This window comes from Dipteris shenzhenensis, chromosome 17, assembly GCF_047967505.1.
Source record: "Dipteris shenzhenensis isolate YYH24624 ecotype China chromosome 17, Dip_SZ_1.0, whole genome shotgun sequence".
NCBI classification, from domain to species: domain Eukaryota; kingdom Viridiplantae; phylum Streptophyta; class Polypodiopsida; order Gleicheniales; family Dipteridaceae; genus Dipteris; species Dipteris shenzhenensis.
In genome coordinates this window covers 35,020,304-35,246,105 of record NC_141612.1, presented here as the reverse complement: position 1 = coordinate 35,246,105, position 225,802 = coordinate 35,020,304, and the positions used below count along the sequence as shown (strand labels likewise).

At 42.1% G+C, this 225,802-nt stretch overlaps 4 protein-coding genes across 6 annotated transcripts; 2 read left to right on the top strand and 2 right to left on the bottom strand.

Annotated features, from left to right (window-relative positions):
- The first annotated feature begins 8,878 nt into the window (after window positions 1–8,878).
- On the top strand, window positions 8,879–16,753 carry LOC147892038 (uncharacterized). The gene is made up of 2 exons (XM_087388558.1): window positions 8,879–8,951; window positions 16,036–16,753. Exon 2 carries the CDS (start codon window positions 16,040–16,042, stop codon window positions 16,751–16,753), a length of 714 nt encoding a protein of 237 aa, XP_087244684.1. The 5' UTR covers window positions 8,879–8,951; window positions 16,036–16,039.
- A 6,792-nt stretch (window positions 16,754–23,545) lies between these two features.
- Window positions 23,546–26,927, top strand: LOC147892037 (SET domain-containing protein). Of its 2 annotated transcripts, none has more exons than XM_087388351.1 (4): window positions 23,546–24,553; window positions 24,657–24,778; window positions 24,912–25,026; window positions 25,240–26,927. In XM_087388351.1, exons 1-4 carry the CDS (start codon window positions 23,551–23,553, stop codon window positions 26,145–26,147), a joined length of 2,148 nt encoding a protein of 715 aa, XP_087244477.1. In that variant the 5' UTR covers window positions 23,546–23,550; the 3' UTR covers window positions 26,148–26,927. The 2 variants fall into 2 exon arrangements, with proteins under 2 accessions (XP_087244477.1, XP_087244476.1); XM_087388350.1 differs by having other exon boundaries at window positions 25,129–26,927.
- Window positions 26,928–44,151: 17,224 nt separating this feature from the next.
- On the bottom strand, window positions 44,152–82,617 carry SAG18 (senescence associated gene 18). 2 transcript variants are annotated; one of them, XM_087388475.1, is made up of 7 exons: window positions 82,364–82,617; window positions 77,130–77,229; window positions 76,901–77,021; window positions 75,938–76,059; window positions 65,694–65,815; window positions 48,906–49,065; window positions 44,152–44,724 (listed from the first exon to the last, which is right to left on the bottom strand). In XM_087388475.1, exons 1-7 carry the CDS (start codon window positions 82,518–82,520, stop codon window positions 44,568–44,570), a joined length of 939 nt encoding a protein of 312 aa, XP_087244601.1. In that variant the 5' UTR covers window positions 82,521–82,617; the 3' UTR covers window positions 44,152–44,567. The 2 variants fall into 2 exon arrangements, with proteins under 2 accessions (XP_087244601.1, XP_087244602.1); XM_087388476.1 differs by lacking the exon at window positions 44,152–44,724 and adding an exon at window positions 44,755–45,752.
- A 16,113-nt stretch (window positions 82,618–98,730) lies between these two features.
- LOC147892035 (uncharacterized) lies at window positions 98,731–150,832 on the bottom strand. The gene is made up of 7 exons (XM_087388810.1): window positions 150,681–150,832; window positions 150,558–150,598; window positions 150,402–150,480; window positions 150,075–150,118; window positions 149,936–149,986; window positions 126,569–126,681; window positions 98,731–99,259 (listed from the first exon to the last, which is right to left on the bottom strand). The coding sequence occupies exons 1-7, from the start codon at window positions 150,775–150,777 to the stop codon at window positions 99,178–99,180; spliced, it is 507 nt and encodes a 168-aa protein (XP_087244936.1). The 5' UTR covers window positions 150,778–150,832; the 3' UTR covers window positions 98,731–99,177.
- Window positions 150,833–225,802: the final 74,970 nt, after the last annotated feature.

Sequence of the window (225,802 nt, the reverse complement as noted above, 5' to 3'; positions counted from 1 at the left end):
GGGGGTAGACGGGGCACGAAGGGGAGGGAGGGAGCTCGCAGGAGCTACTCTAGGTATTGTTCATTCATGTAGTTTTAGAATGTTTTTAGTTTTCAACTCAAATCAAGGTCTATCAGAGCAACTTGCATGGAGATTTAGGTGAGAAAACCTTAGAACAATGCAAGACAATGAAAATAACGAGATTTTATGATACTACTTTGAAGAAGCAGTTAATTTGTAGTTTGTTTTGGCAATTGTGTTGTTTTCTTTTAATACATGATTTGAAGAGGAAGAAAGATTTGTTTGTTTTAAAAGATACACTCTTACTATCGAGGTTTATACCAGAAGATGGTTTGAAATAGATTTGGAGTTGTTTGGAAGCATATAATTAGTTTTGGAAAAAAATCCATCAACTTCAACATCCTGGATTACAAGAGGGACCATTGAAGAGGACAAGTTTGATCATGTTTTTCCTTCAAAGAGCCCTGTGAGGTATTGTTCATTCACATAGTTTAATAGTGTTTAATAATAAGTAAATGTTTTTTTAAATTTGTAGATTTCAATCATTGGATTTTGCATGCAATTGTGGTTTTTGTTTTTGCTTGGTTTGATACTTTTCTGAAACATGTCATGTTTGTATATTGTTTGTTGATGTCAATGTTATATTATATTAGGTGGAAAGTGCATGAAATCATGCAAGCTGCTCGGAATAAAAAAATGTGGATATCCATTTTCAAATAGATGCAGAGAATGAACCATTTTTAAAGAGGAATGAATCCTCCTAAGCAAGTGAAAGTAATTTAGTAGCTCTTCAAAATCAAGGAAAAACACATATGGATTTGTGGTTAGAAGGGAAAATATATCCAGTAGATCCATAAACTTGTCAGACTCCTCAATTCCATGGATTGACCAGCTTAATAAAGTTACTATGGAAGGGTCAAAATGGTTTGTTAGGATATTGTCGAAGGTTGATTGGTCATAAAGCAAGTAGCCTTCACAGCCAATATCAATCTTTGCTTAATGAAAGAGACAAAAGGATCGCAATGTTAGAGGCTTGGAATCAACGTTTGGTATCATCTGTGCAAGCTACAAGCATTCAAATGTATGCATATGATGGCATAAAGAAGAAAAATCAGGAATTACAAGTAAAGATTCAAACATTAGATGCTCAATTGGGAGAGAGCACTATAAATGCAATTCACTTATAGATGCAAAACACAGCTCTGAAGGATGAGATCAAAAAGTTAGAAAAAACATTATCATTCATGAAGGATACTCCAATGGATCTAAGACGACGTAAGAGGAAATTGCATCCAATGGATGAAATATCCAAGAAAAGTGGTCACTAGAAGCATTGAGTGAGAGCTTGTAGGAGTGTTTCAGAACTCATGTCTATCCATGATGAACACTATGGTGCTATGGGTGAAGTGTTTACGAAAAAAATGTTGGAGTTTGTTGTACAGCATCCAAAATTCAAAAGTCTAAAATCAGAGATAACATTTGAGTCAATGAACAAAGTTATGGAGCATTTCAATGCATTTAGTACATAGGCTTGTGATATAGCATGGATAAGTACGTCATATTTAAGAGCTTAAAAATAGCATGTCTTTCTGTGGGAGCAAAAGTTAAAGCCCCGCTTCCTAAACTGACTGATGTTGATAAGGCCAGAAATGCAGTCAATTTGAGCGTACTTGATTTAGCCGGAGAGCCCCAGCATGTATATAGTACACTAACTTTGAAAACAAAGGATGGAGAGTCTAAAGAATTGGAAGTGACAGTCAACAATAACTTTGTGATCGATGTTCAATGAGTTCTGCAAGCCATGGTAAAGTTTTATGATATGCCTATGGAGGAATGCAATGGTACTTTGAAGATTTTCCTAAAGCTTGATGTAAGTGAGGTGGTCAAGGTCAAAAATTAGAAAGAATTAGTTTGACAATGATGAATAGAATACTGGACCTTGACCTTGAAGTTGAGTTTGATGATGCAAGACAGTTCAATGTGCAATCAAAAGAGGAAATTTGATGGTTGGATGCCTTTGAGGTTTGATGGAAATTTGAATTTTAATGCAATAATGTAAAAAGACTTAGAATATTTTGAAATAACATGTGAGTTCTTTTTGTAGGTGCTGAAAGAGTCACATTCAATTTTGAAGTAGTTTTTTTACCAAACCGATATCCCAAGTGTGATCAATGGTCATAACAATGGTGAACTACTTGAAGTTAAGGGCTATGGATCCTACTGTGTAGAATGGCATCTAGCTGCTAACCTCAAGACTATTAAATGTATGTTTAATGTGGCACATGGAGCAAATACAAGCCATCCTTGTCTATTGTGCATGCCAACGAGAGTACCTACAAAGGGTGGTAAAAAGAATCAAAGGCAATGGGCCTCTAAACTTGCAGAGATAGATCAAATTAAGGCACCAGATAGGGATGCTCCATGGAAAGATCCATCATGGAGCACAATTCATGAAATTCCTCTTGAGCGAGTACACATTTGTGCACTTCATGCTATTGTGAGAATAATTGAAAAGCCGGTGCATCTATACATCATTGATGCATATAACTTCAAGCCCCAACAAGAGCGTGAGAGGATGATTGCAAGAATTTAAAAGGTTCTTTTAGATATGGGACTACACTCTGGGCAAGTAAAGATTACAAAAGATGAGAAAAGATCTGGAAAAACAGGCAATGTTCCTTGTAAGCCAAGCTTTGGTGGTGTCAAGGCTTTAAAATTCCTTTCTACAAAGAAGAAGAATGACAAGCTCAAATGTGCTAATGAGTTTGATGTATGGAGAAAGTTACACAATGCCTCCTATGAACGAGGGGGGAAGGGACAAAAAAGATTGGAAAAGGCACGAGTGTGGTTAGCTCTTGATAGCTTGGTACCTTTACTACAGAAGAAAAGATTCAAAGATGATGATACACAGTGTTTCATCAATGCTGTAATGACTTTAGCTGGAATATGGAGATAGCTTGGGGAAAGAATCATTTCACACAATACATGGCAATCTCTAACTTGGACATTGAGACGTGCATATTGAATGGTCCTATATTTACTAATTTGTTTTTCTATTTGGCATCACATTTTATATGCTCATGCACCATACATGGCATGGAATTATGGAAGCATCGGAGTGTGGTCCACCCAGGTCATAGAAAGATCGCATTGGCAAGCACGTTGTGCATATAATAGAGCAACCCACCACAGGGGTGGTAGAACTAAGTCAAGCCCAATGGTTCAATTGGTTCAATGGTGTCACAGGCATATAGAAATAAGAGTAGCTACAACACTAGCATTCAAAGAGTCCTTAGTGTCCCATGCAGTGCAAGATGTTAACGTAGAAGGTTGAAGAAGAATATACAACTCATCAAATGCAAGACATAATCATGCAAGGTGGCATGCAACCCATCATAGACAAGGGCACATATGGGTGGAGACATATGAAAATGAGGGTGTAGACTCTTCTAATGTGGATGCCCATGCATAAGTTTCATAATTTCTTTGTAATTTTAGTTATGTGATTTGCAGTAAAGCCAACATATAGAGTTGCAGTACAAATGAGAAATTTTGAGTTATTCAACATTAATTATAAGTATTTAGCTCAAGGTTGCACCAATTTTACTTTTTTTAGAGGTTTTATTAAAACAAGTATTTTTAAAAATTAGGGTTTTGGGCCCTATATAAAAGAATGGGCCCTCATTTTCATTTCATTGTTTGAAGAGCTCTCCACTCCCACACCACCTCCCACTTGCCCTTGACATTTCCACCCTATCTCTCGCACCTTCACCCTTTCTCTCGCAAACTCTCTCCATTCCCCATGGTAGGCCCAAGATCAAGGCACCACGGAGACTAACATGGCAAGACCCACCTCCAGACTCAGAGACAGAGAGTGATAGTCTCCCCCCCTCTCCCCCCAATGATCCCCGTCGAAGGGAGAAACTGCCATTTTAGAGGCCAGACATGGAGGAAGGGGCAAGCCCACAGACAGAGGGACAAAGGAAGGCACAAGAGGATCATCATGCAGAGGCCAATGACTCGAAGAGCATAGAGGAGGAGCACGATGAAGAGGAACAATGAAGGACAGAGCAGAGGACTAAGTCAAAAGAAGAGAATTAGGGTCCATGCCAACAGGGGAGAGGACACCGAGCTCCAGGTCCAAGGCAAAGAGGCCCTCCACATCAAGAGGAAAGAGGCCCTCCTCGAGTGAGGTGATACAGATTCAAGCCGGGGATGGTGGCACTTTGGGAGATCAAAAAGTTTCAAAAGTCCACATCGATTTGCTCATCCCGATCGTGAGCTTCGCAACAAGTGTGGTACGCGAGGTCATGCAGGACCTCAACAATAGCTCAATGTCTTGGTATTATAGGCGCAGAGTTGTGGAGGCTCCCTGGCATATTTCTAGAGATGCCTTGCTTGCCATGCAGCATACAATTGAGACCTACCTAGTAGACCTCATGGATGACACCTAGCGAGCTACCATCCATAGGAAAAGGGTCATGGTGACCGGCAAAGACATGCAGTTTATTGTCCATCTTAGGAAGCCCAAGGGCAGTTAGGGATGTTGTATGCTCCGCCTTGGGTGATAGTTAGAGTTCATGTACTTTGCCTAGTCTTGTATCAACCTCTTTTCAATATAATGAAATGTCTTGTCTTTGTATGTGCAATCTCAAATTTATTTTCATCGTATTTGCAATCTATTAATTTACTTACATGCAATCTCAATTTACTTATGAAAGACTTTCTAATGACATATACAAGAGGAAAATGAAATAATAAAAATCAAATCTCAATAGAACATGCAAAAGGAAATAATACTCAATTTTACTTAACATGGAAAGTGAGTAGTATTACAAAGAGCACCCACTTGAACGCATAAGCTACTCTAGTCTATGCTTCTTCCTGCTTGGCTCAAATTCCTTTTTTACTTGCTGAAGTAGAGAGGGTTGCACAATTTCATTCTCTATATCCAGGGGATCTGTAATGCCATCTAGCCCTACAATAGCTATGATACTATGGAGAGGACCAGATCGTGTGTCTAAGAACAAAAATAAAGCTACACTATGCCTAACCAAAACAACACGATCTGCAGTAGAACGGATGGGCCTCATCTTCACCATCCGACTGAGGACCCTGAACTTCATGATATTCAGCTTTCCATTTGGCGATAATTGTCAATGGAAGACCAAAATGTGTTGAGCCACTCTGTTAATGTAGTGGTTGATCGAAGCCATCCCCCCACCAGAGGACCCTCTGCTTCCACACCTTGCGTTCGGTACATTCATCAACCCATAAGATATCCTACAACCAACATATCACATCAAAACCCAAAGATTATGTAAATTAAGAAAACATCATTTTTCAAGAATTAATAAGAATAAGGGTTTTTCATAGATGAAAAATAATATGTTTAAAAAATCATATTTTGGGAGGCCAATGAGACATCAGCAACCATGTGCAAGATTTGTATGAAAAAAACCCCTGCAAACCCTAAATCCAACATCCTGTGACCAGAGCCTAACCCTGCAAACCCTAAATCTGACATCGTGCAATGAGAGCCTAGTTTTTGCAGAAACTAGTGGTCGTAGGATGTCGGAGTTAGGGTTTGCAGGGGGTTTTTTTCATACAAATCTTGCACATGGTTGCTGATGTCTCAGTCGCCTCCCAAATATGATTTTTTAAACATTATTTTTCATTTGTAAGAAAACCCTTAAACTAATTGTATTCCCCATGGGCTAAATAAAAACCATAGACCTGTTATTTTCCCTATGTTACAAAACCATAACCCTAATTTTCCCCACAAATGGAGTGGCAAGGGCAAGTTGGAGGGGGTTGTGGGAATGGAGAGTCAAATTTATTCAATTTCAAGTGAAGGAATAAAAAATATAATGTAGGGTACAAAATCCAACCAAATTTTATGATTTTAAGCCCAGGATATCTTGCATGCATACCAAGCATGTACATTGATTTTCATATATAAGAAGACCCTAAAACTAATTGTTTTCCCTATGGGCTGAATAAAAACCATAAACTTGTTATTTTCCCTATGTTAGAAAACCATAACCCTTATTTTTTCCACAAATGCAGTGGCAGGGGCAAGTTGGAGGGGGTTGTGGGAATGGAGAGTCAAATTTATTCAATTTCAAGTGAAGGAATAAAAAATATAATGTTGGGTACAAAACCCAACCAAAATTTATGATCTTAAACCCAGACATTGTGCATGCATACCAAGCATGTATATTGATTTTCAGCCCCAAATATGTCATGAAAGCATGATATCTAACATCGTGCGACTAGGGGCCACATACACAACCATATTGATCAGGCTTCTTAGCAAAGTTGAAAAGGAAAGAAGCATGCAATGATCAGCATTTTACAGGATGCATATGTGCCAAAACCAATAATTGCAAACATGGAAAAAATAACTAATTTCAGATGCTTTGTGTTTGGTGACCACGATGAACCACTCGATGTATTGAGAAGTTGAATGAGCTAAGAGTTCAACACCAATTTTGAATCAAGAAAGATCTAAATGGCACAACATTGTTATGGGGGAAGTTCTATTCCTTGGGTTCCAACCAAAGGATTGAAGTTCTTGAAGTGTGTTCCAGAGCGTGAGTTGTAGTTGTACCATTACAACCTTTACAATCAATGAAGGAGGTGCTACAAGCCATGAAGGAGGGGAGATATATAGACCCTACAAGTTAAATCAATGAGATTAGATAGAATCCAACATGCTGCAAAATAAAATTTAAAGAGGTGGTGGAATCCATTATTTGCATCCCAACATTTTGTCAGTGAGCACATCAATGAGCCCCAAGACATATCATATTTCAGTTGGCCAAAATGCATTGAAAGAAGTTTTGTAGATGCACAATGAATGTTTCTTCAAGTACCCATTTGTTTGCATTGCCAAAGAAGAACTACCTTGGGGAGGAGAGAGAAATGTACCTTGGAGCAGAAAAGTCCAAAAAAGCTTGGGAAAGGGTTCAAGAAATGTGGAGTGGTAGCATCGAACTATTTGCCATAGAAGGACAAAATCAACGTGAGTAATATGTGTGTGGCTTTGAGGCCAAATGCTACACTTGTATCTCCTTTTTCTTGCTTACCTCAAGGCCTAGATTGCTCCAAGTAGGATTCCATCCTGTTCTTCTTCCTGCAAAAGCCAAAATGAATGCCAAACCATCTCGACCATCTCTTCCTATCAAGATTGGTGTACCAAGTTGTCGTCAAAGACCTGGCAACCAAGGCTAACTGATTGTATTGTTGGAAAAAAATAGTTGTGGTACACCAAAATTACCAAAACTTTCACACAGCCATCCATTGGGTTTCCATAGAATGATTACAGAGGAGCCTTTGGGTTTCAGCATGGGTGTAATGGTGCAGGATTAATTGTGAGGGTTATATTGACTTTCAAAGCCTGTTTAAGCGAGGCTCGATTTTGTGCAATGAAGTGTGTTGAAGCATATGGTACAACTGACTTGGGATGTACATCATGGTCTTGAGTGGGAGATGAAATGGAAGGAACTAAAAGATGTAAAAGCTTTTGGATGATTGTATAAACGTGTCTAAATGGTTGTTGCGAGTGCATGAACAAGAAGATCATGGAGTAAGATAGACTCCCCACACAAGGCCCTTTTTCCAAACCAAAGTTGAGTTGTACTACTAGCTCAATGCTTCTCTATAACTCGATTAGTATCATTTCATTACAATAATGCTAACCTTCCTAGGTTTGCAAGCTAACACATTCAGAATATCTATTACCCAAAAAAAAAAGGAATTCTTGGTCCACTCACCCCCCTCCTCCAAACATGTCTACCCCAGTACACCCTTATTTAGTTCTCCCCTTTCTACTCACCATTTCCCCCTCATCTCAATCCCCTCCCTTGCGAGTGCTCAAATACGGCTTACACTACCCCTAGCCCAAAACATTGCTCTACCCAATTTAACTACACTAATGAGCCCACGTTGTGTGGTGAGAAGACCTACTACAAGGTAGACCCTACCCCAAATTTTGTTGCACCTGCACTCACCACATGTCATTAGGGGGTGAGCTACTCAAGTCACTCATTTGTAGCAGTAGCTCATATTTGATCTACCAAGTGTCCATCTTTTTGCTATGATTTCCTTTTTAAATGATACTTGGGGGCTATGCAGCAATTGTGCATGCTTTTGACGAATCAGAGGTGTTCGATAGGCTACATGTGAGCAATACATCAAGTTCATGCATAGGATGCTCGTATTCGAGTATCCATGCTTGTGATTTTTAGTTTTAGAATATGTAAAGTATTTTATGGTCCCAACAAGTTTAAAAAGTTTGTGGAACATAGAAAACTCAGAGAGCCAATGCTTAGGTCAGGTGAGGACCAATACTTAAGCACCCTTCATTGAAGGCCAAGCCCAAACAGAATGGCATGGCCAACGGGGAAGCCCATCGGTTGTTCATCCAAAAAATCGTGAAAGGAGAGCCATATCATCTTTTTCTATGAGAGTACTGGGTGGCACCAGCCTCCCTCTTGGGGTGGGGGCCTGGCTGACATTTTAAAGCTCTCTACTAGTGGTTTTGCCACCTTTGTTTTAATTTCATTTGTTCTACCTTCAATCCATAGCCAAAGTGAATGTAGTTAGCATTTGAGCATGGGCAAACCATTCTCCACATCCTCTATTTGATTAGGTTGGGTTCACAGGGCTGCCGTCTCTTAGGCGGCCCGGGAGACTCGCAGAAAAGATTTGTGTCCGTGGTGTGAACGACCACAAGTAGAGGCCATCTATGGGCCCTCGTTTGAAGTGGTCCTTTTGATGTTGCAATTGAGGGTGATTAATGGGTGCAATCAATCGGACCGTTGCCAAACGAAAGACCCAACAAGCTTTACGGGAGAGATTTGCGCTGATGACAGACGTACTTCGGTAGCTTACTTTCTCCAATTGCCAATCGGGACGAACTATCATTCTAGTCGCCTGGCTTTCAAGTAGATTCTTCAACCTATGCCTGTTCTTTCTTGTAGATGTTTCTGATGATGATGGTTTCATCGTGGTTGTCATCCTTTTGGGCCTCAACGCGGCCTTCTAAGTGGCTGTGTAGCATCTAGCAAAACACAGCAACATGCTTAAGGATTCATTGCGTGCTCGTCCAAAAGGCAAACTGACAGACAAGTGGATGAATACGAAGTGCACGAGCGGAAGAAAATTCATACGCAAGAAGATTTGAACAGCGTGAACAACTGTGCAGGCTCTCCCTGCTTCAATTCTAAAGAAATACAAGGCATGAACTCTTCTCCCCCCGGAACAGCAACAAGAGGAAGAGAGGCACGGGAAAACATGGCAAAAGAAACAAAGGAGAAGGAAAGGCAAAAAAATCAGTACACGAACAAAAAGGACAGCAAGACACAATCGACAACGTCAATAATAATCGGATGCGCAGCAGGCTCCAGACTGATAGTACTGCTGTCCTTCCAGTCATTGAGATGTTTGGCCACAAGGAGGAAAATTCGAGATGGGTGTCTCTTGATAGGCCCTTGGCGTACATCCAATGGACCCCTGGAACATATGAGCCTTCAATACCCTGACTTGTGCTCTTTGGAGTAGTAATGGTACGCAAGGAATCTCTCGGACTCATACACAGGACGATGCATCTACAGAGAGACCAATCGGCAAAGAGTTGAGATTTCAGCTCTGCCAGCTTAGTGTTTACACGGCAGACAAATGGGGCAATTGGCACGAGATTGTGAGAGGGGTCAGAGTAGGGTTCCTCCTTAGCGTCATCAGGAGCAAAGGGCAGCGTGATCAAATAGAGCACAGCGCTGGGCCAGATAGCGGAATACAAAAAACGCCTCATCCTCTGGGGTCTGCGAGCGGTCTGCTAGGGCACCCTCTATCTCCTTCCCCTAGAACTGCTCCCACTTTCTGCCACGCTGTTAGCCAGTAGGTGCAGGACACGCAGACAGTGCAGGAGCTGCCACGTTGCAGTGCTGACATTAGCATCTGCCACATGGCCAGTCGGCTGCCACGTCAGCAGGTGGCTCAGTCGGTACAGGAGGAGTCAGCTTCCAGCCCCCTGGTCGGAATTTTAGCGCCTTTGCCTTGGTCCCACATTTCTCATCCACTCCTCAGCCTTCAAGCCTTCAGAGCAATCGTAGCCAGGCTTCCTCGTAGCAGACCAGCAGGGTGCCTCAGCCTCTCCAGGGATCTAGTGAGGATTCACCTCCTCTAGGTAGTCTAGTCTCTTTCCCGTATTGGAGTGAGGGTTTCAGCCCCTCCATACAGTTGTATTCAGTCCTTTGGGCATTCATACATTTCAATAATATATTCCTCTTTGGAGGTCATACATTTCTCTCCATCAATTGAAAAGCGTTGGGCGAGCGACAGGGCGTGGCTCCCCTTGCTACATATTGAGTAAAGGCTGGGGGCAGATCTGATTCTCTCACTCACATCCACAACATCATTTTGTGTGTTGAGTTCATCATCTTGTAGTTAGTAGTTAGTATTGCACAGGAGAGAGTGAGGATAGTCTATCTTCCGCTACTAGAATCAAATCACTCAGCTTCCTTAAGAGGATAGAGGAGGTCCAAGAGATCCAAGACTAGGGGGTTGTCCCTGGTTTTCGATGGATTCCGCATGTACTGATATTGTAGTACCTTGGTTGCGAGGTGGAGATGGACATATTATTAACAGAGCAGCAGATTGCATCGGTACTTGAGGGTGTGCAACGCAAGCTTCTCTATTGGAGCTTGACCAAACTCTCCTTTTCACGCACGGCCTTGGTGGGCAACCAGGTTCTCCTCGCCACTACAGCCTGGTACATAGCCTCTTGTTGGAGCTTCCACAAGGGATGCATGAGGCAGCTCAGACGCTTGGTGTGCAACTTCTTATGGGCAGGATCAAATGGCACAAGGAACACGAGAGCTAGAGTTGCATGGCAGACAATGATCATGCCCCAAGCAGTGGCCGGCTTGGGCATCATAGAACTAGAGATGCAGAGCAGAGCCCTTCTAGACCAAGGTAGTTGTGACTCAGGCGCACATCCCTAGGAGCTCCTACTTCAACCTGGGCTTCTCTAGAATACCCCACGCACATGTGGCCAGTGGCAGCAGTCTCATCAGTGGATTTTCTTTGAGGCCCCTTACAGTCAAGGGCTTCCCATTAATGAGCAGTCTTTACAGGGCCTTGCACTCGTTGGCATGAGGACACACTCACGCTCACCCTCGCTACTATAGGACGGAGTTCAAGTGCCAGGCTCTTATCTGGCATCCGCAGATTCGAGATTGGGATGGTTCAGACAGTGGACTCACATAAGATTGACACAGTAGTGGCCTAGTAAGCTCTTTCAGGACTTGGAGTAGGCTCCCTGCAAAGGCAAAGGTGCGGCTCGATGCATTTTTGCATCTTCGAGGGGCAAGCCTACAAATGAGGGAGATAGATGTAGCCATCCTGAGTCATGGCGAGCAGGACTCCATATATAGGTAGTCAAGGGTCAATTCTCTAGACAGGGGCACCCTTGAGGATTATGCTTAGGTGCATCGACCAAGCCAGTTTCTTCAAATTGGGGCTGGGATGTTTTCTCAGCCAATGTATGCCAAAGACCAAGAGATGGATAGGAACGTGGATTTGCTTCAGTGATAGATGATCAGAGTAGTGGTCCATCAACCCATCACGCATTTAGGACCAGGATGCTCCTCGGTGGTACCTTCGGCTTTGGTAGGGTTGTCCCCTTCGAGAGGTAAAGTTGGATCCTGGAGAGTGGTTTTGGCCACCGTCTAGAGTAGGCCACCTAGAGCAGGTGACTTTTTTCTCCTACATGACACATATTGGACAGCGTCTTCACCTGGAGGTGGCAGCACAAACTCCTTCGAGAGAGAGGCATTGAGCTCAACACTAGCAAGTGCCCCAAGAGGTTAGATCTAGATTTTGGGCGTGGTCATGGTCCAATTGAGGGCCACGGAAGATCTCTTATTTCTTCTGGATGGTTGCCCACGTGGTCTTCCCGTCCTAGAACACAGAGGATTTGGTTGGGATCCCTTTGGATTGTGACTGGTGTGTAAAGGATTCAAAGAGATTTCACTTGGGGCATGGCGGCCTGGTTGACAAAGGGGGCCATTGTTCCCCATCGATAAGGTCTTCCCTGCTTACAGGATACATGGACAGAGTGTTCTCATGATTGAGCTTCATGAGGTGACCCCACCGGTTCAACGTTATCCCCTGCCTTGCCCAAAGGACAGTGTGTGGGAGACAATGGCCAGCATTACAGTGTGGAACATGTGGGTTGCACGGTACACCCTGCTGATGGGCGAGGACTTGTTTCACCCATGGCCACTCTAGAGGGTCACCATTTGCCAGGATATCACCTACACCCTGTGCGCCACTGGGAGCGCAGGACGTCATAATCTAGAGTGATCGCAGAAAGGCAAGAGGATTCTGCAAGTCTTGGCCAGGCATATTTTATATTTCATGCCACGAGAGATTCACTAATTGTATAGACCTCCTTCCTAGTTGTTAGCCCCTATTTGAAAGATTCCCTAGGCAGTGAAATGGGTTCTCATGATCAGAGCCTTAGGGACTGCTAATTTGTATGGTTGTTTTTTCAAGTATTAATTTTCTTTGGAAAGAAAATAATAATGTACAGCCAAAACTATAACACAAACGTGATGGTAACCATCCATGCTATAGGGGCAACTTAGCTCGTCTACCTAAGCATAGCCTTGGGTAACATGTTAGTCTGCACGGTATTTGTCCAATATAATTAGCTTTGTAAACCCATTTGGGGGCCTATTGACCAAATCCCAATTGTGGTTCTTTAGAATAGCTTCCATTTTTGCCTCCTTAGCAGCCTATCACTTTGTCTTGCCCTTAGCTTCCTCAAAGGTCCTCGGCTATTTGCTTGATCTAAGCCACCAAAGGAAAGTTCACAATATCTAACTTGCCTAGTCTATGAGACCTCTTCTTCACTACTTCACAAATGTCAAGAGTATGTGAGTCCTCTAAGGTCTTCAATTACCACTTCAGTATCTCTCTCCTTTGCACTTATCTTCTTTGGTCACACTTTTAAATTGGCCTTTGAGGAGGAACTGTTTTTCCTACTCAAAAGAGAAAGTAGAACATATATGTATGCAAGATTTTCCCACTCTTAAAAGAACATATAGGGTGATCAGATGGATGGAACTCTTCTTTGTGTTGATCATATTTAAGGCAATTAAATAGAAGTAAGTCTTCTTATGGATTCTAAGAATACATCAACATGCTGGATTAAAAACGAAGATTTGTATTGATTATTGTGTTATACAATCCCTAGAGTTCGATGCAGATGTTTTAGCAACAAACCACTCAATATAGGATCAATATGGAGAATCCATTAAATAACAATACAATTTCTCTGTTGATGTTGCATTAAAATAAATGCTGGCCCAGTAAGTAATCAGATGCATTCCATTCTTTCTAAAAGATATGTGAGGTCTAAGGCAATATCTTGAAGGTTCTTTAAAGGGTAAAGGATCAAGTGATTAATTATGAATCTCATAAATACTATCTTGTCTCTAATACACTAGTGGAATTATTAGAGGCATATATGGAAATTCCACTTCTAGTTTTGTTGATGTATACTTGGTAGACAGATTTTGAGATAGAAGGATCCCATGTGTATCTATAAAGATTCAAGATTCGACGATGTGCCTTTTGTTGGGGTTTGAGCTGAGGAGAGGGAGTGGAGCTGCAGTGCTCGGATGCCACTCATCGGTCTAGGCATTTATATAAGAGTTTGGACGCCAACACCCTGCTATATATCTCGTTCATCTTATATTACTCGTGTACTTAAGCGCTATGTTCTTTGATGCAATGTTTGCACGATATATCTACAAAAACTTTGCACAACACACTATCATGTTTAAGGGTTTACCACCAAATTTTGGCAATCAAAATGAGACGTGGTGAAGCTCTTATTCAATCCCTCTCTTTCCACGCTTCTAACTAACCCGTGATGGCATTCTTGATGATGTTCTTGCTTCCATTTCTAGCTTCGTGCTTTTCGCTCTTCGGCCACACGACCTTGTTGGCTTGTTTCCGTTTTTTCTAGTTGTACTCTTCTAGCCCAAGACAACACTTCCCCCTGTCCTTCTGCCCTTCCCTCCCCGCCCCCCTCTCTCCTGCACCACCAGCGACTGGGCGGTGCCCGGGGATTTCAGCTGGAGGAGAAAGACTCCCCTCCCGTAGATGGCAACCTCGTGAATATGGTCATCCACTAATGCCAAGCTCGCCTGGAGCCAATCCCGCACACGTCTCCTTGAGGACGTAATACCCACGATCCTTCCCACCAGGCCACTCCACAAAGTATCCAATGGCCAGGCCAGCTCCACAGCGAGCGTGACCAAAGAGCAAAGCCTGACAGGCTCACCAACGTACCCCCAAACTGTTTGGGCTGACAAGCTGGAGCTACTCGCAATCAAGTACAGGCCCAAAATAACAGTAATGACCTGCTCCAGAACAAGTACTCCCAGTTGCAGCAATGAAATGAGCTCCAGGGAGCTCGAGAATGCGCAGATGAGCTTCTCCAAAGACCACGAACCAGTACAGCTTCAGAAACCAGCAACTCCAAAGAGCTCAATGCCAAAGAAACCTACAGGGAGTAGTTGCAGGCACAAGGGGGCTACCCCAGGTTGAAACGAACAAAAGAACTGCCAATGAGCTGCACCAACAGCTCCAAGAAGAGGCGCAGCAGACTGAGGGGTTCCTGAGTGAAGTGGACTTCAGCAAGGGGTCCTAGAAGAGGCGTGACCGGAGGGAGTCTAATGCAAGGTTCCCAGGTGAGCGCGTCCCCATACCAGCAGGCTCCGGCGAATCCCAACAGCAATTCGACCTTGAACAAAATGCTGGCGAGGCTGGAAAAACATAGGTGGAAGGGGCGAGAACGGGAGAAGGGAAGGAAGAGAAATGGGGGGGCACAGGCAGGGAGGAAGGCTGTGCGCAGGTAGGAGCTCACAGCTTGTCATTTTCCTGATGTCTTTTTCTGCTGATTGGCTGCACATTATTAGTGGTCCGTTCATTGAACAGACATGAAGTCTGCTTTTTTAAATAATGATTTAGAGAGAGAAGGGGTGGAGATTGGGTACAGTGACCACGAGCATGGAGCAGCAAGCAGTTCTGACCTGTGGGACATTATATGTTACTTGGGTATTTTCACGCTTAATGTTTTTCCAGTTTTCCCTTTTGCAATGTAAGGATGTTCATTAGAAGCACATGAGATTTATATCATGATAGAAAGGAGTTCTATTATGGTATTTATGCAAGGCGATGTACAAGCAATGCTTTATTTAATAGCTATGTGCAGAGAATGAGCATGACATCAACTAAATTCACATAATTCACATGTACACCAAACATGTTAACATGGCCATTTGCAAATGTATTGCCTATAATTAATAATGAAATCGAGAAGGGGAAATCTACAGAATTTAACACCTTGTAGAGTCAGCATCCGAAGTTCACTTAATTTTCCAGAAGCTGGGTTTTCAAAGTTTACTTTAAAAAATGAATGCAGGGGAAAGTTTTATAGTTTGTGAGAAACGTGACCTTATGCTAGGCAGCCCTAGGCTATCAGTGGAGGGGTCTTTGCATTTTTCTTATATTTTGCATTCACTCTGGATTGTAAAAGCTGCCAGCCAAAGAGTTCTTTTTTAGGAATCTTCTGAAAACCTCTTTGTTCCTTTATAACATGTCAGAATGTCCATAGAGTCACACTTGGCTTCAGCACCTTGGAAGGGTGCACTTCTCCTGTGTAGTGTGGTCCGTGTAGAGTCAAATGGGATTTGGGCTTGACCTTGATGTACTACTGATAGATCACAAGATGAGAGCTCAAACTGCTTGTTCTGTACAAGAATTGGCAAAAAATCACTAATATGTAATATGTGATTTTCAAAAGCTAAGTCCATGGACTTACTGTACAATTGTAGATTTGGTTGTGCATCTTTTCAATTGAAGGCTTTCTCAATATAATGTTATTCGTATCATGTAATAAATCAAACAGTGAGACTCTTTTTTAATATTCAAGAGCTGCTCTTGTATGTGTAGCCAGATGAGATCATTTGAACCTCGATTGACAGACAACACAAGGGTACAAGCTCAAACTGCACCATTAAATGCGATCAACCACCATCAGTCTTCTCTACGAAGAAATGCCCATGAAGAGGAAATTTGGACCAAGTGTGATTCATTCTGTGATGTGCAGCAATTCTTTTGCTGCTTTACTCTTCTCCTTTTTTTATTCGCTGTCATAGCTGTGATCATGATTGTACATATCTATTTCAAGCCAATGGACATTGACGTGAGAATACAAAGTGTGAAAGTCAGCAATTACACTATTATAAAGAGAATCGAGGAAACAAATCGAAGCTACTATGCTGTGTATATAATTGCCTACATTGATTTTGTCTTCTTGGCTACAAATCCCAATAACAAGTTCACAATTGTATATAGTAACAATTCACTTGAATGCCTTACAAGAAGTTTACATTTGGGAGTGTTCACAACCGGGGCTTTCAAGCAGCATCCCCATTCCTCCACCAATTGGACAAGGGTTCTGCTATTGGATGTACCTGTACCAGTCCCAAGTTCTTTACGAGCTACTCTATTGCAGGATGCCTTCTCAAACGGCATCGTATCTATGCACATTAGCGGCTCAATTGAAGCTCATTTTGAGTTTGCAGGAGTCTTCTTTCCGTCATTTGAGGTAACCTTTGTCCCATTCCTTTCTATGCCAATAAATATTATGTTTAATTTGAAACGCTAACTTAAAATCCACTTTTATGGGTAAGACTGCAAATACATGACAGTTAATTAGTTTTTCCGCTTGGGGGAATAATGTTCTTTGTATAATATACCCTCAAATTCTATTGAACCATGATTGAATGGCATGTATGCTTTTTTACTGTTTTGAGTGTGCATGTGGACACAACGTCTGCTCGTAGGGAATGGTGAACCTAAAGGAACGTGAATGTTTAAGAGCTTCAAGTTGATATGGTCTTGTGTTTGATTTTATCGGGGCTTATTACAGGACTCACTTAATTGCAGTATTGCATTCAAATATAGGAACCAAACCGATGTCACCATCACTTGTTGACTGATTCAGCTCCTTGGTGGTGAGAAATATGGAAAGAAAGTGAATTTTAAAAGGTAATTATCACATCAATTTAAAGTGAACAAGCATATGATTCTTGCCTATTTTTGTTATACTTCCATTTATACCATTGCAAGTATCACTTCAAGTGCAGTTGTAGAAGGCATTTATTTAATGATTTCCTTTCACCCTATTACCTTTATTTTGCAACACAATTGTACCACACTTGCGTATTACATTTCGGTCCATGGCCCTTGCATTATTACATCTTTTGTATGGCTTACTATCATCCATGCTTTGCAAACCTTTACACTAGCACTCTCAACATGTCATTAGGAGAGATCCTAAAAAGAACCACCCATACAAGTGTTGGTCAAGTACACCATAGTCCCATAACTTTTTGAGACACCATTTAGTTGCTATGTAGAGAGCTTGAGAGAATAAAAATAGTAAGGGGCCACCACATGGTCATTACTTATGCATAATTTTTTATTATAAAGGCAATGGTTCACTCCAATTCAACTTGTCTGTCATTACGAGAGAGTTCAAGCCAATCATACAAGTGTTGTCAAAATTTTTTATTATAAAGGCAATGGTTCACTCCAATTCAACTTGTCTGTCATTACGAGAGAGTTCAAGCCAATCATACAAGTGTTGTCAACACCATAGTCAAATGTGTCGGGACATTGTACATGCTACGTAGAGATTCCTAGAGAATACCAAAGACTTACATAGCATCATATCTTGTAGGCTACCACATGGGCCTTAGAAAGCATACTCATGCACTAGTTTTTTTTGGAAAAGCATTACTCCGATTGTACGAAATCTCTCTATGACATAATTTCCTTTCTAACTTCAATGAGAAGGACATAATACTAAAATGGCCACATCAGGGTGATAGCACTATGCTAATAATACAATGCATAGACACTATAACAAGAATATGAAAAGGCTTAACCTGCTTTCGAATTACTACATGGACATTTACAAAGAGTACCCATACACGAAAGACAATATTGAAGGCAATGGTTTCTTTGAAGCCCAATGCAAACCACACTTTATTGTTTGACTATTCAGACTTTTGAGTATGCAATAGCAACCATATAGCCAATCACAACAACAAATCTTTTGAATCCATGGCAACGGGCTCAAGTAAGGGGCTAACTTCTAAGTCATATAGCTAGTGAGTCTCAAATGGCTTACTTAATATTAACTTATGCATTAATTAATGTGTTATGGTCCTTAAGGACACACCCTAATGGAAATGAGGCTCTTCCTAAAAGCATCGATATGGATCTTGCATGACATTAATGAAAGGTTAAAGTCTGCTCATTCATGTTGTGTAATCTATTATACCCTATCAAGAAACTTCATGATACTACACCAAACTTTTGCATATGCGTACAAATTTGTATTTGTAGTTAAATCAAGGTCTCTTGTCTTCTTGTTTTCAAAACTTAAACTCAAGCAAAAAGATTTGGGAGCAAAACCTTCTCTTCACATCCCTTCCAAATGGCTTAAGATTTGATGGTGTCTCTAACTAACTAATTTTGGCACCCTTAGACTAGCATTTGATGGAGACAAGGAGCAATCTAAAACCATTAGCAAAAAACCTATGGTGGGTTGTTTTACTTCACAACCCCAATGATTTGTAAGGACACTTAACAGTTACTACATAGAAGACAATTATCATAGCATTGTTCTTGCGAATTGCTACATGGTTTATTACAAAGTCAATTTCCTAGAAGCCTACTTAATGTTGAATATTATTTGCAAGTATTGTTACACTAGTGGGTGGAGAAAAGGACAATTTAGAAGCCAACAATATAAATGTTACAAGAAGTCAATCAAGCCTAGCAAGTCAAACATTATTAAAGGATGGACTAGTCAAATGTTTCATTTTACTTCATTTAAATGGAGGTATTATGTATGAGCAATTATGATGGCTTATGTAACAAAATAGTGTAGTGGCATGAAGGTTGTTCGAGGGGTGTATCTATAAATGTTCCTCTCTTGTTCAACTCGCCTTTACTTGCTAACCATGCACTTTTCATTGTGGTGGTTTGGGGTGGCTTCCATTCTAATTGATTGAACTCTCCATTTTAGAAATCAACCATGACCTTCCTTATACATTGATAAATGTATATATGGCAATATATACATTTATCAATGTATGGGGGGACATACTCACTCAACTTTATTATATTGATATTTGTTTTGGACCAGAGAGGTTAATTAACTTATGTTTGTCCATGGATTAATTGAGTTATTTGGGTTAATATATTTATTTTAAGCTATGCCTAAGAAGAGTGCACATTATTTAAGAGGGTAGGATTCGAACCCACAATGTTGTCTTTCCCAAGGTGGTTATAGGTTTGGATTATCTGGATCTTGAAACTCGTCTAAGATTGAACCATTGTTTGCTCTACTCAAGTACCTAACTCTCTTTGTGGATGTTTGGTTTGCATCATGTGGACCTTGAAGCTGGGTTAGTGATAGGTATGGATCATCTGGATCTTGAAATTGGTCTAAGATTGAATCATTATTTGTGTTATTTTGAGTACCCAACTCTCTTTGTGGGTGTTCTTAGTTTGGAACATCTGGATCTTGAAATTGGTTTAAGATGAGTCATTGTCTACTCCAGCTATCAACTATTTGAAGATATGTGATAGGTGTGGATCATCAAGATCTTGACACTGTTCTGAGAGTTTGTTTTGCTTGAGTACCCAACTCTCTTTGTGGGTGTCATTGGATCATCTGGATCTTGGAACTGGTTTGAGATTGAATCACTCTCTATTGCAACTATAAGCTATTTGAAGGAGGGTGGATCATATAGACCTTGAAGTTGGCATGAGATTAAATGATTATTTACTTTGCTTGGAGTACTTAGCTCTCTTGTGGGTGTTTGGTTCGGATCATTTGGATCTTGAAATTGATCTAAGATGAACCATTGTCTACTCTAGCCATCAACTATTGTAAGCTACGTGATAGATGTGGATCATCTGGATCTTGAAACAAATCTAAGATTGAATCATTGTTTTCTCTGTTTTGGGTACCTAACTCTTTGTAGGTGTGCGATTTGGAGCACTTGGATCCTAAAAGTAGTCTAAGGTGAATCATTGTCTATTGCAATTATCACGTATTGGATCATCTTGATCTTAGAATTGGCCTAAGATGAATTATTGGCTTTACCTGCTTGGGGTTCAATTCTTGTACTCTAGCTCTTTTTCTTTTTTAAGGCACGCAGCATAGTGGGATCGAGAGAAAATTTGAGCTTTGGATGAGCCATGTTATTTTTATAACTTAATGGCTAAAACTCCTGCCCCCTTGCCTCTAAAAGCGTTGCTTGCTTTTGCATGTGTTCTTTGACCCTCTTCATGTCCTTGTGTTGCTCCTTCTCCTCCATCGCTCACCTTTGAGCTTTGTTCTTCGTTTCGTCTTGCCGGCTCTGTTAAGCATCCTTATTCAATAACTTTGTCTTGCCCACCATGGAACCCCTTGAGCCTCCCAACAAACCATTCTGAGGTGTGGCTAACAAGGGTATTTACAAACAGTCCTTTCAACTTCCTATCTGCGTGTTGAAATCCAGCGAGCTTTGTACATACTAGAATCTTTGTGATATCAAGTTGTACTCAAAAAGGGTTGTTAGGGTTTCTATTGTCGAAACGCATCATGGGAGAGGAAAGTAGTCTTAAACTACATAGCAAATGCCGCAAGAAAAGACTTACTTTTATATTGACCAACATGAAATGTCCAGTACAAGCGAGGTAAAACTTTTTTCTTGAGCCAATCAACACATTCATCTTGTGAAGGAAGGTATGCAATTTCTTCTTGAAGCGAACCAAGGGATTCGTCTCTTTGTGAAGCAAGGTAAGCAAAATTTGAACCAAGAGCATTTATCTGCACAAGCCTTATGGAAAAATTCAAATCATTGAGCTCATCACTTCTAGCATGAAATCTCTTACCTTTCCAGTGCACATTGTCGCTGTATCACATGCGTTTACTATTGCCTGCCATGCTTAACTGCAGAGTGATTAGGAGACGCCCTAGGTCGAAAACTTATGGCAACGACAAAGTGAGAAGCACATGATCGTCTGTTAGACTACACGCAAACATAAGTCTTGGACACCGATTCTTTTATAGGACCGATCTATGTCACATTTGATGCATTGTTGAATCTGTTGGATTCAAAAAGTTTCGGGTGAGCTAGAAAGAATCCAAACTACAAGCATGAGTCAACATTAGCACTTTAATCGTACTGTAGCTCCAAGCATACTGCTGGCCCCTTGATGTATTCAGCTTGCATTAGTTGCCCAAATGCTTGAACATAGAATTGTTGTGAGCCTTGAGAGTCATGTGACCCTTCAATATATTAATAGCTTCTCTAATTGGTAATGTCCCTATGGCTGGAAGCTAGCTAGTACAGAATTAGCTTAAAAGCAAAATCTTCATGCTATACTTTTCTATTTTAGAAGAGCTATCCATATCAAATCATGTAACTGTGATAGGCGGGGGCCAAGACTTTAGCCTATTATAGGTAACCCTAGGGAAATTTCCTTGCTCTCTATGTACTTTCTCACCCCCACATGGTGAAGTACTATGTGGGATATGTCTTATGTGCTAGATGTAAAGTGCTATGTGCTAAATGGAATGCATAATGCATTGAATCCAATATAGAATGCACCCAAGGAAGGGCACTTTCCTTGGTCTTATAATTTTTGGAGAGGAATTGTGCCAACTCTCCCCCCACATGAATCTGTGTTTGTGTAGAAAGTGGATAGTGTTATGCAATAAAAATGCATAATTGCAAAGTGCTATGCATTGAATGCAATGTGCAATGTGTTGAATGTGATGTGCAAAGTACCTAAAGAAATGCATGCTCCTTCGTCTTATAATTTTGAGAGAGAAAGCATGCCATGAATGTATGCTTGTGTAATAAGTGCAAAGTGTTTTGTGGTGAATTCATAGAGTATGTGTTGAATGCAGTTTGCAATGTGCTAAGAGCAAACATATAATTGAATTAGAATACATTTTTTCATTTTCATTTTCTATACCATGCTATCTTTTCTTCCAACATAGCTACCTACCCAGATCTAGTTTTTTGCTTTGTACAAAAATTGAAAGTGCCAACAATGGGTTGACCATGATAAAGGCCTTGAGCTGCTCCTAGGCTTTGAACACAAGACTGGCAAATACACACTCACAAGTTGTAGCCACGTGGTCTATACATGCTCTTAGCAAGATCGTTTGGATTTTGAAATTGGTGTGGGATTGAATAATTGTTTGCTCTAGATGGTGGGCGAGCTTGAGAAAAGGTGTCTAGAGCAGACTTCTATAGAGCAGCTAGATGGTGGCTAATCGATATGTAGTTGGCCACTAGATGGTGAGCTTGCGAAAAGGCAAGGGGGGACGTAGAGTGGGAGCAGGGAGTCCTCTCCTATTGTCTTGCCCCCTCATCGTCGCTCGCTCTGACTCCTTGCTCTCCTCACCCGTGTTCACAGAAAACCTGCAAACTATGTACAATAAACCTGGACAATGTTCATTTTCACCTGTAAAAAATATTTTCTCAATTTTGTGAAATCTTGGAAAATTTTAGGCAATTTAGTTTTGTTTTAGCTAAAAAATCTATAGATTTTCAAGAGAAACCTTTTAAAAAAAATGTAAACCCAAGTTTGGTCATTTGTTGAGAAAGATGTTTTTTGTGAAGAGTGCACTTGGAAGTGGTGCTCTGTTGGCTCCTTTCCCTTCCAAGAGTCTACATGAATGCATGGAGTTGATTGGCTAATCGGTTCTCGATTGAGCTAGGTGGCCACGAGATGAAAGGGAAAGGGGGGAGGCAGAGATAGATCGGGCACATGAGAGGTTTTCGATTGCAATCAGTAAGGCTGGAGTTATTGGAATTAGGAACACATGCAAGCTAAGTCTGTCGAATGCTTGCTGGACCCTGCCAAAGTTACAGGCACATGTAATCTGGTTGGCTGATTTTCCATTAACCCCTCTTTCCGGACCTTACTTGATTGTGCAGTCCGTTTGCATGAGGCTAGTTACACACATCTAGAGGTAGAGGGATTGTATACAAAAAACGGACCAATGAGCACAAAAAGGGAAGCTTGGCGGGTGCAGCTACCTTACACACACATCCCTGGACATCCAGGATTGTTTGTCCCGACAATGCGTGTACCTCCCACTCCCACTATAGCTAGCATTGGCCCAGTGTTGGCTTTTGGTGGTCGTCCTCCATCGATAATGCCTCATCCTCCACATTTCGTACTACGTCAAAGACCCAGGCAATGAGGAATATCGTGAGGGACCTTTCATGAGTACGTTTTCTTAACCAAATTGTGTGGCACTACGAGATCGTCATGCGAATGGCTCCAATTTGGGAGTCGTATGAACGTAGTCAAATGTGGATTGCATAAAAGGGCGAAGGTTGAATAGTGCTATGGAAAGGCCTTGAGATGGAGATGGTGATGGTGAGCTTGCGAAAGAACGAGGAGAGAGTGGCAGCAGGTACCCCTCTGCTATCGTCTTTCCCGCTCGCCTTCGCCCTCTCCGACTCGTTGCTCTCTTCCCATTGCTCTGCTTGCTTCTCTCCCTGCTCCTCTTCCTCTTCCCGCATCCCTTGCCCCGGCCCTTGCCATGGCTCGCTCCTCTATTGCTCCCCCCCTTGCCTCCTCCTCGACCTCCCCTTGCACTCCCTCTCCTCAGAATGCTCCCTCCTCTCCCTTTCTTCTCGTTCCCCCTTCTCCTTCCCCTCCCTCTCTGGCTCCTCTGACCTCCGCACCGCTCTCCGCCTCCTTGCCCATTACCAATCCTCCCATCACACCTCCCGCTTCTTGGCTTCTCGCGCAAATGATCCCACTTGCCGGCTTGGCGGTTTGCTCAGCAACCGCTCTGTATTGCTGCACAGCCCTGTCGGCGAGCCGTCCCGGGACCTTGGTACGGCTCGGGAGAGAAGCTTCGGATCGGACTCTAGGGATTTCAGGGAAGAGAGATCTGAGGTTGAGCTGGAACTGGCTAAGGAACTGCGAGAAGCAGCTTTGCTCATGGTTTATGCCAGAAAGTCGGCATCCAACATTGCCAGAGACCCGATGACATGTGAAGACGAGACGTTGCTGGCAGAAGAAGTCATTTGTCAAGTCTTTACCAATGGTGTGCAAGTCCAAGCCCACAGAATGGAAGCGTCTGACTGTTTTACTGGGGAGAATGGGTCACGTTTTCGTCTCATGGACCTTGGTACCGCGGTATACGGTCCCCTTTTTTCTTGGATCGATCACAGTTGCCGTCCAAATGCCTTTTATAGTTTTACTTTTCGTAATCCACAGTGCCATCCCAAGATTCTCGCGAATGAGCTTGAGGTCAACGTTATTCCTGACATAGACATCAACGATGTGGCGGAAGCTTGGGGATTGCCATGTTGCAACCTTCCATGGCTAAGCAAGGCCAGCTCAGCCACCAATCAGGCAAGCCAAAGTACAGCTACTGACAGATATCATGCTTTCGCTCTTGTGTGCATTCGAGTAGCATTCTCTGGCGCACTGACATAGCCACATTTTTTATGTTGGATGCTTTTCAGTTGACCTGATGATGGTACCCAATGGAAAACTTTATGGTCCTGAGATTTCAGTACGGTCCATCAGAAGCATTAATGAGTTGGAGGCAGTCTACGTCTCGTACACAGACCTGCTTCAAGGAAAGGTACTACATGAGAATCTTCCAATTTGGTTGTCCCTTGGGCTACATATCAGTGTTTTCCATCGACAAGTTCCATCCATTTTTTTTAATTTGCATATTGGAGGGCATCAAGAAAGCATGCTTGGATGCTCAACAGAGCACAAGGAAGATGGAACTCTGGAGAAAATATCGTTTCAACTGTGAGTGTAAGAGGTGCGATGAGACTTCTATCAGTTATGCGGATGATATGCTTCAAAAAATTGGTTTGTGCGGTAAGATCACAGCCCTGTAGTTAATTCAGTTTACTGCAATGATCATTAAAGTGGATGGCATGATTAGTGTGGATGCTTATACTTCATTCATGTCGCTAATAGGTGGCTCAACTGAGATGTCTGCACTGGAAGAATGGCTGCTTGACGAAGTTCAACAGGGAATCACACAATTCTTGCATCATGACAATCCTTTGTCTTGCTGTGAAATTCTAGAACGTGCGTTGGAGCAACTGGTGCAGGAGGCACTGAATTGCTTCTCATTGAGGCAAAATCAGACACAAAATGTAAAGCAGGCTACGGTGTTCCTGATGCATCGCCTCTGCTTGGACATATACACGGCTTTGTCTTCTTCCTACAGGGTGGTTGGAGCACAATCAGAACACCTAGATGAGGGAAAATATATTCCTTTTTTTGAAGGGTATCTGGGAGGAGACTCGGAGTCGCAGAAGTGCAAATCCGGGACTATCAAAGCAAGGGCAGCTGTAAATTGTAACATGGCTTCAGCTGCATACACTCTGATTCTGGCAGGAGCCATTCAGCTCCTCTTTGAGTTTGGTGAGCATGGACTAATTGCTAGTACAGCATGGTCCTGGCTTCACACTGGAGAGGCGTTTATCAAACTGATTTTTGAACTGGACAACCATTTTCTTTTCAATGCTCCAAAAACCTTTTCAAAACACAGTACCGAGTCCTATGAAAATAATGGACCTTGTGACCCTTTAGCCGGGAGCCCTGAGCTGCAAGGCATATGCAGAGAGTTGTGTCCTGAAAATAGTTTAAAAGAATTGGATCAGCCTTGTAGGTCAAAGAATACTTCTGACTTTGCTACATCATTGAGGCATTTGATGGATTTCGTGTGGCCTTTGCTTGGAGGAAGCTCGCCCTTTCTGTCCTCAATTGTGAATCCATTGGATCTCAGCATAATTTCTGTTGAAACATTAATCACAAGGCTTGAAAGTCTGGAAATTGATGATAATTGGAAGCATTATCGAAATCAAATCCTACTGTGCTCTTCTTGCTGTTTGCAATATAGCAAGTACCTGTTGGAGATTTGCTATGGTTATACTGATCCGATGGTTGCAGCTGCTCAAAATCTGCTGTGCGTTGTCCTGACAGCGTGACCATTTCGTCTGGCTGTACACTTTTCCATTTGAGAAGTAATAGGGGAGGTATAAGAAAAAGAAGTTGACGGAAAGTGGAACGTTACAGGTACGGAGAGCCCTGAAGCGAGTCGGCCAAAGCTTTACTTGCCCGGGCTTGTTCTGAAGTTTGAGTTTAACATGCATTTCCATGCCACTCCTAGCTGGATCTAGCATCTATGGTATGGCATCTTCAAGTAATGGTCAAAGATGACTTCTGCGAGCTCCACATCAGCTGTAAGAACATTAGAGATGCCTACCATCCCCCAACCTCCATTCTTTTGAACTTACCAGTTGGCAACTTTCAGAAGGGGGCTCTGTGCTCGTGATAATTGAAGACCTTTAGAAGGCTAGACTGTTTTGGCATACCAAATGGAAGGCTTCTAAATAGTTTTTCTGACTTTCCTGTATATTCTTCTCCTTTTGACTGTAACAGAAGTGAGACCCAGACAACCCCCGATGTCCCTCCTGGTTATAGATGCAAACTTATATTGAAGAAGTCTCTATTGTAGCAAAATGAGAAAGAAGAGAGGAAAATAAAACTGCGTAAAAGACAGGCAAGTATGCATGGGTAACTCACTCATTTTGAAGGTATGTCAACTACTAAAACCAAACCCTCAAGCCAAGGTATGCTTGCGCTGGCAATTCCCTGTAATGTGAGGTATCATCTTAAATCCTCTCTCTCAAGGCTTGATGTGACTTGCATCAATAATAAAGGGCAGTGGCTTAAGCTCAGCAGGAGAGGGTGAGGTAGCTCCTTGAAAAGGGGAGCTGATAGGAGAAGCACGATCAAGGATAGAGTTTTTTGGACCGCCTGCATTTACTCCCCTCCTCGCATTTACCCCCCCCTAAGCTTTAATCTCTTAATTGTTGGCACCCCTCATCCTTTCACGTCCACTAAGGCTAATGAGATTTTGTTTTTTTTTTGGGGGGGGGGGCGGGGGGCGGGGACACTACGTAGAGTTTTAGATTTTGCCCTTATATATAGAGTTTTAGGTTTTGCTATTAGAGCTTGATGGGGACAAATGCCATGTTCTTTCTTCTTTGTTAAAAAATGGCCATAAAAAGAAAGAAATGAAAGAAAGAATGAAAGTTTATCTATGTCTGAAAGATCCAAGGGTCTATGAGACTCAAAAAAACTAGATACAGTGAAGGCTAAGGAGTGTGGCTATTGAAAATGGGTGCTCTTATCCAAGGTTTGTGAAAGATCCAAGGGTCTATGAGACTCAAAAAAACTAGATACAGTGAAGGCTAAGGAGTGTGGCTATTGAAAATGGGTGACCTTATCCAAGGTTTGTGTTTGCATCGTGGTGTTTTTGAGAGAGAGAGAGAGAGAGAGAGAATCCAAGCATAACATCGCAAATCAAGCTTGGGTTTAAAACTAGGAAGGTCTTCGTCTAGTCCCTTGTTGCCCTTGGCTAGGATCATTTTAGAAAAAGTTTGTGATTGTCCTTCGATGGACTTCGATAGTCCCTATTGTACTCTCCTCTACACTCGTATTAGTTTATCTCCGTCTTTAGGTCTCGAGAAGGAAAACGGTCGCATGTCATTGATTAAGATATACCAAGCACTCTTAGGCCACTCTTGAAAAGACAATGATGTCGTTCACGAATTTCATAGTACACATGGCATTTGAATGCAAAGTACTCTCTATTTTTGTCTCTTGCATATCACATAAGGTGGAATCCATCTCACCTACCTTGACTCAATCCGTAGCCTATGAGAAGATACTCACCTTGTCTCAATCTATAGCTTGTGAGAAGATATGTAGAATTGTCCAATTGAAAGTTTGAGTGCATGTGGGGTCTTGGTTTCACCCAACAGATTGGTAAATCCCTTTAAGATTTGTAAGCAGTGTTGTAGGGTCTGGGTTTTATCCATTGGTTTGGTAAACCCTTCTCCTGAGATTTGCAAGTAGTGATCTCTATAGAAGCTAAGTTTTACTCAAAGCTTAGGAGGTGTTAATCAAGTCTTGTACATGTGGAGCTACGATAAATCCTATTTGATGACCTGGCTCACCTTGTGATGGGTGAGCAGAATGGATGGAGCCTCCAGGCTATAGTGAAACAGTGGCAGTCTATCCATCTGTAGCCCCAATCGTACTCATGATCTCCTTTGGCCACCCAGTTGAAGTCTAGACTATGCTTGATACTTGCTCAGTGTTTGGACTTCTAGGTACTAATCCCGTACTCAATACATAGCGCCTCATTATCTTTGGCTTGGCCATTATGTAGCTTGAGACTGGCATGTTTTATATCGTCCAACTTCATCAATTCCTCTAATCTACTTTTCAATGCTTTGTCCTCTTGATCTGTATGAAGCACGTAGTCTTAGCACTAGAAATTCTAGTGATACCACTACTACCAGATAAAAAACAAGTTGAAATGGTGTATGCCAAATGGTTACCTAGCAGCAAGCAATGTGGCAATGTAGAAGGGCAATGTGGGGCACGAGCAGTGGGTGGGGTGCACAATAATACAATAGCAAGGAACGAGGGGGAATGGGAGTAGTATAGTAGTTGTGAGGGGAGGGCAGGGCAATAATGCTTGTGATGGAGATGAGGGCAGAGGAAGGGGTGAAGCAATTGGTGATGGCATGCTAGAAAGGTGAAGAAAGGGGCACGATGGAGAGGTACATGTTGAGAGGGGGCTTCTAGGGTTGCACGATGGGGAAGTGCAGAAGGGTGTAAGCTGTAGGCGTGGATCCAAAACAAGGAGCCGCAAGTGAGTAGGGAGGTGAGAGATCAGACAATATTGTCTTGTCTTCTAGTTGTGTCCTCTTTTGAGCTTTCATGTGGATGAGAGTTTTGAGCTACAACATGGAATACTACCAATGCACCTTCCAATGCTCAACTATAAGACACTTACCTTACTCGTAAAAGGCACATAAGAAACTGACCACTATTAATATAAGCCGAGTGACAACTCAACAACTTGTCCTATTCTCAACAAGGGAATAAACTATGTTCTCCGTCATGCTCAAAAGAAGCTTGTCTCAATGGGCACAAAAGAGCGCTTTTGTGGTCCAACTCATATTGAGCATAGCTTCTTCTTTTTTCTTTTTAAAAAAAAACTAAGCATAGCTTGGTAAGTATCTCTATGTATGTGCACAACATTATAAATAACATTGTGTACCTAATGACCTTACTAGCTTGGTTGTGTTACAAGATTCATCTTTGTGAAGAGTGCTTATAATAATTAAACACATAACAATAAGGACTTATTTTACATATTTTGTGGCTATATCTGCATGTGTCATATTAGCTTTGATTCTGATTGAGCCTTAGTTTTGTTGCACTCTCCATAGGATTTGACCTACAAACTCCCCTCATTATTTATAGTGTATTGATAATAACCTACACAAAAATGCATTCATTTGTATAGGCAAATATACACATCTTGCTTTAGAAATCAAATGGTTCTCCAAATGTGAACCTATCAAAATGTTTCTCTATAAGGGTGATGCATTTCTTTGTCATTACAAGGCAAATGATTTTGCCACAAAGAACGTTAAAATCAACATCCTCTTGTTCTCGAAGTGCAAACCTATCAAAATGTTTCTATCTAAGGGCGGTGCATTTTTGTATCATTATAATAGGCCACGATTTTGCCACAAGGAGTGTAAAAATCAACATCCTCTTGCTGTCACAAAGAAACTACAAGGGAAGAACATAGCATTCTATTACGCAATACACCCTAAATTGGGGTTACGAAAAAATAATGTATGTGTTTAGATACCTTATCTAGTAGTAATCACTTTTAATGTTTGGAGTCCAGTTCAATACCTAGTGATTATTATGCAGTTATTTCATTTGTATCTTTATTTTATTTGTCAAGACCTTGCGATATATGTGCAAGAGATTTGCCTCAAATATTTGAGACTATTTTCAGTGTAACAAAAAACAACATCCTACCACAAAAGAGTACTTAGAATTTGTTAAAGGTTTTACCATGTTCATAGATATAAAATATCAAAGATGAATATATAATTGCATCACACAAAATATGCTAGCATATTCATGAAGGTACCATGAAAGCCTAATTGTTTGCAAGCAAGGAACCCTTTGGCTTGTGGTTTGTATTGTTACATAGTTGGGAGAGAAAAATTACATCACAATTCGGCTGCAAAACAAGGAAAGACATGGACTAAAGCATTAAGAGCTCGAGTCCATTCATCAGTTGCATCCCAAATATTGTTGTGCAACCATGTATTTTTATGGTGTCCATGCCTTGATAGTTGCAAGTGCTTCATGGTTCATACATGAATTTGCATGGTTGGATTAGAGCAAGTACACATGAAAAGGACGTGAAAAGACATGGACTAGAGCATTTAAACCTTGAATCCTTCATTCTTTATGCTTTGTCCCAATTATCATAGTTCCATATATCTTGATTGTGTCCTTTCCTTTGATTGGAGCATCAGCTTCATGGTCATACATAAATCTACATTGGTCAAATTCATGTTCTTCTAACTACAAGCCTTTGGACACTCACATGGTGTAAATCATCCACATATCAACGTATAGGTCCCTTGTTCTTCCTTGTTCTCTTAGCTATCCTTTTTTAATCTCTTGGAACCTTAACAATTCACTATTCCCATGACTCTCCAAATCCCAAAATTTGACATAAAAAATTCAATTGTGCCAGCACAGCTTCATCTACAAATTGTGCCATTAAGGGCTCCTTCAATTTCAATGTCCACCATGGAAGTTGAAAAAGTCCTAAACTCATTGATTTTGGCCCACAGCATATCTAATATGCCTCCATTCTATACTATAGTCAATCAACAAGCTATCCTGCTATACACATATATTTTGAATGCCCTTTGCCTACTTTATCTCCATCTTGCTGTACTCCATTTTTGATTCATTAGTGTGCACCCACCTTGTTGTCAAAGGACTTGTTGTTTATGAAAAAACCAATGAATATTCTTGTGATATGAGAGTTGTCTTCAGAGCTTGAGTGCATGTTCACTAGATTCATTGTCTGCTCATTTGCAACATCCACTTATGACAATCCTCCAAGGGTTTTTTTATTCCTCGACACATTTTGATTCTAGAGGGTTTGCACAATAAATTTCAATGGGTACCCCCATGCCTTTTTCATTGATGTTGAACAGTCTCATGTTTGTGCTTCTTCAACCATTTCTATATGAGCATCACTCTTTTGATTTTCTTTGTCTTATATGTCAAGCCTTCACATTTCTTAACTTTGACAAGTTCCCACACTCTTCACATGGTAGCCTTTGGCTTGCACCATCCCCTTCTACCAATATGTGTGCACTGTTGACATTTAGAGATGATGGCTTGATGAAGGAAGCATAGTGCTCAATCCCATGAAGAGCCACACTATAGTCTCTTTTACATGCTAGAGCTAATCAATAGACCAAAACATTGCTTGCAAGGAGTGGAAGCATAAACGAGGACTATTTGCTCATATTTGTAGCCACCATGAGTGAAAATATCATTGCCCATAGCTGCTTGTGCACAGCTTGCATTGGCAAAAGAGATCATCTTCTTTTGTCTTGCCTTTGCAATAGTATGGAAAACTTCCTAGGCCTTTCCAACTTGTGGGAAAGCTACTACCTCAACCCTACACAAGTGACAATATAACTCTACGGTTCACAAAAGGAAACTCACAAATCTTAGTGCACTATGAGTTCAATGTCGTAGGCAACACAAGATGCATAATTGCAAGGGCACATAAGAAAAGGAATGAAAAGTGAGCTTGTAAGACCATATTTAATAATAATTCAATTATTTCTCATCGTGCCAAGGCTTTTAGTCATGAGCCAAAGAGTTATATATGTACCATAGGGACCTTCAAATGCATTTCATTGAGATATACATGTAGTTATACGTGTGAACGGTTGTGAGAAAGGCTTACAAAGGCTCTCATCCTCTAGGCATATTCCATTATTGACAACAGGTTGAGGGTTCACGAGGAGTTGGACTTAGAAGCTATTACTATGCGTTTCACAAAAGGGTAGCAAGTAGATTAAGAAGAGGAGAGAGTAGGAGAGGATTAAAACATGAGTCGTGCCTTGCAATATAAACATAATAAAGCATTTGACCTAGGAAGAACAAGAAAGAGAAACCATATGCAGTGTTGCAAAAGGCATCTCATGTCTAGTACCTCCAAGCAAGTTCATCGATACAACATTTGTCCTCAAAGGGAAGTTGCAAGGCCAAGTGTTGCCATGAGATAGCGCCACAAGTGGTCATTGCACCTGAGTCGAAAATCACAATTTTCAAACATACCCTCATTAATTCTTCTTTTCAAAGGAGAATGATAAAATTAATGGCTCGTTTGGATTTGAGACAAAAAGCTAGGCGACCATGGCATTCTTTCTTTTTTTATAAATCAATGCTAACAACCAAAAATTGCCACATTAGGAGAGTTTTGGACTCAAAAGGGGCCTCTTGTATTAGGCCCTTAAGATTTCTCTAAACTCAAGATTAGCAAACTAGCCAATGGGAAGGCTTGGGCATTAAAAGAATTAAGGATTCCATATTGGCCTCTCACTAGTGGAGATACTATCCTTGGTCCCCACTCTCTCTCACTAGTCTCCCCTCTTGCCCCCATCACCACTTGCGGCATTTACTCACCCATTTGCTTTTGGGGGGTCCCCCTACTCGCACCCTCCCCCCTCCTTGGTGGACGTGTAGATTCACTTAACTTTTCTCTCCAAAAAAACAAAATTTGAAGAAGACTTCCCACATGCCCAAACACCTCCCAAAATTCCTCCATTAGTGTCCCCATTCACCCAAGCCATTTGCAAATGCAAAAATGGCTATTGTTGTAGTGTAGACTTCTCAATAATCTCTTCCTCCTCTCAATCTCTTCCAAACCCCAACCTATCCCTAAAAAAAATTTACTCCTCTCAATCTCTTCCTCCTCCCAAGCTATCCCCTTAAGCCCCTTCCTCTTCTCAAGCTACCCCCACAAACTTTTTCCTCCTCTCGAGCTATCACTGCGAACCTCTTCCTCCTCTTAACCTCTTATTCTTCTTTGCTTGCTCACCATCTCCCTCCACCTCTCTCCTCGCCACATAGACACCACAAAAGAGAAATGTGCAAGGCTTTTAGAGGCACTATTCTTGTAGTATGGTGAGATCTTTAACAACGAGGTGGATTGGGCATTCCTACGAGGAGCACACCTTGTTCGAAGCTTACATGGTGTGGACATGGATCTTGGCTACCAGGGAATGATTGACGGAGAGGTTTTGATATAGGAAGTTGAAGATGTCAAGGAAATGATTAATCCCCACCCATGAGTAGCCTCATCCCTTGTCTTGCTAGCCTCCCTGTTCTTATATGACTTTTTTTGAAAAAATCTCCACGTTTGAATTTTTTCCTCCTCCTATGCTCAACCCCCTCTTAGCAGTAGCCACAGGACTTGTCTTGCTTGCCTCCCTATTCTCATGTAATCTTCTCTCCCCGTTATGAAATACAGAAACTTTTTTTGAAAATTTCTCCTCGTTAAAATTTTGTCCGCCTTCTTTGCAGAGGTGAAATTTATTTATTCTATCAAATTCATGGCAAAGCACTTATCTCATTAGTATCTATGTTGACATAGAACAAACTAGAGGTTTTCTTACTGTGTAGGTATTAGCCATTGATTTTAAACATCAGGCTAGAGAGAGAGAGAGATGTAACGAAGAAAATAGGGGTGGTGTGTGTGTGTTCTTGAATTAATGATTTTTAGCAATACTAATGATTTTCATGATGCCTTGACATTGATCATTTTGGGATCAATTATTCATGATCTCAAATTGTTATCCCCATTATTTCTTTAGATTTAATGAACATTTGGTGAGGAGATGATTGGAGATGATAGCATTGTTCTTTGGATGACAATTGAAAGTAAAGACAAGTCGTTTAGATAGAAGCATCCATGTACGTTAGCTATGCATGATTGATATTAAAATTATCATTTTTTAGACAATGGCGATACCAGTCATCTTTATTGTCCATATTCACACACATACACATAACTATGCATTTATAATCTCCCCCTTAAGCTCAGCATGAGCTTGTACATCACATAAACCCAAAGCATCTCAAAAAAGACAAAACTTATCTTTACTGAGGTCACATCAAACTAGTTGGATTTTGATTGCCTCTGCTCCATGTTGCTTGAGGAGGAGTCTATATTATTGTCCAAGGGCAAGTTGCAGGCCTCTCCAGGTGGTGGTGAGGCCCTTACATCTCAGCACAAGGCCAAGAAGAATAGGAGCAGGTGCTACAAGTGTGGCAAAAGATGACATTTGTCGAGGGACTACAAGTCCAAGAGTTTTCAATGCAACAACTAAGCAATATTTACATACTTTTGACTAGTTGTTTTCCAACTTGAAGTTAGATGATAAATGGTGATGCATAGGTGATGTGATGCCAATTGACATCCAATCAATTGCCTCAAGTTTTTCTCTATAGATGAGCACCTCATTGGGAGAAAAAGAAGAGGAAATATTCACCTTGGATATTCGAATCTTTGGTATTGTTGTGGGGGATATCTTTGTACATGTATGAGATATTGCACATCTAGGCTCGCATGAGGCACATGATTCTCACTTTTATCATCCTTGTTTGCAGCTTTCTCTCAAAGCATCAATATGCTAGCATTTAAATTCCTGAGAAAATCACATCGAGTAGAAGAGGATGCCATAATGTCATGTTTTTGTATTGGTATAACCATGCAAGCATATTCCTCCTTCCTTGGCATTAAAAAAGCCAACATTTGTTATGGCTTTCACATATCTAAGTATTCTTCTCACTGCATCAAGGAGAATCTTTGCAAGGCTTTTGCATAAATTGATTCACCACACCCAAAGCATAGCTCAAGTCCGGTCTAATGATGGTAAGATATATGACACTTCCAACCATCTTCCACATAGTCACATCTTGCACGTAGCACCCATCATCAACCATCTTAGCATTTTGCTCAAGTGGTGTTTCAATCAGTTTACATGCTGTCATACCATATCTTCCATCATGTCCAAAGCATATTGCCTTTGTAGCATCCAAATACCATGTGGGTGATGAATTAATAACCCGAATCCCAAGAAAGTAACTTAGCTGTCCAAGATCCTTCATGTCGAATTCACATGACGATCTCTTCTTAATTGCTATAATTTTTGCATCAAGACTCCTTGTGATGATCAAATCATCCATGTATATGATCACAATCACCATTTTTGCTCCCTCTTGCTTCACATATAGTAAGCTATCAGCTTTAGATTGCTTGAAGTGCATATTCAGCAAGGCTTTACTCATTCTCTCACACCAAGCTCTTAGAGCTTGCTTCAGTCCATACAAGGATTTCCTTAACTTGCACACATGCATATGATATTTGAGATGTATGTACCCTTTGGGCTTATGCATATAAATTTCCTCATGAAGTGTACCATTCAAGAAAGCATTTTTTACATCCATTTGTTATAGCTTCCACCCATGCATGCTTTCCAAAGCAATCACTATCCATATAATGGTCATCTTTGCCACCGAGCATAGTCCAACCCCACATGTTTGGGCATATCCTTTTGCCACTAACCTTGCCTTATATCTCTCCACACTTCCATTTGATTTGCACTTCACTTTATAAACCCATTTGCAACCAATAGCTTTCTTTCCTTTTGGGAGGTTAAGAAGTGTACAAGTGTTGTTCTTATCCAAGGCATCCATTTCTTGATCCATGGCATCCCTCTAGTGTCATTTTGTGGAATTCAACTTTTAGAAGCCATTTTGGGAGAAAGCCTTAATCCTCTCTAAGGTTCTTTGAAAGTCTTGGATGTAAGGGTGGATATATAACACACCCTTTAGAACTCTTTGTACAGTTACCTCTTCTCCTCTATACACCAAGTGGGTTCCTTGCACAAAATTGCTGAGTTTTTTCCATAATTGAATATAAGGACAGCCGTTTTATCTTCCCTAGAGAACAAAGAAGTGGTTGATGCATGAAAGTGGATTTGAGATCATTTTACAAGGTTGATGCCCATGTTGTTGGAGGTCAAGTAAGCGCTCATTGCTCACTTTCTTGCATTTACTTCAATTTCGTTGTGCAAAGGATTAGCATAGTACCCGTGGGTAGCACGGTGGAAGGAATTGGCATTTGAGATAGCATTTGTTGTAGGAATTACATGCCAAAAATTACAAGACAGCATCGCTATCTTGGCTAAACTGGCGCACTGGCTCAAGTAAGGGCTCTTGGAGACCTTTTTCATTATTTTTTTACAACATTTTTATGTCCAAGGCATTCTAACTGCATGTTATAACCAACCTTTTTTTTAATAAAGGCCTACATTAAAAAAAGAGGCTCTCTGTGACATTTGAGGAGCTCACTCTAAGTCAATGATATTTAATAATGACGTTTGGGAGTTCACATCTAAGGCAATAATCTCTCATTTGTGTGCTCACATCTAAGGTAGTGTTCTCTCATTTGTGGGCTCACATATAAGGTATGATTCTAATAGTGATAATCAACACCTTTATATCCATACCCTCTTTGATATTGAATTTTCCTTTAAAATTTTTGCATGAGTTCGGTCTACCTAGGTTAGAGTTAGTTATGTTATGACATTGGTTGGCAACTTTCTACCTCATCTTTATTGACTTAATATCAATTGAAATTAGATACCCTATTGTTGTAAACTTAGAGAGGATTTTGTTGGATACCTCATCTTTATTTACTTGATATCAATACAAATTAGATACCCTATTGTTATAAATTTGGAGAGGATAGTATTAGGAATATCTTGCACATTCTTCATAGAAAATCACACACTAAGATAGAATCGAACTTTCATGCTAGCTAAATCTATAGTTTGTCAACCTCAAAAGTCCATCAATGTGTTAAAAAACATCCAAAACACAAAACCTGATTCTATTCCATCTTGTTTTGCTTAGGGGATAAGTAAGATTTTACCCATGCTCAAGTTGCCACAAATGGAATTTTTCTTTCACACCAATAGTAGGACTTGGTTAAAACTTGCTTTTTATTTCCTTTTCATGACTACTACCTTGCTTTGGCAGTTCCTTTCTTGACAATGGCATATTGATTATTATGATAATTGCTACTAACAACGATATATTCATTTGTTAACCCCACCCATGTACTATAGAACACACACACACACACACACAGAGTTTTGTATTTTCTCTTAATTAAAATCCCAAAAATGAGCTTTTTATCAAGATCTTATCAGTTAATGCACACACACACCCACACACATACCCATACAATGCACCCATATACACACCCATGCACATACAATGCAAACTTTGTTGCTGATTTCTCAATCTTGTTCAAATTGGTAGTAAAGACACTACATTACAATAGTACAATAATTTTCTAAATGAATTCACACACACACACACACGCGCACGCATACACATACCCATACAATGCACCCATACACACACCCATAGACATACAATACTAACTTCAATGTGTAAGGTACTTTTTTCACTTCTTATAGGCAAGATATTGACAATATGGTGAGAAGAAAAAGGATTAACATTGAAAAGTAACTTAATCCATTAAAAAAAAACTGATCTTACAATAGAGGGGGAGAGCGGGTTCAATCCCAAACCTCCATAGACAACCAAAATACAACATAGGGAGGGGAAATACAGCTCGCTCCCAAATCTCTCAAGAAACCACTCTATGTTGACACTATAGATAAACACTGAGGTAGGAGAGTAACTTGATCACTACCCTCACAAAACAAAAACCAAAAGACTAGAAAAATTAGCAATTCCTAAAAGATGTTGCTGCTTGCCATCCTCCAAAAGCTCCAGCAATGACAACACTTTCTCCAACACGATCTAGAAGACCCTCAGGAGCTAGTCGGTCCTCCAACCTACACCAATTAAGGGAGCAAGAAGCTAGTGACATGAATACAAAAATGTTTTATCCTCAAATAGGCTTTCCCATCAAGCATAAGAAATGGCATCAGTAATAAGAGCTCAACTAGGGGAAGAAGATGGCAACAAGCATCAAATAGGAAAAGAAGAAGGATTTAGTCATTGGGAAGTGATTTGGATACATGGGAATTGTCTAGGGATATGTTTGGAAGGATTTCAAGCCATTTTTTAGCACTTTTGGAGAAAATCAAATTTTGGGGAGGAAAGGTGGCCGTGAGGGGTTGGAAAGTGATTTGGGTGCATAGGAATGGTTTGGGGGAAGGTTTGCAAAGGTTTCACAGCAGTTTGGGCACTTTTCCAAAAATAAAATAAAATTGGGGGGGAAAGGTGTGCGCGAGATACTTTTTGGGAATGAGGACCACTTGGGTGAGTAAAGAGGGGCAGGTGGGGGCACCTCCAAGTGGGAGAGGGAGGTGGACTTGTTAGGCATAGTTGGGGACCACCAAAGCCTAGGGAGATGTACTTTTTTGGACTCACATGGGGGTGATGGGACCCTTATTAGGCCTTGTTAGTCCTTAATCCATTTTTTTAATCCACTCCTTATGAGGCCCTTTTTTAGTACAAAATTCCCTAAATGAAACTTTGACAATTTATATCTTTTGATTAACAAATCCAAATTGGGTCATGTAACATATCCAATCAAATGGAAGGACATGACTTAGATATTTATTATGTTTGTTGCACCATTTACTAGTAATTCTACATTCATGAAAATAAGCATTTTATGAAGTCAAGGTTCTTCCTTTATTTTATCTCCTCTCGATAATCTTGTAGTCTTCGGCTCCCTTTATTCCTATGGTTCCTACGAGTGGAAATTCACAAAGGAGAATCCAATTCTCCTCCTCTAAGAAGGAAGTGCTAATAAATAGCATCAACTACCAAGAACGACTATTCATGATAACCAGATTGGTCCTGTTGAAGGTTTTGTATTGTCTCTATAGTGCTTCCTCAGACACTAGTGTCCTCAATATGGTCCCGTTGAAGGTTTTGTGTAGTGTTCCTCAAACACTAGTGTGTCTTCAGTTGCCTAAAGTGATTTTCATGTAACCATCATGGTTTGTATGTATTTCTCCACAAGCTTGATGATTCGAACACTCTCCCGCTTGAAGCTCTCATGGAACCTTCAACTCCAGATTGCATCATATTCTAAGGTCCATTGGACGTAGCACGAATTGCCATGTGGCATCGAAACAATTTGCAAGGTGTGGAGTGATGATCGAGAAGCTTCTCTAGCAATCTCCCTTTAGCAACTCTTATCTTTGCATAGTAATTCTTATCATCATCTATCTCGAGAAATGTCTCATTTATCCAAGGAAGGGGTATAGGACAATGCCTTGACTACCCTTTCATAGGGCCCCGAAGTTAAAAGCAATGGCAGCACCCACATCTTGGATGGCACATGACCACTTAAGGTGAGGTCCAAATTGTACCACGAGATGGAGCAGTGTATGCAAGACACATGGGACACCCAAGACAAGGCAAGCCATTGTGGCTATCACATTGGTAGCATCAGAATTATACATAGTAGGATATACCAATCCAAAATAGTCATCACAATGAGGTAGGCACATATCAACAATAAAGTTCAAGGCATGTAAACTATCGAGCTGGCTGCCTTAGGATTAAACCCTATGTACAAGGCTTTTGGCCTTAGAATTATACATAACTTCACACTCATATGCCTACTAGCTTTCCATAGTCTAGAATAGTGGATGAATTTACAAAATAGTGGATGAATAGTGGGTCACAATACGTTGAAGATTTTGTAAATAGATTGACTTGAGTGGCCGTCAAGCTAAGTGGGCAGAGCTCATCTAGAAGTTCAATATGAAGATTCAATCTTAAAGAGGGAAGGAAAATAGGGTGTTGATGCGTCGTCACACATTATGCATAGTATGAGTTTCACAGTATTACAGAGTGCTTTAAGGACCACTATGGGCGAGACTTAAAAAGTGGACGACTTTGTCCAGAGCCTTGGCCTAAGGCTATTGTGATTAAACTCGAGGTAACAGATGACCTGGCATCTAGAAAAGGCCAAAATTATGTAGCATATAACATAGATGACAACGTTTTTATACCTAATCAGAATGATCTCAAACAAAGGGTCATGCGGCAATGCCATGATAGCCAATGTTCAGAACATCCAGGCCTCGAGAAGACATATGATCTTGTGAAACAAGTTTTCTTTTGGCCAAAAATTAAAAACAATGTTCATGAATATGTGACGATGTTTCTCATGTCAAGTAAGCCAGAGCAATTAAAGTCACTTGGCTGTTGGAGACACTATCAAGTAGATGGGAGAGCATTCCATGGACTTTGTAGTTGATCTGCCTACAACACAAGGTGGATATGTTCTATCCTTGTGGTGGTTAATCGTCTTATCAAGATGGCTCACATCATTCCAACTAGGGAGTTCATTAGTGCCCCACAAGTATAGCGGACTTATTTATTAATAATGTATTTCATCTTACCAAGATCCTCTTACCAAGTATAATGGACGTGTTCTATCCTTGTGCTAGTTGATCATCTTACCAAGATGGCTTACATCATTCCAACTAGGGAGTTTGTTAGTGACCCACAAGTAAAGCGGACTTGTTTATTAATAACGTATTTTGTTGACATGGATTACCTAGATCCATAGTGTTAGACAAGGATACTAAATTTACCAATCATTTTTTACTAATGTTTGATGCACCAAGGGTATTGAATTGGGAATGAGTGGCTGGCGGATCGTGTAGAGAAGGTGGAGCCCATCAACTAGACTTAAGAGGACATGCTTAGAGCATATGTATCATTGAGGCGGCATACCAGTGTTAAGAGTTCACCTACAAAGAAAACATTCCTCTATGGGAATGAGTCCATTCAAGTTGAACTATGGTTATAGGCCAGCTATCCGACTCGATTGGAATGCCTCAGAAAGTGTCTAGTGCTGAAAGTAGATCTTCCAAAGAGTTTAAGGAGAGAGTTTTCCTAAAGGTTCCTTCACACTCTAAGTCTTTGACTGCAAGAGAGTGCTAAATTATCATCCTGATATTGTGGGTCATGGTTGATTCTAAAAAGAATAGGCGAGGTATCCCATAGGTTGGAATTACGATAAGGTTGTAAGGTGCACCCATTGTTTCATGTTTTTCATTTAAAATAATTTTTGCACCCAAGTAACTCACTATACAAGGGTATTGTTTTGTTTCATGAGATACAAGATAATGCAAGGCACAAATCCACAAGAATCCCAACCCAAGGAACAATGCAAATTTGCAATCACAAGATAACCCATTGTGTTGGTTGCATGGCATGATTTAGCTCTATCAGAAGCGACTTGAGAATTCGTATACGGAATGAGGATAACATTTTTAGATTTTATAATCGAGGACACTGATGCTTATAGATTTTCTAATTGCTCTAGTCAACATAGCATGACCTCATAGGGTCAATCGACATTATCCTTTTAGAGGACCCACATTTATATAGTATTTTGTGTTGCGCTTTATGTATATGGTCAAAAAGATTATAATGCCAAGGTCAACGGTAAGGGTGATGGCATTGACTAGATAGATCAAAGCCCAAATGCATTGGTACATAGAATTGTGAAATGTGCCTAGAGGCAAGTGAATTAAAGAGTATCCCAAGAAGGGGTAGAAAAGGTGCATTAAAGATGGGCCTTAAGAATGTAACATGTGGCATCTAGATGTATGAAGGGATTTGGGGCTTTACAACTAAAACTAAACAAACTGAAAAAATATAAGGGAGAAGTTTGGTTGTAGAGATGGCTAGGTGGAAAGAGAATTGTGGTATCCCTACACAATAAGTTCTCAAGATTGACAAGAGTGTAACTTGTTCCTAATGCTTCTTCACATGCAATCATGACATATAGGAAAAGGGGCAAAGGGACTCTTCAAAATCGAAACGCTTGTTCATCCACCCACATGGAGGACTCGAAGAGGCTTAGTCAAAACATTGTCATTTATTTGTTATAGATTTTACTAGTTATTCTGAAAATGTCTTGACAAGACATTTACGAGCCCACAACAATGATTATCATGCACTTGCATGTAGAGGGTTGCACATTTAAGACGCCGTGCAAGATGTTCTAAAAAGTGTTAGCTCCGTGTTGGCAAATAAGCATCACATTTGAGCTATCATAGATCACGATCACAACATGCATTTCTTTTTATGTGATTTGCCACACCCATTGTGAAGCAATCTAATTGCAAAAACTAAAAAATTGTCTCATGAAAATTTTGAAAAGCATACTCCAATTACCGTGTTATGGTGTGTATGTCCTTTCCAGTAGATGCTTAAAACTAAGCAAAGCAAATTTGATGTCTAGTACAATTCCACGTAAGCAATGCTCCAAGGGATTATTGCTCTTCCAAGCATTTCGTTTCATGCAGGACTTGCTTACACCTGAGCAACCCTGACAACTTTCGCACCCCATAAGACGAAATTAGTTGATATACCTCACAAATTCATACAATTCATCCTAACAATGCCCCCAGCAAATCTGTGATCGGATTTTGATGGAGTTGACGGCCTGCTTAGTGAGTGGGAGAGTTGGCGAGTGAGTAATGGACAATTCTGGTAGAATGTAGGAGGGCCCCCTGCTCAAGCGCTGATATGCCATCTCTCATCACTCTCCCCTCCTCAAGTTTAAGCTCCTCTTTCTCCCCCCTTTTCATTCCCTTCACGACCTACTCAAGCTTAGGCTCCCTCTCTCACAGCCTCTACTTTTCTCTGCTTTCTCCATCCCAGCTTCAACTCCATCTTCAAGTTTATGCCCCCTCCCCCTCTCTCGCAGTCTCTCCCTCTCTATAATCTATCCCTCTATACATCCTTTCCTTTCTGGACTTGATGAACGACACTCCCACTTATATCCCCGAAAGTAGGGGTAGATTCATGAATAACTTCTATGGTTTTTGACATCTTTTACAATATGTAGCTTACCATGTTCTTGGAAGGATGTGTGCAGCGTTGTTACATAAGTAGTGTCAATTTACTTCCCATAACATAACACACATAATCCTCCAAAGTTCTGACAAAATAAAGAAATCAAATCTGGCAACATAGGCCCTAGTTTGTACTTTGTTTACAGCTAAGGACACTGGCTTGTATTCCGTGCAGACTCATATTTTGTTGACTCCAGCCTGCCAGCTAGACAGAGGCATATAGTGATATACACAAGGATGTATAACCAATACCACTACTAGACTGTCAGCATAGACCCAAAAACAAGCCTTGCCACACCATTATCCCAAGAGACATGCTGCCAAAATCGGTAACATCCTTTCTTGAATGCGCACTACTGACACATGTACCACAACATGTAAGAACATATGGCCAAAAAGCAGAGCCGATTCTCCATGACCATAATGACCCGCAAAAAACATTTTGTACATTAGTTATAAAGGACAACAGGATCCGCTAGAAATGAGTCTCAGAAGTTAATGCAAAAACCCACACCGCATGAATTAGAACCACATAAAGAACTGTAAGAGCTCACATACTCAACATTGTGTAAATATATTCCAGATCTAAAAGAATGATGTCCTGTTTTTGGATAAGTTGAGATAATGGTGGGCATATATGTATAAAATGAGTGAAGCTGAACCAGCAGATTGAACCCCAAATGCTAGCTCAAGACATGCAACCAGAGCAAAAATTTAGAGCATGCTCACAGACATTATCACACAGTTCAAGACGAAAATGAGACCCTCATAGGTTCTTATAGCCAAAAGGAGAGCTTTATGTGTAAATAAATAACTCGAGTGGTAGGCATCCACAGTTGCAAAATAACTCATAACAAAAAACAATTGAGTGACAATAAGTGTGCTCTTAAATGCCTTTATCATATAAGATACATACATCAGCCTAATGAGATAACTTCAAAGTCCAGCACTATTTCAACACTCGAACAGCACCTTGTATCATTAACATCACTAAAGCAAAAACTTGATCATACGATTTCACAATTTATAGACCTGGTGTGTATACCCATGTATATATCTAGATGAATCCAGCAACATGCCCACACTCATCTTTTAAAAACACGTCACAGTGTGCAGTTTTAATCTCATGACAGTCGTTCACAAGGTTGCAAACCAGGACTAGCTACTATGACATTCCCACTGACGTCATCGCACCCAACGGTGGGTATAGACCATAGTATATAAACATATGCTCTCACACATACATATCCACACACCCACACATACTTGAGCATCCATTGGCGTTGCTCTACATGACATGAGATCCTTGGGCTGGACATGCAATTACATTTGTATAAACCATCACATCTTGTATAAAACTAAACAGAAAATATTGAGATGCCATCTTTGCATGATGGACTTCATATAGACACCAATTGTGCATAGAATTAGAAGCACTGAAACTCGGCTATCATCGCAAACATGAAAAGTTTTCCTGGGATTACAAAGAATGTGGAGACACTGCTCCTTTACACCCAACATCTTTTCATGAAGATCTTAAGCTAATTCTCGAGTTTGAACAAGCCTTTCAGTCTCATCCTGTAGAGCTTGATTCTTTTCCCCATAAGCTCTGGATTGAAACAGCACTGTTTTATCTTCCTGAAAGAAATAGCTTGCTTTTACTTGAATTCTCCACTTTTCCCACAAGCTTTGCCTGCACAATACAAGCAGATAGTGCTGACTTAGAGCTCCTGCTAGCTTTATCGCTCAGAAACCAGCAATCATTAATGGTGATTGAATTGAATGCTTCCCACCAGTGCATTGGGCACTGATATGTTCATTTAAATCCTCTAGAATCCAACGCAGCTCCTACAGACAACTAATTGGATTTATTTTGATGCCATCCCAACTTTAATCTTCCCAACCAGTAGAATGAAGACACTTGGCTGCCTTACAAAAGCAAATATCTTACCCAGGATGAAATTACAGAGATGTACGGGGACAGCAAAATATCTAGGAGCAAGGGATGAACCACATACCAAGCTTGCATATATTGTTACAACTCATCACTGAAATGTAGAACAGCTTTTCAATTTACTGCTTCCATGATATGCATTATGTGTTATAAAGCATAATGCCAGTCCTACCCTTTTAATTCCTCCTGTTGAGCATAGGCTCCCAAAAACAGAGAGAAATTCGCATGAAATCATTTAATATTCTCCATGTCTCTTTGTAGCACACTAGGTTCACATTCTGTAATACATATTTCCAAAAGTTACATTTGGATAGTGTTGACCATTTGTACCATCCAAGAAACTACCACAGCACACTTGTAGTGCATCCTTATGAGATAAACCACAAATCTATAAATGTGGAGACTAGAAAACTACATACATATGAAAATGGATATTCAACATACAGCTGGCTGGTTTAACTCTGTAATGTACTGTCCTTTGCATGATAGACGCACAAGAGCTAACACTCTCTTGCAAAAAACCTTTCTAAGACTTAGTGTAGTCTGTAAGCATGTCACGATGTCCAAAAGTATACATTTAAGTCATGTAGGCAGCTGGACAACACCACCCTGCAGCCAATACCTGAAGCAAGGTATCTCCCTTAATAAGTCTTCAAAAACAACAGGTGAACAGATGCTATTATAGAGTCAACATCTCGCATAGCAGAATAGCACTTGCTATTCCACTCTTCAAGCATGGTAGAAATCTCCATGGCCATCAAGAATCCCTACAGATGATAAAAAGCATTCGTGTCATCACGAGTCTTATGAAACAGCAACATGACTTACAACTCTTTCATTGTCACCCATACAGAACATCAACCAAATGTCAGTCACTTTATCCTATTAGTCTCTCAACCCTGCCTTTTCCAAATTCCTATTTCAAATCCACCCACACGTGTTGTGGATGTTATGAGTTTGTAGTAAGTGAAAACCTTGCCCCATCGGCAGCTCTAAGACAATGTGTAATCAAGGCTGGCATTGTGGGTAGCTCTGAGACATTGAGAATTTGACTTTCTTTTCCTGGTTTCATTATCAAACTTCAATAAAGCATGAAAACTTCTGCATTAGCCTCAGGGTAACACTACGTGCTGTTTGATCTTGTGATCAAGCAAAGTATTTGAAAGACAAGCAGGCAATTGTGGGCTTCAAAATCTAACTTAAAAAGCTTTGTTTGATAGTGGAATCCCCATACACCTGCTTCCTAAGAGACCTTGCAGTCACAGTCTTTGGTGGGTCAGCCTTGCACTTTCTAGCACCGTGATGAAAGATGTAGGGTTAAATCCAAGATCTAGTTAGATCTAGGGCTTACATACAGTCTAGCTCAAGGGTTGGAAACAACGAGAGTTGCAACTAGGCTGAGCCATTATTGGTTTAGGTCGAGGGTTGACGCAATCCAACTTGGGGTGAGATATAACCTAAGGTTGAGACTAGAGGGAATGACATATCAAAGTGTAGCTCTCACTAACACAATCAGAACCCATTAGCCAACAAGTTTAGAACACCAAAGCCAACAGATTTTTAGACGCCCCATCTTGTTGATAGGAGTCCTTGTCAGCACTCCTATAGATGCATATCTGCTGAAGCAATTAGATGGTTTGAAGATGGATTAAAAGGAAGTATGGATGCTTATCTAACTAAGGTCAAGGACTTCAAAAAGCCATTGGCCAACATTGATGCGCAAGGTAGTCAGATTGCTCCATCACATTTAAGTGTATCAAAGGTTTGCAACCGCATTGAGGTTGATGGCCATGGGCAACCCCAGCCATTAAGAACTTTGATCAGCTCGTCAATTTATTATTGCAAGAAGAGCACATGTGCTAATCGGAATGCCTCTATTTTAGGTGATCAGGCTTTTGCTACCCATCATGGTAATGCAGAAACAGCAAATCCTTGTGGGAAACCTAAGCATAATTGTGGTAGTACTTCAGATGCAGAAAAGAAAAAGAGGAGATGCAACCATTGCAGGAAACCAGTTCTCTTTGAATGCCGAAAGCACATAGAATCAGAGAAGAAGCAATCAAGCCTTGCAGTTACTAATGCTTCATCTTCTCATGAGACGGATGAATCAGGTGATGTTGCACACCGTGGTTGGGCTTTTGTGGTTACACGCCAGCACAATCCTTCTATTCATGATTCATGCATGGCAATATCTGATGCATTCACCAACATGGCCTTTTGACGGTGGTGCTTCTAAGCACATTACTTCATGCAAAAAGTTATCTCTACGTGATGAACCGCAGGGGAGTGCCAATAACGCTCTTATGACGTGAAGGGCATTGGCCAAGTTGAGCTTACTGTATCAAGTGATACTCTCTCTTACAGTATTTTTTGTATATTCCAAGGATAAAAAAGAATCCATACCCATTTCAACCATTGTCATTAATGGAACATTGACACGGGGTCTATATAGCCTTGATATCAGCCTTCGACAAAGAGACAGAACTGCAGCGCTTGTAGTAGAGGATTCTATGGGTGCAGGTACTCATTTGTGGCATGAGTTTTTGGGCACCTGAATTATGGCAGCCATGGTCAGATTGCATTCGCAAGATGATCTCCCAAAGACGCATGTGTTGTCTTAATATGTTTGTGAAGGATGCCTACTTGGGAAAATGCATTCTCGCTTATGACCTAAGCTTGAGGACAAGGCAATTAAATGCATTTTCATTGGTTGTCGCTCAGAAAGCAAAGGGTATAGATAGATTATACCCTCCCTAGTACATGTAAGGTTAATATTAGCAGAAACGTTGACTTTGCCTAATTTTCTAACACTCGCCAAAAAGAAAAACACTACTACACTTGCATCAATTTGCTTCGTAAGTGGCATTTCATGAATAAAGGCACTTGCTACCAAAAATGTGACATCCATGGAGCTCCCGAGTCCCAAACAAGCTTGTTTCCATGAAGACTCACAGAGTCCTTTTAATTAAAATTAACCCAAATTGATTAGTATTTCTAATGTATGTATCTGTGTATCTATGTATACGTAAGTACGTACGTACTAATGTATAAGAGGAAAACCATGGGCACTTCTGAAAACAGAGAATACCAAAACAAGAAACTGGAAGGGACAATCGCACTGCTATAAGGATGACTAAGCTCTTTGAAAAAATAAGAGCTTACAAAATTATTATGTTGCTTGGCTATGGGAGATGAGTGAAGAATGAAAAGCAAGAGACACATGGGCAAAAGAGGAAAATCATGGGAACTTCCGAAAAGAGCGCAAAACCAAAAGGAGAAAGTGGAAGGGATAAACACGCCGCCATAAGGATGAGGAATCTCTTTGAAGAAAACAGCTGAGGAGGGATATGAAATTACAGAACAAAAGGATATGTAACAGCGGAAGAAGAAAGGAACAGGAAGGGCGTGATAGGAGAAAAATGGAGAAAGTAAATACCTTTGTAAGACTAGTATCCAATCGTACAAATTTAGAATTTTTGTTGTTCCAAATTTCTACAAAGAAAATAAAGAAAAAACGAAAGAGAAGGAAAAAGAGGTAACAATTTTTTTTGAAAAACGAAAGGAAGACATACTTAGCAAGCAAAGCAATAGTTATGTCGTCATCAGTGCCCAAGCATAAGCAACTATACTGGGTTTCTAAATACCAGAGTCTCTTGGGAAAACCCAGCACTTACTAAACATGGAGAAAGGAGATCAAAATGGAAGGAGGTATGAAGCAGGAGGAGAACAAGGAAAAGAATTGTGAATGCATTGATGTACCAGAGATAGCTAAGAAGAATCTGCAGAAGAGCGTTTCATACCGAAGCCTTTAAAACATGCAAAACATCGTTCAATCATGCGTGACATATCACTTCAGTATATAGACAGAAAAATGTAGTTCAACCATGTGTACCATTGTCTTATTTCATAGTAAAACATACCTCTCAATTTTAATGCTCCGACGGGCAAGCATAACTGTTATGAATACAGGCACCATCGCTGAGCATAGATGCTTCAAAGTATGGCCACTGACTACATGATTGGTCCACCTATATATTTTCTTGTCCATAGCTTCCTCCACTTTAGCCAGCAAGTACCAACCTGAGAATATATCCAATCCTACAAATTAAACTCTCTGAAAAAAAATGAAACAACAATATGAAAGAGAGAGAGAGGATTAAAATTTTTCTTTTCGGGGGGGGGGGGGAGGGGATGCAAGAAGAGAATTTAGAAAAGGCATGAAACAATGCTAAAAGGTTGAACTTGGGGGGGGGGGGGGGGTTAGTAACTTAGTAAGCAAAGCTGTGCTTATGTTCTCATCACTACCCAAGCATTAGCTGCCATTTGGGTTTCGTCAGCAAAGAAGTATGGGAAAGCTATGTTTGATTACAATATTAAGAACATAAAATAAACTACAAAGTAGCAGGCAAAAGCCATCCTATTAGTGCAGAACTTTCACCCGACTGGTACATAACAAGCTAATGGGGATACAAGTATTGAAGCATCAGATGAGTAGCTATGGCATGTAACAAAACACTAAGAGGGCAGCCTTGATTTATTGAACAAGAGAGATTCCATTCATGAGTAAGATCACCAGATAGAATGCCCGCAACTCTATTATCATGGTATAGCCAAAAATTAGCATGCTGCATTGTTTCCCCAAATCCCAATGCCTTCATGGTTTGCGAGATGAAAGAACATTGTACCGTATCAGAGGCTTTAGCAATATCACTTGCAATAAGAGAACATCCAGCTCATTGTATTTAGCATATTCAATTCCGGCACATAAGCATTGGCAATACTGTTTGTAATATCTCTGCGGCGGGGAATGAACCCACACTAGGTAGGGTGTAAACACTCATGCAAAAAAAATTTGATACGACTCACTATCATCTTAGCCACCAGCTTGTAAATGACAGGCATGAGATTGGAGGGCCTCCAATCTGCAAATGACTCACACAAATGTTTCTTCGGAAATAATGTAACCATTCGTTTTTTCCAACAGTTTGGCATTCATGATTAATCATATATAGAAGTGCAGGTGAACTGGCATCCTAGTATTGCAACAAGAAATCCACTGTAAGGCCATCCCAACGCGGAGATTTCCATTTGCTACATTCATGAGACACGAACCAAGACAAGACAAGCTAAAACCACGATTAAATAAGACAGTCTTGCATGTCTCTGCTCTCTACTTTGCAACCTTTATGTTGCTGGGTATGCTTCATCTTAACCACTCGGCTTCAAAGTCTTCTTTCCTAATAGACTGCTAGAAGGTTTTTCTGCTAATTCCAATGTCAATCCACGTCATCTAGGAGGCTAGCTGTCAAAAATCTGTGTCCATGCACACACATGCTTTTGATGGTGATAATCATCTTCATATGCCACATTCCACGTTATCACAACTCAATCATCATGTCATCATACTGCAAAGCTTTTCTTGCTACATTCCACCTAAGTCGCAACTTCACACACGTCATCATAATGCTGTGTGACGTCCATGAAAGTCTCCTCGCCAAATAAGTTAACATGGAAAGAATTTCCTCCAAAATTGTAATAAATTTGAATTTTCCTGCAAGTTCCTTGCAGCAATTTTCTATAAAACATTGTGTATTACAATGCTAGCATCAGCTCTCATCAAATTTCTCCCTCACCTTTTTTTATACAATGTCCAAGCAATAGTAGCAACATATGCTTGACCTTAAAATATCATCCCTATTGGAACCTCAGGTCATTTCTCTTAGCCTATTGTCTAACTTCATGATTCATTCCCATCAACCATGTAGGATCGATAAACAAGAGAGCAAGTACAAGGTACAAGAGTCGATAGTTATCAGCCATCACGTCAACTAGACGAAAAGTACATAGTACTTGTAGGTAGACCCTAGGACTAAGTGTCCTAGGTGTCACATAGGACTAAGTGTCCTATGTGGCATAATAGGCACAAAATACACTAAGTGCCTATAACTATGCCTACAAGGCACATACCAGGGCCCATAGGGCATCACTAGAACAGGGAGAAGATGGCCTACAAACCCCCCTCCATGGTATGGGCTGACACATGTTCATCCAAAAGGATATAGCCACCTATGAATGTACAAGGTATGTCAGATCATGTAACAAAGGGAACCAAGTATAAAGCCTGTCGGAAGACTTCGAACTTGGGACGAGAAAATGCCTTTGTAAACATATCTGCTATGTTGTCCTTTGTGGGAAGATAGGACAACTCTATGTCTCCTGCTGACAACCGCTCGCGAACATAATGATTATGAACTTCAATGTGCTTGGTACGCGCATGAAACACTGGGTTACGTGCAATGGCCAAAGCACTCTGGCTGTCAGTGTAGACCATAGTGGAGGATGTCTAGCGAATACCAAGATCTGTAAGTAACTGTTGAAGCCAGACACACTCTACTATAGCGGTGAAGGCTGCCCTGTACTCAACCTCACAGCTAGATGTGGCAACTGTTGGTTGCTTCTTGCTAAGCCAAGAGATACATGAATAGCCAAGCAAAAAAAAATTGCCGGTATGTGACACTCTGGTATCGGAACAACCTACCTAGTCACTATCCGTGTGAGCATGCATGGTAAGTGAACCCTGATCACCATAGAAGAGAGCTAAATCCTGAGTGCCTCTGAGATATCTGAAAACTCTCTTCACTGCCTGCCAATGCTGTGAACTGGGCATGTGCATGAATCTGCTGAGCTGAGATACTGCACACTGTAAGTCAGGTCTGGTGTGACATAAGTAAATGAGACATCCAACAACCTGCTGGTAAAGAGTGATATCACATGGTGGGCTCCCATCATGAGCTGAAAATTTGAAGCCAGGGTCCACTGGAGTAGAGATTGGCTTGCAATCCTCGAACTGAAAACAATCAAGGAGCTGTCCAATATACTTGGACTGTGACATCATGATACCCCCCTCAACATGAGCAAACTGAATGCCCAAATAATAGTGGAGCTGTCCCATGTCTGACATTTCAAAAACCTGCTGAAATCAATCTTGAAAGCTGCAATATGCTGAGTATCTGAGCCCGTGATGAGCACATCATCCACATATAAAATCAGCACTAAAAAACCAGATCCACTCCCACGAACATAAAGAGTGAGTTCTGTGAGGCTATTCTGAAAACCAAGGGATAGTAAGTGTGCATGAATTTTGGCATACCATGCCCTGGGTGCCTGCTTCAAATCATAAAGGGATTTTCTAAGCTTGCATACCTTGTTTTCATAATTAACAACCTAAGCCAGGAGGCTGTGTCACATAAACTTCTTCCTGCAGATCCCCATGAAGAAAAGCAGTTTTGATGTCAAGCTGGTGCACTTGCCAATGATGATGGGCTGCAATGGCAATGACACATCTAATGGTAGTAATCCTGGATGTGGGAGCAAATGTCTCTTCAAAGTCAATGCCTTGTTGTTGGGCATACCCTTTTGCAACAAGACAGGCTTTGTGTTATCTATACTGCCATTAGATTTCCTTTTTAATTTGTAGACCCACCGGGTACCAATGGCATGCTTGCCAGGAGGGAGATCTACTAATTCCCATGTGTCATTTTTGGCAATGGATTGTAACTCAACTTTCATTGCATCCATCCACTCTCTGCTGTCAAAAGCATCTTTATGACACAAAGGCTCTTCATTGCAAGCTATAGCAAGGAGTGCAAACTCAAGAAAGTGACTATGCATCTGTCTATTCGCCGGTCTTGTCCGGGCAGCAAAAGGCTGATTTTGTTTGCTGTCCCTCAATGTATCAAGAGGCCATCTGGGAACTTGCCTTTGCTGTCTATTGACAGCTCTTTCTTCAATCATTGCATCATGAATAGTGGGATCATTTTGTGCTGGTAGAGAAACCTGCAAATCAGCATGGGGTACTGGCTGATCATTGCTTGTTGGAGGGCCTGCAGGAGGGGCTCATGTTGCTGGTCAAAGTCCCCTTCTGAGGAAGGCAAAGGTAACCAAGAGTCAAACGCATCAAACATGTCAACTTCTGGCTTAGCTTTGCAGTCCACAAGAGGAGAAGCCGAATGTTCAGCAAAGATTACATCGCTACTGACAATAATCTTCCCAGTATTTGGTTGGTATAACCTATATCCTCTGCTCTCCTAGCTGTAACCAATAAATATGCATTTGATTCCCTTGTCATCAAGCTTATGTCTCAACTGAGATGGTACATGAACATATGCAAGAGACCCAAAAACTCTCATGTGTGAAAGTGAAGGCTTCCTGCCTTTCCATGCTTCATAAGGTGTAACAATCTTCGATGCCCTTGTAGGTGATCTATTCAGCACATAGTTGGCACACATCATTGCATCAAGCCAAAATTTATTAGGCAAGGACTTAGCCTTAAGCATGCATCTGGCCATCTCCATCGTGGACCTATTCTTCCTTTCAGGAACAGGATTATGTTGAGGAGTGTAAGGAGTAGTGCATGAGTTGCATGAGTGAGCAATACCCCGTGAAGACAAAAATGCATCAAACTCCTTTGACATATACTCTCCCCCCCTATCTGTGTTGAGGGTGACAAGCTTGTATCCTGATTCATTCTCAACCATATTCAGCCACCTTTGAAAGCATGAGAACACTTCAAATTTGGCTTTTAAAGCATATACCCAACAATATCTTGTGAAGGCATCAATGAGAGTCATGAAATATTTGTACCCCCCAATGGCATTTGTCCTCATTGGGCCACAGACATCACTGTGCACTAGCTGCAATTTCCTTTGTGAGAGTTTTGGACAATTCTTTTGAAAAGGAAACCGATGCATCTTACCCAAAAGACAACCCTCACACACATGTTTGGAAACTGTGTGAGTTTGAGGTACATCATTTGCCATGTCCTGTGAATGTAACTTGGCAAGAGCTCTATAATTGAGATGACCCATTCTCTCATGCCAAAGATGAGTTTCAGCAAGCTGTGAATCTGAAATAGCAAATGCTTCAATAGAGAGTGCAGCTGAGTGATCATCAAGGTGATAAAGGCCCTTTTTCAAAGTGCCAGTGAGAACTATGGCATTGTTATCATAAAGATCGTATATTAGGCATTCCATCAAAAATCACTCTGAAACCTGAAGTGGCAATTGCTCAAATTGAAATCAAGTTGACTTCAATTCCAAGCACAAAAAAAACATTTGAAAAAGTGACAGGATGGCTTGAAATGGATGTGAGCTCCACATCTCCAATTCCTTTTACAGCATAGGAAGCATTATTAGCACATGTGACAGTCCCTCCTCGAGGTGCATCAGCTAAGGAATAAAACAACTGTCTGCAAGAGATGATGTGCTTGGAAGCACCACTATCAAAATACCAAGACTGAGCATCATTAGCAGTAAAAAGTGCATCAACTTGGGAGGGATCAAATGAACAATGGACAGCCCATGCCCAATCATCCTGGAGAGCATGTGCATGTGAAGAATCTGCTAGCTCGTGGGATTCAATTGCATGTGAGGCATTAACTGTCAATCCTACTTTCTTTTTCTCCGAAGCAATGCGCTTCCTACATTCTGAAATGTCATGTCCAAGCTTGCGACAATAGTTGCATCTTTTCTTCTTTGACTTATCTACTGTATTTTTAGATGCATTGGAGGAATTGCCACTGTTAGGCGCAGATTTAGGCTTGCCCATAGGCTTGGAAGCCTTGCCTCTTCCTGTCTGCTGTGAAGCAAATGCATGATCAGGAATAATAGCTTGTCTATTAGCTCGACTTTGCTCTTCCTGCAAAAGCAATGTGACTAGCTGATCAAAAAAGTAGTGGTATGGATTACCCATGGCCACTAATCGAAGGGTTGTAGTAAATCCTTGATATGTATCTGGTAGTCCATTCAATGTGGTACTGACAAGCTGAGAATTTGGCACCATGTCACCACAATGTAAATATCCTAAGTCAAAGTACAGTTGACCATTTATTTGATCATAATTAAAGAGTTTTATATGTGTTAATTATGGTCAAAGAGTTATTTTAATGGTCAAAGGATTGACTACGGTCAAAGATACTTGACTCTAGTCAAGTAAACCTGACTGCGGTCAGAGAGTGTTAACCTCGATCAACAAGACTTAGCACGCGCCAAGAGGGTTAACCCCGGTTAACCAAGATGTGCCAACTTCGGTTAGAGAGACTTGGCTATAATTAAGGCGCCTTGACCTTTGGTCAAAGCTCTTTAATTATAATCAAGAGTGTTGACTCCGGTCAACCAGAGAATATATATATATTTATTTGTATATATATTTGTTTAGATGTGCACATGTGTTCAGTGGGAACGCCCACCATGACTAGGATTAGTCCACAGTGTGTTATTTGCATGCAAAGCGCTAACAATTAATGGGTACCATGGTGGTGCGCTTTAATTAATTGTTGCAGGTACTAGGAAGGATTATTTTTCCTAAGCGAAATGGGAGCCTGACAAGCATCTAGGAGGCGGTTCGTGTGACCGAGAGCTTTGAAGACTCCAAAATGGCCCTTAGTGGCATGTAATAGGATTTAATCTAGATTTTAGACAAGTGGCATGTTGCCAATTTGAATGGAGCTTGAAGCTCTTGTAAGAAAAGGGATTATTCACGTTTTGGTGATATGGAGATTTACGAGATAGCTCTACGCTGAACTTCTGTAACAGTTTTTTTTATCTTGGATGAATAACGACCTTCGGGGGGGTCCAGCCCGACGAATTGTCCTGGGCCCTAGTGCATCTTCAGAGAGAGGGAGTGAGGGAGAGCTTTTGAGAGTATAAATCCCGTCATTTAAGAGTGGTGATATTGAAGCCATAGCTGTCTTTCACCGGTCAGTCTGGTTTTATTGGTATCAGAGCAAGGCATGAATTGCCTTCTATGGCAATCACGATCAGAGAAAATAACTCCTGTGTGACGATGGAAAAATGCGCAAGGGTTTTGCTCATAGTCTAACTGACAATATACTTGTAGGTTAGAGAGGCTCCATTGATTTGGGCCTCGGGTTTCTGTGTGAAGGAAGTAACGATACTGGCGAAGCATTTGCAGAGGTATTTGCGTAGCACTAATAGAGATAACGGATGCCTTCACACAGGTGCACATGGCGATAGTGCGATGGATTCGATGGGATTCGTGACGGACGTGATGGCAACTCCAAGGGTCTATGCTATCCGTGCTTTGGGGTAGATCCAAGAGGCGCCTAACGGAAGAGTTCGTAGCAAATGAAGTGCAAAGGTTGATCACGCTGGCCACACCTTCACGCAAATGCTTGGCGAAGGCGCGAGGCGCGATGTCGTGAGAGAATCTGTCGCCCGTCTTCAGCTAAGGTCTCACACCTTAGGTGACGTGGCGCAGGATACGTGGCACTGACGTGGCGGATGAAGCGGAGGGCTTGATGACGTGGCACTGACATGCTGGCAGACAGCTCAGCAGACACGTGGCACACGGGTGACGTGGCGTCCACATGTGCAGGAGCTGACGTGGCAGTACACGTGGCAGACAACGCAGTTGCTGACGTGGCATGCACGTGTGAGATGACCTGGCATTCTGACAGGTGACATGGATGCTGACATGACTGACCAGCGGTTAATCTAATTCAACCTTGGTTAGTGGACTGGTTAGAGGTCCAGTTAGTTGACCCAACCAGACCAGTCTGGTCACTGTAACCAGACTGTGGCCAGTCTAGTTAGTCCAGTTGCAGACTGACCAGACTAGAACCAGTCAGTCTGGTTAGAGTAACTAGCCAGTTACTCTATCTGGTTACTGTTCTTTTTAAAATTAAAAAAAAACAGTTGCAGAGACTGTTTCTGCTAGCAATTTTCACCTGCTTGTCAGACTTTTACTGTCAGAAAAGCAGCAGAAAAACAGAGAAAGCAGAGAAAACAGAGAAAGTAGATCTCTACTGTCAGAAAACAGCAGAAAAACAGAGGAATCAGAGATTTGCAGAAAAAGAGTATGCATGCCTTTGAGCAGTAAAAAAAGGAAAAAAAAAAAAAAAGATGCCTTTTGAAGCCATCTGCAGCAGCCAGAAAAGGGCAATATAGTTGTTGATGCTTTGGCAACTGTGTGGGTATATGCCTTGAACTGACAGCCAGTACTGGCATAGATTGTGAATGCAAAACACCTCTTGTTGAGGTTTTTTTTTTTTTTTTTTTTTTCGGTTGGAAAAACAAAAGTAGTGTGCATCAGTTACCTGCACGGTGTGAGAAATCTACAGATCTCAGAATATGGATCAATCACCTATCCAATGGGATTCACAAGATAGGGATGGTACATCCAGGACAGAGAAATGTGCCGCAAACTCAACAAGAATTTGAACAGATGGTACGCACTCGTATACAAGAGCTGGAAAATCTCAAAAGGGATCCCAGGGCTCAGTATTTGTTTCCAGCAGAAGCTATGCCTAATCCAGTATATGACGTGCCAATGCCAGAGGCACACTCTCATGTACAGCCTGAGAGAGAGAGATCTCATAGATCTCATAGGAGACGGTCCCATAGTAAAAAGAGATCGAGGCATCATCACCGATCTCCTAGTCCATCACCGTCTACCTCGAGTTCGACCTCTGTGTCTTCTTCTTCCTTATCAGATAAACCATCCAGGAAAAGAAGGAAACACGAGAAGTCTAGGAAGAGAAAGTCTTCCAAAGCGACCAAGGAATTTAAAGAGGGAGGAAAATCTGTCAAGTTTATGACCTACAATGGACAGTATGGTCATACAGACAAAGCATTGCAGTTTATCAGACAGTTTGATGCTGCATTCGGTACAGAAAAATTTTCAGAATCCTCCAAGTTAAGAATGGTCAGTTTACACTTGACAGCAACGGCTAGTGCATGGTGGAGTGCACTGACCACAGATGGGTCAGCCCCAAGGAAGTGGAAGGGCTTCAAGAAAGCCTTCTACCAGCAGTTTATGCCTAAACAGTTTAGAGACCATGTTCTTCAAGACTAGGACAGCTTGCACATGGATGCAGGAGATACAGTGGATGGGTACAACCAAAAGTTCTGGGATGCTTATTTGCAGGTTGCACCGTTCAAAAAGATCTCCAAAGGCACCCAAATGAGGAAGTACAGAGCAGGTCTCACTCCAAGAATTCAAGCAGTAGTGAATGCTTTGGGGGCAAAGAATATTCAAGATCTTATGCATTCAGCTTCAGTAGCGAGTCTTGTGCCGCTACAAGATCCATCTATAGTGCCATCCTTGCATGCAGGACGTGCTGATAAAAAGAAAACTGATTTTACAAAATCAAAAAAGAAAGAGTACCCCAAGGCTGAAAAGAAAGGGTTTCAGCCTCAGAAGCCGAGGGGTACTCAGTTTTCAAAGACTTATAAGGGCAAATCTCTATTTACCCCTGAACAGATAGCGGAATTCCGTAGAGATGGGAAATGCTTGGTGCGGTAAAGAGGGGCATGTGGCTGCCCAGTGCCCAAAAAAGCCTTCAACATCGAAGGGAAAAGAGGCAGAGAAGCCACGAGGACCGCAAAAGCCAATGGCGGGGGGAATTCCTGATATACTGGGTCATGTTTCAAAGTTAGAGACCAGCAAGCGCTAATTTTATTTGATCCAGGGGCTACTCATAATTTCATATCAGAGGATCTAGCCCTGAGGCTGGGAATAAAGACGGAAGAGTTAGGCAGGGCTTTGGATGCCGATCAAATGTTTTGTGGAAATCCTGTGCCAATTACTCCCTTGATAGGGAAGCTCCGTCTTCATGTTCAGAGTTATGTGGATCAGGAAGACTTCTTCATTTCTCCACTGAAACATTATGATGTAGTTTTGGGGATGCCTTGATTTCACCGCAAGGCAGTGAAGTTGACTCTTCCTGAAAGAGTGCTGGAGTTTGTGCATAGGGGGAAAAATCAGCGTTTAATTGCCAGGAATAAAGGAGACACTATCCCCATTGTATCTGATGTTTCATGCGGTAAAGCAATAAAGTCTGCAATTTCTGCGTACATGGTTTTTGTAAAAGAAAAAGAGAATGATATGCATGCTGAAATGAATGATGCAGACAAAGATAAGTTTCAGTTTCTTGTAAACTTTAAAGATTGCTTTTCTGATGTTTTGCCAGGGGAGTTACCCCAGAGAGACCAGAAGATCATCAGATAGAGTTAATGCCTGGTAGTGAGCCACCAAACAGACCCCCTTATAGAGTCAGTGCGACTCAGAGAGAGGAGATTATGGCTCAGGTACAGGACTTGCTGTCCAAAGGGTTGATTCAGCCCAGCTCGTCTCCTTTTTGCTCCCCTGTACTGTTAGTACAGAAGAAAGATGGTTCATTCCGTATGTGCGTCGACTATCGCGCACTGAACAAAATGACCATCAAGAATAGATTCCCTATTCCGCGTATTGATGATGTCCTGGATCAGTTAAATGGAGCTTCAGTTTTCAGCAGGATAGACTTAAAGAGTGGCTACCACCAAGTGAGGATACAACCTCAGGATGTGCACAAGACAGCATTCCGCACTACATTCGGGTTGTATGAATACTTAGTGATGCCTTTTGGGTTGACAAATGCTCCAGCCACATTCAATAGAATGATGGATCGCATCTTCCGGAAGTACAAGCATTTTACGGGTACTTTCTTTGATGATATCTTAGTTTTTTCTAAGACAGAGGAAGACCACAGAGAACATCTTGCTATAGTGTTTCAAGAGCTGAGAAATCATCAGCTCTATGCAAACAGCAAGAAAAGTGAGTTCTTCTTGGAAGAAATCCACTATCTGGGGCATATAATATCCAAGAATGGGATACAAATGGATCCAACGAAGATCCGTGCCATTCAGGAATGGCCAGAGCTGAAAACTGTGCATGAAGTTCGAAGCTTCTTAGGCTTGTGTTCTTACTACAGAAGGTTTATCAGACATTTTGCTGATATCGCAGCTCCATTACATGACCTCACTAAGAAAAATGCAGCCTTCACATGGGGATTATCACAGAAGAAAGCATTCAATACACTCAAGGAGAAGTTGACTACAGAGCCTATTCTGGTAGTCCCGGATCTTTATCAGTCTTTTGATGTGGATTGTGATGCTTGTGAAGAATGTGTTGGGGCTGCATTGCATCAAAATGGTCATGTAGTAGCCTATGAAAGCAGGCGACTTCGGGATGCGGAAAGATATTTAGGAATCTATGAGAAAGAGTTATTGGCTGTAATTCATGCCATCCATACATGGAAACACTATCTTTTGGATGCCGATTTTACTGTCAAAACACATCACCAAAGTCTGAGATACTTTTTGCCTCAGACCAAGCTTTCCGAGAAGCATATGAAATGGGCAAACATGCTGTCAATGTATCATTTTCAGATTGTCCATACTCCAGGAATTCGGAACAGAGTTGCAGATGCCTTGTCGCGAAGACCCCAGGTCAATAATGTAACTATTGCTTATCATCAGGACCTGGAAGGCATGAGGGAACAATATGCTCATGATTCTGATTTTGGTGAAATTTTACAGCAAATGCAAGAGGGGCAATCCACCAATCACTATTCCCTGAAAGATGGGTATTTAATGAAAGATGATTGCCTATGCATCACCCAGGAGATGAGGAAAAAGATTTTGGGGGAATGCCATGCACCTCCCTATGCTGGACATAGAGGAATTACAGCAACAACTCTAGCACTAGAGAGGTATTTCTTTTGGCCAGGAATGCGGAAAGATATACATCAGTTTGTTACTGAATGCCTTACGTGTCAGAAAATGAAGTATGATAGACGGAAGGAACCTGGCCTACTTATGCCTCTTCCCGTGCCTCAGGCACCATGGGAAAGTATTACAATGGACTTTATTTTTGATTTGCCGAGATCAAAGTCAGGGAATGATGGGATTTGGACTATCATAGATAGATTCAGCAAGCAAGCTCATTTCATTCCGGTTCGCAAAACCATAAAGGCAGATCATATGGCTAAGCTGTTCATGGCACAAATTTTCAAACATCATGGTATGCCTAAGTCCATTGTTAGCGATCGAGATCCCAGAATGACCAGTCTATTCTGGAGAGCTTTATTTGATAACATGGGGACGAATCTGAATTTTTCTTCTTCTTTCCATCCCCAGACAGATGGTCAAAGTGAAGTAGCAAATTCTACCATTTTGGATATGCTGAAATGCTACGTGGGTGACCAAAGTTCAGACTGGGAAAAGTACCTACCGTTAGTAGAGTTTGCTTACAATAATACAGTACATAGCTCTACAGGGAAAGCCCCTTTTGAAGTCATATATGGGAAAGTGATTTTGCCACCTATATTGAGGACCAAAGATGAAATATTTGCAGCTGATCAGTTTGTAAGAGACCTCCAGACAGCTTACAGCCAAGTCCGGACAGCAATTGAAAGGTCTCAAGAGAAACATAAAAGAGCTGCAAATAAACATAGGAGACAGCTAGATCTCAAGGAAGGGGACTGGGTACTTTTGAGGTTTGAAAAAGCTAGGCTCCGCAAGTTTAAAGGCAAACAGGAAGTGTATGCAAAGTTATCTTCCAGATACTATGGCCCTTTCAGGGTTACAGAAAGAATAAATGAGGTTGCATACAGATTAACATTGCCACAGCATTGGAGGATTCACAATGCATTCCATGTGAGTCTTCTAAAGAAATTTCAACGACCAGAGCCTACAGAACCAGTATCAGAAGATCCACCAGAAGTGGATGAGCTGGAGGAAGTCCTTCAGCTAGAGCAAATTGTGTACCATATTGTACGTAAAGGCCCTCAAAGTAAGAAGTTTTACAGGTATCTTGTAAAATTCAAGAATTATACAGCATTAGATGCCAAGTGGATGGACGAAGACATGTTATCCGATTATCCACAGCTTTTGGATGTTTACAAGGAAGCTTTCAGTTGAGGTCAACTGAATAGAAGCAGAGGGGATGTCACCACAATGTAAATATCCTAAGTCAAAGTACAGTTGACCATTTATTTGATCATAATTAAAGACTTTTATATGTGTTAATTATGGTCAAAGAGTTATTTTAATGGTCAAAGGATTGACTACAGTCAAAGATACTTGACTCTAGTCAAGTAAACCTGACTGCGGTCAGAGAGTGTTGACCTCGGTCAACAAGACTTGGCACACGCCAAGAGGGTTAACCCCGGTTAACCAAGATGTGCCAACTTCGGTTGGAGAGACTTGGCTATAATTAAGGCGCCTTGACCTTTGGTCAAAGCTCTTTAATTATAATCAAGAGTGTTGACTCCGATCAACCAGAGAATATATATATATTTATTTGTATATATATTTGTTTAGATGTGCACATGTGTTCAGTGGGGACGCCCACCGTGACTAGGATTAGTCCACAGTGTGTTATTTGCATGCAAAGCGCTAACAATTAATGGGTACCATGGTGGTGCGCTTTAATTAATTGTTGCAGGTACTAGGAAGGATTATTTTTCCTAAGCGAAATGGGAGCCTGACAAGCATCTAGGAGGCGGTTCGTGTGACCGAGAGCTTTGAAGACTCCAAAATGGCCCTTAGTGGCATGTAATAGGATTTAATCTAGATTTTAGACAAGTGGCATGTTGCCAATTTGAATGGAGCTTGAAGCTCTTGTTAAGAAAAGGGATTATTCACGTTTTGGTGATAGAGATTTACGAGATAGCTCTACGCTGAACTTCTGTAACAGTTTTTTTTATCTTGGATGAATAAAGACCTTCCGGGGGGTCCAGCCCGACGATTTGTCCTGGGCCCTAGTGCATCTTCAGAGAGAGGGAGTGAGGGAGAGCTTTTGAGAGTATAAATCCCGTCGTTTAAGAGTGGTGATATTGAAGCCATAGCTGTCTTTCACCGGTCAGTCTGGTTTTATACCACCTCATCAATATTGGCAAGCTGTTGCATGAGGTCCTTGACCTTTGTCAAGTATGCATCCATAGAGTCACCTTCATTCATACTGACTTCCTGCAATTGCCTTCTTAAATATGCAACATGTGCCTCATTGCGAATCTGATAAAGAGAAGCCAATTTGTCCCAAGCATCCTTTGCTGTCCTGCAAGATCGGATGTGTGGAATAATGATTCTCTTGCATGATAAAGCAATACAAGAATGTGCATTTGCATCTCTGGCATCCCACCTTGATTGTTCCTGAGTTGGGGGAGCAACAACAGGGGTGCTAGAAGATAAGGCATCAGGAGTAGTACCCTCTGCAGAGGGACCAGCAGTAGAGGCAACCACTGTAGCATTGGCTAGCCTTAGATCAACCCCAGAAACAATATTCCAAAAGTGCCTTGCAACAAGAATATGTTTCATTAGATAGGACCACATCGGATAGTTGGTCCCATCCAACTTATCATCTTCACGAAGAATGCCAAAAAAGTCGTGATTGTTCCCAGCCATTGTAAATAGTACTGATAGAAATGCACTGACAAAGTGACCAAAGTATAGCCTCAAGGCTTTAAACTGCAAAAAATATGATTTACTGTCCCAAACACCTGTGAACTAACAACAGATATTTCCAGGAGGCTGAACTGGGCCTCAAGGCAACACGGTCCCTTTTCTTGCTCAGATGATGAAATAGAGAGAGCAAATAGACTGAAAATATGTGCAGCAAGGTATAGAAACAGGGTTACCAGCTGAAATTGAGCTCCCAACACAAAAGCACCAAATTTTGTTGACCTGAGTGATGACGTGGCACAATGTGACAGTCCTGAACCTGAAATTGACTGAAAACTTCAATTTTTGGAAGGATTTCAGTTGTCAACCTTGTCCAAAGTGTTGAGTTAACAGGTTGAAGGTCCAAATGTCAAAAGCCCTAAATTTTTCTGCTGGAAATTAGGGTTTGACAGTAAAAACTGTCAAAAAAACAGTAAAAGACTGCAAATGTTGCCTGTGAATCAGCTTCTAGTCCCCTGAACTTGAGGCTGAGACCCAAAAGACCTTTGTAGGTAGAGTATGACAGACCACGGAGCTGCTGCAGCAGATTAAGTGCACAAGGCGGCTTGAGCGAAGCTGGAACAGCCCTCAGGCACCTCGAAATAAGTGCGTGGCTGCAGATGTTTCCTGTGGGGGTCTTTGAACAGGTCGTGATAGCAGGACGCCTCCTACAGATGACTCTGGAGAGGTCATGAGAGCTGGGCGCCTGGATCTGAGTCTAGTTGAGGTCGCGGGAGCTGGCCACCTGGATCTGCAGTACAAAAGTGGTGACAGATGGCCACGGGTGCTATAGAAGACCTCGACAGTGCTGCAGCAGGGGCCTAGAAGCAGTCGCACCTGCTGGAAGCAGCAATAAGGCAATTTTTGGTGACGAAAAGACTCTGGGAGCCTTGGGCAGCAGCTGGAGAGCCTCGAACAGGCTGGAACAGTGACGACCAGCAGAGGATCAGACTCCCAATGAGCAATGGAGGACTCAAGGGGCTCAGGAGAGCTGGAAGACAAGTGTAAGGCTGGCTCTGATACCACTGTAGGATCGATAAACGAGAGAGCAAGTACAAGGTACAAGAGTCGATAGTTATCAGCCGTCATGTCAACTAGACTAAAATGAAAAGAAAAGTACATAGTACTTGTAGGTAGACCCTAGGACTAAGTGTCCTAGGTGTCACTTAGGACTAAGTGTCCTATGTGGCATAATAGGCACAAAATACACTAAGTACCTATAACTATGCCTACAAGGCACATACCAGGGCCCATAGGGCATCACTAGAACAGGGAGAAGATGCCCTACAAACCAAAGAGATGTCATGACTTACTAATACACATTCCTCTTGATGCCCATTTCTATTGAATGTATGTAAGGTGCTTTCTTTGCTACTGCTCCACAGGTATGTCACAGGGAACTCCTACTGCGGAAAGCCATTGAGCAGGTCTCTATTTATTTCCCGATTGCTCCGTTACTTCCTGGAGCTCAGTCTGGGGTTTCTTCCAAAGCTGCTTAATTGCCATTGAACACAATATTGTATGCTTTTTTTCCCTTTTCCATCTAGAAGTCAAGTCTGCAGCTCTTCAGAAGCAGGTGTTCTGTCACCTCTTCTTTGAAGGGTCTCCCTTTTACATTTTTGTTGGGTTGCTTCTTGGTTTTTTCAAGAGTTTTGGCAAGGATGTAATAGCAACCATTCTGCTTCGCCTTGAGAAGAAATATATTGTCACAGTTACATAAAAACAGTTACTTAGCACTAATTACATGAATAGCGCTCTTTGTCAGAGGCTCATTTGTTATTTCTCCTTGTGACAGGAATTTTAAAAAACTCGCCGTCACAGGTAGCGTCCTCCGTCAACAAGTCAAGTCCAGACTCCACTCTTGCCTTTCTTTTAGCCATTCATTAAATAGAGTTTGAGTATAAGAAAAATGTGTAGTTTTGATCATAGCTGAGGTCCTCCATTGACTCCAAGCAAGGTTTCGCATTTTCCTAGCTTTCTTGCACCTAGAAGAGAAGCAATCATGTGGAGTCGGTTTTCAAATTAAGCTTTAACACTGCGAGAACTGACCTTTGTAACTGACCTTTGTAACAAGCTAAGTAGAAAGCCCGAGGCCTCAAATATCCCACCTGGTGTTACATCCCCTTTGACTACATGAACAGTGGATGTAGAACATTGTATAAATGCTAGTATGCCAGGGGCTAGAAATAGAACATCAGACACAGCCATTTCATACTATAATGAGTGAACTTACAACAGAGAAATTGGACAAACCTTCCAAGGGAAATGTTCTTGTGTGCAGTGACCGGGGTGGGAAGCACAGGAGTTATGACTGAAAGGGGGAAACTATCTTTCTGCGTAGCTATTAAAATTCACGGGAAATATTTTATGCCACAAATTCTGAAATAAACACAGAAGAGACTAATTCAACATGTGTGAAGTTCTCACCTGCAGCCCATAGCCAATAGACAGAATGTGTGTATTTGGGTGGCAAAGCTATAGTCATAGCTGGTATAGCAATACAAGGTACAAATTGCACCAGTGCATATGGCCGCAAGTCATCTGCAAACCTGCACATAAACGAGGCAAATTCAACATATGTACATATATAAAAATTTTGACAAAATGATCAACGGACAGTTCAGTTCACTCCCAAATCAGCAACGTGTGCAAGTCTGGCATCATTTTCAAACATAAACTTCTCAAGCATAGAATGTATCACGATCCAAGGGCCAAAAGTAGGTGCAATCTGCATGATAAACATCACACATGTACACACAGACCGACAAGCTGAGGTAGTATTACTCCTTGGCACTCACGATAATTCAGCCAAAACGAAACTAGCACAAGAGAGGAAAGATCAGCAAATGCAGTTTTTACATTGCGGATTGAACAAAACGCACAAACATGGACGGAGAATTAGATGAACATGCAGGTGCACCATGAACAAGAACCACAAGAGACTTGCATGCCTGCTCGTGTACCAGACTGAGGAAATTATATTCAAATTGCAACAGGACAACATGCGGTTTTGATGAATAAACTCTGCTCACAGAGCTTCAAACAATGGACTTTAATATGCATCACCTGTAGATCATTGTACTTTTTGCCTGCTTAGTACTTATGACATTTGCAGCGACAAGTAGTATATCAAAATCAACAGACACTTAGACAAGGTGTGCCTAGGCAGATCAGTGCTACAGATAGGAAGATAAGCATAAAAGACTAAGGTGCAACTTGGAAAAGGGAGACTAACGTTTCTTTTAAAATGTAAGGGCAAAAGGGAAGGTCTATTCCAAAGTTCTGGGCTGCTCGAAATTGGAGACATAATGGTCAGTGCACCACTTGTGCCACCACATGATTGCTTCTCTTCCAGGTGCAAGAAAGCTAGGAGGTACTTCCCCTTGTTGTCTATTAGTAAAGAACAGAATAGCCTCAAACTGATTGAGACAATGCGTACTAACTTCTAAGTTCCATCGTGCCTCTGAATGAAGAGCTTCCCTAGATTTTTCACAGTAGTCACATTGCTGCAATTATCTCCATTGTTTGCTGTGTATGAGAGTGTCAAAAAGGAGGGCTGCTTGCTGTAGCCGACCCTTGCAGCAGAATACCTTCATAAGACCTTGAAATATCTCTCCAATCTCACATACAATTGTTCAAGTTGACACACAAACCTTGAAATGGACAGTAGATAGTACAGCCAAAATCTCTCACTGAGTATCTCCACCAAACGAGGCGATGGACGTACCAAAATGTGCTACAAGCATCCAGCAAAGGCTGCAAACTGAGAGAATCTTGAGGACTAAGGGGCTGAACTGCTGCTGCTCCCACATGCCTAAAGAAGAGACTTCTGTGGGATACCGATGGAGTGCCCTTATGGTTCCTTTTTATAGCCAAGGAAGGGCTGGATAACCCCTTAACCACCTCACTGGAGCAAGCTCAAGGGCCACCCAAGATGGCTGACCCAGGTCTGAATGACCCGACCTAGCTGCCAACTCAGCCAACCTACTTTAAATAGCCCAACAGTCATCCTAAATCTGGGCTTACCCGCCCTCTGAACCTTGCCAGGTCCAAAACCTCACCTATTTATGGGCAAAAACTGCTGCCAAATGGCCGCCATAGGTGCATGTAGACAGGCCTCCTCTGAGCACAGATCCACCCTTCATCTACCCTGTCTACTACCCTTAATCTGCTCAGGTCTATCTGTCCTATGTCCTCCTCATATGAGGGCTCCCACGTAGGGCAGTGACCTCCAAAACGTTCTCTCACTGACACCGCTGTGGGCCAACGCCCATGTGTGTAATGACATGCTCCATCTGCTATCCAAGAAGAGCTTTCATGAACGAATCAGAAGCGTTATCCACGATAGGTGGGAAACAGACTCAACCTGTTTGTTTTGAATCAACTCCTTGATAAACTGATACTGAACCTCAATGTGCTTCTCCTGAGCTTGAAACACTTGAAAACTAATATACCTTTGAAAAACTAGAATATATCCAATCATACAAATTTAGATTTTTTGTTCTAAAGTCCAAAAATCTACACAGAAAATAAAAGAGAAAACAAAAGAGAAGAAAAAAGAGGTAACAAAAACTTTTTGAAAAACATAAGGAAGACATACTTAGCAAGCAAAGCAACATTTATGTCGTCATCAGTGCCCAAGCATAAGCAGCTATACAGGGTTTCTAAAGACCCGTGGAGTCACTTGAAAACTAATGTCTAGTCCAATATTGGTCGAGTCCAATATCAATCAACGATCAACACTCAGTAGTATCCACCGAGACCTATCATGAGTGCTCATCTTGGCCCTCACCTCCATTGCAGTTGCCACCTCCACATATTCCATCTAGAATCTGTTCAAAACCTCATGACAGTCTCCCGAAAGATGAAAATCATGTCTGACTTCTACCAAACCTCACTGCATATGAATAATGAAGTATGAAGTCCGTCATCTCTAACTCCTCCTTGAGAAAACCTTCACCTCTTGAATCTTCCTTTCTTTTATCATTAGTGATGATGAAGTTATCCGTATACAAGATAATGACCACCCTCCTGCCCCCCTCTGAAAAGGGGGTACAAGTTGCCTGCCATGAAAGACTTTAAGAAAAACTACTTCTAGGTGGCCGGAGTAAAAAATGCAGGTGTTATAGCAAGAGGGCAATGGCAAGAAACAGGTGACTGGAACATGCAACAGGGCTATGGTTTAGAGATTCACTGATACGAATGCTTTAATGGGTCTTAGAAGCAGCCGCTGGTAAAACAGGAGATTCAGAACGAGCGTGTGACAGCAACAAGTAGATGGCAGGATCATGGCAAGAGATGGCAGGAGCAAGCAACTAGTTCTAGATCAAATCCCAATTTACTAGGTAGAATTGAACGAGGGACAAAAGCTAAAAGCCAAGAAAGTAAAGAAAAGCTAAAAAGCTAAAATCAGCTGTTAGATTTGATTATAGTAATCTGATAATATATAATTATTCTAACTGAATTGAATAGAAAAAATACAATAACTAGAAATTATCTTTCCTATAAAATGTCGCTTCGTGAATTAATAAAACATTACTCACATGCACACTAGTTAATGAACGTCAAGACGTAAATATTGGTTTCAGTTTGGAGAAGATACACGTATTCTAGTCTAAGTTGTGAGCCTAGCAAGCCTAGATATGTGTTTGTTCTAAGATGAGCCAAGAAAACACTCAAAAGTTGTGTTTTCAGAGATTACCTTAAAATCAAGTTTCATTGCCCAACACATCAAGCCTCACTCCCAAGATTCAATATGAAGGGGTCATGATACTAATCAGAAGGGGGCTGCAAAGCCATGGAGGAGCTTAGAGCAGAAAATGCAACTCTCAAGAGAGAGATGGCTGCAATGCAGGCCACACACACACACACACACACATGTTGGTAAACTGAAAGGAAAGGAAAGAGTGGACACAAACTCAGAATACTTGCATTACTTGCTTGTAGAAGGAAGAAGAGTGAGGTCCTTAAGTAGGCACCTCATACATGCTCACTGACATCACTGATGACTTCAGAGCTCCACAATCATCTCCTCAATCTGCTCCTAGATTCTCTCAATCATCCACCTAACTGTGCTTGTGGGCACCTAACTGTGCCTCTAGCACTCACACATAGAAACATAAGGTGTGCCTGAGGCATACACCTTGAGATATCCCAACAAACCCCCCCTCAAGGGAATGCCTCAGGCTATGTCAAGGATACATCTAGTCTCATAGTTTCTCATGCCATCTCATGGTGGTCAAGGATTAATCTAGGGCTAGGTTCTCATGCTAGCAAGGGTTCCCTTGGGTGTAAGGTAAACAAAAGGGATACAAAAAGACCTTCCAATGGTTATCTCCCCTGCATGTACATGCACACAATGTCTGCAGGAGGTACCATGGAGCAAAACATACACATGGCCTACATCATAAGGTGACCAGAGGTGTTTACAAAACACACAAAACACAATAGTTTATTTCATTTATTTTGGAGGACTATCCAGGCTGAGTACCTTGACATAAAAAGAGAGATCTGGAGCATACATAGAGATGTTTTAAAATGCATAATCTTCAAAGGATGCTTCATCTTGTGGAGGCTCATCAACTGAAAGTAGATTTGCATTTTCTTTCTTTGCTTTGGCTCTGCAAAACTTCTCGTTATGGTTGTTCTTGCCACAGTGCTTGCATGGATTAATTTTTTTTTGCCGAAAAAACACTGCTAATTATATTACTTCGAGAACAAGATACAAGAGGTCAGCTTATAGCTGACGGCTGCGTTCACAAATCGGACGCAGCCCTAAAAGGTAGCAAAATAAACCATCCTCTCACGGAGGGATAAGACGAGTATGAATGAACAGCCATCGGGGTGGTGAGTAATGCCACCGAAGGCCCTGCGTAGTCTGCGCGAAGAAGAGGCCCTGTGTGTCCCAAGCCCGGAGGAAGCGTCTCCGCTTCTCCTGACCGGCCCGGGAGTCTCCCTGAATCTCGTCCCACTGGCCTCTGAGAGTATGAATAATCTCACTCCAAATCTCCGCCATGATCTGGGCAGTAGATAAGGAGGTGCCACCTAGGATCTGCGCGCAGCGCGAGGTCCAGATGTGCCACCCTGTGATGCTGCTAATAATCTCCCAGACTGGCTGCCTCTCCCGGACTCCTGTATCAGCCTCTGCTAGGTGCTGTGGGATGCCCTCGAGCGGTCCCCACGTCCCCTGTGTAATAAGGAAAGTGGGGTCCTGCTGGCATGCCTCGAATAAGTGATGAAGACCAGGTGCAGTGCTGCACCAACAGAACGCGCCCCAAGTGATCAATCCTAGCTCTGGTGCTGCGCGAGTAAGAATCCCAGAAGTCCACCTCCACACTTCCTGGGCGCGCGTGCAGCTCCACAAGCAGTGTTTTGGTGTCTCCTCATCCGCATGGCAAATCTGGCAGCAACCGTCCTGGCCTATCTGCCTCAACCAGCTCCCCACTGGAAGACCTTTGTGGGCAAGAAGCCACAGGAAGTATGAGATCTTCCGCGGCCGCCAGCTCTCCCACAAGGCCTTCCAGAATGCCTGCAAAAAGAACCTGGAAATACCCTGTGCGTACCAGCTGGGTCGCTGGGTGGGGGGGCGGCTCTGCATCCTCCCGAGAACTCGCCTGCCCAGAGTCGTACTGTAGGCGAAGAAGGAGGTCGGCCCCTGTCCTGTCACAATCTCTGGCCACCACCACTCTCCTGGGTCCCACTCAAGCTCTGACAAGGCCCGCCCCTCCCAGAGCCAAAGGCGCCAAAGCTGCACCTGGTCCTGCTCGATGCTAGGGTCGGTACGCCAGACCTTCCCCAAGAGGCCTACGACCCGAACCCTCTGCCACGGGAGTAGGGGGTCGATGAGCGCACCCTCTCTCCTGAGTCGGCCATCCCCAGAGACCGCGAAGAAGGAAATAGAAGAGTCATCCAAACGTCCTGCGATCACCAGTGGAATGCCGCGGGGGGTGAACTGTCCCAGCCAGCGGGTGTCACCAGGCATGAGAATCTGATGTGCATGGATTAATTTTGAAGCAGTCCTTTGAAAGGTGATTTGTCTTTCCACAGTGATTGCAAGGGGTATACTTGCCCTTCTGGACTTTTACAGCATAAACAGTGTCATTGCCTTTCCTGAGCTTCATATGCCTTTCTTCTTCTTGGAGAGCACAGATAATACCTTCAAGATTAGGATTAGGAAGATTTTTCAAAGTGCTAACTATGTGATCATAATCTTCAGGCATACTCTTAAGTAACACTGCCATAGCATCATCTGGAGTAATAGGAGAGTTAATAGAAGCTAATTGAGTCATAAGACTCCGCATATAGTTGACATGAGCTGCCAAAGTAGTACCACTAGCCATCTTCAATTCAAAGAAAGAGATTTTAAGTGATAGTTTAGAAATGTGAGAGCTAGCACCAAAAATCATGTCAAGCTTCTGCCAAGCTTCTGAAGGAGACTCCAAGTCAGAGATATGGTGAATATAATCATCTCCTAAAGCAAGAGCAATGATACCATATGCTTTTTCTTCTCTAGCTGAATCCCTTGCCAGTCGTGTCGGAGTTGAGGATTCTCCAGCATTGGAGGCCGTAGAAGAAGCGGTAGGAGTCGGTTTGACAAGTCCCCATAAGTTCTCCCTCATCAATGCAAATTTCACCTTCATCTGCCATGTGTGGAAGCCCTTTCCATTGAACTTCTCTAGATTCAATAGGGTAGCCATGAGAGGGTCTAACCCAGATATTGGGCAGTTTCTATGTCTCTTACAAGGCAAAAAAATAACTGAAAGACTCCCAAAATATGAGCACTTGATGTAGCAAAGACTAGTGATCAATATTCAATCAATGATGCTTCTTCTTACATGCTTCATAGAAGTGGCTAAAATATATACTTTCCAATCAAAACCAGGTCTAGCAATTCAAAACAAAACTGAAGCCACACTTGTACTGAAGTTATTGAAAGTTTCAAAAAACCAGAAATGCTAGAGTAGCATTTTATGTAGCATCATCTTCAAAAACTTGTCCAAAACTGTCAAAACTAAAAGGCTGAACTTGGAGGGCTTGTAGCTCACTCTTCAAAGCAAGGAAAAGAGGGCTTTCTGAAGCAAAAGAAAGCTCATATACCAAAGAGGATCCAGCACAGAGGTTGGACGAAATGGTGCGCACTTTTACCCGGGAGAGTTGCTACAGGCTGAACCTGAGTTTTGACGATTTCTCCCTCGTTACTGAACCAAATGAGCTGAAAAATGGCTCAAAATCTTCGTCTTGACGTCGCCCATCTACTCCTAAGAGGGCTCAGGCAATGGCGGAGCAGGCAGGGAGTATTGAGCAGTAGAAGAAATGGCAAAAAATGCGCTGTTTGGGGAATGGCAGCCACCACAGACGTTTTTTCTTCAATTGCTTGCAGGTGGAAGTTCGCCCATACTAGAGGAGTTTCCAGCTCAGAGGGTTTGGGCAATGGTCGTTTGTAGGTGGAGAACCAAGCTCTCAAAGATTTTGGGAAGAAAGAGGAAAATGGAGAAGAAGAAGATGATGTGGCAGAAATGGGCTCAAGGGGGATCAAAGGGCTCTGATACCATGTTGGTAAACTGAAAGGAAAGGAAAGAGTGGACACAAACTCAGAATACTTGCATTACTTGCTTGTAGAATGAAGAAGAGTGAGGTCCTTAAGTAGGCACCTCATACATGCTCACTGACATCACTGATGACTTCAGAGCTCCACAATCATCTCCTCAATCTGCTCCTAGATTCTCTCAATCATCCTATGTGGCTCTTCCACCACCTAACTGTGCTTGTGGGCACCTAACTGTGCCTCTAGCACTCACACATAGAAACATAAGGTGTGCCTGAGGCATACACCTTGAGATATCCCAACAACACACACACTTTTTTTTTGTAAGAAGCATTATTGACTAGAAAAAAAGTGCATTCATAGCTGTCTCAAATGAGACAGCGATTAGGCTGAATCCAACAGTCAAAAATTGATCATAAAGTCTAACGAAAAGTAGTTGCACAAGGGATCAAAGAAAACACACTGTATAAAATTAGTGCCATGCTTGTCTAAGAAACTCTAGGTTGTGGCATGAGACGTGTGGCCACATCAGGTAAAGTCCTTTCACGTATAGGAAGACTTCCATAGATCGCATGGCACATGCACTCCAGATGTGTGCTAGGCCTGCATGGACGGCAAGCAGCATCGACTTATGCGCAAAGATGACTATAGAGTGTGTTGGAGCTAGAGGTCAAGTCCACACCTATGAGCCCCCAAGTGGGCCCCACTTCTAGGCAGGAAGCACACAGCCCTAGAGATGTGCCCACAGCCCAATAAATAGGGGCCTGTGGGGTAGGTTTTATGGCAGACTGGTCGGCCATATTAGGGCAGGCCAATCGGTCAATTAAAGGGGCCCTTTGGGCCTATAAAAGGAGGCATCCAGCCTCATTCTTCATATCCAGCAGGTCAGCCACCAGAGGAGCAGATAGGAGCAGCTTACCCTCATCCTTTGGCCTACAACCAGGAGGTAAAGGAGTGCTGGAGGTGCTGCTGCAGACTTAGCTCACAAGGCTGAACCCTAGGCTGCCTACCAGGGTAGCAGGGTGCTGAGATCCGGACAGAGAGTCTACATACGCTCGAGGTGGAGCACGCAGGCTCGAGTCTAGAGATAGCCGGCAGATAGGAGAAGGACCTTGTGGTAAGATCAGAGGACCACACCATTGGTGGGACTCTAGATCTATCTCTTTTGTATTGTGTCCATAGCTTTGGTCGGAAATATATTATTTTGGTGGTTTCTTTATCTGGCTGGTTCATCGTCTATTGATGAGTCTGCACATCTATCTAATGCACATTAAGTTAAGAAGTTTGTGATTCCACACCCTACACACACTGTTTGAGCTCCTGGGCTATTCTATCAGTCTTCCGTTGTGCGTACCCTCTGTTGGTCTATTTCTAACAGTCTGGTCGGCTGAGTCATCAGTCTCATCGGCCAAACTAGGGGCATTTCAGCCTTATAAAAAGGCCCCACTAGGATCTTGGCAATCATTCACAAAGCCTCACAATTGACTCTGTTGCAGAGCAGCGGCAAGGCCCGGAATCAATCAGAGGTGCCTCAGCATTGACTGCCTTCAAAGCAGCAGGGATGCCCAAGGATTCAGCATCACTGGTGCCCGTAGAGCGGCTGCAGTTCCAGCAGCAGGGAGGTCCAAGGGTCTAGAGAGTGGACGAGCCAGTCAGGCTGCAGGTCTTCTTGAAGCAGCAAGGAGTGCCCAGAAAAGCGTCACTACAGCAAGCCAGGAGGAGGTAGACGACAGCTCTGTAAGGTGCCAGGTCCACGCCTAGGCAGTACCTTATCTGCTAGATGGTGGCACGCTGAGTATCAGGTTTTGTCCATCTTTGGAGCAATCTACATTAGATGTTTTGTTGTTCTACTATAGTGTGTACCGTTCAAGATGTGTCTATGTTTGTGTCTGTCTCTATATACACCTGTGTGTGCACAACGGAAATGAGCGAGATTTGATTTTAGCATTGTGGCTACATATCTTGCAGGAGTGTTGGCTACAGCAAGCAACCTCTGTCTCTGTTTTCTAACAAGTCGATCTCAAGGTCAATGTATTTTTCTTTTTCATTGATGAATATATAAAATGGTTTGGATGTATTTTATCTCTAAGAAGTCACATGCCTTTAAAAAGTTAAGGAATGGAGAGCCAAGGTCAAGAAAGAGACACGCAAAGACTTCATACTTTCTAAGCAGATAGAGGGGGAGAATTCATGAGTCTTTGCATGCCTACCGTAAGCACTACAGAAGCAGAAGGCAATTGACAATGGCAAATGAATCCTAGCCGAATGAACGAAAGAACCGGTATTGTGGAGATGGGTTTGAGCATGCTGAGGAGGAGGAAACATTCTGGTCCTCCTTTGGGGAAGCTGTCAATACAGTTGTTGTTTACATTCTAAATAGGACAATGACCAGAGATTAAGAGTTTATGCTAGGTGTAGTCACGGAGCATAAAGTGCATGCAGGGTAAAATGAGGAGTCCAGAGCTTATCCAGAGATAGAGATTGTGGTGAGAAGAGAAGGGATAGAAACCCAAATCCAAGATATTTAGGGAAGAGAGGCACGCAGAAGCTCCACCAGCCTTTGATAGCTAGCTTGCACCCCTAGATTAGCTGTTTAAGAAAAGGAGGAAGGAATTTGAGATGAGGACTGAGATAGAGGAGCCAAAGACGACTAAGTTAAAAAGGAGAGGAACATACTACGATGGTATTTGAGGAGTTTAAGGTTACAAATCTCCTTGATATTAGTTCTATGGCAAAGGAGATTGATGGTTATCTAGAGCGGACAGCTGCATAGTAGATAAACTTTAAAGATGGAGATAGATACAAGGGCTTTGTACATATAGAATGTTTGAAGTGTTATGAGACTTTTTGCCCCGACATCGACGATGCGGACAGTCATAGCATTGGCAGCCCATCCTTAGTGGCCCATCTTTGAAGTCGACTTTCTAAATGGAGACGAGAAGGGGAAATCTTCTTGGAGCACAATTGGCAAACATTTCTGAAATATAGGCTGGCTTAATGCATTGATGCAGTATTTAAGGATCAATTCGATCTATGAGATATTGCTTCCAAATAAAGCTGAACTTAGCTTACGCCAATTTTTCTGCACTCAATGCACAAAGATATTAAATCAAAGTGCGAGACTCACCTCCAATAAGCAACGCTCACAGCTCCAACAAGAAGAAGAGGAGCCAGGGATGCCGTTCCCTTGCGTTCATCTATCCTTTCAATAATGAAGACTGCCATTATTGAAGAAAAGGCAATGGTCATCTGCGAAGCAAGCCGCAATCAAGAGGTATGTATGTATAATCCATAAGCAGAAACATCATCCTTAAATGAATACAGGGATGATAAACTGAAACATTCCATTCTCTACAAATTTTAAATAGCATGCAAGTCAAAACCATTCATGAAATGAGCCTTCCCAGATCATCAACAGATTTGCAAAGAAGTATTATTGCTCTACATGTCAAGACATAAAGTATATTATATCGTTTTCATCAGAAATAGTCCTCGAGGAGGTGGTTCCTTAGTTTTTTAGACCAAGAGTATCCTACACACCAGAACAACAGATGCAGCAGCTCTCCCATAGACAGAATGCTAATACTAGCGGACAACTGGTTTTATATAATTGTTCAGCACATAGACCAGCCTCACTGCAGAAGCAAGGCCTCCTTCCAAAAGGACATGAACACGCTTAAGTTTTAGTTGAAGGTCGCCCATGAAGTATTTATGGCTATCTTGATGGCATGGCAAAGACCTGATGTGTAGCACAAGTGCAGTATGGCATGCTCAGTCATCAAGATCATTTCCTCTTCCACGTCAGAATACATATACACATAATTACAATGGTGCTTGCTGCCCATCAACAAAGCTTTCACTTTAAAAGCCATCAATCTGCCCTGACCTAAGATAAAAGGGTTTATGACTCCATACCTCAAGCTGCCCATAAATTATGCATCCATCATAACTCTCACAAGAACATTCAAAATTAGACATTCTTGCAAGTTTCATTTATCCATGCCACAAGGATGTTTTTTGTACTCACTCCTGGAATGAATTATTCTTGTATATTTCCCAATTAGAGGAGTGGACGCTGAGCCAAACTTACTGGAAGACGATCCCACACAAGTCTTGCATCATCAGGCTTGAGATGATAATATGCAGAACCAAACGCTGTAGCTGTAACCCCAATATAAAAGAAGGCCCAGCCCCATACTTCACCTCGTAAGCTGCATAAGACATCATATAGCAAATATAATGAAAGCAACTAAAAAGAAGTTTTATATTCACATTATCCAAATACGAAGACGTCAAACAAAATGAAGCATCGATGGTACCTTAACCCTAGGTAATTTCCATGGAGACACAGCACAAGCCCAACAACTCCAATAATTAAGAAGGGGAAATTTGAAATCACATTTAACGAGTTTGGAACACCTGAAACATAGAAAACATTTGTGTCAAACTTGCAGAGGTTTGTTTCCAACATAAAAGAGACTAAGAGCGGAATATCAAACAATGATGCGTACATCATCCAATTATTTAAATACATCAAGACCCTCAAAAATATTTACACTGTCATTTGAAAAAAAGGTTCCTGTTCTTCAACAGAACACCCATCTTAATTTAAAGCATGGTATTTTCATCTTACTTCTTACAATGCTCCTCTACAGACAGACAGCTGTTGAAGCAAGCTGTTCACTTAACTCTATAAAGATCAACAATTCTTGAAACAGGCTGTTCATTTAAGGCTGGAGCACCGACATCAAAACAATTCATGATTTACTATGGTGCTTTATGTGTTTACTCTAAACATGTTCAATCCATAGGGTTACCAGTATCTTCCACAAGCAAGATGAAGGTGCATAACTATAGGGAGTTCGAGAGAACAAGCCCCACCTATAATTTTGCAGCCTTACAGCTTTCACTGTACCCATCGAGCAGAAATAGACGAGCTTATTTTTGGGACACATGCTCGAACATTCATACTAATTTTCCTCCCTACACATTACATGGCTGCCTACATTTATTGAGCACAAGTAAGTGAAGAAGCAAGAGTATCTGCCAAAAGCATCATCAAAGTATATTAAAAACTCTTGAAAACCTGCAAGGAAAATACCATAAGCAGCAATCTCATAGATTGTCCTCCTAATAACGCGTGTATGCGTGCACGTCCCTTACCTTCTCCCACTTTGGGGAAGGCTCTTGAGACATAGGTGCCTCACACCCCCATGCCCAATGGGAACATTCACACCACGCTTGAGCGTGGGAGAAACACCCCTTACAGCTTAATCTAGAGGTACAATGCTATCCTCTATCCACAAGCTACTGCATAGAGCACAAAAACAGGGACACACATGGTGTAACCGTAGACCCTCACAGATCACCCCCAAACTAGACGTCAGGCAACCCTGAACCAATGAACTCCCAGGTACAACTACGCATCCCATACCATGCAGCCCCATCTGCGCACGAATGTCAATAGGGAGTGATAGCCCTGGATGGGCTCCATCCTAGCTGGGTATTCTCAGGAGGCCCCACTCGAATGATACCCCAATGAGCTCAGACTCGCACTTTTATAGGTATAGGGTGTCTTAGGTGTCTCAACCCTAAGTCTACCCTGACTATACCAAAGGTACATCATGTCCTAACTGTCTCTGGTTTAGGTTACATGACCCAAGGTTAGCCTGACCTCCTTAACACTAGCCATGTTATGTCCAAATGTGGACACAACAAAGAAGGATTGAGACAGTAACTGTAGAAACTGGTGCTGAATAGAATCCTTTCCAAAGTACTATCCTCTTATGCACGATCCTTCCACTTCACCTTCAGCACTGAAACAGTCTTGTTCCTAAGCTAATGGACCCTTTACTCCAGAAGACATTTCAGTTCAGGGCGAGGGCTATTATCTATACAGCCCTAGAGAAGGCCCCATTGTGTGGGAATTAGGTAGTTCAGTCCAGGAGCCGCCCAATTGTGGAGGCATCATCTCATGCATACCTACAGCCAGTAGGAGAGCACACTTGTGCTGAACGGTGCAGTCTAAGGAACTCGCGTCACTAAAGCTCACCGAGGAGCACGCAACCTACCATGTGCACGGATTGGTATCTGATGTGTACTGGGGTACACAAGACTAGCTCGGGTAGCTTGGGGAGGCTTAGGGCTAGGCAGGCTTGATTCTCGGGTTGAATGGCAAGGGTACGAACCAGATAGAGGTCTCCGCTATTTTTGGTGCATTGGGTCTGAGTCTATAAAGGAGGCCCAGAGGTTTAGTCTTGAGGAGCCGAGGGGAGAAAGTCTAGTTCCCTAGTGCTAGATCTGATCTTGAATCGAGTCACGGAGACGCGCCTACATCTTTGCGTAGCCCAAGGCCTAGCAACAGATCCAAGGCCTCTAGGTGCCACCTAGTGGTATGGGACACCAGGCTGGTCAGGATCTGGTTGGGAGTTCGTGCCAATAGCTCAGCTTGTGGCTTGGAGGGGACATCTCACAATTCAGAATCTTATCTCTTAGAATTCATTGTTGGGTGGTGAGCAGCCTGCTCAGATTCCTCATGTTTCGTGTGTTCTTGTGTTTGCTTGCAAGTCAGGGGTTTCAGGAGTGCTGGGGTCGTGTCACAACCTTAGGAGTGCAAAGGCAGCAGTAGGAGAAGTACATGTGCTCACTGCTCACCATAGAGCACCCAGGGCAGCACACTGCTGCAGGAACATGTGCTGCAGGATTTGGGACCTCTGTGGGAGTTATCTATAATAACTGTTTTGGCTCAGCATTGGTACAGTATACTTTGAGATATTTTGGACTGTTCTATTATTCTCAATTACTCCAGATCTAGTGCATGTGAGTTCCTCTTGTGGACACATAAAGTTTGAAGTTGGATTAAGCATTCCCTTTAAGATTCTCCAGATTCTTCCATTGCATAACACCATAGTACATACCCATTACATATTTTTGATGCATGGAGAGACTAGATAGGAGTCTATGAATGTAAATACTATCTAGGTCTCTTCTAACATGGTATCAAAAGCGGCTGCCTGTCTGGAGAGCCATGCGAGGTGGTGTACTGGAAGAGAGATCTGAGAGCCTAGGGCTTCAAAGGAAGGTGAGATCTGAAGCCAAAAGGTGTATGCCTTGTTGATCAAGCCATCCATCCAGAGATTGACATCAACGACTGAAAGAGGAAGACGACTTCTGATCAGAAAAGGTGTGACAAGAAGATCACTGCGTTTGTACATGAGAATTCCCATTGTAGTAAATCTCACAATTGCAACATGGTGTACCACATGCTGATTCCAAACTGGGGGTGCTAGATGGTGCAAACTATCCAAGAAAGATCAAGATTCAGAGTCACATGATTGCACATGCATTGTGAGAGATAACTAAAGGACCGGAACTGAAACCAGAGGACCAAGAGGATGCAGCACGGAAGATAATCCTAACGGCAGATCTAGATGAAGTCATAGAATGGGTCATTAGAGATGTTGAGGCGCTATCAATTATTATCGGGACAACTGCAGTTCTAGTGCTTCTGAACATTCAATTGGCAGAAACTTCGTCTGAGGCATGGATGATTCTGAAGGACTTATGCAAGACGGTGAATAGCGGTCACATTGTAATGCTCCAAAATGAGATGTTGATGCTGAAGATGGAGAAAGGTGACCTGGTGAGTGAGCATCTATACTGTTTGACTGTTAAAAGATCAGCTGGCTGTTGTAGGTCAGAAGGTGAACAGCAATCAGTTGGCCACTCTCATACTAGTAAATGGCAAAGAGCTTCAATGACTTAGTGACAACCCTGGCAGCTGTAGAGAGATCAAAGCTTTGACTTTCATGGAGCTTGGTCACTTGTTGATCCATGAGGAAGCAAAGAAAAAGCTATATGAGAATACCTAGCACAGAGAACGCATTCAATGTCTACACTAAAGGAAAAGAGGAGGGCAAGCAAAATAAAGGCACGCCCAATAAGAAAAGCAAGGATGCTTTCAAAGACGGAGACTCTTCTGATGAAGACAGCAAGAAGAAGAAGAAGAAAAATGACATTTGGCAAGAGGAGGAGGACAAGTCCATGGGAGGTGATCCTACACCAGAGTCAACTAATGTTGTACAGGGTGAGTTATTCTTGGAGAGTACACCCAGTATTGCCTTGATAAGGTGCAAAGATCCAGGTGTGCCAATGTTCAGGTCCAATATAGAGCAATGGTCAACAAATCCAGGACAGCATAAATTGCTCAGAGCATGCTGAGGATAAGGCTGTATCCGTCATGGAGGTTGTGGAGGATAAAGACCACTCTAAGATGGAATTTGAATTCACGATTGGCACCAACTGGAGTATTGGTTCCTCGGTGTGTGGGAGGCCGCATGCCATCACATCAAACAAGAATGCCAAGTTCACCAGTCATCTTTGGCAGGCCATGTGCAACAATTCCCATACAAAGTTGTCTTTTTCTACCTCCTTCCACCCCCAATCAGACAGGCAAACGGAGATTTACAATCACCTTGCCTTCAACGTGCTGAAATGCTACGTGAGTGAGCAAAAAATCCTTTGGGGGAGGATTTTTAGACAGTAGAAAGACACATTCGGTTGCATTTTCCTTCTCATTGGCTTATCCATAACAATTTTCATGTCGGTCTCTTAGGGTGTTACATGGGAGCATACACTAATGGTCCTCGTGATGATCCACAACTCCAAGTAAGTGGAAGATCAAGAAGAGACTAGTAAAATTCGCGGCATAGGCATGTCTGCAGCAAACAGAAAACAAATCTATTTAAATTCCATAAATTACCCTACCACAAATGCAAAGTGGATGGATAAAACATTTTTGAATGACTATCCTCATACATTCAGTTGTATGAGGATTCGGTCCTCTTGACCATCTGAAGATAGGACTCGTTGAAGAACGTACAACGAAAGGAAAGCCTAAGAACTTTCTAAGACTAGAATATGTCTAATCATACAAATTTATAATTTTTGTTGATCTAAAGAATTTTAGCCGTTGGGGCTTCTACACCCGCTTAAGATAAATCGATGTAGTTGAACAGCTGATCACCGCTGGACGAAAGAATTTGCATGTCTGCTAAGTTAATAGAAAAATATACCTTCTTTGAGGTTATGGCCTTGTTTGCAAGGTTGCACATAAAAACAGAATAGGACTGGTCACGTCTGAGTGGCATAACCGCGAATCTATGCATAGATCTAATATCAAGATAGTGTATAGCTAGCCTGTCTCACTGAAGTCATGCTTTGTCAATGTAAAGACTCAGCACCTACATACAGAAAGGAACCTTGCAAAACACCTTTAAAATCCTTGCAGAGTGCAGGATCGCACCGGTGTATCAGCAAGCACACGGGACAGCCTCTTCAAATATTAAAAGCAGGGCACGAAAACATATATACTTTCGATCACATAATTTTGGGGAGCTATACCTGCTGTATATTCACGCTATCAGTTGTACCAGCAAAACGTCGATTGGACCCGATCACAAAGTCAGTTCAAGATGTAACGTTGATAAATCACTGCTTTGATTACCGATCGAGATCAAAGAACTAACGCACTGAATGGGGAACGCGAGATTACCGATTAAGTTGCGGTGATCGGCAAACTTGTGATACGACTGAGATTGAGGGATACGCGGCGTGACGCACATCAACACGACAAAGCAGATGATAGCAACGGCCCAAACGAGGCCGCGCTGCTCGCGAAAACTCTTCAAACTGGCTTGAATCCGCATCATTATGGCGAATGAATTGCGAGGTTAGATCAAATTGCTTTTGGCGAAGACGAGGAGAGGATTGATTGCTTGGCGAAGAAACAGGACTGTTTCCGGGGACCGTTTGGTTATGGTAAAGAATCTTCTTGTGTAAAAGTAGTGGGTTGACCAAGGCAAAATCCGGCCATCTATGATCTTGCCACGTGTGTGCCTAATGAGGTGTGTCTCTGATGTGTGCGTATCCACGCGTGTGTATGCGTGTGACTGTATGTGTGTTTTCACATGCTCATCGGGGTTCATGTTTATGTTCGTGCATGCATGTGTGTGTGTGTGTGTGTGTGTGTTTTCGAGGTGTGTCTTTGTATGTGTGTGTGCGTGCCTGTGTGCATATGTGTGTCTTCACATGCTCATGCATTCGTTGTTCCTCTACTTGTAAGGAAGGATTTAGTTTTTGATATGTCGGTCTCACTTGAATTCAGGCACTACCATGGACCAAGCCTGCGCACAATACCATTACATTAGAGCTTGATGAGGCCTGGAGTGACAAAAATTTCCCAGCCGGGGGGATCGGCCCAATAAGACCACCTACTAGTAAATAGCGCAATACATTTCAATGGCTATGCCCTACTTTCAATCCCTGTAGAGTCCACTCGGGTGATCCCTATAGTTGACTCACCGCTTGGTACACCACCATGCAAGCATTGATCTCGTTGTGGGCATGCCACATCCACATCAGATAGGATGGGTAACGATGGCATCACCATCTTATGGGAATTGCAATAGTCATCACTTACTCCGTGTTATGTGGACACAAGAGCCTTCCAAGAGGAGTGCTTGCATTATGATGGGATCACCTTCCCCCAAACAAAAATAGATTTAGGGTAAAAGGGGCAGTTAAGATGCAAGTGACTTTAAACTGTTAGCAACCCCCCCACTAGGAAGGCAGGTGCCACCCAGTACTCCTCATAGAAAAAGATGATGTGTCAAGCTCTCCTTTCACCATTTTTTGGATGAGCAGTGCCTTAGTACTGGCCCTCACTTGCCCTAAGCATTGGCTCTCATATTTTTCTATGTTCTACAAATTTTTCGCGAAGTTTAAAAATAAAAATTAGCTCCCTATTACTACCTGATGACCACAATACCTTGGAATTTGAATTTCAAATTCATGTAGGCCATTTTTGCCATGGATTAAAAAGTTAGCCCACCATAGTACCAGCCCCCTTACCTACCTTTACGTCAAGTTATACGGTTGAACCCATGAAGTAGCTTTGTTGTAGATTGTCTCTCCCTTATCTCAAACAAGCTCACATTGCTATAGACAATAAGATCATGATCATTTGCTCTTTCCTAAAGAGCTCCAAAAGATAAGAAATGATCCTTGGCTTATACAATGTGTGTTAGCCTTTCCAAGGCATGTAAGATTGGGTAAGAATATAGACAAAGGGTCCACAGTTCTTCTAGCAAAAGGATCTCAACTTGAAATTGTCATTCACGAATCCTTGATAGCTGCAAAGCACACATTTTCTCGGATCTTTTAGCAACGCATTTACTTACAAAACTGTATTTTTTTTATTTCTTGCTATGGAAATTATTTTATTTTATCAAGTGTGACTATGGCAAAGTATTCCATACGAGCGCACAAGACGCAGTGGGGGTTGGTCCTAGTGGATGCTTTGTGGGATTAAGTTGGGGATGCCTAAGTACTTGTGTTTTGCCAAGCTAGATGGTTAGAATTGTGGACAATTCCATGTTAATACTAATGTCGCTAGTGTTACTGGTGCTATTGCAATTGGTTGCAAGGTGTGTATTTTGATGTCTGTATATCAAGCGTGCAATTGTGTTAGGATTAGTTGGTGTGATGATTCATCAATTGACTGTAACAACTAACATAGTTGGTGGCTTGAGTACAGATGATGAGTTGGATAATGAGGAACGGAGATGGTGAAGGTGATTTGGATTGATCGAAGTATCGAATGATTGCCAAAGGCCATGGGCCATATTGTAATGTAATGAATATTAAGCCGTGGGCTAATTTATTTTATTGATTGTGGATGAGGGCATATTAAGCCTTGTGATATTTTAAGCTCACAGAGCCATGTTGCGCAATCCCTCTAATTGTGGACAAGGGATACTTTTGGATGTACTATTATTGGCTTTTTGCTTTTTGGAATTACAAGTATAAATACTCTAGATGGGAAGTAAGAGCCACCATCTTGAGGGGGCAGATTGGACCCCATGTGGCATCGTCCTCTTCTTTCCTTGTTCTTGATTTCCGTGGCTTTGGTAAATCATGAATTTGTAAGCATGTCTAATTTTAATTTTCGTAACAGTGGTATTAAAGCGTAGCCGCTCTAGCCTAATAGTGGGAGGCAAGCAACATCATTTTCTCCAATATGATGATGCAATTGTTCTCGAAAAGTTATTCTTGATCATTTCGACTACTTGATCGCTAGGTTTTAAGTTCGTATACAAAAACTATCAAAGATGCTTCGACAATCAATGCTACAATTGCATATTGATGAAAACAGCCCATGGTAGCTTGTTCAAATAGTATGCATCGACTCTTTTGAGTGGTTGGATCACTATATTCTAACTTGAGGTAAGAAATTTATGGTTATTTCTTTTCAATGCCTATTGTCGATGAATTGATAGAAGCAATCTTTGGATAGGAAGAGGAAAAGCCACGACCAGAGATGACTTAATCTTAGGAAATAAGGACATAAAAGATTCGTATTCTTATAGAATCAATGATATTTGAAGAATTAGTAGCATCATGCAATTTCAAGAATGGAAGTCGTATGAAAATCGCAATAGGGATGTCCCTCTTCTAAGCAAAAGACCAGGACTATTTAATTTAGAAGAAAGCAATAGGATTAAATCAAGAATCGAGAGATGTAGATGAAACAAGGATAAATAGATGCACTATATGCATGTTATTGCTTCGACAATAGTCGACAATTTCTCTTGTCAGCTTAGTAGACACAATCAAGTAGTAATACAGGATAAGTTATCACCAGTGTGGTGGTTGGTTGTACTAGGATATTAATAGCCACCAGTGTGGCGGTTTGCTTCTATTATTACAAGATGAATGGATTTGTAGGATGTGTGGATTCGTTATGGGAAACTAGCGGGGTGGTTGTTGGGATATACGCAAAGTTATCCCCCTCTTCTAGACAGTCAGTGAGATCATCGAAACTCTCCCTAAACTATGGCGAGTCGTTTGTCTCTCCATTGTTTGTCACTCCATTTGAACGTAGAGGTAAAACTTGAACTCGCTCCCATGTCTTCACAGTTGCAATGTTCTCATAGAGGCAGCACCATCTGACCACACCCAATGTTGTTTTATATTTTATGCATGGGGATTTTCCTTTTTCAACCATTTCCAATGCAGTAGAAAAGCATGCTGCACAAATAGGTAAGCAAATGATTGTACGTGATATGAACAAGAATTGTTATTTGCTTGTTATACCAATGAGCACTTTGTATCTCATCTTGTTCTTGAAAAGAATAGTTTTCTAGAAAATCTATGACAGATACAATAGTGTCACGGGGAAAATTGGCAAGGCAAGTCCTAAACTGCTTATCGTGCCAGTTGGCCATGAAATTGTGAAGCACATATTTTGGGATGGGCTGAATCACGTGACCTACAAGCTCCCTTGGCTGGGTGCTCTTATATGACAGTAGCCATCTCTTTTTATCGAATCCTTCAACATTGACATTTTCAAATCTTCTCCATTTTAGAGCAACATGGTTGTCTTCCCTCATTTCATTTGGATAGACATTGAATGTCTTCTTCTTCGGCTTTAAACTACAATGCTTGCATGTGCCGCAAATGCATTCAATCCCCATGGATCAATGGTCCAACACGACCAGATATCAAGTCATTCATAGCTTGCTGGGCCAGGTCAAAGTCTATGTGTGTTTTGCAACAACAAACATTCCTGTCTTTGAGTTTCCTGACGCACTAGGGCTTACAATGCTCAAAGCTCCTCTACCTAATTGAAATGTTTGAATCCATAAACTTGAGATACAACTCTATCTACTGACCCAACATGCGGGAACAACATAACAATAAGCACCCTCTTTGCTACTACTAAAAGAATATAAAACATAGTCTAATTAAAGTATATAATGATGCAAAACAATTTTCAACCACTGCGCTAGTTTAGGAATCAACCCTCGGGCTGGTTTAGGACATGTTTAGGACAATCAACTAGTGGGTTGGTTTAGGACATGTTTAGGACAGTCATAATTTCATCCATCGGGATGGTGGTTGACACTGTTACGGTTTCAACCACTGGGATGGTTTAGCTTGACGATCTCAACTTCACATATTAGACAATAACAAGTATATTGCTTTTCATTTCTGAATCTCACTATTAGAAAATAATAATATCTTCCTTTTCATTTCTGAATTTCACAATTTAACAATGGTATATGACCTAAATAGCAGGAAATTAAATTTAACCAATTTACGTACTAAGAAACACAATAATTTCAACCACCGGGCTAGTCAATAACTAATGTCTGTTCAACCACACTGGTTTAAGACAATCATATAACTGGTGATTGAGCTGAAGCAGCCACGCTTGCATGATGTTCCAACCACCGGGCTAGTTTAGTAAAATAACAATATATTACGAAATATATTGCTGTTAATTTTTGCTCAACCATGCCACTGGGCTAGACAACAACTAATGTCTATTCAACCATGCTAGTTCAAGACAATCACATAACTGGCAATTGAGCTGAACCAGCCTACGGTTGCATGATGATGTTCCAACCACCGGGCTAGTTTAGGACAATCACATTTAGTACAAGCCTGGTTTAAGAAATGAAATAAGTAAACTATCCCAAAGCTCAATCACAAACAACATTTAGGCACCACTGACCTGCGTTGTATCTAGCATGTGGATGATGTGCTCCTCAAACACTTGCATCCCATCCGCTTCTTATAGACGTCCTTTTTATTTGGAGAAACTCTCGTATTTTCATGCCAAAACGTCATCATTGTAGCAATGACTTCCACACTTAGACTGTCTCTTCCTTTCTTGTGTTCTGTTAAAGCCTACAGACTTCTCGGATGGGGATGATCGTGCATTGCTTCTGCTCTACGTTCAACTGCTAGAGCCACGTTGGTTCCTCTGCTTGACAACATCTTTGACATTGTGCACCCAAGCCATTTCTCCTTTGTTTCAGGGGACACCAACATAGCTAATGTTGCCCTCTTTGCAGCTAATTGATCTAAGCTATGCACCCCTTTTACTTTTTGTAGGTCATTTCTTAGGTTAGAGAGCATCGCCTCTTGGGTGTGCATCTCTCGAGGTGTTGGTAGGGTTGTTACTCTACAAACTTTAGGGTGCAAGCTAAAGCTTGTGAAGACTCGAGACTGGTAATCACTTGAATGGCTTGATGTTGCTGCCTCAAATGCTCCCACCAATCGTGACACCACGGCTCGTGTTCTTTGCTCTGATGGCAATGATCGAATGCATACATCTGCAACCGCTTCTTATTGGTGCTCTGCAAGGAGTCTTCTTTCTTCTCGTTGTCTCTCCCTTTGCGATGTTGCAAAAGTGTCTTATGTTGCCAATTTGATACCGTGCCGGTGCTTTCCTCGACCCACACTCTGTTCCTTGTGCCTTGACTTGGCTTTTCAGCTTTCCTATCTCGTAGCCTCTGTTTGCTTCTCTTGCAAGCCATGGTGAGTTGCATATTGCCATTGACGCCATGGCCACGATCAGTCTAGAATAGACCCAGAGAAGCTAGTTGGTGAGGCAAGTAAAGAATAGAGGACAACTTATCTGAAAGAAGACAATGGCAAACCAAAGTCTGCGCAAGGTCACATCGAGGTGTGTGCGGGTTACAGGGCGTTTGCAGGGCAGGGGCAGGTTGCAGGTACTTAATCTTCCAAGATTTGATGGGCGAGGTGTGAAAATTCAAAATTCGCGGGAGTAGCAAAATTTCAGCCGCCGGTTTTCCCCCCTCTGGTGATACACATCATTAGAATTGGATATCCCAAACAAGTGCAATACGGCCTAAAATGCTTCAAAACACAAATAGAACAAAGGGCACGCTATCGGGTTTGATGTTGTGTATTATTGCAATGACCTTTGGCATGCTTATGAGCCATATAGCAAGCAAGTACATGGAAAAAGAAACAATTCAAAATTGTAAATAGTGTTGGATTTATTAAAATATATTTGCACATGCATAAATTCCACTTTTCCAACTTCTTCCATTTTAGGGTGAATCTAGATACCAATACCAGCAACTATCAATGTTTTAAGACCACCATGCACTAGTCCCAATAGTTTGGATTCCAAATTCTCAATCCGTTTTGGTTTTCAACAAATCAAAAAAAAGTTATGGAGTGTGCCCTCAAATGGGTATGCATCACTTTAGCACAACATTGGAGCCCCGTTAACCCATGCATAATGATCTTATTTAGGCATGTCCTTGGCTTAAGGAGAAGTTCACATAGTGTACTTTTGAATGATTACTTGGTTGCATGTATGTATAGAACAAAATTTTGATGTTTTTCAATAAATTGCTATATCCTATAGTCTTTAAGATGCATGCTTCACATGCAGCATAGCACTTCTAATACTTTAACGGTCTCCTCATTCCATAATTTTTTGCTCTCACGTTCAAGTTTGGAATGTGTATGACAACTTGAAGACAAAGTTTGCCGAATTCCGTTGAGCAATGCATAAGTTATGGGTCATGCAAGATACCTATACACAGAAAAGTTCCTGAACCTCACAAAAAATGGCTACACCCAAGCAAAGAATGACCCTGACGGAAGAGAATAATTGAATCTGAGGAAGAGTGATAGATCATATTAAAATATCATGAAAAGAAGAATAAAATATGATAGCCTATATAGGATCTAGGATAATCTAGGCGAGCTAAGAGTTTTTTATGATTAAATAAGCATGATTATGTGCATTGATAAGGATGAGAAGACATATATCATCTGGTATGTATGAAATAAGAAATACAATTACTTAGAGGGCTTGTATCCTCATAGCTTGCTTGAGTAGATGCCAATTCTAGCTTAATTATAGGTAGCAAAATTATTATTGTGTGATACATATAGTATGCTCCGATAAAGTGTTCTGCTAAAGTGAACTGAATTGGAGAAAATTAAAGAGAGAAAAAATCATATGATGTTTTTGCTAAGTAAGAAGGAAGGCATGATTGTTCCCTGGCAAACTTTTACCTTTGGTAATTTCTTTATGAAATTGCTTTTATAGATAATAAAAAATAGTTGGTATGTGAGATAATATCTTCTATGTATTTTCTAGGAGCTGAAGAATATACATATCGGATGGTAAAGTACCTGGCAAAGAAATTATCATGGCTTCAATTGGGCATTCTATTGCCTTGGCTATTCTAGATGTTCGAATCTTTCTACTTACTAGACCTGTACTTGATTTCTTTACTTAATTACTATACAGATGCAAGTTAATGCTGTGGGCCAATCTTGTATTTTTGGTAAAGTACTTGGCTCAAAAATTATCGTGGCTTCAATTGGACATTCTATTGGGCTATTCTAGATGTTCGAATCTTTCTTTGAGCATCGTGTACACTTGTGGGTTGCATAAAACAAATTCTGGTGGAAATTTTGGTTTGTTGCAAATTGGTGGGGAGTTTAATTTGACACTTGAGAGCTTTCTAACTACTTGCACACCAGTTGAAAATATTGATGGAAATAAAACAGCATAGAACTTTAAAGGAAGAAGAACCTATTGTGGAAGGTGTTGCTTGAAGCGCTGCTATAGTTGGAGTTGAGGGAGACATTTCATAAGTTCATTAATTGGTTACATGAGAAAGGAAAAAGGGACTACTTTGAGAATTAGTATACTGCCAAAGAAGCTATTTTGCAAGTTTATATACAATCGGGAGCAAAAAAGACCCCAAAAAGAAAACTAGCAATGCAAATTCACATGCTACCAAGCAAAGCTATTTTTACAAGTTTATATACAATCAAAAAATCCATTTTTCAAGTTCACATAGAGCCAAAAATCTGTCCTTATGACTCATACATCACCCCCCCAAAAAAGAAGTTATTTTGCAAGTCCACATACAATCAAAAAATCTATTTTACGACTCTACGCACAATTTGTGTTCTTTTTAAAAAAGGAGCCATTTATTCCTCCTTAGTCTCTTTTCTTCATTTATCTTCTCTTTATTTTGTTAAACATAATCACGTCCCATAAGCAAAAGCCAGTGCTTATGTGCTCTTGTGCTCTCTTGTTTAAAATCAAGTAGTCGTAGTTGTAATTTATTTAAAGGACACACAGTCCAATTTGTGCTCTAATTTGTATTTTTTTAATTCCTTCTTAGGGTTGGGTGAAGCCACACTAATGCCATTCCTCTATAAAAGGCATATTGTCATTGCATTTGGACGTAGTTATTCTCCATCACTTCTTTATTTTATTATGGTAGAGCATTGAGGTGGAGCTATTTCTTCTCTGGTTTAGCCATCTTAGTCTCTACCTATGATCCTTCAAACTGAAAGGGTTTATCTTTCTTGATGTCATCTCATGATGTAAACCCCATCATCCCTAGAGAGCCTTTAGGGTCTTTATATGGACTTGAGAGTAGGTATAGGGAGGCCTATGTCTCTTTATATAAAACAGATTGTGAGTAGTTGTAAGGAGGACTATGTCTCTTTATATAAACCAAATTGGATGCCTCGGGATGTTCGGTATCCTCCTATGAATGGAGACACAATTAAATCATGCTACCAAATTGGCTCATAATTCAGTGTCCTGATATGAACCTGAGGCTTTTGTGAAGATTCAATTAGATGTGCTACCAAAGTATCTCATAATTTGAAGTTGCGAGTAGATATCAAATGCAGATTTCAATTCCACACCTAGGGAATAGAAAGTGGTAAAATGTGATTGTTTCTTTGTACATAATGTGTCACCTCTCCGAGGTCTGATGCTACAACCAAATGCATTCTTCCAATAGATGTTATAGCTAAATATAGTAAATCTTCTTCGTTAAAGTACTGGGGAAAGAAGAGAATGCATATTGATAAAAGATTCATTAGCCCTAGGTAGAGGATAATGCACTCCTTGTAACCAAGGCTCAGCTAAAGGAAATAATCACGTTGTGTTTAAATTGTTAAGGAACAGTTGGGATGAGCAATTTCAATCCCTAAGGACACAATACCTTAGTTTGAATTGTGAGCCACAAGGTTGTTACTTAAATGTAGCAATTACCACTATAAAGAATAAGGAGGCAAGGTATCTTGTTGGGGGTACACAAACTTGCAAATTAGATTTAATACAGTCATAGCTTGAGGAATGCAATGTTGACACAAATATCATGGATGGAAACTTACTTTGCCGTGGACGTAGGACCACCATGAGAAATTTTCACTTAATCGATAGTTACACAAGGTTTGAGATCTATACATTGTACAAAGAGGATTGTAGAATGAGGAGATGACAAAAGGGGATGAAAATTTCACTAGCTATAACCATTCACAGAAGGACTTTCTCAATAATGTAAAAATGCAAAGAAAGTAAGGGAGGAAATATGTAGTATATTGTGAGTTTCACTAGCTATATCATTCACTAAAGGGCTTTCTCACTAATGTGAAAATACAAAGAAAGTAAGGGAGGAAATATGTAGTATATTGCAAAACTTAAGAGTCAACAACAAGGGTTGAAACTACAACGAAACTACTTACCAATTTTTGTATATGTACATGTGCTTTCTTTAAATTATTTTGAGAAACTTTTATGATTCAAATGCATTTTTCCATTAATTCAAACCAATCATGCTCTAATCAACTGAGGGTCCCTATTCATGCTCTAATCACCATAAGGAGCAACAAGGTCAAGAATTGGCATATTATAGATGAAAAAACAAATAATTTTTTTGGGATATTTACAATTACATGGATCAAAAGAAGACATCAAAGTACCACAAATTAAAAGAGTTTCAAAAGATGTATAGGAGGAAACATTTATGCAAGTGCATCTTCTAAGATGCCTTATGTAAAAGAAAAAACTTCAAGGAAATGTATTTTTCAACTATACTAACATGCACAATGACCCAAATTTGTCACACAATAATTCATCATATTATTGCATCATGTGAAGGTCCTCTTCCAAGAACATTGTATGTCTACTTGAACAATACAGCAAGGGATAATAAAAACTTTCTCACGGACATGTGTATGCTTGTAAAGTAGAAAATTGTTGATAAGGTCAAAGTTGAAATCCACTTGTTTGAGCATACCAATGATCGGATAGATCAAACATGTAGTACATTCTCTAAGAGGATTGGAATAGATGATGTTTTTTTTGTAGAGGTGATGGCACTTTTGAATGAATGTTATATTTCATAGACTAAGTTGTATTTTAAGAAAAAGACTTATAATTTCAACAAGTTTGTGATTAGTGACAAAGGTAATGAATTTTTTGTAAAGAAATTGAGTGACTTGATTGTTTAATATCAACTTCTCCTTTATTGTTGGTATCCATTCCTAGTTGCCATTATAGGTGTTGCAAGGTTAAGTGAGGTCTAATAGGCACAAGCCAAAAGAAGGGATATTGACTATGAAAGATACAAAGAAGAGCAACTTGATTAACAAGGAGAAAACATATTCTGGAAGCATAAATATTGTAATCTGGTGGAATACTTTACTTTGAGGACTAGGCCTTCATCTGTGATTCATTTAAGAGTAAGAATACTACTTTAAGAAATCCTTTTGTATGACAAATCAAGTACAAGACTAGTAAGTAGACCACACAAAGTACCCATCGGTATTGTTGCTGCAAAGATACAAATTGAGATGTCGTGAAATCCAAACATCGTTAATTGGTCGACTTCATTGGTTTTGCCACTTGTACTTTGGATGCCAGCTACATCAAGGAAATGTGTTGTGGTTGTGATGAGCTTGGGAAGTTAAGGATGGATTTGCAAGGTGCTATAAATAATGGGGGGGCATTGGAGTATGCTTGAGCCATTGCAAAGAAACAATTGGGAATCGGTGTGTCTGCTTGAACTTTGTTAGCTTTTTTAGTTTGGAATTTTAAGGTGCTACGAATGATGGCAGGCGTGGTGGGAATTGATATGCAACGTAAACAGGACTATGATCAGTCCAATATGCCTGAGTTGTCCCAACGTAGCTATTGGTAATTGGCGCATTGTCCGGATATGATCAATCCCCATGTGCCTAGATATGTGCTAACCTATACCTTAGTCTAGTCCGCACTATACTTGCAAATTTATTCAAGATATGTCTATAAAGTATTTACATGATGTTGATATTTTATCCTCAAGATTCTATGCATGAAGTGACTAAACAAATATGCTTTTCTAATAATACTGACATTATTGCATGTAAAGGAGGCAACATTGCACACAAGTGAGAACTTAATGAATACTAATACTATTGCATATAAAGTAGATAACATTTTGCACAAACAAGAACTTAAAAACTACTTCATTTTTTATTTAAAATTTTATCAATTTAATAACACCATTACACAATATCATTCTGAGAAAATTAAGCACGAGCAAAAGCCCAAATTTAAGAGTTATATTTGTAGTAATTTTAAGACCTTGCATACAATTGATAAATTCTTAGAAGCACAACAGATTGACCATATGATTCCCCTTACAATAAAAGGATTCTTCATCCTTATGCACCTTCTTAGTTGAAAATCATACATGAGTATGTCCCCTTCTCAAGATCAACAGCACCCAAGTAATGGTTTTTGCCACACCTTTGTGTCCTTTTGTTTTTTGAACTTGCAACTAATTCAAGGACATATTTTTTTAAAAACCATTGCACAACAATGGAACTCACTTTCCTTGTTTTGACTTGCGAGTTTCTACCACCTTTGCAAGACAAAAGGAATGTCCAAGATGACCTTTTGTGGAAGTGATGAAATGAAAAATGTTGTATGAAATTAACCTAATTATAGTATGTTTAGCTCATCTTTAATGAGATCATCATGCATGAAGGTACATCTACCACCTTTGCAAGCTAGTCTAAAAGGATTATTTTGTGAAGGAGCTACAACCATAAATTTTGTACAAACATTTTAATAGTTTCAACTCATCTTTGGTGAGACCATCATGCACCAAGGTACATCTCCCGTGTGAGTATATGTATCCCTAATGCTAATCCCTGTCTATTGATAAGAGTGTATTTCTCTTCATTTTGCAATAGAGATGTGCATTGTACGCTTGTCTAGTGTACTTTCTCCTTGGATCTCTCCCTCTTTCCTCTTCACTTTCACATGGGATATTAAAGCTCCTTGTGTTTGACAAGGTACACATTATGAAAGCCTTGGAGTGAGAAACACGATCTCTCGAAGCCAATACACTTTCTGAGAGCTTGAGAAGAGGAAAGTACATTTTGAGAGGTGAGGAACCTCATATTGGGAAATTTGTTGGTGCATGCCTTCCATCAAGGCATTATCATCTCCAATTCCATTTCTTATGCGGTCATCATGTTGAGGGTGTTAATCCTTGAGCATCTTTGAGCATTTAAACCAAGCACTTTCTCACACCCTTACAAGGTGCCATATAGGCGTGAGCATATTTTTGAGGTTTTTGCTACTACTCATTGTGTCTCCTACATACTCTCCCAATCTCCATTTATCTTATGATCACATATGGTACATAGATTGGATGCAATGCCTTATTCCTTTCTTATGAGCATTCTTCATAAATGTTGTTCACCTTACATGGTGCCATACAAGGGTAATTACAAATGCACTCCAACCATACACAGTGCATGTAGGGGCAAAAATCACACCATTCATGAAAACAACTACAAAACATCACTCCCAATATATGGTGCCATGTTTCCCTTCGACCCACAACAATCATTACCACAAGTCTTACTACCTTTGATGCACCTAAACATATTTCTTTGGATTCATGTTCTTTATGTGTTATTTCATGCTTTATCCTTCTCTCAATGTCACATATGGGTCTTGACATAGTCAACGACAAGTTCACTATAGAACTAATATATATTTCAGCTCCTTTGAGAATACCTAGTGAAACAAGTACGGCTACATCCTTCGTCAAAATAGCGTCAAAAAGCTTGCTCAACTTAGATTAGAAGAAGAAACACAAATAAAGACCGTCGAACACAAAAGGGCTAAACGGAAAGGATTCTTAAGGAGAAAGAGACAAAACATCAAGAAGGATACAAATATCAAACTCAATATGACTTCTAATCTATAAAGGGATGTTCACTACAACTATCAAAAGGCACATGATACTTGAGATAGAAAGCCCTATTCTAGGCAATATATAGCTCATGTTTTGAAAGCAAAATCCACTAAATTCCACCTAAATTTCTAATTTTTGGGTGCAAGTTAGCCTCCAATTCCTTGACACCTTTGCAAGATACTCCAAGGGTGACTACAAATGTAAAAGGTGGTGATGCCAAACATACATATGAACTTGACCACATAAGTGATGAGGGAGAGATGAAGGCAAGGCAAATGAAATAAAGCCCTTGTTAGAGCTCATGGCAAAGACAATTCCCTATGATGCTAAAAAGAGTGAGTGACTTTCACCATGAATAGATATTGCTTTTGTTAAAGGAGAAGAAGAGCTCCATTCCCAATACAAAAAAGACAACAAGGAAGTAGTTGACATGCTACGTTAGCATAAAGAGCAACAACATCCTACAATAAATAGGAAAGCTAGTCAACCCACCTTCAAATGGGGGAGGATTTTTGCTCCACGTTCATGGACAACTACTCTAGCTAGAAGTTGGAGATGAAAAAATAACGACTACAATAGGTAATATTCCTGATAGTATCAAATAACCATCCCAACAGACTCAAGCCCCGAGGAGTAATCAACAACACCCTTTGATTGGCTTTAGCATGAAAGGTAGGACCTCCATAGCCAAATTCCAACAAAACATGTGAGTGCATGAGTGTGTGCATAAGGTGGGGACGTAATGCAAGTGTATGTTTTCTCTACATGCACATTTATTGTAGACATGAAATGGAGGTATGGACAACAATAGCATAGATGGAAGGTTAGACAACATTATGCCTTTGTGGGACACACATATATTAAATCTTGTTTGAGTTTATAGTGAGCAAATGTCTATAGTTAACTATGTATAATAATTTAGGGTTCGAGGCTAAATTCTATAGAGTTCTTGATATATCTTCATATGGCAAGCCTGAAACGTGCAAAGTGGTGCTAAGGATGGGAGACTCACAAGTACTAGGGTCAATTAAAAGCAAAGGGACAAATCAACATGTTATGGGCCCAATAGAAAAAATCAAAGCTACAAACATTAGTAGCCAATGGTAAAGCACTAATGAAACAACAGGTCATATGTGAATATTTTCTTTATATTTCAAAGTTGTGTTCAATTCATTTCAACTACTCAAGCATTCTTCAATGTTGTAGGTTGTCCCCCTACTCTTACAAACATCACATCTATATATCCATTTTTATGCCTATGGTTTAATTACACTATGGTAACTCACATAACTCTCACATTTGATTTTCATGGCATCCTACCATTTGTGGCTTTAGACAGCTTCCTTAGGAGAGAAAATCTTGCTTGCCAATCTTCATCTCCCTCACAAATGATGAACATTATCTCTCACCTATAAATGCTACATTGGGAAGGCTTGAGTAACTTTCATTTAGGTTCTTCACTTTCTCAAACCTTCAAGGTCCTTCTAATGGTGTCTTTGGAGTTTCTTGCAGAATTCGTTAATAAGTCCATGTACCATTTTGCAAGTATTTTCTTGGGGCTAGTAGTGAGAGATTCCTTCTTAACCACCACCTACTTTCCCTTATCAACTTGTGGATCTTTTTCTACCTACTTACCTTTACTGAAGTCATCCTATCTAGGTTGTTGGACCTCAAGTTCTCCATCTTTCTCTTCAACATCAAGACTCAATCTTTGATTTTTTGTTGTTTTTGAGGCTACCTATCATAAGACTCATCAAATGCAACATCTATGTTAGGTACTCATTGGGCCACCGCTTATCAACATCAAAACGCCATCTCCACCTTTATTTCCTTTTGGATTAGATGTCCTTACAATGGTGTTAGATTCTTAAGGGAACCAAAGTTTAGTTGCATGATATTAAAGCATAATAAGAGATGTAAAGAGCGTCTCTCTAGACCCCTTACTAGTGCATCCTAATCTTTGAGCTAGACCTTGGTGGTGATGACAAGCTACCATGGGCTTCATTACATTACTTAGTCTTCCCTAATTATTGGGCCTAAGGACCTCTACATGTCTTGACGTTCAAGCAACAACCAACTTCTGTTTCTTTGAAATTTCCAATCGTACTTATCCTTCCTTGTAAGAATCTCTTCAAGGAAACCCAAATGACCAAACCAAAATAATTAGGCCCCAAATGTAACCTTGGTGACACCATTCATTTTACTTGGAGGCCTACAAAATTGACCATCGTCTACAAGTCAATCCTTAAGATCCCTTAAACGCAATCCAACCCATCATTCATTTCTGTTAGTCTTTCTTTATCTTTACAAATGAAAAGATTGACAAAAATTCAAGAAACAATAAGAGCAAGCAAAAAAAGAATAAAATTGTGCCCTATCAAGGATGCACTCCAACAAACTACAAAGTCTCCATAAGCATAGTCACAAGAAATGTTTCTAGATTTTGCCACGCGTTCCACCTAGAAACGGGTTCAAAACATGTAATTTATATGAATTATATATATAACATAAATGATTATCTCCACATCCTCTCTCTCTCTGAAAAGAGCTCTCAAATACACATACATTGAGCACTCTCAAAAGAGTCAAGACACAGGTGACAACCTGTACTAGGGTGTTTTGTCCAATGCACTAGCGTTTCGGCGAAACATTTCGCCTAGAAACGTTTCTAAGCATTTCGCCTCCTCCAAACACGTTTTTTGGTTACACTATCCATAAGCCCCTGCTGTAGTGTTAAAAACAACCTCTATAACAAAGACAAACAAAAAAAATAGACAAAGCAGAGAAGAGAATGCATCACATGCATACGCAAAATCGTTAAATTTTTGCTTTGATGCCTATTCAAGGAAGCATTCCAACCAATTTTTAGGGGTTATGTGCTCCTTTGATCTTAAAATGCAATACGTTATCACCTTTTGGGGAAATCCCAACAAATTGGGGTAAACGAGACATAAAATATTTAAACTTTGTTAGCAACCCCACAATTCTTCTCTAATAATGTTGGGTGAAATCACGCTTTGACTTGGCTGAAAGAGTGTGGTTGTTTTACATGAATATAGATAATGAGCATCATTTATATGGCATCTATAAAAAGATGGATTGTACACAACTTAGGTTCAAGATGAAACAAAGGAGTGATAGGCATAAATGAGAAGTGTGTGCAACACTTGCCATAAAAGCATAAGGCGTGATAAGCAAACCTTCACCTCAATTAGGTTTGTAGTATCGCAAGGACTTTGCAGCTGAGATTATGGCTAACACCTATTAAGGCTCAAAACATGGGTCTAACAGATATTTGCCTATAGCTTTCATTGTATGTCAACATATGATATATAAGAACATTCCTTCACCAACTTTTCCTTGAGCAAGCACTTTAATCCGAAAAAAAAAATTATTTGGTACAACAAATTTACCGTCAATGTAATAAAGGAAGCACAACTTACAAGCCAATGTTCATTGCTCAAGAGCTCTTTTTGGTAGTCAAATCGTCAAAATCATAATGGATCCAAATGTACAAGTTAATACTTGCAGCTAGGGTAACCCTGTAAAATAAACCAATTGCCTTTCATACTTCCTATCATCTTCTTTAGAGAAAAAGTTTCACATATATGCAAGAATGTATCATATTCTTTAAAATAAAAGTTACACATACATAAAAGAAAGTAATATATCACCACATCACGAGACGATCTGACAAAGGGACATACATGAAATCTTTGCATCCCACTGGAGAGCTACCATGGCACCAAGATCATAGATGACACTTGGTCACATCTCCTGTCATCTCAAGGTTTCTAAGTTTTGTGTTTTTGAGTTTTTTAGTATAGCACTCAGCAAGGGCCTTAGTGAGCCCTTCACCCCAGCCCATAGTGGCTTGTATGAGTTATTTTTTCTTATTGCACCTTGTCTCATAGGCTCGTGAGGCATCCCAAAGACATTAATACATCTCTCTCTCTCTCTCTCTCTCCTTTTGCCCTGGCTCTTAACGCAAATACATATCAAAGAATGAAGACCATTTCAGATCCACAAGAGCGTATTTATTATCTAGAACTTGAAGTTCAAGAGCTCGAGCTCCGGCTTGCAGCTCTAGAAAGGAGAGTCCATGATATGGAGGGCAATGGAAAGCAAGAAGTCATCAATGAGGCACTACACAAACGTAATGCATCTCCACCAATACCACAACCTAAAGTGCAGGAAATGGTCACCTCTCAAGTGAAATCAATAAAGCAAGAGATGATTGCTCATGTAAACAGCAAAGTGAATAAATTTGATCTTTGCACGAAAGTGAAGGAGCAAAAATCTAGATGAATAATAGAACGATATTACACATTGGGAATTGAAAGATGGATGCCTTCACGATGATGAGGAGTAAGAAATAGATGACAAAATCATATGCCTTGAGAAGAAAGTACCACAAGTTGAATGGGATGAGAATGATATATGCAATACCAGTCAAAATAGTACACAAACACAAGTCTACTTTAAAAGGAGGGCAACAAGAACTAAGTCCTCCTACCAAACATATAAGCTTAGGGGTGTAACGATTTGGATATCTGAGAAGCTCACTCTGATCCAGCTCATACAAAGAAATAGTAAAGGAAGCACGCAAAGCAGGAAACTATGTGGTTTATTGAGATGGGCAAGCACTGATCAATATATGTTAGAAAGGCCACATTATGATAGTATTAGCCTGTAGTTATGCCTTATAATAAGTGGAGGGAGGAGCTGAGCCTTGTGCAAGGCCTTATATACATACAAGAGTCATAGATAAGGTGCACACCACACTTTACCAACTCGGGATATTCATATTCTCCTAGTTGGAATAAAATGAGCCGTCAATCTATCAACTATAAACCACACCAAGTCATGAGTTCTATGTATTGTCGGCTGATCAACAATAAAGTCATAGAAATAATTTCACTTACAAGATGGGACCTCTACTAAATGCAACAAACTGCCTAGTTCTACCTTCTTTACTGGCACTTCTTACACTTAACAAAATAGCCTTGGACATCCTTACTGATACCAGGCCATAAAAACTGCCTCAAAAGTCTTTCGAATTCTTAAATGCTTTGCACTTAAACTATCATGACAATCACATAGAAGTTGGCACCTAGTGACTTCATGATCCAGAATACAATTTCTACTCTTATAGAATAATAACCATCTACTATAATGTAAAATTTTAACTTCTGTTCGAGCTCTGCACCCACTACAGGTGCTTCATAATTAGTTCATCTTAAAAGTGTTACTGCTCTCACCAAATTTTGGTGCTTGGTTCTTCAACACCAACTATCAATGTTGAAGTATAGGACGGTTATCATCAACACATGAAACCTCCATGGGATCCCTTTGACTAGCAACTTTCCAAATACTGAAGTAAAGTTCATCATATTTACATTTACCCTTTAAGGACTTGAGGATATCATTATCATGGGCTTCCAGCTTAATGCATTGGCTACCACATTATACTCTCCTTTACGATATCTCAATTGAGCATCAAATTCTTGCATCAATTCAGCCCACCTAGTCCCTTTCAACTTGGGCTGATTGCAAAACCACTTGATACTCTCTTGGTCAAAGAGAATCTCAACCTTAGCGCCATACAAATCATGCCTCAATGATTTCAGAGCATGGAAAATAGCATAGAGTTCTCTCATATTTTCATGAGCTCGCGATTGGTCGGCCATCCTACATCAACATGGCACCCACACCTCTACTAGCATGAGCTTCAAAAATGAAAGGTCCATTAGGATCAATTACTCTCAAGACTGGGGCAGTAATAATTATCTAATTTATAAGCTGAGATACAAAAGTAAAGACTGTAATCTTAGCATAAACCTTGACAACCTTTGGTAAAAACCTGAAAGACCAAGGTATTCGTAGCACTTCTAGAGTAGGAGGACTAGGCTACTCTAAAGTAGCTTTCACTTTCTATGGATCCATATGTATCTCTTCTTAGAGATGATATCATCTAGGTATCTGACTTCGGTACAAACGAAGTCACACTTAGATTTGTTTGGCATGCAACTTGTGTTGCTTGAGCATCTTGACGAGTCAAGACTAGCTTCAAATGCACCAAATGCTCTTGCTTTGTCTTAGATGAGTGTATCATTCAAAAAGAGAACTACAAATCTGCCTAGATATGGTCTAGGCATATTGTGCATTAGACTCATTGACGTTGTAGGAGCACAATCATTACTCTAAACTCGTAATGACCTTTACGAATTCTAAAATCAGTCTTGATCAATTGCAAGGAGCTAAGTATCATAGTAAGATTAACTTACGTTCTAGTTACTATCTAGTAAAGATCCATATTGATGATGTACCCTCGCAAGGCATTGGATACTTAATTTTTACTCTCACCTTATTAAGGACACAATAATATATGCACACTTGCATAGACCCATCTTTCTTTTTCACTAAAAGAACTAGGACAGCTCAAGGAAAACCACGCGACCAAATCAACCTTTTTCTAGGATACTTTGACAACAGTCGCCCTACCTCCTCCTCTTCCATTTTACTTAAACGATAATATACTTTGGAAATAGGAGCAGCTCCCGATACCAACTCTATCCTGTAATTGTTAGAAACATGGTGTGAGGTGAGAGAGAGATAGTCCGTGAAGAAATGGTAGACAAATGTAGAATCCACAAAGGCTTTCATTCACTAAATGAGAGAAGTCAAGTACAAGCCTTATAGGCTACACACTCACACACTTGCACCAAGTGCATATGGTATAAGTCTCATAGTGACACGTGGCACTCACACAAGAACTAGTACTAGATCTCCTCACACCAACACATCACATCTCCCACACTCTTTGGCTATGATATCTCCAACACCCCCCTTCAGAGCAAAGAGTGTCAGACCCAACACGTAAGGAGTGGATAGATGCCCCCTTTACTGCAATACTACAAAGAGCAAGTCCAACTATCCAACACCTCCCGTGTGATAGTGACTTCTCAGTCAGCTTGCGATCGGCAAGGGCAAACCATCACTCGTCATCCCCCTTACTCTGAACTGGGTGGTCGATACCATCATACCAAAGTAAAAGAAAATACATTCATTTTTGGGAAACAAGCCAAGGTAGAGTACCTCTTATTGACTCCAAATACATTCATTTTAGAGGGTCAACTCAAGGCTGAGAACCTTTATTGACCACAACACAAAAACGCATAGCATCACTGATCATCATCTACCACCCTAGAGAGGGATAGATCATGCAATTTGGCAAATAAAGCTTGCTGCACAGGTCCAGTAGATGTGGCGTAAATATTCTCAAGCTTGTCCAGTGTCTCCTTGGTTGAAGTAGTGAGGTCAAGATGATGAAGTAGTTAGAGAACAAGGCTCCATAGTAGCAAACTGAGGTAACAAATTTTGCAGCAGCAAATGAAGAGCCAGCAAGCTGAAATGAATAGCCAGCAAATAGAGGGGCTGGTCTAGGGCTCTGCAATGGATCGGCAGCCTTCACAAATGCGAGGCGGTTGAAGAAATGCATGGATAAACGTTTCCAGCAGCAGCTGGTTGATGACCTTGGAGGCTCCAAAATGCAAACCCTAATGAAAACACAGCAAGATAATGATTTGAAATGTCGAACTGAACCAGAATAGGAGCCGTTGAGGTCAATCTAGCTGTCAGAAGTGTTGCAGCAGGTGAGTAGGTGTTCCAAAGCACAACAGCAAGTCCGAAATGTATAGGGCAGCTTCCTAGAACAGTTCCGAAATGCTGTAGCAGGACACCACAGTAAAAAACGGCTGCTGTAGGTGTGCTGGAAGGCCAGAAACAGCTCCGAAATATCTCTGTTGAAGGCGGCTATGCAGCAGCAGCTCAGAAACCCTAGATTTGGCGATGAGATACTTCAAAACTTCCTTCGGGAACCACACGTGGAGGCGCTTGTAGAACAGGGTGCCGACCAGCAAGTAATAGGCTGCCTAGTGCTCCGAAATGACCCAAATGAAGGCGAAAGGAAGAGGGGAATAGAGGCAGCAGGCTGTGGAGGTTGTAGACAGGCAGAAATGGAAGCAAACAGCTGAAGGAAGGAGGCAGCTAGAGGCAGAAATGTGCTAAGAGGAAGAGACAGCTAGAGGCGGCTGCACAAGAAGGAGTTGAGCAGAATTTGTAGGCCATCCTCTGGTGGTTCTAGTGATGCCCTATAGGCCATGGTATGTGCCTTGTAGGCATAAATAAAGACACTTATAGTGTTAGTGTCGTACAGATTCGAATCTGCATCGCCGTACATCGTACACGTACAGTCGTACTCTGTACAGTTTGGTACCTGCATTTCGTACACCGTACAGCTACGTACTTGAGCAATTGTACAGATCCGTACCTGCACTACAAATATGCTCGTACAAGATAATGTACTGCTCTCCGTACATGTATTCCGTACAATCACCATACATGCCCGTACTGTGCTTTCGTACACTGTACTACGTAGTACCTGCATCTGTACAACCTGCATTTGACCCAAATGAAGGCGAAAGGAAGAGGGGAATAGAGGCAGCAGGCTGTGGAGGTTGTAGACAGGCAGAAATGGAAGCAAACAGCTGAAGGAAGGAGGCAGCTAGAGGCAGAAATGTGCTAAGAGGAAGAGACAGCTAGAGGCGGCTGCACAAGAAGGAGTTGAGCAGAATTTGTAGGCCATCCTCTGGTGGTTCTAGTGATGCCCTATAGGCCATGGTATGTGCCTTGTAGGCATAAATAAAGACACTTATAGTGTTAGTGTCGTACAGATTCGAATCTGCATCGCCGTACATCGTACACGTACAGTCGTACTCTGTACAGTTTGGTACCTGCATTTCGTACACCGTACAGCTACGTACTTGAGCAATTGTACAGATCCGTACCTGCACTACAAATATGCTCGTACAAGATAATGTACTGCTCTCCGTACATGTATTCCGTACAATCACCATACATGCCCGTACTGTGCTTTCGTACACTGTACTACGTAGTACCTGCATCTGTACAACCGTACATTGAATTACGTGCTGATATCCGTACTGTTCTGTACATCACTTCAGTACCCGCGCTGTACGTTGTACTTGCATTGTACTTGCTCCAAGATTTGGTGCACTTTTGCAAACAATTTGTGGACAGCAGTCCTAATTTTGCAGTTGCAAGCCTTGAGGCTATTTTCTTTGGGATTTGGTCTGCAATTTCTTGTTTGTTTGCAGTACATTGGGTCAGATTGCAGGACATTCAGTCACTTTTGCAGGACATTGCGTCAGATTACAATACATTGTCTCACGTTTGCAAAATCTCAACAAAATTTGGGGCTTTTCTACATTTGCCCTCTTTTTGGCCTATTTGCCCTCATTAAATTTGGGGTTTTTGCCATATTTGCTGTTTTTGCAGTGAACATTGCCTGCCACAGTCACATTTGGATCAGATCTGCATTTGCCCTTGATTTGGGTTAAAAAATTGCAGATATCTGCTGTCATTTTTGGACAGCCAGCTTTTTGTAGTGATAGCCTTGAGGCTTTTGGGTTTTCAAGTCTTTCTCAGGGTATCACATTTGCTATGGCTGGGAACAATCAAGATTTATTTGCAGTTCTTCGTGAAGATGATAAGTTGGATGGCACCAACTATCCGATGTGGTCTTATCTCATGAAACATATTCTTGTTGCAAAGCATTGTGGAATATTGTTTTTGGGGCTGATCTGAGGCCAGCCAATGCTACAGTGGTTGCCTCTACTGCTGGTCCTTCTGCAGGGGGTACTACTCTTGATGCCTCTTCCTCTAGCACTCCTGCTGCTGCTCTTCCAACTCAAGAACAGTCAAGATGGGATGCAAGAGATGCAAATGCACATTCATGCATTGCTTTATCATGCAAGAGAATCATTATTCCACACATCCGGTCTTGCAAGACAACAAAGGATGCTTGGGATAAATTGGCTTCTCTCTATCGGATTTGCAATGAAGCTCGTGTTGCATATTTGAGAAGGCAATTACACGAAGTCAGTATGAATGAAGGTGAGTCTATGGATGCAGACCTCACAAAGGTCAAGGACCTCATGCAACAGCTTGCCAACATTGATGAGGTGGTACCAAATTCACAGCTTGTTAGTACCACATTGAATGGACTGTCAGAGACATATCAAGGGTTTGCTACAACCCTTCGATTAGTGGCCATGGGTAATCCAGACCACTATTCTTTTGATCAGCTAGTGACTTTGCTTTTGCAGGAAGAGCAAAGTAGAGCTAATAGACAAGCCATTATTCCCGATCATGCATTTGCTTCACAGCAGACAGGAAGAGGCAAAGCTTCCAAGCCTATGGGCAAGCCAAAATCTGTGCATAGCAGCTGCAATTCTCCCATGCATCTAAAAATACAGCAGATAAGTCAAAGAAGAAAAGATGCAACTATTGTCGCAAGCCTGGACATGACATTTCAGAATGCAGGAAGCACATTGCTTCGGAGAAAAAGAAAGCAGGATTGACAATTAATGCCTCACATGCTATTGAATCCCATGAGCTAGAAGATGCTTAACATGCACATGCTAAATCGTGACGGTCTTGTAGTGAAGAGAATTTAAGACAAAACCTAAAGACCCTTAGTCGTAAACTGATGTAATGGCCACTCCATAGCCTAGTACTTAGTTTCTTTTATGTTTTATGTTCTATGTCTTTAGGTTTTATGTGTTTTGTTTTTTGGAGGAATTTGATGATACTCCCAGGGAGGTTGCCTATGGTTCTCTCTGTACTGATGTATAAGCAGGTCTCTTTTGTCCCATAGACCTTTTTAGGTCTCCAGTGGACATTAATAAACTTTCTTTCTTTCTTTCTTCAGGATGATTGGGCATGGGCTGTCCATTGCCCATTTGATCCCTCCAAAGCTGATGCATTCTTTACTGCTAATGATGCTCAGTCCTGATACTTTGATAGTGGTGCTTCCAAGCATGTCACATCTTGCAGACAGTTATTTCATTCTTTAGCTGATGCATCTCGAGGGGGGACTGTCACATGTGCTAATAATGCTTCATATGCTGTTAAAGGAATTGGAGATGTGCAGCTCACATCCATTTCAAGCCATCCTGTTACTCTGACAAATGTTCTTTTTGTGCCTGGAATTGAAGTCAACTTGATTTCAATTTCAGCAATTGTCACTTCAGGTTTCAAAATTATTTTTGATGGCTACACATGCCTAGTTTATGATCTTCGTGATGACAATGCCATAGTTCTCACTAGCACTTTGCAAAAGGGGCTTTATCACCTTGATCATCACTCAGCTGCACTTTCTATTGATGCATTTGCAATTTCAGATTCACAGCTTGCTGAAACTCATCTTTGGCATGAGAGAATGGGTCATCTCAATTATAGAGCTCTTGCAAAGCTACATTCACAGCAGATGGCAAATGATATACCTCAAACTCACACAGTTTCCAAACATGTGTGTGAGGGTTGTCTTTTGGGTAAGATGCATCGGTTTCCTTTTCAAAAGAATCGTCCAAAACTCTCACAAAGGAAATTGCAGCTAGTACACAGTGATGTCTGTGGCCCAATGAGGACAAATGCCATTGGGGGGTATAAGTATTTCATGACTCTCATTGATGATTTCACAAGATATTGCTGGGTATATCCTTTAAAAGCCAAATCTGAAGTTTTCTTATGCTTTCAGAGATGGCTGAATATGGTTGAGAATGAATCAGGATGCAAGCTTGTCACCCTCAACACAGATAGGGGGGAGAGTATATGTCAAAGGAGTTTGATGCATTTCTGTCTTCACGGGACATTATTCACTCATGCACTACTCCTTATACTCCTCAGCAGAATCCTGTTTCTGAAAGGAAAAACAGGTCCACAATGGAGATGGCCAGATGCATGCTTAAGGCCAAGTCTTTGCCCAATAAATTTTGGCTTGATGCAGTAATGTGTGCCAACTATGTGCTGAATAGATCACCTACACGGGCATTGAAGACTGTTACACCTTATGAAGCATGGAAAGGCAGGAAGCCTTCACTTTCACACGTGAGAGTTTTTGGGTCTCTTGCATATGTTCATGTACCATCTCAGCTGAGACATAAGCTTGATGACAAGGCAATCAAATGCATATTTATTGGTTACAGCCAGGAGAGCAGAGGGTATCGATTATATCAACCAAATACTGGGAAGATTATTGTCAGTAGAGATGTAATCTTTGCTGAACATTCAGCTTCTCCTCTTGTGGACTGCAAAGCAAAGCCAGATGTTGACATGTTTGATGCCTTTGAATCTTGGTTACCTCTGCCATCATCAGAAGAGGATTTTGACCAGCAACATGAGCCTCCTGCAGGCCCTCCACTAAGCAATAATCAGCCACAACCTCATGCTGATTTGCAGGTTTCTCTTCCGGCACAAAATGATCCCACTATTCATGATGCAATCATTGAAGAAAGAACTGTCAATAGACAGCAAAGGCAAGTTCCCAAATGGCTTCTTGATACATCGAGGGACAGCAAACAAGATCAGCCTTTTGCTGCCCGGACAAGATCAGGGAATAGGCAGCATGGTCACTTTCTTGAGTTTGCACTCCTTGCTACAGCTTGCAATGAAGAGCCTCTATGCCATAAAGATGCTTTTGACAGCAAAGAGTGGATGGAGCAATGAGAGCTGAGTTACAATCTATTGCCAAAAATGACACATGGGAATTAGTAGACCCTCCCGGCAAGCATGCCATTGGAACGCGGTGGGTCTACAAATTAAAAAGGAAATCTGATGGTAGCATAGATCGATACAAAGCCCGTCTTGTTGCAAAAGGGTATGCCCAACAACAAGGCATTGACTTTGAGGAGACATTTGCTCCCACATCCAGGATTACTACCATTAGATGTGTCATTGCCATTGCAGCCCATCATCATTGGCAAGTGCACCAGCTTGACATCAAAACTGCTTTTCTTCATTGGGATCTGCAGGAAGAAGTCTATGTCACACAACCTCCTAGCTTTGAGGTTGTTAATTCTGAAAATAAGGTATGCTGGCTTAGAAAAGCCCTTTATGGTTTGAAGCAGGCACCCAGGGCATGGTATGCCAAAATTCATGCACACTTACTATCCCTTGGTTTTCAGAATAGTCCCACAGAACCCACTCTTTATGTCCGTGGGAGTGGATCTGATTTTTTAGTGCTGATTTTATATGTGGATGATATGCTCATCACGGGCCCAGATACTCAGCAAATTGCAGCTTTCAAGGCTGACTTGCAGCAGATTTTTGACATGTCAGACATGGAACGGCTCCATTATTATTTGGGCATTCAGTTTGCTCATGTTGAGGGGGGTATCATGATGTCTTAGTCCAAGTATATTGGACAGCTCCTTGATCGTTTTCAGTTTGAGGATTGCAAGCCAATCTCTACTCCAGTGGACCCTGGCTTCAAATTCTCAGCTCATGATGCGAGCCCACCATGCAATATCACTCTTTATCAACAGGCTGTTGGATGCCTTATTTATTTATGTCACACCAGACCTGACTTGCAATATGCAGTATCTCAGCTCAGCAGATTCATGCACATGCCCAGTTCACAGCATTAGCAAGCAGTGAAGAGAGTCTTCAGATATCTCAGAGGCACTCAGGATTTAGCCTTCTTCTATGGTGATCAGGGTTCACTTACCATGCATGCTTACACGGATAGTGATTGGGCAGGATGTTCCGACACCAGAGTGTCACATACTGGCAATTGTTTTTTGCTTGGCAATTCATGTATCTCTTGGCTCAACAAGAAGCAACCAACAGTTGCCACGTCTAGCTGTGAGGCTCAGTACAGGGCAACTTTCACCACTACAGTAGAGTGTGTTTGGCTTCGACAGTTACTTACAGATCTTGTATTAGCGAGACATCCTCCACTATTGTCTACATTGACAGCCAGAGTGCTTTGGCCATTGCGCGTAACCCAGTGTTTCATGCGCGTACCAAGCATATTAAAGTTCACTATCATTATGTTCGGGAGCGGTTGTTAGCAGGAGACATAGAGTTGTCCTATCTTCCCACAGAGGACAACATAGCAGATATGTTTACAAAGGCGCTTCCTCGTCCCAAGTTCGAAGTCTTTCGACAAGCTTTACACTTGGTTCCCTTTGTTACATGATCTGACATCCCTTGTACATTCATAAGCGGCTATATCCTTGGATGAACATGTGCCACCATGACCAAAAAATACCAGGTATTCTGAGATGTTTCCAGGGTACTTCAGCCCATCCCATGGAGGAGGGTTTGTAGGCCATCCTCTGGTGGTTCTAGTGATGCCCTATAGGCCATGGTATGTGCCTTATAGGCATAAATAAAGACACTTATAGTGTTAGTGTCTTTTAGGCCACATAGGACACTTAGTTCTATGTGTTCTATGTGACACCTAGGATACTTAGTCCTAGGTCTAGGTACTTGTACCTTGTACTCCTTTGTTTTTGATTATCTAATCCAAAATTTGATGTGACGGCTAACTCATCGCTTCTTTAGCTACCTCCACTCTCTCTCTCAAGCGATCCTTCACAATTAGGATTAGGTTGGAGGAGATGATGATGTGGCAGGGAGAGTTAGGGCAGGACTGACCTGCTCTAATACCATGTTAGAAACATGGTGTCAGTGAGAGAGAGAGATAGGCTAGGGAGTGAAGAAATGGGAGACCAGCTCGCTGCAGTTGGTCAGAAGGTAGACTCAAGTCATCTAGCATTGCTGACGTTACACGAGCTATCTCGTAGTTTCAAGAGTTTCGTGACTACGATCACAGCAGGACAGAGGACCAAGCCTCTCACCTTCGAGGAGCTTGGCCCTTTACTATTGCAGGAGGAGGCTTGGGAAAAGCTATTTACTCAATCGGACGAGAAGGCTCTCGTGGCAAGGGACAAGCCTGGCAAGGGTAAGTTCAAAGACTCCAAGAACAACAACAAGACTGAGGATGTAGAGAGAAAAAGAGGCAGATGAAGTGCTTCTACAAGAGAAGCTTGGTCATTCTGCTAAGGAGTGCCGCAAGAAGAAGGCGGACCTCAAGCAAAAGAAGGAGTCCAAGTCCAAAGAGGAGCCAAAGACCGAATCGGCAAACGTCACGACCCGAGCTCTCTACATCATCACTGAGTACTGCTCCGCCTATGCAGTCAATGAAGGAAAGGAAGGTTGGTACGTGGACAATGGAGCTTCAAAACACATGTCCAACAAGGAGTGGTTCAAATCCATGGAAGGTACGCATATTGATTCCAAGGTCACTGTGGGGGATAACCGGACATGCCCTGTGAAGGGTGTTGGTAAGTATTCCATTCATCACGATTGCAGGAAACGAAAAGCTGATTTTCGATGTATTGTATGTACCGAACTTGTAAAAGAACCTTTTGTTTGTCTGCCAAATGGACAAGCACAATATGTTAGTCTTATTTGACAACGGCAAAGTCACTATCACATCCAAGGCAAATGGAAAGGTGGTGGCTCAAGGAGTCAAGGAGCATGGGCTATATCGGCTCAACGCTCTGTTGGTGCACGGGGACCATGGCAAATCCAAATTGTGACATAAGCGGTTTGGTCACGTCAATTATGGCACCCTCGTAGAGATGCAGAAGTCAAAGATGGTGGATGGACTTCCACCATTGCAGGCAATGATCGTGTTTGCACGGCTTTCTTGGAGGGCAAGCAACATAGGGACAAGTTCCCACAGGAGGCCTCATCACGGGCCAAGAAGCCACTCAAGTTGGTTCATTCCGACATCTGCGGCCCAATGTCAACAAATTCATTCACAGGTTTGTAGTATTCTCTTTTATTTGTAGATGATTTCAGTCGCATGACGTGGGTATTCTCCCTGGCCAAGAAGTCTCAGGCTTATGAGAAATTCAAAGACCGGAAGGCTCAGATAGAGAAGGACAGCGGGGAGATAATCAAAGCCTTCCTGTAACACCCTTCTATCTCATCTCCTACGTTAGTACAGTCACGGGCGATCACGTACATTTTTTCGTTATTTTTCTTCATGCTTATCCATGAGACCCTCAATTCCCTAGATAGTTCTCCTTGCCAAATGTCAGCATTTTGGCCTCTCCACTTGGTGCACCATTTTACCCCTCTCTTGGGGCACATTAAAACCCACTTGCCCCTTGGCATTATTGCACATTTGGGTGCACCTAGGCCTTAGCACTCAGAACTATCTAGTCAATGCCATTCCGCCCTCACCTAGGACCTTGGCAGTTACTTCTCTTGACCCTTTTAATTACGCACATTAACTATTACAAAAGTTGGTCATCTAAGAGAAAATGCCCACCGATCTATCCGAGGTCATGCTATCTCGGCTAGAGCATAACATTCCTTTCCTCTTCAAGCATCAGCGTCCTCGATGATGAAATCTGGGAACGCTCTCCGTAACTGGTATACAGATTCCCAGGTAGCTTCCGATAGAGGCTGACCATGCCATGCAACCAACACCGTGGGTATCTTCCGATTTCGTATCTGCATTGTTCCTCGGTCCAGGATTCTTGTTGGCTGGCGCCTTGCAATATCCTCTATCTCCTGAAACAAAACCACACCTTCGATTAGTGAGTCACCTGTATGCAAAAATTTCTTTAAGCGCGAAACATGAAAAACCGGGTGCACCTTACACCCCTGTGGCAATTCTAATTTATAGGCTACACTGCCTATTCTCTTTAGAATTAACCACGGCCCATAGTATCGAGGTGATAACTTAGCACACTCTCCTGAAGTCAACGACTTCGAGTGCGAAGGAACTCTGAGAAAAACTTTTTCTCCTTCTTCAAATACTCTTATAGACCAATTTTCATCCGCATACACCTTGGCTCTATCCATAGCCTGGCGGATATTAGCTCTCGCAAGTGCTAGCATCTCCCGCATCTGAACTACAAAGTTCGCGGCACTAGGCACTTTCTGAGGTACTCCAAGTATAGTCGGATTGGCTGGTCTATAACCATAGTTCAGCTCAAACGGACTGAACCCGGTAGATGAATGTTTCCTATCATTGTAGACAAACTCCAACAATGGTAACCACTTGTCCCATGTATGTTGCCTCAATGACACATACGCCCTCAGCATATCCTCTAAAGTCTGGTTGACTCTCTCCGTCTGACCATCCGTCTCAGAATGATCCCCACTACTCATTCCGACTCCTGGATGTCCCGCACACGGGCTATCATGGCATTGTCGAATGACTCTCTGCCTGAGATCATTCTGACCAAGTACTACAACCTTGCCATTTCTAACTAGCATACCATCCCTTATGGTATATCTTGCATAAGTTTGGCCTTTTCTGGATGCCAGGTCATCCTTTTCACTTTCCCCGGGTTTTAACACATGAGCTTTAGGCCATAAGCTCTGGACAAACTCGTCCACCTTTTGAGTTTCTCTGATCTCGGTCATTAGAGCACTCTCTAATACCGTGAAACTCAGGTTGTGCATAATGCGAGACAACGCATCAGCAACCTTATTGTCTTTTCCTCTTCGGTACCGAATCGTTAGATTAAACTCCTGCATGAGCTCTGCCCACCTAGCTTGGCGGCCCCTCAAGTCAGGCTGTTTGCAAAAATGTTTCAGAGTATCATGATCTACATCCACATAAAACTCTGAACCATACAAATAATGCCTCCATGTTTTCAAAGCATGGATAACAGCATACAACTCTAATTCATGAGTTGGCCAATTCCTTTGAGAGGGAGAAAGCTTCTTGCTTTCAAAGGCTACTGGCCTTCCCTCTTGAAGGAGGACTGCTCCTACCGCAATGCCACTTGCATCGGTTTCTAGGAACAACGGTTTCTGGGGATCAACTATTTTTAACACCGGTCCTGAGACCACAGCTTGTTTTATGGTGTTAAAACTTTCTTGTTGATTCTGTCCCCAAATAAAGGGTACTTTATCTGAGGTCAGATCAGTCAATGGCGATACTATTCCGGAATATCCTTTGATATGCCTTCTATAAAACTGGACAAATCCCAAGAATGATCGCAACGCGGTCAGACTCTGAGGGATTGGCCAAGTTAGTATCGCAACCACTTTCTTCGGATCCATTTCTACCCCCTGTGGAGTAATTATGAACCCTAAATACTCAAGCCTAACCATACACAGTATAGTTTTCTTTTTATTCACATAAAGACTGGCTTTCCTCAAAGTACTGAACACTATCCTTAAGTGTTCACGATGCTCAGTAACACTTTTACTGAATATCAGGATATCGTCAATAAAATGTACTACGAACTTTCCGATATACGGACGTAGTAAATCGTTCATAAGCATGACGAAGGTCGCTGGAGCATTGGTAAGTCCGAAGGGCATTACCAAAAACTCATAATGACCAAACCTGCTTCTAAAAGCGGTTTTATGCACATCCTCGGCTCTAATTCGGATCTAATGGTAGCCGCACTTAAGATCTATCTTGCTGAAAATCACGGCTCCAAGTAATGCATCTAGCAAATCATCAATCCGAGCCATCGGATACCTGTGCTTAACAGTGATATTATTCAATGCTCTGTAATATATACAGAGGCGAAACGTATCATCCTTTTTCCTCTTTAATATCACTGGCGAAGCAAAAGGTGAGAAACTTGGTTGAATCTGCCCCAACTTGACGTATTCTTCCAGTTGCCTACGCACCTCCGCTTCTTCAGCAAAACTCATCCTATAGGGAGGTCTATTTACAGGTTCTGCCCCCGGGATCAGTTCAATCTTATGTTGAACTTTCCGCTCTGGAGGTAACCCATAAGGTAGTTCATCCCTAAAGCATTCAGAGAACTCCTCTGTTATAAGATTAGCCAGCTTGGCCATCTCACCACTTTGCGTAACATCAGTGCTAGCCGAAGACTCATCCACCGACTCTACCGATGCTGTGCAAAGGTATAAAAACTCTACTTGAGCCTTTCTGATTTCCATCACGGAAACCAACGGTCCCTAAGGTATATCTTTTTCACCTCGCAAGACATAAAGCACATCATTCATCTTGAATTGATATACGTGCTTTTTCCAATCAATGGCTGGATTCTTCCTAGAATGCCACGCCATTCCCAGGGCTATATCTGCATGAGCAAGCTTCGTCATTTCAAAATCAAGCTTCTCAGCATAGTCCTGAATTCGAAGCTCCAACTGGGTAACCCTTTGGTCCCATACTTCAGTTGAACTTCCATCAGCCATCCTGACTGTGTACGCATAGTCAGATGGACTTGTCTTTAGTTTCAGCCTCTTCACGAGCTTGGAGTTAATCACATCGTGAGTTGACGCCGAGTCAAACAACACAATGACATCATGACTGGCCACTTGCCCTTTCATTTTAATTAACTCCGTATCATTAAAGGCCGTATACCCCGTTGCTGCGGGCTTAGATAGGATGTTATCAGGTGCACTCGTCACTAACTTAGCAACAGATACACATAACAAACAAGGTACTAACCTCTGAGAAGGTCCCGCCAGTTGCATCTGCATATGTTCCACACTGGGACTCTCCTGCATTTCTACGTCGCATTTAGATATTATCATATTAGCCGTGCGACGGTCTTTATTCAGTGGACAATCCTTCCACTGATGTCGCTGAAGGCAGCCGAAGCACAATCCTTCTTTTCTAGCTTTTTCTTTTTGTTCAGGGGTCAACGAGGACTTTGACCAAGCCCGGGCTGCCATTGGAGTTATTTTCCTTTTCACCCCAACGGTGGTACTTGTTTTTACTGGTCCCTCAACCGGCTTCACCTGCTTGGTTTGGCCACTTGGCTGCGAGACACTTGTCTTTGAAACCCATTTCCTCTGAAATCCCCCTTTTCTCGGTTGCTCATACTGAGTCCCTACCTGCACAAATCCACCAGATCTGCCTCTGGCATCCTCATAGTTCAGGGCTACTGCTATAGATTCATCTAGTGTAGTCACATATTTAGCCCGAACCTCCATTTTGATCTTGTCGTTCAGTCCATAGATATAGTCCTTTAACTGAACTGACATAGGAAGAGGGTCTGTTATCTTCATGACACATTCCCTGAATTTGTCAGTGTACTCTGCCACTGACAAGCTCCTCTGACGAAGATTTCTATAAGCATCCCAAGCTCGGGATTCTTCATCAGGTGGGAGAAAGTGTTTCTTGAACTCAGCTTTAAACCCTTCCCAGGTGGTTGGAGCAACTTGATCTGTTACGCTCTAGCCGAGGTAGCATGACCTCGGAAGAATCAGTCGACATTTCCCTTATAGGATCTATTTTTGTAATCTATGTGTTTGCGCTTTATGTAAATGATCGGGAGGGATTAATGTCAAGGTCCTAGGTGAGGGCTGATAGCACCAGACTAGATAGATCTGAGACCAGGGGCCTAGTGCAAAGATTGTGCCTAGGGGCAAGGAATTAAATGCATCCCAAGAGAGGGGTGAAATGTTGCATTAGGAAGGCCCTATAGGGATGACATGTGGCATCTAGATCTATCTAGGGATTTGGGGTCTGTCAAGGCTAGTTAGAGAAGTGGAGAATGATGATTTACGTGATTTTGATACAGCTCTCTCTCTCTTGCTGGGAAGCCTTGGTAGAATTGGCTGGGTGGATAATCATGGTGCTACTCCCGTGATCAGTAAGTAGAAGCGAGATTAGAGAAATCAGGTTACAATTTGGTATCAGAGCGGAAGGTTGGAAGGAGAGGAAGAATCGACGGACGGTAGTTGGTGACGACGAGGTCTGCGACAGTGCAGCGCTCACGTGGACCCACGAACGGGCTGTTGGAGCGATTCGACGAAGTTAATTTGTGAGATGTAGCGTAGGAACGTGGGGACCTACGAATTGGCGGGGTGCTGGATTACTTCAAGGGCAAGGATCCGTCTGAGGATCGCGTGAGCTGGTATCACCGGACCTGACGGAGCTTCTTTGAAAAGGAAGCGAACGAAGAAAATGGTGGAGAGCGACGCAGGATAAGCAGATGGGCGACGAGCTTTGTTAAAGCTACGTAATTGGAGCAGATTTGCCATTTTTACGCACGCGTCCGAAAGGGTGCCTAGGCACTCGAAGGATCGCCAGGCGTGGAGCGCAGACCCATGTCACGACGCCCTTCGTGGATTTAACGGAGACGTGGTGGCTGACGATTGGCTTCGGGTAACATTGGTGTGGGCATCGCTGAAGGCACGGCGCCGATCGGTGAATTACAAACTACAAAGGGTAGACTAAGCCCGTAGGTTGATAGCAGACCGTACGTGCAGGCTGCAAGCAGCAGGATTCGAATTCCAGGGGGCCTTCTATCTATTTTCCCTTTTGGTTTTGGATCAGAATTCATAGACCAGGAAGGCTCTTTGTCATTTCTGTCGATTCTATGTTTTTTTTCCTGGTTTGGTTTGCTGATACTCCGTTTGCGTGAAAAGTGACAAGTATGCATGAGAGTTTGATGCTGTAGCAGGGACAGATTGTGCAGATGCCTGTATACTTGAGTCTGAGTTAATTTGCAGGAATCTCCCTAGTATAGGGAAAAGCGGGATTCGGATATATGCCTGTGTCAAATGCGTAGTTAGTGTGCATGTCAGGTTGCAGGAATTCCCTAGTATAGGGAATTGTGTTCAGAGTGTCAGTTTGTGATTACAGTGTTCTAAGGGTGTTTTTATAAAAAAAAAAAAAAAAAAAAAAAAAACCCCAAAACAAAACACCTACTGAACAAATGGAAGCAGAAGAAGGAGCTTCTAGGAGGGACCCTGGTGAATCAGGAGTCCGGCCGACCCAGCAGGGATCGCGCCCAGTAGCTCATACGTTATCTGGCAGGATTGCATTGCTGGAAGATGCTTTGCAACAGTTGTTAGCACAGCAGTTACAAGCCAATGCAGGGCAGTCCGAACTTAGGAGAGCACTACAGAGTATGTCTGCCAGACCTTCTCGAGAGGAGAAGGGAAAGGCTCCGATGGAACCGGAGTCTAGTGTCCATACGGTCGAGCCTAGGAAGGCTAAAGTGCCAAATATTGCTAATTACAGACCGGAAAAGTATTCTGGTCGGATGAACGACCGTAGCTCCGATGTCATTGAGACCTGGCTACACAAATGGGACGAGGCGTTCGCCATTTGTGAGATCAGAAATGACATCAAAAAGATCCGCGAGGCCACCCATATGTTTAGTGAGGCGGCGGATCGGTGGTGGATTAAACAACAAAAAGACGGTATAGCATCCACTACCTGGGAGGGGTTTAAAAGAGAGTTCAAGAAACACTTCTTACCTCCTGACGAGGCATCCCGAGCTTGGGATCAATATAGGAACCTGCGTCAGAGAAATTTATCAGTGGCAGAATACACTGATAAGTTTCGAGAGAGTGTAATGAAGGTTGACGAACCCCTGCCTCAATCAATCCAAGTGAAAGATTTCATATTTGGATTGAATGACCGAATAAAAATGGAAGTTCGGGCTAAGTACGCGAACACGCTAGATGATGCAATAGCTATAGCCTTGAACTACGAGGATGCCAAGGGCAGCAAGCCAAGTGGGTTTGCACAGGTCGGAACCCAGTATGGGTATCCGAAGAAATCTGGGTTTAAGAAGAAGTGGACTAGTAAAGGGAGTGGTTCGCAGCCGAGTGGTCAAGCCAAGCAGGCGAGACCGGCTGAAACTCCTAAACCAAGTACCACCATTGGAGTGAAGAGAAAAGTAACTCCAATGGCAGCCCGGGCTTGGTCTAAGTCTCCCTTGAACCCGGAACAAAGGGAAAAAGCGAGGAGGGAAGGCTTATGCTTTGGTTGCCTTCAACCTCATCAGTGGAGAGATTGTCCACGTAATAAAGATCGTCGGATGGCTGAGATGGTGATCTCAGAGTGCGACGTGGAGATGCAGGGAAGTCCCAGAGCGGAAGAGATGCAGATTCAGCTAGCGGGATCTTCTCAGAGGTTAGTACCTTGTTTGTTCTGTGTGTCTGTTACTAAGTTAGTGACGAGTGCACCTGATAACATCCTATCTAAGCCCGCAGCAACGGGGTATACAGCCTTCAATGATACGGAGTTAATCAAAATGAAAGGGCAAGTGGCCAGTCATGATGTCATTGTGTTGTTTGACTCGGCGTCAACTCACAATGTGATTAACTCCAAGCTCGTGAAGAGGCTGAAATTAAAGACAAGTCCATCTGACTATGCGTATACAGTCAGGATGGCTGATGGAAGTTCAACTGAAGTATGGGACCAAAGGGTTACCCAGTTGGAGCTTCAGATTCAGGACTATACTGAGAAGCTTGATTTTGAAATAACCAAGCTTGCTCATGCGGATATAGCCCTGGGAATGGCGTGGCATTCTAGGAAGAATCCAGCCATTGATTGGAAAAAGCACGTATATCAATTCAAGATGAATGATGTGCTTTATGTCTTGCGAGGTGAAAAAGATATACCTCAGGGACCGTTGGTTTCCGTGATGGAAATCAGAAAGGCTCAAGTAGAGTTTTTATACCTTTGCACAGCATCGGTAGAGTCGGTGGATGATTCTTCGACTAACACTGATGTTACGCAAAGTGGTGAGATGGCCAAGCTGGCTAATCTTATAACAGAGGAGTTCTCTGAATGCTTTAGGGATGAACTACCTTATGGGTTACCTCCAGAGCGGAAAGTTCAGCATAAGATTGAACTGATCCCGGGGGCAGAGCCTGTAAATAGACCTCCCTATAGAATGAGTTTTACGGAAGAAGCGGAGGTGCGTAGACAACTGGAAGAATACCTCAAGCTGGGGCAGATTCAACCAAGTTTCTCACCTTTTGCTTCACCAGTGATATTAAAGAGGAAAAAGGATGATACGTTTCGCCTCTGTATAGATTACAGAGCATTGAATAATATCACTGTTAAGCACAGGTATCCGATGGCTCGGATTGATGATTTGCTAGATGCATTACATGGAGCCGTGATTTTCAGCAAGATAGATCTTAAGTGCGGCTATCATCAGATCCGGATTAGAGCCGAGGATGTGCATAAAACCGCTTTTAGAAGCAGGTTTGGTCATTATGAGTTTTTGGTAATGCCCTTCGGACTTACCAATGCTCCAGCGACCTTCGTCATGCTTATGAACGATTTACTACGTCCGTATATCGGAAAGTTTGTAGTACATTTTATTGACGATATCCTGATATTCAGTAAAAGTGTTACTGAGCATTGTGAACACTTAAGAGTAGTGTTCAGTACTTTGAGGAAAGCCAGTCTTTATGTAAATAAAAAGAAAACTATACTGTGTATGGTTAGGCTTGAGTATTTAGGGTTCATAATTACTCCACAGGGGGTAGAAATGGATCCGAAGAAAGTGGCTGCGATACTAACTTGGCCAATCCCTCAGAGTCTGACCGCGTTGCGATCATTCTTGGGATTTGTCCAGTTTTATAGAAGGCATATCAAAGGATATTCCGGAATAGTATCGCCCTTGACTGATCTGACCTCAGATAAAGTACCTTTTATTTGGGGACAGAATCAACAAGAAAGTTTTAACACCATAAAACAAGCTGTGGTCACAGGACCGGTGTTAAAAATAGTTGATCCCCAGAAACCGTTGTTCCTAGAAACCGATGCAAGTGGCATTGCGGTAGGAGCAGTTCTCCTTCAAGAGGGAAGGCCAGTAGCCTTTGAAAGCAAGAAGCTTTCTCCCTCTCAAAGGAATTGGCCAACTCATGAATTAGAGTTGTATGCTGTTATCCATGCTTTGAAAACATGGAGGCATTATCTGTATGGTTCAGAGTTTTATGTGGATGTGGATCATGATACTCTGAAACATTTCTGTAAACAGCCTGACTTGAGGGGCCGCCAAGCTAGGTGGGCAGAGCTCATGCAGGAGTTTAATCTAACGATTCGGTACCGAAGAGGAAAAGACAATAAGGTAGCTGATGCGTTGTCTCGCATTATGCACAACCTGAGTTTCACGGTATTAGAGAGTGCTCTAATGACCGAGATCAGAGAAACTCAAAAGGTGGACGAGTTTGTCCAGAGCTTGTGGCCTAAAGCTCATGTGTTAAAACCCGGGGAAAGTGAAAAGGATGACCTGGTATCCAGAAAAGGCCAAACTTATGCAAGATATACCATAAGGGATGGTATGCTAGTTAGAAATGGCAAGGTTGTAGTACCTGGTCAGAATGATCTCAGGCAGAGAGTCATTCGACAATGCCATGATAGCCCGTGTGCGGGACATCCAGGAGTCGAGAAGACATATGATCTCGTGAAGCGAGATTTCTTTTGGCCAAAGATGAAAAAGCATATTCATGAATATGTGACATGGTGTTTCTCGTGTCAGGTAAGTAAGGCCGAGCGGGTAAAGCCACCCGGACTTTTACAGCCCTTGGAAATACCACTAAGCAAGTGGGAGAGCATTTCCATGGACTTTATTGTAGGGTTACCTGCAACACAAGGAGGGTATAATTCTATCCTTGTGGTGGTTGATCGTCTAACCAAGATGGCTCACTTCATTCCGACTAGAGAGTCTATTAGTGCCCCGCAAGTAGCGGAGTTGTTTATTAGACATATATTTCGTCTGCATGGATTGCCTAGATCCATAGTGTCAGACAGAGATGTCAGGTTTACCGGTCACTTTTGGACAGCGGTATTTGAGACACTGAGGACTGAGTTAGGAATGAGTAGTGGGGATCATCCTGAGACGGATGGTCAGACGGAGAGAGTCAACCAGACTTTAGAGGATATGCTGAGAGCATATGTGTCATTGAGGCAACATACGTGGGACAAGTGGTTGCCATTGTTGGAGTTTGCCTACAATGATAGGAAACATTCATCTACTGGGTTCAGTCCGTTTGAGCTGAACTATGGTTATAGACCAGCCAATCCAACTATAGTTGGAGTACCTCAGAAAGTGCCTAGTGCCGCGAACTTTGTAGTTCAGATGCGGGAGATGCTAGCACTTGCGAGAGCTAACATCCGCCAGGCTATGGATAGAGCCAAGGTGTATGCGGATGAAAATCGGTCTATAAGAGTATTTGAAGAAGGAGAAAAAGTTTTTCTCAGAATTCCTTCGCACTCGAAGTCGTTGACTTCAGGAGAGTGTGCTAAGTTATCACCTCGATACTGTGGGCCGTGGTTAATTCTAAAGAGAATAGGCAGTGTAGCCTATAAATTAGAATTGCCACAGGGGTGTAAGGTGCACCCGGTTTTTCATGTTTCACGTTTAAAGAAATTTTTACATACTGGTGACTCACTAATCGAAGGTGTGGTTTTGTTTCAGGAGATAGAGGATATTGCAAGGCGCAAACCAACAAGAATCCTGGACCGAGAAACAATGCAAATACGAAATCGGAAGATACCCACGGTGTTGGTTGCATGGCATGGTCAGCCTCTATCCGAAGCTACCTGGGAATCCGTATATCAGTTGCGGAGAGTGTTCCCAGACTTTATCATCGAGGACGCTGATGTCTGAAGAGGGAAGGAATGTTACGCTCTAGCCGAGGTAGCATGACCTCGGAAGAATCAGTCGACATTTCCCTTATAGGATCTATTTTTGTAATCTATGTGTTTGCGCTTTATGTAAATGATCGGGAGGGATTAATGTCAAGGTCCTAGGTGAGGGCTGATAGCACCAGACTAGATAGATCTGAGACCAGGGGCCTAGTGCAAAGATTGTGCCTAGGGGCAAGGAATTAAATGCATCCCAAGAGAGGGGTGAAATGTTGCATTAGGAAGGCCCTATAGGGATGACATGTGGCATCTAGATCTATCTAGGGATTTGGGGTCTGTCAAGGCTAGTTAGAGAAGTGGAGAATGATGATTTACGTGATTTTGATACAGCTCTCTCTCTCTTGCTGGGAAGCCTTGGTAGAATTGGCTGGGTGGATAATCATGGTGCTACTCCCGTGATCAGTAAGTAGAAGCGAGATTAGAGAAATCAGGTTACATGATCCTTCTGTTGCTTTATCCACCATCTGTCCGCTGCCTCAATAAACAGGTGCGTGGCCTCGCGGATTTTCTTTAGATCGGATTTAATCTCACAAATGGCGAAGGCTTCTTCCCACTTGTGCAACCAAACCTCGATCACATCAGAGCTGCGCTCGGTCATCCGACCAGCGTACTTCTCCGGCCTATAATTAGCGACATTAGGCACTTTGACCCTTGCGCGCTCTAAGGAATGTATACTGGGCTCTGGCTCTGCTGGAGCTTTGCCCTTATCAATCCTAGACGGTCTAGCCGACAAGGCTTGCACCATCTCCCTGATCTCATTTTGACCAGCATTCACTTGAAGCTGCTAGTTCATAATCTACTGTAAAGCATCCTCTAATATCGAAATCCTACCAATCAAAGTAGGTGCTGCCTGATGTGACATCTGTTGTGTAGACTGTACTCTAGACTCGCTGTGATTCACCCTAGAACTCTGCCCTTCTGCCTCCAATTTGTTGAAAAGGATTTTTTTTTCTTTTCTTTTCTTTTCTTGCGCGGAAACTCCAAAAGTACAGCACTTCAAAATCCCTTTCTGTACCGGAACAACTACTGCAAACTGAAAACTTGAAATATATATAATAAAGGGAAAGAGATGCCCCCTGGATATCCTCGAAGCTCGCAAAATGACTCTGCCCTATTAGATACACGGGTTGCAATCTTCACAGACTGAACGCCTTCAGAATTCCCAGTCCAAGTGCTGGCGACAGCCCCTTTGAAGCATTTTCATTTCCAGGTGTCTTTTCTGTGGATATATCTTTCTTTGCAGATTGCTGCCGCTTCTGCTTTGGTATGGAAGTTCTTGTTGGAGTTTCTTCAGTCTTCCGTGCTGAACCTATACCTTTACCCCTTTGACCAAGAGCGATAAGGCTTTGCCAATATTCTGCACTCTTAACCCCAACATGAATCCGCTTCTTTGGTTGACCCAACGACCCCTTTCCGAAATGTGTCGATGTCCGCCTGAAACTGACGAAGTCACCCGTCACCACCTACCGTCCGTCTACGTAGCCCCTTCACGCACCACCTTCATAGACCACGGTGACCTTTGATTTCGATGCTCAGTTATGCGCGTCGCTCGCTCTTCCACGACCCATCTCTGCCTACTGATAACCAGCCATATTCCAAAGCGGAACAAACAGGTTCATTACGTGACGGTCTTCACCAAACTTAAGCGTCACAATACCAAATTGTCACCACCCTTCGTCGTTCCCAGTACTGATTTCGCCTAATTCTCTCTTCAATTTCGTTCTAACTGGTCACCCGTATGATCGACAATTCTATCATTCGTCGATTCTCTTCTGCCGTCCCAGGATCGTCACTAACTTTGCTCTGATACCAAAATGTAACACCCTTCTATCTCATCTCCTACGTTAGTACAGTCACGGGCGATGGCACTCCAATTTTCCACCCAGCCTAACTCTCATAGATAGCTGTCGTCAGATCACGTACATTTTTTCGTTATTTTTCTTCATGCTTATCCATGAGACCCTCAATTTCCTAGATAGTTCTCCTTGCCAAATGTCAGCATTTTGGCCTCTCCACTTGGTGCACCATTTTACCCCTCTCTTGGGGCACATTAAAACCCACTTGCCCCTTGGCATTATTGCACATTTAGGTGCACCTAGGCCTTAGCACTCAGAACTATCTAGTCAATGCCATTCCGCCCTCACCTAGGACCTTGGCAGTTACTTCTCTTGACCCTTTTAATTACGCACATTAACTATTACAAAAGTTGGTCATCTAAGAGAAAATGCCCACCGATCTATCCGAGGTCATGCTATCTCGGCTAGAGCATAACACTTCCACACAAATAGAGGGGGAGGGTTCGCTTCTACCAAGATCAATGGATTTTGCAAGAACCACGGGATCAAGAGATACAGCTCGCACATCTCAGCAGAACGGAGTTGCTGAGAGCAAGCACAGGACCGTCACAGAGACAGGTTTGACCATGTTGCGAGGGAGGAATCTATCGAAAGCTTATTGGGGTGAAGCCGTGAACATTGCCGTTTACATCCTCAGCAGAAGCAAGACCAAGGTTGTTGATGACAAGACTCCATATGAAGCTTACTATGGTAAGAAGCCAACAATATCTCATTCACGGATTTTCGGTTCTAATGCATTTGTTCATGTGCATAAAGATGAGCGGACAAGCTTGATTCGCATAGCCGAAGATGTATCTTTGTGTGATACAATGAAAAATTCAAGGCCTATCGTCTTTTTGACCCGAAAAATCGGGCTTCAACGGAGTCTATCAGAAGCAAATCTTTATCTCGACACAGAGGGGGATTTGCAGTTGGTATTGATTCTATATCTGGATGACCTCATCAATACGGGGGATCATACGAAGAAGATTGCTCGGGTCAAGAGACTTCTCATGGAGGAGTTCGAGAAGATTGACTTAGGCATACTTCACTACTTTCTTGGGATTGAGGTGAAGTAGGGAAAGAGCTGTATCTTTATTTCACAAGAGAAATATTGCAAGGAGCTGCTCAAACGCTTTCAGATGGAAAATTGCAAAGCAGCAGCGACTCCCATGGAAACTAGTCTGAAGCTAAGTGTGTGTGATCCATCTCAGCCGGTTGATTCATCACTGTATCGACGCATGGTGGGGAGTTTGCTTTTACCTCACCAATACCAGACCGGATATTTTCTACTCAGTTGGATTGCTCCGTCAGTTCTCCGCCACACCCAAGAAGGCCCATTGGGATGAAGGTATGAGGGTGCTAAGGTACTTGCACCTACAGCATCACTTATACGAGAGGCATTGAGTTGGGAGGTTTCTATGATTGTGATTGGTCAGATGATATTGATACCCGGAGATCGCCTTCTGGATATTGTTTCTTACTCTCAGGAGCTGTGTCATGGCTGAAAAAGAAACAACCTACTGTCGCTCTTTCATCTACAGAGACGGAGTATAGGGCTACTTGTATAGCGGCATGCGAAGCATTGTGGCTCAGGTGGATCTTGGAGGACATGAATGTGGCCCAAGAAGATGCGACAGTGGTAATGTGCGACAACTAGAGTTGCATAACGATCGCTAACAACTCCGTGTTTCACGCACGGACAAAGCACATCGAGGTCCATTACCACTTCGTTCGAGAACTCATCGACGAAGAAGTCATAGAGTTGATGTATTGCCCAACCGACGACAACATCTCGGATGTCTTCACGAAGGCGCTTCCTAGAGAGCAAATGGAACACCTCATTTGACGCATGGAGATCAGCCCACAATTGTGTCATTGAGAGGGGTGTTAGAAATGTCACTGCCCCACTTGTGAGCCCCCGATTGTAGGGGAAAAGGGGGCAGGAGACTATAGGGGGATAAGGGCTGAGGGTACCTGGCTGTCTAGAGGCAGATCTCTTCCATATCTGTGGCAGCACCCTGCATGGAGGATTGCGCCAGCACCATGCGTCCATGCGGGGGCATTTGCAGAAGTACCAGGACCAGCCAGCAGCAGCACAAAGGCCCAGCATATGGGGTCTTATATAGACTAGGAGGCTGGCCCAAAAACCGACCAAGGGGTGGCCATTTTGGCCCCTTCAGAGGTCGGTGCAGTTGGCTGCAGCTGACTGGCCTAGTCGGCCAATTTGAAAGCACCAGGCCCTCCTATAAAAAGGGCTCCGCTCTCCCTGTGTTTCTCATCACCTGCACAGACCAGCCTTGCACCGGTAAGCTCGTAGGGAGAAGAGTAGACTCAGGATTTGGTCCAGCATCTCTTGGCTGACTGTATGCTCATCTTTGAGCTTTTGTCTGCCCACATCTGTGGATGAATACATATCTCAGTTTTGCTATCTTTCTCTCCCCTTCTCTTTGAGTGTTGTTTGAGCTGCGATCGGGAGTGTGAGGAGTGAGTGATTCTATCCTCTACTTTTCAACAGTAGATGCAAATTCATGCGAGGTTTTGATGGTTTCGTCGACTAGAAGATCCCCTCTCCTATACATTTGTGGTAATTTAACTCCCCAATTATTTGTATGCAATTTACAATTTCATTGCCTTTTCAATAATTCCAATTCTTCTTTCACATTGCACATGCATTGCAAGTATTTCCTATTGCTAAACATGAGAGAATATGCACTTACCATACTATATACGGCACAAGTAAATACGCAGCGAGAGGATTTACACGCCAAAAGAGATATAGCGTCACTGCAATAGCTGACCAAAGGAAAGCAATCTCCAAAAGTGCAAGACCCTGCCATACCAATATCGACTCGTAATCTTTCTCACTTTTGGCAAAAAGAAAAGAGAAGCAAAACAAAGAGCTATTTCAAAAGGAATTGTATTACAATCTCTCTCAAGTACAACTTGTTATGAGATATAACCATGTAATTTTTCATAGATTTCTCTAAGTCCTTACGTATCCTTAAACCCTTTGTTTTGAATCAAAATACAAACAAACTGAATCTTCTTGTTAGGATATGTAAAGACCCCCCTTGAGGGTTGAATGGATGTCTATGGATCTATAAGGTTTTCATGACTTTCACAATTACGACGTCTAGTCAAAATATTAATTTCTAATGGCATACTATAAATTGTAATTGACATGTCCCTTTGGAAGCTCTACATGCACAAGAGCCCTTTGGAATTTAAGCTTAAAGTATGATTAAATACAATCACAAACTTCGCGCTTCTCTATGTCGTATCACAAGCTTTGAAGATGTGTTTTGTTCCGAGTCCACGTTTAGAAAACAAGGGTATGATGTCTATTGGCTATGAGTTTGGAAGATGCATAAGGACATACCTACCTTCCAATCTTTAACCCCTATCACCATGGGAGACAGAAAAATAGGTTACCAACTCACTTCTAGGATGTATCCAACCTTACAAATTAAGACTCCTTGGAAATAGAAGGTTTAAAAAAAGAAAGAACGGAAATAGATAGACAACAAGAAAAATAAATTCATGGAAGAGGAAAGGGAAGGGGAAGGGGAAGAGGATGAGGAATCAAAATGGAAGGGGCAGAAACATACACAACCAGAACGAAAGAAAGAAAGAAAGAAGGAAAGTCTATTAACGTCCACAAAAGACAAGCAGGTCTATGGGACAGAAAAACCCTCTAGTACATCTGCTTAGGGAGGACACATGGCAGCTCCCAAGGAGTGCAAAAAGCAGCTCCAATTATTTAGAGTGCCTACATTACAACTTGGAAAAAACATAATAAGCCATACATAATTTAGAGAGAAAAGAGAGAGAGCTCTACCATTTCCATCCATCAAAGAGGACTTGGATTGCAGACCTATAGACTAGCAAGACTTCTGAGTCCCCCTCTATTACACAGCCATTCTTTTCCCAAGACTTTGTCCCTTAAAGCCACCTAAGGAGTCTTCCAATTGAACGAGACTCTAATTTAGAGACCATTAGCTCACAAACTTGACCAAAAAATGCATCCATTGCAACTATTCTCCGAGTATCCATTGCAACTGTTTTCCGATACAATTCTAACAATAGTCAAAGACTCATCCTTTAAAAACACAACATAGTGTAGTTTCAATCTCATGATAGTCACTCATAAGGTTGAAAACCATAAACTCCATCACACATAGCGGTTACTAGCTACTATGACATCCCCATTGACATCATCAACAACGCCCAACAGTGGGTGTAGACCATAGTATAAACATATGCTCTCACACATACAAATCCACACACCCACACATACTCGAGCATCCATTTATACAAAGTCTTCGTAGTACTAAGTTTATGTCAGCACTCGGGAGGTGAAGGGCAGACTCAGCCATAACGAAGGCTAGCACTAAAGGCTAATCAAAAGGTAGTCCAAAATCTCTTCAAGCAAGCTACAACTGCTTGTGAAGACTAAACAATTTCATTTTAGTCTCTCCCAAACAAGCATCTAAATCTAGTTGATAGGGCAACGCACCACTTAAGATAGAAAGAATTATCGCAAAACAGTAGGCGGCAACATGGACGAAAACTTCACAAGGTGAAATTTGCATGTCCGCTGATACGGCAGAAGCATATACCTAGATGAGTCCAGGAACATGACCAAACTCATCCTCTAAAACACAACATAGTGTAGTTTCAATCTCATGATAGTCGCTCATAAGGTTGAAAGCCACAAACTCCATCACACATAGCAGAGACTAGCTACTATGGCATCCCCACTGACGTCATCATGCCCAACAATGGCTATAGACCATAGTATAAACATTACAAACCACACACCCACACATTCTTGAGCATCCATTTATACAAAGTCTTCGTACTGGGTTTCTGTCGGCACTTCGGAGGTGAAGGGCAGACTCATCCATGATGAAGGCTAGCACTAAAGGAGAAGGCTAATCAAAAGGCAGTCCAAAATCTCTTCATTCAAGCTACAACTGCTTCTGAAGACTATACGATTTCATTTTAGTCTCTCCTAAACGAGCATCTAAATCTAGCTGATAGAGCAACGCACATGTACTCAAGCTTGTTGGTTTCTTTGCAAATAACCTGATGAGGTGAACCTTGTGGTTTTTGGCAACCCTAATTGTAAGGCTAGGCAATGCACACGATGGCTATAGAGGGAGGGCTATGTATGTAGTGCCCATCTAGGGCTGTTTTGGCCTGAGAATGTTGTTTTGCTCAAGATGACTATTGGGAATGCCTAGGGAATGTCAAGCATACGGAAGGGCCATGAAAAGTCTAGAGAATGACTAGTCTCTCAATGACATTTTTCAGCTTTGTAGGTGCCAAGGAGTTCTTTCGAGTCCAACTTGATGATAATTGCTTGCCTTTTTAGGGCCCTTTCCTAGTTGCTTTGTCTTTGTATGTCGTTTGGCCCATCATCATATCTTTATATATTCTCTAGACTCCTTTACTACCCTCAACTCCACCACCATTGGTATTATGGCATTCTTGTTCCAGTCGTCTTGAATTCTCGTTCCTAGACCGGTGTTGGCATATTGAAGAACATTTCCATTCTAGGTAACTATGGCTTTGGCATGCAAATGACGGCAACTTTATGACTGGCAAGGCAAGTGTTTATAAGCCCTCAAGGATAGATTTGGCTCCAAATTTACCCAAAACTTAGTGGATAGTATAATGTAATATTAACCCAAGGGGGGATGCCTTAGGTGAGGAAGAAGTGGACTAAAGAAGTGAGATTCAGAGTGGAAATAGGAGTTGCACGTGAAGCCTATTGCAATGCTTGAGCAAAGATGCTTCTGACTGTGGGGAGTGGATTGGAGAAGTGTGATTACGAGTGGAAATAGGCAGCAAGCCAAGTGTAATTGGCCCCATGGCGTTTGCTTGAGTGGAGATGCTTTGAGTTCTCTCTTTGCATGCTTTGTCCCATAGCTGCTTGGATGGAGACACTTTCAGTTTTGTTTGTGTAGGCAACACCTCCAAAGGTCTTAGTGAATGGCAAATGAATATTCGCCTACAAGTGGACATGCGCATGTGGGTAAGGTCCTTGGTGAATAGATTGGTAAAAGCACCGGTGAACAATAGTACCAGTGCGCAAACGTGCCTAGTATCTCCATATGTGCGAACGGATGGAAATTAAAGCGGGACATGTTGGCATAAACATTCATTCATTCATAGAGTTGAAGCAGAAAATGGATCAGATAGGCGCTCATTTGTCAATGTATATTGTTGACAAGCAATTGTTCATCAATGGAGGTCACCGTCAGAAAGTTGTACAATTGGCGTAAGCTTTGTTCTAACAATAATACGTTGATATGCGCTTTTGACATATCATCATCCATACAATTGTGACTTGTCTAAGTAGAGATTTCATGTTTCGGATGTACTCTAATCTTGAGAGCTACCAGTTTGAATCCTAGATATTTTGGTATCTATATTATCCGTTGCATGTGCTGGTCCTACACCTTTTTGCTGCATATATTTTTGCGTGCGCCCGCGCATGTCAGAAATGTCTCAAACTTTATGCACATTGAGAGTATTGATTCAATAGTATATAGCCACTAGTAATATTGATTAAATGATTGTTTGATCAATTGACATAAGCAGAGAACTATTTATATGTGTGTGTGGTGTGTGTGCCACGGGCATCCTCTGCCCATGGCATGCTCAACTACCATGTCAGCAGTCTGTGCAGGCTGCCACACAGGCAACCAGATCAGCAGATGCAGGTCCACACAGGCTACCGCGCACGCAGCCAGGTCTTCCAAGCTGACCACATCAGCTTGTACAGTCATCAGAACAGCCAGTGCAGTCAACACAGCAGGCGCTGTGTCAGTCAGTGCTGTGTGTGAGGGGGAAGAAAAGTTGGAAAGGGAGCAAGAGAGTGAGAGTGAGAGAGACACAATAGTGCGGGTGTGAAGTCATGAGTGAGCCACACCACAAACTCACTTAAGTTTTATTAGGATTAGGTTTACCCTATGACTGTCTTAAGACAGTCATAGGTGTCCTAACTTTAATTCTTTAATATAAGGGTAGGCAATGTGCCTTTACCCCAACAACCTCCCACCTAAAGGCCAATGTGCCTAAAGGGGAGAAAAGAATAAAAATACAGCAATATACAGTTACTGTATACAAGACCATAAAGTAAGAATGGTCTCATCCTAATCCCATGATGTGGCGGCAATGTGCAAACCGCTCTGTAGGCAAGCTCTTAGTTAGCAAATCTGCAGGATTATCATCAGTATGTACTTTCACAAGCTCAAGACGCTTGTCTTCCAGTACCTCCCTGATGAAATGATATTTCACTTCTATGTGTTTGGTCTTCTGATGAAAGACCGGATTCTTTGCCAACATGATAGCACTCTGACTATCACAATGCAGAACTGGCATATCTCCTGTAATGCCCAAATCTCCCACCAGCCGAGTAAGCCATATTGCTTCCTTGCAAGCCTCAGTGGCTGCAACATATTCAGCTTCTGTGGTTGATAGTGCAACGCATTTCTGCAACCGAGACACCCATGATATAGCACCTCCTGCAAATGTAAAAATATAACCGGTAGTAGACTTCCGGTTGTCTGCATTCCCTGCATAGTCTGAATCTGTAAAACCATGCACCAATGCATCCTGCCTACCATAGCATATGCACAAGTCTTTGGTACCTTTGAGATACCTCAAGACACCTTTCACTGCTTCCCAATGCCGCTTGCCTGGATTTGCCATATACCTGCTGATGACTCCCACCGCAAAAGCAATATCCGGACGAGTGGCAACCATGGCATACATCAAAGATCCAACTGCAGATGCATACGGAACCTTGGCCATTTCAGCCTTATCATCATCTGATCTGGGGCTGTCCTTACTGCTGAGTTTTAAATGTGGAGGTAACGGGGTACTAATGGACTTCCCCCCCTCCATTTTAAACCTCTGCAGTACTTTGTCAATATACTCTTGCTGTGACAGAAACAAAAGTCCCTGGGACCTGTCACGAGTAATACGCATGCCAAGAATATGATTTGCATCCCCCAAGTCTTTCATGTCAAAAGACTTATGCAGTTGTTTCTTCAAAGCACTAATCTCATGCTGAGATTTACTGGCAATAAGCATGTCATCCACATATAGAATGAGTAGCATCAAACTGTCATCCTTTGCCCGTTTGGTGTATAAGCAATGATCGGTCTCACACCGATGATACCCTTGGGACTGCATGAATGCATCAAATTTCTTGTACCATTCTCTTGGCGCCTGCTTGAGTCCATACAAGCTTCTTTTGAGCTTACATACAAGCTGCTCTTTCCCTTTAACAGCATATCCTTCTGGCTGACTCATATAGATCTCATCATGGAGATCTCCGTGAAGAAAGGCTGTCTTCACATCCATCTGACATAAATCCATGTCAGCATGAGCAACAAGAGCCAACACTGCTCTCAAAGTAGTCATCTTGACTACAGGGGAAAAAATCTCATCAAAATCAATGCCCTTCTCCTGCTTAAATCCCTTGGCAACCAATCTGGCCTTATACCGAGGTAAAGCATTTGAATCCACTTTGACTTTGTAAACCCACTTGCATGGCAAAACCTTTCTGCCTGCAGGTAACTGCACCAAGTCCCATGTATCATTCTGAAGTAGGGAGTCCATTTCTGATTGCATGGCTTTCTCCCACTTCTTTTTCTCTGCTCTTCCCATAGCTTCATTGAAGCTGGAAGGTTCACCACAATCTGTTAACATGATAAAATCAGCCACATTATTGGCTCCTGGAACAAACCTGGCAGGAGGCCGTTGTGCACGGGTGCTCCTCCTCACAAAATGTTCCGGATTAGGCTGCTGTCCAGCCTGTTCTTCATGCATGACGGGTGGCTGTACCACCATATCTGGCTGTTCTACAGCCCCATCTGTTGGCACATCCAGTGGTGCATCATTGGCAAAATTATCTGGCTGATTTTCAGCCTGTATACCCTCTTGAACAGGGTGATCTGCAGCAGGCTGCTGCTGCATATAAATGGGCATTCTTTGCTGTCCAACATCATCATAAATAACCCTCCTGTATTCCACAGGTTGCACGGGTTCCTTGTGTACACTATCTTCTTTAAAGATGACATCATTGCTGCGTATAATCTTCCGTTTAACGGGATCCCATAACCTGTACCCCATTTCACCTTCATCACCATATCCCATAAAGATGCATCTGATAGACTTTGGATCCAGCTTGGTGCGTAGATCTTTGCGTACATGAGCAAAGCACTCGCAGCCAAATACCCGTAAGTGCTTATATGAAGGTGGCTTGCCAGACCACACCTCCTCTGGCACTTTCAACTCCAAAGCCTTATTTGGTGACCTGTTAATAATGTGAATTGCTGTTTGCACGGCTTCTGCCCAAAAGCCATGGGGTAATGCAGCATAAGACAACATACATCGAACCTTCTCCTGAACAGTTCGATTCATCCGCTCACTTGCACCATTTTGAGATGCATTATGAGGGGCTGTGAGTTCCTGTTTGATGCCCTTAGCTTGGCAAAACTGCACAAAAGCATGTGACACATACTCACCCCCATTATCGGATCTGAGGCATTTCAGCCTACGACCTGTCCGATTCTCCACCTGAGCGACAAATCTCTTGAAAGCATTTAGGGCATCTCCCTTATGCTTCAAGAAATAGACCCACACCTTACGTGTGGCATCATCAATGAAAGTAATAAAATATTTGGCACCCCCTAGTGATAACTGTGGCATCTCACACAAATCAGTGTGCACTAGATCAAGTGGTGCTCTATTTTGGGGAGTTCTCCTCTTATGAGGAGTCACAGAATGCTTGCCAAAAATACAATGATCACAAGTAGGCAAATCTGAAAAAGAGAGAGGCGGCAGATAACCCAAACGTGACAGTTCTTGCATTCCCTTAACAGACATGTGTCCCAACCGGCTATGCCACAATGAAACCTTTGGCAGCTCGGTTATGGCAACAACATGATTACCCACACTGGAAACATAAAGAGGGTACAAGGTATCACTCTTAAAACCCTCAGCCACTACAGTATGGCCATCAGTAATCACCCATTTGGAATCTCCAAATGTGGTGTGGTAACCACTGTCATCCAATAAGCCAGTGCTAATCAGATTTTTCTTGATTTGCGGCACATGGCGAACACCATCAAGCATAAATGACTGTCCATCAGAAAGTACTATCTGTATACTGCCAACCCCTGCAATCTGACATGCATAGTTGTTCCCAAGATGAACAACTCCATGAGTACCTGTGTAGGAAGTAAACCACTCCCTATGAGGTGTAACATGAAAAGAGGCACCTGAATCCAAGAGCCAGGTGTGCATGTCATGGCCATCAATAACCAAAGCATGTGCTATTACAGCAGAAGAGCATAAAACATCATGTATGTCACTGTCACTGTCCTCTGCTGCAACATTCACTGCATCCAATTCAACTATCTTGGCCTTGTTTTTGCCTTTGCTTGCATTTCCTGCATCTTGTGTTTCAGCCTTCTTGGCTTTCTGATCCCGTATGAACTTGAAGCACTTCGACTTCACATGTCCCTTCTTGCCACAATAAAAGCATTCAATGTCCTTTTTGCCACGGGACTGACTGCGGGATTTGGACTTACTAGCAGATCTCCCCTTCTGCTGAGTCCTGCCTCTATCCTGTACCTGCAAAGCATTTGAAGACTTGCTGCCCGCATTATTCTTCCTGCTCATCTCCTCCATAAGGAGAGAGCTCTCTACATCAGCATAAATAAGAGTGGCATTTGAGTTTGACAGGGTGGTCTTGAAAGTGTCCCAACTCTCAGGAAGAGTACACAACAAGAAAGTAGCCTTGAACTCCTCATCAAGGTTCAACCCCTGTGCAATCAGCTGTGTAAAGATAGCATTGAACTCACTCAAGTGTGAGGTCATAGCTGTACCTTCCTTCATGCGAAGATCGACCAGCTTCTTCAGCCAATAAACCTTACTGGCTGAGCTCTTTTGGGCATACAGTTCTTCTAGTCTTTGCCATAGACCATAAGAGGTCTTTTCAGCCTGTACATTGAACACAAGAGTGTCTGAAATAGTGAGCATGATAGCTGCCCTCGCAGACAGATCAAGCTCTTCCCAATCATCAGCTGCCATATCAGATGGCTTGACACCCTTTACCCTTATGGGCTTAGCAATCTTCTTTAACAGAAGAACATTCAAGCACTGTTCTGCCCATAATGCATAGTTATGTGCTCCTTCCAGTTTCTTTATGTTTAGAATTGAAGAATCACCTCCTCCTGATGCCATATCAGATGAGGAAAGTACCTGACTCCCTGGAAGTAAAAAGACTGAATAAAAAAAGTTCTGATTTCTCAGAAAAAGCCTGCTCTATTCAAGAGCCAGAAGCACTCTCAAAGGTGCTGTTTTTACTGTCAGTAAAATCTGCAGCAAAACAGTAAATGTCCCTGCAAATACTGTACCTTCTGACAAACTGTTCTGAGCTCAAAGAAGGCATAAAACAGTGATTTCAGACTGCTGCTGCTGCTCAACAAGAGCTTAACAGTGCATACTAATCTGACAAAACCATTTCAGACTGCTGTAAACACTGCTGTACTGACTGTACTGAGCTCAAAGAAGGCATAAAACAGTGATTTCAGACTGCTGCTGCTGCTCAACAAGAGCTTAACAGTGCATACTAATCTGACAAAACCATTTCAGACTGCTGTAAACACTGCTGTACTGACTGTACTGATCACTTCTCCCACCTCAGATGAGGTATGTCACTGACTCAAATTGCAGAAATCACTTGACAAACACCCCAAAAACAGTAAATGACCCTTCAGCCTGTCACAAAACCTGCAACAGTAAATGGGATAAATCCCAAGCAATCACCCTTATACCAAGGGGAGAAAATGCAGCTGAAGATATCTGTAGGTAACCCAAGTGTTGTCAAACAAAGTCTGGGCAAAAGCCCCTTGATCTGACACCTGAATCAAGTGAAGAACACCTCAACAATGAGGTAGCATGCAATATGAAAATCTCTCTGACTCTTGTACCTGACAATGTGCAAAGCATAGACTGCCTCTGTGTACTCAGTAACAACACAAACCACAAAGTACAAACACCCAGAAGAAAATCTTTTGAGCACTGTCAACGATGGGCAGTTAGGGACCGAGTAAACTCGATGCGCCCTGACCAAGCGTGGCTCAACTGAGATTTTCAGAGTGTGTACAAAGAATGTGACCTGCAACAAATGTCACCAAATGCACTGCGGAAAGAAAGCAAATGTGTGCTCCCTGGCTACACACTGCCTCAAGGCATAGAAAACACCAACTGCCAGGCAAAAGCCCTATGATCTGCTCACCCGAAAACTGAGATTCAATCCCAGTAAAAGCATATATACACTGTCAGATACATAACCTGATATCTGCTCTATTTTCTTCGAAAAACGAGATTTTATTCTTCTTCCTCCTCGAATGCTACCTAGGCCTGCGTGCCTAGATGCCTGACGCAGCTCCCAAAAAAAAAAAAACGAACTCCTCCCTGTCGCAGTTTCCAAGGAAACAGTACGGCGTCGTCCGTACTGACGGACGCCTGTACGGCTATGGTACGGAATCCGTACAACAGGTACGGATTTCCGTACCTGAGAGCGCACTGCGCGCTCTGATCCCGCACAGCCTGCGCTGACCCTGCGCAAGCTAGCAGCTAGCAGCTGCTGTGCCAAAAAAAGACCCGCGCCCAGCTCGAGTCGAACGCCTGCGCCTGCGCCCAGATCTGCTCGCCGCCGCCTTGGAGCTGCCCTTGCAGCTCGACGCCGCCGCCTTGGAGCTGCCCTTGCTGCTCGACGCCGCCGCCTTGGAGCTGCCCTTGCTGCTCGACGCCGCCGCCTTGCACCACAGCTCGCTGCTCGAGCTCCGTCCGTACGGTTGTACGGACGACGTACAGCCGTACGGATCTGTCCGTACGGTAGGGGTAGGCTAGGGAGAGGAGGGAGTGGAAGGAGGGAAAAGAAAAGGGATGGCTCTGATACCAGTTGTGAGGGGGAAGAAAAGTTGGAAAGGGAGCAAGAGAGTGAGAGTGAGAGAGACACAATAGTGCGGGTGTGAAGTCATGAGTGAGCCACACCACAAACTCACTTAAGTTTTATTAGGATTAGGTTTACCCTATGACTGTCTTAAGACAGTCATAGGTGTCCTAACTTTAATTCTTTAATATAAGGGTAGGCAATGTGCCTTTACCCCAACACTGTGCCATGTCCTCAGGCACAGTGCCATGTCATCATGTGCAATGCCATGTGGCAGTCGGGAGGACCAGCAGCAATTGGGTCAGGCAGCAGGTTGGTCGGTGGGCTTTACAGCCTGGTCGGCCTGTTTTAGGGTTCAAGGGGGCCTATAAAAGCCAGCCCCTTGGCCCTCATTATTTGGGCTCTTCAGTCCTCAACAGCCTCCACAGTATCAACAGCAGTTCAGGCCCAGGATAGTCAGCAGCAGATCTACCCCCATCCTAGGGATCTACAGGTCCCACCTCCAGGCCCGGTTCAATCCGGACAGCAGCAACAGTTAGGGTTCTGCATCGGAGCAGCCCCTTCCCCTTTTAGCCTTCAGCACTCAGCTCAGCAGTGAGGGTTAGGTCCATCTATACAGGAGTTCCCTTCTTTTGTAGTGAGGGTTCATCCCCAAGTATATAGTCCTTTCAGTTCTTTACATTGTATTCAGCCCTCAGGGCCAGATATTAATTCAGTTATTATTTTCCCTCTTCAGAGGCCCACTATATTCTCTCCCTCTGATTCTCACACTCACTCTACAGTTCCACTTGTGTTTTGAGTGCATCATTCTTTCAGTTCAGTTAGTAGTGAGCAGGAGAGAGAGTAAGTTAGGCAATCTCCCTGTTACATTAGTATCAGAGCTATAGTTTCTGGGAAAATTACACGGAACTGGAAGACCCAGCTTCCCAACGTAGCAACTACCACCTGTCAAAATCCTAGCTACCCACTAATTACATGCCAATGACCTTGGTCACATGCTAAGGTAAGCTCCTCCTTGTAGGCAGCCTTGGCCCCTTAAGAGTAGGGCACTTTTACCACTCTCTTGTACTCGCAAGAATTAATTATAGCACATAGCCATGGCACCCATTAATTGTTAGCTCTTGCATGCAAATAGAAATCTTTAAACTAATCCTAGTCTCTGTGGGCGTCCCCACCAAGCAAACCAAAGCACACAAATAGAAATGCTAGGGTTGATCGAGGTAAACCCTAATTGACCACATCAACCCTCTTTGATCGTGGTTAAGGAGGTCAAAATATTTAACCCTAGTCAAATCTCTCTGATTGTAGTCATCACAAATGCTTTGGTTGACCGAAGTCAACTCCCCTTGGCCGAAACCAAGACTCCTTGACCGAAGTCAAGCCATTGACCGAAGTCAATGCTTTGACCAAATAGAAGAACTCTTGGTACCATAGTAAAATAAAAGAAGAAGTCTTTACCTATAGTCAAACTAGAGGTCAAAGTTGTATTTACTCAGAGTATTTACAACTTGGTGGCATCCCCTCTGCTTCTAATTAGACCTCAACTAAAAAGCCTCTTTGTAAATATCTAAAACTTGTAAATAATCAGACAACATGTCTTCATCCATCCACTTGGCATTTAATGGCGAATAATTTTTGAACTTGGTAAGGTACCTATAAATTACCGTGCCGCTGGAATCCTTGCGTACCGTATGATACACAATTTGCTCTGACTAGAGGATCTCCTCTAGCTCATCCACTTCTGGTGGATCTTCCATTATAGGTTTTGTAGGCTCCAACCCTTGATAGCTCTTTAGAAGATTCACGTGAAATGCATTGTGAATCTTACAATGTTCTAGCAACTCCAATCTATAAGTTACCTCATTGGTTCCATCTATGACCCAAAAGGAGCCATAATACCTGGTAGACAGCTGGGCATACGCTTTCTCTTTTCTCTTAAGTTTGCGGAGCCTGGCTTTCTCAAACTTTAAAAGTACCCAATCCCCTCGCTTGAGGTCTAGTTGTCTTCTGTGCTTATCTGCAGCTTTCTTTTCTCTCTTGAGATTCCTCTATTGCTATCTGCACTTGGCTGAATGCTGTCTGGAGATCCCTGACATACTGATCAGCTGCAAATATCTCATCTTCAGTCCTCGGGAGTGGTGGCAGAATCACCTTTCCATATATGACCTCAAATGGGGCTTTTCCTGTGGAACTATGAACTGCATTATTGTATGTGAGCTCCACGAGCAGAAGATACTTCTTCCAATCTGATTTCTAATTAGCAACATAGCATTTCAAAAAATCTAACACAAATGAATTTGCTACCTCACTTTGGCCATCTGTCCTGGGTGGAAAGAAGAAAATTTCAAGTTCATCGACATATTGTCAAATAAAGCTCTCCAAAATAAGCTAGTCATCCTAAAATCTTGGTCACCAACAATGGACTTTGGCATTCCATGGTGCTTAACGATCTGAGCCATGAAAACTTTGGCCATGTGGTCTACCTTGATGGTCTTACACACCAGAATAAAATGGGCCTGTTTGCTGAATCTGTCTATAACTGTCCATATCCCATCATTCCCTGTCTTTGATCATGACAACTTAAACATAAAGTCCATTGCTATACTCTCCCATGGTGCCTGATGCACAAGAAGAGACATCAGCAGGCCAGGTGCCTGTCATCTGTCATACTTAATTTTCTAACAAATAATGCATTCTATAACAAACTTATGTATATCCTTACACATGGCTGGCCAGTAAAAATATATCTCCAAATATTGAGTTACCTCTATGTCCAGCATATGGGGGTGTATGGCATTCCTCCAAAATTTTCTATCTCAAATCTCTAGTAATGCACAGGCAGTCATCCCTGATTAGATACCCATCTTTCGTGGAACACTAACTTGTGGACTACCCCTCCTACATTTGCTGCATTATTTCTCCGAAGTATGGGTCATTGGACATATTGCTCTCTTGTCTCTTCAAGATCCCTAAGGTAAGCAATGGTAACATTATTGACCTGGGTCTTCGAGATAGGCCATTTGCCACTCTATTCTGAGCTGTCGGTGTATGAACAATCTGAAAATGAAACATGGACAGCAAATTTGCCCATTTCATGTGCTGCTCTAAGAGCGTAGTCTCTGTTAAGAAATATTTCAGCATATTTGATTATCAGTTTTAACAGTAAAATCAGCACCCAAGAGATAATGCTTCCATTAGTTTATGGCATGTATTACAGCTAATAACTCTTTCTCATAGATTCCCATATGTTGTTCAGCATCTCGTAGTTTTCGGCTTTCATAAGCCAGTACATAGACCATCCTAGATGGACAGTGAGGTCATGTACATGTGACAAGGAGCCCATCAAGTAGTCCATTGTACACGTGACGGGGAGCCCATCAAGTTCCATTGTACCTGTCCCCCTCCATGTGGGAAACAAGTGAGCCCTGAATAATGACCATCTCTTGAGACCGTTATAGATAATCAAGTCGAGCACAACTCTCATCTCCAATAAGTGTCATCCATAACCTCTCACATGTGGCGCATCCTCTGAGTGCCTCACTATCCCAAGCTCTATAGGGTCATCATTGGTATTCTAAGGGGGTATGATCCGAAATCAAGTAGGCCCACCTGTCTATCCCCCATACGTGCATTGAGGTCACCTACAAAAAGGGTCTCCCCTTGCTAGAGAACTCCATGATGTCATCATATATTGTCTCATATAGGCTGTGACCCTCTATGGTGACCTCATGCGCATAAGATGGCGTATCTAGGGGAAAGTAGCAGACAACAATGAAGATCGGCTATGCACCAAGTGGCTTCCCAAGCCTACAAATCATGCACGTGTTTGAGCATACCAACTTATCTGATGTGCCTTTACCTCCAATGCCATAGATGAAGTCACTGCTACCCATGGCAATCTACGTCGTTCAGATGTCATGGTACCAAAGTCCCTGACCCTATGCAGATAAGTGACCACCTAAAAAACTGCATCAAGCTGTAGAGGAGTAGCCCTAAACTCCACTAGTATGATCTGATGGGGGACCGATGGCCCCTTGAGGATCATCGAGCAGTAAGCGAACCCGAAGTCTCTCTATGCAAGACCAATCTGCCTCTGATAAGTCTCTCCTGTGAAGATCCACACTTTTCAAAAATGCAAATGTGTGCAATGCATGCAGAATTTGAATGCCGATTGGCCCTCCAATGGGGAAGAGCGCCCTCGTGAGAGTACTTGTTTCTTTTTCGACCTACATGCAAGGTGGGAGAGAGATGACGGATGAATGCAATGTGGTAGAAAGAATGCAACGTGAGATTCACAATGAAAGGGTGATACCCTTTCCTTAATGTCCCTTGAGATCACTCAAGTTCCATCTTCCCATTTACACCTACCCTTAGCCTATGACCCATGCACCTACCATTCAATGCACTCTAATGCACCCTTTCCCTTTCCTATTGCCCCTAGGACCTAGACACGTGTGTGCACATCTTTATTACTAATCATTGGCCAATGTTACATAGTTTTGGCGGTACTATTTACACCGCTTGATCGATCATAAATACAAACATATAACCGCACCATCAAATTGGCGCCTAACAATAATAAAGTTCTAATGACTATTAATTAACTAAATAATCATTTCTCTTGTCATGACATCTCCCCCAAAAGGGACTACCATACATCCTAGGTAGATGGAGTGGTGAGTCAAAGAAAAGAGACTTGGTTTTGGGATCCTAAAATTTTAATAAAGCACTAAAGCTCGAGTCTGGCTAGTGCGGCATATCCCCTGCTCAAATAGGCCTACATAGTTGGTCGCACCATGAAGATCACGCCTAAAAACAAAACCCCTAGGTAAATAGGATGCAACAATCACTTGGGCCTCGTCAAAGGTAAACTGCTCTTTGTGCGCAATCACTCAAGACGTGTTGAAGATCACGACCTTGGATTCACCCAAGTAGACCTTCAAATCGTGCGTATCATAGAAAGAGTAGAGTGCATCCAAATGCCACTCGAGACCCTCAACCGAGAAGGAGAATAGGACCATGTTATCTGTGTATAGTAGAATTGAGATCAAGGAGCCACCTAAGGGAAAATTACACCCCCCAAGTCGTGGTGAAGGACTCCATCCCTTGGATGTATAGGACATCATACAGACAGCTTTGTTTAACCCCAATTGTGTCCATGATCTCCTCTGTGCGCCACCCGATGAAGTCTTGACTCTGCCTAATACTCGCTCATATAGTTTCGAGCTGCCCAAATGATGTCCTGACTGTATCCTAGATCAAGTAGTTGTCTAAAAAGTTGGTCTCATAGTATAGTGTTAAAGGCTTTGCAGAAATCCACAAAGCAATAATAACCTCTCTGCTTCCGCACCCGGGCCTTCTCAATGACAACTAGAGTATAAAGATGTGGTCCAATATAGCACGATCTGCTCGAAAACAACCGCCCCATCATTTCAAATCCCTCACAATCTGCCTCTCGAGTAGCATGAGTGTCAAGTGTTGCTGCATAAATCTTGGACATAACATGCGTTGTTAGCTTGCAGAGGAATCTGGCAAGCATTGTTTATGGAGCTGCCCCAGCTCTAGAGTGATCTGGACAGGTATCTTCACGTTGTTCTCACATGTTACATCCGAGTCCTTTCTGATGACATGGGGTGCTGTCCTTTGGGGGAGAGGATCTGGAGCCTTTACTCTCTTTGAGTCAGAGCCAGGAGACCACGGTTTCTTCATGCAGCGTCGACAGAGACGGGGTCCCACAGAGGCCAGCATCATGGAGCCGCAGGATTTGCTTTTGGTACCTATACCAGCTCAGGATTCCCTACCTACTTCAGCTATAGGGTCAGCCTGGGAGGTGATTTCCAGCATTACCCTATGGCGGATATGGTGTTCGCGATGTTCTTTTGTCCTTGGGGGCCATTTATGCACGGAGGCTAACACTCTCGCTTCCATTTGGGCGGAGATTATCTTCACTCTCAGGAGTCAGTGGGAGCCGTGTATAGGCACCTCTTTGGCAGCTCGTGGGAGACTTGTATCCTTCATGAGGACATGGGACTGCTCATTATTTTTTCATTTGATGCCTTTTGGGATGTCGTGGCATTTTAGACCACCACCATGGCTTTTTTGCCACATTGTTGAGGCTAGGGATAGAGTACTTTCTCTCCCACCTGTTGTATGATTCGTTTTGAATGGAATATATCACTCTTTAAAAAAAAAAACATGCCTAATCATGATGATCCTATAGTTTTCTAAACTCATGGGATCCCCTACCTTGTGGATTGAGATAATGGTGTTAAGGGTCCAAGTGTGCGAGGACCTGGTGCAAACTGCTTCATTAAATAGCTTTGCCAATATCAGATCTAACGTACTAATGTGCCATGTACCCAGTACAAAACCTCTTACGATCTTTGGCTCAACAAGTGGTTGAGAGGCGAAGGTAGGGGATCCCATGATATAGACCCTCCTCCGTGTGGGAAACAGGTGAGCCAACTGGAAGATGGTCATCTCTCTAGACCATTATATATGATCAGGACCTGCATCATGCCCGTATCAATGAAAGGATACCCATACGAGATGACAGGTGATTTGCCTCTCTTATACCTCTGTCAGTGTAAGGTCCTCATCCATGTAAACATCTAGGTGGGCCCATACTAGCCGACCCTAAGTGCCTATGACACATCACGCGAGGCTGATCTCTAGTAGGATCTCGTCATACCTTCCATGCTCCCTCAATACATGCTCATGTACTCCCAAGGTGGAGGTAACAAAGGTGGTAGCGTCTGAAATGGCTGAGCTGGAGGGTGTAACCCAACAGACCCTGATGTTTGAGCGCCTTACTGGCTCTCTAATGCTGTTCAAGTAGAGTGGCTGAAACGGTTGCCTTCGCAGGCCCACATTTCACGACATCCACCCACTTGGAGGCCTCCTCAATGACTGTCTCCATCATAGCAATCATCTCCTCAACCATAGGACTGCTCCTTGTCGCTCCCTCTATACGACAACAAAGGTCATCCACCTCCTTTCAGAGATCTACGGCGCTATCTGGGCTCTGGAGAAATCCTATCATAGGCTCTCTATTGTCTTTGGTACTCGATCTCTCTACTCCTCATGTCGTGCATCTCCGTGAGTAGTTGTACTTGCTGCCATAGCTGCTACAAGATGTCAAGCTGAACCATGGCCTGCCGTGGAGGATACACATATAGAGTTGGTGCTAAGTGAGGGGATGAAGCCCACTTATCCTGATTGTAGGATTCTCAGCTCACCATCTAGAGCAGTGGCAAGATGTCTGGAGTAGTGCTGAAATTGGGCAGATTTGTGGAGCAATCCCGACTGTTGGGTAGATGTGCCAAATCAAGCACCTTTCACTCCTCCTCCCAGCCTGGCAATGGCACGTTGGAGCAGATGGTTAGCCAGAGCAATGTGCTCTCGAGTAGCCAATCGAACAATAGGTTGCTTTTGGAGTGCTAGTAAGGCGTGTTGTGTCAATGATTCACTAGAGCAGACTTGAAGCAGTCCCGTGCTGGAACAATCGATCTGATGGTGGACTGAAATGTTGGAGCAAGTGCTAGAACAGCAGGTCCAAAGGCGCACTGGGCACAGAAGCAGTCAGGCTGTAATCCTAGGCAATGACACGCTGGAGCAATGGAGAAAGGTGCAAAGACTGGCAGGTGGGAGTTTCAGTGCAGCAGGGCTAGGCGTAGGAGCATAGACGGGGCACCAAGCTAAGGACAGCAGACGCAATGGCTGGGGTGCTGGACAATAGGCACAAAGACAAGGGCTCGGGTGGGCTTGGGGGAAGGGGAGTACGGTGGGATGTGGATGAGCTCCGTGGGAGAGCTGGTAAGGTGAGTTGGAGCAATGATTTGCTGGAGCAGCCTTGGAGCAGTCCCCTATGGGAGGGGGGGGGGGGGGGGAGAGAGAGAGAGAGAGAGAGAGAGAGTTGTATTAACGTCTTCAGGAGGCCTCGCGGGTTTATGAGACAAAGTACAATCAATAGAGTAACTCATAAAAGCCACTGTTCGCTGAAGCAAAGAACTGACTATTACATTAGCCATAATTGTGGAAGCCTGAGTTTTGGTTATAGTGAGGTAGGAAACCAGAGGGCTCGACAGTGCTTGTGTTAAAGGGAGCTTAGAGGATTGGGGTCTCGGGACAATCCTAGGCCTAGGCGTAGGCCAAAATGGAGTGCAATGCCAAAGGCCTAAAGGGACATAGGAGTCCAAAAGTCCCTTATGGACCCATGGCACTCAAGTAGACTCCACGTGGCAGGCGTTGGGATTGAGGGAGGATTCTAGAGGGAGCTTGAAGGAGGAGGTCTAAGAGAAGACCTTCGTGGGGAACCTGACCGGACATAACAAGACAGCAGAGCTCAATGTTAGAATCCCTGGCTGGGTGGAAAAGTAGTGAAGAGTCCTTTTATTTTGCAAGCTTTACACTCGCTAAGGGCCCTGCTAAGTGCTAAGCTAAGCTAATAACCTCAAAATCTCAAAAACTCAGACATGCAAAGCTAATGCTCCAAACACATATCCGGGGGCCACGATGGCTCTCCAATGAAATGCGAAGATGTCACGTATCTGCATTTAGCGAGCCATGTCTTGCTATGGCAGGGGGAATGGTCTCCGTGATCTCTCTATCCGTGGACCATATCAAGAGTGACACCTCGACTCCCACGGTCTCCTTTGAGTAGAGCAGAAACGGGCTGAACCTCCATTGTGTGTGCTCTGATCATCCTCTGGTCATTGGCTCCACTACTCTACACCGTCTCTTCCTCCTGATCCATGCTGCCCTCGTGTCAGCTATCTTCTCCTCCTCTACCCCAATGTGTCTTGGGACTGACTCGAGGGCATAGAAGCTAGTGACGTGTCACTGTGCACGATCTATCTCATGTGCAACTGCTACTGTCTGACCTGATGCACTAGGGTCTCAAAGAGAGAGAGAGAAAGAAAGATGCATTAACATCTGCAGGAGGCCTCGCAGGCCTATGAGACAAAAGTACAAAACCAAAAGCAACTCATACAAGCCGCTATGGGCTGAAGCAAAGGGCTCACTAACGCCATTGCTGAAAGCCAAAGTGCTAAACTAGAGAGCAAAATAGCAAAATAGTATCAAGTGTCCAAAGCTATCGCTCCTAGTACACGCCCAGGCTCCATATATCCAGGTACCCTGGTGGCTCTCTGATGGGATGTGAGGAGCTCTCGTATATCTATCAGTCGATCAGTCTCTCAAGGTGGCGGAGGGCGTGGTCTCCTCGATCTCTATATCCGATTGGCTATGTCAAGGGTGATGCCTCGTCTCTGCCAGTCTCCTCTGAGGAGGGCTGAAATAGACCGGACCTCAATCGTGCGTGCTCTAGGCACTCTCCGTGCCGCATGTGGAGTGTGTGTCTCTCATTTGGCAGCATCGTGGCAGTGACTCTCACTACTAATCCATGATGCTCTCATCTCGTCAAGCTCCTCTCAGTATTGACAATCTGTTTGTCACGTTTCGAGGCAACGAGCTCAACTTGATCATCCGAGAGGATCTTTTACAGTTACACACATTCAAGACCTAGTTGGCACAAACAAAGCTTCTTGTGAAGCTCAGCTTCTATTGGGACCACTACTTACACATCTCCGAGGCAGGTTTCATTATACCGCCAAGGTACACTCAGATCTACCTACACACTCACTCAGGATTGCCATTGGACAGTTCCGTGTGTCATGGCATCGACTCCGTATCAAGAGTGGACAAGCAAAGGGGATCCCCAAAGGGAGTCATATCTGCACATTATGTGAGCGGCATGAGGTCAAGTCAGAGGAGCACTTCGCCTTCTGTTGCCTAGTCTACTACGAGATCCGTGGGCGATACCACTGCCTTTTCAGAGACAGATTCGAGGGCCTTCCCAAACTTCTCCCATACCCTGATCAGATGTGCCTTGCTGCTTTCATTCATGAGGTGGTCTAACATAGAGAGCGCATCATCAGATCGGAGGCCTTATCTGACCCATCTCAGAGTGTGATCACAGCATTCTTCTAGCCAGAGCATGCTGCCCCCCCAATCACAAATAGCAGGAGAGGCAGAGACCCCGAGACCGAGACGTAGCACACTCAACAGAGGACACATGCACAGATCACACTAGCTGACATCTCATCTATCTTTAGACCTGAGATACGGCCGACAAGGGTTACTGCGGTGCTTGTCACGCATAGAGTAGCGTCTAGGAGGGCACGACGAGCTGCTCCTCCAGACAGTGGATATCGATCTATCATGGGCTTCTTACCTACACAGCCTAGCCTGCCACTGGGCATACCATGAGCCTAGCCTACCACTGGGCATACCATGACGTTTCATGCCATGTGTGTGTTGTATTGTACTGTATGGTATTGGATCATATTGCATCTGTTATGATGATGATGACTATGGTGATGTGTATGATGATGGCATTGACTATGTCCACAGTTTTCTAGCATGGGTTAGGATGCTCGCTTAGTATCACACCACCCTTTTGCTCATTGTATCTAGTTTTCTATCAGTCTCATAGACTCATAGATCTTTGGTAGGCTTTAATATTGGGTAGTGCCCAGACTCTGTGGAGGAATGTCACTATCTGAAAGATGGCATCAACTTGGAGAGGGGTCATGGCGAACTCTGCCTATATAATCTGATGGTAACCAAGGGCTTACTCCGAATCATCCTAAATCCCATGATCACCTATAGCCTCTCAAATCTCTTCCACTCTTTCGCTGAAATGTAACTCCCCCAGAAAAGTGCTGCATACATGGCAGTCGGTCTCACCAGGGTGTCAAAAAGCCAACACTTCGTCGAAGGGTCCTGGAAGTGTGGCTGGAAGCATTGCCTCTCTAGTCAGGCTAGAGCACCCCGCCCTCATGTGAGTCGTGTTGTAGCTGCATGGGTCATCATGAAACCTGGGCTGGTGAACACTACCCCCCAATATGTGTAAGACTGCACTATCTCCATTGGCTCATCTCGGTACGTGAAGCTATGGCGACGGTACACTGCTCGCGAGGTGTTGAAGATCATAACCTTGGTCTTTCCAAGGTTAATTTCTCTACAGCACATCTCTAGAGCCTCTAGGTGTTTCTGCAGTCCCTCTGCTGAGGATGATATGAGGACTATGTCATCTGCGTATAGCAGTATCTGTACCAACAGGTCAGACAGAAGTGAACCCTCTCTACCTAGACAATCTACAAAGGATGTAATCTCATCAATATAGATCCCGAAGAGAGTCGGTGAGAGGGGGCAGCCTTGCTTCACTCCGATAGTGCTCTCAACTCAATCTGATAGACCTCCCGAGGCACGTGGCAGCATATTAGGCAGCCTTACCTGGCCCTTTTTCCAGCCTACTCAGTTGAGATACAGTCCAACACCTTGGCTGTTCTTTGTGGCAGTGGCTTGTATCTTCCGCCGACACATTGTGGCTTAAAAAGGAGTGGTCTTGCTGTATTTTCGCTGTCTATTTTCAGATCTTCTCAGGCAGTTTGATTGGAGTACTTTTGGAGAGCTTTGAGGTCCTTCACCATCTACGTTCCACTCCAGGACTAGCATTATGGTTGCTGTCCATTCTCTGGCAGTTTGATTGGAGTAAGTTTTGAAGAGTTTTAAGGTCCTGCACCATCTACATTCCACTCCAGGACTAGCATTACGGTTGCTGTCCGTGAAAAAGAAATAGCTCATTCCAGCCATGCTAATTCATTCAGCTAATTGTTACTTGGAGAAATCTCACACAAAGACAAGCCATTCCAAGACAGCAAGGCTCTTCAGCCTTTGCTGGTGGCAAAGATGACACAAATGATTAAGCCTTTGCAATTAAACACCAAGCAAAATTTGATCTATGGAAGAGAGACAATTCTGATTCAGCTTCATAGAACTCATCTATTTGTCCTATCACAAGACAATGTAGTATGGTATGCAAATCATGTCTTGAGGTGCATTAGATTCCAAAGCGTGTCTTTCACAAGCTTCAAGATCATCTCCTCCTTGTATAGTTTTCTTGCTTGTAGATGAAGACTTGTTTTGGCTACCATGTTCCTGCACTCAGCATATGATAGAATGGCACAAGATTGCAGCATACCAATATTGTGGCTCTTAGCAGGCATTCTGAAATATACTTCAGGGGGGGATCAGCTTTCATGTTTCAGCACAACAATCAGTTTCCCCATGAAATGGGAGGCCACTGGCCCCAACTGAGGTCCTACTTATCCAGCTTCTATTTTATTTCTTCAAAATTCCTGACTTCATCAGGTAAATCAGTTAATATGTTCTCTCATTTTATCATGTCATGTGCTCAAGCTGATGTTCAGATATATATACCTAGATGAATCTAGGAACATGCCCAAACTCATCATGATAGTCACTCTCAAGGTTGAAAACCATAAACTCCATCACACATAGCAGGGACTAGCTACTATGACATCCCCACCGATGTCATCAACACCCAACAGTGGATGTAGACCATAGTTTAAGCATATGCTCCCAGACACACATACCCATTTATCCAAAAGGTCCTTGTACTGAGATTTTGTCAGCACTCTGGAGGTGCAGCCCTGACAAAGGCTAGCACTCAAGGAGAAGGCTAATCAAGAAGTCGTCCACACTCTTCATTCAAGCTACAAACTGCTTGTGAAGACTAACATTTCATGTTCGTCCCATCCAAACAACCATTTCTCACAGTGATGTTCATTTAACCAACAGCCACAGAACTGTGACGAGCATGATTGTCCCCTGCCTTAACGTTCAGGGAGATCCCCACATGGCTCATTTTCGCCCATCATGATGTAGCCCATCCGCATTTTCCAAAGTTGTTGAGAAGCATATGTTAAGCAGTCACCTCATAGCTTTATCCACAATTAATCAAGTAAACAAACTAAGGGTCTTTTTAGAAGCAACAGCATATGACAGGTGACGTGAGGCCACTTAAAAAAATACAAATGAAGAAATCTGATCAAATATCTATTATTAGTACCAGAGCACAAGCAGCTCTATGCCGTTTGGTTGCTACCAGCTATAAGACATTCTTGTTTGACACAACTTATTGAGAAGCCATGACGCTTCGGCATGATTATCAGTTCAATTAATACATTATAGTTGAGGATTTTTTTTTTGAATTGAGAATACCCGAACTTACCACACGATGAAGACCGAAAAAAATTGGAGTCCACAGAAAGTTCAGGAGTAACTGCAGCATGTACACCAATCGTTACAAGTCGTGGACTCATGTTCTGTGATTAAAAATCAGAAAAACTAAAGGAAGTGACCAAGAAAACCTGAAACAAGTACACAGCAAGTGGTAAACTTTGGCCTTTAAAACCTGGACATAACCAGTCAACACGTGAGAAAATTGTTATTAATAAATAATGGACATGACAAAAGCTGGAAGACTGAAGGTGGTTTTTCAGAATGCTTAACCACTAAGGTGCCTATACAATGATTAACTCGACAACAAAGCTCACTCAACGGGATTGTGTATCGCGATAAGTTGACACTCAAGGTCGTAATAGCCACCATCGTCTCTTCCTATGGGTACATATTGCTACACATTCGTAAGTTGTTCACTAGATGCCACGCATAAGCAGAGTTACAAATAATCTCACCTCCGTGGAGCCAAACCAACCAGGACGAGACGCCCATCAAAATGTAAAGAATTGTCCAGACAACCGGAAACGCCCAATTCTGCCCAATACAACAGATTCATCTCAGATGCCAACAAGCCAACAAGTTTCTTCGACCGCGAGGACTAAGAATCGTACCGGCGGGGTCCAAGGAGGCTTCGTGAGCTGTCTGTACCAATCTGGGGAAGAAGAACGACGATTGATGAGGATGTTAATAGTACTCATGATGAGTTCCAAACAAGATTTGAGTGTTTATTGTACCGCTATCACCCCCATTGCTGAAGAGAGCTCCAACGAAGCTCACTCCAAGAGGAAAGCCAACAGACAGCACCAAAGCTGCAATTGCACGTAGCTCCATGTTAAGCCCTCGTGACTGTTTGCAATGTAGATGTGGCTTCTATTGAGCTACACCAAGTGACTCGTAATGGTTTTGGGTCTCATGTTTTTGGTTGGGTTTAGTTCACAAAACTATCAAGGCCGGTTACACACGCTAGTGCCGCATTAGCCCGCATCGGCTCGCATGGCCTCCACCTGCGGTGATGCAATTCGTCCTGCATTTTGCCCATGAGCATGGGCAGCCAATGGAATTTGCTGAAATTTGATGCGATGCCGATTCAGAGGTTTTTGAGATAGCCTGGTGTGAAAACACACACCCCCGGCATGGGCGGGTCGCTAGCGGTGTGTAACCACCCTAAGAGTTTTTTTGTAGCCTTGCTCTCACGTCATCACCTAGTGTTGTACTTGACAAACGTTTAAAGATTCATCTCCTCCTTGCCTCCTCTCCTCCCCTTTGTAATATGCTTATTCTCTCCAAACAGATTTTGGTGGAGAGGCCATATTCTCTGCCCAATTCATGTATGTGTTTGGTGTGTTGTCGAATGGCATTGCCCACCACACTAGAAGGTCATTACCATGTTTAAGTGATATCAATCAATTCAACGAACATGAAGTTTTAGGAGGAGAGTTTACCCTTTCTTATTGTTGTGGACTTTGGTTAATGTTTCCAACAGTTCTTTGAGGTGGTAGAGCAAGTAGATCTCGATGATGGAGATGGGTTGAGCAAAAGAGGATGGCAACTTTTTTCAATGGAAGGATTAGCAAGAGTAGGTCAATATGTTTAAGGCCCTTGTTTTGGAGGAGTCTTACTTTGACATCAGCATGTTTGAGCCTGATTGGCTCTGTCCTCCATGTCCATTTCTTTTGGTTAAAATCTCATTTCAGTCTATGTCTAGTTCTCTTCTATTGGCCTTTCGAATGTTTGTAGGCAATATCCATAAATCGAAGGATTGAGTTATGAATCTTCTTTTTACAAGTCGAAGTCATGAAGTGTGGTCGTTTTCCAGAGACTCACTTTGATTCCACACTTGAGTCTCGACATTCTAGTCTCACTATCTATTCGTGATAGTGATCTTTGTTGTCACTTTGATTTGTGGTTTCTAGTTGTCAATTCGAGATTTGGCTTTATGTTCTTACATCTACTCCTTATTGCTTTCTAATGTATCATTATTTTTTGAGTTGTTTTGCTTTCATTCAAGGTCTTCCCTTGTGCTATGAAGGTCAAGTAATTGGTTTGAACTCACCCTATAAAAAATGTTTCAGCTCGCGGTGTGGCAAAAGAAGAGTTGTCTATCGTAAACCAATTCAGTATTTGACTTTGACTGTGATAAAATCAAGGATGCAACATCCCATGAAAACAAAGTGACAAATAAATTTGACGGGGAGAAGTGTACAAATTCAAATAAGGATGTACAAAAGAAACGAAAACGGACAAAACTTCATTGTTGAGGATGGTATGGGCACCCATTAGCCCCCTAGGCAGCAGTCGATGCTGAGGTCTATGCAAGGACAATAGCCATTATTGGTATAGTCCTAATAGGTCCATGGCGCATGTTGTAGTGGCAAGTGGATGTTGTATGCATTGCCATCTGACAGATGGCACACTATGGTTGGTTGAGGTCGCATTCATTGGGGCTGTGTCTATGGTTGCAGCATTTTGCACACCAAACATTGGGATGGAGATTCAGGGAGGCTAGAGTGCCATCTTCAAAGAATTAGGCCTTGAGGAATTGCGCTTTTAGGGCTTTGGTACTAGAGTGATTTGCCACTTGTTTAAGTCCCTGAGATCGCTCAAAATTGCTTTTTGAACTACTGTTATCAAAGCTTGACATAGAGGACTTGATAGAGGAATCCTTCTTGCTAGTCTTCTTAGAGCAGGGGTGGGGCGCATGGTGGACCAACATCTGCTCAGCATGACATATACATGCCACTATGTTGTCGAACATAATCTACACAAGATTTGTAGAAGGAACAGCATGTTTTAATGGCTTGTTTAGGCCATGACCAAAATAAGAGTTTAGAACTTCTCGACTAGGGGCCGGTTTGCCTGAGGGAGCCGAAGATGCAATGGGTAGACTTTGCCCCCTGCCCCCCTTACCCAAACAAACTTAGACTTAAAAGGTATTGATAACTATAGCCCCAGGTTGATTTTTTTACTAATTCTAGCCTTCTAATGCATCTTAAAGGAAGAAATGAGCCAATTAATCAAATGTGTGTAGAAATATTAAATTGAGGTTTCAATTAAGATCAACGTACATTTTGTTTGGAAATCCAATGCTTTCCAACACAGCTTGAAACAAATATCATTCCTTGAATGTATTAGAATGTAAATAGAGAATGATGTTAAGGGCTACATCCACAAGTAAAGAATACAATGCTCTTTTAAAGGAAAAAATGAGCCAATTAATCAAATGTGTCCTAAGAACACTACAAGAAATATTGAATTGAGGTTTATATTAATATCAAAGTACATTTTATTTGGCGATTAAATTGAGGTTTATATTAATATCAAAGTATATTTTGTTTGGTGATCCAACACTTTCCAACATGACTTCTAGTTGCTATCCACTTTTTATTTTTATGGGAAGCTTGTGAAGATTTTCATGATATGCCTTCTTTCATTCATTTGAGTTTGATGAACTGCTTGGGCTAGATCTATTTGCAAAGCTTTATTCCTTGCATAAGAGGACCTAACTATACCTTGATAGAACCACTCAAATATTTCACAAAGAGAATCACTTCCATGCCGCATACTTTTGAAATAAGCACCTCGAGTTCTATAATGAGATTTCTCCATCCCTTGGGCACTCCAAACATACAATGAACCATATTGGTGAAGGAAACATGGATCGTGTGCATAAAGAATGTGTTGCATAAATATGAAAGATACATGAGCTAAACACTAGAGGAACAAATTTAATTGCAATTAAATTTTTAAAAAGAGTAAAGACCAAACATACCATGTAGTGAGTAATGTGTGATTCAACCCATCTTAGTTTTGCAGGCATCCTTGTTGAGAAAGAGGCTCCACCTTTCTTGCCCTCCTCAAACCATAGGTTGTTGAAGTAACCCCCAACATAAGAGGCTTTTTGTAAGCTGCCTCTAAAAAGTTGGGCACTATTGTTTGCAAGTAAGGTTCTACACATTCACCCATATGGGGCTAATGCCTATGCTATAAAAATGTAGACCCCAAATCTTGAATGGCCAATCACAAAATTTGTCTTTATTTCCAATTGACTCAATTCTATGATTTCTCAATCTAGATTATCAATAAGGTTATTTTTCGAGTCACTCTATGGAAGCCAAACATAGTCTTAGTGCCCTCTTGAAGAGTATACCAGTGATAAAGAGCCTTGGACTTGAGCTTCTCACTCCTCTAAATTGTGTCTATAACTTAGGTGGCCCAATTCTTCTCAAGATGGATCCCACGCTACTAACAAACCTCTATCTTGGCATGTTATACCTCCTCCTCCTAGAGTAAAGCCTCGGGAATATGGACCTCCTTTTTGTGGGAGTCCACAACATGGCTACTCTAGGTGGAGCACTCTTGGGGAGGGATCTAACATTCTTATACCTACAAAAGTACTGAGGGTCCCTATCTATGCATCACCCAACCCCCCACATAGAACATGTCAAGATGCTCTAGCAAGCCATCATTCCTTAATTGCTAGCTAAAAGAGAAGAAGGTAGTCTGGAGAAATTTGCCTCTCTCCACAAATCATGACCATTGATTGCATAAATGAACTATTCCCATGTACTCCTCTTAGTTTTGCAGGCATCCTTGTTGAGAAAGAGGCTTTGCCTTTCTTGCCCTCCTCAAACCATAGGTTGTTGAAGTAACCCCCAACATAAGAGGCTTTTTGTAAGCTGCCTCTAAAAAGTTGGGCACTATTGTTTGCAAGTAAGGTTCTACACATTCACCCATATGGGGCTAATGCCTATGCCATAAAAGACCCCTTCATTCTTGCCTATAGCAAGGGGCCAAACCTCTTGGCCCCTCCCTGAGACAAGGTTTCTAATATTTGTTGAAGAGAGTGTGTGCTCTTGATCAAACTCTTGGCCCCTCCCTGAGACAAGGTGTCTCATATATGTTGAAGAGAGTATGTGCTCTTAATCAAGAGAAAATATACTACCCATCCTACCATATCCCTTTGCAACTCTTGGCAAAGAAACATCTATTGTGGCTACTTCCATGCACGATTATGGAGCTCGTGCATGTTCCAATAAACCATGGTCCAAATCATTGGGAGGATGGGGGTTGGATAACAAGGCCCTCATGGATAGGCACCTGAACAACAACCTCAAATTTCTGTGACCTAGTAAGGGGTTTGGAAGGGAAGTATTTCATGTCCATGAGAAAGCATGGAAAGAGGAGACCCAAATGCAATATGTTTATCCTTTAAAAGGAGTAGAGGTTGTACTATAGAAGGAAAAGCAACAGATCCAAAGAAATTATAGGCTCAATGCCTACCTTCAAGGCTCACTGTAACATGAAGGAGACCTCTAGATCAAGTTAGATAACACACTATTGTAGCATCAAACTATCACCTACTTGAGATGAACCTCCAATCCCATATAAGCAAATCTACTACTAGGTCCATTCCTTGTCAATCTATCAAGAAACCCAACTAAAAGATAGTTATGTCCCCATGGGAGATCCACAAATCTCTCCCCTTAGTCCTAGCCACTCCTCCATCATGTAAAACGTTTGATCCCTCATCATGGGATCAAAGATCACAAGGGTCCTCTTCTCCTCTGCAGTAGTGGAAGCAAAGTTGAAGCCTAGAAAGAATGAGAGGAGGAGCCAACTCCCCCAATGGAATCCCCCTTATGAGGCTGCAAGATCAAGGCTGGTACCTCCAAAGCATGGGGGTAATCATCCAAGATGTTGAGGTAGTTCTAGTGTCCCAACTCTCATGGAAGGGGATGTCTTAGATGAGGACATGGACTTAGAATTTGAGAAAAGGGGCCATCTTCCTTCTTAGACTATCCATGGGAGATGTGTCCTACACTATGAGAATTCATGAACTTTTACAAGAGGAATATAATTCAAAGATGGTTCAAGTATGTAGACACTTCTCAACAGATTGTAGTAGTTAAAATGAAGATCAATATTGCTATAGCAGACAATGCTAGATCGATGTTCAATTAGAAGCATCTTCCAAATCAGTATTGGGCAAATGGGCGTCATCAGCTTCCAACCAAGTCCAAGTCCATTTAAATAATAGATAGTCCTAGAGCCATGTTCAATGAGAAGCATCTTCAAAATTAGTATTGACCATAACTTAAGCATGCAAGAGCTACTACACAAACCTTAAAGAGAGGCAAGCGACATGTTTGGTTAGTAGAGAAAATTGCTTGATAGAAAAAATGTTGGAAGAAAAGTCTACCACAAGGGCGATAAACATCAGTAAACAATATTTCAAATCTTCTAGTGCTTGAGATAGTGAATCATGTGAGATACATGAAGAAACAGCGCATCATTGGTGGAACTACAGGTCAACCTTCATCAGAAAATGTACAATAGCAGCAGCCACCTGCCGCATATGTAGATTGTGAAAAGACCGGGGACAGAAAAATGTTGCTACTTGCATCTATTGCGCCCTTGTTGTTGCAAGCTGAAATAGCTAGAGATATTTCAAAGCAACACAAAATACCAGGACAGTCAATTGCTTAACTAGCTTGACGCCTGTAGTACTACCAATATAAATTGTGTGCGCCGTCCCAAAAAAAAAGAAAAGAAAGGGGTCACAAGCAGATAACAAAAAAGCTATACAAACATTCATTGTGCTCTCGAATACATCCATGCACCCTTGTTGTTGTTGCTACAACAAGCCATTTTTTAGGTGTCAAACTAAACAAGCAACAGCAAAAAACATTGCACTATTACTAGAAACTATTAGAATACCAGAGGAGTGTATAGGAGTGTGTGACAAGGCTATCTATTTCAAGTGCAAGTAGCAAATCTCCGAGCACAAAATTCCTACTTTTGCATCACCTATGCATATGAAATGACCAAATTTAAGAGGTGCAAATGCTTTCGGATCTTAAGGAAAGGCTTGTTGGTCAAATACTCGAGTACTTGCACTTAGAGAGTATTTTCTGAAGAGCAACATTATAAATGTTTAAACATTATTGTGCTTCCACGGCAACTAGATAGCATGACCATATGAATTATGACAAAATGGAAACTGGAATATCGTGTCATATATATAAGCGGTAATTTTTGCCCCAACGTGGTCATGAACGCACGGAAGCAGCCCGTCAAAACATCCTGGCGAGCCAGCAGTGCGATGCTCCCATACGTCACCACGGCTTCTCGTGATTCTTGTTCAGTAGCGTACACAGTGTTTTAGGACGCTTCACGTCCACAACCTCGTCGAAGTCATGAAAGGCCACCCATTTGGCCATGGACCTGGATCTCTACAAACAGTCGTTGATGTGATTGAAGTACCAGGCTTCTGTTCGAGCACGTCGCAGAGTGTGCATGTTCTTTTTGTACAGCGTAGCTCATGCTTGTTCTTTTGCAAGGACCGTATCTTTTTGTGATGCTCATGTTTGTCATTGCTGCAGTGACCAGCCTGCGATGCGCATGAGGCGGTCTTGGTTTCGCATTCTAGAAGGAATTAGTGTACATGGACAGATCGAAGCTTGGAATCTTCCTACCATCTCGATTTGCCCTACTGTGCAGTGTGCATAATGCTTTCCACACATGCATTCACATTTCGCGGTCTTCTTTTATTGTGGGTTGCATTACTTTCTGTAAAGAGATGTGGCTGAGTGAAATGTGAAATGCAATACAAAGTCGATGAACATTGTTGAATTGCCTGCTGGTGGTAAGTTCAATGACCATGTTTTTAAAACTCGAGCATTATCCATGTAGCTCTTGAGGCGCTTACTTTTTTCATTGGTGGTTGTAAGTTTTGTCAGCATGCGGTGGACAGTCTGGCTGGCTGTAGCGCTGATTTTGTTGGAACATGGCAAAAATTATGCCCTGATTTCTCACTAATTTTGCTACTAATGGATATTTTTGCCGATTTGGGAGTATGGTCAAATCAACTGCATCGTAGTGCTTTGCGTGATGTTTTCACCCTACGAGAAGAGGCTCAGTTTCATAGATGAACCGACGAGACAAGCTTGGCGAGGGATATCTACCTTTTGTTGCTGATTGAGTCCATGTGAGTGGAGTAGGATGACTTTGCAGTGGAAGGGCTTCATCGCCAATGCCATCATTTTTCTGATAAGAAGCTCCAACCTGATCTCTTACACCATTGTTACCTAGATGAATGGATACAGCTGCAAAGCAACTGAGACCTCTCTGGGAAAATGCAAGGAGGATGTCTAAATCTCTTGAACAAGGCCTAGAAATGTGCAACGGCAGCAAATCAAAGGTGGCATAACAAGAAGAATATGCAAGGACGGCCGTGCGTAAGATCTAAATTTTCTCCAACTCTTCTTTAAGTATTTGCATGAGAGCCTCACAAATTGTGAGATGCTTTGGAGCTCATTCAAGGAAGAGGTGATGGTAGAGAATCAAGATGAGTATGAAGAGTGATGCGTGCTACAGCTCGAGAAGCTGACGCACATACCAAGTATCTCCCTAGTCACCTGCTTTTCTCAAACAAACCTCTCCCAAGTCCTCCTCTTGCTCCTCCTCCTCTCATTGTCCAATTGCCCTTTACTCTCCACCCGTTACATTTCATTGCTCATGCTTTTCACACATTGTGTTGAAGCTTGCTCATCCGATGTTCAGTCCGCATTGGACTCCTTGTCGAGATCTTGTGCATCATCCCACATCTCATGAAGGAAGGAGGGGACCCAAAGGATAGGCTCGACACCATCGAAGACAAAATAGAAGTCACTATCTTCATGTCAAAAAAAGGGTCGCTTAAAGAGATATGATGGTGGTCAAGAGCTTTTATATTAGAGTCGGGGTCCGATTCAGGCTTCTGAGATGCAGACATAGGATTGTTCTGGGACTAATGCATTGGCAGCTCTTCTGGATGCGAGCTAAGCTATCAATCCATGTGTGATGAGATTTCGTTGCTCCCTTGGTTTGCATCCCATTCGCTTGCTTAAGCGAAGCGTATGAGAAGGGCCATGGTTGCCACAATGGAATACTTGACTAGTTTGTTGATAGATTGCTTGTCCATCTCTATCATGTCCATATGTTGTGTTTGTTCCTACTCATTTGCTTATCCATGTGCTATCACTCACCATTGGGTCTCCGTCCCTTAATCCTTGGTCTGTCGTTGAGCTATGGTTGTTACTCGCTGCTATGTTAGTGGACGTCCTTCGCGAGTTCATGCATGGTGAGCTCTTTTGTCTAGTAGACAAGTTTGTTCGTCACCTTTGTCAGGTAGGCAAGGCTTGGCTCACGTCCGTTTATTGGTTGTGGTTTCTTCATCCGTTGATTCGCACCATTCTTTCATAGAGACGTTAAAACCAAACGTGCAAGCCAGCTTGGATAGAACGCTTATCGTGCTAGATTGCTAGACTGCCATTCGTTGGTTTTGATGCAAATTGCAGGACACAAGATGGTGAAGAGTATAGTAGGAGTGTAACTCAGCAAGAGTTACTACGATAAGCAAAAGGCTCGAGATTGTAAGGTGGAGCGTCTTTCAGTTTCTTGTGATGAATAGGATCGATGTGCGAGTGAAAAGGCAAAGCTTGCTTCTAGAACTTGTGTTCCACCAACTCAGAATGGTTCTTTCTTTTTTCTATGATGTATTCATTTACATGGCCTAACTTACGTCCCAAGGGCAGGCCTAGTGAATGTAATTAATCTTGTTATAGATATTTTCTTCTCTATTACGTATTCCCATGAGGGCCAGACAATGCGCTTAGACTCATCTCATAGGGACGAGGAATTCCCTTCATCTAGAGCACTCCATAATTTCATCTCTAGCCTTATAGCTTGAGTGGTTTATCTGAGTCGACAATGGCCTTGTAGCTCGACTAAGTAAGAACAATGATGCTTGTGAGCCTCTTCGTTATTGACACTACCAAACGACCTTGCAATGCATCCTAGCTTGAGAACAACACAATGATGATTTAGAGAATTATAATGAACCGTCTTGGTTGCCATTTGACTGAAAAATTTGCCATATGTTCTTGATGTTATCAGCTTGCTGGATTGACTGACAGGAGATGCACTTCTCATTTCAGGAAATGGCATCAGAACATTCGGTTGGCTTACTCTTAAGGAGCCTTGTAAGAAAACAATACAATGTCTGTGCTCAACAGATAACAGGATCTCGTATGCAAGAGAGAAAAGCAGATAGTATGGAGAATCGAAAATTTGATTGCTGTAAAACTGATATAATAGATAGCGCTGCCTCTTAGCCGTGCGCTCCTATGTGAGAAGCTTCGATGGCGTGCTGGAAACAATAGAGGATGGAGGTTGGATGCTAAGGAATCAGGGTTGCTGTAGCTAGTGATGAATATGGGCTTCACCGGCTTGCTCTTATACAGCCACCAGTCATAGTCCGTTAGACCCAATTGGGAGACCGACCCAGTCGGCCCAAAACGGCCGATTGAAGGTCGGTCCCGAAATAGGCCACCGACCACACATTCGGCCCAGAGCCATCCGAGATCATCTGGGGCTCCCCAAACAGGACCCGTAACCCGAGAGTGGCCTGTCCCGAGAAATGCTCCGTCTACCCTTAGTGCGGTCAATCATGGGATGCCTTCCCACACTTGCATATAGCCTAGTTAGCAGTGTGCCAACTCTATTTAAAGCCGTCCACCCATTAGGCCACACATGGCTCCCATCTGGTGTCCAAACCAGGACCTACCGGATAACTGAGCTACTCAAATGCCTTCTCCTCATATGGGGGGCTTAAAAGTAGAGTTAGCTAGTTCCCGCGTAGTTACACGAGAGTGGAGCATTGATATCTAACAAACCCTTCATTGCATTAATTGCGTATATTCCTATGAGGGAATATATAGAGTAGCAGGGACCTACGATATAGCATTGTGATCATTTATAACATCTTGTTGACTATGAGAGATCCATAGCGCTTTTGTCTTGTATTATGTCTCAGAAAAATCATTTACATATGTTTAATGTAATAGAAATCTTGCCATCCTCTCCCTGTGCATCGTATTTACTCCACCTTGACCGTTGGTGAGAAATCTGGCACATAGCTTGATCAATGGGGAGTGCTCAACATCATGTGATCATATGTGCATAGCACTAACCCATTAGAGTGCTATAAAGGAAAGGGTTAGATGCCCTAATCCTAACCCTAAATGGGTTTGTGTATATTCTACATTTTCAACTAAATCTAGTGTATAGTTAGTCATTTGTGGTGTGCTCTCTAGCTATGCCTCGTTTCTCCATGAATCAAGATGAAGGAAAAATCTCTATGTTGTTATCAAGACTCCTCATTGACCTACACCTTAATCCACATTTTCAAGCCCCTAATACAAGAGACCGTGTTTGAGTCCAAACTTCCCTTAGTAATTAGAGGAGTTTGTTAAAGGAAAGTGTCATGAATTTCAAGGGTTAGAGAGACATTTTATATCGGGAGGTTAGGAGAGGAATTTGGGGCATGACAATGCTCCCTTTGCATTATCATTAGAATGTTGTAAGTATTTCTTGGTTTTCTGGAGCATTGTAATGATATGATCTATTGGGGGAAAGTTTTTCATTAATATATATTCATTAATGTTTTTCATTCCTTACAAAGTTGAAAAATGTATAGGTGTCTCAACTTCAAAGATTGACTCCACTTCAAGAGGTATTTTTAGAAGCTCACATATCCAAGGATATGGATGAAAGAGGAAGACTATTTCATAATGCATGTAAGGTCTCTAATAACAATGTTGATGATGGGAAGCAAGAGCCACCATCTAGATGGGGTAGATTACACCCCATGTGGCGTCGTCTCTCTTCTTTCCTTGTTCTTGATTTCTATGGTTTTGGTAAATCATGAATTTGAGAGCATGTCTAATTTTAATTTTTGTAACAATGGTATTAGAGCCTAGCTACACTCTAGCCTGACCATGGGAGGCAAGGGACATGATTTTCTCCAATCTCATAATGCAATCGTTCTCGAAATGTTCTTCCTGGTCGTTTCGACTACTTGATCGCCAGGTTTTAAGTTCATATGCAGAAGTTATCAAAAAAGTTGCAAAAATCGATGCTACAATTTTGATTGACGAAAAAAACTCATGATTGCTGGCTCAAACAGCATGCGCTGGTCCTTTTGAGTAGTTGGATTACTATATTTTGACTTAAGATAAGAAATTTATGGTTATTTCTTTTCAATGCTTATTGTCAGTGAATTGATAGAAGCAATCTTTGGCGAGGAAGAGGAATAGCCATGACAAGATATGACTTAATATTAGGGAAATGAGGACATAAAAGGTCCGTATTCTTATAGAATGAATGATATTTGAAGTATTAGTAGCATCATGTGATTTCAAGAATGGAAGTCGTATGAAAATTGCAATGGGGATGTTGCTCTCCTAAGCAAAAGACCACGGCTATTTCAAATCAAGAATCAAGAGATGTAGATGAAGCAAGGATAAGTAGATGCACTATATGCATGTTATTGCTTCAACAACAATCGGCATTTTCTCTTGTCAGCTTAGTAGACACAATCAAGCATACAAGCCTTGTGACAAGATGACCAAGGCATCTCTACATACATCTTTTATCCTTCTTCTTTGTTTTTAATTTATTGCTTTTCTTAAGTTGCATTTGATGAGGTAACTATGAAGAGAGGCTTTGCGACCGAGGAACCTCTTTTAAACCACAAAGTTATCAGATCGACGATTGAATGGGAAGCTAAAGAAAGTTGATTGGGGCTCAAGCAAGCAAGCAAAGATTTGAAAGGACAAAGGAGATACGTTTCTATTCTCATATTTTCATTTTTATTCCTCTCATAGAAGTATTCATATAGAGGTGGGAAAGAATGGTATGGTGACGGAAGAGAATAAGTGAATCTGAAGAAGAGTGATAGATCATATTAAAATATCATGAAAATAAGAATAAAATATGATAGTCTATATAGGATCTAGGATAATGTAGGTGAGTTAAGAGTTTTTAATAATTAAATAAGCATGATTATGTGCATTTATAAGGATGAGAAGATGTATATCATCTGGTATGTACAAAATAAGAAATTCAATTACATAGAGGACATATATCCTCATAGCTTAAAATTGAGTAGATGCCAATCCTAGCTTAATTGTAGATAACAAAATTATTATTGCATGATATATATGGCAATTTCGATAAGTGTTCTGCTAAAGTGAACTAATTTCGAGAAAATTAAAGGGAAGAAAAATCATATGACATTTTTGTTAAGCAAAAGAGAAGACATGATTGTTCCCTGGCAAGCTTTTTACTTTGGTATACGAAATTGCTTTTATAGATAATAAAAAATTATTGGTACATGAGATAATATCTTCTATGTATTTTCTAGCACAACTGAAGAAAATACATATTAGATTGTTACAAGCTACCAAGTTAAATCCGAAACTTTGACATGTGATTAGACAATGACGTACATATATGAATAGTATATGTTACTTATTGCTACTCACATCATAAGGAAAAAGAATTATGCTTTGTATTTGTTATTAGTTCTCAATATCATACCTGGTATTGGACGGTATAGATATTGAGGAATATGACAAATATAATGCTTGGAACTGTACCAAAATAACATAAGCAATGAATGGATGTGGTATGGTACTTTCTCTTGGTACAGAATAAGAACAAAAATAATATTTCCTAAGTTTTGAATTGGATAAATTCATTATCTCTTGGTTATATAGGATCTAGGATAATCTAGGTGAGCTAAGAGTTTTTTATGATTAAATAAGTTGATTATGTGCACTAATAAGGATGAGAATATGTATATCATATGGTATGTATGAAATAAGAAATACAATTACTTAGAGGGCTTGTATCCTCATAGCTTGCTTGAGTAGATGCCAATCCTAGCTTGATTGTAGATAACAAAATTATTATTATGTGATACATATGGTATAAAGTGTTCTGCTAAAGTGAACTGAATTGGAGAAAATTAAAGAGAAGAAAAATCATATGACATTTTTTCTAAGCAAGAGGGAAGGCATGATTGTTCCTTGGAAGGCATGATTGTTCCTTGGCAAGCCTTTTACTTTGGTAATTTCTTTACGAAATTGCTTTTACAGATAATCAAAAAATTGTTGGTACGTGAGATAATATCTTCTATGTATTTTCTAGCAGCCGAAGAAAATACACATTGGATTGTTACTAGCTAGTAGCTACCAAGTTAAATAAAAAACTTTGACATGTGATTAGACAATGACGTACTTATACGCTTCTATTGATCACATAATAGTATATGTTACTTATTGCTACTCACATCATAAGGAAAAAGAATTATGCTTTGTATTTGTTATTATTTCTCAGTATCATACTGGTATGGGACGGTATAGATATTGAGGGATATAACAAATATAATGCTGAATTATGCTTTGTATTTGTTATTATTTCTTAGTATCATGCTAGTATGGGACGGTATAGATATTGATGAATATGACAAATATAATGCTTGGAAGTGTACCAAAATAACATAAGCAATGAATGGATGTGGTATAGTACTTTCTCTTGGTACATGATAAGAATAAAAATAATCTTTCATAAGTTTTGAATTGGCCAAATTAAATATCTCTTGGGTAATAAGAGCTTAAGATCTCGTGAAGAAATTTTTTGATCATGATGATACTTGATGAAGATCTTTGGACATGTCATGGTATGCATGTGAGGTCACTAGAGAGGGACACAGCCCATATCAAATGACCCATGATGACGATCTAGGGGGTGATGAGCCTATATCAGATTGGGTCGAGAGCATGATCGGGGTGAAGTAGGGCTACCACCTATCACCGACTCTCTTTGGGATTTACATCGATGAGATCACTTACTGGTGGCTGACCTCATGATACAAATATTGCTCTATGATAATGACATTGTCCTTATCTCATCTTTAGCGGAGGGGCTACAGAGACATCTAGAGGCACTAGAGGTGTTCTATAGAAATAAAGACCTGACAATCAACCTTGGGAAGACCAAGGTTATGGTCTTCAACACCTCACACGCAGTGCTCTATTGGCTTAGCTTCACTTATCCTCATGAGCCAATGGAGATAGTGCAGTCCTACACATATGTGGGAGCAGTCTTCACAGGAAATCAACCTTGGGAAGGCCAAGGTTATGGTCCTCAACACCTCACACGCAGTGGTCTATCGGCTCAGCTTCACTTATCTTGATGAGCCAATGGAGATAGTGCAGTCCTACACATATGTGGGAGCAGTCTTCACAGGACCCCTTTTTACGATGATCCATGTAGCCCTGGCATGACTCACACTGGGACAGAGTGCTTTGGCTTGACTAGAGAGACAAGCACCCTTCTGGGGATGTGATATACCGATGGCAGAGTGGAAGAGATTTGAGCAGCTACAGGTGACTATGGGATTTATGATGATTCATAGTAAGCCCTCAGTTCCACATAAGATAGTATAGGTAGAGTTCAGCATGACAAAGCTACAGGTTGATGCCATTTTCCGATAGTGACATTCATTCATAGAGTCTGGGACTTACATCGATGTCACTATCAAGGATGGCCTTGAAGTAATCTAGATGACTAGCAGAGAGCAGAGCTGAAACACGGTATGCACATATATCCACATGGTTTTCCATGGACAAGATTCAAAAATGGACAAGCTTCCCCTCTTTCAATACAACATGGATTCACCTCTTAAGTTGAGATCCCATGAGATGATATTAACCATATCATATAGTTAGATCTACTCCAGCTCCATACATCTTGAGGAGATCAGGAGCTCGCATCCTGAGAGGAGGAGGGATTCATCATCAGACCCCAGTATCTCGAGGACAGAGGAGTCTCGCATGCCTTGAGGATCGCCATTGGATAGATGCAGGTTTCATCTCATCAGATGAGGATCAAGACAGGAAGAGCAACACATATACCTAGATAGAAGTGGATCTGTATGCTATGAATAATGGGAGTGATTGAGATAGAGGAGCATTTTCTTTGCGCTTGTCTAGCCTACTATGAGATTAGGGGACGATACCATTGTCTCTATCAGGATGGGAGTAGCTTTGGCCCACTATCAGGATTGATCCACTTCCATGATTGGGTCTACATTGGGCTATATCTACTTGAGAGCTACCAACACAAGGAGACTCTACTATGACAGATCAGAGAGTAGAAGGAGGCAACTAGACCACAAGATATAGAGGCTAACCAAGCACGGCGATGTGTCATAGATTTTTATGCATTTGAGTCAACTCCATGGCACAACAGGGTGGAGGAGGAGGAGTTGGTTAATATGTGGCTAGTCTAGATTCTTGAGAGGACACATAGACCACCCTCAATAGAGAGCGACTACAGCACACTTTATTCAGGTTCGACCTATCACAACTTACCTTAGAGGAGACTACCCGAGATGAGGGGTCACTTTGAACATAGCCTAGCGGGTTTAGAGATCGAGGAGACCACACGCTCCATGACCACAGTGTGAGACAAGCTAATAGACGTAGATCATAGATGAGCCAACACAATATCAGGCTTTAGTTTCCGAGTCCTAGCTCTCAACCAATCTCAGTAGTTAGTACTTGTTTTTAACTTGATTTTTGCTCAAGCAATTGAGCTCTTTATATTAGCATAGTACTTAGTAAGGGTCTTAATGCATCCTTTGCTCTAGTCCATTGAGGCTTGTATGAGTTTTTCCTTTGTACTTTGTCCCTTAGGCCCACAACACCTCCCACAGACATTAATGCCTCTCTCTCTCTCTCTTTCCCCCTCTCCCCTTTGTGAAAGAAGTAGCAAGCATTAAAAACATATGTAGATGACAATAATAGCATTTATTACGTATAGGGAAATTTTCATCAACTTTGCAAGCCTTTGCTAACCTACAAAATTGTTTAATGATGAGCTACAAATTTGTTGATGATGAACTACAGAGGTGCTACGCCAGGATTCCAAAAGGTGTTGCTAGGTGCTATACCGATGTACACACAAGGGAAAATCCTGGATGCACCCCCAAAAATGATGGCTCAAAAGCAAACAAAGCTTCTGGTAGTCAAGGTAGACCCCCCCAAACTTCCTACGCCTCCGTGCTCTAAATGCATTGAGGAGGCATTTTAAATGTCTTGGCCTCAATGTCCAGTAACATTGGAAGTAGCTCCCATGACAACAAAAAGGAGATAGGGAAGGAAAATTTAACCCAAGCGAATCGTTCTATGTCGCCTCAAGGAAGTAGCAAAAAATCTAGGCAGCAGATAACGCTAAGAAGAAAGTAGAAGACACATAAGCCTGTGTTGGAGGAGTTTCTTTGTGGCCTATCAGAAGCACACAGAAAGATTCACAAGGATTTATTGGCTTAGATTCGACTAAATTAATGGAGACTATTTTTGCTTTTAGGTATTTCCATCATGGCCTTCCTTGATGAAGATCTCCAAACGGATTTTGTTGAATGGCTTCGCAACTGTGCTATCATGGGGTTCCTTTCTGAAGCCCGTCATCAAACTACTTCTCTAGAAACATGGCTCAAGTCAAACTAGGGCTACAAGAGCCCTTTAGAAGTAGGGACTCTAGATGATTCACAATCACCTTTGTAGTTGGAGACTGGTCAAAGGATTTTTCACCTGATGAGCCTAGATCTACATGCACTTTGGTACTGGGAGAATTGCCAAGTCTACCTCTATCTTTATGCAATTAGTCAGCTACACTCTATAGACAATTAGGCGAGATTATGGGAGTAGAGAAAGAGAATATTATTAATCCTAGGGGGATCCACAAGTTTATGTTGAGGGTCTTCCTAGTGACTAGTGATTCTTAATTGAAATGGCTCTGTATTTAAGGATCAATCCTTAGTCTATAAAGACCTGCCCAATTCATGTTTTCTATGTGCTTTTTTGCGTCATATAGTCAAGGATCTACCCTCTAAAGAGAGAGGGAACCGCTTCAATGATTAAGGAAAAGTGGGTCCCAAAGCCTCTTATGATCAGACCAAATCTAGCCTGCCTGAGAAGGTTAACTCTATCCCTCCTCCAAACAAGGGTAAAGGGAAAGAATTCTACCTATAGCTACAAAAAATGCTCTTGATGTTCTTATTGACCAAGAGACTGAATAGAGGATTCAAGCTCATCGTAACTCTCTAGATGATATGGATATAAAACAAGGCTGGGTTAAAGACTTTGAGAATGAAGAAATTAAGAGTGATGACATGCTCATGGACCTGATGAAAGAAGATGAGTCAATAAGAAGAGCTAAGAAAATGAGTTAGAGGAAGAGCTACAATGGTTGGGCCCTAAAGAATAAGATTTCAAGCTATAAGGCAAGGCTATCATTATAAAGGAAAATAAAAGAAGGTTGTCTTCAGGGCAAAAAAGGGGTACAGCCAAAAAAGCTACATAAGCCTATAACTTTCCTTAATGTGAGTGGATTTATGGACCTCTCAAGGGGGAAAGAATTTGCTAGATGGGTGAGAGTTAACTCACTCTCCTATATTTCTAGGCTCTCCAGGAGGTAAAAGTCTCTAGTTGTTTACTTCGTGAGAGGTTAAGGACTATAGATATAAGAAGAATATGGCTTTGTTCTAATCATGATGATTGTACACGTGGTACTATACATGGAATCCTCTCTTATATCTAGAAATGATGTTGAAAGAGTGTTGAATGATGAGAGAGGCAAATGGATATCTATACAACGCTTTTTGAAAGTTGTTGCTTTCTTAGTAATTTTAGTCTATGCTCCTAGAGGTGTTTAGAGTAGAATTGAGAGGTGGGAGTCATTGGTTAAGATTATAGTGAATTCTTTTTCGTTAGGTGACTTTAACATGGTAGAAGATAAGAATAATAGATGGAGTGGCAAAGAATATGCAATTAACGCCATGCTTGGGAGGAGTTGAAATATAATCTTCACTTGGTTGATGCCATTGGCTCGAAAAATTTTACTTGGAGCAGTAGGCAATCAAGAGATAATAGGAGCGAAGAGGCTAGACTTGATATAGAGTGTACATGTCCTAGGACTTACTAAAATAGACAATCCAACTTAAACATCTGGTGCACTCCTCCCTTATGCTTTCTGATCATGAACCTATTGTCTTGAATTATGACATTGTCTCTCAAACAAGGCCCCCTCCTGGTTAATCATAGCCCAAAACTTTGCAAGAACAAATACATATGCTTTGGACTCTTGTTTAATCGCAGTCAAGGTCTATTAGAGAATCCTCAAAGATGCCAGGAAAAATTGAGCTTTGATTAGGGCTAAAATACTGGAAATGATTAAGGATTTCATGGAAAACATTGATGGTCTTGTGAAACAAGTTAATCAATTACAACTCAACTTGACTTGGAGACAATTAGAAAGCAAGAGCAAACAAAAAGTATAGAGACTAAATTTACTACAAAATCAATGGGCATGTAAAATATACATGCCTACTATCTATACATTCAAGCTTATTAGGAGGAAGAGAGCTGTTAACATCCACGGAATACAATCATCGAATGCTAGATAATCAGTGATTAGAGGTGATTAGGCTTCATGATTAGAGGTGATTAGGCTTCATGATTTACTTCAACGGTTGTAGCCATGGAAGGAGTATAGTACAAGCTCAGGGAGTTTGAGCCCCAAATACCCCAAGACCAAAGATTGCAAGCAACGGGCACAAGTTGCATGTTCTAGCTCACAAGTTATAGGTTCCAGCTTACAGGTTGTAGGTTCCAGCTGCAAGCTATGGTTAAGTGTCTCGTGGGAGTTAAGCCTCACCATTCCAGGTTTTGAGCCTCCGATAGGGGATTTTAACCCCAAATAGATTAGTTCTTGGAGGCACGAGACTAACACAAGCGCTATTTGGGAGTTGATTAGGAACACCTAATTCCAGGTGTCCCAAGCACTCTTATATGGTTAACACAAGTGCTATTTCTGCTAGTAGGGAGAGATGGAAAGAATAACAATATGCCTTGGCACCCTATGGGCCCAAGAGTGTTTTAATGTAAAGAGAGGGAGAGTACTAGAAGGAAAAGGGTTAGCCCTCACTTCAAAAGGTGACATGTATAAAAGGCCAAAGGGTTGACTTTGGTTTTCATTGTTGTTTGCACAAGTTTAACTACAAGCTCCCTCTTCTCTTCCAAGAGTGTTTTGGGTGTTCCCTTGTTTCTATTGTAGTGCCCTTGTGTTTGCCACTCCATCCCTCTTCACTCTCCTCTTCCCTTCTCCTCCTCCCTTCTCCCCTCTCCCCCTTCCCTCTTCTCTCGTGGAAACACATTGCAACAATCCGGAGGCTACTTGAGTGACACATGCGGATGGTGTTGGGATATCTCAAGGTGTATGCCTCAGGCACACCTTATGTTTCTATGTGTGAGTGCTAGAGGCACAGTTAGGTGCCCACAAGCACAGTTACGTGGTGGAAAAGCCACATAGGATGATTGAGTGAATCTAGGAGCAGATTGAGGAGATGATTGAGGAGCTTTGAGGTCATCAGTGATGTCAGTGACCTTGTATGAGGTGCCTACTTAAGGACCTCTTTCTTCTTCATTCTATATGCAAGTATTCTGATTTTGTGTCAACTCTACTCTTTCTTTTCAGTGTTCCAACATGGTATCAGAGCCATTTGATCCCCCTTGAGCCCATTTCTGCCACATCATCATCTTCTTCTTCATCTTCTTCTTCTCCATTTTCCTCTTTCTTCCCAAAATCTTTGAGAGCTTGGTTCTCCACCGACAAACGACCATTGCCCAAACCCTCTGAGCTGGAAACTCCTCTAGTATGGGCGAACTTCCACCTGCAAGCAATTGAAGAAAAAACGTCTGTGGTGGCTGCCATTCTCCAAACAGCGAATTTCTTCTGTTGCTCAATACTCCCTGCCTGCTCCGCCATTGCCTGAGCCCTCTTAGGAGTAGATGGGCGACCTCAAGACGAAGATTTTGAGCCATTTTTCAAGTCATTTGGTTCAGTAACGAGGGAGAAATCGTCAAAACTCAGTTTCAGCCTGTAGCAACTCTCCCGGGCAAAAGTGCGCACCATTTCGTCCAACCTCTGTGCTGGACCCTCTCTGGTGTATGAGCTTTCTTTTGCTTTAGAAAGCCCTCTTTTCCTTGCTTTGAAGAGTGAGCTACAAGCCCTCCAAGTTCAGCTTTTCATTTTTGACAGTTTTGGACAAGTTTTGAAGATGATGCTACATAAAATGCTACTCTAGCATTTCTGGTCTTTTGAAGTTTTCAATAACTTCATTACAAGTGTTGCTTCAGTTTTGCTTTGATTTGCTAGACCTGGTTGTGATTGGAAAGTGTTTATTTCATCCACTTCTATGAAGCATGTAAAAGGAAGCATCATTGTTTGAAATCTAGTCACTACTATTTGCTACATTAAATGCTTATATTTTGAAGCATTTCAGTTGTTATTCTAAGCCCTGTAAGAGAGAAGACACTACCCAATACTTGGGTTAGAGCCTCTCATGGCTTGCTTATGCAAAATATGTGAAAAGCCAAAACATAAAGCAATGTCTTGTTATGCTACAAAGGATGAAAATGCCAACCTGACTTCCTTGTTGAAGATTGCCAAAACAATGGTTGCCAAAAAGGAAGCAACTACAGAGATCTACCCTCTCATGGCACTTTTATTTGACTCCAAGTACAAGAAAAAGATGAAGCTCAGATACCTAAGATATGCTTCTCTACACAACTATGGAGATGACAAGATAATTGTTCTCTTGAAGGATATGACTTTCAGATCCACTTGTTCTATCATAGTACCATCTTATAAGGCACTAGACACTGCCCATGTGGTAAGACCTTGCCTTGACATGGATATTTTGCCTCCACAAGATGAGGCATCCCATGAAGATTATGCATTTTAAACTCATCTCTATGTATGCTCCAGATCTCTCTTTTTATGTCAAGGTACTCAGCCTGGATAGTCCTCCAAAATGAATGAAAATAAATTATTGTGTTGTGTGTGTTTGTAAACACCTCTGGTCACCTTATGATGTAGGCCATGTGTATGTTTTGTTCCATGGTACCTCTTGCAGACATTGTGTGCATGTACATGCAAGGGAGATAACCATTGGAAGGTCTGTTTGTATCCCTTTCTGTTTACCTTACACCCAAGGGAACCCTTGCTAGCATGAGAACCTAGCCGTAGATTAATCCTTGACCACAATGAGATGGCATGAGAAACTATGAGACTAGATGTATCCTTGACATAGCCTGAGGCATCTCCTTGAGGGGGGGTTTGTTGGGATATCTCAAGGTGTATGCCTCAGGCACACCTTATGTTTCTATGTGTGAGTGCTAGAGGCACAGTTAGGTGCCCACAAGCACAGTTAGGTGGTGGAAAAGCCACATAGGATGATTGAGTGAATCTAGGAGCAGATTGAGGAGATGATTGAGGAGCTTTGAGGTCATCAGTGATGTCAGTGACCTTGTATGAGGTGCCTACTTAAGGACCTCTTTCTTCTTCATTCTATATGCAAGTATTCTGATTTTGTGTCAACTCTACTCTTTCTTTTCAGTGTTCCAACAGATGGCTTGTGCCTTGCATTGATCTCACAAGGAGTAGCTTGGAGTGGAGGCTCCATCGGCATCTCTTCAACATCCCCATGACACATGAGTCATCGTCGAGACCACACATTTTTGGTCTCGCTATCAAGGAATGGAGGTATGCTTTTGCATTGCACTAGTCTTCTTTTGTTATCTACCCATTGCACAAGGCTTCAAGCTTTAGCTTTGTAGTGGAGTTGTAGGAGAGGAAAGAGTGAAGAAGTGAGAGTTTTGAACGAAAAAGTTAGCAAAGCTGTCATTTTCTATTGGAGAGTCTTTTTTATCATTTGAAGCTTGTTTTTTATGTTTTTTAGTGTTGCGTGGGTAGGAAGATAGTTTGTAAAATTTCTAAGGAGTTTATGATCTCCAAACACACAAAAAACAATAAAAAATGATGATTCTTGCTAGATTTCAAAGTTGTTTTGTGTGGCAAAACTCATCCCTCAAGAAATCATGCATTTTGGCTTGCAAAAGTTGTTTTTCTTTCAAGTTTTTTTCATTGAGTAGGTAGACTAGGTAGTGTAGCACCCCCCTAGCACAACAAAACCTAAACAGAAAGTCAAAATCCCCCCCAAAAATCACCAAAAACCAGTCAGTGATGTAGTGTTTCTCTATCCCCATGGGTTGGTATGTTAGCCCTATCCCATCAACCGTTGCCATAGCCATATCCCATCGCTCAAACCTCATTGACTCAGTGCCATAGCCATAACCTGCCGACTTTTGACCATGGCCTAAACCATTGCCCTGCTTAAATACATGTTAGAGTTAATTATCAGTTGACCTGACAACCATTGACCCATGGCCATAGCATCAATCCCCATGACCGTTGCTATAACATTATCCCTCTCCTGCACCTTAGGTAGCATCCAAGCTAAGAGGTACGTTCTCCAACATGTTCGAACGTTTAGGCCAAATAGAGTCGGCAAACATGGAGAACCTCTTCATCGGCATGTCTGCAAGAACGGAAGGTCAGCAGCAACATCCAGCTCTCGAAATGTAGACCGAGACAGAAACCACCTTCATGGACCTAGGACTCTCCTCCTTTGCAAGGCACCCCCAATGGGAATGCATGGATGATGATGATCCATGGATGAGGGAATTCAGAGGGCAAGACCCCAGCCGAGGGGATGCGATAGGTTTCCAAGGAGGGATTCCTTATGAACCCCCAACATCCCATGTGCCACCAAATTTTGTCAATTATAGGGCTCCATAGGCTCCACTCTATTGCCCATTGCATGGAACCTCTGTGCCCATGCCCCATGACCCACCCCCTCCTAGAGTACGGTTGTTTCCATCCATACCTGTTGCCCCAATGAATGTAAGTCTTGGCACATTCATTCCAATGTCGGTACCAACAACTACATGGATACCACAACCAGGGCCAAAAGCTTAAGGCCACCCCTGCATCCCATAAGGCCCACAGTGGCCCCACCTCCACCAGCTACCCAAATAGTGTTAACTGATGAGGCAATGTGCATCTTGGTGAATGCCCTAGGAAGAGGGGCCACACCACCTCCACCCGCCCCAATGTTCCCTGCAGGGATTGAGAATCCCTCAAGGAGCCGCTATCTCCAAATTAATGACCAAATTCCTTAGAGAAGGAGACCCGATCTCCCATATGGAGCAATTTGAGCAAATATGTGAAGCATTTGGAGCTCCTGGGGACCTACAAATGGCCAATGCATTTGGTCTTGGCTTGGATGGCAAAGTAGGCCAATGGTATAGGGCTCTCACCCCAGAAGAGAAAGTCAATGGGGAGACATTGAGAAAGGCCTTTTATTGTGGGGTTTGCCCCCAATGGACATAAATGGAGCCCAATTAACCAATTGTATGAGGTAAAGTAGAACGACAAGGAATCCCTTAGGGATTACATAGCCATAATCAAGCACCTCAATGCCTGTTGTGAGTCATATGAGAATTTGGGACTCTCCGAAGTTTCACTTTCAAATAAGGGGTTATGATTTGGCCATCTGGCTAAATCTTAACTCATAACAAGACAAAGCATCTATAGACGTGCTTGATAGATGCGGAAAATAGTGGGCACATCTATAGGTAGAGATAGAATAGTGAAAATACGGACGTCTCTATGAGCGCATCTATTAGAGCATCTAATAGCATGGTTATTAACACTTCTAATAGCACGTCTACACTGTCTTTTAGACACATATTTAGATGCCTTTATAAATGTGCAACAGAGAATACAAAGAGTAATATTTTGCTGCAGGCTGATAAATGTGCATCACTGCTTTCCAAACATTGCCCTGTGGGGGTTAAAGGTCACTGTGCCTTTACCCCGGTTATGTACAATACTCAAACACATATATATAAATGAATGAAAAAGAAGATTAGGGTGGTTCTGCACCCACCAAACTTGTGTGGCTCTCTGTCTCTCTCTCTCCTTCTTCCATTCTTACTTCCGTTGAGAGCACTCTCAACTGGTATCAGAGCCCGAGTGATCTAGCTGAGCGTACGTGAATGCTGGAAGCTCAGCAGCTCTGTGGGAGGAAGGAGAAGCTCTGTGGAAAGCTTTGTGGGTGACTTTACTTGCATCCGAGTGTGTAGAGACCTTGGAGGAACCTTTGGAAAAGTCACTTTGGCTTTGCGAAGTGGTTTTGAGAGCCTGTTAAGTGGTTTCAAAGAAAAAGTCGTTTTTTGAGCTTTTCCCTGTTCCGTTCGACGACAGAGACTCCATATTGACTTGTAGAGGCAACTATTGCTTGCTTTTGGTGTCCACTTCACTTCAGGAGCTTGAAAACACCTTCATTCTTGAATCTAGGATCATTTCATTGGATTTCTGACTCAGTGTGTCAGTTCCTGCGTTTTTCGCCCGGGTGTTGGAACTCAAGTTTGGAGCAACCATTTGCAGATCTATTAGTTCCGGTGGACTCAGGAGGTCTTAAAACTTCTATGTTGCTCATCATTCGCACTCCGGTGGAGTTTACAAACAGCTCTGTTTCCAAAAACGTTTTTCAGTCCGTGTGTTGGACCCAGTGATTGAGACCACGGTTTCCAAACCCGTCTATCCCATTGCGTTCCGGACGCCCAAAAACCCCTACCTGTCAGTTCTTGCGCGATTCGGTGGAGGATTTTCAGAGTTATAGATCTCTGTGTATTCGATTTCGTCTCTCTGTTATGCATTTTTCATTCTAAGGTTTTGAAACCTTAGATTTATGCCACATGGCAGTGGATAAGTGTTGACTCCCATTTCTCACTCATCGGTTGGGATTTTGGAGTTCTGGCAGAAGAGAGATATTTGCAGATTTTCTTGCTGAGTCCGATTATGCAATGGCGCCCATGTTTTGAGGCATCTCAGGTTCTATTTTCAGTAGCGGTCATTACCGTGGGACTATGATTTCTTGAGCATACCTTATGCAGATCACTCTGGTTGCAGTTTGAGCAGTGTGCGCTCGTTCGTGGTATGCATTTGGTTGTAGTGGATGATTTATAGGCCATTTGGATGCATTACGGTCGTTATTGGATGCACTGATAGGCCCAAATTGCCGTGTGGGATGCTATTTTTTATGGACGCTTTGCACATGGATGCTATTTTATGCTGAGGGACAGCTTTGAAACATTGCAGGTGATGCACTGATAGTGCTATGCTTTTGGCTAGGGGTGCCAAGTGTCGGACTTTGTATCCCTTACATGTATCAGGGGTATTTGATCATGTTGTTGCAATAACCGAGCAGCCAAGCACTTCTTTGTGGCATTGTAGGTTGGGGCACATGAGCCAGAATGGAATGAAACTCTTATGCCATTTGGGTTATGTACCGCATTTGAGTTTCTCTGATTTTGAATTTTGTGAGCATTGTCTCTATGGGAAGCAAACTAAATCAGCCCATAAAAGAAGGGGAAAGAAAGAGTTTGAAATGCTTGATTTGGTGCATTCATACGTATGTGGTCCCATGCCTACACGGTCATTAGGTGGGGCTGAATACTATGTGACATTCATTGATGATGCAACTAGGAAAGTGTGGGCTTATGCTATAGCTCCGAAGAGTGATGTGTTCTAGGTATTTCAGAAATGGCTGGCCTTGGTTGAGAATCAGTCAGGTAGAATGCTTAAATGCCTACGGACTGATAATGGTGGAGAGTATCTCTCTCATGACTTTCAGCATTTCTGTGATACACGTGGGATTAAGAGGGAGCTCACATCCCCTCATACTCCAGAGCAAAATCCAGTTGCAAAAAAGATGAACCGTACCATTCAAGAAAGGTTGCAATGCATGCTTTCCAATGCAAGTCTTTCTGGTGGTTTTTGGGCTGAGGCAATGAAGACTGCAGTAGATGTGATCAATAGATCACCTAGCAAGAGTTTGGATGGTGGTATTCCTGAAGAGGCATGGAGTGGCAAGAAGCCCTCTTACTCTCATTTGCGTATATTTGGGTGTGAGGCATATGCACATGTGGCAAAAGAGCTTCGAAAGAAGCTAGATCCTAAGTCTAGGAAATGCATCTTTCTGGGTTATGGTGAAAGTGGAGAGATGGGCTATCGTCTCTGGGATCCAGAAGCAAAGAAGATCATACGCAGCCATGATGTGGTCTTCAATGAGAAGAAGATGCATAAGGCACCCATGAGGGATGTGGAAATGAGGAGAATCACTTTCCAGGATGTGAATCCACCTGCATATGTTGATAGACAGCAAGCTGTCCATGCACCAAATGTGCAAGAAATGGTACCACCAAGTACTCCTACAGGTATACAATCAAGGGTAGATGATGGATCATCTATTGGTGGAAATGATGAGCCAAATGTGGCTGATATGCAGGTGGGACAGCAAGCTGAAATGCCATTGAGAAGATCATCTAGAGCGTCTAGACCGCCTGATAGGTTCGTTCCAGGGGTAGACTATGTGATGCTTACTGATTGCGGGGTATGATGCGTGAGGATCAACGCAAGTGGGAGTATGCTATGCAATCAGGGATGAGTTCACTTATGAAGAATAAGACTTGGGACTTGGTTTCTTTGCCACATGGAAAGAAAGCATTGCCATGTAAATGGGTCTACACAATGAAGGTCACAGGTGATGATGTGCCTAGGTACAAGGCCCATTTGGTTGCTAAAGGGTTCAAGCAAGAGAAGGGTGTGGACTTTGATGAGATATTCTCTCCAGTTGTGAAGATGACCACACTTAGATGCATGCTTGGACTAGTGGCAGCAGAGGATATGGAGCTTATGCAGATGGATGTCAAGACAGCTTTCTTGCATGGGGATTTGCATGAGGAAATTTACATGGTGCAGCCAGAAGGCTTTGAAGAAAAGGGTAAAGAGCATTTAGTTTGCAAGCTGAAGAAGAGTCTCTATGGTCTTAAGCAAGCACCTAGAGAATGGTATCAAAAGTTTGATGCTTTCATTCGGTCCCAGGATTTTAGGAGGAGTGAAATTGATCACTGCCTCTACACTAAAAGGGCTAAGAATAATAGCCTGATAATCTCGGCACTATATGTGGATGATATGCTATTGGCTAGCAAGAATACTTATGAGCTAGATGCTTTAAAGGCCAAGTTGCATGAGGCCTTTGATATGAAGGATTTGGGACTTGCAGGTCATATTCTTGGTATGCGCATCATGCGTGATCGGAGTAGGAAACTCCTTTGGCTTTCACAAAAAGAGTATGTTACAAAAGTATTGCAACGTTTCAATATGGAGGGGGGGAAGGCAGTGAGTACTCCATTGCCTCCATATGTGAAACTGAGTCATACAGATAGTCCCAAATCAGATGAGGAAAGGGCCATGATGGCCAAGGTTCCTTATGCATCAGCGGTTGGGAGTCTTATGTATGCTATGATAGCTACTAGACCAGACATTGCATTTGCAGTGGGAGTTGTTAGCAGATATATGGCTAATCCAGGAAAGAGGCATTGGGAGGCAGTTAAGTGCATCATGAGGTACATGAAGGGTACCAAGGAGATGTGCATTTGCTTTGGTAAAGGAGACATGCGTGTACTTGGGTACACAGATTCAGACTATGCAGGGCATGTGGATAGTAGGAGATCCACTTCTGGTTATGTGTTCACCTTTGCAGGTGGTGCAGTGTCGTGGATGTCTCGCACACAGAAGTGCGTTGCTTTGTCTACCACAGAGGCTGAGTATGTTGCAGCCACAGAGGGTTGCAAGGAGGCTATATGGCTTGATCGGCTAGTGGGAGATTTGGGGATTCATACAGGTGTACCGACATTGCATAGTGATTCCATGAGTGCTATTCAACTAGCACGGAATCCGGTCTTTCATGCAAAGACCAAACACATTGAGGTCAAGTACCATTTCATCAGGGAGGTACTTGAGGACAAGTGCATAGAGCTTGTCAAGGTTCATACAGATGATAACCCTGCAGATATGCTGACGAAGAGTCTACCTAGTCAGCGGTTTGAGTATTGTCGTGTATTGATGGGCATTGGATAGTATGCTCACTGGTTGTTCTCCCTTAAAGGCACATTGTCCTTTAAGTGGGAGGTTGTGGGGGTTAAAGGTCACTATGCCTTTACCCCAGTTATGTACAATACTCAAACACATATATATAACTCCTTCTTCCGTTCTTGCTTCCGTTGAGAGCACTCTCATGCCCATGATTACCAAAGCACATAATTTTAATAAAAATATCAATGCTTTTTGGCAAACCCACATATACAAAAATTAAAAGGAGAATGAGATAATATGTAAAATAGTTTTGCCAATATCAATGATGGGCTACGGTTTGATCTCATTCTAATTGTGCTTTAATAAAAATATCAATGCTTTTTTGCAAACCCATATATACAAAAATTAAGCGAGGTGAGGAGAATGAGACAATATGTAAATTAGTTTTTTCAATATCAATGATGGGCTACGGTTCAATCTCACCCTCAATTAGATCAACCCTTGCCAAACTATCTACTTCAAAATCCAAACCAATGTTGAGATCTACAAATACATTCAACCCACTACTACTTGTGCTACTCATGTGCTCATCAAAATCAGCATCACCAATCATCCTCATGGATAATGGACTAAATATCTGTATCTCCTATCTCATGATCATCCTCCTCTCTTGTATCATGATCATCATCACCTCCATGGCCACAATCATCCTCCATATGCTCCATATTAGTACATGTACTATACATCACTTTGGAATGTGGTGTAATATGTATGACATGCCACCACCTATTATTATCCACCATTGGTTGATAGACAACCTAATTCAAACACAAATACAATCATGTTATTTTTCTTGCATCGAAGGTATCAAATATTTAAAAGTGAGTATTTCTATATATGTGTACAATACCTATTCACATTGTTGCGGTAGTACTAGTGTGTCCTTCTTGCTTTGCCAAAACTTTGTGGAGTCAATAGTTACAAGGCCACTTGCATGGCGTTTGATTGTTTCATTAGGGCCTCTTTCCACCACGTCCTTAAACCACTTGACATCCAAAACAAACACAAAGAAGCGTCGAAAGTAAAGCTTAATAATATCTTGGATTATGCCAAATAATCATCCATGGCTCCATTGGCTCCCTCAAAGCTAGCAATGATGCCGCAATCTTGTGTGTTTCTCTTATGAATGACTGTTGCCCCGCTTCCTCGTCAGATTGGCAGACCCAAAGCTACACAACCACCTAATGGTGATGAATCCTACCTCCTTCAATCTATGCAGCAAGGTAGCCATCTGCATAAGTGACAATATGATGGACAAGGCTAATGCGGATAAAACCTTGAATCCCTCAGAAATAGCTTCATTAATTAGGTCTTCCAATGTGGAAACGATTAAGAAGGAGACCAAGGAGCCCAGGGCTTGGATATGAGTGAGCTAGCCTCCAATTTGATAAATTAGCTAGGCCAATAGTGGAGGTCAGGAACCTCTAAGGAGGCACCAAGAAACCCTCACTTGTTTCCATGGAGAGAGTCCATGCCTGAGGGCAAGGCCGACACTCTACTATGCACACTGCCATAGGTGGGGAAACCATGATACCTCCCAATGTCGATTTTCGAGGTCCCTTCCCCAACCCATGTATCAAATGAGACCCCCATTAGCCCTAACGGCCCCGCCTAATCCTTTGAATACACAAGGTGGCCCTTTAGCTAGTTCAAGCCAATACAACAACTCCGTTACCACCACCCATACTGGGCCCTCAACCTCCACTACCTCGTACAGCTTTGGTCAATCAAGTATTGGTAGAGGAAGTGCCCAATGACTAGGAGGAGACGGATAGAGGATCAGCAAGTCCTCATGTTCCAGACTGCTTCCGTGAAGTCAAGCACTAGAGACCTAAACGCTATTTCCTGAAGGCCCCCAATCCAATGCTATACCTGCCAGGGTCCCCACAGGGCAAGTGAATGCCCCTATAGAGGTACTTCAAACCCTTCAGTGTCATGCTTCAAGTGTCAAGGGCTGCATTTCTTGAAGGACTGCCCCTATAGGGATCTTACCCCCGCCACTCCCGCCCATGACCAACCCCACACCCTTGTGTGTGGGGTGTGGAATTGAGCATCTGTTCAAGGACTATCCCACCGACAGCCCCAGTCACCCTGCCTAAGAGCACTAGTCTTAACTTGCCTAGTATCAAACAAGGCCAGATGGCCGCAGTACCCTTAAAAGGCATCACAAGGATATAAACCAAAGCATTAGGTAAGGCAATGAGGAAACTGACAAGGAAAGATAAAGGGCCCCTATTGCAAGGCCCTGAGATCCCTCAACATTTGTGGACCTGGTCCAAGAAGGCCATAAGGGTAGGTGATGGGTCTGACCAGGTGCTCATCCAGGATGGTTTCAATGAGGAGACAGCCACCCTCGCCACCTCCTCTACCTCCAAACGTGCTTCCACCCAAGGTGGTTGTCTGAGCTCAGAGGTAAACAAGCCAGTGTAGACCCAAGTAGACCCAAGGCTTGGCACCCTTGCTCTCCTATAAGGAAACCTATCCTGACTCGGTCCTAGAGAAGCAATACATAATAGAGGCTCAGAACTTGGTATGGAACTACCAAGAAAAGTTCAAGCATACACTCAAGGCAAGCAAGGGTCAGATACTATTCATCTAGCCCACCTAACGGGCCACCGAGGGGCAAAAGTAGTCAAGGTGTTGAAAAAGGTGGAAGAGGAGGAACGTTTCAGCTTCGATCAGTCAGAAGCTCTAGATCTAATGCAGAAAATGTTCTAAGAAGACCCAGTATTGCCAAACCTATGGGAAGAAGGAGACCTTTATAGTTTTGAGGACCTGTTATCCATGGAAGGAGAGTCTTCACAAGAACTCTACGATAGTGCTGGGTTGGCTGCCTTCCTATCGATCGAGGTAAAAATTTCGATCACCTCCCTGCTAAGAGGGAATCCCATCCTTTGGCGTGACCTCCCAACTGGATGAACAGATCATTCATGTCCCCAGGCCCTGCCAGGGCCAACCAATCATTGCTAGAGAAGGGGTAGAACTTACCCAAGGTTCCCATCAATAAGCTAGGCCAATACTTCGAGGGTGATGATATGAATGCCACGATCCCCATAATCTATCAACACCAAAAGGTTGATGCCATCCTAGATGGGGGGGAAGGAGTGAGTGTCCGTACTAAGGAATGCCAGGTAAAGTGGGAAAAACCTGCACTCGAGCAAACCCATTTGGTAGTGAAGTTGGTGATGGCGGAATTGTAGAACCCTTGGGAGTCCTTATGGGCATTAACATTAAAGTGTTCGGATTCATGTACCCCATCAAGTTCGTAGTCATGGACTTCACTTGGTAGTCGGAATATGAGGCTATCCTAGGTAGACCCTTCTTACAAATGTCTGGGCTCATACACGACTAGCGTACTGATAACATCTATTTACATCATGAGGAACAAATCATGCGAGTGGACTTGCACACCTACAAGGCCCACCCATTGTCAGGACACCTTTTTGCCGTGGAATTTGACACAACCGCCCGGACCACATCCCTGAAGCTATTCCAACATTGTGAAAGGGAAGAGGATGAAAAGGAGTCTGATGAATTCTAGTATGCACCTCTTCCCAAGCCAAAATTCTCTTAGAACTGGATGCACAACTTAGCCAACATTGATATCCTAGAGAGAATAGGGCTCCAGATCACTACCCTCGAGCTCGAGGGTCTGACCCCAGTGGTTCCCCTTAGAATTTTTAACATGCTCAAACACTGAGAGGTGAGCAAAAGAATAGTAAGGGTCAAATCAGATCTCCACTGGCTATCATTCGTAGGTGCCACACCTGCCCACCACCAGTTCTCTTCCAATTGGGGAGCCAGGGTGAGTAAGATAACCTCCCTCGTTGGCTTTATAAGTGCAATGAAAGAGCCCTCTTCAGGTCCGAAACTCCCTTTATCCAAAAGCTTAGCTAAGGCCAAAAGGACCACTTCTCCTACAGAAATAGAGGAGGAGGTTGAAGAAAAGGAAGATCTATGACAGGTACCAGCCCACTACAAGGCCTACATGATCGAGAATCACAAGATTTGATACCAACAGGCCAAGAGATCTCGAGAAGATGGGTGCTTCCAATGATACGATGGGCTAGCCCCAGTCAAGGAGGTAAGCCTAGCTTCAAAAGGGCAGGATGCCCAACCTGTAGTCGTCACCTTGACGATCTCAACCCCAATGAGAAGAACACTTTAATAGCTCTCCTATGAGAATATAAGGATTGCATGGCCTGGAAACACATCGATATGAAAGGGGTGCCTGCCAAGTAGTGTAGCACACGATCCCCATGGTAGATGATATGTCAACACTCCTACCCTATGAATCCCAAGTATGCACTCATAGTGAGGGAGGAAATCTAGAAACTCACAGATGCAAGATTCATCTATGAGATTGAGCATACAGACTGGGTGTCACCCAACATGATAGTCCTAAAGAAAAATGGAAAAATTAGAGTATGCATGGATTTGAAAAAGGTTAACATTGCCACTAGACATGACCACTACCCCTTGCCATTCACGAAACATGTCCTGGAAAGGGTAGCTAGAAAGGAAGCCTATAGCTTCCTAAACGGATTTTCTGGTTACAATCAAGTGTCTATCGCCCCTCAAGATCAACATAAAGTAACCTTCGCAATCGAGTGGGGTGTGTATGTGGCTAGAGTAATGATATTCGGGTTGACCAATGCACCTGCCACCTTCCAATAGATGATGATCACTATATTCAAAGAGTACCTGAGAGACATTGTGGAAGTCTTCTTGGATGACATATGTGTGAACTCGACATGGGATGATCACCTGAAATGCCTCAAACTTGTCTTGGAGAAGTGTTGCTTACACCACATATTCCAGAACCCTCTTAAGTGCCAATTCTAGGTCAAACATGGTGTAATTCTCGACCACATAGTGTCCCAGAATGGAATCTCTACAGACCACAACAAAATCAAACTCATCTTGGAATTGCCACCCCCCACCAACACCAAGGGATTCCAACGATTTACTGGCCACAAGGGCTACTATAGAAGGTTCATCTTGTTCTACGCAAACATAGCCTGCCCATTATACAAACTGCTAGTATCCTTTGAGTGGACCGAGGACTCTGTCAAAAATCCTTCAAAACCCTCAAACTAGCCCTAGCCACCACACCAGTGTTGAGAGCCCCCAACTGGAATCTAATAATCCCAGTCCATATCGATGCTTCCAAATTTGCTATTGGGTGTGTGCTAGCCCAAACCAGGGGAGCATAACCTAGACTACTCAGTGTACTTTACGAGTCGCCAACTAAATGAGGCTGAGGTGAACTACACAACAACCGAGAGAGAAGGTCTGTGGCCCTGGTCTATGTAGTTAAGAAGTTCAGACACTACTTGTTAGCTAACAAGTTCATCTTCTTCGTGGACCACCAAGCATTGTTATACTTGGTCAACAAGACATGCATGACAGGATGCATCACCAAGTGGATGCTAATCCTCTTAGAGTTTGACTTCACAGTCGCTATCCATAAGGGGAAAACTCATGTCCTAGCTAACCACCTGTCGAGAATCCCAAATGGGAAGCCTGGATGGGAGTTGAAGATGACCTTCCTGATGCTTCGCTCTTCTTCCTCAACATCATACCCGAATGGGCCATCGAGATTGGTCACTACCTTGCCAACGGCCTACCCCTTGGCCCCTTAAGAAAGATAGAGCCCACAAACTCATTAAGGATGTAGCACCGTAATTGCAGGCCAACTATACTGCATGGGCAAGGATGGTATCCTATGAAGATGTGTGTGCGAGCACGAATACATTGACGTGCTCAAGGAAGCCCACTCGAGAATTGCAAGAGGTCATTTTTTCGCTAATGTTACAGCATGTAAGGTGCTCCAAGATGGCCTTTGGTGGCCAACTCTCTTCAAAGACACAACTGAATTCGTCAAGCAGTGCGACCCATGCTAGCATGTCCAAATCCCACACAAGGTGGACATGATGCCCCCAACTGGAATCTTAACCGATCAACCCTTCCAGAAATGGGGCATCAATTTTATTGGGCCCATAAGTCTAGCAACTATAGGAACCCGAGCTAGCAAATACATCATCTTGGCCACAGATTTTTTCACCAAGTGAGTAGAAGGGAGAGCCACCGTGAAGGTAGATGTGAGATCCACTTCCAAATTCTTATATGAACAAGTTATCACGCGGTCTGGATGTCCCTTAGAGTTAGTCAGTGACTGAGGAACTCATTTCCTCAATGAAATGATAGCAATCCTAACTAGTGAATTTATGATCATACATAGGAAGTCAACACCATACTACCCTAGGGAATATGGCTTGGCTGAGAGCTCCAATAAAACTTGTTGTAAGATCATAACTTGTATAGTAGAGGCTAGTTGTACTGACTGGGAGCATAAGCTCATAGTAGCGTTATGGGCCTATAGAACATCCTACAAGGTTGCCATGCACTGTACCCCCTTCAGTCTAGTTCGAGGTGGAGGCAGTGATGCCAATGGAGTATGTAGTACCTAGCCTCCATCTTATCGTTAAGGAAAGGCTTATAGAGAATGCATTGGTAGAGCAGCTAGAGCACCTTGAAAGGCTAGAAGAGACAAGGTTATGCGCAACCTACTCTCGTTGGGTGGAGAAGGCTTGACGCAAAAATTGTTTCGACGGCAACCTCAAGAACAAAGACCTAGCAGAGGGAGATTCGGCACTCCTCTACATCATTCGTAATACCAAGCGCAAGCTTAAGTATTGAGGTATGGGTCCCTATCGCATGGTTGAGATCACTCCACAAGGGCCTTGTCGAATAGCCACTCTTGATGGAACATAAATGGATGGCTACCTTAACAAGAGCAAATTAAAAAGATACCATAGACCACTCACACTATCTACCATTCAAGCTATCCTTAGAGAAAAAGAACTCAAGGCCGAGGTAGCCAGGATGAAATGCCAGGACATAGAAGAAGCCAGAGCACGTAACACAGCATAGGCAAATGATGACACTACTTAAGGCAATGCTTGAACATTAGGAAATAATGGATGAGCTAACAGTAGAACCAGCTAGGTTGCTTGTTCAATTGTAGGGCCTACACATGTGCATCAAAGCACTCATGGATCCGAGAGTGAGCCACAAATTCCTCTCCCACGAGTTATGGAAAAAGCTACAGGTACCCCTAAACCTCACCGTCGCTTCAATCTATCACCTCCTCAACCACAGCATCCCCCCAAAAGCTGCGTCCCCACCAAGACCTTGGAAGATTGAGGCAAGCAAGCTGTCTGGGTGCCGAAGTTTAATGTACAAACAGCGAAGGTCCCGAAGGTAGCAACACAAGAACCTATGTCAATCCGAGATGAAGAACCACAAGAACCTACCGACAAACTGACCGCAGCAGTCTAGCCGCAGAATCTTGAACGTGCTCTATTACCACGAATCGTCCAACTCACCACAAAAGTCGCCAAACGCAATGAAGGAGCAACACAAGAATTGACCCCTAAAATGCGGGGTGTTACACAAGAACCTCCCTCCAAATCCAAAGGCCAATCCTTGAGGGTAATTGCAATCGTACCATCTATGACGTTGCCATCCTATGCACAAGAGCAAAAGTTTGTGTCGAAGGTGATCACACAAGAACCCGCTTCCCCTACGACAAAGGACCATTCTGCAATGACTAGTCATAACGCAATGTGCCCCGGCATATGCATGACCAGTTGGCTTCTCCCAAATCCTCTTAACTGGGGTCTTCTTTACCTTGTACTTTGTCCTTCTTGTAGTCTTCTTCAAGTGCTTTAGCATTGGAAGAGCATTGAGAACTTGGCATTTTGACAAGATATCAATGCCAACTGACGTTCAAACTGAAAGAGAATTCTTTGAACTATAGTTTAGCCCCACTTCATACCTCAAGCATCAACTTTAGCATTTACTTTAGCATCAAACTTCAAGAACTGTAAAAAATGCTTGCAAAACAGAGCAACCTTGGAGGATTAAATTCAACTAGATGAGAGCATCTCTTTGAGGGCATTTGATGCGCAATGAAATATCTACTGATGGAGAATACCCAGTACCAAGCTTGAGCAAAAAGTCACGTTAGGTTGCCATAGCCAGAAGCTCCAATGCTTATTGGTTTTTTCATTAATACGCCTTAGTTACTTTATCATTTGCCTTCAAACTTCATCAGCGATTGGCTCATAAGGTCACCCAGCCTCACCTAAGAGGGTTTTGTAAGTTTTAACTCCAACAGGTCGCATTGCTCGAAGTGGCATGGATTGTGGATAGTGTTGGCACGGGCTGTGGAAGCTTCTATTCTGTAATTCCTCCTAGCCAGGGATTTGCCCCATCATGGAGATGCTTGACCTCAAAGGGCATAGGAAATGGCTTAGAGATGAAGGAGAACAAGCTTAAGAAAATTTCATGGGAAGAGGGGAGAAATCCTTCATTGTGAAGAAGATGATGACATGGCACTCAAGGAGGTCTCAAGGAGGGTGAACCAAGCTCTGATACCACATGTTGGAGTATCAAGAAGGATTCATCAAATGAAGCAAAATAGAGTACTTTATTCATGAGATCTATGCCCAATATATAGGCACAAGTTACATCCAGGAGTGACCTCATATGTGAGCTACTCTAGCACACCTACACTCACACACTCCTAGCATAGGACTCATAGGCATTTTGAATTTTTATCTAGCAATTCGCATTTATATGGAGAAGGTGATATCTTTGTTCAGAAAGACTTAATTTTTGTAAAGGGATTAGACACTACCACATCAGTGGTAAGACCTTCCCTATGGCCTCCAAAATCAAGATAGATAAGTTTGAGGGAGAGGGTTTTCACAGACCAAACTGAAATTTATTCTCATGAAAAAGGGGATCTGGAATGTGGCTAATGGAAAAGAAAAGAAACCAACCACTAGGGAAGGAGAAGCTTTATGTCTCCCTAAGGATGGAAAAGCACTAGCCATAATTGCTCTTGGATTGAGTGATTCTTTTATCCACCACATTGATGGTTGTGAGACTGCTCATCCTGCATGGACTCATCTTGAGCTTGTCTTTGGAGCATAGGGGAGGTGTTCCAAGTTTAGCTTGCTCATCAAATTCTTTGATCTAAAATTGGATAGAGGAGAATCCATCTCTTCACATTTAAACTCCATGAAGAGCATACTGACTCAGTTATCTGGCATCAAGTTTAAACTTGATGAAGACATTGTAATTGCTAGCTTAGTCAAAAGCCTAACTGAGAAATATGGCACTATTGTCACTACTCTCACCAATATACCAGAGATTCATTTGGTGGAAATCGAGGCATCCCTCTTGGAAGAGGAAAGGAAAATCGAACAGAGGAATGACTACAAAGAACATGGGGCATATTTGGCCAAAAGCAACTTCAAGGGTAAGAGCAAGATGAAGTGCTACTTTTGTGGAAAACCTGGACATTTTGAGAAAGAATGCTATGCAACGAAGAAATGTTCAGCAAACCTTGTGGAAGAAGCAGAGATAGAAGAAAAAGAAGAACCAGAGGATGTTAAGCTCTCACTGCTTTCACCACCCAAGTCAATTTTGACAAGGGTGATGACCCATATGTTTTCTAAGTTGTTTGTGTGTGAGGTCAGTAATGGTTCTCTGCCATGGATAGTCCATCCTTAAATGATTGTTAGTCTTTTGTTTGAGATTTCAGCTTGTTAGACTCATAAGGATTTCCATACATAGTCATTGTCTATCTCCCAATTGTAAACCAAGAGTCATAGGAGTAAGTCACAGGTTGGGGCCATGTGTGTTGCCACATGATGGTGGGCAAGCCATGGAGCATCCCATGTACTACTGCTGAGGGAAGAGGTCATAAATTTGTGGGGGGGAATGAAGGACAAATTGATCTATGGGTGTGTGCCTATGGGCTAGGAGTCCTATGCTAGGAGTGTGTGAATGTAGGTGTGCTAGAGTAGAAGGTTCTAGTGTGATTGATAGATTCATGGGATTGATTGAGAAATCAGTGGAGTGATTTGTGGATCTAGATGCTCTACTGAGCTCACGTATGAGGTCACTCCTAGATGTAACTTGTGCCTGTATATTGGGCATAGCTCTCATGAATAAAGTACTCTATTTTGCTTCATTTGTTGAATCCTTCTTGCTATTGCAACACCCCACCCGTTCATATCTCTCCCTCTCACCTTCCCACTCCTCCACACTTTTCCCCTCTTTCCCTTTCCCTACTGTTCTCAAATAGTATCCCGTTGGTCGTTGCTATAGTGCTATCTCGCCGACCGTTGCCATCGAAAGACCATGTCGGTTGATGTCGTAATCGTATCCCATTGACTGCTGTTGTAACTGTATCATGCCAACCGTTGCCATCCAAAGATCATTCTGACTATCTCGCCATCCCCATATCACATCGGTCACGACCATCATCATATTCCACCGACCGTTGCCATCCACGTATCCTGCCAATCGTCACCATATCTGAAGATCCCATAGATCATGGGGATACAAAACTCTATATAAAGGAGCCCTATCCTAATAGGTCATTGCCATAGTAGTTTCCTCCAGACTCTACCAAAATTTTTTCATCAGAATTCTTACAATCCCATGCCCTCTTCCATAGCCATCTAGCACAGTCTATTTATGTCCTCCAACTTTTCCTCTTCCACCGATTCCCTCATCACTCAATTACCCTCACTCTTCCCCATGGATCTGGGAAAAAAATTCTTTGAATTTGAGATGGAGCTGTGGGATTCCACCCCTAACCTCCAATTCTGCAAGCCACCGGCCCCTCCTATGCTCAAAGCACGCACCACTTGGGGAAGCCTAGCTCCAAGAATTTGATGCATCTACCATTCACTCGCGCTTCGCATATGAGGGTCATGATTACACCCTCCATGACCATAGAGTAGTAGATTATGTGGCACTAAAGGAGCTAGAGGTGCAAGAAGCACTAAGAGTTGCAAGACTGAGCAGAGTGGCAAACCGCCTTCCATGCCACTTAGACATGAGGCTCTTGGGAGAGTTCCTCTAGGCGTACAATAGCAATACCAATGTGGGCATCTTGTGAGATGCAATGGGCACTCCCCACTACTACCACCTCAATCAAGACATAGTATGTGCCACCTTTGGTCTGCCGGTTGTTAGCGACAAGTATGCAATGAAAAAGAAGTTGGAGGCCCTCAGCAAAGTCTGACACTATGACTGAAAAAAATCAAAGGGCACATCCACTTCACCCAAATTAGAAGCCAGAGGTGGAAAGACTGGCAATGATTTGTCAGTCGAGCTCTGATTAATTTTTAGTGGCTACGTTGCCTTCCTACATTGGCCCAAGGTGGTCTATGTTTGCTGCTCCATTGAATCATTATGCTCTCGTGGGGCATCTCCTTTCTCATGGAGCTTTTGCTTCTTCTATTCTGAGGTGTTCCTCCTTGCTTAGGATTGGAAGGGTGGCAAGTTGGTGGCCCTTGTTGTTCTTACCTCAATTCACTGTTGTTGGACCATGTGGTTGAAGTGCTGCTAACTTACCTTGCTGTGACATGGACCGTCAGCTGTTTGTTGTTGCTGTAGTGTTAGATGTGCACTAGCGGTTGTTTCTCTCTAGACTAGCCTCATTTAACGGCTAGTAGCAAGCTCTTTGGTTGGCGTCGGTACCATCAAAGGTGGTGGAAACTATGTCTCTCGGCAATTGGTCATTTTCCCCTAGGCAAGCACATCTAGTAGAGTTCTCTTTATCGATTACTAGTGGTAATGCTCGACCGTCAACATCGATTGTCGGCCCTTTTATTAGTCCTCGAGGTGAATTTCACAAACGGTCCTTTTTGAAGCCTACCTTCGAGCACGTGTTCTCTTCCTTAAGCACCTCATGGAGTATAATCCTTCCTAGAAGATGTTCTTGCTTCAACTCCTAGTGACCTTTGCTGATCGATGGTTCATACTCATTACCTATGTTGTCATCGGGAGAGTCAGTTGTAGAAGTCTCTCTGTGGCATATTAAGGCGATCTTGTAGTTTTGATTTGGTTGCTTTGAGTTTTTTCTTGCTTCACGAAGTTTTGTGACACCAATTGCTTCTTCTGTCTATGTGTTTTTTCCTCACGGACAGGTATGTTATGCCCAACTAGCCTTGTTTATTTCATCTTCATTTCCCCCTAGCTCTCTAAGGTGTACTCTTTTATATAGATGAAGAGTGATTAGTTAAGTAGAGTTTTGGGCTAAGATTACTGTATGCATTTAAGTTGTTTAAAAAATAATAAATGGGTATATATATATTTAATATGATCATTTCTTTAGTTACAATTTTTGGTCTCTCGTTTGAGTTAAAAGTTTAAATAAAGAAATTTATAACTATAGATTTTGTTGATTATATATAGATTAATGGATGTATATATACATATACATACATGTATATATGTATGTATGTATGTATGTATGTATGTATGTATAGATAGATAGATCGATAGATAGATAGATAGATATATGTATATCAATATAGTTGTATTTTTTCATCTCCTAAGTATATAGGATTTTCCCAGAGGTAGGATTTTGAGACTTTGATAGTCAGCCTAAGTATACTAAGTGATTGATATTACCTTATATATATAGTTATATTCATGTCTACTACTTAATTTGCTATGGTTGCTTTCTTTATATAGATAAATATTTAAATAGTTAAATATATAGAAGTAGATGGTTGAAAATATATTTAGAAAACATATCCAGTATTAAATGAGAGTATTTTATATATATATATATATAAATGTGTATGTATGTATGTATGTATGTATGTATGTATGTATGTATGTGTATATATACATGTGTGTGTGTGCGCGTATGCATATATATGTGTATATATTTGTGTGTGTGTGTGTGCGCACATATGCATATGCATATATATGTGTGTATAAATCTGTGTGTGTATATGTGTGTGTGTGTGTGTGTGTGTGTGTGTGTGTGTGTGTGTGTGTGTGTGTCTATGTACACACACACACACACACACACACATAAAGATATATGTATATAGTTTTTCAACACAAACACTTACGAAGCAAAATATGTGTGATCACATTTGAAAATACATCTTATCTAGTGACAAAATTACACACCCCAACAACTGCTACATTGACTTAAACAACAAAATGGCATTGGATCAGATGTTCACTAGTCATAACATTATTAATTGTGAATTTGTTTGAATTAATTGTGACATGGATAACTATGGGGGTTAAAGGTCAGTGTGCCTTTACCCCGGTTATGTACAATACTCAAACACATATATAAATGAATGAAAAAGAAGATTAGGGTGTTCTGCACCCACCAAAACTTGTGTGGCTCTCTGTTTCTCTCTCTCCCTAATCCGTTCTTGCTTTCGTTGAGAGCACTCTCAACTGGTATCAGAGCCCGGGTGATCTAGCTGAGCATGCATGAATGCCTAGAAGCTCAGCAGCTCTGTGGGAGGAAGGAGAAGCTCTGTGGGAAGCTTTGTGGGTGACTTTACTTGCATTCGAGTGTGCAAAGATCTTGGAGGAACCTTTGGAAAAGTCACTTTGGTTTTGCGAAGTGGTTTTGAGAGCCTATTAAGTGTTTTCAAAGAAAAAGTCATTTTTTGAGCTTTTCCCTATTCCGTTCGATGACAGAGACTCCGTATTGACTTGTAGAGGCAGCTAGTGCTTGCTTTTAGTGTCCACCCAAGAACAGGTGCATAAATTTCAAGAGGGCCAAAGGAGTCCAAAAAAATCCACAACATCCCCAAACAAACAACCCAGGGGGATAGCTTGCTACCCTCTCAACTGGAAGCTTCGCTCCTGAACCCCCTAACCTAGTGGCTTAGACTCCCACACCCTCAAATCTGAGGGATAATCGGCTATCCCTTCGACCTGGAGACATCCAAGGCTATCTCTTTGCCCAACACCTTAATCAATTATCCCCTCAGCCATGTGGCATCAATCTGCTATCCTCCCCAACACCTATCCCCCCGACTTAGAGGGATAGATGCCTATGACATCGACCTGGCTATCCCACATGTTGGGGGGACATAAAAATCTATATAAGTAGCTCTACCCCCCTTGAAATTCCATAGTAAAATTGTTGAAACTCTACCAAAATTCACATTGCCCACACATACCTCCCAAATTGCTATCTTACCTTTAATCATGCTCTTTAGAGACCCTTTATGCCCTCTCATTCATCCTCCTCTATAGATTCATTGATAACAAGGTTACCATTTTTCTTTTAAGCAAGTAGATGAAGACATTCAGGGCCTTGATATAAAATTGAGTCTCCATACACCACCCAGTCAGGAACCCAAAAGACTCCCTCGGTGTGGGGGTTAAAGGCCACTATGACTTAACCCTAGTTATGTACAATACTTAAACACTTCTATATATGGATGACATAGAAGATTAGGGTGTTTTGCACCCACCAAAGCTTGTGTGGCTCTCCCTTATGGCTCTCGTATTCTTTGGTTTCGCTTCCATTGTTGAGACCTCTCAACTGGTATCAGAGCATGGGTGTTCTAGCTGATGTGAGGCTGGATCCTAAAGTCTACTAGGTGCAGCTTTGTGGGAGAAAGGAGACCCTCTATTGGGTGACTTTACCTACATCCTAGTGTGCAGAAACCTTTGGAAAGTTCTCTAAGTGGTTTTGGAGCAAAAAAGATATTTTTTGATGATTCCCCTGTTCCTTTCAGCTACTACTAAGAGTCCGAAATGACCTGTAGAGGCAATCATTGCCTTCTTTTGGTGTCCATTGCAATTCAAGAGTTTGAAAACACCTTCATTCTTGAATTTGACATCATTTTGTTGGATTTCTGACTCACTATCTCCACTTCAACATGTTTTTGCTAGTGTGTTGGAACTCGAGTTTGAAGCAACCATTCGTAAATCTATCAGTTTCGCTGGACTCAAGAGGTCCTAAAACTTTTGTGTTACTTATCATTTGCACTCCGATGGTGTGATCGAGGAGATTAATTCAGTTGACACACTGCTAATAGTGACAATGACATTCTTTTCATGACTAGTCTACCTGCAAACTTGCTTACCACTTCAAATGATGCATATTCCCAGGATTGGATTTTGGATTCTAGTGCTTCATTCCATCTTCTTCCCCATAGGGAGTGGTTCTCCACCTATGACAGTGGAAAGACAGGTTGTGTGCATCTTGGAAATAACTATGCATGCGACATAGTGGGAGTAAGTTACATAAAGTTTTCTTTTGCAAATGGGTCTGCATTTATTTTGGAAAATGTGAAGACATGTGCCTAAGCTGACCAAGAGTCTCATTTTAGTGGGTCAGCTAGATGATGCTAGTTTTCAAAACACTTTTGGCTTTCAAAGTTGGAAAATTTAGAAGGGCACTATGGTTTTGGCTAGGGGTGCCAAGTGCGAGACTTTGTATCCCTTACATGTATCAGGGGTGTCTAATCATGTTGTTAAAATAATTGAGCAGCCAAGTACTTCTTTGTGGCATTATAGGTTGGGTCACATGAGCCAAAATGGAATGAAACTCTTATGCTATTTGGGTTATGTACTGCATTTGAGTTTTTCTCACTTTGAATTTTGTGAGCATGTGTGCATCTTGGAAATAACTATGCATGCGACATAGTGGGAGCAAGTCACATAAAGTTTTCTTTTGCAAATGGGTCTGCATTTATTTTGGAAAATGTGAGACATGTGCCTAAGTTGACCAAGAGTCTCATTTTAGCGGGTCAGCTAGATGATGCTGGTTTTCAAAACACTTTTGGCTTTCAGAGTTGGAAAATTTAGAAGGGCTCTATGGTTTTGGCCAGGGGTGCCAAGTGTGGGACTTTGTATCCCTTACATGTATCAGGGGTATCTGATCATGTTGTTAAAATAATTGAGCAGCCAAGCACTTCTTTGTGGCATTGTAGGTTGGGTCACATGAGCCAGAATGGAATGAAACTTTTATGCTATTTGGGTTATGTACTGCATTTGAGTTTTTCTGACTTTGAATTTTGTGAGCATTGTCTCTATGGGAAGCAAACTAAATCAGCCCATAAAAGAAGGGGAAAGAAAGAGCTTGAAAGGCTTGATTTGGTGCATTCAGACGTATGTGGTCCCATGCCTACACGGTCATTAGGCGGGGCTGAATACTATGTGACATTCATTGATGATGCAACTAGGAAAGTGTGGGCTTATGCTATAGCTTAAAAATTTGGGTGTGAGGCATATGCACATGTCCCAAAAGAGCTTTGAAGGAAAAGTTGATGTATGTGTGTGTGTGTGTCTATGGGCTTGGAGTCCTATGCAAGGAGTGTGTGAGTGTAGGTGTGCTAGAAGGTTCTAGTGACTTGGCAGTTAGGTATGTCAGGTTGGTGTGTCGATTTGGAGTGATCATAGGAGGTGACTGATTGACATAATCATGGAGATAATTGTGGATCTGGGACCTACCAATATGGAGGCAGTTGCCTATATATGTAACCACTCATAATAAAGTTTTGTTCATTGTGCTTCATTGCTCCATCTATGAATCAACATGTGGTATCAGAGCTTGCTGAGAATCCTAGTGCCTAGGAAGAGAATCCATGAGATTCTTTAAAGATTCCCTCTTCTTCCCTAAATGGAGTTTTCTTCCACCTTCCTTCCATGAAATGCCTTAAGCCTATTCCCCACCTACAAGCCACTATTGCTCCTACCCTTTTAGATGTAGTTTCCCCTAGTTAGGGTGCACTTCCACCTAGGAGGATTTGAAAAAATAAAGCTTCTACAGCTTATGCTGCTTCACGCTTCATCCCGCGCCATTTCTGTCAATTCAGCTTGTTGGAGCCACCATTCCCAAAATGATCTAAGGAGTACTTAGGCAACCCTATGGGCTACCTGCTGGTGAAATCTGAGGGCAAATTGTCAAGAGCTCGAGGAGAAACTGAAGAAAAACCAGTCGAGTTTTGAGAAGACATGGCTTTCATAGTTGAAGAAGATGCTACTGCCCCGGGTGTTGTGACAAGTCATTTCATCTGAGACTTCTACTGAGCCTTCTCTAGATAGGTACCTTTGATTACATAGCAAATGCCCCCTACTTGATGCTATGTGGAGTGAGGTATCAATCCTTCAACGTTCCTCTATTCTCTGCAAGCATTTCTAGACCATTTTTGAAGGTTGATGCTACACTAAATGCTAAGGTGATGCTTGAGGAGTTAAAGTACAAATCAGAGATTCAGAGATTGCCTTTTAAGTTCTGAGAATGTTCTTTGAAGTTCAGTTGATTGTGATTTTTTAACAACATGCCAAGTTCTCAATGTTCTTCAAATGCTAAGAAGACTACTACAAGGACAAAGTAGAAGACCCCAGTTAAGAGGTTGTGGGAGAAGCCAATTGGTTATGCATATGCCAAACAACTAGGATTTTATGAATTCTTATCTAGCAATTTGCATCTATATGGTGAAGGTGATTTCTTTGTTCAAAAAAATTGATCTTTTGTACAAGAATTAGACACTGCCATTAAATTGGTAAGACCTTCCCAAATGGCCTCCAAACTCAAGATAGATAAGTTTAAGGGAGAGGGGTTTCACACTTGGCAGACCAAACTAAAATTTATCCTCATGAAAAAGGGAATATGGAAGGTGGCTAATGGAAAAGAAACTAAACCTACAACTAGGGAAGGAGAAGCTTCATGGCTTCCTAAAGATGAAAAAGCACTAGCCATAATTGCTCTTGGATTGAGTGATTCTTTTATCCACACCACATTAATGGATGTGAGACTGCTCATGCTGCATTGACTCATCTTGAGCATGTTTTTAGAGCATAGGGGAGATGTTCTAAGTTTAGCTTACTCATCAAGTTCTTTGATTTAAAATTGGATAGAGGAGAATCCATCTCTTCACATCTAAATTCAATGAAGAGCATATTGACACAATTATCTGGCATTAAGTTTAATCTTGATGAAGATATTATAATTGCCATCTTACTTAGAAGTCTAACTGAAGAATATGGCACTATTCTCACCACACTCACCAATATACCAGAGATTAGTCTTGTGGAAATTGAAGCATCCCTCTTGGAAGAGGAAAGGAAGATCAAACAAGGACTACAAAAAACATGGGGCATATTTGGCCAAAAGCAACTTCAAGGAAAAGAGCAAGATGAAGTGCAACTTTTGTGGAAAACCCGGACACTTTGAAAAAGAATGTTATGCAAAGAAGAGATGTTCAGCTAACCTTGTTCAAGAAGCAAAGATAGAAGAAGAAGAAGAACTAGAGGATGTTAAAGCTCTCACTACTTTTACAACACCCAAGTCAATTCTGACAAGGGTGAGGACCCATATGTTTTCTAAGTTATGTGTGTGTGAGGTCAATAATGGTTCTCTGCCATGAATAGTCCATCCTTAAATGATTGTTAGTCTTTTGTTTGAGATTTGTTCCTTGTTGGACTCATGGGGCTTTTCATACATAGTCATTGTCTATCTCCCAGTTGTAAACCAGAGTCCTAAAGTGAGTCACAGTTTGGGGCCATGTGTGTTGTCACATGATGGTGGGCAATCCATGGAGCATCCCATGTACTACTGTTGAGGGATGAGGTCATCAATTTGTGGGGGGGAATGAAGGGCAAATTGATGTATGTGTGTGTGTGTGCCTATGGGCTTTGAGTCCTATGCAAGGAGTGTGTGAGTGTAGGTGTGCTAGAAGGTTCTAGTGACTTGGCAGTTAGGTATGTCAGGTTGGTGTGTGGATTTGGAGTGATCATAGGAGGTGACTGATTGAGATAATCATGGAGATAATTGTGGATCTGGGATTTACCAACATGGAGGCAGTTGCCTATATATGTAACCACTCATGAATAAAGTTTTATTCATTGTGCTTTATTGCTCCATCTATGAACCAACATGCTTTGAAAGAAGCTAAATCATAAGTCTAGGAAATGCATTTTTTTGGGTTATGGTGAAAGTGGAGAGATGGGCTATCATCTTTAGAATCCAAAACCAAAGAAGATCATACAAAGCCATGATGTGATCTTAATGATAAGAAGATGCATAAGACACCAAGATGTGAATCCACCTGCATATGTTGATAGATAACAAGCTGTCCATGCACCAAATGTGCAGGAAATGGTGCCCCCAGGTACTTCCATAGGTACACAATCGAGGCAGAGGATGGATCATCTATTGGTGGAAATTATGAGCCAAATGTGACTGATATGTAGGTGGGACAGCAAGCTGAAATTCCTTTGAGAAGATCGGCTAGAGTGTCTAGACCGCCTGAGAGATTTGGTCCAAGGGCAAACTATGTGATGGTTATTGATTATGGGGAGCCTTCTTGCTATAGGGAGGCTATGATGCACGAGGATTAGTGCAAGTGGGAGTATGCTATGCAATCACAGATGAATTCACTCATGAAAAAAAGACTTGGGACTTGGTTTCTTTGCCACATGGAAAGAAAGCATTGCCATGTAAATGGGTCTACAAGATGAAGGTCACAAGTGATGATGTGCTAAGTACAAGGCCTGCCGTTTGGTTGGCTAAAGGATTCAAGCAAGAGAAGGGTGTGGAATTTGATGAGATCTTCTCTCCAGTTGTGAAGATGACCACACTTAGATGTGTACTCGAACTTGTGGTGGCAGCAGAGGATATGGAGCTTATACAGATGGATGTCAAGACAACTTTCTTGCATGGGATCTGCATGAGGAAATTTATGTAGTACAACTGAAAAGCTTTAAAGAAAAGGGCAAAGAACATTTGGTTTGCAAGCTGAAAAAGAGTCTCTATGGCCTTAAGCAAGTGCTTAGAGAATGGTATCAGAAGTTTGATTCTTTCATTCGTTCCCAAGGTTTTAGAAGAAGTGAGATTGATCACCACCTCTACACTAAAACGACTAAGGATAATAGCGTGATACTCCTGACACTTTACGTGGATGATATGCTATTGGATAGCAGGAACATTTATGAGTTAAATGCATTAAAGGCCAAGTTGCATGAGGCCTTTGACATGAAGTATTTGGGATTTGCAGGTCATATACTTGGTATGCGCGTCACACGTAACCGTAGTAGGAAACTCATTTGGCTTTTCACATAAGAACTATGCTACAAAAGTGTTGCAATGTTTCAATATGGATGGGGGGGAAGGAAATAAGTACTCCATTGCCTCCATATGTGAAACTGAATTAGGTAGATAGTCCCAAATCAGATGAGGAGAGGGCCATGATGGCCAAGGTTCCTTATGCATCCGATTGGGAGTCTTATGTATTCTATGATAGCTACTAGACAGGACATTGCATTTGCAGTGGGAGTTGTTAGCCGATACATGGCTAATTCAGGAAAGAGGCATTAGGAGGCAGTTAAGTGCATCATGAGGTACATGAAGGATACCAAGGAGATGTGTATCTACCTTGGCAAAGGAGAGCTGCATGTACTTGGACACATAGATTCAGACTATGCAGGGCATGTGGATTCCAGGAGATCCACTTCTAGTTATGTGTTCACCTTTGCACACAAAAGTGCATTGCTTTGTCTACCATAGAGGCCTAGTATGTTGCAGCCACAGAGGGTTGCAAGGAGGCTATATGGCTTGATCGGTTAGTAGGAGACTTGAGGATTCATACAGATGTATTGACATTGCATAGTGATTCCATGAGTGCTATTCAACTAGGACGAAATCTAGTCTTTCATGCAGAGAACAAACACATTGAGGACAAGTACCATTTCATCAGGGAGGTACTTGATGACAAGCGCATAGAGCTTGTCAAGGTTCATATAGATAATAACCCTGCAAATATGCTGTGACGAAGAGTCTACCTAGTCAACGGTTTGAGTATTATCGTGTATTGATTGGTATTGGATAGTATGCTCACTCGCTATTCTTCCTTAAAGGCACATTGACCTTTAAGTGGGAGGTTGTGGGAGTTAAAGACCACTGTGGCTAACCCCGATTATGTACAATACTCAAACACATATATATAGATGACATAGAAGATTAGGGTGTTCTGTACCCACCAAAATTTGTGTGGCTCTCTCTTATGGCTCTCCCTCTCTCTCACCTTCTTCCGTTCTGCTTCTATTGTTGAGATGTCTCACTCAATGTCTATTAAGATGCTTGACTAAGTCTAGGATAAGGAGCTCCAAGGGGAGGGTGAGACGTTTACCAATCTCCCATGAAGTAGAAGTTAATGCCACTCCCACCTCAAGGTCAACCTATAAAAGGACCATCATACCAACATATGGAGGATACAAGGTGGTACGATCCTTGGCACATTCTACACTTGGTGAAGACTGGCTGTGGCAGATTGGTGGTTGTGCCATCCAATCCCCATACATCAGGTCAATACTACACCCTATATTATCATAATGCACCACGCCTACACTGCCCTCCACCCTCCCAACATTTAGCGACTACTTTCCATCAGACTCAAGCTTGTGGCAGACCAGCTTCAGTGCCACATTAATATGAATTACTATGTGAATTCCTCTTTACGTGCGATGCCACCACCCAAGTTTGTGTGTTGCATGACAAAGTGAGAGCTTCCCTTAGGCACATATGACCACAAAAAAGAACAAAGGATGTATCATCTTCAATGAGATCCTAGACCATACACTTGTAAGGCCAACAAGGGTAGTCCATCTCCTAATCCAAGTGAAACAAAACAACCATCACCAGTCCATCATGCCCAACGTGCTAGTTTGACTAGCTCAGATGCAGTTGACCGATTGGGCAGATTATTTATACAATCAAATGAAGGATGACCTAGCGATGCACAAGATCTATATGCCAGTGCTTTACTGCATGTCCCAACAGCACAACGACCCCAAGGGTATGGCTTGGCGAATAAAACCACCACTGCAGAGGTCACAGAAGTCAAAGACACTACTGCCCACTCTGCCCCCAAGAAGTCAAAGTTCAGCCAGCATCACAGGAGGATAGAAGCAGAGTGGCAAAGGAGCAAGAAAACAGATGGATGATCGATAGCTACTTACAAGCCTTCATGGAAAGTCAGCGATGGTGCCGAATGGAAGCTCGAGCATGAGAGAGATACAGAGAGCCAATAACGGCAGCCATCAATGTTGACAACGGTGAGAATGATAACGTAACTCTTGATATCAGCCTTAAACCAAACACCCTGCAAACAAGCACTTCCACGATCACCCCCATTACTCCAGCTCCTCAAGAACCAGCTCCTCAGTCTCAATAGCAACAACAACATCCCGTGCGAGAAACCTTCATGATCTCTCATGGCCCCTTCATCCTCTCCATGGGCAGGCTTCACAGAAGCCTTGCAGTTTTGTTTTTCTCTAGCATATTCAGCCCTTTTCAGCCGAGGGAGGATACGAAAAAATGACACCAAGAGCAAGCAGTGCAAGTAGAGACCATGGAGGAATAGTTGTTCATGACATTCATGCAAGCTCCCAGGGTCTTCCACGAGGTTTTCCAGCAGTGCTGAGAGGCCCAAACTCAGCTTGTGAGCTCCCTCCGTGAGGCATAGTTCCAAGCCCAAGAGTTCAAGAATCTCATGATTGCAATGCAAGCAGTAGATCAACTCTCCCTACAACGTTCAGATCTCTACAGACAATAAGCTGAGGACCTCCAAAATGAATTCACCAAGGCCCATGATGATCTACCCATAAGCTAGCAAGACCGACCAGCTTGACAAGAATGAATCTAGCCTCCTCTAACAAGAAGAGGACAAGGATCGCATGGCCAAGGAAGCTGTCGATCACCAATGTGAAAACCACGAAGTGCAGCTCTTGACCCTTCAAGACCAATCAGCAGCCAAGCGTGAATAGTGCATTGCTCTCCAACAACTTCCAAAATGCATAGACTTTGGAAGACCAAGAGCAGGAGGAATTTAGATTGTATTGGGAGGCCTCATAGCACATAGCCACATTCACACTCACCCCACGCACTGTCACATAGACCTTGCAAATGCACTTCGAGCACAAAATCTAAATTCCACATCGACCTCACTTCTACCCTCCCACCTAATACCCTAACCTCTATTGTCCATCGCCATGATGATAATTGTAGGCCGATTTTTGCAATGGCCTACTTTTGCCTAGATCTTCAACCCAATAGCTAAACTCTTGAATGCCTAGCTTGGCCACTTGAGAGGGAGTGCACTCAGGATACAGCAAATATAGGCAGCCATTCCACCAGAGTGGCCAAAACTTAGGTGGCCACCCAATTTTGCTAAACTTCCAAGCTTGGTGCCACATCATCACCGAGTCCCTCAACTATCCACTAGATGATGAAGTGATGCCAATGGATAAGCCCAAAAGAGTTAGGCACTTGGGTCTGTTATCTGCATGCCTTGCAAAATGACATTGATTGGATGTAGACCCTTGGTCACCAATCAACTCTTAATGCACAAAACTTCTTCACCTCGGCCAATATCTCCACTTATCACCACATGTGTATCATCATCTTATTTAATAGAGTCCTACAAGATCTTAGGAATATGAAAGAATCCCTATTGAGCAATTTCGACACTATTCATGTCACGTACCCACAACAAGCTACCGAGGAAGAGGCCCAGATGCTATAACGATATTTAATGCCACAACTCCTCTAAATCCCCATACTAACTAGCTTGTTAATCCACAAAATCCACCCATTAATCCACTTCCCCCTTCACCCCCCCACCCTAATCAACCTGAGCACTCCTCTCATGCCTCTAACAGATCCCAACACGAGGCCTCCACATTACAACACACACAACACGAGGCCTCTCAGTCAATCTTGGCCATGTTTACAACTCCTATCAACCTTGATGCAAAAGGGCTATAGGAAGAGGATGCCATCCCGACCAACCATGACAACAATCCTTTGGCCTCTCCATCCTCTCATCCCAAACACACGGACGCATCAATAGTAGGCTCAACTCAAAGGGTCCTGCCTGCACTTGCATGAAATCATGGAAGTCTATCCTTTGTCCAAGTTTATTAGTAGCCCATTCAGGGAGTGGAAGGCAACAAATCCAAAGAGAACTCAAGGCTAGACACATGATGGGCTGAAATGCCCCTCTTCCCCGTCACCAATGATGAGGCTAGCATCCAACCCAAATGGAGGATTCCATTTTTGAAGAAAGACCAATTTTGGCGCTACTTCCGCAACGCACCATTCGAATGCCAAATCCACCAACTATATATGCCAATGAAGCAGTGATGGACTTGGGCATAGTTCAGAGATCTACAAGCTAAGGACCCAAACATCATCTACAACTTCTCCAAGTTCAAATTTCCCAAGGAGATGATACAAGAAGGATTTTGCTTCCACCTTTAGTTCTTCAACAATACATTTGCCTCCATCCCCAACTCAGTCATCATAATTACAACAATGCACTTTAACCACCTAATACTCCTCCACCTCCATGACATGCATAAGCATAGCTACAATATTGTATTAGGGAATTTGGGAATTTTCAAGTAGTTTGAGAATTCCCAATATGATTAAGATACAACAACATGGTCAAATCTGAAGCCATTACTTGAAAGTGGAATCCATCCTAAACATCATATTAAGGGATCCTCTCAAGTCCCACTTTTACAAATAAGGGTTCAAGTTTTGCCACATGGCCAAATCTTAACCCCTTACTTAAAAGTGGGACTTGGAAGATTTCCAAATTCTCCAATTTAGTGTTCTACCCAATTGATTATAAATTTCACAATCTGACCAACCAGATTGTCTTTAATGTGGATGAAGGCCCTTCCCAGCTATAGGATCTCCACATGTACCTCCACATATATAATCTCCATAGACACCACACAAGGACTTACAAGGACATGCACACCACACGGTTGTGAAGTACCTCTCCTACCTCACCCAGATCATGCCCAACCATCCCTTATGACACATGGAGTCACTCTTGGAAAACACAATGTGACTGAGAATGACACAATAGTAACACACAAGGATGTTGGGAGCACTGTTGTTAAAACTTCATTGTCAAGGATGGTATGGGCACCCATTAGCCCCCGAGGTAGTAGTCAGTGCTCAGGTCGATACAAGGACAATAGCCATTATTGGTACAGTCCTAATAGGTCCATGACGCATGTTGTAGTGATAGGTGGATGTTGTATGGATTGCCGTATGATAGATAGCATAATGTGGTTGGTTGAGGTCACATTCATTGGGGCTGTGCTTATGGTTGTGGCATTTTGCACACCAAACATTCGGATGGAGATTCAGGGAGGCTAGAGTGCCATCTTCAAAGAATTAGGCCTTGAGGACTTGCAATTCTAGGGCTTTGGTACAAGTCCGTGACATCGCTCAAAATTGCTTTTTGAACTACTATTATCAATGCTTGACATAGAGGACTTGTCAGAGGAATCCTTCTTGCTAGTGTTCTTAGAGCAAGGGTGGAGCACATGGTGGACAACATCTGCTTGGCATGACACATACATACCACTATGTTGTCCGTACCGATTTGCCTGAGGGAGCCAAAGATAGAGTGAGCGGACTTTGCCCCCTCGCCCAAACAGACTTAGACTTAAAAGGTATTGATAACTACAACCCCAGGTTGAACTTTTTACTAATTCTAGCCTTCTAATGCATCTTGAAAGGAAGAAATGAGTCAATTAATCAAATGTGTGTATAAATATTAAATTGAGGTTTCAATTAAGATCAAGTACATTTTGTTTGGAAATCCAATGATTTCCAACACAATTTGAAACAAATATCATTCCTTGAATGTATTAGAATGTAAAAATAGAATGATGTTAAGGGTTGGGTCCACAAATAAAGAATCTAATGCTCTTTTAAAGGAAAAAATGAGCCAATTAATCAAATGTGTCCTAAGAACACTACAAGAAATATTGAATTGAGGTTTATTAATATCAAAGTACATTTTGTTTGGAGATCCAACACTTTCAAACATGTCTTCTAGTTGCTATCCACTTTTTATTTTTTTGGGAAGCTTGTGAAGATTTCCATCATATGCCTTCTTTTATTCATTTGAGTTTGATGGACTGCTTGGACTAACTCTATTTGCAAATCTTTATTCCTTGCACAGGAGGACCTAATTATACCATGATAGAACCACTTAAATATTTCACAAAGAGAATCACTTCCATGCCGCATACTTTTGAAATAAGCACCTTGAGTCCTATAATGAGACTTCTCCATCCCTTGGGCACTTTAAACATTCAATGAACCATATTGGTAAAGGAAACATGGATCGTGTGCATAAAGAATGTGCTGCGTAAATATAAAAGATACATGAGCTAAACACTAGAGGAACAAATTTAATTGCGATTAAATTTTTTAAAAGAGTAAAGACCAAACTTCCCATGTAGTGAGTAATGTGTGATTTAATCCATCCATCAATCATGGCTTCAATGAAATCTTTCACGATGACTTTATATAGCTGCACATCCTCATTGGTCACTGGTCAATGGAAGGCTTTCTCAAGATCTTCACCATGTTGTCAAATGCTTTCCATACACGGACTCTTAGGGTTCTCACATGAGGATTAAGTTCCAAATTAGTGGTGCAATCATGTAACTCCTTCCAATAATTCCAATGAATATTTAATTGATTTTTTTTTATGATTGGATAAAAATTTTGAGCCTTTAGGCCTCCCATGGACACTTTATTTGGAAGATTTACTCGTTTTCCTAAAAGTTGTGTGTCTTTATAGATTTACATTCCATCCATGTAGACCCATGCACAAGAGAAGAGCTTCAACACTTGCTATACATGCTACCACTCTCTTTTCTAGTTTCATGTTCCCTACATATACAATGTGCAAGTAAAGCAAGTTATTAATGAGCCACATCTTGGCATGCAACACAAAAAATGCACTTTCTAATGGGATGTTTAAAATTGGATCCCACTTTTCATCAATTCTCTTGGGTGCAACATCCTAATCACAGCTCATTAGTCCATTGTTCTAGTACATCCGTCTATTGGCGTCATCATCACAACGTCATTCATCACCTCTTTAGCATTCCCAAAGTCTTTTCCTCTTTATTGGATCTTTCACTATACATTGTCCTGTATTACTAACTCAAAGTTGCTATGAGTATGTACAATAAAGGCACAGATATGTCGCATTTTGCACTCAATTCTATTCCAAACATACACTTTAACATTTTAAGGTCTCCTCCCATGTGCCATTCAACTTTGAATGATCCAAAAAGAAACTCTTTTTTTGTCTAGGCATCTATGACACTTGAAATTGGAGATATATCAAAAACCCATTTGAAGACTCTTTAGGAAGTTGAAATGTGGCAAGCCACCAAATGTTCTTTTCCAATTTCACAGTAAAATCTTCTCTAAATTCCTTATCTTTGGCATTTCCAAGGGCTTTGTCCATCAAGGAAATATTAAACCTCTCCAACTTGTGGCCTTTTACAACCTCACACTCATCCAATTTGATAACAAACACTAGAAAATATTACAATAAAAAGATTGCAGCTCAATATATATGTCACCTACCCCATGCTTTCATGTTGTAGAAGTCCACCATTTTAGCTTGGACCTTGCATACATCCAAAAAGACATTATTACGCTTCATGTACTCAAAGGTGCTTGGTCCTTGCTTTGCCCCTTTGGTAGTTTTTTCTCCTTTCTTTTTGCTCTATTGACCTTTTGTCTTGTTTGTGCCTTCCAACATCATGCTTTCTAAAATGTGTATAAATCCACCCAACCAATCTTGGATAGTAGAATTTGTTCTTTTCCTTGCATTTTTGACATATACTAGTCTCGACAATAAATGATTCTTTACACCTTAACCTCAGAGTGCATTTACAAAGACATTTTATACAACTAAGTACCCCTAATGAGATGAATTCTAGTAGCATCACATGCATGGACAATTTTTGATGGATCTACAAGATTCTCTAAATCAGCTTCAAAACCACTTGTAATATTGCATGTCGCAATGCATGCCAAAGGATAGAAATGAATTCTTTCTTCTTCAGTACACTCTTTACGGCATAAAGGTTGTCAAATGAATCTCTTTTAATAACCTTCTTCATAATTTTTTGTAAAAAGAATGATAACATTAGAAAAATAAATTATTACATCATTTGTAAGTAACGCTTCGTAATTAGAAAATAGTCCAAACATAGATACCGTGTAGCTTTCACCTTGCACTTCCTTGCTCTTCCACCATATGCCAAGCTCTCCATTGGTTGCATAGGCTTGATCCTATGCTTGTAACCTAGAGGGGTTCTATTTATTCTTTCGAACCTCCTAGACAATGTAGCAAGCTATTATTGGATGAACCAGGTCTTTTTCAACAATTTGTTCTTCTCATCTATTAATCTTGTGATTGTCTCTTGTGACCTTTCCTTTGCAATTTCAAAATTAGAAGGTTTCCTTTGTTCTTGGGTTAGTTGTTCTTGGAGATTATGCATGGCATGTTTAAGTCTTTTAGTCTCTCCTTCCATCCTCAACAAGTGAACCTTGGCAAATTGTGTGTTAATGTTGAAATGGATGATGCATTTACAATAGACAAGTAAGCCTTGAAGACCATCTCCTATGTATTGACAACTTGTCACATTTTCAAACATAGGAGGAGCACCTATTAAAGGATCCACTAGATAGAATCCACCAACACTCCACAAGTCGACATGGCTTGCTCCTTGTTGTTGTAGTTGATCCAGTGTTTCTTTGTCGACAATCTTGTGGCCACCACATTGATGAGTTTTGCATACTTGGTGCAACTTCGATGTGCAAGCTGCTTTTTTGTGGCTTATTGGTGCGACATGAGAGGAATTTAGAAATAGGGTTTTGGATGTTTTGGACCAGAAGTCAAAGGAGCAAATATTTGGATTAGTAAAGGGTAGAATAGATCGATGGAAGCGAGTTTGGTATAACGACAAAAGAAAATGGTGAGAGTAAATTCGATTTAGGAATTGAAAAGTGATTATGGTGAGAAGGAGTATGATTTAGGGTTGGAAGGTGATTACAGTGAGGAGGAGTAGGAGTTGGTTGTTGGAAAGTGATTTGGGTGCATTGGCATGGTTTGGGGAAAAGGTGTCGAAGACTTTTGGGCAATTTTTTGCACTTTTGGAAAAAGTCAATTTTTAAAAGGGGGGGGGTGTACCAAGGAGATACTTTTTGGGAATGGGGACCACCCAAAGGTTATAAAGAAAGTCAACTTTTTAAGAGTGGGGGGGCCCTCTAATTGGGAGAGGGAGGTGCACTTTTGGGGACCACCAAGCGTCTAGAGAGATGTATATTTTTTGTCCTCATATGGGGGTGATGGGACTCTCTACATGCCTTATTAGTTCTTAATCCATTTTGCTAATCCACTCCTTATGAGGCCGTTTTTTAGTCTGAAATTCCCTTAATGCTTAATTTTGTAGCATGTTCAAGATAAAATTACCAAATGTTATTTCACACACTTTACATCTTGTAGATCCCACAATCTCCTTCAAGTTGAGGGATCATAGAGAGCTGACTAAACAGATTGCCAAAAGGTTCAAATTATGTAACTTTGAGTTAGTGGATGTGATGAATTTTCCATACCACTCAAGGTAAGTGAACATTCAACTATTCTACACAAAAAATTCAAACTTTTATTTGAGCTTTGAAGTTTAATCCATGTGTGCATCATTTATTGCAGTCATCATTAGAGTTTGGCATCAATTGATCTTCACCATAAAGCATGCTTCTATTTAAACTCTCTCAATAGGACTAATAGAGAGATTCACCTATATGTGATCTTTGATACCTCAACTTTGAAATTCTATAAGGCTTTTGTTTTTCTTCTAAGTTCTTGTTGGCACACAGAATGTGCCATGTGTCAATCTCAAGTGCGGGGTCCCAACCTCGCCCTATAGCCAAGCTGTAGCCTCTCTCTCCTCTTAAAACATCTGGGGAGGGATATGAGAGAGAGGGGTCCAAGGGCCAACATATTCAAGGGCCACATAAGCTCATATTTTCATATGGGATTAGTTATCCCACAATTGTACACGTGTCATCTAGCCACAAGCATCACCACATTAACCAATACTCCACACACAATGATGGCAGTAGGAAGGCTACCACCTCCAACACCCCCTTGTGGTGGACAAATACCAAGGTGAACAAATAATGTGACACTAGCCAAATCTAACCACAGACAAACACAAGGCTAGCCAATCACAAAGACCAAATGCCACCAAATGCCATGAGGATCTTAGATGCCAAAGTCCATGGGGGATCCCCCACATGAGAGCAATCAAGAAGGTTACCACTGTACATATGTCGAACTGTAAAGTTGCTGGCATAGATCGAAACAATCTGCTACCATAGAGTTTGTAGTTTCCACGTGTTTCCCACATGAGGGCCCATAGCCAACATCCTTCATAGTCTGCACTGCACATATATCAAATTGTAAAGTCATCGACATAGATCGTGACAATCTGCCACCATAGAGTTTGTAGTTGCCACGTGTTGCCTAGGTGAGGGACCAACCAACACCCTTCATAGTCCATAGTCTCATTGAATTCTTTGATACCACATGTTGGCACGTACAACTTGCCACATGTTAGCCTCACGGCCAAGATCTAAATCCCGGATCATATCCAATTTGTAGCACCTCTCTCCTCCTAATAAATCCTAGGAGGGATATGAGAGGGAGGGGTTCAAGGGTCACACAAGCCCATATTTGCATATGGGATTAGTTATTCCATAACTGTATATGTGTCAACCAGCCGTGAGGGTCACAAAACTAACCAATACTCCGTGTACAATGAGGGGTAAAGGTCACCACCTCCAACATTGCTTATAAGAAATATCTGAAATGCAGATCTCTAACGAAATTATTTTTTTCTTTGGAACATTACCCCCCAAATATTGATTTGTGATGCTATTGAGACCACTCAATTACCCATAAGACCTGACCTTTTTCTTTGTCTTTTGAACATTATTATTTAGACCTTACCTAAAGAGAAAGTCAAAGATTTGTTACAATATTTACAGGTACCATAGTAGCAAGATGCACATTCTTATGGGTGGAGAACATCAATTCATACAAAATACATATAGATAGGTTTTTAACACAATCCACCAGATGTTGTAAGAACCATAAGATTTCCATTGTGAATGATTCATGTACAGAATTTTCATATAGGATTAGAAAAAATAATTCTCCCTTTAAGATTGGGAAAACTAGTTTAGGAGGGAAATCACATTTGAGTCCACAATCTTTTTCAAAAATAACTCATTCTCAGGTTTAGAATCTTGTTAAGGTCTTGAAAATATCATTTCATTTATTATTTACAATTGTATTTTGTTTCTTGTCTTATTATGTGAAATTATTCTACTTTTTATTAATTTTCCCAACTAAACGTTGGCTCTCTTGTGATTGGTGGAGAGCAATTTTTTATTTTGGCTAAAAGGCCCCAAAATGAGTTCCCTTTTTTCCTAATGCTTGTCCTAGACCTACCTCTAGAAATATTTTAAAGGGTAAGAGGAGATGAGGTGGCAAATCATCTCTGTGCCAGCCCTCCTAAAACATTACTTTAGTTGGAAGAGGTTCCAATAGCCTAAAATATTAACGTTTGGTTCTTGTGGAAATTACAAGAAAAGAATTGTTGCATGTAATTGAGGGTGCATAACCTATTAGCCCACTTGCTGTGGGGTTAAAGTTCACTGTGCCTTAACCCCAGTTATGTACAATACTCAAACACATATATAAATGAATGAAAAAGAAGATTAGGGTGGTTCTGCACCCACCAAAACTTGTGTGGCTCTCTGTCTCTCTCTCTCCTTCTTCCGTTCTTGCTTTCGTTGAGAGCACTCTCAACTGGTATCAGAGCACGGGTGATCTAGCTGAGCGTGCGTGAATGCTTGGAAGCTCAGCAGCTCTGTGGGAGGAAGGAGAAGCTCTGTGGGAAGCTTTGTGGGCGACTTTACTTGCATCCAAGTGTGCAGAGACCTTGGAGGAACCTTTGGAAAAGTCACTTTGGCTTTACGAAGTGGTTTTGAGAGCCTGTTAAGAGCTTTCAAAGAAAAAGTCGTTTTTTGAGCTTTTCCCTGTTCCGTTCGATGACAGAGACTCCGTATTGACTTGTAGAGGCAACTATTGCTTGCTTTTGGTATCCACATTACTTCAGGAGCCTGGAAACACCTTTATTCTTGAATCCGGGATCATTTCAGTGGATTTCTGACTCACAGTGTCAGTTTTTGCGTTTTTTTTGCCCGGGTGTTGGAACTCAAGTTTGGAGCAACCATTTGTAGATCTGTCAGTTCTGGTGGACTCAGGAGGTCCTAAAACTTCTATGTTGCTCATCATTCGCACTCCGGTGGAGTTTACAGATAGCTCTGTTTCCAAAAACGTTTTTCAGTCCGTGTGTTGGACCCAGTGATTGAGACCACGGTTTCCAAAACCGTCTATCCCATTGCGTTCCGGATGCCCAAAAACCCCTACCTATCAGTTCTTGCGTGATTCGGTGGAGGATTTTCAGAGTTATAGATCTCTGTGTATTCGATTTCGTCTCTCTGTTATGCATTTTTCATTCTAAGGTTTTGAAACCTTAGATTTATGCCACATGGCAGTGGATAAGTGTTGACTCCCATTTCTCACTCATCGGTTGGGATTTTGGAGTTCTGGCAGAAGAGAGATATTTGCAGATTTTCTTGCTGATTACGATTATGCAATGGCGCCCATGTTTTGAGGCATCTCAGGTTCTATTTTCAGTAGCGCTCATTACCGTGGGACTATGATTTCTTGAGCATACCTTATGCAGATCACTCTGGTTGCAGTTTGAGCAATGTGCGCTCATTTGTGGTATGCATTGGGTTGCAGTGGATGATTTATAGGCCATTTGGATGCATTGCGGTCCTTGTTGGATGCGCTGATAGGCCCAAATTGCCTTGTGGGATGCTATTTTTTTGTGGACGCTTTGCACATGGATGCTATTTTATGCCGAGGGATAGCTTTGAAACATTGCAGGTGATGCAGTGATAGTGCTATGCTCTCTTGGATGAGACATTATTGATTCATATGCCAGTGGACAGTGTTTATGCTTGAGTCATTTGGCACGTATTGGCATTTTCTTTTGGGCCAGATTTGCTCATATGGATGCATAGTATATGCACATGAGTCAGACGCATCTTCTCTCTTGCAGGCACTAGCATTTGGGATTTTGCTTTATTTGCATCATGGCATCCTCTTCCATGTCTGAAAAGGAGTTTTTCAGCATTAAAAAGTTTGATGGGACAAACTTTTCTTTGTGGAAAGAACAGATAAGGGATGTGCTTATTCAAAAGAAGCAGATTAAACCCTTGGCAGGGATTGAAGCTAAGCCTGCAAATATGTCTGAGGATGATTGGAACGAGTTAGATGCATTAGCAAAGTCTACTATTAGACTTCATCTTGCAGAGTCAGTTTATTTCACAGTAGTAAATGAGCAGACTACGGAAGATTTGTGGAAGAAACTGTGTGCCACTTATGAGAAGGAAACTGCCTCTAATAAAGTTTACCTCATGAAGAGGTTGTTTGAGCTACAGATGAAGGAAGGGGTCTCCATTGCTTCTCACTTGAATGAATTCAATATTATTTTCAGCCAGCTTCAGGCTCAGAAAATGAATTTTGATGCGGAGACTAAGGTAATATTTCTCTTATGTTCATTGCCATCCTCATGGGATACCTTCCGTACAGCTGTCAGTAACTCTGCACCTGGTGGAGTACTGAAATTTGATGATGTTGTGGGTAACTTGTTGGCCGAGGAGATTAGACAGAAGTCTATGGATGGCAACAAGCAGGATGCAGCCTTAAATGTGCAAAGGGGCAGATCACAGTTTAGGGGGAAGTCCCAAGAAAGAGGGAAGTCTCGTAGCAAATCCAGGGCACGAAACATTGAGTGTTACCACTGTGGCAAGAAGGGCCATATGAAAAAGGATTGCTACAAGCTGAAAAGAGAGCAAAAGGATAAGAAAAAGAATGCAAATTGGGGTGCAAATCAAAAGGAAGAGAGTCCAAGGGAGGACAAAGGAAAAGTGAAGATCGAGGAGATCAATGCAGTCACACATGATAGTGACAATGATGTTCTCTTCATGTCTACTTTATCTGCAGAGTTGCTTACCACTTCAGATGATGCATATTCCCAAGATTGGATTTTGGATTCTGGTGCTTCATTCCATGTTACTCCCCATAGGGAATGGTTCTCCACTTATGACAGTGGAAAGACAGGTTGTGTGCATCTTGGAAATGACTATGCATGTGACATAGTGGGAGCAGGTGACATAAAGTTTTCTTTTGCAAATGGGTCTGCATTTGTTTTGAAACATGTGAGACATGTGCCTAAGCTAACCAAGAGTCTTATTTCAGTGGGTCAGCTAGATGATGCTGGTTTTCACACCACTTTTGGCTTTCAGAGTTGGAAAATTCAGAAGGGCTCTATGCTTTTGGCCAGGGGTGCCAAGTGTGGGACTTTGTATCCCTTACATGTATTAGGGGTATTTGATCATGTTGTTGCAATAACCGAGCAGCCAAGCACTTCTTTGTGGCATTGCAGGTTGGGGCACATGAGCCAGAATGGAATGAAACTCTTATGCCGTTTGGGTTATGTACCGCATTTGAGTTTCTCTGATTTTGAATTTTGTGAGCATTGTCTCTATGGGAAGCAGACTAAATCAGCCCATAAAAGAAGGGGAAAGAAAGAGTTTGAAAAGCTTGATTTGGTGCATTCAGACGTATGCGGTCCCATGCCTACACGGTCATTAGGCGGGGCTGAATACTATGTGACATTCATTGATGATGCAACTAGGAAAGTGTGGGCTTATGCTATAGCTCGAAAGAGTGATGTGTTCCAGGTATTTCAGAAATGGCTGGCCTTGGTTGAGAATCAGTCAGGTAGAACGCTTAAATGCCTACGGACTGATAATGGTGGAGAGTATCTCTATCATGACTTTCATCATTTCTGTGATACACGTGGGATTAAGAGGGAGCTCACATCCCCTCGTACTCCAGAGCAAAATCCAGTTGCAGAAAAGATGAACCGTACCATTCAAGAAAGGTTGCAATGCATGCTTTCCAATGCAAGTCTTTCTGGTGGTTTTGGGCTGAGGCAATGAAGACTGCAGTGCATGTGATCAATAGATCACCTAGCAAGAGTTTGGATGGTGGTATTCCTGAAGAGGCATGGAGTGGCAAGAAGCCCTCTTACTCTCATTTGCGTATATTTGGGTGTGAGGCATATGCACATGTGCCAAAAGAGCTTCGAAAGAAGCTAGATCCTAAGTCTAGGAAATGCATCTTTCTGGGTTATGGTGAAAGTGGAGAGATGGGCTATCGTCTCTGGGATCCAGAAGCAAAGAAGATCATACGCAGCCATGATGTGGTCTTCAATGAGAAGAAGATGCATAAGGCACCCATGAGGGATGTGGAAATGAGGAGAATCACTTTCCAGGATGTGAATCCACCTGCCTATGTTGATAGCCTATGTTGATAGACAGCAAGCTGTCCATGCACCAAATGTGCAAGAAATGGTACCACCAAGTACTCCCACAGGTATACAATCAAGGGTAGATGATGGATCATCTATTGGTGGAAATGATGAGCCAAATGTGGCTGATATGCAAGTGGGACAGCAAGCTGAAATGCCCTTGAGAAGATCATCTAGAGTGTCTAGACCGCCTGATAGGTTTGTTCCAGGGGTAGACTATGTGATGCTTACTGATTGCGAAGAGCCTTCTTGCTACAGAGAGGCTATGATGCGTGAGGATCAACGCAAGTGGGAGTATGCTATGCAATCAGAGATGAGTTCACTTATGAAGAATAAGACTTGGGACTTGGTTTCTTTGCCACATGGAAAGAAAGCATTGCCATGTAAATGGGTCTACAAAATGAAGGTCACAGGTGATGATGTGCCTAGGTACAAGGCCCGTTTGGTTGCTAAAGGGTTCAAGCAAGAGAAGGGTGTGGACTTTGATGAGATATTCTCTCCGGTTGTGAAGATGACCACACTTAGATGCATCCTTGGACTAGTGGCAGTAGAGGATATGGAGCTTATGCAAATGGATGTCAAGACAGCTTTCTTGCATGGGGATTTGCATGAGGAAATTTACATGGTGCAGCCGGAAGGCTTTGAAGAAAAGGGCAAAGAGCATTTAGTTTGCAAGCTGAAAAAGAGTCTCTATGGTCTTAAGCAAGCACCTAGAGAATGGTATCAGAAGTTTGATGCTTTCATTCGGTCCCAGGGTTTTAGAAGGAGTGAAATTGATCACTGCCTCTACACTAAAAGGGCTAAGAATAGTAGCCTGATAATCCTGGCACTATATGTGGATGATATGCTATTGGCTAGCAAGAATACTTATGAGCTAGATGCATTAAAGGCCAAGTTGCATGAGGCCTTTGATATGAAGGATTTGGGATTTGCAGGTCATATTCTTGGTATGCGCATCACGCGTGATCGAAGTAGGAAACTCCTTTGGCTTTCACAAAAAGAGTATGTTACAAAAGTATTACAGTGTTTCAATATGGAGGGGGGGAAGGCAGTGAGTACTCCATTGCCTCCATATGTGAAACTGAGTCATACAGATAGTCCCAAATCAGATGAGGAGAGGGCCATGATGGCCAAGGTTCCTTATGCATCAGCAGTTGGGAGTCTTATGTATGCTATGATAGCTACTAGACCAGACTTTGCATTTGCAGTGGGAGTTGTTAGCCGGTATATGGCTAATCCAGGAAAGAGGCATTGGGAGGCAGTTAAGTGCATCATGAGGTACATGAAGGGTACCAAGGAGATGTGCATTTGCTTTGGTAAAGGAGACATGCGTGTACTTGGGTACACAGATTCAGACTATGCAGGGCATGTGGATAGTAGGAGATCCACTTCTGGTTATGTGTTCACCTTTGCAGGTGGTGCAGTGTCGTGGATGTCTCGCGCACAGAAGTGCGTTGCTTTGTCTACCACAGAGGCTGAGTATGTTGCAGCCACAGAGGGTTGCAAGGAGGCTATATGGCTTGATCGGCTAGTGGGAGATTTGGGGATTCATACAGGTGTACCGACATTGCATAGTGATTCCATGAGTGCTATTCAGCTAGCACGGAATCCGGTCTTTCATGCAAAGACCAAACACATTGAGGTCAGGTACCATTTCATCAGGGAGGTACTTGAGGACAAGCGCATAGAGCTTGTCAAGGTTCATACAGATGATAACCCTGCAGATATGCTGACGAAGAGTCTACCTAGTCAGCGGTTTGAGTATTGTCGTGTATTGATGGGCATTGGATAGTATGCTCACTGGTTGTTCTCCCTTAAAGGCACATTGTCCTTTAAGTGGGAGGTTGTGGGGTTAAAGTTCACTGTGCCTTAACCCCAGTTATGTACAATACTCAAACACATATATAAATGAATGAAAAAGAAGATTAGGGTGGTTCTGCACCCACCAAAACTTGTGTGGCTCTCTGTCTCTCTCTCTCCTTCTTCCGTTCTTGCTTCCGTTGAGAGCACTCTCACTTGCTCCTATCCCTTTTCACATTGGGCCTTGAAAAAAACTCCAACCATTGGCCTATAAAGGGAAGGGATACTCTTTGATGTGACAAGTAGTGGCCTGTCCTATACATACTCTCCTCCTTTTTCTTCATCCTTGTATATTCCCTTTGTGCCCTTAGTTAATACTATAAGTCTTTATATGCCTCCATTCCTTTCTTCCAAGCTCCTTTGCTTCTCCTCTTCTTCCTCTTCCCCCTCATGTGACCTTGTTGCAAAGTAATTATCCTTGCCTCCTTCCTATAATGGATCAATTTATCCTCTTCAAGCCAATATTACGTTGATTTTGTACCCTATTGGTCATAACGTTCCCATTGCGGGCAGATGGAATGCTCTGGGGTGCAAAAGATGTCATTGGAATGCTATTGTGAGTAGATGGGAAATCAATCCACTTATAGAAGCATAGCAACTGTGTGAGCTAGTTTGGGTCAAATTCTATTACCCTTACATTAGAGAAAGAAGGAATATTTAGGTTAAAATCTAGGGTGACAAGTTAGAAAGAGATAGGGGTTTGATGGGAGGTACTAGAAGCATTAGTTTTAATTTAGTAAATGACATTGTATGTTCATGTCACTATATCTCCTCCTATATGCATGAGATTTTAAAAAGAATTGTCTTCTTTCCAACTAGGTGTCTTGGGGGATAATGCTATCGAATACTACATTGGAAACTTACCAATCCTCTTGAGACATTTCTTCTACATAAGCAATGTTTAGTGTGTCAAAGGAGGTTTTCTGTGACATTCTTATTTTTCACATTTGTGCATATTATATCAAATTGAAGAGGGCATAGATGCTCGAGGGTTTGCATTAAATTGTTATTTTGCAAGTTTTTTTTGGTAATGTGCACATTAATGGACCCTTCAAATTTCATCTAACCAAGGATTTCATCCACAATTTCTAGGGAATTCAATGAGGTTGTGGGGTTTTCTAAGTTTGATGTACTTGTATGAGTCATCGAATCTAGAAGATCTTAATAATATGTGGCACCAAGACCTAAATTTGAAGACTATTGGATGAAGAGGTAGATTATCGATGCGAGGAGGGTTCTCTAAGTATACTTTTTTTTAAATGGAAAATAGGGTTGGGGTGAGTGTAGTTTATGTATTTGAAAGTAGTATCATTCTTTTACAAACAACCAAAACAAGTTAAGGGTGACAAAAATAATTGTATCGTCTCTAGAATGCTCCATTAGCCAAATCATTCTTTTACAAACAACAATAAAAAACAAGTAAAGGGTAGCAAAAATAATTGTATCGTCTCTAGAAAGCTCCGTCCCAGTAGCACTGTGTCTGCTTTGTCTTTCTCTTTTGGCTTTCTCTTTTGGCATAGCCGAAACATTTTGAACAATTTTGGTTTGTAGCGGTCTGCCTTCCTAGATTCCATGTTATTTGAGCTATTTAATTATCCTCGCATGCATTTATAGCAATGCGAAGCAAGCTGCTCGCTGCATGACTGATCCTGAGTGTGTTGAGCTCCTCCTATTGGTGAACATGGCGAATTTGATGGCACAGGACTGGCCTACCAATATGCAGCCCTCAGATGGGTCTATTGCTGAAGAATGGGAATGGGGAGCCGCTATCCCAATGAACAAATTGACTGTGAAGATGCTTGACAAGATGATGGCTTACAAGGAAAATTGGCATCTGAGGCTAAATGAGAGATGGCTAAGGGATGATCTGGAAATCACGTGGAGGGGCAGATTCTCACGACTTTGGAAGGCTACTCCATTCAACAAAATTAACTTTTTTCTCTGGAGGATTGTGGGCAGTCACTTCCCTATTGGCAGCCACATACCGTGGCTACATGTGGACGATTGGTGATGAATGATTTGACACTCAAAATGATATAATAAAATATGTCCATTAGGATGAATAAATGAAATAGCTAAGCCTTTCTATAAAAAAAGGTGTTGGTAAAAGAAAAACTGATATTAGGTTAAAATTAACCAAGATATGTCCAAAACTACTAAAAATAGTGTCTAACATCGATGCTTGAATAGGCTTGAGTTATTATATCTAAAAACTGCCAAATGGTATTGTAGTGACACAATACCTTTTGAATTTTAGTGCTTGAAACTTGGCGGCTCAGTTTGATTGGCAAGATATGGCCACCTAAATTAGTAACACACATTTCATTCATTTTGGACTCTCGAGTTTGGACTCGTGCAGTCTCCAAATTCATTCGTATAGTATAAATTGGATGAAAAAAATCACTTTTGAAAAACATTTTAAAACAAAAAGAAAGACAAATTTGTAAGTTTTTTGAAGTTTTTAAAATTTTTAATTGTGAGATTTAATTGTAACATTACATCCAATATAGGATTACAGCAAAAGCATTGCTAAAATCTCAGAGTATTTTGTAGTGGTGTCATGTCTATTTCAGAAGCAATTGAGTTCTATGCTTCCACCATCTCGTCATTGGTGATATAACCATATCTATAGAGGATAAGCAAGAACGATTCTTTCTTGAAAATTTCTTTGTTGGTTCCTTATGACTCGTTCTTCATCTTGTGAATATCACCCATAACAAGTGTTATGATTAGAAATGCCACTCAAATAAGATACTAGCTCTTCTCAAATGTTATCTGCTCATGGACCCTTTCTTTTCTTTTCTTTTTGGATGGAGCACATAATTTATATTGGCAATACTGCAAGCGTCAAGCTTGTTAAGCAATTGACCGTGCTAGTATTTTGTGTTGCTTTGAAATATCTCTAGCTATTTCAACTCGCAGCAACGAGGGCGTAATAGATGCAAGCAGCAACATTTTTGTGTCCCCGGTCTTTTGACGATCTACATATGCGACATGTGGCTGTTGCTATCGTACATTTTCTAACGAAGGTTGACCTATAGTTCCACCAATGGTGCACTATTTCTTCATGCATCTCACATGACTCACTATCTCAAGCACTAGAAGAATTGAAACATTGTTTACTGATGTCTGTTGCCCTTGCGGTAGACTTTTCTTCCAACATTTGTCTATCAAGCGATTTTTCTCTACTGACCAGACATGTCACTTGCTTCTCTTTAAGGTTTGTGTAGTAGCTATTGCATGCTTAAGTTTTTGTCAATACTAATTTTGAAGATGCTTCTCACTGAACATGGCTCTAGGATTGTCTATTATTTAAGTGGACTTGGACTTGGTTGGAAGCTGATGACACCCATTTGCCCAATACTGATTTGGAAGATGCTTCTAATTGAACATGGATCTAGCATTGTCTGCTATAGCAATATTGATCTTCATTTCAACTACTACAGTCTGTTGAGAAGTGTCTACATACTTGAACCATCTTTGAATTCTATTCCTCTTGTAAAAGTTCATGAATTCTCATAGTGTAGGACACATCTCCCATGGATAGTCTAAGAAGGAAGATGACCCCTTTTCTCAGATTCTAAGTCCGTGTCCTCATCCAAGACATCCCCTTCGTTGTGATTTGGGACATTAGAACTAGCTCAACATCTTGGATGATTACCCCATGCTTTGGAGGTACCAACCTTGATCTTGCAGCCTCATAAGGGGGATTCCATTGGGGGAGTTGATTCCTCCTCTCATTCTTTCAAGGCTTCAGATTTGCTTCCACTGCAGTAGAGGAGAAGAGGACCCTTGTGATCTTTGATCCCATGATGAGGGACTAAACTTTTACATGATGGAGGAGAGGCTAGGACCAAGGGGATAGAGTTGTGGATCTCCCATGGGGACATAACTATCTTTTAGCTGGGTTTCTTGAAAGATTGACAAGGAATGGGCCTAGTAGTAGATTTGCTTATATGGGATTGGAGGTTCATCTCAAGCAAGTGACACATTGATGCTACAATAGTGTGTTATCTGACTTGATGTAGAGGTCCCCTTCATGTTACAGTGAGCCTTGAAGGAAGGCATTGAGCCTATCATTTCTTTGGATCTGTTGCTTTTCCTTCTATAGTACAACCTCTACTCCTTCTTTTAAAGGAGAAAGCTATTGCATTTGGGTCTCTTCTTTCCATCCTTTCTCATGGACATATAATACTTCCCTTCCAAACCCCTTCCTAGGTCACAAAAATTTGATTTTGTTGTTTAGGCGTCTATCCATGATGGCCTTGTTATCCAACCCCCATCCTCCCAATGATTTGGACCATGGTAAATTGGAACATGCACGAGCTCCATAATCATGCATGGGAGTAGCCACATTAGATGTTTCTTTGCCAAGAGTTGCAAAGGGATATGGTAGGATGGGTAGTGGATTTTCTCTTGATTAAGAGCACATACTCTCTTCAACATATATTAGACACCTTGTCTCGGGGAGGGGCCAAGAGGTTTGATTAAGAGCACATACTCTCTTCAACATATATTAGACACCTTGTCTCAAGGAGGGGCCAAGCTGTTTGGCCCCTTGCTATAGGCAAGAATGAAGGGGTCTATATTTTTATATCATAGGCATTGGCCCCATATGGGTGAATGTGTAGAATCTTACTTGCAAACAATAGTGCCCAACTTTCTAGAGGGAGCTTATAGAAAGCCTCTTATGTTGGGGGTTACTTAAACAACCTATGGTTTGAGGAGGGCAAGAAAGGTGGAGCCTCTTTCTCAACAAGGATGCCTACAAAACTAAGAGGAGTACATGGGAGTAGTTCATTTATTCAATCAATGGTCATGATCTGTGGAGAGAGGCAAAGTTCTCCCTACCACCTTCTTCTCTTTTAGCTAGCAACGAAGGAATGATGGCTTGCCAGAGCTTCTTGACATGTTCTATCTGGGGGGTTTGGTGATGCATAGATAGGAACCCTCAATACTTTTATAGGGGTACAAGAATGTTAGATCACTCCCCAAGAGTGCTCCACCTAGACTAGCCATGTCGTTGACTCCCACAAAAAGGAGGTCCATATTCCTGAGGCTTTACTCTAGGAGGAGGAGGTATAACATGCCAAGATAGAGGTCTGTTAGTAGCGTGGGATCCATCTTTAGGAGAATTGGGCCACCTAAGTTATAGACACAATTTAGAGGAGTGAGAAGCTCAAGTCCAAGGCTCTTTATTAGTGGTGGTATGCTCTTCAAGAGGGCAATAAGACTATGTTTGGCTTCCATAGAGCAACTCGAAAAAATAACCTTATTCACAATCTAGATTGAGAAATCATAGAATTGATTCAACTAACTCCATCAATTGGAAATAAAGACAAATTCTGTGATTGGCCATTCAAGATTTGAGGCATCAGTGATTGGGTGAACATGCCATTTGCATGATGGCACTATTGAGCTAGCTCCTAATATGGGTCTAGTAGCTCCTTTGATTTGAGCACCTTCTAGAGAATGGAGTGTTATTGTGTTGAGATTAAAAGTACAAGGGTTTTGAGGAAAGTACCACATGCCTAAGTTTTCCAAGGTCTTGGTAACATTCACTCTCTACTTTTTAGCTAGGGGTTCCATGCTTAAGGTGGCACCGAATACCACTATGGGGGAAAATTTCTCTATGAGATGTCTAGTGGGTGTTTGTGCCTACATAGAAGTTTGGCTCTACAAAAAAAGCAAGAATGGTTTGTAAACGGTATGTGCGAGGAGCGAATTTTTTTTGGCAACCAACATATTTTGTTCCACCTATTCTACTTATAACGCATCTCTCTCTCTCTCTCTCTCTCTCTCTCTCTCTCTCTCTCTCTCTCTCTCTCTCTCTCTCTCTCTCTCACACACACACACACACACACTATATTCTTTTTGTCTCTTTTCTCTCTTCATCCTCCTTGTCCTCATTGCAACCCTCTATCTCTATCTATGTCTAACTCTTCACACATGCATGCACTGCTCTGTGTGTGTGTGTGTGTGTGTGTGTGTGTGTGTGTATGTATGTGTGTGAGTGTGTGTGTGTGTGTGTGTGTGTGTGTGTGTGTGTGTGTGTGTGTGTGTGTGTGTGTGTGTGTGTGTGTGTGTGTGTGTGTGTGTGTTATTTGTCTCTTCATCCTATGTATATACTCTGTATCTTCGTCTATGTCTAACTCTGTCACATCTCTCTCTATCCCCTCTCTCATGTATGCATTGCGGTCCCCCCTGTGAAGATAGTGGGAGAGAGGGAAGGAGTCTCACTTGCAACTTTCTCACATACACAATGGGGGAATACACACAAAGGTGGAGGCTAAAAATAGTTTTCCTCTTCTTAGTTGTGAAAGCCAAAAGAACTCAAGTACAAAGAAATAGAAGAACCTATATGTGGGTCTCAAATCAAACTCAACTAACTAAGGTGGCATACTAACTGAGCCACAAACTAGAGTAGATAAGGATAGCTGTCATCCAGCTATTATTCGTGGGCGGTGTACCAACCGCATCTCCAGCTAACAAGTTGGTGACATAAATGCACAACAGTCACCCTGGCATATCGCGAGTGGAGCTCGATATCTCAACACTCCCCCTCGAGCTCAATCCCAATTCCTGCACACCAAGCAGGTCTCTAAACTTGCGCAGCTTCTCTGCGCCCAATGCTTTCATGAATATGTCAGCTACCTGATCCTCTGTGCTGACATAAACTAGATCAATAAGACCTAGTAACACTTTCTCCCACACATAGTGATAATGCACCTCAATGTGCTTTGTTCTAGCATGAAAGACTGGGTTCTTTGCCAAGTGTATACTGCTCATGTTGTCACAATAAATGACAACTGGCCCATCTGTAGACTGATGCATATCATAAAGTAGCTTATGCAACCAAGCTACCTCACATGCAGCCATTGCTGCACCCCTGTACTCAGCCTCTGTGCTCGACAAGGCAACTGTAGGCTGTTTCTTGTTGCTCCAAGTGACTGCAGCACACCCAAAAGAGAACACATATCCACTAGTAGATCGTCTATCAAAAATACTACCAGCCCAATCAGCATCAGTGTATCCATGCAACTGTATCTGAACCCCAGCCTCATGAAATAGTCCATACTGTAATGTGGACTTCACATACCTGAGTATGCGTTCTAGCTGCATCCAAATGCGGTTTCCTTGGAGCCTGCATAAACTGACTTACCAATCCAACAGCATAGCTTAGATTTGGCCTGGTAATGGTCATATAAATCAAACTTCTTACTATGTGTCTGTACATAGTAGGGTCTTCCAAAAGCTCACCTGCATCTGTGCTCAGCTTCACATTCTGCTCCAAAGGAATTGAAATAGGCTTACAGCCTGTCATCCCATATTTGGACAGCATGTCCAATCCATACTGCCTCTGCAAGAGCTGTATCCCACTTGGTGATCTAATCACCTCAATGCCCAAGAAATAACAGAGCTCTCCCAAATCCTTCATCTCAAACTTCTGCCTCAATAGCATTTTCACATGAAGGATATCTTCATCACTATCACCTGTGATGATCAAATCATCAACATAAATGACCAGCAGCATAATCCCTTTCTCTGTTTTTCTCACATAGAGTGAGAAATCTGCCTTGGAAATCTGAAAGCCAATAGTGACAAGATATTGTCCTATCTTGTCAAACCATGCTCTAGGTGCTTGCTTCAAGCCATACAAGGCTTTCTTCAACCTGCAAACAAACTCAGGATGAATAGCATGAACATAACCTGCTGGCTGCTCCATAAAGACCTCTTCTTGCAAATCACCATGCAAGAAGGCATTCTTTACATCCATCTGATGTAAAGACCATCCCTTTGATGCAACCATAGCAATGGCTGCTCTTATGGTTGCCATCCTTGCAACCGGACTGAAAGTTTCTTCATAATCAATGCCATATGTCTGTGCATACCCCTTGACAACTAATCTTGCCTTGTATCTATTCACAGAACCATCTACATTGTGCTTGATCTTATAAACCCACTTACAGCCAATTGCATTCTTTTCTTTAGGCAAAGGCACCAATTCCCATGTAGCATTTGCATCCAAGGCATCCATTTCTTCATCCATGCTTTCTCCCATTTTTCATTTCCCATGGCTTGCTCAAAAGAAGTGGGTTCTGGTTCCTGTATCACTTTGACCATATAGGCATAGTGAATGGCTGTAAATCCATCATATTTCAGCCTATCCACAAGATACCTAACCCTGGTAGACCTACGCAAAATAGGCTCACTTCCAGGTGCTCTCAAAACATCCCTGGTCTTCCTTACTCCAGGTGTAACAACAGAAGGAATACCCAACTCATCATCAATGCTCTATTCTGAGCCACTGGATTCCCCATCCACATAAGAGTGACCTGCATTCACATCAAACATGGGCTGATCTACCTTCTCTTTTCCTTTTCGTGATACTTGCATACCACTCTCTGCATTGCTTTGAGGAGATTCTCCTGATCTCAATCTACCTGTCCATGGCGAAGTATGTGAACCACTGCTAGAGGACACTGCAGGTCCACTGATATTTTGTGATTACTGCTGTGAATTTTGTGCAGCATTACCATTTTGTGCATCTACATCAATCATCACATTTACCGGTTTATACCAGCTGCTCATCTCATCAAAAACAACATCTCTACTCACTGTGAACTTACGTGTAGAAGGGTTATAGAATCTATACCCTTTCTGCTGCAGAGAATAACCAATAAAGACGCACTTCTCAGCCTTTGGATCCAACTTGGAGCTCAACTCATCTGGCACATGAACATAGGTAATGCAACCAAAAATTTTCAAATGAGAAATGTCTGGTTTTCTACCAGTATACATCTCCTCTAGCGTCATGCCATGTATTGCTGCAGTGGGAGTCCTGTTCATTATATAAACTGCTGTAGCAACTACTTCAGCCCAATAATAATCTGGTAGATCTTTTTCATTTAGCATGGCCCGAGATACCTCTCCAATATGCCTGTTTTTCCTTTCTACAATTCCATTTTGCTGTGGGGTATGACTGCATGAATATTGCTGCTTTATGCCATGCTCCTGCAGGAACCTTGCAAACTCATTTGAGAGGTACTCTCCCCCTCCATCTGACCTTAGGCATTTTATTTGCAGGCCTGTTTCTTTTTCAACCATAGCTTTAAAAGCTTTGAAGTGCCCAAACACTTCACTTTTCTTTTTCATAAAATACACCCAAAGTTTTCTGTTGAAGTCATCAATAAATGTGATAAAATAGTGACAGCCTCCAATAGATGCAGCTTTAGTAGTCCACACATCAGAGTGGATTAATTCCAATGGCTTTTTACTCTCTTGAACATGCTTAGGAAATGGTTTCCTTGCCTGTTTTCCAAATTGACAGGCTTCACACACCTTATGCATTTCTGCAACCTTGAATTTAGGCAATCCTGCAACAATATTTTGGGCCTGCATTGATTTAAGTCGCTGTACATTAACATGACCAATGCGTTTATGCCAGATATCAATATCTGCAACTACACCGGTCCCATGTGCAAACATTGCTGCACTCAATTCAGGCATGTCCGCATCCAGCATAAACATCCTGCCTTTCTTCTTTCCTTTTGCTATCAAGCAACCATTATTTTTCATATCCTCAACAAAACATCCATGAGGATTGAATCTGACCTGCAAGCCTTGCTCAACCATTCGACCAACAGAAACCAGGTTCTTGGTGATGTTCGGGACATGAAATACATCAGACAAGTATTTCTTTTTCCCATCCTGCATAGACAAAGGAATTTTGCCAATCTGCACAATAGGATGTGCAGTAGATGCACCTGAGTCAACATACCACACATCATTGCTTTCTTCTGCACTTGTCATAGAATTTGTCATATGATGTACCATAAACAAATGTTCATTTCTGTCATCACCCTGTCTACTAGAGGATGCATAATTGCCTTGCTGCAATTTTCCATTCATAATGTCATTCTGCTTTTTGTAGCAGTCTTTAGCCATATGCCCCATTTTACCA

Excerpts from the sequence above, each read along its gene's own strand:
- LOC147892035 (XM_087388810.1), bottom strand. The coding sequence starts at position 150,777 with ATGGAGCTACGTGCAATTGCAGCTTTGGTGCTGTCTGTTGGCTTTCCT. Across the intron at positions 149,987-150,074 it reads TTGCTGTGTACTTGTTTCAG|TTACTCCTGAACTTTCTGTG; the intron begins GTTTTCTTGGTC and ends TACATGCTGCAG. Across the intron at positions 126,682-149,935 it reads TTTTCGGTCTTCATCGTGTG|GGTCTTGCACTTTTGGAGAT; the intron begins GTAAGTTCGGGT and ends TTGGTATGGCAG.
- LOC147892037 (XM_087388350.1), top strand. The coding sequence starts at position 23,551 with ATGGTGAGCTTGCGAAAGAACGAGGAGAGAGTGGCAGCAGGTACCCCT. Across the intron at positions 24,779-24,911 it reads CAGACCTGCTTCAAGGAAAG|AGCACAAGGAAGATGGAACT; the intron begins GTACTACATGAG and ends GATGCTCAACAG. Across the intron at positions 25,027-25,128 it reads TCAAAAAATTGGTTTGTGCG|GTGGCTCAACTGAGATGTCT; the intron begins GTAAGATCACAG and ends TGTCGCTAATAG.
- LOC147892038 (XM_087388558.1), top strand. The coding sequence starts at position 16,040 with ATGAGATCATTTGAACCTCGATTGACAGACAACACAAGGGTACAAGCT.
- SAG18 (XM_087388475.1), bottom strand. The coding sequence starts at position 82,520 with ATGATGCGGATTCAAGCCAGTTTGAAGAGTTTTCGCGAGCAGCGCGGC. Across the intron at positions 77,230-82,363 it reads CGATCACCGCAACTTAATCG|GTGTTCCAAACTCGTTAAAT; the intron begins GTAATCTCGCGT and ends TCTATGTTTCAG. Across the intron at positions 44,725-48,905 it reads CGGAGCATTAAAATTGAGAG|GCAAAGCTTGTGGGAAAAGT; the intron begins GTATGTTTTACT and ends TGTATTGTGCAG.